Here is a 288,358-nt window from a genome sequence, read left to right as displayed (position 1 = left end):
TAGGCTGCCTTTGAGTAAAATCCTACTTGGTATCCATCAGGATCATATCATTTAAAGGCTCCCTATTTTAAGAATTGGTCCAAGATGAAAACTGTATGATAAAAAGCTACTGAATTGTAATCAAGTTCCAGTGTAGCAAGTTAATCTTTGCGCAAAAGCTGGAAAGTATTTCATCAACCAGAAACCAAGGAGGAAGCTTTATTACAACCTAGTGGTGAGCTGACCCTTTTATACTCCAGGGACCCGGAAAAGTAATCAATCCATGGGTGTTTACTTCCAGAAAAACTGAGGCTTACAGGGGAGAAGCTTAGCCCCAGGGAGCCAATCCTGCAAGTCTGTCAACTTCCTGCTAGACCTCCTTCTAGCAATGGAGGCTACATTTGACTTCTAAAAACAAAACAACACAAAAAACTTCCTTAAACCAGCCTTTTGTTATTAAGACATGAAAATTCATGCACTTAGAAGCATTTTTTTCTTAGGTGCTCTGCTTTGAAATGATAGTGCATTTTGTGTTTCTCTTGTTCTCTTCTCCCTGTCTGCTCTGCCCACAGTTTCTGGTAATCATTGAGAACCTTGGACATTATCATTCCACAGACTCTCTCTCCATTTTTTGCCAATTCCAATTTGTTCTGAGTCCTGCAATAAATGAAATAAATAATAAATGAAAAGGCCAGAGGCAACGGCACCATCACCCTGCTCACCCAGGGGAGAACCCAGAGGTTGTAGGGAGCTCTCTGCAGAGAAGATGGAAAACAATGTCTCAGGGGCCCAATTATTTACTGTAGCTGCTGAAATGAGATGATTTATGTCAGTGACAAGGCTGTCCTGGAAATAGTAACCAACTGGTATAAATTTAGATCTATTATGAAAAAAAATGATCCTTGGACCAAAAAAAAAGCCCAACTTAAAAAGAAATTAAATGCCTATGGAATGTACCCACACATGCTGCTCTTTATGGAAAGAGGCAGGTATTTGTTATATATTTAACTGGTGGACGTTCAAGAAGCTAAAAATATAAACTGTATGTATCTCAAATTTGTAAAGTTACACAAAATAACTTGAGTTAAGTCATAGGTGGAAGAGGATGGACTTTTAATTAAGGACCAGCTTTAATTTTCTGGCACATTATGTGACTACCAAAGTATTTAATTGGCCATGACATTGGCAGAGAAACAAGCAAGGGTTAAACTCACTAGATTAAGATCAGGATTTGGTTACTTCAAAACAACACCCTACAAGGTCACATACTGAAATGAAAAATTCAAAATGTCAAATAGCAATGCTCGTTCCATTGGACGAGCATCAAAAGGAAATTCATTAAAGCCCTGGGAGAGTCCAAAATACAAAATTCCCAGGCCTTAGAGAGTCATCGGGAAAGAAGAGCCAGTGGTTGGTTCTAACTTATAGGACCAGGTTGTTGCATGGTCAAGATAGCTGATAGTGAAGTTTCTTTAAAGGGATACAAGATCAGGGAAAGAAAAGGGACTACATGCATCATGTGAACATATGTATTTTAATTTATGAATATATATGTTCCACTATGCATCATATACATTATAAAACCCATGCCAAAGTAAAAACTTATAAAGCAACAATAAATAAATACAATCGTATGTTCTTTTTTATTCTTCCGATATGTCAGCACTGGTTACAGCAATGTCGCCAAGCTTGAGAGATGAAGATGAAGTTCTGGAAATAGGACAAGATGTGGGTGGGGGCCACAAAGTAGGACAACACATCAAGGACTGCAAACCCTTCAGCTTTGCCTGCCCAGGGCCTAATGCTCAAGGAAATCATGAGTGGACATTGAGGATTGTCTGTGTAATCCCCACCCCACCCCCCAAATAATACTTTATTTCTTTCCTTGTGATTGTCAAGGACAGTCCCCTTTGTCAACGAGGTATGGCCTTGATTTGCCCTCACTCCCCCACTCCTTGGACTCCACTCTCCTGCGAGGCCAAACACTAATGTGAACAAAGAAATGAAAGCCAATTAACCCTTCCTTTTTGGCCGTAATGGGACTAACACCAGGATCCTCTCACAGACTATCTCCTATCTGTGGAGGGTGACTCTCAGACTTAAGTCACCTACACAGAATAATTATTTAAACTGTGGCTGTCTGAGATCACCCTGTAAATTCTGCTTTGGTTGGTCTGTTGTGGGCCAGGATTCTGCATTTTTCAGTTTCCAGATGATGCCGAGGCAGGTGATGGATGGCAGCCATGAGGAAGAGGCTAGACTTCCAAATTCTTCAGTCCTTGGGCATCACTGGCTCAACCTCTATCCCCCCAAACCCATTCTTTGGAAGACAGCAGACCAGAAGATGTTGACCTTAAGGAACAGGCAGAGACCCTCCAGGGAAAGGCCAGATGGGGTGGAATTGAGGAGATCTCCCCTGTCCGTCGTTGCATGAAGATCCACAGATGCCCTCTGGTAGCACAGGAGTGGTCTCCACTGGGACCAATCCATGGCCACCCTACTCCACCTACAGTGCTTGAAAACAGGCATTTCTGCAGGAAATTGGCGCCCAGGAAGCATATTGGGTGAGGAGGCCAGAGACAGATTTGGGATACCATAACGAAGTAGGAATAAGGATTAATGGGTATGTGGAACTGAAAGAACATTCAGGACTTTGCACCTGCAGTGAGAGATGACAAGGGTGTTAAGGAGATTCACAGTTTATATGGGGCAGACAAAGGAGGGCATGAAATGCTACTGTGGAATTGGATATAATTCAATAAGCAATGGGAACCCCGAGGGTATTTTCAATAGGTAAATAGGTACAATGAGATGAGCTTGGGGAAATGAATCTCAGAGACTGGCATCCCTCAATGCAAGGGATGTATTGGAGGCATGGGAATTTGAATGCAAGAAAACCAGACATACTTGCAGGTTCATTGGTTCACTATTTTTGACATCGTATTAAGGAATTGAGGAATTAATTAGGCCTTTGCCACTGAGCAACCTAGTGATAGGGATAAAAAAGAACATTCTTATATATCTGTGGTTCCTACATAGAGCTGTATGGATGGCTACCTATTCACAGATAAATGCACATACATGGTTCATCAGGAGCTTAAAACCAATCAGCATGTTTGATACAAAAATACCCCTCCACTAACTCCCAACTCTCTACCCAAACCACACCCATGATGTCCAAGGAGAAAAAACAAATTTAGAGACCTTAATAAATGAATTAAATTTTGCACATTCAGTTCTTTTTGGTGTTGCTTTGGCTTTAAAAAACAGAAGTATAAACATATCTTTTTGTCCAGAAAGAAGAGAAAATGTGGGAAATAAAGGCAACATACTGTGTCTTGCCTCCACGAAAACACTCATCGCACTATTTTAAATGTTTCCCCTTCCTAGATTATATGATTCTTGAAGGCAGGGGCCAGTCTGTTCACTGCGTTCATCCCAATGACTAGAGCAATGCCTAGTTGAAATGCAGGATATGCTTATGAAATATTCTCGATTGAATAAATTGTTCATTCAGGTACATTAGAATGTCACAGAAATAATTTCAGAATTCACACATGGAAACAGCTAGTTAAAAACCTTACTGTTTTGCCAAACGAATCTAAGCCTCTGAGGACTAAAAAGTGACCTGACTCATTCTTTACAGTCTGGGTGGCCCTCTTCCAAGTATGTTCACAGCCATGACAGCAGAACATGCTGCCCTTACACTCCGTGTGTGCCCTGGGCCTGGCACAGGGGCCAGACTTCGAGGTGTCCCATACGTGTGCTACATGAATCACAGCCAATGTAACGTAGCTCCTCTGAGAAGTAAGATCTGCTTATTTTCATGACCTATTTTATACATACTTGATAGTTTGGCATTACTGTACCAATCTTATTCAATGCCTGAAAACCTTAATTCATAGATTCTGTAAACATGTGTTGAATGAACCACAGTGTTTTATGTGATTCTGAGGATGGATGGAGGGAAACAAAAGAAGGTAACTGTAAAGGAAAAGTGCTGACATCATCTCGTGGAGTGTGTGGGAGGACAGAATAACCACTATGTAACAAACAATCGCAAATCTCAGCAGTCTTGCACAATGTACGATACTACTACTTTGCTCAGGCAAAATCCAGTACGGACGTTCCTGGTTCCCTTTCTGAGTGAGCCCTCCTCTAAGCGTGCCCCAGGGACCTGAGCTCCTTCCAGTTCCTGACGCCATTGTTTTTCACATGCGGTCTCCATGGAAGGGAAAGTGAGAGAGAGAGTCAAAGATCAAGCGTGGAAGATTTTTTTAGGCCAGTTCTGAAGTGACAGAGATCAGCGAAGGTGATGAGAAAACAGAGTTTCATAGTGGACCCAGGAAGAAAACGAAGTGGATTTGGAAGACACATAGCATTATATCTGTCATAAGGGTTGGCAACGTTTCTGTTTATCTCCTTAGTGAGTGGTTTTTCCCTGTAATTGTGCCTAAATCAGTCAAATACAAACTAAAAGGCAATGTGGTAGAGTAGGAAGATAAAATTATTTTGATATCACATTCTTTATATTTAATTATATACAATTATTTATTAGCACTATTTTTTATCAAATCCCTGTCTCAGTTTCAAGAATCTTCTTTCTTCTATGTTTTAGCATTAATTTATTCTGATAGCCATCCAGAATCAGGCCGGCACTTTTTAAATGGTTATTTTACAAGAGTGATCCACTTTTCCCATTCTAGTAGAGATGACCTTTATAAATTCTAAGACCTAATCATTTTAGTTAATTCAAAACAGGTGGAAAATACCTTATAGGAAGTCATTTGTTATGCACAAGATCAAGCTGAAATGTCATCACCTCTCCGTAGCTCTCTCTCCTTGAGACTTCCTTTCCCAGATATAATTAATTGCCCCTCCTCTGTGTTTTCACAGCCTTTTATATATACTCAGTTTTGGAATGAATCGTGTTATAGTATAGTTATTTGCCTACATATTTGTCTTCCCCATGCCCATTGACTTGAACTCCTTGGGGCTCAGGGAGTTTTTATCTTTGGGGCCTAAAAGAATTGTTGGCACACAACAGGCACAGAATAATTGCTCCTGGGCAAATGGGGGGTTCCTCCTTCACTGTGAACAACCACGGTTGCAGCACGCGTTCCCCCACCACCATCTTCAGAGCACTTAGAAAACCACACTGCTGTTAGTTTCACATGTTTCTATGACTCTCTGAGCACTAAGTTGTGTAAATTAGGGCAGAAATAATATCTTATGTGCCAATTGCCTACTATATATTTGCCTATACATTAAAATCCCAACTTGTTTCCAAAATGATTGTATATGCTTTGTACCATATGTACTAGAAGAGGATTAAAAATACCTCACTGAGGAAATACAGGCAAATGATAAATAAGTGTAAGAAAAATGATGTGAAGAGTCCAAGAGGGAGAGACAAGTACATAAAATGTCTGGCCAGACATCCACACTATATTGGTGGGATGTGACCCATAAACTTGGCTCTGCACTTTCTAGCATCCAAATGAAAAGGGCCACCATTTCACTTACATAATGTAGTGTCTAAAATGTGTAAGCCAACTGCTTTCTTGAGACAATGGTGGTTTCCTCTGCTGTGTTGTCTTAATTTTTTATTTCTGTCTTTCAGCTTTCAGTGTTTTGTGTTTCAGGGGTTTGTTTTTGGGGGGTTTTGTTCTGTTTTGTTGTTTTTGTCAAATCAGGTTTTATAACTGTGAGCTGCGTATTTGCTGGAGGTTTTCCACATACACCCAGGACACCCAGGAACTATTGTCAAAGGGTGAAATGTGAAACCTTCTTCTAAGCTCTAGGAGGAAGTTCCAAGGGATTCACAGAGAACAAAGGCCATCCACTCAAATTATAGAGCCCTTCAATGAGCCTCTTTCTTCCTTGTCCTCTGATGTCACCGGTCCAGAAGTGAGAGCACAGGGACCCTAGGATTCCCTCAAGGTAAACCAAATGAAGGTTGAAATTAATCTCTTCTACCTGGTCTAGAATGTCTGCCTACTAATGGCATTTAGCTATCAACCACCCACTAAACCATCAGCCAATGCTTCTCACATGCTGGGATCCGGCTAGCTGCATACAAATTACTGGTGGGAACTTTTTTGTTAAATAGAAATTCCAGGAAATTCTAATTCACTAGGTCTTAATTGGAGCTCAGAAATCTATATTATTAGAAATCTCCCATGTGATGCTGATCAAGTCTAAGTTTGTAAAAACCACCAAATTTTTCCTCAATTTAAGAATCAGAGTGAAATTCCCACCAGATTCATTTTTTAGGTTTCCATTTCCCTAGTCATGGTATTGGTAGTTTAGTACATTTTTTCCCAGAGGTACAGATACAGGATGTATCTTTCCTAAACCTCACTCAGGGACGTAGGGCCCATCCATCCCATAGCTGCACCCTTGCATTTATGACGTTAACAATAATTAACTCGGGGGCTCTAGTTTATCCAAATGAGCATCATGTATCATATTAGGGGAAACGTAGAATTTCAGGCAGAGAATATCCAATGTGCTAGCGAATCAATCCAGGAATCAAACAAATGGCTTCCATGATACAACACCAGCAATAACAACTGACATCTAACAAGTACTTACTGGGGTCAGTATGGTTCAGCTGCTCTACCATGTGCTTACAGGACCTCCCACTTAATACCCAGGACAGCCCTATGACGTAGATATCATCATTCTCACTTTACAGATAATAAGATGGAGGTGTAAAGGAGTTAGGTAACTTGCCTGAAGTTATACAGGTAGAAAAACGCCAAGCCAGACTTTGGATCCAGGCAGTCTGACTTCAGAGCCCGTGCTCTCAACCTCCTCACTATCTTGCCAGACCCTGGAAAAGACAGTTTGAAGTCAACCGCTACTAGAACAGAAACCCCAAACCTACTTTGGCTGAGCGGATGTTACCTTTTACAGACTAGGAGAAAAATCTTTGAAATCTTTAATAGAAGCGAATGAATCTACTAGAATTTAATAAACATGTGATTTTGAAAGACTACACAGAAAACCGCTACACATCAGGATATCTACTTCATTTATCCCCACAGGTCATGTTCCAGGAGAGGAATTTAAGTCCTGATAGTGCTGTGAACATTACAGGCTTCTAATTCACTCTTAGTAATAGATGAAGGCATGAAAGAATGAATGAATAATCAGTGTTGATTAGTTTGTTTAGAATGACTAGTCAAGGGACGCCTGGGTGGCTCAGTCGTTAGGCGTCTGCCTACAGCTCAGGTCATGATCCCAGGGTCCTGGGATCAAGCCCCGAATTGGGCTCCCTGCTCTGCGGGAAGCCTGCTTCTACCCTCCTCCTCCCCCTGCTTGTGTTCCCTTTCTCACTGTCTCTCTCTCTCTGTCAAATAAAGAAATAAAATCTTAAAAAAAAAAAAAAGATGAAGAACTAGTCAAATTGATGAGGAAGAAACCAAAGAGAAGAAGGCTAGAGGAAGAGATGTATATTGTATTATGACTAAATTGCATTACATTTTCAAACTAATAATCCAAAAATAAGGATATCTATTTCACCACTCCAGACTTTCTCTCTGAAGGGATTGAGTTCACATGATTACTGTGTTTTCTGGTAGGTCTTTTAAGATCAGTTTCATGTCCACTCAAATCTTGTGTCAAAGCAATTTCCAAGGAAGTCTGTAATTTTTCTCCCTATTTTACATCCATCATCAAGACAATTTGAAAGGCCAGTTGCAAAATTATAGACCCTTAAAACAACTTGAGGGGGGTTCCTATGCACGCATGTTGTCCAAGAATTGCTTTCATATAGTATCAGAGAATTGAAGTTGCAAGACAAATAATGATACCTCAAAGGGAATCACATTAGTGGGTTTATTTATTCTGGGATCTCTGGGTTTCAAACACAAAAAGGACCCAACCTGCTTCCCACAAAGCACTACCTGAGGTGCATGAAGTTTATGCAGCTGATGCATTTATCTCTCAGGAACTGTCACCTGGACATCTTTGAAGTTCTATATGCTGGTAGCTATAGCATGAGGGATTATGACTAAGATCCCAGAGATATTCCATGGGACTCCAAGGGGATGCATGTGAATGAAAGAACATAAAGGAGACTGCACCTGGAGAAAGTGTCAGGGGAGTTTGCATCCCCATTTCTTTCTCTAGACAGAGTCATACCCACTCACACACTCACAAGTACACACACATACGCAACTGGCATGAGTTTGGGTAAGTCCCCATTGTCAGATGAAGACCCAGGGCCGTGTGAAGAATTTGGGCCTGGCGGAAGCATGGGAGCCTGGGATACCCCTATCCTAGAATCCAGATAGCATGTTTGTCTCCTGTAGTAAGCATTCTCAGAAGTGGGTCTGGCTTATTCATTTGTATCCCCATCTTGCATAGGCCCGGGCACATGGTCCATTTCAATACCAGTTCATTGAAAGAGCAAATAAACCAAGGTATAAATGAACTCTAAATTCGAATGGTCCACTGTGGATTAGAGACCCTGCAGAATCACCATCCCAGTGTCCTGATGGCTCCTGCTGCCTGAACAGGAGCCAGATAAAAATATGACTTTCCATTATGAGGGTGCTTTAAAAGTTACTAAGGAAGTTCATGACTGTTAAATTCATTTTATCCTCACAATGACTTCTTGTTATGGGGACGGTGGACATCTTGACCCTAACTTTACATGTTAGGAATCATGGCATAGAGGTAATGTAACTTGTCTCCATCTACACATCAGTAGAGTCTATCGATAGAAACAGAACTGAATCCAAGGTCTAGTTGTTATTCCCCATCCACTCTTCCATGGACAGATATTTGTGCACACATACACACACACGCACAATATACATATTAACAGTTGATGCTCATCATTTGTGGTAGTTACATTTTACAAAGTCTCTGCAAACACTGAATTAGTGAATATGGAACAATTGCTCTAGGAGGTGTATCTGTGCATATACATCTATATCACATAGATCATAATCTTAAATCCTAAAAATGGCTGTAATCAGTGGATTCTATTTTCTTTATTTTACAAAAGAAAAAATGAAGCTCAGATGTGTTGCATGATTTCCCTACAAGCACTCCACTAACAGATGCCGGATTTGGGATTCCAGTCCAAGGCCCCCAGAGCTGGAGCTTCTCATACTGCACTGCACTGCCCCCTCCTGCCACCATTCTCTGCTCCATTCTCTGTGTGAGAGAAAGACAGGCACAGAAGGATGCCTTGTTGGACCTCAGTGGGGAATTTGTGCTTGGAGGGGACTCAAACCTTTCTCAGTCTGCTTATGTCTGTGAATGATGGGGAAGGCATGAGAATATTGATTTGGAATTACAAATAAATGTTAGTAAGTAGGCAAATTCACAAATATGGAATCTGTGAACAATGAGGATCACCTGATCATATCATAGCATGTTGTAGGAATGATCTTTCTTTTAGGTCTGATCTCTTGACAAGAGAAAAAAGACCAGCTTGGTGAGAAAAGGCTGATCCACTGGTAGATAAGAGACACCTCCACGAATCTCTACTTCCGCATTCAGTCTCCAGTCTGTCAATAGAAACTGTCAGGCAGACATAGTTAAATTCTGGTCTCCATGTTTCATTACCCAAATAATACTTATGGGCACGGAACCAATGTAAAAAGAGAGACAAGGATGTATTTTACACAAGGACTTCATTCCCTCTCAGATTACCATGTCCTTCAGCATAGGGAAAGGGAGGTTATGGCCCACACACGCACAGGGGAAACACAGTGAGGAAGTCAAAGCAAGGCAAAGAAAGCAGAAGTGGCGAACTCTGACTAGGATCTCCCGAGAAGACAGCTCTACTGTGTGGCCATCAATAGGGACACGGTGGACTCTGAATAGGCTTTAGGCCTGCCTGACACCTAAAGGGCACAACTTCAACATGGCTGGGCTAGAAAATAAGTCAATGGCGGCAAGTCAGGAAGCAAATGGTGGCCAAGTGGAGGAAAGCTGCCCACCTCCACATCCATCTCTGTACTGTCAGCTGAGGGGAGTCATGAGGGCAGCATCTCTGAGCCATTTGCTACAATTTCCAAAAGGTCTTATATTCAACAATTTGCATGTACACTTAATTCTCACAAGAGCACAACCGGGAATCCTACTGTGCTCTTTCCACAAGGGAGGAAAGGTAAGTCTTAAAGAAGTGAAGTGATTTGCTCAGGGCCACTCAACCAATCAGCGGCAAGGCAAGATTCAAACCCAGTGCCATCTGAAGTCAATGGCCATGTTTCTCCCACTTTGTAGATACTCCGCTGCCTTCCGTGGGTACCAGAGGAAAACATAAATATGAATCTAAAAATAACTGGCAGGGGTTTGCTGGCACTAGTATTCTCTCCCCTATTCAATAATGGATTCATATTAAAAAGCCTACTCTGAGAGAAAGGAAAATGCAATTCCTCAAATTAATGGCTTGTGTTCTTACATTAAGAAATTGACCTTCTGAACCGAGGGTGTCCACCTGTGGGTGATAATATTTATATTCTGATATTTATATATCTGCCATTCTTGTTATCACAAAATAAGTAATCTGTTATAAGAGACACAGTTCCAAAGTTATCCAGCTACCCATATTGTAAAAAATGTAAAAATCTTTGGAAACATGTAAATTCCATCCTGTCACATATATGAATCAATTTAAAAATTAAATATGAAGTAGTGTTCAGCTAATGAGTTTGGCATTTTGCTGAATGCAAGACATCTGGAAAAAAGCAATAGCTTGATAGGTTCCATGATTCCAAAACATGTCTGAATTCACTCATCCTTACCCAGGTCCATTTGGAACCCAGCCATGAACACATAAGGAAACATGCATTTACCCTGTGCTTCCAGGGAACAAAAAGCATTACTTCAACAGTCTCCCACCCTTCCACCTCCTCAGTCTCTGCAGTCTCTGAAACAGGAAAGTAGATACCATTCCTCCAGCTCCCGAGTTTTATGTATTGTTTTCTTTTAATGATGTACAATTGATTCAGTGCCTTTGAACTTCCTCTAAACATCTAAAGCACTTAGGATCATTAAGATGCTTTCAGAATGCAGAGAATGTATCCCTCAAGTACTCTTTGCCACTTGTAGATTGAACATTGCCTCTGTCTCACCCAGCCTAGGTGTCAGCTCATGGCTCATTACTGTAAATTACTCACATTAGAAATGGTGAATCACAAAGATGAATTGTGGAAAACTTACACAAGAGGACTTACCAGGTCCCATGTTTGTGAGATGTGCTAATGCTAGGTGTTAATGCAAGGAAAGTAAGATACAAGGGTTCTAAAAGATCTCCTCCATCTTCTGAATCAAGAAGCCTACTGCTATGCAGGAAGGTAGGATGGACTTTTTAAAAGCGGGGACCTCCCCCTGGTATCCTTAATTGAAACTTCTCACTCCTAAGATGTGCTTCAGTTTTGATGATACATAGAGCACAGTGGGAAGGACAGCAGAGGGCCCAGGCTAGCTGGTTAAATGTAGAAACAACACTTGACTGTGTTGTACTGAGTCTGTAACTTTGGCTCCGCATTTGAGGGGTCCCCGATCTGCTGTAGTAAATGGCACAGGGACTTAAGGCGGTAGAAGAAGACAGGCGACCTAATGGAGGTAGAGCAAGTGAAGTTAAAAATAATGAGTACGGCTCCCATAAGTCACACAAGGAAATCAAGCATAATATGTTTATCTATCACATGTTTGACTCTTCTGTGGTAGGACTTTCTTCACTTAATTCTACGGTAGGACTATTCTAACTTCTATTCACAAATTTTGTATTTGTCAAAACTTTCAAAGTTGCCTTCCTTAAGGTTCATCTTAACCTGATTTTCTTTTGTAAGAAAGAATATTAAAGAGGAATAGGTAGTCTCAGAACTAGTCTATAAGGAAGCCATTGGCTATCAGACTTTTTGGGTCCTGATTTGTAATAAGAAATATGTTTTATGTTGTGATATAGTACAAACATATAAATATATATACAAAAGTATACATATTACATATACTCAGTGCAATAATACTGTAGTAAGTGATGACTGTAGAAATGAAGAAAGTGTGCAACCAAAAAAATAATGTATTATGCAGTCGATAATTACACTTACCTAAAATATTTAATACCATGTTACAATGCTAACAACAAAACAATAAAATGAAAAATTGAAAATGTAGGAAAACAATTGTGTATGTATAGTATGACCCCAATTTTTAATTCAATGCTATCTTGATAAATTCAAACCACTGATGCATTTTTTCTTTAGAATTTAGAAGAAAAGAAGACCTTCTTAATGCAAACAGGTCCAAATCTTATTTACTCTACAGAAAACCAACAGAAGGGTGGCTTACCAAGAAAAAAGATGAGAAACTATATAAAATTATTAAAAAGGAAGCCACACTTCCCTGATAAATTCAGACTGTGTATGTAATCAATTCATATTATTCAAAATATGCTTCTTAATTAATTAGAATTAACAGCAGTAACAATTACTAAATACATGCACGTGGGAATATTCTTATTGCCAACCAAAAAGAAAAATAAAGCTAGAGTGATTTATAATTTATGTGATGCAACTAATGAGAAATATTGAGTTATTTTATTACCCACTCATTCATTCATTCATTTATCTGCATGTAATACTTTTGAACTACTACGATGATATTGGCTCTTTAATAAGGCATGGAAATCCAAAAGCTAAATAAGTTGGAGATCCTGTCCACAAGCAGCTCAAAACCTAGTGGATGATCCAGGCAAGTAGGTACTCAGATGAAACGTCATGAGCACGACACCAGACTAGAACATAAAGTGCTACGGGGACAGTAACCCTGTGGGTCCTGGGCAAATAGGAGAATGTTCAGAGAATGGCTGATTTTGCACTGACTCCTAAAAAGTGTGAGGACTTTGCCAAATATGGAAAGGAGGGGAAGGCACTCCCAAAAGAGAGACTAACAGGTTCTAAAGACCAGAGATGGAAACCCACCTATTCTGCCTGGAAACCCATCTATTTCAATAGGACTAAAGTGGGAAGATAAGAAGTAAGGTGGAGAAAAACAGTGTTTTTAATCATGCAATTCTGAAGAGTTGGGGTTTCTTCTGAAGACCTCGGAGAGCCCATGAAATGTTCAGGGCCAAGAAACAACAGATCCCATTTGTATTTCAGGAAGATTATTCTGGAATGGGTTTGGAGGCATGCATGGTTAGCGACAAGGAGATTTATTAAGGAGTTGGACTTCGACCTGCAGATACTGTCCCTGTTTCACTGGCTCTGCCAAGGGAATCCACAAACACAGACCCTGCCCTCAGTGAATCTGATGTCCAGCCAATGGAGAAATCCATCCATTGCAGCTGATGGAGAAATGCTCTTTCTTGAGATAAATATGCTTTGTTTGCCAGCACTTTGACACAAAGAGAAGTGCTGGCTTCATAGAAATAATTAATCCTTTTTTTCTGCCACTGGGATAAACAAAGAAGGAAAAAGAAATAGACGTTATATAAAAAAAAAATCCAAGGCAGATCAAAGGGGATGTGGTAGAGGATTCAACAACCACTACCCTTAAGCAAAGAACAGTAATGAAGAAATGAGTTCTGGCAGCCCAGCCAATGGGATATTAAAGAAATTAATCCAGAAGGGATGTAATGACCTGAAAAAAATGATGAACAAAGACCAGAAGCATCAGGAGAGAGAAAGGGGAGCAGACAGGTAAGGGCCATTTGCCTCTCTGTCCTGCCTGTTTGAAGGGTATCAGATTTAAGGCTCAATAAAGGAAGAAGATATGAAAAGCAAGCCCAAGAATTGATTCGGCAAAGTCATTTAAATTTCTTATTCTTCTTATTCATTTTTTTTTTGTTGTTAAAGCGAAGAATGGTATTTTAATTTACTGTCAGAACAGAGGAACTGGCCATTGATAACAGCAGACATGTTCCAGAGCGATGGAGTTTCAGTAGACTCAGGATGCATTTTCAAATACTTTGTTTTCTCAGCCAAAGATTAGAGTTCCTTTTGAGACTCAGACCTTTAATATAATGTACGTTGATGGTTTTTATTTTTTCTTTCCAGAATGGACTTCAGTGCAACAGGGAATTAAACTGAAATCATTAAATTCTTTCTACTTAGCACTTTAGAGAACATTTATATCCATCCTGCCTAAGGTTAGTGAATACTATAATAATAAATTGTTAATACTGAAGTCTTTGGTATTTATCTGATTTTTAAATTATTTTTCCACCTCATTAGGTAGGGCCTTACTTTCTTTTCGTTCTGTGAATTTGAAACATAGAGGATAATTTTGATTATCTGAAAATGTTTTCCTTACCAAAGGCTCTCAGATAAACTTGGAAATGGCTCGGATGTTCACAAGGACATGTCCAAATTTTTGAGTTCTGAGTAATAGCTTCAGAGGTTAAAGAACTCCAGACTTCTCATTGATTAACTGGTCTGTACTTTTGACACACAATTTGGTATCTGTTTCTTGGACTTAAAGAGATGATGCTCACTGTGGGAAAGGTAAACTAGCTATTCAGTCTCAAATTTTTCAAAAACCATCAGGAATCAGGAAAATGCATTATCAAAAGTTCTGGTTCTTGAAGAAGCTGCAGAATAAAAATCAAAATAAGAAACCCTCAGATCATTTGACTTCATAGTTGCACTGTGCTCCAGAATATGAGCAAAGGTATATAACACTGTGGCCATTTACCTTTCTTTTTAGTTAAAATATCTTTTCAGTTCTGATAGCCCCAATGTTGGTTAAGTCTGTCATCCGATTTCTAGAATGTTAACCTCTATCATCCCTACTCAAGCCTCTCCACTCTGTTACTGTCCACACTGAAGAAAGAAAGAATTTCTATCCACTCCCTGAAAATCAAGGTAGGGGATATTTGCCAAGAAACCTGCCCTTTACCAGAAGTGGGCCAAGAGGCAACAGCGGCAGACATCCCCAGGGGCCTTGTCTTGTGGTCTGGCTGTGGTAAGAATTTTCTCGGCTTCCTAGGGGAAAGGGGCACTGACCCAGCTTTCAGCCTGAGCCTGCTGCTGGAGAACTAATTACTAGTGTGAAAAAAAAGACTTGATTCAGGTCAGTGTTTCCTCAAACATTGTTTACATTTGATTTTAAATCCATACAATGGCAGAATTGACATTTGCAGCTTGCTCCCACATTCATTTGAGAGGTTTTATGTTATTTTATTTTCAGGTTAGAAATGTTTGAGGAGGCATTTATCATTAAAGCCATGGCCTTTGCTCCTAAAGCTTTGCTTTCCAAGTACAATAACAAAAACTGCTAATTAAAAGAGGGAAAACAACCAGGAGTCGATCACAAAGGGACATCCCTTCCTCAACAGCATAGAACAATACAACAGCTCCTTCCAGTGCCCCACACAAGACTTAGTACTGGGAACCAGCTCTACCCACCAGGGTATCCACTTAATTCTGCTGTCTAAGAGCATGAAGGGAGAAAAAGTCATTCTTCTCTTATAGAATCATAATCCAGGAGAGGCTAGATTATGTGCAATAACAAACAACCCCCAAATGTCTATGATTGAATCCAGTTGAAGTTCATTGCTCACCATCAAAAAATCTATTGTGGGTCCAGGCAACACTCCGGAGCAACTTGCCCCCATATAGTGACTCAGTAATCCAGGCTAAGAGAGGAGTCGTCATCTTGTTGATGTACCATCTGGAATATTGTCCTTGTTCTATCCAGCATGGGAAGAAAGTGTTAGTTTCCCACCAGTAGTTCAGTGCTTCAACCAGGAAGTAATGAATGGTCCAGCTTATTGGTCAAACTAGTTGCAAGATCTTATCTAACTGTAAAATGGCAAGAAGTTATCATTCTCCCAAAAATTAAATGAAGACACTCAGATAAGGGTGAGCACTAAGTCTAAACATAACAGTTTATGTATACGTGGTCCTTCTCAGTTTATATAACACTCACATACAGGGTGGAATAATTGGGGGTTTTTTTGTTTGTTGTTTTGTTTTGTTTTGTTTTAAAGACAGAGCCTTTCTTTCTTCCAATAAATTTTAAAATTCCTCAAAAAGACCCCCCCTTTTTTTTCTCACTTCTTTGTCTTTTGCATTGACAGGTGAACTTTTGTTCCTACCAAATGTCAAATAAGTCAGTTGAGATAAGAAAGTTGATTTATTCAAGTGAGAATATTTTAATATGTTTAACACTGCTCTCAAAAATACATTTTGGTACAGCTTACTGCCATAAACTATCACCCAAAAGACAATCTCATTAGCTCTATGTTAGGGACAAATAAAATATTTCCAAAGTTCTCTGAATTAGGAAAAGTTTGAATCAGGACCTTCCATTTTGCATATGGGGAAACTTAACCATAAAGAGGTTAAGTAATTTGCCCAAGGTCACACAGATAATCAGTGACAAGGCCAGGATTCAATCTAGGTATCATGGATATCCATCCCACCTATTATCATGATGTTACATAACCTTATTTAAAAAAATCCAACATTGCTTTCTATTAGAGAGAAAGTTAAAGAACATGAATTTGGACAGGCAGAGAGAGAACATATTTTGGAGGGTCTTTTGTGCTATGCTAAGAAGGTTGGGTTAATCCTCTTGGCCAGGGGCCAGCAAATTTTTTCTGTAAATGTTCAGACAGGAAATATCCTAGGTTTTGCAGACCCTATACTCTCTTTCACAGATATTCAAGTCTTCTTCATTGTTTATGGCTACTTTCATGCAATGGAAGAGTTGAGTCTGTACACAAGTTTTGTTAGTGCAGAAACAGAAAATAAGCCAGATTTGGCCCATGGGCCATAGTTTTCCCTGTTCTAACCCAAGAAGGACCTTGAAGAATTCTGAGCATTGACATGTTCAGATTTGAGGAGAATGGAGGGTGTTTGTGGTAGAGGGGTGGTGAAAAGCAAGATCAGAAATCAGAAGCAGCATGAAGAGTTCATATAAGAACTAATGGGTGTCTGGATCCAGCAGAGACTCTAGGAAGTAGAAGAGAGCATGGACCCATGGGCTGGTACAACTGATAAGACTTATTATTCAGTTAGCTGTGTGGGGTGAAGACAGGGAATAAATCCAGGAGTCCCATGTATGTGTAGTGGTACCGGACACCTTTAGAAAAATACAGGAGAAAGAGTGAGGTGAAGGGAATTGAAGGAAGACTTTGGGATGGAGCAAATGTGAGGTGTCTGGATTGGCTTGGTGTACATGCCCATCACACATCAGAACATACGTGTCTAGGGCATAGGAGAGAGGTCTGAGTGGGAGATGTGGGCTCACAGTCAACAGAAGAAAGATGGGTTTTAAGCTCTGGGAGTAAATGAGAGAGCCCAGGAAGGACTAAAGAAGAGAAATGGGTTAGTGAGAAATTTATGATACCAATACTTAAATAAATATCAATATTTAAGAGATGTTATGAAAGAAGAGACACCTGAAAAGAAGACCAAGGAGGAGCACAAGGAGTTCAATGAAGAAATCAAATGAAGAAAGAAAATTTAAGAAGGATGGCATCATCAGCTGTGGTAAACATTGCAGCGAAATCAGATATGAGGCTTGGGAATTATCCATGACATTGGCCATAAGATGATGACCAGTGATGTTAGAAAGAAGAGTTATATCAGCCTAGAGAAGAAGAACACCAGCTTATCATGAGTTGAAGATAGAGAGAAAGCCAGGTTCTTGGGTAAGAAGGATTTGTTCATCGTGTGATGCCAAGGACTCCCATGGACAGAGAAAGGGGCACTTTGAAGTTACAGGCAAGGGAGAGAGAGAACTCTGGAAAACAAGGGGCACAAGGTGGAATCCAGAACACAGGGAAATGGGCTCACTTTGGATAAAGGAGTCAGAGGCACAGGACAAATGCTCAGATGGACATAGAGACTGATGTTCTGAAGTAGAGAAGCAGAACAGGGAGGAAGGTCATAGCTTAAAAGCCTCTATTTTGTCTGTAACTGAGAAGCAGTATCTTAGATGCCTGTGTATATGGAGACCCAAGAAAAGTGGGGGACAGGATTCATTCATGGAGGCCACCAATAATCAGTACCTAGAAGTTAGAAAACCCAAACATTTTTTACCGGTATTTGTGGGTGCAGAAAAGGCAGTTCCCACCACCTTCGGGAAATGTGGGTTAAGGCTCCTCGTGGACGAGTCCCAGGCACTCTCAGTCAGCTGTGTGGCCAGCAGCTCCTTCATGACCATGATTCAACTTAGGCCCATTATAGTGCCTGTGATTCCACCATTAGAACGTGTCTCTAGAGAAGGCAACATTTTCAGTTGAGAATTCACAATTTAAAAGGATTTGTTGGCATGGGCAAGAGGGCCATGTCTGAGCACAGGAAGAGGGTGGGGGTGGCTAGGAAGCCACAGGAGGGTGAACTGCATTGAAGTTCAAATTCACAGACTTCACAGGGAAATGAGTGCTGGCTTTGAGAATGGGGCTGTGGTCTCCTGGCTATTTGCAACAAACTCCATGAAGCATTCATCCTTTGCTGCACTATAATACCCAGGAGAGTCAAGCTTGTGAGAGGGAGAAATAAATACTAATATTTAGCTATGGAAAAGATATTTTTAACAATGTCCTGCAAAATAAGACAAATGTGGGAGGAAAGATTCATCTCTATGGAAATAGCAGTTTTGAGAGAAACAGTACTATTATTTTGGGAGATTCGGAAGACAAGGCAATCTTGGGAGGAGAGCAATCTCTATGGGAACTCGCCGCAGTCCTGGGGTATCTGCGAGGTAGCATGCTGGAGGGCAGAGTCCTGTGCTCCCTCCTCCTAGGCAGTGCAGGTGGGAAGCAAAGATGGGATAGTTTTAGGAAATGAAGAAGTCTGGGGCCTTTCACACTTGAGCCCTACAGAGTAGACACGATAGACAAACATTAGTCACAACAGCCAGGGGAAGGTCTCAGTGCAGAAGTGGCTCAAAGAAACTTTCCTTCCTGCCTGCCTTCTCTCTTTCCTCTCTTCTTCTTTCTTTCCGTTCCTCCTTCTTTCCCTTCTTTACTCCTTCCTTCTCTCCCTCCTCCTTTCCCTCCCTTTTCCTTCCTTCCCTCAATGCCTCCTTCTTTCTCTCCCTTCTTTTCTCAGTCCTTCCTTCCTTCCTCCCTTCAGGCACCCTGTGTGAGGTTCTGCTGACCCCCAACCCTGTTCCAGCATCAGCTCCTTGCAAGGCTTCCTCAATCCTCCTCCCAACTCAACAAAATGCATTGAGCCCACCTCTGTGTTTCTGTTAGATGACAACAGCTCCAACTTAGCAACTCATGTTGAATCATCCTCCTTCCTCACTGGACTCTGGACATTCAAAGGCTAGCCTGTGCCCTCCTCCTTCAGCCTTTCTCCCTGGTTCCCCATCAAAGTGCTGCACACCTAGAAGGAACACACTAAATGTTTGTTGAATTGAAATACATATGGGAATTTGGCAAATCAAGAATGTTTTTGAAACTTCAATTTCTTGGCTAATTAGACATAAAATTAGGAAAGTGGCTGAATGACAAATATTAAATTCTGAATCCTCTTCAAAGTGTATAATAATGTGTGGAGCAGCAGGAATCTTTATTCTCTCCCTCTGAAAATATAATTATAGAGCTAGAAATGACTAGAAGAATCATTCGCTCCATTCTCCTCTGCCTCCAGGTAGGTTATATTAAATTATCTCAGACAGATGAAAATCTATCCTTTTTTCATTTCAAAAAATGAGATTTTAATTCCACTATTCTGGTATAAAAAAAGGCCTCAGCTAAGCATCTTATCCTGATTTCTTCTCTAAAGCCCACATGGCACATTTTAAGTTGTATAAAGCCAGCTGGATAAGATTCCTTTTGTTATAATTTTACAATTGCATACATAGATTTATATTTATGTAGAATCTATATTTATATATAGATTTGTAATTTTACAAATTATATACCTAGATATTATACAGATACAAACTGTGTGTGTGTGTGTGTGTGTGTGTGTGCGCGCGCGCGCGTGTGGAGAGAAAGAGAGAGGAACAGAGGGAGAAAGAGAGAAGCAGATAATTGGCTCCATTTAACTCCAAATTTCTGAAATGATGAAATGGGGAATTTTTTTTTACCTGAAGCCGCAAACTCCAGGAAGTTTTGGTCTTGACCAAACCAGGTTTTCGATGTGAAACATGATCGTAAAAGGACACATGAAGACGGGTCTTTCCATCATTACACATATAGTGGTCCCTTCCCCATCTCTCTCCCCTGTGCCTGAAAGTCTAAGAGGTAGGGCTACATCTGTTTAGTCTCTTTCTGTTGCCATGAGGATTTTAGCTCTGAATTTGTGGACATCAATAGTCATTTCTACTAAGAACTATGAAAAGAGGCACCGGGCCCTCGAAGGGGTAGAGGATGGTGGAGGAGGGACTGAGATTGTAAGGGTGAAGCCTCTACAGACTCAAGGCACTGAGGAGAAGCCCAGGGAGACAGCCCTGCGTCAGGGGATGAATGAGGGGGCCGGGGCTCAAGCTGAGGAGTGAGGAGGGGCTCTCTAAGGACCGCCCACCGAGCCTCTCCAGTGAGGGTCAGTACAGGCTCCCTCTCACTTCCATGGCTTTATTTCTGGGACTACAGTCAGATTTCAGGAATGGATTTCCACACCTAGCAGGGAAAACAAAAATCAGAGAGGCATTGGATATCTGGAATGAGAACCAAAAAAGGAAAATAAGCTATTTATTAGGTTAAAATGCAACATGATAGAGTTAGAAGAGCTTCAGGGAACCTGGGTGGCTTAGTAACCCACGGAGTGAGACTCTTGGTTTGGGCTCAGGTCATGATCTCAGGGTCAAGACCTCAAGCCCTGCGTCAGGCTGCATGTGGAGCCTGCTTCAGATTTTCTCTCTCTCTCTTTTCCTCTGCCCCTCCTACCCACTCCCCCAAAATGTAGAGCTTCCAGGGTCAACTGGGTTCACAGCCCAGTTCTGACATTTATATGTGAATTGGACAGTAATTTTATTTTCTCTTTAAAGCTTGTTTTCCTGGGAAGCCTGGCAAAGTTGGTTAAGCATCTGACTCTTCATTTCGATCAGGTCGTGATCTCAAGGTCATGAGATCAAGCCCTGCATGGGGCTCCAAGCTCAGCATGGAGTCTGCTTGAGTTTCTCTTAACCTCTCCCTCTGCCCATACCCTGTCCCCGCTCTCTCTCTTAAATACATAAATAAATCTTTGAAAAAAAAAGCTTTCCTTCTCTGGAAAACAGTATAGAGTTTCCTCAAAACATTGAAAATAGAGCTACCCTATGACTCAGCAATTGCACTACTGCGTATTTACCCCTAAGATACAAACGTAGTGATCTGAAGGGGCACTTGCCCCCCAATGTTTATAGCAGCAGTGTCTACAATACCCAAATTATGGAAAGAGCCCAGATGTCCATCGACAGATGAATGGATAAAGAAGATGTGGTGTGTGTGTGTGTGTGTGTGTGTGTGTGTATACACACACACAAACAATGGAATACTACTCAGCCATCAAAAAAATGAAATCTTGCTAATTGCAACAATGTGGTTGGAACCAGAGGGTATTATGCTAAGCAAAACAGGTCAATCACAGAAAGACAATTATCATATGATCTCACTGGTATGTGGAATTTAAAAAATAAGGCACAGAATCATAGGAGAAGAGAGGAAAAAATGAAATCAGACTAAACCAGAGAGAGAGAGACAAACCATAAGAGACTCTTAATCATAGGAAACAAACTGAGGGTTGCTGGAGTGGTGGTGGTGGGGGCAGTGGAGGGTTGGGGTAACTGGGCAATGGACATTGGGGAGGGTATGTGCTGTTTTGAGCACTGGGAATTATATAAGACTGATGAATGATAGACGTATACCCCTGAAACAAATACTATATGTTAATTAATTGAATTTAAATTTTAAAAAAAAGCTTGCCTTCCTCATTCATAGTGGTAATGATGGTATCTTTCTTATGGGATCTTATGAAGATTGAATAAAGTAGTAAGTATCTGCAATATAGTATGTGCTCAGTTAATGGCAATTATTAATATGTTACATGTAACAGAAAAAAACACATTTGTAAATATCTTATTAATTATTTTAATTATATTATCTATTATATAAGTTATATGATACATAAATATTATATATTACATATTATATATTATATAAAATTATATGTATAATATTATGTGACATAACATATTACTTAATATATAATTATAATATATAAATATATATTATATAAAATTAATATATTACATAAGTAATTATATAATATATATTATAATTAATTAATGGGGAAAGGAAAGAGATAATAATTACAGAGCATTATTACTGATTTAAGCTATGTAAACTAGCATTGATAATATGTGTTTTGTTGTTATATTTCAGTGAATGTAAAAAATAGATGTGAGATTCCTCCTAACCTTACTTGCAGTCTTTATTCCTCTATAAGGTCTTCTTTTCCTCAGATGGGATTTCTACCATGAAGGTGTAGTGAGCACAGGGGCCCTCACCCAGATCCAACTTGCAAAGACCCAACACTCATTCCGCAGCTGCTAGGCTTGCTCATAGTCAAAGGATCCTGGCTGAGTCCCTCCCCATGTGACAGCTGTCCTTAGTCACAGGGAGCTTCCTTACCCAAGACCATGTCTCTCCCCCCCACCCAGGGCCAGCCTTTGAAGCTCTGTAAACCTTTGAGGAAGGTTTACAGAGACCCGGCTGTTCCAGGTGAGGGCTTCACACAGGGTCTGTGGACACCTTTGCTATGGCTGCACCATCCTTAACTTCTCCCTTGGCCTCATCCCTCTTCTTTGACTCCCCCACAGGACCTGGCCCAGGGAGCACAACACCCCAGGCTCTACCGCTGAGTTTGTTTCCCAGGACCCAACCTGAGACAGAGGGTTCAGAAAAATACATTTTGCCACTAGAGACAGACCATGAGGACTCCAGAAAAGAAAGAGAGAAGAATGTGGGGAGCAGTAGGTGCCCCGCAGGCTGCACGGTCACTGACTGTAACTGACACCTGAAGGAATTGAGGGGGGCCAAGGGGAGCACGGCGGAGGCGCGGGGCACAGAGGATGGAATGTGGGGTGGTGTGGCCTGAGTGTGGGAGGTCCCAACATCAGGAGAGGCCCCCAGACATTTACAAGTCTACAAGGGAAATACATACCTCAAGAGAAAGGCTGCAGATCACCACCTGGCATACTGGGGTGGCGACAGGCCAACCCCAAGAGGGTTACCGCTACTCCAACACCTTGTTCAACGAAAGTGTTCTTCTTTGTGAGTCTGTCCTCAGCACGACAGTAGAATCCAAGAGAAGATGGAGTTTATCTGATTCAAGTCCTCTTTACAGGCTTTTTCCCCTGGGCCCAAGCAATCCCATAAAGACACTTAGTCTCCCTTCTGCTTTCTCTTCTTCAGACAAGAAATAGAAGCTGTTTGTTTCGACCTCTACAGCTTGTCAAACCACTCTTTTTATTCCCAACTTTTACATTATGGAGAAGGGTTATAAGGAGTTTATAAACTCTGCCAACTCTGGCTTACAGCTAAAAGGGCATAAATGGGCTGTGCCACCAATTCTGTGCGATTTAAAAGGGCATATTTTATACATTACTGTAAAAATACTCGCCAGGTGTGCTGTAAACATGAGTGTTTAAAAGTTTCCTGGCTGGGCCTTCATCATTTGGGGTTTATTGAGCATTTTATTATTTCTAGCTAATAGGAGAGTTGTGTTTCTGGTTGCACTTAGAGGGAGTAGCGAGTGTGAGAAAACCAGGTGACTCTCCCCAGAAGCTGGGGATCGGGACTGGCCTGGCAGTTCCAAGGGTTCTCCTGTAGAGGATTTGAATGAAGGCTTTTGTTCTGCCTTCATAGGGGGTGGGACATGTTTTCCTCCTTCTCCTCACCCCAGCATAAGGGCTTTTAAGTTATTAAGAAATCATCACTGTGTGCATTATTCAAGAGCCATGACAGATCATTCTCCCACCGGGGATAGGAAAGAGAGAAAAGGAGTCTGCTTGGAACCACATGGTGTGCATCGAAGAGGTGGGAGATCAGAGCCACCACACAGGCCACCAGCACACCCTCCCACCATTGTCAGTGGCAGGGCAGCGGGGGCTCAGTCCTGAAGGCTGAAGATGGGTTCTACGGGCTGGTACCAGCATCCTGGGCGCTTCAGGCCCGGCCCTGTCTCTCCCTGCTCCTTGCGCCTGCCACAGTCAGGAAAAAGAGCAGACCTCGCAGGTCACTCAGGAGCAAGTCCCCACCGGCTCAAATGTGGAGAAATGTGTATGGCTACGGTTGCTCTAACAAAATACCGCAAACTGGGTGCTTTAGAACAACAACAGAAATGTATTGTCTCATTGCTCTGGAGGCCAGAAGTCTGGAATGTAGCAGTTTGCCGGGACATGCTCTCACCAGAGGCTCTAGGGAAGGCTCTGTTCCAGGCCTCTCTCCCTGTAGACTGCTTGTAGCTTTGGCTTACGGACGGCTGTCTTCTTCCTGCTCCTCTTCACATTGCCTTGCCTCTGTCTGTGTCCAAATTCTCCCTTTCAGTAAGAGCACCCAGCCGTATCAGAAGAGAACCCACACTAACAACCTCACTTTAACTTGATTCTCTCTTAAAAAGACCCTATTTCCAAATAAGGCCACATGTTGAGCTACTGGGATTTAGGACTTCAACAGATCCTTTGGGGGTGGGGCACAATGCAACCCCTAAGAGCATGCAGATGTTCTGGTCCTGGTAAGTGGATGGCTGGCTTTCAGTAGAGAAAATCCTATCAATATTGAGGTAAGTCCACAAGAGTCCAGGCAACGTGGCCCAGCAGAGTGAAGAGCCCAGGGGTGCAGTCCTTAGAACCAAACAAAACTGCCCGGAAATCACAACTTTACCAGTTCTGGATGAAGCCACCTCTCTCAATCTCTGCTTTCTCACCTACAAACGAGGGTAAATTATGTTTGACACTCTCAGAGGATTTCTGTGAAGGTGAAGTGGGAAAATATTAGGAAAGCATTGAGTTCAAGGTCTGGGCCCATGCTCAAACTTCGGTAAGCATACTAGCTATTTTCAGCCGTTGTGGTTTCTTCCTCCTAGTGGAAAGATGGTCTAGGAGCACAGCCTGTGGAAACTCCTTAAAGCACTGTCTAAAATACAAAAAAGTTATCAAGGCATCCCTCCCAGCTCCCTACAGAGGCACCACAAACAATGGCAAGCAAATTGGGTAGATTTGGATCTTACCTTTCAGACAATCTAGAAATCTATTGTTTCCAAGTTCTTCAAAGTTTGTATTTTTCCAAAGAGAGAGGATTTTTTCTCTTCCTTTAAAAAAAAAAAAAAAAAAAGTCATTGTCTGAGTCAATAGATTCCGTGGGTCATGGAAGCAAATTACAAAGCTAATACAATGGATCTGAGAAATTGTTAATGTAATCAGATTTTGAACAAGCTTTGGAAATGGTCCCTATTTCGCCACACCAAGGGTATTTTTCTAAACCATTCATTGCTTTCAACAGCCCCATTATAAAACCAACTAAAAGTGAGAAAAGCAAATTCAGCAGCAACCTATCTTGTCAGGACAAAGAAACCTTCCTCACCGGAAAGCTGTTTTCAGAAAAATATTCAACACTGAGTAATCCTATTTGAATTTTGCCACTCAAAGAAGTCTCAGAAAGAGGGACTTGTGGAAGAAATTTGGGAGCAGGTGGGAGAGTTGGAGATGGAAAGAGGTTGAGAGTGAGGGTGGGGGAGGGGTGTCCCTCAGAAAGCCTTCACTGTTTTCTACCTAGAGAAAGAGAAAAGATTTCTACACCTTTCATTGTAGGAAATAAAAATGACGTGATCCCACACCTCTGACTTTTAATATAATATTTAAACCTCATAATAAAATGTCTCTGAAGACTTTACCTGCTCAACCAATAAAAGAGACACTCAAGTCTAGAAGTCCCTGAGGGCTTGCCTAGCACATAGTAAATACTGAATGCATGTAAATTTTTTATCATTTCACAGGTGAGGTGATCCCCATGTCCTAGTTGCCCTGGAAAGTCCCAGTTTATACTTGTGGCCTCAACGGAAATATTTATAATGTTTTCTTTCACTCAAAAGTGACCCAGTTTGGACAAAAAATTATATGGTCCACCCTACTGATAAGCAACCTTGGGAAAGTCTGCAAATATCCTACCACATAGGTTTCTTTTTGTTTTGGGAAAGAACATCTGAAATTGCATTTAGGATTTTATTGGAGGAAGAACTTATTTCTTTTGATATTAGACATAAGCATTTTCCCTCATGTAATGTTAAACACATGGGTTTAGGGTTTTGTGGGTTTTTCTTTTTAATACATAAACTTTTTCTGAGCCTTCTATCAATCTACAAATAGTTACTGAATGTCTACTAGGTACAAAACAGCTTTATATTCAGTACTAGCCAATATTTAGAAACATATTTGAAAGCTCTCACTCAGCTAAAAAAATATTCTTCCTAGGTTAACTAAATTACTTTTATAAGTCTTTTTAATTTGGAAATATATAAAGACTTTAAATTGGTATGAAAATGAGGCAGTAATTCAGGTTGGGGGAAAAAAAAAGCACCAGGCGGGTCATGTGGTGACTCCGGTTCTCTGCCCAGCTGCCAATTAACCGTGGAATGCGAGAAAGCGGTCTTCCCCTTACTGAGTCCCAGTTTCCTCATCCATAAAATGAGAGAGTCAGATGAGATAATCTCTGAGGCTCCTTTCAGCTCTAAAATTCTATGATCTGATGAACCATCTCTTTTCAATTGATTAAAATGAGTGTTAAGAGATTTCCTAAAGTAAACAAGCCAGGCATGATTCCAATTCGTTTTGTTTTCCCATTTTTCTTTTTATTCAGTTTTCCATCTCAGCATTTGGGGAGATACAAAGTAAGTTTTCCTGAATTGTCATTTAGAGATGACACCTGAAAGCGTCCCCATTTAAAATGCCTGACACGTTGCCATTTTTAACGTGCTATCGAGGCATTTAGACAGAAAATTCGAAAGGAAATAGTCTGTACAAAGTTGACTTAGTTTTAACCATGTGGAGATTCAACCACCTTTTAGTCTATTTTACAGCTTGTAACTTGGGAGGACAAAAAGCAAAAGGGGAATGATTACAAAGAAAGAAAGAAAGAAAGAAAGAAAGAAAGAAATCAATCAATCAATCAATCCTGGTATTCCTACCACCAACTAAGGGATAGGTCAGCCCACACCAGCTTCATGTTACCAGTGAGCTAACCCCTCTGTGGACATTCACAGTCTCTCAGCATCAAATGACCTCATTTGTTGGCTCAGTGGTTTAAAAGAAGCATTCTATTTCCCATGGTTGTACTTCAATATGCTCTAATCCATAGGGATTACTGTGGTAGAATGTTTCAACCCAGTGTAGCTTTTGGGCACAAGTAATTCTCATCAGAGCAAAACTCATAGTCAGTTTATGGTCAACAAAGATATTAAAATCTTAAAGTTATATGGTAGATGCCAAAACTCAAACTATCTTAGTGACTTGGTAAAAAAAAAAAAAAAAAAAAAATTACATTTTCTGACATTTTTAACACTGAAAAAAACCCAAAAAACAAAAAACCCTGTAACTCAAACCTTGGTGGAATCAAAAAGGAATTTGCATTTTTTATTTTCTGTACAGCTGGTGACCAATGTGTTTATCTTGGTAGGGAGAGGGGGCAGGTGGGGGATAAAAATAGTAGTTAAGATAAAAGAATGATCTCAGTATGGATTTTTTAACTAAATGAGAAAAGTGGATGGCAGAATTGAAAAATCTATATACTCTTCAGGAAGCAGGTATGAGAATAGAAGGAGCGACAGCATGCCTTCAGTGGAAGGGCAAAGTGAAGGGATCATCAAAGCCCAACGCTCATTGGAATTGGCCCCTCAGCTTTCCTTATAATCTCAGGTTAAGAATTTAGGGTTCTTTTGAGAGTACTGTTATGTGCCTATTGTATGTCAGGCAGAACTAGCTACACAATTTCAGGGACCCAGAGCAAAATGAAAATGTGAGGCCTCTGGTTCACTAATTATGGAGAATTTAAAAATGGTGACAACAGGGCATTAAGTCAAAGATAAGACCCTGTGCAACTGCATGGGTCACATGTTCATAAAGCCAGCCCCGGTGCCAAATTATCCAACCCCACATTAGCTCCCATCCTCTCACTGAATTGCATAAACAACACTGGAGGTGTGTGCCTTTATCCAGGCTTTACAGGTGAGCCCACTGAAAGTGAGAGAGGTGTTTTACTCAATCAGCTTGTCAGAGCTCAGATCCCCTTCCAGGATACCTAGTGCTTTCCACCATCCCAGCCACACTTAGTGCTCCATAATATGCAAAGGTCAATAAAACACTCAATATGATTCCTGAACTTCTAGTCCTCTAAAGATCTGGACATCAATCAGGCAAGTCTCCTTGGCATGACATACCTGTTTTATTTGTGCTTTGTTCACAGAGTTTGCCAGATAAGTATCAGATGAATGAGTGAGTAGATAAACATGGCATTCATTACAATAATAATATACTTTGGTAGATCATTTTACATTTTTAAAATCATTGTCACATACTCAATTTTTTCCCAAAATGTTTTATTGCTAGGTATTTTAAGTGATTCTTATAACTTAAAAATTGCTGACAATCTGAGCCTGATAATAGGACAAGAGAAATACCTACACATACTCATTCAAAACTCTTTGCTAAGCACTGAGCTAACCACTAAAAATAAATATACATTTACGTACACATAAATGCAGTTCTTCCCCTTCAAGTCTACCTTACTGTCTAGTAAGATCTCCAGGATACTTTTTGAAGGTGATTAAAAGATATTGGGATGCAAAACTGTGGTACAAAACCTCAGAAGTAGGAACAACATTTGCAAAGGTCCATGATTATTAAATGGCAAGAATGGCAAGGCACAGAGAAAGAATGCCCCTGTAGAAAGTGGAAGGAGAGGAGAAAGAAGAAGATGGGGACAGACCATTACAGGATCTGGAGTACTAAGCCCAGGATGCTGGTTTCTCCTAAAAGCTCTGAGGAATCATTCTAGGAGCTAAAGGGCATTCCCATGACAAAAGATAATGCTCTCAGTCGGGAAACATTGAGAAATGCAAATCTTAGGCTTAACTGAAAACTAGTCCAGTCCTAATCTTCCCAGCCCCAGTCATCCTCAGTTCTCCATCACAGTTATCCCACAATGTCTAAAGGTTCCTGAGAATGAGAAGGACCAGACTTCATAGAATTCTTATGACAATCGATTTCATACCTGAATGCCCACCCATAACCCTCGGTAGTTTCCATGGCCATTCTGAAGAATTGATGAACCTCTGAGTCGCCTTCTATGAACTTAGTCCAACTCCTTCCAATTTAATCTATAAGCTATTTCTCAATTCTAACCCCTCACCATCTTGCTATCACCACCCTAATTCAGGACTTTTTTCCAGACCACTGTACCAGCTTTAGTTTTGCTATGCTCAAATTCATCCTGTGCCTAGCTGCCTAAATGACATACAAAAGGCACAAATCTGACCAGTTTCACTTTCTGCTTAAGAGCCTCTCCATCCTCTACTTGAAGTTGAAGCCCACTGCCATTGCGTGGAGGACCACTCATACCTACTTCCTGGCCTGATCAACTACCCCCAAACGCCCCGACTTCATTCCAGCGTGACATGGAACTGATTCCAACTCATCCTTAAAGAGCTGATTCCATTGCCCTCTCTTCCAGAAAACCACCCTTTACTCCTTCAGCCTCAATGAGAGGTGTCCTTCATCTCTGCTCCCATAAACACTCTTCACTCTCTGTGTATCTTTTAAAATTATATCACTATCATTTATGCACCTATCTCCCCCTTGGGCTGTGAATTCTTTGAGGACTCCAGCATATCTTATTTATCCCAAGAGTTAACAGAGCACTTACACCCACTGGTGTATATATGTACATATATCATGACTTTCCAAGTTGGGGGTCCCAAGGAGGAAAGGAAGAACCTAGGTAGGATAGGTAGAAATAAATGTTATATGGCCATAAGAGGCCATAGGAAAAATAACTTTCTTCCCCCTACCTCCCCACCCCCTGTGTGAAGATCTAGGACACTTCTTAATTAATAAATGTATCCCAATGACATTCATGGGAAAGGAAAAGGAGGTGATCCTTATATTGGATCCCCACAGAACAGAGCTTAAAAATAATCATCACCCCCTCATGAATATCTAAGAACATTAGGAGCTCTTCAGTCCCCCTAGACAAGATAAGCCACGTGAGGCAACTCTATTAAGACAAAATTGACAAGGTATCGGCAGCCCTAATGCTCTTTCCTTTTTGTCCCTAACTAAGTTGTTAAAAGGCAACCATCCATTCTGAGATGCTAAAGCAGTCTCACTTGAGATGGCAAGACAGCCAGCAAGGTAAACCTTCTTCTTCTTTTTTTTTTAATCTTTTTCCAGTACAGCTCAGGACTAATTTGAGGACGAGAAACGATTCCAGTGCCTTGTAAATTGCGATCCACATTGCAACTCCTAGCAGCCACAGTTCAGCACAGTTAGAAGTCAATTAAGGGAGGCCCAGGATTAAGACATCATGGAGACTGAATTATCTCACGCCAGCAGGAAAGAGTCATTTCTTCAGTTCAGGTTCATGGTCTTTGGAGCAGAAGTGGTTTTGAAGAGGAAAGAAAACACAGGCAACTGTGGTCTGTTACTTTCTGCAAGACAAGGAAACAGAGAAGATTTCAACCTAAATATATAGCTAGCTTTTCAATATTCTTTAACTAATGAATTATTTTCTTTAAACACTTCGAGTATGAATTTCAAGCCTTTAGTTTCAGTGGGAACAGTTAAAAATACCAAAACATGGGATAAACCACAACATCCCGCAGTTCCCTCCATATGTTTTATTTTCTTTCCCTGTTTATGGGATAAAATAGGTGAAATAAAAGTAAAAGTTTAATTACAAGGAATAATGTGTCAGCAGTGAAGTTCACAGCCAATTTCTGTACTTGAAGTCATGTAGCATGTTTCCATATGATTGTAGGTTTTTGATTGTGCAATAAAATAATTCCAACAATAAAAACCATTAGTATGCAGGTGTTCTACAATTTTCTTAGGGAGTTTTGCAGGAGCTGGCATGCATTTGATAAATGCACTCCCAAACCCCAAACTCCTATGCAGAGACATGTGGCTTCACACGGAAAAGACTTTTGCACACCTGCAGTAATCAAGCAAAAACATAATGGGAGGCCAGGGGATTGGGGGACACATACCCTTCTGTCTTCAGATGAATACTGAAGTATTAATGAGGCCTCATACATAGAGAAAGGCAGTGCTGTCACTTGCTGACTTTGCCCACCCACATTTCTGGTAACTATCACGTTAGAGATTCATGGGTGATCTTTAAATAAGCATAAAGGGAACAAATCCTATTGTTGCAAAATTAAAAGTCACAACAAAGGGGTGCCTGGGTGGCTCAGTGGGTTAGGCCTCTGCCTTCGGCTCAGGTCATGATCTCAGGGTCCTGGGAGTGAGCCCCACGTTGGGCTCTCTGCTCAGCAGGGAGCCTATTTCTCCCTCTCTCTCTGCCTGCGTCTCTGCCTACTTATGATCTCTCTGTCAAATAAATAAAAATCTTTTTTAAAATAAATAAATAAAATAAAAGTCACAACGTGGTTTTTAAAGTAACTCTGCTGTTCTTAGGGTGAAGAGATATTCAGTTAGTTGGCCAACAGACATTTACTGAGCAAGTTTCTCATGAGGAGCTCTCACACGAGTCTTATTAAGAAATGAAGATGGTATGAACTCACATTCAAGCCTTACAGTGGATTCTCCAAGCCAGCGGAATCCTTTTACAGGCTCCTTCTATGCATCGCCCACATTGAAAGCAGAATGAAGCAGAGCTGTCTGGTGGGCACAGGGCAGGAGACCTGGGCAGAGCTCTCCAGACACCTGCCGTTTTCTAAGGTGAGCACAGCCTGGGAACCCCTCTCTAAACTCCAGCAAGAGAGGGACACCTGGGTGCCTCAGTCGGTTAAGCAGCTGCCTTGGGCTCAGGTCATGATCTCAAGGTCCTGGGATCTGGTCCCACCTAGGGCTCCTTGCTTAGCGGGAAGCCTGCTTCTCCCTCTGCCTGCCACTCTGCCTGCTGTGCTCACTATCGTGCTCTCTCTCTCTCTAACAAATAAATAAAAGATCTTAAAAAAACAAACAAACAAACACAAAAAACCTCCAGCAAGAGAAAATGCATTGTGTATGTTACATGATAATTCCATTGAGGACATTTTTTCATCTCTAGTTTTTTAATGGTACCAGAAAATCTTACTTCTTTCTCTTTCTGCCATTAGCCAACTACCTCCAAGACCGGACAGCAGCTGACATGAAGTCAGTGTCTGTGAGGTCCTCCTCCACCTCTCGGTTCATTCCTGCAGCATCTCTGGATCTCTGATCCAGTCTCTGATCCATGAGGAGCTGAAATTAGGTCATAGCAGCTTATCTACGGCAACTCTAAGTGGAAAGATCCAAAGGTGAACCTAGGCCATCACGCATACTAATTGCTAACAGCCCAAGCCAGGAATACTTAATAGCAATGCCAGTTCAAAGGGAAGAGTGAGTAGGTGGTAAATGGGAAAGCAAGCCGGAGGTCAGGATCCAGGGGGAAACAGGAGCAGAGCAGAATCAGATCAGGAAGGAAGCAAGATGATTCCAGGCAATTGTTCTGACTCTCACTGGCCTGCTTTCAACTCATCTGCTTTGGTTATTGGGCCTGGTAATGTCCATGGACATTAGCTCAAAGATTCAGTTTGGGGCCAACACTCCCCACTTCCAAAAAATTTAGTTGTTTTCTTTATCTATTTATATCGTCACCTCTTTAAGCAGTGGACACTTCTATACTACCCATTGAGAGTCTAACAAAAATAGATGAAAAAATCTGGTTCCCCCTGATCCTGAAGACCAGTGGTTAAAGACCAAACCCCTTATCCTTGTCAGGGGAAAAAAGGAGGCAGAGGGGAGCAGTGAACTCTATGACATGCATAAGCTAATCTAAACTTTTTCTTCTGATATTCTTTTACTTTTAAATTCTGTCTTTCCAAACAGAGCAATAATAGCTTCAAGCACATAAAAAGCATTCACATAGTATCAGTCTGTACCCAGCCCTGTGCTAAAGGTTTTAGACATCAAAAAAATCATGAAATGCAGTTACTGCCCTCAAGGTTTCTACAGTCTCAGCAGAAAGACAGAAAACTTCTATAGGAAGCCACAAAACTGGATTTTGCCCGGTAATGGACCACCTCAAAACCCTATGGCTCGAAATAATCATTTATTTTCTCTCAGTTCTGTGGGTTGAAGATTTGGGCTGGGCTCAGCTGAGACACTGCATCTTTGCCCTAAGTAGGGTCTGATGAGCCCACTCCTCTGTCTGGGGCCTCAGCTGGGACACCTGGCAAGTTTGGGGTGGCCAGGCCTCCCTCTCCAAAGGAAAGAGAGGTCAGGCTTTTTCAGAATAGACTTACTCCAAGAAAGCAAGTATGGCAGCAGCAAGGTCTCTGAAGGCTTAGATTCAGGTGTTTTGGCTGAATGAAGTCATGAGCCAGCCGCAGTTCAAGACATAGAGAAACCCTCTCCATCTCTTTATGGAACAAGCAGCAAAGAATTTGTGGTCATATTTCATCTACCACAATCACCCACTAGCTATAATTACTTGTACGTCTCCTATATGTCAAATGAATTCACTCACTTTCAAGACTGCTGACAAATATCATGTAATTTTATCACAAACTCAGAATCCAACATCTTAAGAACTGTATCCATATGTGGATGGTCTTGATGTGGATGAGGTCTCTTAGGTACAGCTTCATGCATATGGCTCCTCTTAATCCAGAAATCTGTGAACTACACAGACATACGTATTTGCTCCCTCTCCCCATACACCCAACATACAACATTGAGACAGCAGTCACATAATCATGATAAATATTTCCACTTGAAAACAGGAGAAATGCGAAGTCAACAGGAATCATTGGTCCGTAGCAATTCAGGAATCCCGTCATGTACCTATTACCATAAGGAATAGCCATTATTTACAGATAAATAGCTTTTCTCATACTGCTTTCTGCTCAAAGACATACTTTTAAAGATTTTATTTACTTATTTGAGAAACAGAGAGCATGAGTGGGTGGGGAGGGGCAGAGGGAGAGGGAAAACCAAACTTCCCGCTGAGCAGGGAGCCCGATGTGGGGCTTGATCCCAGAACCCTGAGATCATGACCTGAGCCGAAGGCAGACGCTTTACGCACTGAGCCATCCAGGGGCCCTGAGAAACTATTTATTTTTGGATTTAGAAAGTCGAGAGACCCTCTATATATCCTCTACTTTCTGCTTGCAAACTGCAGGGTTTTCTTTACTTCATTCCTTTCTTCTCATATATATTCAACACCGCCTGAAATTTTTCTTAATCAGATCCACAAGCTTATTAGTTACATTTCCTAACTTCTGAGTTACCACACACAGCAGTTTTGCCAATGATTTTGAAACAAAACCAGTGCTGTGTGTTTAAGTTTTTGGGAATGGTGGCACCACACTTCTCGGTACCAATTTCTGTTTAAGTTCAGCCTTTGCTGTACAACAAACTACCTTAAAAAGTAGTGACAGAACACACTTATGGGCTCATAGACCTGTAGGCCAACAATTCGTATTGGACCTGATGGCATGATGATCTGGATATGTAACCCGTCAACACGGCGATCAACACGGAGCACCAGATACTGCACCGTTTCCTGGCACAACCACCAGCCACCTCACAGCAGGCTGATAGATGACACTGGCCCACTTCCATATGCTCTTCCATGCCTTTCCTTTAGGGGCAGCGCTTTGTTCTCATGGAGTTGACACTCTGAATTTGGATTGGCCTTCATTTCCCATAATATAAATGACAAAACTACCATCCATGAACTTGCAGAATGCCTTATTTGCTATCATACTACTCTACCCAATATCACCCTTGACAAGAGAATTAATTTTTCAGCAAATGAAGTGGGTCATGGGCTTATGCTCATGGACTTCATTGGATTTATCATGGTCCTCATCTCTCTGAGGCTTGACAGAATGGTAGAAAGGCCTTTGAAGACACAGGGTTTCAATGGAGTAGCCCCCTCCCTTTTGTGGCCCCCTCCAGGATGCTGTACAAGGACTACCAAGAGTCCCTTCATTAGAACAAATGACAGGTTAGTGACTCCTGTATCATACTGTTTCTTCCACAGACAGTATTCAGGAGCCCAAGAATCAAAGGATGGAAATAAAAGTGACTCCTCTCATATTACTGCTATCCTCTCCTAATAAAATTTTTACTTCCCATCCTCACAATTTTGGGCTCTGCTGGGTTAGAATTCTTTGTTGTTAAGGAGGAATGCACACACACACACACACACACACACACACACAGACATTTCATTAAACTGGAAGCTGAGATGACCACCTGGCCACTTGGGCTCTTCACATCAGGAAACCAATCATCAAAGAAGGAGGTTCCTTTATTGGTTGGGGTGACTGAGTCTATCAAAAGGAAATTGGTTTGCTACTTGAAAGTTTTCCTTCCTCCCACCAACCAATTCTGACACCATTGGGTGTCCTACAATCCAACTCAATTACTACACTACCTATCTGAGTTAGTGTCAGACTTCACATGTTTAAGGACTCGTCCCATAAAACTGCTCCCATTTTAGATGCCAATTGCAAGTATTGGGTCCTTAGGTTACCCATGATTCTGTCCAACTCAATCACAAAATTGGGGGTTCCTTCCCATAAGCACCCTCCTCACTTTCAATAATTTACCAGGATGACTAATAGAACTCAGGAAAATTCGATACTTACTATTACAGTTTGTTATAATAGATATGAATAAACAGCTAGATGAAAAGGCACATAAGGCAGTGGTCAGAGGGATCCTGAATGCAGGAGCCTCTGTCCCTACGGAGCTGGGACGTGCTACCCTACCTGTGCGTGTACATGTAGAAACTCAGAAACTCCCCAAATCCCAGCATTGAAGGATTTTTACCAGAGGCGTCATTACATATGCATAACTGACTAAATTGTTGGCCATTGGTGATTATTAACTCAATCTCCATCCCCTTCACCCCTCTCTAGTCATATGACTATTTCCTCTGATGACCAGCCCCTATCCTGAAGCTATCTAGGGTCATTTGTCATTAGACCAAATGTCTAATGTCATTTGTCATTAGACCAAATGACAGACTATCTAACCCTTATCCAATCCCAAGAGTTTTAGGAGCTCTCTGCCAAGAACCAGAGACAAAGACCAAGTGTTTTTCTTATTCTACTACTCTACTACACAATGGGATCAGAGGCCTCTTAATACTCCCAAGGTTCTGTGACAAAGGAAACAGAAAACTGCAATGGTAGTTTATAGGTGAGACAGCTAATAGCACAGACCCCTGAGGAGTGACAGGCTAGATCCCCCAGCCACCATCAGACAAGAACCATGATGAGTTTAAGGACTTGCCTGGGGCAAAGGGAATATGGCACAGTCACAGAAAGGAAGAAGTTTTATGTGCAGCAATGATGTGTGGCCAGTTGCAGAAAAAAGGACTGTAGTGCTTACTAATATTTCTTCCTTAATTTTGTATGAATATATATAGGGGTGTGTGTGTGTGTGTGTGTGTGTGTGTGTATTTTTTCTTTTTCTTCTCTTTGATCTTCCTACTATCTGAGATATGTTCATAATAGTTTATATTACATGTATTACATATAATGTACATAATCATATATTACATATAATGCTGAGTTACCAAGGTATTGTCTGTGCTCGATTGTTCTATCATTAGCTTGTTTAAGCTGAGAATGACTTTTCCTGGAATCCCTCCCCCTCTCTGATTCCAGGCTAGAGCTGGACAAACAGGAACTGGAAGAGAGGCAACTTGGGATAAGGATGTCGTTCTACACAGCTCTGTCCCTTCCTCCTTCTCTTGGGAGTGAAGCATCCCACCCAGAGCACACATTCTGCCTCTCCCACAGGGTGCATCTCTGCACCTCGGCCTGTGGTGGGGTGGGTATGTCCTTCCAATTCTCGATTATGAGATCCACTGGCCACATTCTCCAGCCTTCTCAGAGTAAAGATGGCATCTGGGTTCTCTGTCCTGTTTCTGTCTACCTCTCAACTGGTTCAGAACTCAGGTGGGGAAGAGACTTGTTTCATTAGCAGGCTCCCCTGAGCCCCAGAATTCCTCAAGGAGACCTAAGAAAGCTTCCCACCAGATCTGGAAGGATGTCATGGGACTAGAATAAAAGAGAATCAACAAAGCAGGCGCAGGAAATCGTAGGAGCAGAGAAAGAATGTAGTGGGCAGGAAAAGGAAGATTTGTGTGAGGAATAAAACTAGATTTTCTAAGCAAATGAAAAATAACAAGGGATGTAGTCTGACAAGACACAGGACAGTGGGGCAGCTGATGAAGGCCTTGAAGACTAAATTTAAGTTTTTCATAACAGTTACTTTAATTCTGTGCCAATTATTCTGCATCTCCTAATATTAAATTTTCTGATCAGTTTCACTTCCAGTTGAATGAAATATGCAACTGGCTCTTTTATACATCTCTTCTACAGCTAATACAGGCTTCTTAATATACAAATTGGGGAAATGACTTGCCAATAGTTAACAGTGTCCCAAGCTCTCCAATTGCCCATCTTTCTCAGCACTCTTACTGCATCTGATCTGATTTGGAAATATACTTTGCAGCCTGGCAACATTACTAATCCTTATAGGAGTCGAGCCCCTTTTCTATGCAGTAGATATTATTTCAGGGTCCTTTACTAGAAAGACAAGGAGAAAGAGGGTGGGATGATAGAAACATTTTACCCCGGTTCATCTATCTGTCAGGAATTTAACCGAAGAATTGTTTCTCACTATCTGAGCTCATCCGTGTGTTATGAATCACACTGTTGGAAAATGTACACATATTTCCCTTCGGTCCTTTTCTCTCCTCCCCCACTCCCTCCCTACATTTCAAATTCATTTTTGTTTCTGTTCCAGGACTAATGAGACTGTGATCAATGCATCTCTAGCTGACCTTGCCTTCAAGTCTTCAATCATAGCTTCTCTGTCTAATCCACTACCCTCTCCTCTTTGTCAACTGATGGATTTATGTAGTTAAGAAAACAAAAAATACAATCATGCCTCAACTCCACAAACAGGCCTCTGGTTTGATTTTCTTCATTTTAAGAAATCCAACCACCTGCAGACGCTAAAACTACGTCTTTACAGTGTCTGTCTCTGGGCTGATAACATGTTCTGCTTTTGTGAGGATGTCTTAAGGTACGCTTCTTTCTCCTCGAGTCAATTCACGAATGGTGTGCTCTGCAGGGGCACCTTCCTGAGCTAAGGTTCTGAGATTCTATCCAGAAAGTTCTATATCCCTAAGCAGTTTTTTGCATGAGCTCGGTGCTCACAGTCCTCCCCTTAATAAACGGAGCTCCGAGTGAGGTCAGCACCTACCAAGGGGTGCTGGGAAGAGCCTGGCAGCACAGATACAGATGAGCCTGATGACCCAGGACAGGGCAGGGGTGCCATGTCTGCAAACTTCAGAAGATGCCTGCAGGCTGCCCCCACAACGCCCCGCTTCTGGAGCTGTGCCCGTGTTACCTTCAACCCCAACACGCCTTTGTGTTTGCATAGTATTTGATAATTTGGACAAAATGCGTTTCATATCTACCACCTTACTTGTTTCTTCCAGCATTCCTAAAGGTAACCCGGTAACCCTTTCCCTTGACTCTTTTTGGAGTCACCTTAATTAGCATGATGACTCAGTGATGCTCATTTCAGGCCCCCTCAGGCTCCCTCCTGTGCCAAGTCTCTCAACCTCCTCACTTCTGCTCTAACCTCTGCCTCTCTCACAGCACACATCTCCTCTCGGAGCCCTCAAAATGCCACCTCTGCACATACGGCCTTCATCTCTGGCCACGTCTGCCACTGTGAGCCACCCCATCCAGGTCGTGCAGCTTTCTATTACGTGATAGCATACTCCGGGCCATGGGCCATGGAAGCATCACAGGTTCTGAATACCTGGTAGGTAAACACGGGGATTCCAAACCCTTCCGAGACCTGCCATGGAAATCAGCCCCATGCCTTAGATTGATCCCTCCACTTGGACAAACTGGAAAATGGAGGCTCGTGGCATATGAAAAGGAAGGAGGGAGAAATGGTATGGAATTGCCTCTCCTCCCACCCCACCTCATCTTCAGCTGCTTTTAAAAACAAAACCACGGTGGGTTTGGTTTTGTTTTTGTCTTTTCTCCCCTTCTAGGATAGAGAGACTCATTTTAACCCCACTTTACCTAATTAAGGGGACACCTTGTCATTTCTCCCACCCTTTACGTCCCTGCCTAAGGCCTTTCTTCTTTACAGTAACTGACACCTAGGGACCTACTGTAGCCATCACCAAGATGATCCCAGATCCTTTGGGCTGTCAGTCTTCCAAGTGACCTTGCTTCAGGTCTCCTTCCCAAGGCTGGCTCTGCAACTCACAGAGAGAAAATGGAAGCTCCATCTTACTAATCCAACTTAAATGAAATATTCTCCAAAGCAACAGATCTCAATGAAATCGATTGTCTTTCTTTTGTCATCTGTATGCTCACTGCTTTGATAAACAATAATTTGCATCTGGAAAGGGGAAATTCAAGGAAAGCATAACTGAAGTCTGATGCCACTCGGGAAATATGGTCATAAATGTGAGAATGTTAAGATGGTTCAGGGGACCCTAAGAAAATCATTTGTGCGGCTAGCACACTGTATATTTTATCTGCAGACTCCCAGACAAGCTTCATGAGAGAAAACACACTGGGATCACAAGTCATGGATATTTTCTGAAAGAATGAAATGCATCTTCCATCTGAGGGTACTGTTTAGGAACAAAGCATTTGGAGAAATAGCTGTCTTGTAGCTGCTTAAATACTCAACGAGGAAGAGAGTTGAAATTTAATGACAAAATGCTGCATAAAGAACAATGGGGAGAATGAGGTTCTGTACTCTTCAAATAATCCGTCTTGCATTGTTTTAATGCAACTATAATTAGCCAGAGAAGAAAGTTTGGGACTAAGTCGTCCCATTTTCAAAAATCACCAATAGCACATATTACATGCAAATAATGCTTGGTATCATTCTAACTACTTTCGAGTATCCTTTAGTTTTCCTCCCCTTGAGGTGATGGGAAAGGGTGTTATTTTTGCAAGTGAGGAAGCTGGGAGCGGGAAATCTCCTGCCAGGGTTCATACAGCCGCTAGTGACAGCATTCAATGGGAACCCACGTTTGCTGAACACCCATCTGGAACACCCAAGGTCACATCAGTCCCATTATGTTAGTTCCATACTAGTCACAAGCTTCCAGGCATTCCTGGAATCCATGAAAATCGTATTTTCGATTGAGAGCATGCCGATCAATTGTGCTCCTCTTTAGAGCCAGAGAATGCCATATTTAATTTTCAAAGATGGAGGTCTCCATGTAAATGCAGACAACGCCTTGCATAAAAGCCTCCTGCCTTGGATTTCTTGTAACACCTCTCTTTCAAAGACCTAAGGAAACTTTGCAGCCGCTTGCTAGTCCTCCCAACAGGCCTATGAAAGGTCCAGTGGGCAGTTTTGATTATGCCTGGTTTACAAATAGGAAAACTGAGACGCAGATGGTGAGAAACGAAGCTGAGTAAGGGGTTTTCCCAGAACCACCCGGCCTGCCGGGCCCGGACCAGCACCTTCTCCACTCAACCACAGTTTCTGAGTAAGACGCTTCAAGGGGCCGGTGATGGCTGAAGGCTCTGGTGTGTCTGAGCTGTAAAACCCATATACTTGGATACATTGTAAATAAAGGGGTCAGCACATGGGGTCGTTGTGAGGCGTAAAGGACGCATAGGGAAAGTGTTTGGCATCCAGTAGCTGGCAGGTTTGGGTCTGGGTGCAAGAAATGGTAACGGGGAAATTGGTCTCTGCCCGAAAAGAAATGGGGCTGCTAATGTAGATGCTCAATAAATATTTATGAAAGAAAGGAAGGCAAATAGAAAGAAGCGAGAGGGGGAGAAAACTTTGTAAATGGGAAATCAGGCTTCCTACTCTTTTCCTAGGATTTGTTAGAGCTGGTAAAATGGTTCTATCTTCAGCAACATGAGGGTTTGGTAGTCGAAGGATCATTTGAACGTGTATTTTGGCCGTGGCATTCCTTAACTCTGTCCTTAGTATAAGTCAAGGTCCGCCTCACTGTGCAGGCTTCTTTGGCTGAATTACCCATAGCTACTTCAACCTGACCAATGAACTATCTGTAATGGTTTGTTTCAACTTTAGTATAGATGATCAAGCCCTTTGAAAAGTAACTAAGTAGGTTTGACTCTTTGGCAATAGTTCCTGACTTGCCTATCATAAAAACAATCCTTTTCTACTTTTTACTTCTTTTCTTGATTATCTCCCTAGACTAAACCCCTTTCTCTCCAACATAGCAACTGCAGCCACACACACACAGTGATGCAGGTAGGGCTGACGATTAAGATTCTCAAAACTTCGCTTAGCAAATGGAAAGAACGATATTTAAAAATTCATGGAATTCACTGGCTATTTGGCTTTCTTTATGACAAAATTCCATCTTCCACCCCTCAATTCTAACACAGAGCCCCTGACCACTGAGGAAGCCTCGAAATGGTTGTCTGTCTTCACTCAGTTCAACTGGATACTATTAACAATGTCGACATTAAAAAGCAATGAGCAAACGTGCTTTATTGCTTAAAAGAAGGGATTGCTAAATATGGAAAAATTGAACTGCTTTTAACCTTGCCTAGGTAAGTGTATGCAACTATTCTTTCAATGTTTAATCCCATTATTTAATGTATGAAAATAAATAAATAAGAATGGGCTGACAGACGTGGTAATATAATATCCTTTAATCTGCAGTTCACAGTGCATTTAAAAATAATAATTTTGAAAGGAGCATTTGAAAACATTTGATCTTAAAAAACGCGTATTTTGCTTATTCTAGTGTTTGTTGATTTGAAGGCTTTGAGGTCAGCCCAGTAAATATTCAGTTTGCTTGGCACAAACTGTGCAGGAATCTAATAGAAAGCAATATTGTTGAAAATGGATATCAATTGAAAACAGAGAGCAGTGTCAACTATTCCCCACTGGGAACAGACAACAATAAAACCAGTCAAGCATTACACAGCCAAGCCTGCCAAATGTCATTAGAGTGGAGAAAAAAGGGAAGGAACATGGTAGGGAAAGAAGCACTTTGCTTTATTTTTTTTTTCCCTCCAATTTAAAAAGACGAAAAAAAAAATCTGGGGAGGGGTAGAGGGAGAATACTGGAAGAATAAGGACAATAAAATTGTCTTAAAATTGTTCAAGGCAGTGTCAGCATTACCTTAGGCCTGACATCCCTTCCCCTCACCCCCAAATGATTACATTATAAAGATTTTCAAACATTTTCTCTGTCTCTTCAGCTGATCATTTTCTCCCAATGACTGTCTAATCAGGTGCCTTTGCAATCAAGTTTCCAATTGGTAAGCCAGCATTTCTCACGTCATTCACAAAAATCATGTTTCTATCATCATTGAATGAATTGATCTGAGTTCATATTGAAAAGAAAAGGTTTTGTAAGCGTAAATGTTTTCACTGTGACCACCCAGCTTCAGTGGAGAGCCTTTCAGAAGGGATGGGCTGCAAAGAATATCTCTGGGTGAAAAGAAATGTTTACGGTAGCTCTAAAATCTGTTACATGCTGGAAATGGAGAAAAATAATCACCGGGCAACGGGCAAGGGGGACAGATACATCACCACCACCAGCCCCACCTTAAGGCAGAACTGGGAGCCAGTGACTTAGCTCCAGAGCTTTTGCTCTCTCTATGGCATTTTCATTGATGATTTGTAAATTTTCAAACAAAGAAAAATTGTCTCCTACAGACAATGGTCAAGCCTCTGAACAGCCGGCCAAGAGCTCCCCCTAGTGAGGTTGCACACGTATCAGAATGAGCTTCCACTTGTGTGCGTACACACACACACACACTTACAAACACACGCACGTGCACACAGACTTAGACCTGACTCTTTAGTACAAAATGCTGTCCAGCTCCACATTCTTTTAAAGCAACATGAAAAAATATCCCCTAAACTCTCCTGGATTGTTCCTTCTATTCATTGTTAAGCCCCACACTCGGCAGGAGAAGAGCCTAGTGAGGACTCCCTTAAGAAGGCGAAACTGTCATTCTGATCATATCATTTTGAAATAGTAATAATCACATATTGGCTCCAAATCTGCATCCTCAAGTAGACGCTACCCAATGTAGAAAGTCCTTGGGGGCAGCATATTACCATGTAATTAGCATAATAACTTTGTTGTGTAAACAAAATAAAAGACAGGCTTGAACGTAAGAAACAGATCTTACACTGTACTGGTATGCCCAGCTTCTAGAGAAAAATCTATGGTCCTTGCTCGTCTTCTATTTTGTGTCCGTGTTACCGGGATAAACACCAACTGACAAGTGCAACCAGCTTCCTGTGTTAAGTGTACTGCCTTCGCACACATGCGTACACATGCCCAGATATTTTATTGCAGAACAATATACAGAAAACTCATCCTACTCATATTTAACAGAACTAATTTGCTATAACACCAGCATTGCATCTCCCAGGCCAACACTAATTCCTTCAAGTACATTTTGGCTTCCTCCAAAAAGATATTTTATTGGTTTTACAAGCCTTGATAGGGCTCTGAAGGGAGAGTAGGTAGGCATTCTTTGGGGGGAAAGAAGGTAGCAAATGTAGAAATCAGACATGGAGATGAAAGGGGGTTAATGTCTTCCTAAAAATTCTTTGAGAGCCATCTCAACGTTTTTAGTAAAATACAAATGACTGTCAGTTTATAATTAACAGCTGCTTGTGTTAAAGTACCCAGGGCTCCCTAGCTCCTGCTACTATTCTCTTCTTCTTAAACGATAGACTCCCAGGACAAGTGATCAGAGATCTACGATGCTAAAGGTGACTCTACTTCCCTGGGAGGCTAGCTCTGGAATGCAATTTGTGGGATGTTATGTATTGTTGCTCAAGCCCTGAAATGTTCAGCCATCAAAACAACACAGAATACAGTATTTTTGGGGGGAGGTGCTACTTTCATCATCTAGCTTCTTGGCATAAAAATATATACACATGTAAAACTAAATTTAAATAAACCCCTGGCTTACAGATACTACTACTTACTTCCCTGGAGGATGGTGACAATGCCAAAGAGCTTGCCAAGCTTTGGTGGAACACTCTACCATAGAAACGAAAACAGTAGAATTTTTGTTTTTGTTACAATATTTTCTAGGGACTATTTTAACAAGCTTACTTTGTATACTCAGATCTTTGTTCTTTCCACAACTCTTATACCACCTCCAAACAAAAAGAGACGAGGTAACAGATTGGGGTGGGGTGATGGGGAATATCGCATAACTAAGTCACTCAATGGGACAAGTGTGTCTGTCACTGATTTCACCACCGCTCGCTCAAATGATTAGGGCTAAAACTTCACTCCTGTAAAACCCAAATCAGTGACGAACAGTTCACTGTTGGACTGTGGGTATAGAACTCAGCCTGCAAAACTGATTTTCTTCCCTTATAAAAGGGAGAATTATAATGTTCAACACCTCCCTGAATCAAAAGGAAACCACTATACAGAGAACTGAAATTAGACCTATTGCATTAATTAAAATTCTGCCGGCATCTCTGAAAGTGTAATTTGGCCCAATGTGTTTTAAAAAAAAACAAAACATCATGAAAATTAGCTAATGAATATTGTGCAGTCACTTCCCTAACATAAAATAACTCAACCATTTAAATTGCACAAATTCCAAAATGGTCTAATTTACAATACGTCGTTGTTTGCTTGTTTGTTTTAGAAGTGCTTAACCTAATAACATGGTGAGATTGTATTTTTTTTTAATTCCAATCTTTTATGAAATAACAAGAGACTCGTGGTTGAATTTTCCTATGAGTTTAGTTCCTACAACCCTAAATATTTAACTCTGACCATATTTACTCCTGCTTAAATTTATTATTCAGAATTTGGTCCTTTTGGTTTTCACTAGGTTTAAAGTCAGGAGTCTCAGGCTTTTGAGCCAATGCTGACAAGTACCCATCATTTGACCTTGACCAAGCCACTGTGACCTTGGACTCCTGGCTTCTTCAGCTGTAAATTATGGGTAACAATACCTACCCCGCTGGCCTCGTGGGGTCGTTGTGAGAATTAAACAAGATGACACAGGTGGTAAGTGTTTCAAACATAAGAAAGTGCTAGACAAATCTATGCACTGTTACTTTGACAAGTAATATCTTAATCAGTCAATGAATATGTAATCATCTTTTAAAACTTTTCCAATTGATTTCTCTAAATGGTTCTTTTCTTTTCTTTCTTTTTTTTTTTTAAGGAAACCATATATGTTGAGTTATTTATCTACAGAGATTTATTTTTAAAAAACCCTCCCTGGTACCACTGGAAACTTAGTTTAGTGTGGACCTTTGTTCCAGTTAGTCTTTCCTCCTCAGAATCGCCCCCCAAATTGTATGAAGCACAGACCACATATAAAACCATTGTGTTCCTTTGGTTTGGGTTCTTCTAGGCTAAAAAGTGTTGTCCAAGGGTTTTTCACAGAGGAATTTGTAGAGAGGGTTCTATTGTCACCTGATAAAACTTCTGTCTCCCCTTGACTCCATCAAAAACCAAATGGAAGAATTAGCTCCCAGACGCATCCCTGTGTTAAAAGTGCTACCAGGAGGAATACTATTCAGCATTAAACAGAAATGAATTACCGACACACACGACTACATGAATGAATCTCAAATACTAAATAAAAAAGCTAGACTCAAAATGCTATATGTTGTATGATTCCATTTACAAGACATTCCAGAAAAGGCCAAACTTTGGAACAGGAGACAGATGATTGGTTGCCAGGGGCTGAGGGCAGGAGGGAGGGGACCAACTACAATAGGACAGGAGGAAATTTCCGCAAGTGAAGGAACTGTGCTGTGTTTTGGTTATGACCGTGGTTACATGATTGCATGTCTATCAAAGCTCATACTCAAAAGGGGGAATTTTCCTATATGCAAATTATAGTTCAATGAATCTGGCATTAAAAAAAATCATAGAAAAGTCGACATGAGTTTGTTACTCTGCTTGGATTGTGATTCTTCCTGTAAAAGCAAATTGTATTTCCATGGCAATTCAAAGTGTTTTCTCATAAGATGAAGTCATATTAAGCTAATCAAGGCACTTATCTGAATATGGTTAAACTTTGAAATAAAATTTTCCCTACATATCTATCACAACAGTGCTTAATTACCAGAGTCTAAATGGTGTGTTTGTCTTGCAGGGATCACCATTTTATTTGTATTGTTTTCCAGTTGGGAGGAAAAGATTGCAAGTCTGAAGCTAGTTACAAAGATTTTATCTCTCCTCCATCCTCATCTAACCCTTAGAGAACTGTTTATAACCATTTATAGGTGTTACTCATAGGAATGGGAGTATGTCCCCTCAAAAAATTTAGCTGGTTACAAGAGGACCTCACTTAAATTGAATTCTGAGCAAAATAAGGACCAGGATATAGCAGATGAAACCTGTAAAAGATTTTAAAGTGGAACAGGCAAACCTAGCTAAGAGAGTCTCTTTTTAAAAAAGGTCGGGAGGCCATTCAGGAGAAGGAATTTATGCATGTCCTCATCAGAGAGAGCGTGTGAACTTTTTAAAGACCTTTCAGCCAGCTTCAAGCCCTTAGCCTGGACGTACTGCTCACCACGACACCTGACTCCCTGGTACTCGGCACTTAAAAAGGAGCCAATTCCACCTAACAAATTTAAATCCTTCATTTACCCATTAACTCAACCAATCCCAGTGAATCTAGTTTCCATCCCTGTATTGCGTAGAGGACCTGAATGAGAACTACCGTCAAAGTCATTGCCTGTACCCCTCCGCCCCCTCTCCGTCTTCCTCTGAACACAATTGATGTTTCTACCTGAATCTGTGGCTCCTGATTTGCAATTCTAATTGCCCAAATAAATGTCTCTTCACTTAAAATTTTCCGTGAATTCTCTTGGTTGACAGGCCCCCCAAAGAGAGAATAAAGCGAATGCCTCAAAAAACAGCCCCTAGAATTCGGTGAAGAAATGCTACCCATGTACTATACAGATGTGCTGTCAAGTATTAGTACTGGAAATCTTTCTTTTTAAAGATCAGGGTGCAGCTTCCAGCTGCAATGATTTTATTTTCTTATCAATCAAATTAGAGGATGTATAAAACAGGCAGAGGGGTCAGTAGGCAGCTCCTTTCTGGGACATGGTCGCTGCAGGGCGCTGGGGGTGGGGGTGGGGTAGGGGGCATCTCTGGAGCAGGGAGGAGTTGTGAGAAAGAATCCCACCTCTCCGGATCCTCATTCCATTCCTTCTGTTGTAAAACGCCATATAAACAATGCCCGAACAATCTATGGATAGAAACACAATTATTTGCAGGTGTCTCAAAGCCATTTCGGCTCATTCACTCTTCCTTTCTCCTCACTGACATTAGTTTAATCTGTGAAGATCAGATCACAATTATGCCAGACTTTTTACCTCATTAGTTTTCTATTGTCTGTTCTGAGGCATCACATACATTTCTACCTCCAGGCGAGATTGGTTCTTGTCTCAACACCCTTCTATCCCTGCCCTCCTCTTCATTCTTAGGAGTAAGAAACACTTTTAATCCAGTAATTTAACTACTTCTGGAGCTAATCTGGAAAGATTTCACCTGCATTTATTTTTAACTGGCAACTTTGGGATATAAACATGTTTCTGGGTTGTTTTCCCAATCATGCATGAGCTACATGCAGGAAACAGCCACACCCCCAGGATTTGCTCTCTAGACAAAAAGCAATTCTCTGTAGATAGCAAATTATATTAAATACACATAATTCCATTTCTCCATTGTGTGAAATCACAGCAACGTTGTTTTTTTGGTAAATCTGTGTCTCCTGTGTGTCTTTAACTATGATTGGAAAAGCATTACCTAGACTTATTTTATCTATATTTAGATTGGGGTTAAGGAACCCACTTTGTACAGCCAGATCCAGGGAATCAAAACCCAGGGGTACATCAGTTTTCTGCAAACCCTTAAATTCAAGCATTTAAGATCACAGCAATTTTTACTTCTCAGGAGCTATTCTATACACATAAGTAGGTAAGATGTCGAAATTTCTTGTCAACTAATTATACAAGAAGACAGTGATCCTCTTTCATATTTTGGCTACCACTCTGTTTACAAATGATTTTGATACATATATGAGGCTCTCAAGTCTAATTTTTGGGTTTGGGGTTGGGGGACATGGGGTAGAGCCCTCAAAAATTGGGGTCGATAAAGGAAATTGCTAAGAGTTATTTGAGCATCTCCATAGTTCAGCGTTAGCCATGCTATTAACTTTTCAAGAAATCTAAGTTACATTTACAGAATGTCATGAACTATTACATTCATTGTTTGTTTCCTTATTGAATATCAGCAGAAATCATCTGCCATACCCAGAAGCGTCAGGTCTCCTGACTAAACAACTTCTCTTCCTTTGAGGAAAAAATATTAATAATAACCTTTGATTGTATAAGGACATCAAAATCCACATTGTCATGCCTGATTCAGCCCATGCCAAGAATACAAGACGATTTACATATGTTCCAATCAAATATGTGTGGGCTGGGGAATCTCACTATGTATCTCTAGATCAAGATTATGTGACATGCGTTGGATTGGAGCCAGGTTTGAGGCTCTTCATTTTTAAAACAATAACCACCTGCTAAAAGAAGAAAGAAAGCCATTTCCTTCTTGACATTCGTTAGCTCATGATCAGCAAAATCTTCCCGCTGCTCGGATTGAAATGTAATAGCTGCAAGGTTGAAAACTGAAATCTTGTACTAAGCACTTCGTTGCTGCTGGCTTGTAATTTTTTTCTCTTCAAAAATTACATACACAAAGCAGTTTTAGACTCTGTAATCAGATATTTTGCCTCGTACTACTGTGTGATTTGGGATGTTTTCTTTTCTCTCTCCCTCTCTCTCTCTCCTTTTTTTTTTTTTAGAGAGAAAGAACGAGATCTGCACAATCCATGCTTTCAGGGACTAGGCATATACTACTATACAGGACACTGGCCTCTGATTGCTGCTGTGTGACATTTGAGGATTGTGACCAACTAAATGAGGAAGATGAACTCGGACTAGTTAACTTCCATGGGGCCTTGAACCTGCCACTCGTGTTGGCTCAACTCATTTTCACTTGCTTGTGGTCCAGCTCTGCAGCGGTCAGTAGGTTCATGTATCTCGGGGCAGGGTGGGGTCTGTGCAGGGGGAGGCAAGGAGCACAGAGAGGCCAAAGGGAAAAAGGACTTGATCTTAGCCTCCAAGGACTGCCGTGTAGTGGGTCCAGACTCTGCGGGGGCAGGAAATGCATCTGGCTCCGCCAAGATGTAGTGATTCCCCCAAGTGCCCGCTGGTTTTTCTCCATGCTGAGCTGACAACGACATTATCATTTATACTCTCACTAGTCCAAGTACCTACCGTGAGGAAGCACTTGAAAAATACCAGATTTGTAAAATTCATGAACAAGCAACAAAAGAACCTTGCAAGAAAAGTGGCATGTTCTATTTGCAAAATGTACAGTTAAAATGGCATGGTATTTGCATTGTTTATGCACCATCGCTTTGGAACTGACATCTTCCCTCCGAATGGGTTATCGTTTATAAATGCACACATGGTTAATATCTGTATTTTTTTAATTTAATTTTATTTTTTCAGTGTTCCAAAATGCATTGTTTACGCACCACACCCAGTGCTCCATGCAATATCGGTATTTTTAAAAAGCATAATAGAGTACATTGCTCTAGCGTAATGTGGCATAAACTTTCACTTATCGAAAAACGAATTTATAAATCCATTTTTTTTTCAATATCTTCAAAATGGAACAAGGGCTTCTTGAAGCATCTGTCTCTGTGTGTCCTATCATGTGGGCGTATATGCATGAGCATGTGCGTGCGTGTGTGTGGCGGGGGGGGGATTTGTTTCTTTCTTAGAGGTCTTCGGACCTCAGACTTGTCCAAAAAATATCATCCACTCCTTACTTCTCAACTTTCCACATCATATCTCATCCACTCACCCAGGATGAAAACTTTGAAATCATCTTGAAATCTTTGTCTTCTTCCATCTATTTACATAATATCAGAGAATAAAGGACGTAAGCAAGCAAGTTAGATCAGGAGATACTTAAGCTTTAACTACTTATCTCACAATGTTTAGAAAGCAACTATATAGTAAAGCAAAGTTAAGCTAATATATGACTCTTAAGTCCATATTTTAATAACCTTCTTGAAAATTCGAAAAACTTTTCAGCAGTCTTTTTGGCATATCTGATTAGAATGTCCCAGATTTCCCACCTTTACCTGGAGATAGAGATGAAGAAGTACTTACACGAGGGGCCAGCCAAATATCTGCCATTCTGCGTCCCTTGTCCGGGGGCGCTTACGTTACCAGTATTCACCTTAACCCACACATTCTCTGTGAAGGTCATCTGAAACCATTTGTTCACCATACCAAGAAGGGTTTAGCTAAAATTACGTAATATTCTCCATAACTACATTTAACTTCAAATGTCTGTAGAGGTCATCGAAAAGCAGCTGAATACATTAAAAGCCAAAGGATGTGGGAAGGCACCACCAGCAAGCCCTTTGCTTCGTCATAGTCCCTTCCTGCCCATGAGCCTTCAGGCCTTGTGTGAAAAATGTGACCATCTGATACACAGATCCGGGCAAGGTGCTGGTGCCAATCTGCATATTAAATATTAGTGTGAGCCTGGGTGGCTCAGTCAGTAAAGCGTCTGCCTTTGGCTTAAGTTATGAGCCCAGGGGGCTGGGATCAAGCCCCATGCTGGGCTCCATGCTCAGCAAGGTATCTGCTTCTCCCTCTCCCTCCGCCCCTCCCCCTGCAGAGGGAGTTGTCCTCTCTCCCCCTCTCTATCAAATGAATAAATAAATACTTTTTAATTAAAAAAATAAACATTATTGAAGTAGAACTTTTTTCTCTTTAGGTTAAAAAAATAAACTCTACAGATAGAAGTTCCAATTTCCTGTAGCATCCCACACGGATCATCTTGAACCTCTCCTGGTATAGCAAACCTCCCGTTTTATATACGCCATCTGAGGAATCACTACCGTATCAGTCAGGATTCTCCACAGAAACAGAACCAATAGGATCTTTCTTTCAATTCCTATCCCCTCTCTCCAGAAATATAATCTAGAATATTAGACCTTCTATCTCTCCAAAGAGAGAGAGAGAGAAAGGCGCAAAGATTGATTTTAAGGAATTGGCTTATTGATTGTTGTGGCTGGCAAGGACAAAATCTGTAGGGCAAGTCAGCTGCCCGGTGATTCAGGTAAGAGCTGCTATTGCAGTCTCGAGCTGAAAGCTAGAAAGTCAGGCAGAACGTCTATGTTTCAAGTTGGAGGTATAATTTCTTCCTTGGAAACCTCAGTCTTTTCTCTTAAGGCCTTCAACTGATTGGATGAGGCCCATCCACATCATGGAGAACAATCTGTTTTACCTAAAGTCAACAAATTGTAAACGTTAATCACATCTTAAAGATTCCCTTACAGCAACAACTGGACTGGTGTTTAATCAAACAACTGGTCACCACAGTCCAGCCAACGTACACATAAAATTAAACATCACAATCTATTACCACCCACTGTGCTCTGGCGATGACCAGATATGGAAGCGGAAACTCACCACAGATAGACAAAACGACAGACTGATTTCCTCTTCTTCCATCATCTCCCAGGCCCAAAGGCCTCAGTGCAGAGAAGAAGGAAAGAAGAACAAAGAGAAAACAACCCTCTGCTCTGTTCTAGGTTCACACTGGGAATTCTTCCCTGTCCTGAGAGAAGAGAGCTTTGAATCAAATCAGAATAAAACTGAGAAATCAGCATGACTGAATCTTAATTACTAAACTGAAACCGTTCATCACCAAAGGGGTCTAGAAACTTGTGGAATCGGATCAAGATGTCATTGAGACAAGTGTGAAGCAGGGAAAGTAAGTCCCACCCAGCACAATGGTAACCACATTAAAAATACAAAACCAGGGGCACCTAGGTGGCTCAGTCGGTTAACCCTCTGCCTTCGGCTCAGGTCATAATCCCAGGGTCCTGGGATCGAGCCCCACATCGGGCTCTCTGCTCAGCGGGGAGCCTGCTTCTCCCTCTCTCTCTGCCTGCCTCTCTGTGCCTACTTGTGATCTCTGTCCGTCAAATAAATAAATAAAATCTTTAAAAAAAAAAAAAAGAAAAAGAAAAAGAAACATAAAACCGTAGGGAAATGTTATGTGGAGACTTCACAGACTTCCAGCTCTGTACACACACAAGGAGCAGAATGTGGAGACACCAGGAAGAAAACTGGATTGGGATGACAGATAACAGGGGCAGGGACGTGGTGTCACTGAGGGTATAACACAGACCCTCCAGGTGGATCAAGTGGACGTGCTTGCCAAGAGCAGACCTGACGTAGACAAGTGGTGCATCAATGATCAGAAGACAGACCTCAAAGTCAGGCACGTATCGGCTTAGAACTGGCCTCTGCCACTGTGAGCATATTGTTTCCTCTCTTTAGGCCTCAGTTTCTCCCCTCATAAAATGGGAGTGAGAGCAGTGCTTGCGTTACAGGGCTGCTATGAGGGGTAAATAATTGTGCAGAGTGAATGTTCCAATAAGTGGTAGCTCAGTCATCATCGCCATCATCCTCTTCATCAGCAGATGCTAGAAGTTTCTCAGGCTGCCTAAAAGCAAAGCATCTGATAAACTCCTGATTTACTCTGCTCAAAGTTTTATGTCCTGAAAGAAGATATTGGCTGCCACTCACAGAACCTCTGTCTTGTAACAGGTACTCGGCTAAAAGCTTTCTCATACAATTACCACAGTAACCTCACAAGGTAGGTGCTGTCTGCATTTTACAGATCAGAAACATTACTGAGGCTCAGAGAGGTTAACTGGCTTGCCCAAGGTCACATGGCTCATTAGAAGCAGAGACCTGCTGTTCCTACCCGACCACACTGTGTCCCACTAAGTATGGACCTTGTTCTGGAGAACTTGCCAGTAGTGGAAGTGTTGAACACTAAAAGTAATCAGCTGGGCTGACCGTAAGTTTCAATTCTAATAAAAAGAACGAAAGGCATACTCACAATTTAACATTGATTTTAGGTGAGCAGACTTCAACATATCTTTGATTTTAAGTGAGCAGATTTCAAAACGTCCGGGGGTTAGAGGATGAATGATGGATATGTTGCTATGAACATTACACTCTACAGACGGGAGTCTATAATGAAGCAAATTTCTGACAGCCAAGTGAAACGTGGTCAACAGGGAAAACAGGAGAGGAGGGCAATCCAAAGAATCAGGTGTGGCTACAAAGGGATTTCTGAAGGATCTTGGTCCAAATGTGTAAGTCGTCGAACCTTGAAGGAGCAACACAAACCAGGATTAGTGTTCACTTGGCCAAGTGCAGAAAAGCAAGGACGACAGAAATGTTAAACTTTTGTGGAGCAAGAAATACAAAAGAAGGGATTGACCCATTGCTTGGAGGAAATGGCAGAGAAAAGGCAGAATTACTCATCTCCATTTTGTTCATTTTGTTCATTTTTTTCCCTCCCATCTTCCAACCCCAAGTGTCAAAGTGCTTACAGCAAATGAAGATAATCCACACCTGCCCTCGCCTGAAGTCTCCAATCCCAGTTATACTTCCTCCCCAATAACCTGTCGATTGAACTGCAGAATCACTGTTAATGAACCAAGAGAAATCAAAATTAGAAAGAAAAAAAAAGAACCCGTCAAATACTTGTCTTCCCAAAATTCCAAATAAGTGTGTCAAGGAATGTCTGGGTTTGCCAGAAGGATTAAATGCTGCAGCTTGAGCCACGATAAGGAAGAAGGGCAGGGACAACAGAAACCATTGAGGAAAAAAAAGCTAAGTTAATACAACAATATTTATCCTTTTAAGGAAAAATAGAATAGGTTGTTTTGGGAGCCTTAGCATCAAGAATGAGTAGATCTTGGCATCTATCCCCAGCAAGATTACATGCACCCTGTTTTCAGCTTCTTAGAAATGGATCATTAATGCTGAACCAAAGCCGGCATCCCTATAATGCTCTCTCTCCCTTCTGCACCTGTGTCTGCCCTTTAGAACAGAGTGCCGACTGCGTGTCCATGCACTGAATTCAGCCTGCAGGCCTGTTCTGCTATATCTGGGGTCATTTGTTTGTTTGTTTGATTGTTTTTAATGCTCTTAAATGGGTCGTATACTCCTTATAATCTACTGTCTTCCACCCATCATCCAGTCATGAACACTACCTGCCCACGACTGTGGGCATTGCTTAAAATTGCAACCTTTCTCTGGACAGCCATTACCTGAAACATTTTGGCAGAGAGAGAAGAGCACTATGGAGAGCCCTGCCCCAACAGCTCAAAGCTTGGTCCTGAAAGACACACATCACCTCTGCTCACAACTCATTGGCCACCGCTGGTCACAGAGACCTCCCAACCACAGGAAGCCAAGAAATACTGTTCTATCGCATGCCAGGAAGCAGAGATCTGGACACAGTTAGTAAAGAGAATTCATTTTCACATCACTAAGAAGACCCTTTTAGGGTCCTTTGCAGGACACTTTTAAGCAGACAACTAAGTTGGAATTTTAATCTGTCTGCCACTGGATTTGTGTACTGTGCCATTCTTTGGTAGCCATCATGGATGATGATGGCTTTTGTCACCATTTTCCTTTTGGGAAGGATCAGAGAGCTAACAATTATGGAGGGCTCGAAATATGCCAGTCACTGCACCAAGCCTTTCATAATCACGAACTCAGTTTATCCCCACAACAACCTGAAGTTGCAGTTCGCCTCATTATTGCTATTTACAATGATTTCCACCACAACTAGACTATAAGACCTTAATATTGAGAGTTGAAAGGCTGGGGTTTTGGGATAGAAGCCCGATTGCAAGGAGATGGGGCTTGTAGACACCGTGAGAAAATAGGCAATGCAGTTGGGCTTCCAAGAAAGAGAAGCCAAGAGAAAGAATAACATTCAGGAGAGAAGAGAAATCTGCTGATTTGGGGATGATAAAGACTTGAGGAGAGGGAGCCACTGGAGTGGGAGAGGTTGAAAATGCAGAGATGACAGAGATGACAGGGGATGCCAAAGAGGCAGAGGGCATATCAGCTTTGGTCATCTCATGTATGTGTGGGCCAAATGGTAAGAAATTCTTAACAGGTAAGAAATGCTTGCTCATGCTTTTACCCACTTTTTTTTTTTTTTAATTGATTGTAGCCACATTACCTCAAAAGGCCCAAGGTACGTTTTCCTTGAAAAGAAAAGATGGGAAAAGAAATGGAAAAACCCAGGAGCAAAACAGCAGGAATCAGAGGAAATTCTGTTCTGTATTTTAATGAACATAAGGACAAGGAGTGAGGGAATAGGTAGCTTCATGAAAAGAATTAAATTTTTGAACTGCTCTTAAGGGATGGAAACTTCAAGCCAGTCAGAGATGAGTGAAAAATTTGCTGGGCATCAAGTCCCAGGTTGGACAACTACTGGAAAAATTGTGTCATTGTCTCCATGAACCTCAATGCAGTCAAGAAGAGAGGCGACCAGTTCCAGGCACACAGTAGGTGTTCAATAAGTGCATATCACATGAACTAATGAATGAATGATTCTTAAGACTCAAGACCTGAATACCTGCTCTGTTACTCCATGGATTTTGTCTTCAGACCAACTGATTGTCTTCAGCAGCTCTTCAGTGAAGTCTGCCAACTCCTTACCCTCTCTCCACATTACTACAGCTCCAAAATATGGATTCAGCCAGTCCTTTTATTTTATTTTATTATTTTATTATTATTATTCATTTTATTTTTATTTTATATTTATTATTATTATTATTATTATTTTATTTTTTTATTATTTTATTTCTTCAGGTGGTACTAGCTTAGGACCAAGAGGAGGCAAGAACAATGAACCAACTTAACTGAAGACTTGATTGAGGGTGACACACAGGAGCTGCAATTGGGAAAAGAGAGTTAAACCGACTATTGGATTATCACTGGTGTGGCTTCAGCGTGCAAATTTTCCCCACCTTGAAGGCATTCCCTTTCATCCACACATATGATTCTCAAACTTAGTTTAGAAATTTTCCCAGGAGCTTGGTAAGAATACAGTTTCCTAGGGCCCACCCTGCAGACTCTCACTCAGTAAGGGGTGGTGGGAGAGTTTTGGGAATCAGCATCTTAAACAAGCATCCCTGGGGAGTGGCGTTCATGCAACTGACAGTTTAAGGCAAATGGGTCCCCACTACTTAGATCCTACCCTCTCACCTCTGTTGTTCCCTATCCAGCCTTTCCCCACAATTCCAGTCTACACAGACCTCACCCTGAGCTAGCTTTCCCTGGCGCTCACCATTTTTTTATGAGAATTTCTTAAACTTTAACGCATGCAGATCACATTTCTAGCAATCTTCCAGGTAAGGCCGATGCCGCTGGTCCCTGTTTCACGTGGACAGAACTAGGGTCACTATATCCTATGCATTGACACCACATTACAAGGATGAGCTCTTGGTTGCTTCACAGGAGTGAGTCTTGCCTCCCAACTTTACTGGAATTCCCCAACACAGACCAAGTTCTGAATGCCTTGGGGGATCCTCACATCACTGAGGACTGAATGTACAGCTGGTGCTTTATAAACATGAGCTCAATTGAATAATTCAAAGTAAAACAGCGATAAACTCCCAGATTCCAGGTTGGGAATAAAGAATAAATGGAGAACCCTAGCCTCGATTTTCTTTATTATTGCTCCTGACCAGTACTTTCACACGACCACACAGAACAGCTGGAAAAAAAGGCATGCTCAATGGAACATTCAAGACCAAGAATCTTAAATACCTACATGAGAAAGACCATAGGAAGGAGGTACAGTTTTAATCGCTTAGGAAAAAAGATGTGTTTTTTCTGAAAGTTTCCGGAGCATTTTCTCAAAGGATTTATTAGCTGTATTAATTACAGTCTCCAAGTCATGGACCCACTACACTGTAGACAGATTGCTGCATTTGGTGACATGTGAATCAGCTGTCAGTCTGAGAATTAGCTGGATTTTTTTTTTTTTTTTTTTTGCTTTTGGAATCTGGGAATTAGGGTGCCTGGGTGACTCAGTGGGTTAAAGCCTCTGCCTTTGGCTCAGGTCATGATCCCGGGGTCCTGGGATGGAGCCCCGCATCAGGCTCTCTTCTCAGCAGGGAGCCTGCTTCCCTTCCTCTCTCTCTGCCTGCCTCCCTGCTACTTGTGATCTCTCTCTGTCAAATAAATGAATAAAATCTTTAAAAAAAAAAAAAAAAAGAATCAGGGAATTATATAGGCGTAAATGGGAATCCCCAATTTTCATGTGTGGCTGTGTACTGATTAAATGATACACTTGGCCTGAATCTGCTTTATGCTCCTGAGTTTTAAATATTTTTGTTCAGACATAAGTATAGAATTGGATAGTACTGTTAATGCTAGGTCAATTGGGTAGGGCCTGCTAAAACCAAAGCAACGAAGACCCACAAGCACTTTATAAACAAGAAAGAATGGGAGACAGCTTCTTGACCAGAGAGAAAATGTTTTCAGAAGAGGAGACACATTTTCACTACCCAGGAGTATTCTGGCATCCAATCAAAACACCAGAAGATGATTTATTATTCCAAGTTACATCTCATACTCAGAGCATCAGCCAAGGCCATACTTCACACCAAACTATTTCCTTCCTTGGGTCTCCTTCTAATAAGATATTAGAAATCAGAGGAGAAAACTGGAATATAATAACATGCTCCACCCTTTGAAGACCATTTATGTCAAAATTCTAAGTATAGGAAGAAAAGCTGCCAAAGGAAAAAAAAAAATCATTGCTACCTTCTGTATGAAATAAAATAGTTCAAATCTCTAGGAAACTATATTAGGCATTACATGCTCTAATATAACAAAATATACTGAGGCAAGATATTTTAAATCATTGTCACTAGTGAATGGATGGTTTAATTTTAGCAACTGTTTATGGGGCATTGTGAGGAAATTAATCCATTATTTTGTCATAAAACACTTTGTTTCATAATATCAATTTTGCTATTAGGATTTAAAGCAAGAGTTTTCCTAAGGATATACATTTTTACATGACATTAAGGTCATTTGTATATATTATAATATAACCATAACTGTGATAATTATTCTTTTGTGCAAAAATTTCAACTAATCCTTCCAGCAGAACATTAAAAGATTATAATGTATGTGTGTGATTATGTGCGTGCACGAGTGAGAGAAACTAATTCACTAATGATGCTAAGCCCATTAGATTAGCTTGAGAATCTTGGGGGTTAGCGATTTGTTATGAAAGGGCCATGTCTAGCACGGTGAGTGGGGGGTGCGGTACTATGGGACAAAGCAGAATTCGAGTGAGTTAGAATCCTTCTCCTGCTTTTTATGTTAGAACTCTGAATGGATGACACCAAGATCAATATGCATGTATTACTCCCAGAAAACGACTTAGTTTGGAAGACCCAGTTATGAGTATGCCATTGGTAGTTTCCAGTTCTCTGGCTGCATTTCCACCAGTGTTGTATGCAGAAAGACAGCATGAGAGGGGAATGGCCAAATGGTCAACACCCAAGTCTCCTGCAACAAACCCATGCTCACGCCCTGCCAATCAAACAGGAAGCTGACGGTCATGTCTCCTCACCAATATTGTTAGCAAATTCTAAGGCAATCATAGCAGCAAGGTGCATGGTCTGCATGGGCCAAGTCACAATCTAAAGTTAATGTTGTTTTCCATTTAATCCAGAAAGCCTGATATTTTAATGTAACCAACATATATTTTAATGGATAAATGGCAGCTATAGGGAGACATCTGAGATGGAGCATGGTTAGAAAAAAAGGACTTTCTTGGAAGATCTATTTATATGCCTCTGATCAGTTGAATAAATTTAGTCACAAACATTGCAAAACAGAAGCCAATCTTGTGTACGGCACATTGGATGAGTATGGTTTGCCCTGAACTGAATGTTTTTAGGGCATTAGAAGGCTCCCATCCATCCTAATCAACTTTGTGTAGACATGATTCAACATCCAATGTTGGTTCCGATCAGCACAAGTGTCAGTCACAGAGCAGACTGTGGCCCACAGCCTCTGTCCTCATTTCCTCAGGGCCGAATGTACGTGGTTCTCACAGGACAGTTCCCTCTCGCCTGCACCACAAGCACGCCTGCTTCTGACAGACTTGCTTGGCTGTGGCACTGACCATATGGTGGGGCTCAACTTCACCTCTCTCTTAACAATGCCATCTCCCTGCCACTCCAGCTCATACTGTCTTCATAGAGGGCATGTATTTCTAGACTCTCTCTCAAACTACCCATTCTTACAAATGTACCCCTGATTCCTGTCACAGAAGATGTTCCTTTGTATTCACACACTCCCTGGTATGTATTACTGATCATGGCTAATGTAGTTTATTTCTGAAGGGGATTAATTCCAAACTCATATCAATATTGTTGTCTTTGATGTCCCAGATTAAATTCTATTCTATTAATTCCTTATATCATAATATGTATTTGCTTTGCACTACTAACTATATAAAGCTATGGATCTTCATTCTGGCAAATGTTAGAATAAATTGTGTCTTTTCTCAATATCTTATTTTAAAGGAATTTTAAATATCATTTTTAAACTTTTCCCTTTGTTTGATATATACCCCAATAAAAATATAAACATTCATTACAATATTTGAAGAAATACAAGATGATGAAAGGTTCCAGAAGTCCTGAAATAATTTTTAACACTGTTTACCACCAACCCCACCACAAGATCTCCCAAATGTATTTTCCTCAGTAGACCTTTTTTTTAATCTAATGCCTATTTTCTTGGACCATTCAGGTTGCTACAAAAAAATACCACAGAGTGGGTAACTTACAAATACCAGAAATTAAATTCTCACAGTCTGGATGCTGAGGAGCCCAAGATCAAGATGCCAGTGCGGTCGTGTTCTAGTGAGGGCCCTCTTCCTGGTTCGTAGCTGGCACCTTCTCTATATGTCCTCATATGGTGGAAGGGGCCAGCAAGCTCTCTAGGGCCTCAGTTCTAAGGGCACTAATCCCATTGATGAGGGCTCCACCCTCAATATCCAAACACCTCCCAAAGGCCCCACCTCCTAATACAATCACATCGGGCATTAAGACTTCATATATGAACATAGGGGGACATAAACATTCAGACCATAGCACCTATTAAGAAATGCACAGTTTTAGGAGAACTGAGCCATCAATGAAAAGCTAAAAAAAACTATTTTCAAATACCCAGCAAGTGGGGAAGAAACTTTCATACTCTGCTGGGTTCAACTCACTATTTCCAGGATAATCTGATCCAAGAGCCATAGCCAATAACTCTGTGCATAACTGGGAGGAAATAAGTACCAGCAGGAGAAACCCAGCCCAGTGCCCCGATCTCTGGAGGGGCAAAGTCTACTTAAACAGTAGCACAGACAGCACATGTAAGGTGTGTTAATGTGCAGCACCATGAGAATAGAAAGATGGCAAACTCCCCCATCGTGTTCCTTGCATACCCCATCTCCTGCATGTTCCTGGAAATACAAATATTTAGTCATATTACAATTATTCTTTTGGATTCCCTCCAACATATTACCGAAATAATAAGCATATCAGTTGTTTGAGAACAGACTGTCCCTTGGGTTTCTGTGCTCCTTCCCAATGTCCTTTTTTTCAGGTCTAAAGCATGCCCCACCCACCTCAGAGGTTTCACATATGCTGTTCTTTCAGCTTAAAATAATCTCCTCTTGTATTTACAGTATTGTGCCCAAAGGAGGCAGTTGAACAAATCAATGAAAAGTCTGACTCTTTAGGAAGAGTGGGAATGCCATTTTCTCACACTTGCTGTGACCTCTCAAAGCCTCGAAGAAATCATCAGTCCATCAGAGGAGCCCATTTTCGGCCCATCCCAGTTATACCCTCCCAGAGACATTCTCTACACTACCTCTGAGCTAGAAGCAGCCAGCTTAATCACGTTTGTGTTCGTTACAGAGTAGGTGCTGCTAAGTACACAGGCTGAGAATTCTCAGTGGTCTAAATGTTTTAAAATCCAGAAACGGGGGCACCTGGGTGGCTCAGCAGATTAAGCCTCTGCCTTTGGCTCAGGTCATGATCTCAGGGTCCTGGGATCGAGCCCCGAGACAGGCTCTCTGCTCAGCGGGGAACCTGCCTTCCTCCTCTCACTGCCTGCCTCTCTGCCTACTTGTGATCTCTGTCAAATAAATAAATAAAATATTTTAAAATAAATAAATAAATAAAATCCAGAAACATTCCATAACATCCCCTGCCATTTCCTTCAGGTAAGAGTCCTGTAGCTCTGACTCATACAGCTCACAGTCTTTGTGGGAAAGCAAGAAGCAGCAGACAAGATTATAAGCGGCTCCTTTTCTGGGTAAGGAATTCGTCCAATGACTTGTTGATGTTTTCTCATGTGATTCTCACAACAACACTACGAAATGGGAAGTGTCCCATTTTATGTATAGGATAAGTGAGGCTCATCTAGAGAAAAAACCCACAAACAGGAGGAGCTTGTGTGCTTTCTGCTAGCACACGGCAAAGACTATCCGAGAGAAACAACGAGGACAAAATCTTCACTTAGGCTCAGTTCCTTTGGCTATTATTCTGGTAGAATAATAAAGCAAAGTCCTTTTGATCAGGTACATTTCAGACTTGATAAATCCCACTTACATGATTCTGAAAGAGAATTTTTCATAGTTTTGCACCTGAAATCAAGATGTGCTTTGTAACTTGTTCAGTGTGTTAGTGTTTCTTCTTTCTCTCCAAAAGTTATGAATTTAATGATGTTACAATCCAGGGAGACTTGAATCAAAGAATCGTGGTTTAACAGCTTCTGGGATAGAGGCAGGTAAAGGAGATGCACAAACTTTTCCCATCAGCTCTTAATCTTTAAAATAAAATTATTACCAATAGAGAACAGGCAGCCCCTGACTTACAGTGATTTGACTTAGGAGTTTTTTAACTTCACAATGGTGTGAAAGAAATATGCATTCAGTAGAAACCATATTTCCAGTTTTGAAAATTGACCTTTCCTGAGCTAGTGCTATGAGTGGGAAGGTTTTGTCTCAGGATGCTGGGTGGTGGCAGCCATGGCTCCCAGTCAGCCACATGGCCAGGAGGGCAAACAACCGACACACAATCCTTCTGTACCAATACAACATTCTGTTTTTCACTTTCAGTGCAGTATTCAATAAATTACAATAGCTAGTCCATGCTTTAGTATACAATAGGCTGTGTGAGATGACTTTGCCCGGTCTAAGGCTAATCTAAGTCTTCAAGCACATTTAAGGTAGCCTGGGCTAGGCTATGATATTTGGTAGGTTGGGTGTATTAAATGCATTTCACTTAACGGTATTTTCAACTTAACAATGGGTGTATCAGGATATTACCCCATCGTAAGTTGAGGAAGATCTTGTATGGTATAATTTTTTTTAATATTTTATTTATTTAAAAAAAGATTTTATTTATTTATTTGACAGCGAGAGACACTGCGAGAGAGGAAACACAATCAGGGGAGTGGGAGAGGGAGAAGCAGGCTCCCCACTGAGCAAGAAGCCCGATACAGGGTTCAATCCCAGGACCCTGGGATCACGACCTGAGCCGAAGGCAGACGCTTAATGACTGAGCTACCCAGGTGCCCCAGTAGGGTGTGATTTTTAAAAAATCATCTAATTTAATCATCATAAGGATGATATTATTGAGTGGTTAATTACAGTAGTCCTTATTTTATAAACGGTACAATTCACACTCAGAAAGTTTCATTAAGAAGCCCAAATTCGCATAGCTATTAAATGTCAAAACTGAGTTTTAGTACGGGTCTACTCTATTTCTGAGACCCATGTTCTTAATCACCATGATAACATTGGCTCCTGGTCTAGCAGCACAGTGTTGAAGGCCTTCCATCTTCACAGCAGGACGCAGGGCAATGATGGTCAAGTTTCTGTCTAACATGGTATCCACTGGCAGGACGGGCCCTGTGGCTGTAAGCGGAAGATCACGGAGAGACAGCACACCCTGCACAGCAGCCCAACAGCTCTCTAAGCAGCCATGTCCACGCTGCTGCCAGCACCAGCATTACCAGCAAACTTCACGGCGGGCGGGTCAGACTGTCACCCAGCGAACACCAACAGTCACCAGCTAATACAGTAATAGAGTCCCAAGAGGATCCAGACACCCACTGCTTCCAGCTTCCCCAGTAGATGCTCATGCAGAAAGCAGCTGGACCATCGCTGCAGGAGCCCACAGGGCTCAAGCCTGATCTAACTGACCAGGGAGGCATAGGGACTGATAGTTTTTGCCTTTAACATACAGTCCTCCGATAGGTATTATATTTGTACCTAGTTTACTCTTCACCAATTCCCCGCATGAGGAGATTGCCTGAAGTGCCTTAGAGATACTGCTGATTTCTCCATCTGGGGAGACAGGAGGGCAGGGAAGTGGTGAGTGAGAAAGTGGGTTCTCTGGGGCGCCCCGGTGGCTCAGCCGGTTAAGCATCTGCCTTCCACTCAGGCCATGATCACCTGGCCTGGGATCAAGCCCCACGTCAATCCCTGCTCAGCAGGGTGTCTGCTTCTCCCTTTCCCTCTGCTTCTATTGCTATCTCAAATAAATAAATAAAATCTAGAAAAGAAAGGGGAAGGGAAGGGATGGGAAGAGAAGAGAAGGAAAGAGGGCTCTGAGTCCAACAGCTGGTCTGGAATCTCCCAGCTCTGGGACTGGTCCACAGAGCCATGTGGGCAACCACTGATGTTATCAGTCCCTCAGTCTCATCTGTGAAAAGTTGGCTAATACTGAGTTCTACCCAATACTAATATTACCAGTTATCACAGTATTATGAGGAATTGATGAGATAATAGATGTGTTTAGTACAAGGCATAGGGCAATGGTAGGTATTACAGATAAATATTCAAATGGTACATTCAGTGTATCATGTTTAATATTCTCCACCCACATATATACTTGTTCTTATAAATTCCTAAATTAAAAGAACGCTTTCTTTTTTTTAAGTTTTTTTTTTTTTTTAAGATTTTATTTACTTATTTGACAGAGAGAACAAGCAGGGGAAGCTGCAGAGGCAGAGGGAGAAGCAGGCACCCCGCTGAGCAAAGAGCCAGATGTGGGGCTCTCAGAACTCTGGGATCATGACCTGAGCCAAAGACTGAAGCTTAACAGACTGAGCCACCCAGGCGCCCCTTAAAGAACCCTTTCAATTGTTCAGGAGAGATACCTGATTGGATAGATACAAATGGCCTTCACAGTCATTTTTCTGGAACCCACATTGGGTAGAACAAGTAAGTAACCCTGCTCATAGATCAGATCTTCTTCTAAGCTGCATATGCAGACTCTAAACTTCCCAATGATATGTGTTTGGTATTTCTCTAGCACAGAGGTCACAAATTAAGCGTTCAGCAATGCAAGTAAGTCAAGTACCAGAAAAATAATACATGTAAGAAAAAACAAAATAGCATAAGGAAAACAATAAAGTTATTGCCAAGATCAGTAGCAAATGCACTAATCCTGAGAAGTGGGAGACAGTAGGACAGGATGGAACTGGGAGCCCACCTCTGTCTCAGAGGTAGCCATTACTCCATCCAACTAATTATTGTCCATGGAAAGAAATACTGGTCCACCCACACCAGAACCTCCTATTTTCAACTGGAAGCAGATATCTATTTTCATATAACTGTCCTGATTTATAAATATCAGGAATGAAATTCAAATTACTGGGCACCTGAGTGGCTCAGTCAGTTGAGCACCTGACTTCGGCCCAGGTCCCAATCCCAGGGTCCTGGATCAAGTCCTACATCAGGCTCCTTGCTCAGTGGTGACTGCCCCTCCCTTCTGCTTGTCCTCTCTCTCTGTCAAATAAATAAGTAAAATTAAATTAAAAAAAAGAAATTCAAATTATTTTTAAAGGTCTGAGAGAGAGCGTGCACGTGCATACACACGAAATTATAGGAAGGGGCAGAGGGGAGGATCTTCAAGCAGATTCCCTGCTGAGCAGGGAGCACAACAGGGGGCTTGATCTCAAGACCCTGAGATTATGACCTAAGCTGAAACCAAAAGTCAGATGCCTAACCAAGTAAGCCACCCAGGAACCCCTCAAATCACTTTTAAAACTATCTTCTGGCCAAACAAATAAGACCAAGTAATCTCTATATTATACCTCTGGTTTGCCTGTCTCACATGTGATCTAAGCAACGTCTGATCCGGCAGCAATTTCTCATTAACTGGCAATGTTGACCTATTGGTTCAAAAAGACAATGCACAATTTACTTCTCTTAGTCCTTCACTTTCTATTAGTTTGCACATTCCTTCTATAGCTCAGAACAATCTAGAAAGGAAAGAGATTTCAAAATCGGGAGTTCCTCATGCTTCTTTTTTTTTTTTAATTTTATATTTTATAAACATATATTTTTTTCCCCAGGGGTACAGGTCTGTGAATCGCCAGGTTTACACACTTCACAGCACTCACCATAGCACATACTCTCCCCAATGTCCATAACCCCACCCCCCCTCTTCCAACCCCCCTCCCCCCTGCAACCCTCAGTTTGTTTTGTGAGAATAAGAGTCACTTATGGTTTATCTCCCTCCCAATCCCATCTTGCTTCATTTACTCTTCTCCTACCCCCTTAACCCCCCATGTTGCATCTCCTCTCCCTCATATCAGGGAGATCATATGATAGTTGTCTTTCTCTGATTGACTTATTTCGCTAAGCATGATACCCTCTAGTTCCATCCACGTTGTCGCAAATGGCAAGATTTCATTTCTTTTGATGGCTGCATAGTATTCCATTGTGTATATATACCACATCTTCTTTATCCATTCGTCTGTTGATGGACATCTAGGTTCTTTCCATAGTTTGGCTATTGTAGACATTGCTGCTATAAACATTCGGGTGCACGTGCCCCTTTGGATCACTACATTTGTATCTTTAGGGTAAATACCCAGCAGTGCAATTGCTGGGTCATAGGGTAGTTCTATTTTCAACATTTTGAGGAACCTCCATGCTGTTTTCCAGAGTGGTTGCACCAGCTTGCATTCCCACCAACAGTGTAGGAGGGTTCCCCTTTCTCCGCATCCTCGCCAGCATCTGTCGTTTCCGGACTTGTTAATTTTAGCCATTCTGACTGGTGTGAGGTGGTATCTCATTGTGGTTTTGATTTGTATTTCCCTGATGCCGAGTGATGTGGAGCACTTTTTCATGTGTCTGTTGGCCATCTGGATGTCTTCTTTAAAGAAATGTCTGTTCATGTCTTCTGCCCATTTCTTGATTGGATTATTTGTTCTTTGGGTGTTGAGTTTGCTAAGTTCTTTATAGATTCTGGACACTAGCCCTTTATCTGTTATGTCATTTGCAAATATCTTCTCCCATTCTGTCAGTTGTCTTTTGGTTTTGTTAACTCTTTCCTTTGCTGTGCAAAAGCTTTTGATCTTGATAAAATCCCAATAGTTCATTTTTGCCCTTGCTTCCCTTGCCTTTGGCGATGTTCCTAGGAAGATGTTGCTGTGGCTGAGGTCAAAGAGGTTGCTGCCTGTGTTCTCCTCAAGGATTTTGATGGATTCCTTTCTCACATTGAGGTCCTTCATCCATTTTGAGTCTATTTTCGTGTGTGGTGTGAGGAAATGATCCAATTTCATTTTTCTGCATGTGGCTATCCAATTTTCCCAACACCATTTATTGAAGAGGCTGTCTTTTTTCCATTGGACATTCTTTCCTGCTTTGTCGAAGATTAGTTGACCATAGAGTTGAGGGTCTATTTCTGGGCTCTCTATTCTGTTCCATTGATCTATGGGTCTGTTTCTGTGCCAGTACCATGCTGTCTTGATGATGAGAGCTTTGTAATAGAGCTTGAAGTCCGGAACTGTGATGTCACCAACTTTGGCTTTCTTTTTCAATATTCCTTTGGCTATTCGCGGTCTTTTCTGGTTCCATATAAATTTTAGGATTATTTGTTCCATTTCTTTGAAAAAAAAATGGATGGTACTTTGATAGGAATTGCATTAAATGTGTAGATTGCTTTAGGTAGCATAGACATTTTCACAATATTTTTCTTCCAATCCAGGAGCATGGAACATTTTTCCATTTCTTTGTGTCTTCCTCAATTTCTTTCATGAGTACTTTATAGTTTTCTGTGTATAGATTCTTAGTCTCTTTGGTTAGGTTTATTCCTAGGTATCTTATAGTTTTGGGTGCAATTGTAAATGGGATGGACTCCTTAATTTCTCTTTCTTCTGTCTTGTTGTTGGTGTAGAGAAATGCGACTGATTTCTGTGCATTGATTTTATAACCTGACACTTTACTGAATTCCTGTACCAGTTCTAGCAGTTTTGGAGTGGAGTCTTTTGGGTTTTCCACATATAGCATCATATCATCTGCGAAGAGTGATAGTTTGACTTCTTCTTTGCCGATTTGGATGCCTTTAATTTCTTTTTGTTGTCTGATTGCTGAGGCTAGGACTTCTAGTACTATGTTGAATAGCAGTGGTGATAACGGACATCCCTGCCGTGTTCCTGACCTTAGCAGAAAAGCTTTCAGTTTTTCTCCATTGAGAATGATATTTGCAATGGGTTTTTCATAGATGGCTTTGATAATATTGAGGTATGTGCCCTCTATCCCTACACTTTGAAGAGTTTTGATCAGGAAGGGGTGCTGTACTTTGTCAAATGCTTTTTCAGCATCTATTGAGAGTATCATATGGTTCCTGTTCTTTCTTTTATTAATGTGTTGTATCACATTGATTGATTTGCGGATGTTGAACCAACCTTGCGCCCTGGAATAAATCCCACTTGGTTGTGGTGAATAATCCTTTTAATGTACTGTTGAATCCTATTGGCTAGTATTTTGGTGAGAATTTTTGCATCTGTGTTCATCAAGGATATTGGTCTGTAGTTCTCTTTTTTGATGGGATCCTTGTCTGGTTTGGGGATCAAGGTGATGCTGGCCTCATAAAATGAGTTTGGAAGTTTTCCTTCCATTTCTATTTTTTGGAACAGTCTCAGGAGAATAGGAATTAGTTATTCTTTAAATGTTTGGTAGAATTCCCCCGGGAAGCCATCTGGCCCTGGGCTTTTGTTTGTTTGGAGATTTTTGATGACTGTTTCAATCTCCTTACTGGTTATGGGTCTGTTCAGGCTTTCTATTTCTTCCTGGTTCAGTTGTGGTAGTTTATATGTCTCTAGGAATGCATCCATTTCTTCCAGATTATCAAATTTGTTGGCATAGAGTTGCTCATAATATGTTCTTATGATTGTCTGTATTTCTTTGATGTTAGTTGTGATCTCTCCTCTTTCATTCATGATTTTATTTATTTGGGTCCTTTCTCTTTTCTTTTTGATAAGTCTGGCCAGGGGTTTATCAATCTTATTAATTCTTTCAAAGAACCAGCTCCTAGTTTCGTTGATTTGTTCTATTGTTTTTTTGGTTTCTATTTCATTGATTTCTGCTCTGATCTTTATGATTTCTCTTCTCCTGCTGGGTTTTGGGTTTCTTTCTTGTTCTTTCTCCAGCTCCTTTAGGTGTAGGGTTAGGTTGTGTACTTGAGACCTTTCTTGTTTCTTGAGAAAGGCTTGTACCACTATATATTTTCCTCTCAGGACTGACTTTGTTGTGTCCCACAGATTTTGAACCGTTGTATTTTCATTATCATTTGTTTCCATGAATTTTTTCAATTCTTCTTTAATTTCCTGGTTGACCCATTCATTCTTTAGAAGGATGCTGTTTAGTCTCCATGTATTTGGGTTCTTTCCAAATTTCCTCTTGTGATTGAGTTCTAGCTTCAGAGCATTGTGGTCTGAAAATATGCAGGGAATGATCCCAATCTTCTGATACTGGTTGAGACCTGATTTAGGACCGAGGATGTGATCTATTCTGGAGAATGTTCCATGTGCAGTAGAGAAGAATGTGTATTCTGTTGCTTTGGGATGAAATGTTCTGAATATATCTGTGATATCCATCTGGTCCAGTGTGTCATTTAAGGCCTTTATTTCCTTGTGGATCTTTTGCTTGGATGATCTGTCCATTTCAGTGAGGGGAGTGTTAAAGTCCCCTACTATTATTGTATTATTGTCGATGTGTTTCTTTGATTTTGTTATTAATTGGTTTATATAGTTGGCTGCTCTCAGGTTAGGGGCATAGATATTTACAATTGTTAGATCTTCTTGTTGGACAGATCCTTTGAGTATGATATAGTGTCCTTCCTCATCTCTTATTATAGTCTTTGGCCTAAAATCTAATTGATCTGATAAAAGGATGGCCACTCCTGCTTTCTTCTGATGTCCATTAGCATGGTAAATTCTTTTCCACCCCCTCACTTTAAATCTGAAGGTGTCTTCAGGTTTCAAATGAGTTTCTTGTAGGCAACATATAGATGGGTTTTGTTTTTTTATCCATTCTGATACCCTGTGTCTTTTGATTGGGGCATTTAGCCCATTAACATTCAGGGTAACTATTGAGAGATATGAATTTAGTGCCATTGTATTGCCTGTAAGGTGACTGTTATTATATATTGTTTCTGTTCCTTTCTGATCTACTACTTTTAGGCTCTCTCTTTGCTTAGAGGACCCCTTTCAATATTTCCTATACAGCTGGTTTGGTGTTTGCAAATTCTTTCAGTTTTTGTTTGTCCTGGAAGCTTTTAATCTCTCCTTCTATTTTCAATGATAGCCTAGCTGGATATAGTATTCTTGGCTGCATGTTTTTCTCGTTTAGTACTCTGAATATATCATGCCAGCTCTTTCTGGCCTGCCAGGTCTCTGTGGATAAGTCTGCTGCCAATCGAATATTTTTACCATTGTATGTTACAGACTTCTTCTCCCGGGCTGCTTTCAGGATTTTCTCTTTGTCACTAAGACTTGTAAATTTGACTATTAGGTGACGGGGTGTGGACCTATTCTTATTGATTTTGAGGGGGGGTTCTCTGAACCTCCTGGATTTTGATGCTTGTTCCCTTTGCCATATTGGGGAAATTCTCTCCAATAATTCTCTCCAATATACCTTCTGCTCCCCTCTCTCTTTCATCTTCTTCTGGAATCCCAATTATTCTAATGTTGTTTCATCTTATGGTGTCACTTATCTCTCAAATTCTCCCCTCATGGTCCAGTAGCTGTTTGTCCCTCTTTTGCTCAGCTTCTTTATTCTCTGTCATTTGGTCTTCTATATCGTTAATTCTCTCTTCTGCCTTATTTATCCTAGCAGTGAGAGCCTCCATTTTTGATTGCACCTCATTAATAGCTTTTTTTATTTCAACTTGATTAGATTTTAGTTCTTTTATTTCTCCAGAAAGGGCTTTTATATCTCCCGAGAGGGTTTCTCTAATATCTTCCATGCCTTTTTCAAGCCCAGCTAGAACCTTGAGAATCGTCATTCTGAACTCTAGATCTGACATATTACCAATGTCTGTATTGATTAGGTCCCTAGCCTTCGGTACTGCCTATTGTTCTTTTTTTTGTGGTGAATTTTTCCGCCTTGTCATTTTGTCCAGATAAGAGTATATGAAGGAACAAGTAAAATACAAAAAGGGTGGCAACAACCCCAGGAAAATATGCTTTAGCAAATCAGAAGAGATCCCAAATTGTGAGGGGGGGGGAAGGGGATAAAAAGAGGTTCAGAAAGAAAAGAAAAAAGAAACAAATAAAAAAAGAAAACCAATAATGAAAAAATATGAAAAGGAAAAAAATATATATATATTAGATAAACTAGTTAAAAAACGTTAAAAAAGAAAAGGGTAAAAGTTAAAAAAATTTAGCAGAAGAAGAGAAAAAAAAATTGAAAAAGAAAAAAAAATTAACTGCAAGGCTAAGAATCATGGGGAGAAAGCCATGAGTTCGTGCTTTGCTTTCTCCTCCTCTGGAATTCCGCTGCTCTCCTTGGTATTGAAACTGCATTCCTTGGTAGGTGAACTTGGTCCCGGCTGGGTTTCTTGTTGATCTTCTGGGGGAGGGGCCTGTTGTAGTGATTCTCAAGTGTCTTTGCCCCAGGCGGAGTTGTACTGCCCTTACCAGGGGCCGGGCTGAGTAATCCGCTGGGGTTTGCTTTCGGGAGCTTTTGTTCCCTGAGCGCTTTCCGTAGAGTTCCGGAGGACGGGAATGAAGATGGCGGCCTCCCAGTCTCCGGCCCAGAGGAGCAGATAGCTCGGGGCCCCACTCCTCAGTGCGCCCTCAGAGAACAGCACCCAATTACTCCCGTCACCCTGTCCTCCGGCCGCGCTCCGAGCTGACCGAGCCTGCGACCGATTCAAGGTAACCCCGAGCTGAGAGTCACTCCTCGGCTCTGTCTCTGTAGCCGGCTTCCCCGTTCTAATACTTGCAAGTTCTGCGACACTCAGACACCCCTGATCCTTCTGTGACCCTGCGGGACCTGAGGCCACGCTGACCCCGCGTGGGCTTCACCCCGGTTTAGCCTCTGGAGCGATGTCCCTCAGCGGAACAGACTTTTAAAAGTCCTGATTTTGTGCTCCGTTGCTCCACCGCTTGCCGGGAGCCGACCCCTCCCCCCGCGGTCTATCTTCCCGTCGCTTTGGATTCACTTCTCCACCAGTCCTACCTTTCAGAAAGTGGTTGATTTTCTGTTTCTAGAATTGCTGTTCTTCTTCTCTTCGATCTCCCGTTGGATTTGTAGGTGTTTGCAATCTTTAGATAAGCTATCTAGCTGATCTCCCGCTACCTGAAGTAGTCTCAGCTGCTACTTCTCCGCCATCTTGACTCCTCCCCCCTCATGCTTTTTAGGATAAAACTGAGCTCAGGGACAACTTGCCCCAAGGAGCCTCCTGATGCCGGATGTCCACCCCACTGCACTGCATGGGAGGACAAGTCAGGGATGTCATCATACCCCTCAAGCAATCACTTTGGCTGTGTTCTAAGAAAAAATGTGCTGAGTTTTCTTTCTTTACCTCAAATTATCGAGAAATTACGTGGAAGACTTAGTGGGCGCCCCCTTAAGGGGAAAGTGTAGCATCGCCTCAGGCATGAGGGTAGGAAGGAGGATTCAGAGGGGTGGGGATAGGTTTTTCTAATAGATGCGATCTTCACGGCATGGTTGCTCCAACTGGTTGAAGCATTAAACATTTCCACTCGAACCAGTACGGGTATCAAATAGATTCTAAATCTAAACCGAAATTACTATTTATTCATGTGTCGAATTAATTACACTATTACTCCCTTCCTTGAACAGTGATTTGTGATCTTCCAAGGCCTGGCTTGCTTTCAAGTTTACTGCCAGCATCTACTCTATTCCAGAGCCTATTTTGTTGACATCTGGGACAGTCACTACCAACAGCAGATTATCTGTCTAATTACACCTGTGTTGACTTCTCAGCTCTCTCTGTTTATCCCTTTGCTTGGGTAAATCATTTGAAGTATAAATACTTCATCAGCTCTTGGTCAAAAGCAAGAGCAAGAAAAAGCAAATCATTTACCATTTTAGGAGAACCTGGAGGCAGGTTCTGGATTCAGACCTATAGTTCAATCTCTCTCAACAGATGTCCCAGCTTGGGCAATTTACTTAACCCCTCCTGTGCAAGGAAGATAATAATGGTACTTACCTAGTAACCAGGTACTAACCTAGTTAAGAAGATAAAATAATCTAATATTAGAAGGAACACCAGTGGTAACAGAGTAGTATTAAATCATGGATGTCCATGTCGATTACTAAGGGCTTCCTAGGTGGCCAGTCAGCATGTGAAACATTTTATATATATTATACCATTTAATCCTCACAACAGCCCTGTGAGTTAGGGACTACTGATTCCCATCTCAAGGGAAAAAGTTGTGACTTGGAGAAATTTCCATTTTAACCACGGGAAGCTGAGACTTAGGAGATTTGCCTGAGGAACGTTGGTGTTTGGACCCAAGCAGCCAGCCTCCAGAGCCCATGTATCCCCGTTATGACAGGTGCATTCCCTGAAGGACGTGATAGACAGAAATATGTCACCTCAGTTGGGAGGGGGTGCAGAGGGAGTGGTTTAAAATACCAAACCGTGCAGTGTGCTGGAAATGAAGAGACCCAGTGCCCAGACAGAGGGTAGACAGTGAGAGATCAGAGCATGACAGCGCTGACACACAGGGGCGCGGCCAGTGTTAAACAAGTGTGATCCAAGGGAGGGATCAGGCCACAGACTTGGAGCTGGAGGAACCCAGGACGGCTTGTCAAAGCAGGGGAATTCTGGAGCTGAGGTTGGCAAGCTGGAGGACAGTGAGCAGTCAGATGGGATGGGAGTGACAGGACACTAGCTAAGGCTGATTATAAGAATGGAAAGTTCTACCATAGCTGCTCCCTTGGCTGCCCCTTTGCTCTCTGTTCCTGGATATCAGGGAGCCAAAGGTTTGGATATCCCTGGGAATGGGCATTTTGGAAGGTGTCCCAGGAAGATGCTGCATTTATCTTGCTCCCGGGACACATGTGTCCTGTGTCCCCTCTCCCCCTCCGTCAGAGCATGGGCTCTGCACTCTTTCTTCCACACGCAAACTGAAAACTGATCCCTGCCATGGGGGAAGTGAAATCCCTCAAATACTTGTGAACACTTTAAATATTGGCACACATCTTACGTGAAGGGAGATTTCCTAGCTAAAGGATAAATAAAGGATAATTGTTAACAATTATTTTTTTAAAGTCTCCCCTTTCACAGGAAGGAAAATGTGCCAGATCCTGCTAACATAGGAAGTGGTCCCAGATCCTGTTCTTCTTTAAAAAAAAAAAAGAAAGAAAAGAAAAAGAAAACTAAGTATAAAATGGTGCTTCAAAACCCCTGATTTACCTCTTTTAACTTAACATGTGAGTTAAGCAGGAGGCTGCAGGAGACCATGTTATTACTAAATTATGCTTTTATTTTCCTTTGATGTGCCTGATGCGCCTTGCTTGCACATATTGGGGTATTTAGTAAATGAACCCTGGGCCCTAGTTATTTATTTATTTACCAATTTCCCTGGCATTATCAAAAGCAAGAAGCAGCTGTGACTTCCCCAGTTCAAGCATGCAGCTGAATGTTTAAAAGGCTTGCCTTTGCCCAAGCTCCTGCGTACGGCGGAATTATATTCACTAACGCACCGCAACTGGAGAAAGGATGTCAGAGCAAAAGCTGGGCTTCCAGCTGTGGGAGGTATGCTCTCGAAAGCCTGTGGACTTGTTGTAGACTGCTTACTGATAAGCAAATGGAAAAAGCTGTGGATTGTGGCCATTAGGAGCCTTCGACCCATAGCTGTCTCTTGAATAAGTCAGAGGAGAAAACAAAAAAGGTTGGCCCCTGGGGCACCTGGGTGGCTCAGTGGGTTAAGCCTCTGCCTTTGGCTCAGGTCATGATCTCAGGGTCCTGGGATCGAGTCACGCATTTGGGCTCTCTGCTCGGCAGGGAGCCTGCTTCCTCCTCTCTCTGCCTGCTGCTCTGCCTACTTGTAATCTCTCTCTGTTAAATAAATAAATTAAATCTTAAAAAAAAAAAAATGGTTGGCCCCTCCCTACTCCTGCCCAGAGTCCGCGCCTTCAGAGTCCAGTGAGACCGCCCCCCAGATAAGCTCCTCTGAACCGGCCAAGGGCTGTTATCCAGGAGGGAGGCACCAAAGGGGGCATGCTGACAGAATACAAACATACTCTTTCCTGTTGATCGTTAACCTCTTTCCTGAGCATCACAGGCACTGCATGCTGGCCCACCGCTTCTCCCCACACTGCCTAGAGCCCTTCACAACTAACAGGCACCTGGCCCTGGCACCACAACACACCTCTCAGACTGGCATCGGGGCCATCCGGATTTGTTGAACATTTTTATCATTAACTTCCTTGTTGCTCTCAGTTAGGGCTTCTTACAGGGATTGTAAGACAAATGTATCATTTCCCAAACTCCTTTCTATAGCAGGCAGAATTAAGGAAAGGTTCCCGTGTGTTTAAGTTTTCCACATCGTTATTAGTTGTCTATGGCTCTGTCATAAAACACTCCAAGATCTAACGGCTGAAGACAACAACACACATTATGTTGTAGTTTCTGTGAGTCGGGGCTCTGGGGATGGGCTGGCTAGATGCCCCGGCTCCGTCTTCCACAGTGCCACACTCACTCATGGCATCAGCTGGGGTTGTGTCATCTCAAAGCTCCTCTGGAGAAGAACTGCTCTCAAGTTCACGTTGTTGGTGGGATTCTGTTGCTCACGGGCTTTTGGTCAAGGGCCTCAGCTCCTTCCTGGCTGTTGGCCAGAGGCCACCCTCCATTCCTTGCCACATGGGCCCCTTTATAGGGAGCTCACAACACAGCAGCTGGCTTCATCAGAGGTGGGGGTGGGGATCATTTAGCCCACCCCTCCCCACTCCAGCAGGAGACACACCATTTATTGTCTATAACAGGGACACCAAATAGTCTCCTACAAATTACACCTAACTTGCCAATGACTCAGGTCCCAGATTCAATAGCAAAAATGCTTTTTAATTCCATCAATCTGTCCAGAAAATTGTCACTTTCTCACACCGGGCCAGGGACATGAGACTATTGGGGCTTTTTAACTTAAAACAGACAAAGGCTGCCATCGGATCTGGCAAATGGGAAAACAACGGAGCCACTCTTAGGAACACACTTTTTTCTGCTAAAAAGAGTGTATCAGGGAAGTTACTCCTCCCTATTTATTCCACCCCCACCCCTTCTTTCCCCCTCACTAGCAGAACACAAGCACACATTATCCACTTCATGCACTGCCCCATGCCTTCCCAGGGAGCGAGAAATTGGAAATGAAACACACTACATGCAGATTGGTTTTAATCACCTGGAACAGATGGCGCAAAAAGTGGCAGGTAAGTGCAATTTCGAATTTCCTTTGGATGTTTCTTAAAATGCAGAAACAACAAAGAAATTAAAGGGACTGTCAAATGTCAGTGTTTGAACAGCCAGGCCTCGCAGCGTCTACACATAACCCTAATACTATCTAAATCTATTTTTCCACTTCTCTGTTAATTAACTAACAGTTGATGGGCTAAATGCAAGAAGATATACATAGAAACAAAGCAAACACATTTTACTCCTTGGCTGTGGGAGAATGGAAGAGAGCCCAGTAAATGCATGTGAGCCCAGCTCACCTGAGCTCTGCACTATAACAGGTAATTGCAATAAATCATCCTTTGCCCCGTGATCCCAGCCTAGTGAAGATTAATGGCAGTAGACACTAAAGCTGCCAACTTGGAAGATTTCCGTGGTGGTGGAGAGGAGGCTATGCGTAAGGAATGTGTGATAAAATGCTACGCTGGGACCATAATAAACGGGCTGGAAGGGAGCCGAGGTCCTCCTCTGTAATGCAGAGACATTAAGACCTGTCTGATTGCAGTGACAGACAGGTATTTGACTGAGCACACTGGCAGCTATAAAAAAAATAGCTAAAAGCTAATGTCAAGACGTGATGTAGGCCTGCCACCTGCCATCAGGAGTAATTACGGCTCTGACCACTCGATCGTAGGGAGGGCAGAGGAAGCAATATTGTATCTGACTGCAACGCATCGGCTATGTTTGATTTGTGGCCCCGATGGCATGACTGGCCCCACTATCACCCTCCTTGACGAAGCATAGAGCCAGACACTGGCAACTGTCCTCACGGATGGGGACTTGCTTTCATTCACTCCAGTTAGGAGGAAGCCAGCGAAGAGAGGGAAAGATGGTCTGAAGAGAATGACAGGATACTATCTCCTCAAAGAAAAGACCAAGCTGGACAGATAACTAGAGACATGGACATCAGTCCGGGAGCCCTTTCAGAAATGAGGCTTTCAAGAAACCTGCAAGGCACAGGCCAAACGCGTTTCAGAAAGCTCCCTGGTGTGGACACGGAAACAAACCCTGCCACGTGGATGTCAGCGTGGGCAGCTGCAGGCATGACGTCTGTAAGTATCAGGATGCGTGCAAGGCCGGGCATGAGAGGACACAAACCACTAGCAGAGCTCCAGGGAAAGCAGGCCACAGAAAGAGGGGCCACCGACTGAGAAGACAGACTCCAGGGTCCCAGATAGCGTCAGTGGATAACGTGGAGCTAGGCTCTGAAGTAAAACAGAAAGATACACAGATCTTTTTTGATGATGATGAGAGCATGGTAATGCCTTTTGGTCTGGCCTGGCTCAGATCTTCTGCAGTCAACTTCTTTTTTTTTTTTTTTTTTAGAATTTTTTTTTTTTAAGATTTTATTCATTTATTTGACAGAGATCACAAGAAGGCCCAGAGGCAAGCAGAGAGAGAGGCGGAAGCAGGCTCCCCGCGGAGCAAAGAGCCCGGTGTGGGGCTCGATCCCAGGACACTGAGATCACGACCTGAGCCAAAGGCAGAGGCTTTAACCCACTGAGCCACCCAGGCACCTCTGCAGTCAACTTCTTAAAGGATAGGGTTGGGCATACAGACCCCGACCCTGCATGGGGCACCACATCCTTAACTACCCAGGGTCTATAGGGTTAGCGTGTCTAGGGGATTTTACTACGAGGATCTGATCCTCCATGAACTGAGTAGGAAGTTCCTTCAAAATCCTCACTATTCACTTCATGGAGGTATATGCTCTCCGGACCCTTGAGTAGAAGGCGTTAAGACTGATATGTGGATTCTTAACCAGATTTTGACAACACCATTGTGAATAGGGGTGATATCACCAAAGAAACATCTGACACTCTGACTCTAGAGATAATATAGATAAGTTACAAGAGACTGGGTGGGGAGAAGAGGGGAACAGAGAGACCAACTTTCCAATGAAAGGAAAGACAATACAATGACCTCATAGGGTCTGTCTCCTCCCATCCCTAATAACTAAATTTGAATAAGATATTAGATTTTCACTTACTTTATCTGAAACATTGTATTGATAACTCACTAGAAAAAAGGATATATACATACAGATATCTCACCTTCAAGCTATGACTTCTCAACAGTTTCCAGGTAAGGAAAATATGTCAAAGCAATTGCTTCCAGAAAAATAAATAGTCCAGTTTTCATTAACTTGTGACTTTTTAAAATATCCTCTAGGACTTAAAAGTTTTAATATTGTCTCTTCCCAAAGGTGTTTTTGGGGTTTGAAGATGACATCTGAGCCTAAATTATTTCAGCTGTTAAATATTAAAGAGAAATATACAATTTCTGCTTTTGATATAAAACATTCTTTTCAATAGTTCAAGTAACTAACATGTCTAAATTTGAAACCTGGAAGCCTGCTTGTTTATGGCACTCCATGGAAAAGAAATTCTACTCAATTTGGAATGTATCAGAGTGGACATTTTTATGACTGCAAATACTATAAGGGGAACGACGGAGCATGTGTCAAGCATTTCTCTAAATTTCATATATTTCTACTCACAGATAGATTCAGGGTATGCATGTGGCCTGCAACCAACCTCTTATTTCTTTAAACAGGAAATTAAAAAAAAAAAAAAACTCTTGATATAAGTCTCCCAAATAAATTCTCAGCTATGTTTTAATTCAACTACTGTTACTTTTAAATTTTTTAAAAAAATTTAAAAATTTTTTTTCATTTTTAATTTTTATATAACTTTTCATTTAAATTCAATTAATTAACATATAATGCATTGCTTTAGGGGTACAGGTCTGTGATTCATCCATCTTATATAATACTCAGTGCCCATTACAACACAAACCCTCACCAATGTCCATCACCCCATTATCCCTCCCTCTACCTCCCTCCTTTCCAGCAACCCTCAATTTGTTTCCTATGATTAAGAGTTTATTACGGTTTGTCTCCCTTTCTGGTTTCGTCTTGTTTCAATTTTTCCTCCCTTCCTCTATGAGCCTCTGCCTTGTTTTTTAAGTTCCACATATCAAGAAATTATATGATAATTGTCTTTCTCTGATTGACTTATATCACTTGGTGTAATACACTCTAGTGCCATCCACGTCACTGCAAATGGCAAGGTTTCATTTTTGATGGCTACATAATATTCCTGTGTGTGTGTGTGTGTGTGTGTGTGTGTGTGTGTGTGTGTGTGTGAACCTCACATCTTCTGTATCCATTCATCTGTCGATGGACATCTGGGCTCTTTCCATAGTCTGGATATTTTGGATAGTGCAACTATAAACATTGGAGTGCAGGTGCCCCTTTGGATCACTACCTCTGTATTTTGGGGGTAAATACCTAGTAATGCAATTGTTGGATCATAGGGTAGCTCTATTTTCAACTTTTTGAGGAACTTCCATGCTGTTTTCCGGAGTGGCTGCCCCAACTTGCATTCCCACCAACAGTGTAGGAGGGTTCCCCCTTCTCTGCATTCTGGCCAATATCTGTCATTTCCTGACTTGTTAATTTTAGCCATTCTGACTGGCGTGAGGTGGTATCTCATTGTGATTTTGATTTGTATTTCCCTGATGCCGAGTGATATGGAGCACTTTCTCATGTGTCTGTTGGCCATTTGTATGTCTTCTTTGTAGAAATGTCTGCTCATGTCTTCTGCCCATTTCTTGATGGGATTATTTGTTCTTCAGGTGTACTGCTACTAACTTTTAATGGTTATTTATTAAGCCCCTTCCATGAACTTAATAAGCTTAGAAAGCATATTGATAAGCTTATTACATAACATCATTTCAAGTTTTCTTTACAATCACCCTATAAGATAGATGATATTTCCCAATTTAAAGATATGAGTGAGGCTCAGAGAAGTTATATAGCCTGAGGAGGGCCTCACAGGGAAGCCACCTGTGCAGTCACAAAGGGCCCAGCACTGAAAAGGACCCCATGCTTGGTTTAATGTTCTGATGCCATTATATTAACATTTTACCAAGTTTTGAAAAACCACTCATTTTGCCCTAGGCCCCATAAATGATATACCTGTACTTGACCAATGTCCCACAGGTCTGAGGAGAGTGAAATCAGGATTCAAAATCAAGTCAGCAGGATGCCAGAACACTCCACCATTCTGTTTTTATCTTGCTGGATTATATCTTCTTATCATCATCCTTTTTGAAAGAAGGTCTTAACAGGGATAGTGTGATTTTTTAGAAACAAAAACTTCATTCATACACATAAAACAACTTCAGTATTGAATTAAAAGTGTTATGACAAATTTTGTTTTCCACAGATGCCCATAACAGTATCTCCTACTCCACATGTTCTTCTGCAGCGTGAACTTGCTAATTCCCCATCATGAAGTGGAATCTATCCCCCTTAAACTTAGGTTGTCCTTTCTGACTTGCCTTGGACCAATATAATGCAGCAAAGGTGACATCCTGGGCGTTAATAGGCAAGATCAGAAAGAGACGTGCAGCTACTCTCTCTTGGAAAGCTAGCTCTTACAATGATTCTTTTGGGAGCTGAACTCCCATGACTGTGAAATGCTCAAGCCACATGTAGGTACTCCAGAGGACAATCCCAGCTAAACTCCCAACCAATGGCCAACATCAACTACCATGTGAGTGAGTCAAGCTGGTCAAGCCTTTAGATGGGAGAAACTCAAGAGCAAACTATCCAGTCGATACTGTGTAGGATGGGGGTCCTCTGTTAGTCACAGCTGACCCACCGAACTATGGCAAAAAATACTAAGTTCTCCCAAGCCACTACATTCAGGAATTGTCAGTACACATGTTAGATAGCCAGAACAAGTATTAAGACACTCAAACGATTTGATTCCTGGTTTCCTGTTTTTAAATTTACTGGACTCTTATCCTGGCTCAGGAGTAATCAGTCTGTGTACAACAGGTCAGGTGATTCAACAACAAAAGTGATGTTAACTCCTTCAAGACAGTAAAGTTCCATTTAGACGTTACTAACCTAATACAACCTAAATGTGTTCATGGCCAGCCTGTTATCTGAAGGAGCAAACGTACTTCTAAAGGTTCCTAACATAGTGTTCATACAACACAAGCTGGGAAGAAATGTTCTACCAGTAAAACGAGTTAAGTTCTAGCTCTCCAAAATTAACTTACCAACGTCATCCATCTAAGAGCTGACCCTCACAATTTCATTTCTCTAGACTCATATTAAGAATTAAGACATCTCTTCAAACTCTACTTAGTCCTCAAAGAAGCAACAATGTACTTGTCTGCACAACTATATCCATGCATCTGCCCACCTAAAGAGTTGTTTCCACAGAGAAGCTAATAGCAGAAAACTGACCAATGATAAGACACACAATCAATTAGGTATTAATATTATTTTTCCTCTGCTGTTCTAGAATTGTCACTTAGCAAACAAGTAGCAAATCCGCAAAAGATATTAAAATAGCCACTTCCCATCTTTCCTAACTCCACACATTACCCTTTGCAAAACACACACACACACAAACACACATACACACACACATGTTTATACACAAGAGAGTACCGTGTGCATGGCATCTGAGATAGGGCCAGCCTCTATGAAATATGTAGCGAAAAGTGAAAAACACAAAAATCATTAGTGCTTCAAAATGGGGGGGAACCTTAGAAAATAATCTGATCATTTATCAAAAGGTTCCTCTGATGTTCTAGAACACAAAACAAATGAAACAAAATCTGTAAAGTCTACTAAATTTTATCACCTCTCCTATGTCTTATGTCTGCCCACCCTGTTTCTCTCAGTTATCAGAAGTTACACACTGGCCTTCTGGTAGAGCATGCTAAGTTTTGGTTATGTCTTGTGAGGTTATATTACGTTCTGTGTTGAAAAATCATTAGCGCTCATCATTCTAGTCCATATCTTCCTTATGTCGCCTCCTTTATAAATTATTCCACTTAGAAGGTCTCTAGCCTCTACCAGCCTAAGTTATTTTCATATTTCACACACTCTCATTCCCCCTCTCTCTCCCACCTTCCCTCCTTTTCTCTCTCACACACAAACACAGACACACGCATGCACACACACTTCACAAATAAGCTTTCAATGCATTTTCTGTACATTTCTAGTCTCTTAACTGTCAATGGGAATTTGTGTCTGGAATTAGGACCATTCACCATGAATTCACAAACAGCTTACACGTTCTCTAAGTCAGCAACTATCAGATCTGTTGCAGAAATCCTACCAGACATGATTTCTGGAGGACAGCCAAGAGGGCTGAGAATCTGTTTCCAGTTAGCCAGACTGTTTCCATTGAGCACATCTGACTCTGCTAACATTTAAGATCATGTATCTCCCTAACCCAGAGCCTGCGACTTGCCAGCAGGAATTAATAGTACAGCACAGGCCCTGAGCCTGGGCTCGAGGGTTATGGTTTCTGAATAGAATCAAATCATGGACTTGGACTTTCCTTCCTCCTAAGGGATAAAGATGATTCAGGCTGAAGCAGCTGAGAAATATGGAAGTCATTAGCAGGCAAAACTGTACACAACAACCAAAGCATTAAGAACTCTCAGTAAACAAAATGACCCGCATTTCTGATCCCCCACCAAGCTCCCCAAACTCAGTAACATGGCTAAGAAGACTCTTAGCCACCCCCTGAGCCACTTCTCTTATTCTGTAGGTCAGAAGGTGAGTACTCAAGATTATACAGCGACTTGCAACCCAGCAAAAACCAGATCTAGACCCTTCTATCTCTTCTCTAGTGATTTTTCTACCACTAAATGCTGGTTCCCCCTCTTCTTGCTGCTTCCCAAAGCACCACTTCCTGGCTTTGTTTCCCTGACATCTTGGATTCCACCCACAACCTAATTCTGGGGAAGAGAATGACCCTGTAGTCTGGGTCTTCCGTAAATTCTCTGTGTTAAAATCAGGGCAGAGAGGGCTATATTCTGTTTTTCCCTCTGTCTTTTGTTCTTCCCTGACCATTTTGCTCATGATGCTGTTTTAACATTAGCAGAGGCTGCTATATTCCTATCAGCCTTCCAATTAATTGATTAGTACAGAAAGGAAGATTTATCAGCCTACTGACCCCTAGGGACCCCCTACTCTTCTTCATGGAGTAGGGATGACCCCTCCCCAAAAAGTGACCCTCAAACACTCCTAGGGACATTTCACTGGTTGCCACCGACTGGAGTACACGACAGCATTCCGTGGGTGGAACCAGGGAAGCTAGGCTCCCGGCAATGCCCAAGAGGGTTCCCTACAGCAAATCATCCCACCCAAACTATCAACAGCACTCCCCTAAGGAAACAGAGATTGGTAAGGCCAGCTAGCTAAGGAAAAATCCCTTCCTCCCCTGTGCTGAATTCCTGGGTCCCACTGGGGAGGCAGGAGAGAGTGGGGAAAGCATCCGAGTCTATGTAAAGAGCAAAGGTTCCCAACATTGCTGCCCCAATGATAACCTGGACAAATCACGTTTCTGAGTCTATGTTTTCATCATAAAATAAGAACAAAACATCTACTTCGTAGACTGATCGCAAGGATTAAATGACAATGTACATAAAATTGTTAAACATCTATGAGTGCAGAAATGGAGAGGACTTTATTCACCAGATTTCCAAAGACAGAAAAAGAGTGAAGGAGCACGTGTGCTGCTTTATTGGGAAGCTGCAACAAGACTATCCCAGTGGGAGCTCAGATTTGGACTTTCAGAAGATCCAGGGAGCGTGTGCGTAGGATTTGGGTGTCCGGGGCTAGGTAGCAGTGGAAGGGGAAAGTGAGTTTCAGGGCCAACCACCAGCAGAATATTAGCAAAATACTGTTAACTGTGCAGTGTAACTCAAAAACCTTCGGGAAAAGTACAAGAGAAATATGGCATTGTGAGGATAGATGTTTTGTGGAAACACCAAGGGGGTAGATTTTGCATCAAAACAGCTCAGAAACAGAACTGGTGTGAAATGTGGAGAAGAAGGGTTGAGGTCAGGAAAGATATTAAACATAATGTAGAGCTGATGACCCCAACCCAGTTTATCAGAATTTCAAAGGTATAGAGAAATGGCAGGTCACAGTGGGATCAAGCAGGTACTGAAAACAATTTTTTAAATTTCAATTAAAGCTCAGCGCTCCCATCCCCCACCCCACTCTGCCACAGAGTCTCTAACTTACAACTGACGAGTATTTATTGAGAACTTGACTATGGACAAAACCCATTAGGGACTAGAAAGAAGTTGGCAATGCATTCATATCCTCAGGTATTGTGGGTTTAAAGCAAAGGCTCTGGGGTCAAATATAGGACACCTGCACGCAATCCAGATCTCTCATTGTCTTGCAGCCACATCTTGGGCCTGCCATTTTCGTTCTAGATTCCTGACATGCTCATCTGCAAAATGTCAGCAAACCGTAGTGCCTATCTCAGAGGAACGTGTTGAAAAGGACCTAAGACAATTCCCGTAACTGTGCGCTATTGTTAATGGTCATTCATGGGGCATGTGACTCAATTAATGTCCACTAAAGTGGAACTCGAGTTCCATTGAAACTTCTGTGTGTTCGTCCCTTTCCAGTGACTGCAGCTGCACACTGCAGTCCCCTCGGATGGAATTAAGTCAGAATAGATCATGAGACACAGAAGCCTCCTTTCGTAAGCCCACTGATTCCTCCAATTTTTACTACAATCCCAACAGAATTTGGGGAGGATGACAGAGAGGATCCCATTAATTTTTTGCAATCGTGTAAATTTACAGAACCATACTCTTCTCAAGCTACTAAAAACAGCCTCTTCCCTGGGAATGGAGACTCACTGCTTCCAAAATCCTGCCAGTGTCTGCCACAACACAAGTTCTGCATTAATGCATGTAAAAAGAACACTGTAAATGGAGACTCTGGCTATTAAGATATTGACCCTGATGAACCTGCTTCCCAAAGTTTATATGCTGAAATACTTCCATCCTATTTTGAAGCAAGTATGACAGACAAGTCTGGATAACATAAGCCAACAGTTTATGGGACTCAGTGTGTGACGATATGACTTACAAGCCTCCTCCTTCCTCTAACGCATAGACTTGTGCCATTGTGCATGAATCCAGCCATTCGATTATTTGATATGAACACAGACATGTTCTCGATGCATGATGAGAATAAAACACTGAAGAAGAGCCTCAGCTCTAATCAGATAATGTTCTCTCAACCCATTTATACTTACTGGGAGGCTCCATCAATGCTGTTGTCCTAATGAGAAAATAATCTGGGGGAGGTGACTAGTAGCCGGTAAATAGGGCACTGAAACATCCCCCATGCTTAGCCACAGGGCCACATCTTTAGACGACGTGCTCCATGAAGGCAGCTGTAGACAGTCTGTGTTATTCATTCCTGTATGCTCAGTAGTCTGCACAGTGTCTGGAAAGTAGGAGGTACGCAATACATGTTTTTTAAATAGATGCTTCCTGAACTCCAGTCTAATTATTGTGAACCACCCCCAGACAGGCAGCTTAGGCAGGAACATGGCCTCCCTGCCGGGGTTTTAGGGAAGCTGCTGTCTAATGTCTCTGTTAAGCAGTTTAGTGTTTCAGCCTCTGGGAAAAGAAGAGCATGGTCTATTTTTAAATCCCACTGGCAAGAACCCTTGACATCTTTGAAGATGAAAACAAAGACGCCAAGCAGTGAAAAGCAGTCATTATGCCAGGCAGACACTCATTTTTCTGACCAGGGATCTTCATTTAATTTACGTCAGTGAAGACTGAGGAATTTGTGGAAAGGAAATTCACTCAGATGGAGAGGATGCCTACTGAGGAGCCCGGATGTGGAAAGTTGTAAAGAATCTTCAGCATGGTCTGTGCCTTTCGTAACTGAGAATGTTACCCCATAGATGTCAGTAATAATAGGACACGGTAACGACAGGGGCCATTTATATCTTTCACGTGTACTGTCTCGCTAAATACTCACTAAGTCACCATGAGCTAGATGCGATTGCCCTACTTGTTTGCAGTAGCAAAAACTCATCATTCAAAGAACATAAATGACTCCATGGAGGTTTCACATGTATTCAATGGTAGAGTCAGAATTCAAATCCAGTCTGCCCAATTCCAAAAACTCTTGACAACTAGATGAATTTTGAGTTGAGTAAAAGCTTAAGATTTGTCTCAACCTTCTTTCTGCAAATTTAGATAAAGACTTAGAAGACAAATAAGAGGAAACTGAATATTGCTGTGTCTATCTTTCTTTATTCATTTCTACCAGGGTTAGGCCATAAGGAGCTGCAATGACAATGACCTCCCAGGGCCGGGCTCACAGTGGGTGTCAGGGTAGATGGACCAGAGTGGGGTAGCCATGATCAAAAAGCAGATTTTCTTTCCTCCACCATGGCACTAACAGAGCTGTTAAGGCATTTGCCATTGGAAGACAGTCAAGTCGCCCCCCTCTCAGAGGCTCTTCCAGGAGAACAAGCATGAGCTTTGGATTCACACAGATGGAAGGACTCCTAGGAACCCACCCAAAACAGAGAAAATAAGCTATAATCCTTTGACCATTCCACCAACTACAGTGGAATCATCCAGTGTTTCTATATTCACTCATGTAGTCCAGAGGTGGTCTAGAACCTTCCTGCCCAATACAATAGCCACTAGCCACATGTGCTTATTTAAGTTTAAAACAAGTAAAATTAAAATTTCAGTTCCTTAATGACACCAGCCACTTTTTTAAATGCTCAGTCGTGCACGTGGCTAATGGCTACTGTATTGGACAACGCAGATCGTGACCATTTCTGAACTATTCCAATCATCACAGAAAATACTACTGGACAGTACTAGTCTAGATAAAAAGGAGAGCAAATGCTTGCTGGTCAAATGACGGTTATTTAAAGAAAAGGGGCCACATGCTCTAATTTTAGTGTTAGTTTTAATGGGAGGTTTTTCCTAATGGTTAGTCCAGGCTCATTCAATTATAAGAGGAAAAATCCAATTCAAAAATAGCTTAAACAAAAATAGAGAATTTATTTGTTCTTATGTCTGAAAAATCTAGGAACAAAGCCCAGCTGGATCCAGGGGATCAAATCTCTCATTTTAAAACTATGTCTCTCATCTCAAAGCTTTACCCTCTTCCGTGGTGGCTTTCTTTGTGTGCTGGCTTTACTATAGAGGGGAAAAGGTGACCCCCAGCAGACTCAGGCTCATGTCATTCTTAGTACCCACCATCGCAAATTTATCATTCACTATCAGTCTCTCATTGCTGGACTCAGATCCATCCCCACGTTCAGTAGTATGGAATATGCCATGGGTAAGGAATGGGTGCCCGGTTCAGAGGAAGGAGGTAAAGGAGAAGGTCACAACCCAACCACACAAACTAAGAATAGAAACTAGGTGGTTCCTCCAAAGATGTCTGAAATAAGCAAGCACACACACACACACACACACACACACACACACACAGCATAGCTACTATAGTTACCTACTCGTATGGAGTCACAGATAATAGTAGTGCTAGTCCTGCAGTAGTAATAATGGGTAGCAATATGAAGGTGGAAATTCCTCCAGAGGACTTTTTGCTGAAATATGGGGATATTTATTAAAGTACTGCGATTCCTCACAGTTTATTGACTCCTGTCTCAGCATCACAGGAGAAGAGGGGTTACCTTTATATATTTAAAAGATAACAAGGGTCCAAACACACCTGGTACTAGTCCAGATTCTCTGATTTATGAGCTGTACGACCTTGGGCAATCTCTCACTTCTCAGCACCTTAATTTTCTTATCTTAAAATGGGGATAATAATGCCGATTTGATGAGGTGCTCTTTGAGGAGAAATGGCATCATCCATAAGCAGTGCTTAGCACAGTGTGGGATGAACAGTAACCCCGCTGCACCCGCGAGCCCTTGCTGGCATCATGAGTGGTACGACCCTCCAAGACAGCACAGGGTAAGGCTCACGAACAGAGAAAACACGGTGTGTTCTAGGAATTCTGCAAGCGAGCAGTCCCTGTAAACTGGTGGGTCCCAGGAGGACTTGACAGAACGCGCAGGACAGAAGCAGAGTGTCCAAGTTGGTGGGGGAGGATGCAGGCGGAGGGAAGAGGGTGCAGCGTTGCTCCCAGCCCCCCAAGAAACTCACTGTCTGTGTCTCTGAAGCCCTGCCTCCCACTAGGGAGCAGGAAGCAGTAGAGGGAGGAGTTGAGAGTTTCTCTTTAACTGTCTGCAGAAAAAGTCGAGAGGAAGCATGACTTTTTTTTTTTTTAAACATTAATAAAAAGAGCACCAGAAAATGGGATGGGAGCAGCCAGGCAGGCGTGACCGCAGTGCCACCACTTCTCAGATCTCTCGGAGGGGCAGGGGGGCTGATGGCGGTGAGTGCTTCCCAGGAGGGGGAGAGCCTGAGCAGACTGTCTGGCGGGGCTTGGTGCCTCTTCCCAATGCCTGTCTGTCCAGGGGAGTGGAGGCCTCTGAGCAGCTGCTGCGATGCTTTGTAAACAAGTGGGGGACACACTTCTTTAACCTGGAATCCTGCAGCTGAAAAATATGTTTACCTCTCCGAGGATTTGGTTGGAAATGCTTCAAAGATTTCTGCTTGTCCCAGAAAGCTGGAGCTCAATATGAAGTGATGGGCTTCATTTCTGAGAACAGGGCTGTCCTTGGGTGAGAAGAATCAGTATTTTCCAGGTTGGTAGTAAATAACTTTCTGACTCGGGCGAGAAGAGCACAGGACCAGATTGTCTCAGGGGCGGATGAAACGCAGTTAAGCTCGTGTGCAAAGTGGATGTAAAGAACATGTTCCCATCCGAGGGGGTGGGGGGCAGCAGCCCGCAGGAGGAAGGCACACGGAGGACATTTCCAGGGCATGTTGTGATGACTGGACTGTTTCCAAAGACCACTGCCAAGGCGGGCCTCTGGGCAGCTGCAGCTTTAGAGAAGCTTTATCATTCCCCCTCCCCCCCGCAACTGTGTGTGTGTATGTACATGTGCATGTGTGAGTGTGTGTGTGTGAGTGTGTGTGTGTGCACGTGCGCCCATACACACACCAGCCAAAAGCATTAATTAGCATGCTTTTATGTATTTGATCTTAAAAGGCATCAGGGTAGCTGCTGTCTAGAAGCCAGGGAACTAAATTCAAGTCACAACTCTGTCGTTTGGCCATCCAGCCTCTGCCAGGTCATCTCGACCCTCTGAACTCTGATTTCTTCATTTGTGAATGAAGGCGATTCTATCTGAACCAATTAACTCAGGGCTTGGACGAAGAGCCAAATTAAAATGAGATGATGTGTAGGAAAGTCTTCTGAAAACTCGAAAGCCCTGTTTTTCAAGGTTTGGGCCGCAGAAAGGCAGCGCTGACTTCACTGGAGAGCTTGTTAGAAATGGGCTCAGACTCACTGAATCAGAACCCGCATTTTAACATGAGCCCCCAGGTGATTAATATGCACATTCAGGTTTGAAAAACACTAAAGCACTATGAAAATGGATGCACACGCCAGTTGCAAAGTTGAATAAAACCTATCCCACTCTTGGCTACCAAAAATCCAGCCACACAACTGATTTCCTGAGTCAGTCCTCTGTCCTCACTGCCTCAGACATCCCCAGAGAGCAGCAACCACTGTCATTTACCAGTTCCTGGAGACATCAAACACAGCGTGATTAAAGTTGTAACACGGTGCAAACAGTATGCTTACACAAGATAAATTATTTTTTTTAAGTACCTTGGCTTGAAAAACCCTACAGGACAATCTGGCCTTGCATCACTGACTGCATTTACTACCACCCCCAACCCCATTTTGACCCCTCCCACTTACTCCAGTGCGGCCACAATGGCCTCCCTGCCAGTCCTCGAACATGCCAGGCCCCTCCTAAAGGAGAGCCTTTGCATTGCCATTCCATCTGCTTAGAATGCTGTTCCCTTCAATAACCACAAGAACTCAGTCCTTGCTCAAATATTAACTTCCTGATGGTGCCCTCTCCAACCCTTCTATTTGAAAGTACAACACCTCCTTTTACCCACATACACTTTTCTCCATGCCAGTTATCACTTTCTAGCACACTATATACTTTATTATTTGTTGTGCTTTATTTTTATCTCTTCCCACCCCAAAATAAAATAAAAGCTCATGAAAGTAGAGATTTTTGTCTGTTTTAGTCACTGTTATATCCCAGCTTCTAGAACAGTCCTGGCACACAACTGCTGGCCATTTATTGAATGGATGAATGAATGTACAGAAGAATGACTTTGAACATGGGCTCTGTAATCAGACAGACCTGTGCTTGAACTTCAGCTCTGCCACCATGAGCTGTCTGACTCAAGGCAAATAGTGCATGTTACCAGTACTGTGCCTGGCATACAGGGACTGGCTCTGTATATAGGGATTCGCTCTGTATATACTATCATTATTAAAACATAATTATTATTATCATAAATGTAAACCTCATATGCATCACTTATTTTAACAATCAAACTTACAAAGAATATGCCACATCACCCAAATAGGGCTAAGGACTGGGATTCATTACTCAGCAGTCAATTCTTCCTGCATCAGTGAAAAGAGACAAAAAAAATAAAAATTTGCATGCATAAATATACTTCACCTAAAGAATAAAACTCCCTGTCTTCTTTTTAGGGGAAGATCAGGAAATATTGGTTGCTTTTATACTTCCAACTAAAATATAACATCTGTCATTGGACAAGAGAAAACTTGGACTGAATATCAAAGAATGACTTTACAGTGTTATTAGCTTGTGAAACTAACCAGATGAGGAGGTGGCTCTCCCAACTGATGCATCACTTAAACACACAGGAAAAGGAACTAGAAAATTTTTCCTATATGCTTTGACCCTTTGCAAATATTCATAAAGTAAATGGAGAATTTCTCCTAATAGTTACTCCAGGTATTTTTCTTAGAGGTAAGAATTAAATATGCACAGACTATTTTAATTCCGTTGGCTCATTCTTTTGACCTTGAAGAACATTCATTTCTTTACCTGCAGTAAAATAACTATTTGTTCCACCTCTTGGAACCTCAATTCTGTTTGCTCTCAAATGGGGAATGAATTCAGTAGCACCTGAGCTTCCTTCTGGCTCTAGCAGCCAGGGACTCAGAGACTTAGATCATCTCAATCTCCTTCATCCCCCACCCGGGCTCCATCCACGCCATCATGAAGTCCTGCTGGTCCAACTCGAAGAATTTTAAATCTGCCCAGCATTACAGTGAGCACCCTGATACTTACTGAGAGCTTCCTAGTTGGTCCTCCTCTCTTGTACCTTTCCCAACCTATGCTCCCATAAAGTAGCCAGCATGGTCCTTTCGAAATAAAAATGTGATTTTGCTTAAAGCCTTCAATAGTTTCCCTAACATCTCAAATCCCAAGCATGGACAACAAGACAATGCACCATCTGGCAACTCATCCACCCATGCCCCCTTCCCCTGCCTCTCTTTGTAACCGCCTCCCCTCTTGCCACCATCAGCACCACACACACGGTCTGCTCAGGTTCTCAGCTACACGCCGGGAGGTCACAGGAGCTCCTCATCTGCGTGCCACTCAGCCAAACTCTGAGCCTTCAATCCACACAAATGTCTCTTCCTCAAAGAGGCCTTCTCGGATTTTCATTGGACTTTGTTTCCCTCTCGATTCTTTTACTTCCTAACAGTCATTGTACTCTGCAGGTACGTATCCCTTTACATGTCTCTTTGCTTCATGTCTGTATCTCATTTTAAGCTCTAAGCTCCTCAAGGAGGACGGTTTGATTTGTTCATATATTCAGCACCCAGGAGAGTTCTTGGCATACAGTTGGCAATAAATAAATACTTGTGGAATAAATGAATGGAAGGATGAAGAGTATTATCAACTCCACCTATGAAGGGAGAGACAAGAATAGGCCTGCTCTTTTCACTACCGTCTTACAAAGTCATTTAAAATCATACACACAAAGTAATTGGAATTCATAAAGAAATAATTTTTAAAATCAAGGCATTATTCCTAAAGTAATGGTTCATAGATTAACTCATCAGTAAGGTTTTACTAGGGAAAATATTGTAAAGTTCTCCTTAAATTTTTATAGAATAATACATTTGTGGATCACATAATAAACTGAGTAGCAAAACATATGGATTCATATTTTAAAGACTCAAACACTATGATCATGGCATTACTGAATCTGTGATTTTAACCAAGTCACCTAGTAAAAAACTATGTACTTTATTATCCATCTTGTATAATTTGGTAAACAGTAATTGGGGATATATTAAAAACATGCATATTTCCCATTTCATTGGCATTAACAGTGCTATCCAAAATGAGTATACCAGAAAGGGAACATGCAATTGCAGTAACTTTAAATATATATTATGAGAAAGGGGTTAACTAGTATTATAATTATTATCAGAAAACTGACCTAAAATTCATAGTTTCTTTGGTTTTTTGTTTGTTTTGTTTTGTTTTTACCTTTTTTTATTCCCTTATGGCTAGGTTCTCCAAATTTCTGGGGCAGTGAGTTAAATAATGAGTAAGCTACAACATTTTATTACAGAAGTTTGGGAACGTGATATGACCAGTAGAAGGAAAGAAAACTAAGCCAAGTCTTGGAGACTGACAACGGTGAGGAGGGAGTTGCAATCCACTTGCAGTAAGCTTGGCTAGACAAGAAGATGCAGCCACCGGAAGTGGCATGCCATCAGGATGAACGGGTGGGCCCTTCTCCATGCCCAGGCCACCGAAAAATAGAGATGATGATCCCTGGTCCTCACAACCAATAAAGAATATTGTGAGAATAAATTAGATACAGTTTTCCTTTGGAGGAAAAGCACTATATAATTTATGATATTGTTATTATAATCATTAGTCATCTTTGTCTAGATTTATGGAGTGACTCATCCTAAATTAAGCCTTTGGAACAATGAGAAGAGGGAAATTTATGAGACCTACAATGATTTTCTAGTCTCATAAAAGATTGTAGTACTTGATTCTTGAGATGTTGAAATATCTCTGCCTCTTAACAAGAGGCTACAGGGACCATCCTTTGATTCATTATCTGATAAGTCTTTCAGGTCTCCCTCCTTTTGCTCCTCTGGGACTAATAACTCAGCAAGCATTTTAACAGTCACCTTGGCTGTCAATAAATTATTTTAACTTACCTTTACAGTGCCTGCTATTTCTCTCCTTTTCCTATGAGAATAAAAAAAAAAACTGCTACTTTTTTATTCCCTGTAATTCCTCTACATATTTAACATTCTTGGAGCACCTATAATATTGAAGCAATAAGCTAGGTGTAGACACAGAAGGAAATAAGATTCTGTCCATCCCTCAAAGAGCTTGTAATCTAGTTGGGGAATATAATTAAGAGGACCAGATCTGGTGGATATTTTAAAGAAGGGTTATCAGGTCACAGGGACTGAATGGATAGAGAATGTGAAAGAGGGGAGAGTACAGGTTTTCTCCCTGGCAGAAAGGATGGAGAACTGGGCAGATTTGAGGAGGAACCCATCAGACCCATTTTAGGCACACTGAGCTGAGGTTGATAAGATGTCCAGCAAGAAGCTTGACCCATGGGTCTGGAGCTTAAGAAAGAGGTCAGACTGGAGACTCAGATTTGGATTTCATCCAAAGAAAAATCCTGGGACTGGATGATATTCTCAGTGAGAGAATATGAAATTAGAAGGGAAGACGAGGGAGTCTGATGGTTAAAGAGAAAAGAGACAAGAGACAAGTAATTTTTGGAAGAGATACAAGGGATCAGAAGGTCGAATAAAGAGAAAATAAAGGACAGGAAAAGACAGAAAATGGCAGACAGAGGAGGGAGGAAGAGGAATCTCGATGAGGAGAAGAGTGGAAGAGTCACCCTTGGAAACAAACCCCCTTCTCTCTCTCCAGGCGGCACAATGAGGTGCAGACACGTGCAGATGTACTCTGAGATGGGACATAGAATACTTAAAAGAGGAAGAACGGTTGGCTGAACAATAGAAAGTTCAACTACAAAAGATTGTGGTAGGGTTCCTGGGTGGCTCATCTGGTAGAGCGTCCAAATGTTGATTTCAGCTCAGGTCACGATCTTGGAGTCGTGAGATAGAACACTGTGTCAGGCTCCATGCAGAGTCTGCTTGAGTTTCTCTCTCTCTCTCCCTCTCCCCCTCTGCCCCTCCCCCCCCCAAATAAATAAACAAATAAAATCTTTTTTAAAAGAAAGAAAAGAAAAGGTTGTGGTGCTCAGAGAAAACGACAAGGTATAGAGAAAGGAGCACAGATTGTGGCATTGGCCAGCCCTGGATCCACACCCCAGCTCTTACACCGAAGCTCACTGAGATGTTGGACAGGTACCTTTCGCAAATAGAGCCTCTGTTCTGCCTCCTGTAGAACTAGCAAGTAACAAAGAAACATTCCATGAGGTTGTTTCAAGCATTAAGAAAGAGCACATGTGAGGAGCGCCCAGCTCAGATCCAGGCTTTGGCGGAGAAGAACAGTCAGCACAAACCAGGTGGAGAAACAGAACCAGGGTTCTCACATTGATATGTGCAACTGAATCAGAAATTTCAGATGTTTGGCCTCGTCTGAAATCAGCAGGTCTGGGACAGGACTTTCAAAATCTGCATTTTCTAAGGAGTCCCCACATAATGCTGAGTGCCATTGGGCCAGGACCACTGAGTTAGAGAAATCCTCTGTGAGAAAAGATCAAAGGGGTAAGAGACTTTGTTGGCCCTGGAACACAGGTTCCAGAAGAACATCACATCTCTCGTTAGAATTATATTTCCATGAATACACTTCATCATTTTGTGTCCAGAACCTCGGCCACCCTGTTTTCAGAGCAAGCCCTCCCTTGCAACTCTTCCAACTGTGCGGCCAGATCAGTGGGTGCCGGGGTGGGTGGGGGGAAGGGTAACTCTGAGTTGCCTGAAGAAGGAGATAAAGGAGTCATCCCCCAACCCCGTTTTCAGTGTTTCCCCCAAGGGCTTTGAGCAAGGGCCCCCAGGAAGGTGTCAGTAGCTGGGGGCCACGCTGAGGCAACATGGCTTTTAAAAAAAAGTAGAAACTGTCAAAATTTATATATTATTTTAATTTTGTTCTGTCTTTTCAATATTGCATGGCCCAAGTGTTTAATATTTCACGTTTCTCCCTGTCTCTTTTTTTTTTTATCTTAAATTACTTTTTATTTTTCTTATTCTTTTCCCTGGCCCAAAAGTACCTTTATTGCTAAAAATGGTAGTTTATAACCCTTTGCCATGGATCAGATTATCTCTGAGCAATTTCTTTTCCCTTTTTTGTTCCTAATTCCTTCCCATTGTATTATTCAGTTATTTCATTCTATTGCATCCATTATTCACTACTTTTTTTTTCAAAAATTGATTCTGCAGAAATCGAACACCCTCATTTTTCATTTCTTGGTTGGAGTTACTTTAGAAACTCAACTAGATTATGGCTTCCTAATGCACTAATGCTCTGCTGAGTGCACGTCGTCCGGCATTTTTATAAGTTCTGAATATAAAGTCAAGTCAAACCCTATTCCTTTTCAAGATTTTCCTTTCATATATCGTTTAAGGAAACTGCTCAACCATCTAGCTTGCTTCTACTTAGTCCCTGACTCATTTCCTCACTGCTGAATGCCCCATCATCCTTCCTACATTTATATTTTCAGTCCAGGAAAGGAAAGCTAACCTGACATTTAGTTGCAGGCTGTCACCAAGGCTGTGTTCTGCAGCTGGGGCCCCGAGGACGGCCGGGGCATGAGGATGACACAGGTCCGTACGTTAGTTGGGCATCAACCCCTTTCTCTTCTCTGCACCCAGAGCCAACTACACCTCACCCGTGATCTTTTTCATCAACAAATTCTTATAATTATTCTCAGCTTCCTTTGACATATGGTGCTTAGTCTCTTGCTTTGTGCATAGTAAATACTCAGAACCGTGAATGGAGGAATAACTGAATGACAAATGAACGGAGCACAGACCCAACACAGCCCGGGCCAATCTACTTGTCTAGAGACTGTCTTACCACGATGCCTCTTTCCCAGGGGGTTTGGTATTCAGAACTCCTCCAGTTCCCTAAACGTGCCATGCTCACTCATGCCTCTGAGCTGCTGCATGGGTTGCTCCCTTCCCACCTGCTTGTAGCTGCTGCACAGGTCGCTCCCTTCCCACCTGCTTTTTCTGACTAGCACGGCATTCCTTCTTTCTCCAGAAAATCACTCCTGAGCCACTGCCTGGATTGGGGGGGACACTCATATGTGTGCTGAAAACATGGCTCAGCTTCTTTGGTCTAAAATAGTATGTACATTGTCTGCTTGTTTGTCCCACTCCTTTACTAGACTAAGGGCAATTTAAAAGCAGTGGCTTTGGGGCACCTGGGTGGCACAGTTGGTTAAGTGTCTGACTCTTGGTTTTGGCTCAGGGTCATAAGATCGAGCCCCACATTGAGTTCCACACTCAGCTTGGAGTCTGCTTGAGAATCTCTCTCCCTCTGCCCCTCAGCTCCCCATACTCTCTCTCTCTCTCTCTCAAATAAACATGTAAATCTTTTTTTTTTACTTTCTTGGTTTTTTGTTTGTTTGTTTTGTTTTTTTAATTTTTTATAAACGTATAATATATTTTTATCCCCAGGGGTACAGGTCTGTGAATTGCCAGGTTTACACATTTCACAGCACTCACCATAACACATACCCTCCCCAATGTCCATAACACCACCCCCCTTCTCCCAACCCCCCTCCCCCCAGCAACCCTCAGTTTGTTTTGTGAGATTAAGAGTCACTTATGGTTTGTCTCCCTCCCAATCCCATCTCGTTTCATTTATTCTTCTCCTACCCCCTTAACCCCCCATGTTGCATCTCCACTTCCTCATATCAGGGAGATCATATGATAGTTGTCTTTCTCTGATTGACTTATTTCGCTAAGCATGATATCCTCTAGTTCCATCCAAGTCGTTGCAAATGACAAGATTTCATTTCTTTTGATGGCTGCATAGTATTCCATTGTGTACATATACTACATCTCCTTTATCCATTCATCTGTTGATGGACAACTAGGTTCTTTCCATAGTTTGGCTATTGTAGACATTGCTGCTATAAACATTCAGGTGCACGTGCCCCTTCAGATCATTACGTTTGTATCTTTAGGGTAAATACCCAGCAGTGCAATTGCTGGGTCATAGGGTAGTTCTATTTTCAACATTTTGAGGAACCTCCATGCTGTTTTCCAGAGTGGCTGCACCAGCTTGCATTCCCACCAACAGTGTAGGGGGGTTCCCCTTTCTCCACATCCTCACCAGCATCTGTCATTTCCTTACTTCTTAATTTTAGCCATTCTGACTGGTGTGAGGTGGTAACTCATTGTGGTTTTGATTTGTATTTCCCTGATGCCGAGTGATGTGGAGCACTTTTTCATGTATCTGTTGGCCATCTGGATGTCTTCTTTGCAGAAATGTCTGTTCATGTCTTCTGCCCATTTCTTGATTGGATTCTTTGTTCTTTGGGTGTTGAGTTTGCTAAGTTCTTTCTAGATTTTGGACACTAGCCCTTTATCTGATATGTCGTTTGCAAATATCTTCTCCCATTCTGTCAGTTGTCTTTTAGTTTTGTTAACTGTTTCCTTTGCTGTGCAAAAGCTTTTGATCTTGATGAAGTCCTAATAGTTCATTTTTGCCCTTGCTTCCCTTGCCTTTGGCGATGTTCCTAGGAAGAAGGTGCTGCGGCTGAGGTTGAAGAGGTTGCTGCCTGTGTTCTCCTCAAGGATTTTGATGGATTCCTTTCTCACATTGAGGTCCTTCATCCATTTTGAGTCTATTTTCGTGTGTGGTGTAAGGAAATGGTCCAATTTCATTTTTCTGCATGTGGCTGTCCAATTTTCCCAACACCTTTTATTGAAGAGGCTGTCTTTTTTCCATTGGACATTCTTTCCTGCTTTGTCGAAGATTAGTTGACCATAGAGTTGAGGGTCTATTTCTGGGCTCTCTATTCTGTTCCATTGATCTATGTGTCTGTAAATCTTTTTTAAAAATAAGTAAACAAAAGCAGGGTCTGTGTCCCATGCATAGTTACAATCCCAGCTCCCACCTTACATTAACAGAAGCCTAGGAATTTAATTTCCCACACAGAACACCAAGAGCTCTCTATCACATAGCCTGTTCATTTGAGTTTTTAATAGAGAAAAGTATTCTTCACTGGAATAAGACAATAAAGTAGCTAAATTAACTTTGAGCAATTCCAAGTAATACCAAGTAATACCAAGTAATATATGGGTAGTTTAAAAATAAAGTCATAAAACCCAAAAGGGCAGACACAAGGTGCCATTCACAATAGAACTTGTTGTCTCATTTCTTTACCCTCTTTCCTTCCAGCTGCAGTCCAGTCCAGGGACTCCTTTTTTAAACTTCTTTCCAGCTGTTAAGCAGGTGAACTTACACCTGTCATCACTGCAGTCACGTTTTAAGCATTCTGAAAAACAACATCTCAACTCTTACAATGTCAGGACTTAATTTCTCCTTTTTGGTGTGATTTGGCCCTGCCCCCTGCCCCCATCTCTCCCTCTCTCTCCCATTTCAGCTTTGTTCCCCCCATCTGAGTTGTCTTTGGATGAACATACTCTATAAAGAAACCTACGCAGACCTTGGTCCCTTCCCATTCTATTGGGCAGACCTCTGTGACTCAACACTGGTTCTTAACTGCAGCCACATCTGATATTAGCTGGGAGAACTTAAAATCTATGGCTGTCCCAGGATCCTTCTTTCTCCATCCCTGTGCAAATCCTACCTTTCCTTCCAGATCTGGCATCCAGTCTGTGTCACTCAGCTAACAAATGTCCTCTTAATTCTTCGAGCATGTATTTTCTGTGTCAATAGAAAAGGAGTCCTTGCGTCATACACTTCCTGTGGATAGTTCCTCGGAGGACACTAGTCTTTCTCCTAGCAGGAACTGGGGAAAGGTACCGCAGGGATTCAGGAACTACTGGTTACATTTAATGCACTGTCTCTGGGTTTCCAGCAATATCCTCACTCTCTCCTTGGGATAAATGTTTGGTGAGGTTTGAGAACATTCCACAAGACACAGAAGTTAGTCCTGCACATGACAGTCGCTTCCTCCCACGTAGCTTGGACTGTGACTCTGGTCTGACCTAGCTGGAGAGGGAAGTGGCCAGTGTTTTCTCCTTGTGCCCTGGGAGATGGCCTCATTACTCTTCACAGAGGAAGCCTTCACTCACTCCCTGGAGCCCAGTCTATTAGCACAGGCAGCGGCAGTAGGGCTGAGAAACGCCTCAGAGTCGCCCGTTCTCCCCATCCCTCCCCGCCCACCCCACAGCGGGAAGGAAGCAATCCAGCCAGCTACTGAGCTGCTGGGCCCGCTGGAGCCCGCGAGAGGGAAGGAGGCCCAGCGAAGGGCGAGGACCCGCCGCCGCTGCCCGGGCGCGCTGCAGCGCCCGCGCCCAGTGCAGGTGCTTGAGGGGGGGGCGTCTGCGAGGATGATTACCCTCATCATGGAAGCTGCCAGACAACTTCAGCATATTCTGTGGCATGTAAACTGCCGAGAAAGAACGCTGTCAGCAGTGTCATTTCTAACGAGGGAGAAACAATATAGGAAAAAGGGGTGGGGGGGATAAAACCCCACCCACCAGGGCCATACCCTAAATACCCTGCCAGGAGTTGGCACCTTTTCTCCGCCCCCCTCCCCCCTCCCTATGGCAGGAAGGGGTCCCCAGAGGGGTCCTGCTGTAATCACTGACATTGGAAGCTAAGGGTTCTTAACAGTGGAAACCGTGAAATTGTCAAGCCCTGGAAATCCACATAGAGGTCCCACAAGCCCAGCTATTTCCTGACCGCCTTCTTTCCTTTTGTTCACAATTCTCACATACATATTTATCTGGAGAGTGTCTGGTACCATATGCAGTAACTGTTTTTCTTTTTCAGTTTGTTAGTTTTAATTCAGCTATTTTATGGTAAAAAAAAAAAAAAAGTTATCTTGGTTCAAGAGAATTTCTAGCCTTAGCAAATGTTTTGAGGTCGCAGAAACTTTGTTTCCTTGAATAAAATTGGTAAATTGGTAGGGATATATTATACACACACACACACACACACTCACATTGGGGACACACATATATTGCCACACATATTGGCATGTGGCAAATTGACAACAGCACAATGCATTCCGTGGTGCAGTTACTCCTTCTGGAAGCCCATCCATCCTAAAACCCTCACCCAACACCCCTCTCCCTCCCTGCCTGTCTTCATTGAAATCTGGCTTTTCTGTGAGGCTACCACATCCCCGGCTGCCTTTTTAAATGAGTGTGTTCATTCTCCTAAATCCCACGTGCCTTGGCGTTTGTCAGGATGTGGGCTTCATATCCTCCTTGTTCCCCAACTGTCTTTCACTCTGTGTCAGCACAAGCGTCCCATGTTAATAGCACTTCTGGAACAAGACACGTTTTCTGCTTATGGTCCTGCTTACACTGGGGCAGAATGGGAAACCTCCTTCCCTCCATAATTCTCATTCTTTGACGACTCTCAGTTATTCCAGTTCTTGGATTTATGAACTTTGTTTCTCTTCCCTAATCTATTATTTTGTTCCTGATTCTATCATACCATTATGTTTATTCTGGTAACCAAACCACGCCCCCCTTTAAAGAAATGCCGCATTAATTGTCTATGCAAAGGCAGTCGTTGGTTTCTTGTATGCAGCTTTCTGATTACTATTTGAACACAGTCAAAAAAGCAATTGGATTTTTGTGCATGCCTGATTCCCTTGCACGCATGCTTTTGTCAAAATTTTGACGCAGTGAATACAAGCCTCCTCCACGTGGACCCCAATTGATTAATTAAAGGAGAAATTCATTGCAAAATTGCCAGCAGCTGTTGGCTAGAACAGAGGCTGGGGAGGCATACACCAAAAAGGCTACCAGTGGAACAGGACCATTGCTAGAGGATGTATCTGAATTTTGTGGCAAGTGAGTTCTACTTCTCAATCTGAGCCTTTGTTCACTCCATGGACTATTTAGAATATTTTATTTATTTTCAATTTAAAAACAACTCACGCTAAACATTTTTTCTTTCTTTCCTTCTTCCTTCCCTCCCTTTGTTCCTTCTTTCCTTCCTCTCTTTCTCCCTTTCTTTCTCTACTTCTCTCCTTCTCTCTCTCTCTCTCTTTTTTTTTTCCTGGACCACAGGTAAAGAAATGCATAGCAAGACATATGGTTCACTACCAGAGCACTCTTGTTAGCATGGAAAAGCACACCCAGGAAGGGTAATTCACTTGGTACAAGACCGTGGTCAAGACCTCTGAGGGAGAGAAGGCTAAAACAGCTTCCCCTTGCATGCTCTCTGAGTCATACAATCCCATATTCTGAATTCTGCCAGCAGGGATGGGTGGCTATGTGGAATTTCAGATCCATCCCAAAGGGTAGATAAAAGAAGTTTCCAACAAATATCAAGAGCAAATGATGTCAAAAGTATGGGTCTGGGCCACAGGTGTAAGCAGAGATCGTGGGGAGGCAGAAGGGGACGAAGTCAGCAAAGGAGGGGAGCTACACAGGAGAAAGGGGTCAGAGTAAAACTCTCTAATAAGTCACGGCAATGACAATTCCTAAAGGTACTTCCTGATTCCCTCACAAAAGCTTAAGTAGAAAGTTTCTCCATCTGCACTGTACCTTGCCAGGAGCTCATAAATCTGGGCTCTGACCTCACCATGATGGAGAACTCAGCGGGGAGAACAGGTTGTCCCCTGAGCCGCTGCACACAGCACTGGGGGCCACCTATGAGTCACAGCTTGTGGGAGGTTGGGGAACATCTGGCCAAGCTCACCTCCCGCCACCACCAACTGGTCTGACTCTATGTTACTTGCGTCTGTTTTAAATGTGCCTGTCTCTCCAACACAGCATCTTTGGAACATCAGGATGTTGCATAATGCCTGAGTGGAATCCAAGAACCAAGCCACACATGTAGAACTATGAGAAACCACATGTGGGAGAGAAAAATAACCTCAGCTTGAACATTATTTTTCTCCTCAAAGCAGTAAATGTGTTGGAGGCCACGTTGAATGTTTGATACAGACTCAGAAAGGGTGTGGATGTCCGTGCTTATAAACATGTGCACTAAAAAGGGACTTGAAGTATGTTTTCAAAGTAATCTCAATAGTCACCATTCATTGAGTGCCTACTAAATATAAGACACCTATAAACACTATCTCTGATTATCCAATATGGCCATGAGAGGTTATTATTATGCTCATTTTTCTAATTTGAAAGCTAACTGCTGAAATAAAATGTGACTCGTGAAGGTTCCACGCTGGTAAAGGGAAAAGATAGGTTTGGACATAGTTTCTTTTGCCAAAGCCTACAGTCCTCCTCATTAAGCTTTTTTCCCTATCCATCTAGAAATGCTTAAAGTGACTAGTAATGATTCCCTACAACTCCATTAAGTAGGCGGTGTCCTTTTCCTCACGGATCTCATTGATCCTCAACCACAGTGGGTAGGAATTCACCAAACCTGCCCCAAATTTTCCTCAGTTTGCTTGTACAGAGTCCACTAAATATTGTAAATAGAGAAGCCAGCTCACAACCGCACCTTCCAATGGGATCTTTCCTGCCTCCCTTCCTCTTCTTCTTTTTCACTTTGTTCCAACCACAAGGGCTCAGGAATCACAGATGCCAAGATGAGGGAGAAAAGGCTAGAATGCAGAGGGGAAAAAAAGAAGCCAGTCAAAACCCTTGCCTGGTGATAAACTCTGGGCCTCTAGTCTCTCAAAGAGACCCAGTCTCCAGCTCCACATTTTGAGTGGAAAGAGGTAAAATCAAGGTCAGAGGTGGGTTTCATTTGATTGTTATAATATCAGAGTTGATATATTATGAAATTATTTGATATTGTGTTTGAGACTGAATGGGACTACAGGAACTTTTATTACCTACTTAAAAGTGACTAGAAATTACAAATACCAAAGGGAGTAGAATGGAACATGAACTCTCCACAAAATATCTTGAGACCGTTTGGTTAATACCAAAGAAGAGTCAATGTGAAAATATTCCAGTCTAAATAAGAGTGTGTGGGATCTATTTTATCTCTTGGCCAAAGGTTCCTAAAAAGACCAAGCAACATTTTATATATATAACAACATTATATATATATATATATATATATATATATATATATATATATATATACATATATACATATATATATGTATATAACTTTCTCATAGTTCTACATATTTATATATATATAAAACCTCCACTTACCCAGATCACAGAAAAGGCATATATATATATGAAAATAATATATAAAATATATATATATATATTCTTTCACATATATATGAAAGAATCCACAGCTTTTATCAGAGTCACAAAAAGATTAAAATTATTCCCAAAACAAGAACTTCTGGAAGCCTGTGACAATCTTAGACTTCAGCTTTAGATCCGGTTTACATCTTCAGATGCAGTGTTGCTCAGTACCCAGCCAGTGCTATCTCAGAGTGGACCCAAGAGCTGGGATACAGACTGAACCATGCTCCAGAAAGTCCTTTCGATGTGATTCCAGAAACATCTACGGCTTGGCTAGGGAGAAGATAAACATTAGCTTTGAAATTTAGGATATAGTTTTCCAGGTTATAGAAACACCTTCTAAGAACTTGGTGGCTCACTGAAGTCACCCTTATTCTGACTATATTTTGACTCTTTTCAGTGAATTTTGGTATGCATGTCTTCTGAGCCTTTGTGCATATTTTGGCACAAAATGCAAATAACTCAACTCATTTAATGTCCTGATGCTCAATTCCTGGCTACTAACCTTCCAAGGCCTTAGCCCCTCTGGAGTGTCCACAGCTGGATTAGGTGATGCCTGTTCTGCCTGTTTTAGCTGCTTCTTGGAGTGCCAGGTTTTAACTGAGCTCTACCAACGCCATCACCCAAATCATGGGTACCTTCCCCCCCCCCGACAACCTATCCCAATTGTGTCCCCAGCCATTACAGCATCCTCCAGTTGACAGTCACAGAAAGTGAGCCATTAGCATCTCAAGCTAGAATTTAAGAAATGCTTTCACAGAACTGCAGAGGGTATCGTTAATTTGATACACAGCAACGTAATTGGGAAAACATTAACTCTCTTTTAAGAATCAAGCACAAATAATAAAACTGATCTATGGAAGAGATCAATTAATTGCTAGAAATAGTATCTTACAGTCAGTCAGTTCTCAACTATCCATATTCATAAAAAAAAAGTGGCAGAGATAATCGAACACGGCAGGTAATTTTTCAATAATTAGTATTTGGCTTTAGAACTCTTTATTTATTTATTTGCATCCAAGTTACCTTGCTAATAATGTTTTGCTTATATTAACATTTAAATGAGGACGCAGCTCCCTAGCGAGCAGCAACTGATTGCACAGGAAGACTACACGTATCTCTACACAGTGAGAGTAGGGAGGTCAGATAGGAGATCGAAATTTTATTCTGCGTTAAAATTTCCAAACTCAAATAACTGAGAATGAGTTCTGATCCCCTTAAACATGACCCTTTCTGAAAGTGCTCCCTGACCTTCCAGTTAAAGAAGTTAAAGAAGACCTTCTTCTTCCTGACTTTTGAACAGCACCCTTCTCCACACATATACAGCCAAGAAAAGTAAGTCAGAGCCTGGTGCCCTAGTGCTGAGCTGACCTATGGATCCTGGATTCATCCCCCAAGTAAGCAATTTCTTTACTCAAGTCAATTTTCTGACTTTTGTGGAAGAGGCAGGATTATCAGTCAAAATGAATCCTGGCCAATTATTCATGCTGCACAAATCACGTGACGACCTGGCTCTAAAAACTGCCATGGAGTTAGGATGGAGGCGACAGGTCAGCTACTGACTAGAAAAGTCTAGGCTTTGCTGCTGGTACTGTCACAATCCCCAGCATCCAAGGTGGGCATGGGAGACACAGAAATGTCTCAGCCTGGGCTCCACTGAAAACAGAGCATGGACAGGGGTGCCTAATTTGAAAGGTGGAGTCGTGAGGCAGGGAGAGTTAATGAAAGGAGGAGTGTGACAAGGAAGGTTACAGAGCCACAGCATGTCGCTGCACTGGCCGCTGCTGTACTGCGAGCCTCAAAGACACACAGCTGGTCTCTCAGCAGGTGCAGCTTACTCAGACACCTGGGATGCCTCCAGGCAGGCTGTGCATCTAAGCTGCTCCAAGCAGTCACTTCAAGGAGGAAGGAGAGGAATGTCTCTGCACGGCAACATCCCCTCTCTCGTCTCCCAGATCCAACACGCAGGGGCTTCTTCCCCTTAGATTCCAAGTCATGTCACCCAGCTTCCTCAGGAGCTGCCGAAGCAGCCCAGCCCACCCAGGCTCGCAGCATCCTGCTGCATCCAAACCCGGAGTGGAGAGAGGAGCCAGAGACCCCCCAGAGCTCAGCTGACCAGCCTCAGGCAGCAAAAACTGCACAGACCCTTGAAGGACCAACCGATCTGTCTTGGGGGCAGCTGAGGGCCTGGCGAGCAGATGAGGTTTGAGAATCTGACGAGGTGTTTAAGATCGTAGCCTATTGGGGCACCTGGGTGGCTCAGTGGGTTAAAGCCTCTGCCTTCAGCTCAGGTCATGATCCCAGGGTCCTGGGACTGAGCCCCGCATCAGGCTCTCTACTTGGCGGGGAGTCTGCTCCTCCCCACTCTGCCTACTTGTGATCTCTCTCTCTCTGTCAAATAAATAAATAAATTCTTTAAAAAAAAGAAAGAAAGAAAGAAAGAAAGAAAGAAAGAAAGAAAGAAAGAAAGAAAGAAAGAAAAGATTGTAGCCTACCACAGGAGCTAGGATTATAACCATATCCAAAACACAGAAGTAGGTCCTCCTTCGTCAGCTTTTGCCAAGTGTGTCTTTGTACTGAGAGCTTGGACTAGGTCCCTAATGGCTAAAGTATAGTAGATATACCAACCTTGGCGTTCCAAAATCTTAAGTCAAATGATACGTTCCGCTAGACATAATAGTGGTTCTGTGCATGTTAAACCCTAGAAACAGACCCTGTGATGGACGACAAAGGCCACCAATGAATTCCAAAGCACCTAAAGCCAGTGGGTACCCTTTAATGTTTACTTAACTTGCCCTCTTTACAATATTTCACACAGCTAAAGTTTGGTTCAATATGAAACATTTTCCTTCCTTCAGTGCCAAATGCAGATTTCTTCCGATTCTTCTCTTCCTTTTTAGTCTCCTTTGGTGGGTGCTTTTCCTCTGCTAAAACTGGTCTTTCTTGGGTGTCCTTTCTCAGCCTGATGCTCTTTTTCATCTACATGTTCTTTCTGCGGAACGTCACCTAAAACTGCTCCTCTGAGCTAAGAATTCCCACAGCTCCAGACTTCTGAGTAAGACACAATCCCGACCATCAATGGGGAAGAAGACAAAAGGTATCAATGATGATGACAGTGTGTAGGAAATACTCTACAGAAATGTGTTTTGAGAGCAGTGCACGTGGAAAACACTGAGCCCAAAGAATTTGCTTAAAATGATTCTGAAAGGATAAGAAAGGAGTTATTCTGAAAGATGAAAGGAGGGAGAAAATTCCACGAAAAAAAAGTCTTACAGAACACAGGCCTAAGACAGCATGGAATCGGGAGAATAAACAATGAATCTGAAAGGTGAGCCAAAAAAATCTATAGAGCCACAACTAGAAAGGGAAGCAGGGGAAGGTCCTCAAAGGCCTTACATGACAGGCCACAGTGTCTGGACGTCGTCCTGACAGCAGCAGCAAGGCAGGGTCAGCTTTCTGGTTTATAAATATTCCTTTGTGAAGACTGTGGTTTGGAGGCGATGCCAGGGGAGGATGGAGACCAAGTAGGAGGCTGTTGCCACACCCAAGCAAGGCACATGAAACCATCAAGAGTTTGGCAGTAATGATCTTTGTTTTTCCCAACCAAAGGCACTTGCATGAGGTAAATCCTGAACTAGTTCCAATATTTTTGTCTATAAACTTATGGAATAATGAATTGCTTTTTTGATTCTCCATTGTTGACTTGATTTCTGGATATGCAGGCAAATGTTCATTCAGGGTTCTCCAGCAACTCTGGGAAATGAAAACTATTTTGCCACTGCCCAAATCATCTATTTCTCTAGCATTTTTTTTTTGTTCATTTAAAAAAATAAGCGTTTATCGACCATATACATGAGAAAAGTTCCTCTATCAGTTACTGTGAGTCCTAAAGAGAGGACACAATTCCCCGGGAAGTGATATGCCAGTGGGGCACAGTCAGAAAAAGGATCAGCTGTGAAGTGGGTCAAATGGAAGAGGGACCAAGAGAGGAGCTGTGGCAGCGTGACAGTGTGACCTGCATGACTGCAGAAGAAGGAGTAAGTAACTGTGTTTGCGAGGTTCAAGTCAGGCTTGAAATGACTAGGATTTCAGGCACAGATGAGGGGACAGGTATCCCTGACAAAATTCCAAGGGCCTGACATCACTGTGGAATGGCTAAGTTTGGTCAAAGAGGCAGGTGTATAGAGGAACACAGAAGAAAAAGAAAAATGGTGGACAGTTCAGGAAGACCAGGCTGAGGCAACAGCAAAGTTGAGCTATTGGAGCAGACATCTTCTGGGGCATCTGTGTGTCTCCAGGAGGGCATCCCACAAAGCCATTAGCAGTGTACTGACTCAGCAAATTATCCCCACAACTGTTTGAACTGAAACAAATTGAATCCATTTTCACATTGACAGCACTGCCTTATTATTAATCCAAAGAAGACAAGAGCTTCCTCACATGTAGCCACCTTCAGAGCGATTACCTTGGTGTGGCCTCATACTTTCCCAGTTCCCCCATGGCCCCTCAGGGAAACAAGGCAGCTCAAAAGAGCCCGCAATATCATCTACATGCAGAATTCTTTTCACTTAGAGGAACTGCCATTACTTTAGACTTTAGAGGCCAGAGCTGCTATTTTATGAAGCCCGTGTGAAGTCAAATTCCCTAATAACACATCAAGATGTAATCTACTTAAATCCATGGGACTGAAAGCTAAAATGTGCTAGTTAAGAGACAAGTTAAGAGGTTAAACTAACATCCTAAATTAAATTCACTGAGAAGACCTAGAAATAACTTCAAGAGGCTCATTCCCTTTAAGGGAACCCTGAGGAACCCTGCCTGAAAGGTATGGCTACAGAGAAAAAAAAGAGAGAGAGAAAGATAACAGAGAACTAGGTACCAAGAACAAAGTCTCTGACTTCAATAAGGGTCAAAACAATATATTCCAAACTGTTTCAGATAGAAAAGGTAATGTCCAAAATTAAATAATATCATGTATATTCATAGTTGTGAATCTTTTTTTTTAAAGATTTTATTTATTTATTTGACAGATAGAGATCACAAGTAAGGAGAGAGGTAGGCAGAGAGAGAGAGAGGAGGAAGTAGGGTCCCTGCTGAGCAGATAGCCCAATGTGGGGCTCGATCCCAGGACTCTGGGATCATGACCTGAGCCAAAGCCTTAACCCACTGAGCTATCCAGGTGCCCCAGTTGTGAATCTTTATACAGAAACTTGGCAAGACAGAATCTTTATACAGAAACTTAATTTGGTGGTATAATCTATCTACTTCATCAAATGTTAAGGTGCAAGTCACATTAATTCTTCCATTGTTAATTAATATCTAACCTGGGTTTGTGTCTGCTTTTTTGTTTGTTTGTTTTTGTTTTCAAGATTTCTTCATTTGTATACCATATTATGTTCTTATCAGAGAAGAATCCTTACTAAGTTCAGTTTACTCCTTACTTCCTTCTAATTCTTTCCTCTTCCTGTTTCTCATGTGGCCTCTTATTTCCAAGGCCAAAATTGTGGACAGGAGTCAAATACAAAGGAAGCAGAAAGATACTGTGGTAAGCGTGCTGATAGAAACAGTTCTTATCCTTCCTCACCTCAAAACTAAAGATACCCTGGGGTGCCAGGGTGGCTCAGTCAGTTAAGCATCTTGACCTCAGCTCTGGTCTGGATCTCGGGGTTGTGACCTTAAGCCCTGCGTTGACCTTAACCCCTGCTCCACACCTTGTGTGGAGCCTACTAAAACAAAACAAAACAAAATGAAAAAAATAGCACTACCTTTACCGTCTGAGATTTGGAATTTAGAGCTACTTTCCCCACCTTTGTTGTCTCCTCCCAGTAGGTTAGTATCATCTCATGTGAGTGCAGAAGGACAGAGGATGAGTAAGGTAGACCACGTCCCACATAGCACCCTATTTTTATTTTGGTGTGTAGGAACCACAGAAGTTCAAGGTTGCTATGTAAGTTTCCCATCACTGCTGTAACAAATGGCCACAAACTGGGCAGCTTAAAAGATAAAAATCATTTTCTCACAGTTCTGCCAGCCAAAAGTTCAAAATCAAAGCCTCCCTCCCTCGGAAGGCTTTAAGGAAGGCTCTGGCTTCTGATGGCTGCTTGTATTTCTAGACTTCCTGGGCTCGTGGCTGCATTGTTCCAATCTCGTCTATGTCTAATCACTGTCCCAGTCTCTGTGTCTTTTCTTCTATTGTCTCAAGTCTCTCTCTTTCTCTCATAAGGATATTTGTCATTGGACTTAGGTCCTACCCCCATAATCTGAGATGATCTATTCATCTCAAGATCCATAACTTACCTACACCTGCAATGACCCTTTTTCCAAATAAGGTAATATCCACACATCTCACAAATTAGGATATCCACATATCTTTTCGGAAGCCACTACTCAAAACATTATAATGTCCACATATAGAGGGGTAACTTTCTTGCTGGCTACCAGTGGCTTGCCTCAGAGAGTCAAACACTCTCCCAAGCCAACCAGTGCCACAAATATTACCCAGAGACTGAGTGAGAACACTAGACTGGTTAAATGTGCAACCAAGAAAAGCAAATGGCAGCCTGGTCCTATTTGGGAATTTAAACAGAGGCTGAGAATCACCCAAGGATCCACTCTTTGAGCAGGAGATAGGGAAACAGCTGGAACACTAGGGTTTAGGTACTTTGTTTACATGGCACTTGTCAACTATAACAATATATACAGCCTATTGTTAGTGTGAAGTCTTTTGGAAAGAAATATGCTCAAAATGGTAACATTTTACCTCAAAAAATGATATGGAACCCTTTGCTTTCATGTACATTGCATTTCAAAAGAAGGTAGATATTTGCTGTCTTGTACCAAATGCCCTCAAGATTTTTTTTTTTTTTCTGAAACTATAATATAAAACATCTTTTTTTCTGGCTCTAATCCAATTTCTCTGAGTGATGTGTAAACCTTACAATTGTTTGTAGCTCTGTGTCAGTATCCATTACTTTTGAAATGACCCCTACATTTCACATTCTATGTAACATTTTCCTGTTTTTTCTGGGAATTGCAGAAGAGCCTTCACAGACACACTAATTGCTTGGGACACCCACAGTCCTTTTGAACACTGACGTTTTCTTGGTGAACCAGTAAATACTCTGTTATTTGGAGAGGACATTGTTGCAAAACACTTTCCCTGTATCTTGCTTTCTACTTAAACATCATAATCACACCAGGCTGAGTTACAGCTTCACTCTTGCCCATGCATATTTTACTCTTAGCGTTTCAGGACCTTCAGAAACAACTCTGTCCATCAAAGTACCAGTAGTGATTTCTTTTGTGGGTACATTCATCTTACAGAAAGTAAGCATTATGTTTTAGACAAAAAAGGTTACAAAAGACCTGTCAAATCTATATTTTTTAAATGCTTTATATTACGTTCTTCCAAAACACACCCCACTGCATTGACCTTTAAGCACATTAACCTCTGCAGGGAAATTCCTTAAATCCGTATTATATGCATAAAACCTCTAATTCAGCATTTAGTGAGGAAAATAGATGTAGTTGGTGCTAAAATGTCAGCAAGTCATCCACATCTGACAGTAGGTTTGCTGAATGACAAACAACAGCATTAAACTTGTCTTAAAACATTGCACAGCTAAAAACACTGGTAGGTCCAAGGCAAATGTTCAAAAAATAGGCACACCCTAGCACACCAATATCTGATTTAGAAAGATTCCTACATATGAATTGTAGGTTGTAATCTGTCACCAGCACCAAGCACCATTCCCTACTCACATCATTTCCCCCAGGCAAGTTGCAGTTTTCTGGTTCTTCCTCATTCCTGGCCAGGAGATCAATACCCTAATTTGCCCAGCCCCCTCTCCTCACTCTCCCATGTCTTGTCTGTCACTCCTCACAACTTGGTGGATTTTATACAGGTCTTCTTTCTTTTTTTTTTTTAACTGAAAAATATTTGACATGTAACATTGTGCAAGTTTAAGGTATTCAACATGTTGCTTTGATACATTTTGATACTGTAACACCACTGTCTTTGGAGCATTGACTAACACCCCTATCATCACATAATTATCATTTCTTTTTTGTGGTGGGAATAATTAGCATCTTGTCTTCTAGCAAGTTTGATGTTTAGGATACAATATTATTGTCTATAATCACTGTGTTTGCACATTAGATCTCTAGAACTTCTTTATCTACTAGTTCTTTTCTCTGAAGCATGCACATAGCCTTACCACCCTCAATTCTCTCCTTCTTCTCAGCTCTCCTTCAACTGCTCCACTGTGACTTCAGAAAATTTCCATGCCCTTTTTCCTTTTCCCTTACTTTGTTCCATTTATGAGTCAAATAAAATCACTACAGTCATGACTGAGAAGCATTAAGTGTACGGTTCACAACATCATAAAATCAAGAGAAAGGAAATCCACATGTTTAGAAGTGAACTATGGCATAATAAGGGATCAGCATCTTGACCACTGAGCCCTTCAAAACACCCACAAAGGCTTCTTTCTCTAATTTAGCATTATATGTCCCTCTGGTTTGACTGATCAGCTTTAAGGGAAGACATTCAAAGTAAATTCAAAACAGTTTCTTACCTATTTTTAACTTTTCTGTTTTATTTACTAGCATTGTACATATTGTTTTCTACTTTTCAAATGTTAAATACATAGTCATTTGTTTCACTGTGCTAATAAGACTTGCTAATAAGACTCCGTAAGCTTTCAAATTAGTTCTATCATATTTGGGATCTTTATCCTAGCAATATACTGAGTCAAGATGCAAATGGATGCCCAAAGAGTACTAATCAGTGTTTTCCCCGTAGACAAACCTCATCTATTCAGTGCTGCATCTAAGACTAAGAGTTGCTCATTTTTGTGTACAGATTTTTTTTTGCCACTCAAAACTGAAAGAGTCAATGATTTCAAAGATCCAGAATTCTCTAAGCCCCTTTCAATGTATTTCTTCCTTTCTATGTTTCCACAAGGCAAACCAAATGCTCTGAATCTGCTTAAAAGGGTGATCCCTAGTCAGAAATCTAGGGATTTGGGAGAGGGCAATGTTTGGTTCATCTGGTGACTCTAACATTTCCCATTTTACAGCACATGGGTATATTCAACATGTTTTCATTCACTTAATTTGCTTCTTTGTTGTCTTTCCTACTAAGGAGTAAGCTCTGTAAGAACAGGGACCTTGTCTATCTCTTCTTCCCAAGTGTCCCCAGTACCTGGACTGGCATAAAGTTGATAGTTAAGAAATGACTGTTGGGTAAGTAAAACATTTAATTAATCAGTTAATTATTTTGATTATTTAGGTTCTGGTTGGCTTTGCCTTTACTTATTACATCATTTTAGAAAAGAAAAAGAAGACCTGAGCATGTGTGTATGCTAGATTTAGAATCCTAGAAACTAGAGCTGGAAGAGATCCTAGAAATTGTGTCATTTAAAATATTGATTTTATAGCTAAGGGAATAGGGTAATAGGGAAACAGATTAAGTCATATGATGCCCAAGGCTCATCACAGCTGGGTAATGGCCAAGTTGCTATTCCAGCCATTAAACCTCTGGGCTTCTTTGGAGGACACAGAGCTTATCCTCCCCATAGTAGGATCTGGTGGGATCTTGTTGGCTCACCAGAATAGATGTAGATCTCTATTTGCAAAATAAAACAAAAAATGAGATCAAGAATTGTGTGACAGAAGCACAATATTTTCCTGCATTATTTTCATTTAGTCAATAAACTTTGCACCAGGGACAGGGAAGGGCTCATGGGGAAACCAGAACTAAGAGCACAAGCACCACCACACAGACCAGCCTTGACCAGGTCCAGATCTTAGACATGGCTGAGCATGGGAGGGAACGTGGGGCAGATTCCAGTGGATAAAGTGTTTTCAGAGTCACTGTTTCACTTCATCATCACAACCACCCTGTAATGCAGCAGGACAGACGTTGTGACAGTTGTACGAACGAGGAACTGGAAGGTGAAAGTAGCTGGCAAACTGCTCAAGGTCACATAGGTAGTTGGTGACAAGAGACAGAATGAGGTCCTCTTATCCCATGGCAGTTCAATGTATAGTTTTCACTATTCAATTGTGTGTACTTTCTTGGTGTCAAATTGTCTTCTTTTTTTTTTTTTTTTTTTTCCTGAATTAGTTGGATTTAAAGCTACCTCCTACCAGCCTATCCCTCCTGTCCCCAGATCAGGAGCTGAGCTCTTGGCTAAGATGTTTACAACGTTCTTTACTTTTGTCTGAAAAAATAATAGTAATTATTTGCTCTCCTTAATGTTCTATGCATTTCTCTTCTTGTGGGTCTTCAAATGGTTAATTGACAAATATTGTAAACCCTAGGAGAATATGCAGCCTTAAGATTCTGTAGTTTCAAGGTATCCACTGGAGAATATATACTGAACTTTCCCTGCTTCTCTCCTCTCTGCTACCCATAATGATTATACGACACCCCCCTTCTACCTGAAACTGTTATCATCACAAGCACTTGTGGATTAGACTACAGCAAATACAAAAGAGGCCATTGGTGGGGCTGAAGTGGAAGATCATTGGGGGTACATCACAAGAAAAAACCTGAATAAGTGTTGTGGTAGGAATAGAGGTAATGTACGATGGCTGGATCACAGAAGGGAGTCCTTAGCAGAGAAGGAATATCCAAATAGAAACCTTAGGAGATGCTAAAATGGGAGACAAGTTGCTGAGAGTAGAACAAAGGTAAAATAAATAGTGCAATTATCCCCTTTCCTCTGACAATCTCTGCAGCAAAATGCCAACTGGGCACTTCAGCTTTTGAAGAAACCAACAGCAGAATATTGGTGAAAAGATTAATTGTGTCTTCAGTGTGTTTTTTAATGGACCCAAGGCGCAGACAGCTCTTCTCATGTGGCCATGACCATGGCTGGCTGCAGCAGCTTGGCAGACACAGTACTAAAGGAGGGTCCCTGTGTGGCAAGGCTCAGTTGTCCCTCCTCCCTTTCCCCCATCATTTGGCCCCCCTAGAGGCCTGGGTGCACCCTGCATGCCTAAGCTCCATTCACTCTTTCTCTTGTGCTCACTTGCCCCCCACTGTCTACCCCTTTGATCTATCCATACACACAACAACTGCACCACAGTCCACTCTTATAAGGACAAACTGTTTCCTTGAAAGCCAGCTCACAGGTTTAAGCAGGACGTTTCCCACAGCATGGTCTAGAAGAGGAGCTAGGCACTGAGTGGGGACATCCCCTTGGCCATCTCCCCACTGTCTCCTGTCCCCAGTAAGAGAAACCAGAAGATGTCCATGAGTACCAGGGACCAAGGCAGGACCCTGACTACTTGGGTCTAGGAGTGACATTGAAACTTGGAGCCATTTGGGCAAAAGAAGCCAGTAAATTTTCAGGTTCAGAAATCCAGAAGTCATCTTCACAAAACCAGTCATTGTGGTTTGCAGGATTTCTGACACTGCCCAGCTTCCTACTGATGGGTGAGAGGGGGTTAGAATCACAGAAATTATGTAGGATACAGTTAACCTGTGAATAAGTACACATCTTTTAGACTTAGACATGAAATAGGGCATGAAAGTATCCCCCAAATTAAAATGGATGTCTTAGACAATCATAGCCCAAACTAAATAATCCCCCCCAGCTTTATTGCCTTTTACATTAATTTGAAGAGAAACTTTCAACTTTGGATTGTAGAACAATTATAAGGACAATGGATGGTTCCCTTGGCTCTTCCCTGGAGGTAAAAGCATAAAAGCATAGCTTTAAAGAGCCTATCCAGCTTGTTTGTAAGTGTGGGGAAATGGAGGTTAATTAATCTAGTTTGGGGAATGTTAGATAATATCTGTGTTCAGTTGCTTATACATTATGCTGTCCAATTAATTCTTCCCAAGGACTTTTATACAAGATTATTCAGCTCAAAACTTCTGGCTTGAAACTTTTCAAGGTCCTTAGGGTGACCATGAGAAAGAACACATTTAAGAAACTATCACCTTCTTTTTAGTCTTTCATCCTGGTTGGAAGCTGTGTTCTTCTCAAAGGTTAACGAGGTTGCAGGACCTTCAGGGAGTGTAGCCAAGACACCCATTTCAATTGCTCTCACGTGCTTCTCTTGCTTAATTCTCAAAAGCCAAGTCTGGAGCCTGTGTTCCAAGATGCCTGCCGTTCAGCCCACCAGGGCTTCCTTCAGAAGCTGGCTGGGCCCAGAAACAGTCAGACGCCCTTGGAATCTTTAAACATTTTTCTGACAGAAGCTTTGGCCATTTCTTCTCCCGGTGCTCATTTTAAAGTTAAACACACAAACACACATTTTTTGAATCCCAGAGAAGACTTTTAATTGATTCCCTGAATATTTTAAGGTCTACTAATTCTGTTGATGTTGCAAACACTGCAATTCATTCCAGCGGCTGTCCAAATCACATTCATTCACAGGCTTATTTTTCCCTGCCAGCTAATATTTTACCTTACATGAATAAATCTTCAGCTTTCTAGCAAAATTGTGTACAAAATTTTAAAAAAAGATTGCCCAACCTCCCAATTGTTCCACAGGGGTTGGGTTATCCAACACCCTCCCTCGGAGAGGATAAACTAAAGAATGTGTACAGTCCTCATTTGTGACATATAATATTGGATTATTTCAAGCACAAGTTTTCTTGCATAGTCTTTTTTTTTTTATATTACATGAAGTGAAAAAGGAAGGTAACTCTCACTCAGATGTAGACAGAAGACCTTACAGTAGGTTAAAATAACTCCTATAGCAATGTCCTCTATAGGACATGGTCTCTTTTCAGTAATGATGTTTAATTAGGATTTATCCACTCATGATGTCTTTGTCCATTCTTGTCTACTGGCAATAGCTTATGAAAGACAAAAAAAAAAAAAAAAGCCCATAATCAAATATATAGCATGTTAAAACAGAAAACAGGTAAATGACCCACACAGCAAACTAATGGAGTCTCTTGGGGTCATTTGCTACTGCTGTGAGTACTGGAAGGAGAGGAAGTGGCTACGCCTGTCCTCAGAGTTCAGAGCTAGATCTCTCCAGAGCAGCTGGTAAATTTTCTGTCATTAAACAATAAGAGTCAAAGAGATTGAGGATTATGGTTGAGAAACCACCTGGCCTTGACTTCTAGCATTGCTGCATATAAGCTGTGAGCTTGGGTAAGATAACGTGTGTGAAATCTACATTCTTCTTATATTGAAAATAAAATAAAATTTTGCAGGCAAGGTGCTTAATACAGTGCCTGGCATATAATTAGCCCTTTAGAAATGCAAGCTAAAAAAAAAAATAGTTGTGTTTTGCATTCAACTACCATCACTTCTATTAAACTGGGCTTTATGTGATAATCATAGGTCAAATATTTTTCTACAAGGCCCTAGAGACATTACTTGACTCCCATCTCACTACCTCATTATAAAAACATCACTACCCCTCTCTACATCCCTTCCACCCTCCCACACTCATTTAATTCCAGCCACACCAGCCTCCTGGTTGACCTTAGAACATGGCAGGTACAATCCTGCCTGAGAGCCTTTCCATATACAATTTCCCATGCCTGGAAATACTCTACTACCAGATTTCTTCACGGCTTATCCTCACAATTCCTATAGGTCTTTGCTCAAACGTCAGTGGTTTAAGGAGTTCTTCCCTAATTATCCTGATTTAAAATTCCACCCCTACTTCCCAACATTCCATATCCTCCTCCCCTTTTTCTCTGAAATTTTTATCACCACCTGACATACTACACGTGTTAGTTATTTATGTGTATATTGACTGTCTCCTCAAGTGGAATATAGGTTTTGTAAAGAGAGGGTCTATTTTTCTGTTTTTGAAAGTAAGAAAAGAAGAAAATAATTAACATGGAACACAGAAAGGCAAAATAGTGCACAGAATTGAGATATAAGACAAAAAAAAATAGCATAAAACTTGAGAGAGGAGTAAATGGGGTTAAAGGATTTTAAGACTGTTCTGACATCAAGAAAATGGATAGAAGGAATCAAACAATATTAGTCTCTGATAATTTAAAGATACATATTGCATACATCAGGACAGGCACCGAAAGAGTAGTAATTGTACAGCTACTAAACTGATGCAATGGGGAAAGGGGGATAAGAATATATTATTAAGAGATAATCTATCAAAACACAAGACAAGAAAATAGGAGCATAAAGAAGTTTAGGTAAATTGAAAACAGATATAAAATGGGAGGTTTAAACACAAATGTGTCAGTGATTATATTATATGCTCCTATTAAAAGATAAAAATGGTCATACTGAACTTTCAAAATTTACTATATGATGATTATAAATAATGCACCTCAAAATAAGAAATAAAAAATTGAAAATAAAAAGATAGGCTATCAAGCCATGAAGAAAACCTTAAATGCATATTACTAAGTGAAAGAGGCCAATTTGAAAAGGTTACATGTTGCATGACTCCAACTATATGACATTCCAATAAAGGCACACCTATGGGTATAATAAAAAAGTCAGTGGTTGGGGTGCCTGGGTGGCTCAGTGGGTTAAGCCTATGCCTTCAGCTCAGGTCATGATCTCAGGGTCCTGGGATCGAGCCCTACATCAGGCTCTGAGCTTGGCGGGTGCTTGTTTCCCCTCTCTCTCTGCCTGCCTCTCTGCCTACTTGTGATCTCTCTCTCTCTCTCTCTGTCAAATAAATAAATAAAGTCTTTTAAAAAAATCTAAGATTGTTAGGATGAGGGGTGGGGAAGGGATAGAGCAGAGAGGATCTCTAGGGCAGTGAAAATACTCTCTAGGATATTTTAATGATGGATATATGTCATTACATGTTTATCCAATCCCACAGAGAGTATACCAAGAGTGAATCCTAAGGTAAACTGTAGATTTGGGTGACAATGATGTGTCAATGTAGGTTCATACTTGGTAATAAATGTACCATTCTGTGAATGATATTGGTGATGGGGAGGCTGTGCATGTGTGGAGACAGGGGGTACATGGGAAATCTCTGACCATCCATTCAATTTTGTTAAAACTGCTGCTCTAGAAATAAATTCTTTAAAAATATAATCAATGAAACGTACAAATCTAAAAAAATAAATGTAAGAATTTTAAAAATCAGAATTAATTCTTAAATTTATCAAATCAGTGAGTAAAAAGAACTCCAGATCCAGGTTGGTTTTTTTTTTTAAGATTTTATTTATTTATTTGACAGACAGAGATCACAAGTAGGCAGAGAGGCAGGCAGAGGCAGAGGGAGAAGCAGGCTCCCTGCCAAGCAAGGAGCCCGATACGGGACTCAATCCCAGGTCCCTGGGATCATGACCTGAGCCGAAGGCAGCTACTTAACCAACCGAGCCACCCAGGCATCCCACAGATCCAGGTTTTATTGGTGAAGAAATAAATACAATTCTACACAAACTTTTCAGGGAAAATAAAAATAGTACATTTTTATGAGAATAGCATATGACTAGCATTTTTATAAGACTTGATATCAAAACGTGACCCAAAAAACCACTAAAAGAAAGGAATTGTGGACCAATCTTATTTATTAACATATGATTCCAGTGGTATACACAGATAGCAAGACTCGGTATTACAAAAATATTGGTTCTCCCTCAAATTTTTTATGTATTCAAAGAAGTCACGTTTAAAATCTCAACATTTATTTCTAAGGAAACTGAAAAGCATTTCCTCAAATCAGAAAAAAAATGCAAGTGGCTGGGTGTCTGGGTGGCTCAATTAGTTAAGTGTCTACCTTTGGTTCAGGTCATGATCCCAGGGACCTGGAATCAAGTCCTACATCAGGCTCCCTGCTCTGTTGGGGGAAAAAAAAAAAGCAAGTGTTTAAGGATATTCAAGCTCTCTTGAAGAAGAAGATGAGAGAATTTGTTCCACTAGTTAGCAAGACTTATTATAAAGCTATTATAATTTAGAAATGTGATGTTGGTAAAAGTCTAACAAATAGACCAATGGAATAAAATAGAAAGTCTAGAAATAAATCTACAAGTACATGGACACTTACTTTATGACAACACAACAATGTGATTTAGAGGTAAAAGGATAGTCTTTTCAATAAATAAATCAGTTGGGTATTCTTATGGGAAAAAAGAACTTCACTCCTACCTCCTGCCATGCACAAAATCAATTTCCAATAAATAAAAACAAACAATGACGTTTTAGTATATGATATAGGAGAATACCTTCATTAAATTGAAATAAGGAAATATTTTTTAAGCAACACATATAAAGGAAAGACAAATCACCAGCAAGGGAAAATCCTTAAATTGGATTACATTAAAACTAGTTATTTTTTTTCATCAAAAGATAACATTAAGAAGGTGAAAAGGCAAACTATAGATTGGGATAAAATGTTTGCTAAAATATATATAGCAAAAGGCTTGTGTCAAGAATATACAAAATGCTCTAGGAGCTCTTTACAGCCTGAAAGAAAAATGGGCAAAAGCATTTGACTGACACTTCACAAAGAGAATATCTAAATAAAGAAACATACTTAAGATTCCTTTAGTAATCGGGAAAATTGAAATTAAAATCCCAATGATATATTACTATATAATTGTTAGAATGCCTTTAAAAAAGCACCATTACCAATATTTGCAAGATTTGGAGCAATGAGAATTCTTATACATGCTGATATGAGCATGATTTGGGGAAGTATGCTGGCATTACATACTAGCGTTAAGCATACATCAAACCCATGATATCACAATCTCACTCCTAGGGTATGTACCCAATAGTAATGTATGCATAGCCACATTATTCAAAACAGCCAAAGACCCAAATGTCCACCAACAGAAGAATGGATAAAAGAACTGTGGTGTACTCATTCAATGAAATAATATATAGCAATAAAAATGACCACTCTATAGTTACAAAGAAACGCTATAGACAGCCTTCACAAACACAATGAGTAAACAAGCCAGACACAGAAATTGCATACTGTGTGTCTTAATCCATTCAGGATGCTATAAGAGACTATCATAGACTGGACAGCTTGTACAACAAACATTTATTTCTCACAGTTCTGGAGTCTGGGAAGGTGCTAGAACATTCAGTGCCTGGGAAGAGCCCTCTTCCTGGTTCACACAAGTCAACCTTCTTGTTGTATTCACAATGGGGGATGAGGTGAAGGAACCCCCCATCAAAGTCTCTTTTATAAAGGCACTAATCCCATCATGAGGACCCCTCATGACCTCATAATCTCCCATAGGCCCCACCATCTAACACCATCACATTGGAGGTTAGGTGTCAACATATGAATTTGGGGGGAACACAAACATTCAGTCTATAGCACTGTGTGACTCAATTATACAAAGCTCAAAAGGAAGAAAAACTAGTATGAGAAGAAGGTGGCAGAAGGAAACAGATAGGAAATGGAAGTGTCCAGGAAGACGCTTTCTCGGGTGTTGGCAACAGTCTCTCTCTTGACCCAAACAGTGATTTACCCAGGTGTTCCACTGGTGATGACTCCCTGAGCTGCACATATATGTTTGTACCACTTTCTTAAGTGTGTTTACTTCACATAAAAAGAAATGGGAATTTTGTGATAATAGCCATAAAATTTCATTTCTAGGAATTTTATTTTCTAGCTATAATGTATCAGCATATTAAAAATTAGGTCCAAGCACTATTTATGAAAGCAAGACTGAAAAACAGCTTACATGCTCATCAGTAGTTGACTGGCTCCATAAATTATAACACTTCCAGGAACACTACGGAAACTTTAAAAAGAATATGTGTACTAATATGGGACAATCTCCAACATATATTTAAGCAAATCGTAAACAGGAAATACAGAACAGGGCAGAGATGGTATCATCCCATTGTGTGTAAAAATAAGGTAGAGTATACATATATATGTGCTTATATATGCATATAATATTTCTAGAAGAATGGGTAAAATATAAAACCCAGTAACACTGGTTGTCTCTGAAATGGGGAATGGTATACCAGCCTGGTCATGGATGGGAAAGAAACTTTCTTTTCAGTGTAACTATTGGCATCATCTGACCTTAATCAGGTAACATATATGTTACCTTTTCAAAAGAATAAATTAAAAGGTCATGCATACTTCCATATATATATACACATATATATACATATGTGTGTATATGTACACACACACACACATATATGTAAATATATACTTTATATATATATAAAGTAAAAATAATTGAATGAGCCCAATTCCCATTGCATTTGGACGATTGTTTATATCATAATGCCCTGTCTTTTGGGAACTGACATGGCCTGGAATAGAGGCAGGGAAACAAGTGTCCATGTGGCCAAAAGCCAAAGGGCAAAGCAGAGACTGGTTTAGGAAACCAAGGCAAGTGCAGAAGGTAGCAGTCTGAACAGGGCCAGAAGCAAAGGAGATAAAGCCACAGAAGAAGCCAAGATGCCCAGGCCACAGTCACTAGATAGAAGCAAAGGCACAAGATGCAACAGAGCTGCAGAAGGAAGACAGCCCAGGAGGGGAAAATCCTTGGCTTGCTTGCAATCCATGGCTTGCTCTCATGGGCCTGGTATTGCTGGCAAGGTTTAATGGGTGATGGTTGAGAAGACACCATGCTCTTTACTTATTTACCCATTTATTTGTATCGATCCAAAATATGATCGGCCCCAGAATGACATCTTTCCTCCACAATACCTGTTTATAGGGTTGTACACACAGTGGTCTTAAAAAGGAGCTGTTGATTCACCCCATTTCCTAAAAGATAAAAATGTAACACTTTCTTCCAAGTGGCTTAGCAAGTTTTCACACTCTCAGGCTGGCAATGACGCTAGGCCACTGGCTAATGGGCAAATGAGGACATAAAGAGATACTAGCCTTTGATCACCTTTGCTTTGTGTCCCTCATCTGATCGTTCCATATTTCAATTCCATATTTCACACTATTTCTGTTAAAAAGATTCATCCTGTTAACAGGCATCATGTCAACATTTTACCTTTAAAATCTGCTGGAGTCTGTGGCTTTTGAAGAATATATTTCGGGGTACCAGCTGTCCCACTAAGTGCCCAGTTACATCCATCTCCAGGACACTGGGGATTCCCATGAGGGCAGGAAAGCATGTAAGGGAAGCAAACTGAACAGAAGGATGGTGCCAAGGCCATGCTACAAAGGAGATCCACTTTCCAGGTCATCTTCTAGCCAACAGGGTCCTTTTGCCATTTAACACATCTATAGATTCTGTATTGTGATGCCAAGGGTTGTCTCGGTGCAGTTTTCGTAAATCACATCCAAAATATGATTTGGAAAAAAAAAAATGCACCTTCTTATGAGCCCACTGTGTACTTGAAAGACCCAGTGCACAAATCATTTGCACCTGTACCATTTCCATCCAGTTCTAAGCTAATTTTAAAAAGGGTCTGAAAGCCTGCCAACAGCACATGTGCACAGAAGATAAAATGTAATAGCAATTAATCCAATCATCTCTGATTTAACGTTAATTTAACCCAGTGGATTATGCCTTGTTTTGTGTGCAACTGTGTTGATCCTGCTACATTTCAGAGAGCCCCCAAATCAATCAAGTCACAATCCCTAATTGCAGTCAAAATGGGGAATTCCACTCAGCAGGGCCCTTCTCTGGAGTATCTATTCCTCCCAAGGAAGAAAGGGAAGTCAAAGAAAGAGGCGTCTCTAATAGCAGGCTGCTAACATCACAGCTGATGGTGTCAGGACTAGCTCTGAAGAGTGGCCTCGTGTTTGCTGGCACATTCAATTGCACTGGGGCTTCTTGCCAGAATGAACAGGAAAGGGCCGTCAGAGAAAAGCCAATAGCAACGTATAGTTGCTGTTTAAGCTAGAAACAAACAACAACATAAAAAATTCTGGGGGTACAATGCCTTCCCTTCTCTTCATTTGCAGTTATTGATTGAATTACTGTAGCAGTTAAAGACCTTTATGAGGACAGCTGCAATGGAAAACTAATACCATGCTACCCGCCTGAGTCTGACTTCACTGGGTTACAGTGTAGACAGATCTACATCCTTGGAACCAAGGCTGATGGGGGGAACATTTGTACGATCATGTACAAGGAACGGAGAAATTTTCAGGTTGCTAATTCCTTCTGTTTGGGTTTTATTGAGAATTGAAATAATGAAACGTGTTGCCTGGGCGCAGGGGCGGCCCCAGAAGTTCAATTGTAGTTCAGCTTTAGTTAAGGATTAGTTAATAGATACTTCACATAAAGTGCTACCATGTTCTTTTTCATAATTTTTCTCTCCCCTCCTCCCTTCCTTTGCAGCTGAGAATAATTAACTGTTCTTTTGTGAGTGTCATTTGTTCTCAAGGAATTAAATGCCACCTTATTTCCCAGAACAAGAATTCAACTGTCATAATTATAGCTTCATTTCAGAAGCAAAAAAAAAAAAAAAAAAAAAATCATAATTTATTACAGATTGTTCAGCATGTGAGATAGGTTTAAATGTCATTGGAAGTAAATTGTGGCATGTCATGAAGGGGTTTTAGCCACCACTGTAATTGATTTATAATTTCACATTTAAAATGAACAACATTCACCCATTGTTCTTGTATTATATAACTCTGACAGCAATCCCTTGAGAATGAAGCATTCAACTTGGTCAATACACAATAATAATAATAACAATAACAATGATATGCCAATTTTAAAGATAAGTAGTGAAATTAGCATAAGCACTAAGAACATATGTGTTAAAAATGGAAGCTCAATCTCTATAACACAAGGTAAAAAATCTATTCTAGAAGGAATGCATTTTGATGTTAGCCTTGAACTCCATAAAATTAAATGACTCTCAGGGGTTTTAATGAAACTCATAAAATTAAGGACCATCAGAATTAAGGTTTAAACTGTTCTCTACCCAGAGTTATAAAGAAAGATACGATAATTGGAGAAGGTGGAGATGAATTTTTTCATTTCTAATTTCAAGCAGATTTAGAATCAATTCCACTTTTTGAATGGTAATTTATTAGGTTTGCAGTGTGACCCTAAACTCCCAGGATTACATAGTGACCATAGGCTACTGGTATGGTGGAAGGATTATATAAGTATTCGACAGACCTCTAAGTGCCTACACATCTATTTTGTGCAAGATGAAGTGAGTCCTATGATGGTTCTCATTCTTCAAAATTACATCCATTGGTTTTCCTCACTTGGATTTGGGTAGAGTAAGAAACACAAACTCACACAATGACAGGGACAAACTTACTGTTGGGAACCACACTGCATGGGCCACGCTTTAGGCAAAATCAGAATCTTCCCAACCTAACCTCCATTCTGCAACTTACAGCATTTTGGAATGCCTTACTTTTCCCTTCTGGGAAAGCTAGGACTTTATTGTCTGTTTTTTTAAAAAGTCAATATGATGGTCTAGACAAAGAAAAGCTTTTGAATGGCGAGACATGGTAGGCTGAATAATGGCGCCCCAAGATGCCTGCATCCTAATCCCCAGAACCTGTGAATGTTGCATTATATAGCAAAGGGACTTCACAGGTGGGGCTAATTTAAGAATTTTTGAAACAGGAAGATGATCCTGGATTATCTGGGCAGCCCTAAAGGTAAACACAAATGTCTTTATAATAGGCAGATAGAGGAAATCTTGACTACAGTAGAGGAGAAGACAATGTGACCTCAGAAACAGTCAGGAGCCAAGAAATGTCAGCTGCCTCCAGAATTGGAGGAAGCAAGACATTGAGTCTTCCATGGAGCCTCCAGAAAGGACCACGCCCAGCTGACACCTTGATGTTAGTCCCATATGATTCATTTTTGGAAGGCTAAGAGAATATATTTGTGCTGTATTAAGCCACTAAATTTGTGATAATCTGTTACAGAGGCAACAGGAAACAAGTTTCACTCACTATGAAGTCTGTCCCAAGATTAAGTTATCTCTGTACTGAGGACAAATGAAGGGTCTGACTTCCACTCTGGCTTGGCATTGAGGCTGCCAGCTTCCTCAGGACCTGGCCTCCTCTTTTGCTGGCTCTTAGGTAGTCTTTACAACTGTCCTCGTTAGGGGACAGTAATCCAAAAATTCGACGTTACCAATTTTTTTTAATGTCGAGCTTGACTTAAAAGTCTTCTTTTGAGGAGTTAAATAAATGTGGTACTTTAAAATGAACTGTGATATTATTTATGGCTTATAGAAGAGAGATTGCATTTATTTGAAGACCTTAATTTATTAACAGGTTTCTGAAATATATAGCTTGTGACTTTTCCAAACAGCATTCTCTTAATCAGGTAAAATGATTGCTTTATAGTTGCCACTTACCATTCAATAAACATTTGCAGGATGTCAAGGATTTACAGTGTAAATTTTAGACCCAGTTTTTGAAATGGTTATTTATTCATTCTTCCATAATGAGAAGAGAGAAGAGATAAGATACTTCCAATAAACTATTGGAATGATACATAAAACAGTTTTATCTGGGGTCTCTGGACAGTAATTTTTTATCACAGATATGTTAGGAGAAATTTTTTGTCCCTCTCTCTTTGATCCTCCACCAGGGCACACCATCCAAATTTTTCTGTAACAGTTCCCATCTTTCCCTGCCCTATCACTGGATTTGGGACAGTCACACTGGACCTAAGTCCTTAAAAAATCTGGAAAACTCAGTATTGGGGAAAAAAAGCAAGACTCAGTCTAGCTTCAGTAATTTCACTGAAAGGTGAGCCTCATGGTCATCTTTCTAACATCAGTCTATTATTCATTAATTCATTCAACAAACATCTTCATTTTATGCTGTGCAATGTCACTGATACAGACAGAAGGGCGAAGCAAAGAAATCTTACCAAGCACTACATAACTATATCAGGTAATGACTTTCCTTTACTGTGTGCTTTCTATGTGCCAGGGATGCTGATAAATCACATTACATAACTTATCAAATATGTCCTGCGAGACCGTTGTTATTACTGCCTACTTACAGATGAGCTAGTTCAGACTCAGAGGATAAGAAATTCACCCAAATTTTGAGAAGTAGTTCAGTGGCAGAACTTTAGTTCAAATTCTAACTATACAAAAGCCATTGTCCTAACCTCCTTGATAGAATAAAACAAATTAACTGCCAGAGGAAGACTATAAAGGGCGTAGCTTGAGAGTGTGGATGACATCCCCTCTATGATCGGGAAGACTGTGTGAGAGCCGTTGGACTTCACCTAGACTGTGAGGACTGAGAAAGAACTGAATTTATGCAGATAGGCCAGTGGGTCATCCCAGGCAGGGGAACAACTACAGCAAAGACGCTAAAGTGGGAATGTACAGAACACATGGTGGGAAAGGCTCAGCATGGCCAGATGTATGGGTCAGCCCAAGTAGCATCACTTGGTGCCAGAGCACAGTGGGCCTCAGTACAAACTATGGGATTTGCTACGGCAGAGTAAGTGGAGAGCTTGCATCAAGCAACTGGTCAAGATGAGCCAGGGAAACGGGACATACTTCTGTTGACTAGAGTTTGTCTGTAAGCAACCAATTAACATATTCAAACTAATACCAGACATTAAATATTGAATTGGAAAAACCATAAGCGTTTTTAAATAATTAGTATCACATAAGCTGAACCATAATTGATGTCAAAAAAGAGTGATATTCCAAATAAGTCTTCGGTTATTTCTGAAGGATATCACCTCTGCTCTTTATTTCAAAGGAAACAAGCGACGTGCTTTGGCCAGGTGCCAACGTTGTGCATCAGAGAACACCAACATCCCTGCCCTCCAGGAGCTTATAGGACCATGGGAGAATTGACAGGCTACGTTATTGTTCATGGGATTTACTGCCCCTCCCTCCTGTGGGAATATAATATGTCTCCACTTAGGACTGCTTTGGCTAAGGGAATACAGGTAGAAGCAATGTTTCTAGGCAGAAGCATTAAAGCCAAATGTGATCATATTTACACATGGAATCTTAAAAAACAAACAAGCAAAATGAACTGACAGCGATCAACAGATGAATGGATAAAGAAGATGTGGTATATATACACAATGGAATACCATACAGCCACCAAAAGAAATGAAATCTTGCCATTTGCAACAATGTGAATGGAACTAGAGGGTATTATGCTGAACACAATAAGTCAATCAGAGAAAGACAATTATCATACGATCTCCCTGATATGTGGAACTTGAGAGGCAGGGTAGGGGATTGTGGGAGATAGAGAAGGAAAAAATGAAACAAGGCGGAATCGAGAGGGAGACAAACCATAAGAGACTCTTAATCTCACAAAACAAACTGAGGGTTGCTGAGGAGAGGGTGGTTGGGTTATGGACATTGGGGAGGGTATGTCCTATAGTGAGTGCTATGAAATGTGTAAACCTGACGATTCACAGACCTGTACCCCTGAGGCAAATAATACATTATATGTTAATAAAAATAATTAATTTTAAAAAATGAATTGACAGACACAGGAAACAGAATACTGGTGGTTTTGCCAGGGGTAAGTGTTGGGGAGGGGGGAGGTGACCCAAAGACACAGACTTCCTAGTTACAAAATAAATAAGTCCTGGAGATGTAATGCGCAGCAGGATGACTAAAGATGATAATTCTGTATTGTATAAAGTTCTCACCACAAGAAAAAACGTTTAACTGTGTGTGCTGAGAGATGCTAATTAGACTTGTTATAGTGATTTCACAATATATACATATTTCAAATCATTACATTCTACACTTGAAACTAACATGCTATAGGTCAGTAATATCTCGACTTTTTTTTAATTTAAAATTTTTATTTAAATTCAATGTAGTTAACATATAGTCTATTTTTAGTTTCAGGGGTAGAATTTAGTGATTCATCAGTTGCATATAATACCCAGTGCTCATTACATGAAGCGCCCTCCTTAATGCCCATCACCCAGTTACCCAATCCTCCCCTTAACATCTTTTCTTAAGAGGGCATTTGGTTCTCTATCTCATGTGTGCTTTCTAGTGCAGTTTTGTAATAGTGTAGTAAATAACTGTCCTCGTAGATTCTTTTTTTTTAATTCTTTTTTTAATTTATTTATTTTTATTTTTTATAAACATATAATGTATTTTTAGCCCCAGGGGTACAGGTCTGTGAATCGCCAGGTTTACACACTTCAGAGCACTCACCACAACACACACACACCCCACTGTCCATAACCCAACCACCCTCTCCCGACCCCCTTACCCCCATCTTGACTTTTTTTAAAAGGCCAGATGTGTACTTTGCTGTGATTTCTCTTTTTCCTTTGCTGTGAGCCCAGCAATATCCCAGAAAGAAATGGGGGTTGCTCTCTATGCGCCTGGACCCTGCTAAGGAACGGAGCCATAGCCAACTCGTGATGGAAAGGCAACATGAGCAGGGAGACAACCTTTGCTCCTGCAAGCCAGGAGGATACCGAGGTCATTTGTTACCATGGCGTAACTTAGATAAGCCGACTGATACAGCAAACTAAGATGAGAGCATACATAATCACAATATTAGGTCAGGCCCATAGGAGAAATATGGGATTGCAAAGGAGGAAAACATCATTTATGCCTAGATCACATCAGCAGCAGCCCAGCCAAAACATTCTCTTTTTTTCCAAGTGGCTTTTTGTTTTGTCTCGCTTGACTTTGCTTTACGTTTAGCGCTGAATGAAACAGAGCTCTGACAACTGATGACTCAGCTGGCCTGAGCACACCAAGGATCCTTCCCTCGTTCTCTCCTTTGCACCTGACCCTCGGTCCCCAAGCACTTTAAAGGTCTGTTGTCAAGGACCAGCGGAAGTGCTGTGAGGCAGTGAGTAAGCCGCTCATTCCCTACGTACACCTTCCTTGAGCATCTGCCCCGTGCAGGCTACATGAGCCCCAGAGACTCAGAGATGGAAGAAGACTCCCCGTCTAGTCCCCAAATAGTCCCCATCTGAAGCTTCTCCACATGTAGTAAAAGCTCAGCCCAGAGCCGCTCAATCCCAGTGGATTTACCTGCATACTCTGGGCTACCAAAGGGCATGTGGCACATGAGAGAGAGAGAGAGAGCTAAGGGACCCGGGCATGGCAGAATGGAGGAGTGGTACCAGGAGACACTTCCTGGATGAAGTGAAACCTGAACTCGCTGTCGAAGAAAGAAAAGGGGTGATTCAGACAAAGGGAAGTGGGAACCACCACTCTCAAAAGTGCAGAGCGCCGAGGCTCTGGAGAGCTGCCTTGTCTGGACAGAGAGTGAGACAGGAAGGTGGGGCAGCAGACACGGGAAGGCCCTAGAAGCCACACGAAGAAGTCTGGATTTTATCCCACAGCCAGTTAGAACGCTGGGGTGCAGTATGGTCAGATTTGCATTTTGGAAAGATTTCCCTGGCGGCTCCAAGAAGGAAGGAAGTGAGAGGGGCTGGCGGCTCTTGGATCGGGGAAGTTGTTAGGAAGCCCTTTCTATAACCCAGGTGAGAAACTGGGAGGGTCTGAACTGAGACAGGACGTGTTTTCTGCTCTGAAATATGAAGGAAACAGAGATGCTCAAAGACATGTAAGGAGGGAATGAGCTCACAGCTGGTCAAGTGCAAGACCAGCAAGGAAGCACCCAGGCTTTTCTGTCCCACTCGGCCTCCGTGAAGACCTCTGACCTTTTTACATTCATATTCTAGCTTTTGCTATTAAGTTCCAAACTCAGAACTTGATTAGTTATAAAAGTATTCTCCTACTCTTTTCCTCTTTTGAGGTCCCTTTGTCCATTCATACTTGTAAATCCGTTCCTGACAAATGTGTCCCTTCACTCATTCACACCACAAATGTTTACTGACGACCCCCATTAGGTAGAAGGCACTGTTCTAGGGGCGGGTAGATGAGAAAAACAAAACAAAGTCCTTGCCTCATGGTACTGGCAGCCTACATGATAAATACATAAACACATACATGATTACAAAATGCAGATCTCTCTGAATGAACAGGAGCAGAATGCCAAATCAAGAATAGCAGCTGTACATGGAAATCACAGAAATGTCCCGGAAGCCTCACCCAAAGAAGTCAATCAGTTGAGATGTAGACATTAGTATATTTACATTTAATTTATATCAGTATCATTCTAAAAAAAAAAAAAAAAAAAGGTGTTGGTACATCTAGGCTGGTGCCATTGCCTCAAACCACTAGCATTTAAAATACAAGGTCACCTTCTCCAAACAGCAAGCAAGGCCTCTAGTTGAAGGGGAAGAGTGGGAGGTTGGCAAGAGGGAACTCTAGCCCTTTCTGTCTCTGGGCTCACTGAGGCCATAAAGCCCCAGGAGATCTCTGCGAAGGGCTCACTGGAGCACTTACTTCAATATATTTTTTTAAGATTCGATTTATTTATTTGTTAGAAAGAGAGAGCACAAGCAAGGGGAGCAACAGGCAGAGGGAGAGGGAGAAGCAGGCTCCCTACTGAGCAGGGAGCCCAATGTGGGACTCGATCCCAGGACCCTGAGATCATGATGTGAGCTGAAGGCAGTTGCTTAACAGACTGAGCCCCCCAGGTGTCCCACTTACTCTGGTATTGATTGAGCCTCTCAAGCAGGTCTCGCAAGAGGCTGTGGTGAGGCTGGGTAAGGGTGATACACTAGGGGCTGAGTTCTGAAGTTAGACTGACTTGCACAATTGTGACTCCTTTTCATGAAACAGAACCAAAATCCTTATTAATGCTTTGTTTTTAAAATATCACCAGTTAAAGAGACACTCAGTGAGTTCTGCCTTAGTCCAAAGTTCTCTTTGTTTATAGTTTGAAGATGGAAATTCCAGGTCACTCACCCAACAGCCTTAGGGCCGGGCCTCTCTGCAGCAGCCTTTTCAGAGGAGCTCCTGTCACCTAAAGATAAAGAGTGTCTGCTACAGAGCTGAGCCCAGGTCCCCAGGGGTCCCACTGGACTCATGGCTTCTCTGCAGATTGTGGAGTCTGCTGACAACAGGGCTTTGGCCATCAGCCCACAACCAGCAGGCCAGGGACCACCCTGAGCCATCAGCCAACAAGGGTGGCTTTAAACCACCGACCAATAGGTAGAAGGCCCTGTACTTGATCTTGGCTCCTCCACACCACCCCTTCATCTGTCACCATTTCCCTAGGCCCAATAATTTGATAAAAAAGGATTTGATTAAGTGCAAGATTGATGAGGTTCCACACTGAGACAAATGGTAATTCAATAGAAGCCCATTCTAGAAAAAGGGCTAGAATATGAACCAAATTCTCTATTCCTTTATCTACATCTCTACATTCACACACACACACACACACACACACACACACACACACGTTTGGCAACTTGTCACTCAGAAAAACTAATGATAATTATTAACTTTGCACATTTGGCAGATATAATGGGACACTACTTTGGCAGTGATCAAAAATCATCTTCCTTTATAGTTCTTAATCAAAAATTTATTTCCCACTGACTAACCCCAGGAAAAGGTTATCATCTACTTCAGTCTGTACTTATTTCACTACTAACAAGAGATCCTTTTCTCTCCCATCCTCAGCAATACAGAATTACCATCATTCCCAAGACCTCTTTGGATTCCTTGACCAGAAGAGGCATTTAGCTGTGTCATCCATGATGTATTGCACATTTAATTGCACTATGCAGCTATTCAAAAAGCATTCAGAAGTAATCATTTAGCATTAATATCCCAGGGCAATCCAAGGTCACAGTACATTAAAAACTAATTCACAGTGGTTCAAGAATGCATTTTTCATATGTGGAGTAACATAATTCTTTTATGATAAAAATGATAGTGGTGTAACAGAATGATGAGATACAAGATATTCTGAATATCCATCATTGGACCTACTGTACAAATGGCAAAGTCAGACCATTGTTCTTCTCATAACTCAACATACCACTAACCTGCATTAAACACTATTGACCATGTTAACCTTTTATAAAACCAACCATGTTTTAAGGAGCAACAGCTCCTTATTTATTATCATAGACAATACAAGCATTTAATACTCATTGTGATAATTTCACTCGGAAACTCTATTACCTTTTCTTCTCTGTAGTCATTCTATATAAAATTATAATAACCCCATGGGTAGCTAAAAGCTTTTTAAAATTACACACACACATTTCTCTGTGTGTGTGTGTGTGTATCCTATCAGCTGTCTTCCAGGAATGCTGTGCGAGATGAAATCATTATAACTTGCATCACACATCTATCATGCTAAAATAATAGTCCCAAGGCAACAGGCCCTCCACACAACATAGAATAGGCAGGCTCCACCCTCCAGAACCTACCATCTCTCACACCTCATACCATTAGCAACGCTGTCCCACACTTCGCCGCCACTCGGCAGGCCACACATCAGGAATTATTTCGGCACTTCACAGGCAATAGTGTCATTTGTTAATATGCTAATCTCTGCATCCAAAGATACCAGATTACATTACCAGCCCAATATGTTTTTTTCCCCTATTTCTTTATATTTCACTTTCCCAAATCCATCTTTCCAATCATTCCATCTAGACTGGACAGAAGTCCTAAGTTTTGTCCTCTTCAGACGGTCATTCAAAATGACCAACAAGTATCATCCCAACCTTGCATTTAGGACACTGTTCTAGATCCCAAGTGTGAGCTGAGATTGGGCATACACCTATAATGGAGATAAGATATCAAATCACAAAGCGCAAATAAAAGTGTAAGTTTGGCCAGCGATAACAGAAAACTGGAACAGGTACCACATGACTTTGGTCAATGAACGGTGCAGATGTTCAAGTGCTGAGTTCAGAAGCAAGAACACGACTGGCCTCCACCTGTCCTTTCTGTCAGCCTCTAGGATGGCCGTGTTACAGCACCTGGAACATGTGTTCATGGCTCACCCCCTCAGCTGCCTTTCTCCAGACTCCTGAGAAGTTCTTTTTCTGGAACAGCAAGGGAAAGGAAGAGCCCTAAGAATCTGATGACATAAGAGACATGAATGGGATCTGGGAAACTATCCCACAGGTGAGCAACAGGAGAGATCATTTAAACTTTTAGAAACCTCTATTTCCAAACAATTTTTAACACAAAAAGCCAGATTTGGGTAAATTAGGGAAACCAGTAGTTCTGACTGCATGTACTTTAAATAGGAAGGCCCCTACATCTGTGTAACTGACTATCAGTTTTCCTAGCTGCAGTCCTTAAATCCACAGGCCAATGAAACCTAGGGGATTCCTCAAAACACATGAACAAGGTGCTTGGGCCTCCTCCCCTCTTGGTGATGAGAGCTGAAACATTTCTCCCTCCCATTCTTCCTTTTTTTTGCTTCCTCCCTTTTCTCTTCCTCTTACCTGATTCCTTATGAATGTGCTTTGAGGACTAGAAGGATCATACCAAACTTAGAAAGGGAGACATTAGAAGAAATGGAATAAAATACAGTTGGTGAGCCAAAAATTTCACAAAGGAAGCATGGCTACGTTAGTTCAATCTCCACTGTTTCCAAGTAGCCCGGCTTCTCCATCACAGATCCTTGGGAAAACCAGTAAGATTGACTAAAACAAATAAACTGAACATTAGCACTGATTGCAGTCTGCGTTTTAACATTTCTCACTTGAAGACCATCTTAAATGTGCACATCCTGGCCCCTCCCACTCTCTGATACCACCCTCCTATCAACCAGCAGTCTCAGACAAACCTTATACAGAGTCTTAGCCGTATACTGGCCTCCCTCAAGAACAGAGCAAGGGAAGCAGGGCTTCCCAATAAAATAAGTTCTTTATAAAATGAAGTAACTTCAATAATTTCTTCAGGCACATTTATTGTTATCCTCACTCCCCCTCCCAATAGCATTAATATCATCAAAATCTCCATGTGTCTGTATCCCTAGCAAATGATACAGAGAGAAGAGAGAAGAGAGAAGGAAGCTGGACAAAGTTGCCAATCCTGAGTTCTACTGTCTGTCACTATCAAGCCTCCTGATAGTATACACATCACTGAAACACTCTGGGCCCTCTTTTCATCATTTCTGAGATGAAAGTGTTGGGATAAGCTCTCTAGTCTCCCTTCTAGATTTAATTTTCTGTAATTTTTTATTCTAATTTAAAACATTATCACTGGACAAAACCTACCCACTTGGACAGAACTGATCGTGGAAAAGTTGATTCAGACATTAGCACTTAAAAGCTAAGAGGATAGTCTCAGCTTAAATATGAGGGTACCTCAAATATGAAGAAACTGGAGTTCTAAACAGTTTAATTACTTGCCTGACCAAGGTCAGTAAGTTTATGAGCAGTGGAGTCAGTAATCAAATTCTGATAGGCTTGAACAGAGACTATGGGGTCAGATTTGGATTTTAACTTTGGTTGAACTAATTGCTATGTTACCTCAGGCAAGTTGCTTAAGCTCTCTGAGCACTCATTATTACAGGTGGTAATAATATGTTGCCTACATCTCAAGATTGTTATGACTTAACACAGGTGAACAATACCTAATTAGTTCTCGACACATAGTAGGGGTGCAGAAGAGTTAGCTTCTTTTCTTAGCTCCTTCATGCTCTCATGGTGTGCCAAAGGGAAGTATTAGATGTAATGCTGAGTACTTGTTAGCAGCCATCGTTGTAGCGTCTGGTGGACTGGAATTTAATCTCTGTGTCCTACTGCCCTCTTCTGGATCTTGAACATCAGATCGGCTTGTGAATTCAGTTTATTGGTTCCTAATTGAGCAAACCCTGAACGTGACTCTCTAATGCCTACTCCAGAGATGCAATGGAAGCAATTACTGGATGCAACAGGTGTACATTTCCAGCAGAAAAGATAACGTGATGACTCACCACCATAGCTGGTCTGTTGCAGATCTGATGAAGTGGCTTAAAGCACACTTTCTCTCATGTGAGTGCCAGGTACTCTAACTTTTGACAGTTCCAAGTTACTCACAAACACTGACCAAATCTGTGGCGAAACAGATGTAGTAAGTAAGCCACACATCACTTGGAGACTGGGTTGGAAGGGAATCCTAACCTAATTAAGGTTTGTCGTAGCTCCTAGACTAGGAGCCATTTGGCTTTAGTGCATATTTCTGCAAGCTTTTAAACCTTTAATTATATTTATTCACACAAATATAATCCATCTGTTTCTAATTCACTTACATCTTTTGTAACAAACTTTTTTTATACCAAGTTCATGTCCAAAAAGCCAAAGACATACTTGAAAGTGGTTCAAATGTTTAGAAGCTTTTCTTAGGTAAACATGGTGAAATGTATCAAATGCATTATAAAATATTTGATGTTCAAGTAGTAGGCATATCAAAGAACAATTTACAGAGATTTGAAATATTGGAGAGTAATACTCATATCAGGCCAACACAAAGATTCAAATTTCTATCTAAAATGAACCAAAAAGAAATAATCTATTGTGCTACCTAATGGTCTACCACAGGTATAAGCATATGGGTAACCCAAATTTTATTTTTGAGAAAAGCACAGAAACAACTAGGCAGTATCTTAGACTTTTCACACTCAAGATTAATTTTTAAGTTGGCTGTATGCGATATCATTACAACTTCAGAAAAAAATAATAACTCTTGACTTGGAATAGTAGATGGGTTAATGGGTTTGATGGACGGATGAATGGTTCAACAGAAGGGATACCCTTAGAATTTTTAAAATTCAGTATATTTTTTCCAATTGTTTCCATGATCCACACATTCCAAACACAAATTATTTTTCTCTATTATTTCAAATATTTATTTCATAATCAACCACCTAAATGGAGATATACATTGCTCTAAAAAGTAAGACAGTGCAAAATATTAAGTCAAATTACATTTGAAATATGCTAAAGAGAAATTATAAACATTCTGAAAATAATTTCTCCTACAAAATGAAAAATGGTTTTATGTGCCTAATTACCACCTTATTTATGTTTTATAAATCTCTATTATCACACATTATATGTGTTTAAAGACTTTGAATTCTGATGCCTCCAACTTTGCTTTTCTTTTTCAAAACTGCTTTGGCTATTCTGGGGCCTTCTGTGGTCCCCTATAATTTTGGAATTATTTGTTCTAGCTCTGTGAAAAATGCTACTGGTATTTTGACAGGGAAAGCAAAGCTGGAGGCATCACAATTCTGGACTTCAAGCTGTATTTCAAAGTTGTAAGCATCAAGACAGTATGGTACGGACACAAAAACAGACATACAGGTAAATGGAACAGAATAGAAAACCCAGAAATGGACCCACAACTCCATAGTGAACTAATCTTCAACAAAGCAAGAAAGATTATCCAATGGGGGAAAAAAACAACAACAGTCTCTTCAACAAATGGTATTGGGGAAACTGAGCAGCAACAAGCAGAAGAATGAAGCTGGACCACTTTCAGGGCACCTGGGTGGCTCAGTAGGCTAACCGTCTGCCTTCAGTTCGTGTCAGGCTCAAGTCATGATCAGTGTGTCTCCTTGCTCAGTGGAGAGTCTGCTTCTCCTTCTCCCTCTCCCCCGCCCCCTCCTTATGTTTTTTCTCTCTCTCTCTCTCAAATAAACAAAATCTCTAAAGGAAAAAAGAAAAGAAAAGAAACGGGACCACTTTCTTACACCATACACAAAAATAAATTCAAAACGGATGAAAGACCTGAATGTGAGACAAGAAACCATCAAAATTCTGGGGGAGAACACAGACAGCAACCTCTTTGACCTCAGTCATAAAAACTTCTTCCTACACATGTCACTAGAGGTAAAGGAAACAAAAGCGAAGATAAACTACTGGGACTTCATCAAGGTAACCTTCTGCACAGTGAAGGAGACAGCCAACAAAACTAAAAGGCAATGTACAGAATGGAAGAAGATATTTACAAATGACATATCTGATAAAGGGTTAGTATCCTAAATGTATAAAAAACTCAACACCCAAAAAGCAAATAATCCAGTTAAGAAATGGGCAGAAGACATGAACAAACATTCTTCCAAAGAAGACATACAAATGGCTAATAGACACTTGAAAAGATGCTCAACATCACACATCATCAGGGAAATACAAATCAGAACTACAATGAGATACCACCGCACACCTGTCAGAATAGCTAAAATTAAGAACACAGGAAACAACAGATATTGGCGAGGATGCAGAGAAAGGGGAACCCTTTTACACTGTTGGTGGGAATGCAAACTGGTTCAGCCAGTCTGGAAAACAGTATGGAGGTTCCTCAAAAATTTAAAAATAGGGGCACCTGAGTGGTACAGTTGGTTGAGTGGCCATCTCTTGGTTTTGGCTCAGGTGATCATCTCAGGGTTGCAAGATCCAAGTTCTGTGTCAGGCTCCACGCTCAGCGGGGACTCTGCTTAAGGCTTTCTCTCCCTCTCCCTGTGCTTCTCCCCCTCCCTGCTGATTTCTCTCTCTCTCTCTCTCTCTCTCTCTCAAATACATAAATCTTTTTTAAAAGTTAAAAACAGAACTACCCTACAACCCAGCAATTGTGCTACTAGGTATTTATCCAAAGGATATAAAAATACTGATTTGAAGGGACACATATATCACAATGTTTACAGCAGCATCATCAACAATAGCCAAATTATAGAAAGACCCCAAATGCCCATCAGCTGATGAATGATAAAGAAGATGTGGTATGTATATGCAATGGGGTATTATTCAGACATCAAAAAAAAAAATTTAAATCTTGCCATTTGCAATGAAGTGAATGGAGCTAGAGTACTACGCTAAGCAAAGTAAGTCAATCAGAGAAAGACAAATATCATATGATTTCACTTCATTGCAGAATTTAAGAAATAAAACAGATGAACATAGGGAAAGGAAGAAAAAAAAGAGAGGGAGGCAAACCACAAGAGGCTAGTAACTATAGAGAACAAACTGAGGGTTGCTGGAGGGGAGATGGGTGGGGGATGGGCTAAATGAATGAGGAGGATGAAGGAGGCCCTTGTTGTGATGAGCACTAGGTGTTGTAAATAAGTGATGAATCACTAAATTCCACTCCTGAAACCAATATTACACTATATATTAACTAACTATAATTTAAATAAAAGCTTGAAATATAAATAAATATATAAATAAGTAAATAAGAGGACTTTGCAGATTAGTATTATTAGAAAACACTAAGACATGTCCTTGTTTAGACCTGACATTCATAGATGAGAAATAGTATTTCCAACACCACCTAGCAAAGAAGGCATGGAGTAGGAGCCAATCTCAGGATGGCAGGACACTACACCTCCACTATGTACCCTTCTGAAGTACGCACACATGCGTGCACACACACACACACACACACACACATACAATTCATATAACCATATACCCATCCAGCAAACACAAATGGTCTATAATCAAGACCCGTATCAAAAATCATCTTCTTAACAAATCCCTCACATGCTCCAACAGAATGAATGGTCCTTTTCTCTGGTACCCAACCTACTTGTTCATTCTTCTCTCATTGCCTTTATTGCATTATAATTATTGTTTATATGGCTGTCACTTATCCAGACTATGAACTCAGCAAAAGTATAGGCTCTATGTCTTATTCAGATTTTTATCCCAAACACCTAGCCTGATGACTAGAACACATCACAGTAGATGCTTCAGGAAGCATGGATGCAAACAGGATAACTTGTTTGAAATTCTCTGGTTCTATTGTCTGTGTGTAAGACGCTAAACATCGGGGTCAGCTGACTTCTAAAACACTTCTCCACACTCAGACAACAGCCATCTCACAGTTAAGTCAGTAGAAGTGGTGAGCTTTCAGTCACAGAGGGCATTCAGCCATAGACTGGGTGACAACTTGGTGGGACCTGAACCATGAAACAGATAATCGGGCTTGATAACCTTTCAGGTTCCTTTCAGACATGACCTCCTGTGATTCAATACAGGATGCTTCCTTTCTCATCTGCTCATTTACCTTCTGACTACTTTGTGAGAACTGCCAAGGCAATGACATGGAATTCTTGAATTCCTGAGATGTTCTGAAATAACTAGGGAAGCTAAAATGTGCTTGTGAGGTAGATCCTGCCTATAACTCACCCAGGAAACTGGGTTAGACTGTGTCCTCTCTCCCTTGACAGCTCCTAAATTCTAAAGTTACTCATCATTTTTCACTGATTTTGACTTAGACTCTCTTTCATCTTTCCCAGCCAGGGCTCCTTCTCTCAGTTCTGTTGGCTTTCTTCCACCACACAGACTCTCCGACAAGCTCCAATCACAGCCGACACAAGCAATACTGTATTGGAGGCACTGTGCTGGGCACTTCCTTTCTGTTATGTCATTCTGCTTCTACCAAGTGAATACACTGCGATTCCCGCATTAAAGGATCAAGGAACTAAAATGAAGAAACACGGCCCATGACTACCACTAAAAAGTGGCGGAGCTGCAATCCAAGCCCGTGGCTTTCCTACTCCAGAGTGCATGTCCTTAACCTCTAAGCCAGTGTTTCTCCAACTCTGTTGTGCACACAGGTCATCTGTGCACCATGATTAGAAACAGATCCTGTTTCAGTTGATCTGAACTGGGACCTAAAGTTACACATTTCTAGCAAGTTCCCGGTTGGATCTGCTGGCCCTCTGATGACTCTTTGAACAGCAAGGGATGATGTCTTTGTCCTTCCCTTGCCTTCAGGCTTTGAACAACTAGCTCTCTTCGGTTCCCCCGCCTCCAGATTTGGCAGACACCAAGAAGCTAACTTGAGGACGCAGTGGGTGGGTTCACCATTTCGGGAACACACACTCCAGCCCATGCAATAGTTAGCGACCAACGGGGATGACAGGCACCAGGACACACCGCACAGAGGTCCGCGGCAAGCAGCTTCAGCCCGCTAAAGAATGGAGAGAAAGTGTCAGGACTCTTTCTTCTCTGACCTGGACCCACCAGAATTTAACTTTAACATATCAAAAGCAAATAAATAAAGGAGGCATGGTCTATTTTACAATACAGTATCCATAAAGAGCTACTTTTTAATGCAGTTGATGTTAAAATGTAAATTTTTTTAAGCTAAACAAGAATACCAACACCAAAGGAAGATCAGGACAAGTAAATTTAATGACTTAATGTTGCACGATATAAAATCATTCCGCTTGAATAACTTTTAATTAATTATAGTGCATATATGCCAATTATGCCTGATTTATTAAAAGAAGTTCAGCAGCACTGGCTCCTGATATATAACACTGGTTGCCATGGTATCCAAGCTTTACAAGGACATCTTAAGGATCATGATGCCAGTGTCAGGTGGTAAGTTTGACCTTCTGGGGGTTTAATGATAGATGACTGTCCTGTTGAAAATAACTCAGGCACAAGGTAGAAGCATAAAGGTTGTACAGATATTCAGCTTCTTATTTTATTGTAGTTTGTGCATCAGCAGCCATAAATATAGGATTGTGCACATACGTGAGGGCATACACACACGCATACGGCCTCACGCATGAGCCCTGTGCTTGATCAGCACCTTCTGTCATCCTCACCAGGTCCTGACAGGAGTCCATCCATACGCCAGACCTCAGCTTACCCATCAAAACCTACCCAGCCTGTGCCCCACTTCCCCCAGGACTGCTCTTCTCACAGGGATGACTGAACAGCAAGAAGTCTTCGGACAGCATTGTAGCAAACACATGCATTCACCCCCACCAGAAAACGCCGTGGCTCCGTGGCATGGCTTCGTCAAAGATTCATGCCTTCAGCAGGCTCCCAAGATTTCTTGGGAAATTTTAATGGCATGAAAAGTGTCCTTCAAATTCCAAGAACAAACCTAGAGACGAGCTATATTGAGGCATGTGAGCCATTTGAAGATTTCAAACCCACCATAACTACCTGAGGAGCTGTTCTCTCTGCCTTTCTGTTAAAAAAAAAAAAAAGAGGAAACATCTGCTTTCTGTGCCAAGTGTCAAACACGTCAATGAAGATTGTCACGTGAAGAGAAGACAGCCACCGTACCTATGTGTTCTTTCATTATGGCTGTCCTGCCTTCATCATTGTCATTCCCCTGCTCACTTTCCAAAACTATCAGTGCTCGTAGAAGCAGTTCTGGTTTTAGTCTCTGCCAGGGATGGCTACTGGGGTTACTGGGGCTGGGGAGATGGATGCAAGAGAAGGTGTATAGCTGAAGGAGAGAAAGAAGAAAAAGTAAAGAAGTAAGTTGTAGCTCTTCATGAGTTAATGAATAGCTCAACATACTTCCCGTAAGGTCATCCTATCCTTTAAAAAAATCGTTCTCTCGGATATTTTCTTTCTGTTCACATTCCCTTTCCCCATGAGTCCCAGATGGCTGCCTCTGAGCTTTATAGGAAGCCTCAGCCCCAGGGTTGCAGAGGACGGCTCTAGTCCACTTCAGCAAGGAGGCCTGGGAACTGCGAACCCTGGAAGAATGATCCTCTGTCTGCAATTATTGTTATAAATGTTCCTCCAGAACTCACTAGTGGCCGTATGGTCTTTAGTTTTTATTTGAGAACATTCTTGGCTTGTTTTCTATTAAAGGCAAGGCAGGCAGAGAGCATAGTAAATGAAAAGATATTTCCAGCCGGGTTCTCAGTGAGATTTACTTTTCAGTAAATAAAATACCCCTGGGAATAAACTGCTCATCCTTTGAGATGTATTACTATAGTTCCTATCATATCTGTCAGTTCAGGAAAAGAGACAATTTGCTAAGTATCCTGTTTCCCTGGAAATTAATTCTTACGTGAACTGCTTCAACCACTTTGTCCTTTTACCTCCCAGATCAAATATAGATTCTTGGCCTCCTCTTCAGGGCTCCCTGCCGCAGCAGCTACTCATCCTGAGACTCTCTCGCCCTCTCGACAGGCTGAGCTGTGGCCGGCCATTCAGCCGTTCGCTGGCTCTCCTGCCTGGGTGTATGACAGCCTCTGACTCAACTGCCTCACCATTAACTCATTCCTTCCTGAAGATGACCCGGACTGATTAAACTAAAATGTCGATTCTTTCCTGGAACACCTCACCAGCTCCTTCCCGTCTGCCTTAAGAGCAGGTAGACTGTTGTTGTCCATTTTCTGTCCTTGGAATAGTCTTTGGTATTAAAAATGAAGTACCACTGAGATCTACTTGAACTATCAATTCCTACCTGCTCCAGCCCTGCCCCCCAACACCCCGCCAGCAAGTACCGAAGTCAGCAGATTCAGCCTTTGCTGGTACCCAAGTGATGGGGTTGTCTGAGCAACCATTTTTCCCTTTCTGGGTTCTTGACCCTTTGAGAGCAGACAATGGTGGCCAGAAGAGAATCAAAACCCCTGATCGGATTTATTGTTTCAAGAGCTGGACTGGAGAATATTGCAAGGCTTCTCTCCTCCCTCCCTGAGAAGTGGGTCCTACCCCCCCAAGCAGCCTGTAGCTAACTGGCGAAGCTGGATCAAAGTGAGAAAAAATACAGTTCGGCCTAATAGAAATCTGTGTGTCTTGGTCTGTTTACCCTTGGAGACGGGGAGCACGGGTTTCCATGACGCCTGGACTCAGGCAGGTCCAGCAGATCAAAGGGCAAAGAAAAAAAAAAAAAAAAAGCAGGGGGCAGGTGCCATCTGTTACATCCATAAGATGATTCCACCCTAGAAGTAACGAACAATTGCCAAGTCTTGGGTGCTTAGGAACCCCGAGATTGATAGCTTGCTTGTGTTCCAAGACCATGTTGGGTCAGCTGCAACTCAGCTCCCCACCATCTCCACTCCAGACTTATTTATCTGGGACACTGTTAGTCGGAGGGCAGAGGGAAAGAAGCATAGCAAATCCTACCCTGGTGTTTAAAGCTGCTTTTCAGCAGTGATCCAATTCACCTCTGTGGAGTCAAGAATTTGGTTTTGCCCAAAGATACAGGTATTTGGGGGCAACGACATGGGCAATCAATTAAACATGCTTATATAATGGAGCCCCAGTAAAAACTCTGAACTCAAAGCTCAGGTGAACTCCCCTGGTTGTCAATGCTGCATGCATATTGTCTCACATTAATGCTGGGAGGATGAAATGTCCTGCGTATAAGGGACACTTTGCTTTTGGAAGCCTCTCAGACCTTGCTCTAGCATATCTTTCTTTGGCTAATTTTTCATCTGTATGTTTTTCCTAAAATAAACTGTAACCATGAGTACAGTAGCTTTCAGTGAGTTCTATGAGTCTTTCTAGCAAATATCAAACCCAAGAGTGGTTTAGGGAACCCCTAAACTTGCATTTGGTGTCAGAAGCGAAGGTGGTCTTATATGGACTTTTCCCTCAACTGTAGTTGGGCCCTACCTCCTTGTAGTTGGTGACAGAAAGCTTGGGCAAAATTGGCAGTCTGGAGGACTGTGCCCTCAAACTTTGCAGCTTGGCTAACTTTGAATAACTTCCATTCACATTTCCTCAGCCAAAGCAAACCCGAGGCCACACTGTCTGAATTCATTGGGGGAGGAATATATAACTCTCCCATAAGAAGGGTCATCACAGGAAAGGCAGCCGTAGAAAAGAGCGGTAAATGCTTTGAACAATAAGATCTACCACAACAGGATAGGTAAAGAAATACAAAGACATGAACTAAAATGACAGTGGAGTGATGACAGAAAGACCAGATATGATAGAACAAAATCAAGGAGATGAGATGTTTGATTCAATATGAGAGTAATGCAATTGAAGTAAGAATCACTTACATTTGTAGGTAATTGCCGATACCCTTCACTGAGTGGAAGAGCATTGGGAATAATAAGTTTAATACTGAATATGTTAATTTGAGGATCATCCAAGAAGGGGTGCTTGGTTCAATTATATGTCTAGAACTCAACAGAGAAATGACAGCTAGAGATAGGTTTAGAATTCATCCCCCCATAGGGCATAGTTGAGTGCACGAGATCACTATGAGTATCTAGAATATTAAATGGGGAGGGCTAAGGGGGGGACTCCCAGGACAATAATTTCCTTGCACTTTTTCACGTCAGTACACATAGATATTTGTGCAGCCCACTGGGGTAAACAAACAAGACAGCTCAAGTCTGGAGGCAACTAGCCTGGGGGCTCCAGCCACAGCAAGGACTAAGGGGATCACTGTTTCATGCTGGTTGGGAAGCTTAGTCCTATGGAATAAATGCATTTAGGCAGCTGGAAAAGAATAAAGAAAACCAGGAAGTAGCCACAGAAGAGGAAAGAACTGTTAGAAGGAACTTGAGAGAGTTTGCATAGAATGAAAACTGAAAAGGTATAAGCCAGTTTGGGCGAAGAGTAAGTCACTGATGAACTACAAGAAAAGGGTTTTGTGGAGAGGTGATAAGGAGTCATGACTTCGCGGGGTGAGGAATGAAAGCGACGGGAAAAGGACAGAGCATGAGTAGAGACATGAGGGAGATCTGGTCTATGGAGGAGAAGAAAGACACTGGCAAGAATTAGAGTTTGTCATCAGGTTTATGGGAAGTTGTTTTGAGATGGGCAAGACTGGAGCCTTTCTCAAAGCTGAAGACAAAGAACCAAGGGAAGAGGGGAAGTTGACAAGAAAGAGAAGAAGTGGGTGATCTAGAAATAAGAACAGTCGGAGGATGGCACCCAGAGGCCAGACAGGCAGGAGGAAGGAAGGACAAATGTTGCCTTGAGGAATAAAAAAAGGAGGATTCATTAGAGCAGAAACAGTGGAATCCTGGGCAGTGGGTGACAGTACTGTGAGACTCTTTTCTCTCTGCAGGAAAAGTTTCTGTCCCTTGTAGAGCATGACAGGTGTGAGGCAGGCAAGCCAAGCTGCACACGGCGCTTCACGTGATGTTCCATTAAACTGGGCATAGACAAAATCTTGAATAATAGACTATTTGCTCAATGTGTCCTTTTTCACTCCATCCAAGGCCATTCTATGATTCACCTCCTCCATTTCTTCCAGCCTCACTCTGTTCCAAACACATCGGCCTTCTTGTTAGTCCCTGAATATGATAAGCATCCTCCTGACTCGGGGCCTTTGCACAAGCTATTGTCTCCATACAGAGCTTCTGTGTCCAGCCACTGGCATGGCATCCCCCTTCAACTGCTTGATACCTTGATTAAATCTCACTTATATGTTGGCTAATTAAATTTAAATTTAAAAAGAAACACCTCACCATATTTTAAAAGATTCCCTATTCAATTATTTTATAATAACACCCTTCCAGGATTCTCCTTATTCCTATACTCCTTTCTATTTCTTTGCAGGACTTGTCCTCACTGACATATTTTTCATTTGATTGCTTGCTTAATGTGTGTTCCTTCCTCTAACCCTGGCCCTAGAGCACAGAGATTTAGTCTGTTTTGTGACCTATTCCACGACCAGTACCAAGGAGAGTGCCTATAGCAAATACAGAATGGTCAATATTTGCTGATGGAATTCCAGCTCTCTCTTCTACTCTGTGTCTTCTTTAGAAAATGTCCCCTTTTCCCTCCTTTCCAATGTCTCCCTTTCCAATGTCTCTGCCTCTTAACTTCCCTTTCTTTCCAGCAGATCAGGAAGGGATCTACCACCAGATAATTGTACAATCATTGCTTGATTACTCTTCAGTGTGATGAATTTGCATCATTGGACCTTGACATATACATTTATAATTCCACTTTTATTTATAAGTGTGTAAAAAATTTTATTCCAAATTAAAATAAATTCCAGCATTGAGGCGCCTGGGTGGCTCAGTGGGTTAAGCCTCTGCCTTCCACTCAGGTCATGATCTCAGGGTTCTGGGATCGAGTCCCGCATGTGGCTCTCTGCTCAGAAGGGAGCCTGCTTCCTCCTCTCTCTCTCTCTCTCTCTGCTTGCCTCTCTGCCTACTTGTGATCTCTGTCAAGTAAATAAAATCTTTTAAAAAAATTAATAAATAAATAAATAAATTCCAGCATCGTAAACAAATTTTTAGAACTTTTCTCAAACAAAGCCATTTTATGTTAGCTATGGGATAAGAAAGTCAATGGAGAGGATGCCTGAGTGGCTCAGTAATTAAGCAGCTGCCTTCGGCTCAGGTCATGATCCCAGTATCCTGGGATTGAGTCCTGCATCAGGCTCCCTGCTCAGTGGGCAGCCTGCTTCTCTGTCTCCCACTCCCACTGCTTGTGTTCCCTCTTTCAACTTGTGTCTCTCTCAGTCAAATAAATAAATAAAATCTTAAAAAAAAAAAAAAGAAAGAAAGAAAGAAAAGAAAAAGTAAGTCAATGAAGAGAGTCTCTCCCCTAAATAATCCTGACCTGTTAGGCACCATTTCAGAACCCTTTCTCTTACAGTCCCCATTCCACCCACCGCTGCAGCAAACAGCTCTACAAGGGCTCCCAACAACCCCACATAGGGAACAACCCAGTAGAGCCTCGCCTCAGGCCACACTGTGAGCCTCCCACCTTATAGCCATGTCTTCTCTCCAGATGGTGGCAGGCCCTACAGGGCATCCAAAAGTGTACAGTCCAGAAATTCAGAAGAGTTTATAGCCTCAGGGTAAAATTTTGGAGCCTGTGGATACATCCTTCCCCCATTCTGCCTCTGTTATGGAATTTTATGTCAGGATGAATCATAACCTACGTCTCACCCACATCTGATTTATGACAGTTAGGGGAGACTTTTGACTTTAGAGCTGATGCTAGGATGAATTAAGACTTTGGGGCTGCTGGCATGGAGTACATGTATTTTGCACGAGAAAAGGACATGAATTTTGGAGGGCCAGGACAGAATGCTATGGACCAAGTTGTGTGATTAAGTAGTAATTTTCTACTCTGTTTGCTTGTCTTGAGAATGGAAACCATCTGCAACACCGTCTATATTAACGTGACTTTACTATCCACCTGTCAGCATTCATTTGACTTTAATACTCCATGAAAATTTTTCCAGGAACTTTTCCAAGAAAATAAAGTTGCATTGTTTTTGTTTCAGGAACATTCTGAAAATCCATTTCTCCATATAATGAGAAACTCTATGACCCCCGTCAGAGTTAAAAGCCCATCCCCCAGACAATAGGCCTCCCAACCTGACTCACTGCACGATGCTTCATCCTTTAAAATCCACTTGCTAATCTTAAACAGTCACATCATGAACTTCGCTCAATCCCAGTCAGGTCCATATACTGAAATACCTTAAACCAGCCCCTAAAGACCTCAAAGTATCCCACTTGTGCCCTCTTTCTTCTAAAATGCTTGTCTCCCTTACTGCTTTCTTTTTTTAAGATTTTATTTATTTATTTGAGAGAGAATGAGAGAGCACAAGTGGGAGGAGAGGGAGAAGAAGGGCCCCTGCTCAGTCAGGAGCCCCATGTGGGGCTCAGTCCCAGGACCCTGAAATCATGACCTGAGCCGAAGGCAGAGGCTTACCTGACTGAGCCACACAGGTGCCCCTCCCTTACTGTTTTTTCATCAGTGGTGTCTTTTGGTGTCTTTTCAGGGAATTTGACAGTCAATGGATTTTTATTTTTGCTGGAGAATACAGAAGCCAAAGAGGACCATAATAATCTCTGTTTTCTATCATTTTCACATTAAACGCTCGAGCAACGGGCCCATTTGTTCTCCTGCTTATTCCAAACACAGAAGAGAATCTCTTTTTTGTTTGTTTTCTTTACAAGGCGCCTGGGCGGCCCAGTTTGTTTCCTTTAGCACTTTCTTCCCCCAACCTTACTGCATTTCGAGCTTTTTAATCTTTCACACATTGTTTCTTCTTTCCCTCCAAGCTCCCATGGCCTTACTTTGTAGTGAGGAAACCGCCTCACTAGTGAGAGAACGTTTGTGACTACATTGTGCTGTGTGTATTTCCGGGACAGAGTCCTCCTTCATTTTCCCATAGCTTTTTGCATTTATCTCTATTTGGGTACCTACATCTGGCTCTCTCTTTCACTACAAACCTCAAAAAAGTAAGAGCTGCAATCTTTTTATCTACTTCAATATTCTGCACAGCGTGGCCTCCAGAAGTTGGTTGTCTGCCCCACACTGCAGAGAGGAAAGAGACCAGGCAGCATCGGCGTGGCAGGCAGAGGAAAGAACAGGCAGCCGGAAGTTCCACAAGCCCTGACTGAGGCTGGAGACCTGAAGGCAAGTGAGCAGGTGCCCAGCGAAGGTCAGGAGCAAAAGTTCAAGCCTGCCCACAGACACAAGTGGCACCAGTTGACTTCCGATCTGAACGTCCTTGTCTTAATAAAGGGGTCATCTCCCCACAAACAGCAGATGTGTTCCTGGACTGCCCTACCATGGTCATGCTCCATAGTTCATTTTTACAGCTTCCTTCCCCTCTTGAGTACTATTTCTTTCTATGGTTCCTGGCAACAGAAACCATTATGTAAACTCTTAAGAATTCTCTCCCCAACCTTAGTACCACGTCCGGCTCTATCTAATATGTTTTTCCTTTACCATTAGGAACTCCAAGATAACCAAGTTGTTTTCTCAGAATTTCCCCTAATATGTGATTGGAAAAGAAATCAGACTTACCCAGGGCCACTGGAGAGCAAAAGGACTGTGTCTAACAAGTATTTAATGCACAGGTGTCTACATAGTAAGTCTGAGTCTCATCATTCAGCCAGAGGACATTCATTTACTCTGGCTAGTGTTCAAAATTCTCTGGACAGGAAAGCATTCTGCTCTCTCCCTAAGGGTTTTATAGTACCCTCAGATCAGAAGAGCTAATTCGTGTAACCCGAGGATGCGTACATTTTCAGAGAGGGCCAGCTTTCTGTGTGAGCAGATGCCCTTCGACTTGTATTGTTGAGCAGCATAAATAGTAAGAAGACTACATAATAATTAAGGACAGGAGAATTTTTTTTCACTACCAGACACAGAAAAAATGTACTACAGAATTTGCCTTAAGTTTTTTTAGTCAGGAGGCTTTATTTAACTCTATGATTTTGAAATCTGGACCCTAGTAACAACATGAAAACTAATTATTTACCTATATACACATACGTGCATGCACACATGTGTGCATATCCAAGTCCCTTAAAACACCCCTCTAATGGATTCCGCAACAGTGTCTCTAATCGAGAGTTACAAATTCAAACGCCTCTAGGGATGAGACAGGTACACTGTTAAGCAATATGCAGTAGTAAAGATGACAGCAAAGCAGAGAGTGCGTGTTCTGCCTAAGAATATCCAGATTTATTTCTTACCAATACTTATTTTACTAATTAAAGCTCCTGCTAGCCACATCTAACTATGAGGCCCCAGTCTGTGACCTCCACAACCAGCTTCTGCCACGACGCCATACAGAAGTACATTATATTCCTCTGCTATCTCGGTTGCTCTCAGTGAGCCTTGAAACACGTTACTTTGGGTCTTACATACAGCAAAACTCACAGTCTGAGTTTTAATCTTGAATACATTCTCCAGTTGTACCACTAAGAGCCACCAACAGCATCTGATTAGCTGGCCCCCAAAACACTTTCTGGAGACAGACTCAAGTTAATCAAGCTTCTACTACTAATAATATCAATAGCTAACTTTTATTAAGTGTTTATTATGTGCTAAACATAAAATCGTTGCTCTCCCCACATTTCATGAACAATGACCGGTCAGTAAAGGTTAGAGCTGTGGCATAACTCACAATTCAACTGACTCACGAAAATCCATACGGTATTGTGCAGGCACCATCGCTGCTGTCCACAGAGCTGCCTGTTTGGACTTCAGTCATTAAGTGTGTGTGTGTGTGTGTGTGTGTGTGTGTGTGTGTGTTTGTGTGTGTGAAAGAGAGAGAGGGAATGATACAGTCTCCAGGTAAATGCGTGTTTCAACAAACAGCTGACAGGCATGTCATTTTACCCAGTACACATTCAGTTCTCATTATCATCCAAGATCTCTCAAGGTGCTTTGCAAAGTCATTAATGTCCTATCACTTTTATGTTAACATAACATTTAAAATTTCTTTCTCAGCTTAATGAAAAAATGAATAAAAGTCATTTTTTTCTTAGTGAATGATTCTGTGTGATAATATGTAGTCTGGGCGAGTTCAAAGTGAGGCAGAAGAGTCTAAGTGCAAAAACAATGCCGTGCAAAGTTAGTCCAGGGTCTAATGTTCTTATCAGTGCAGATTAATTATTTGAAAAAAATATGCTCCGTGACAAGTGGATATGAGGTTGTGACATCAGGAAGTTAGAATCAAAGGCTTAGAATTCCTTTTAAAATTCTAGGAAGACATGTTGATAGGAGCATAAAAATTCATCTCCTAGAGCAAGGGTGGACAAAGTTTGGCTCTCAAGGCCAGACAATCAATATTGAGGGCTTTGCAGTCCAGTCTCCATTGCAAATACTCAGCCCTGCCCCTGCGCTAGGAAAGCAGTCACAGACACCAGCCGGAAACCACATGCAAATGAAGGGGCATGGCTGGGTTCCAATAAAACTTTAAGGACACTGAAATTTGAATTTCATAAAACTTTAATGTGTCACAACATATTATTTTTCTTTTGATAATTTACAATCATTTAAAAATATAAAAACAGGGGCACCTGGGGGGCTCAGTCAGTTAAGTGTCCGCCTTCGGTTCAGGTCATGATCCCAGGGTCCTCAGATAGAGGCCTGGGTTGGGCTCCCTGCTAGGCGGGGATCCTGCTTCTCCCTCTCCTCCCTATTTGTGCTCTCTTGCTATCTCCTTCTCTTGCTCTTTCAAATAAATCAATAATATCTCATAGGTATATATATATACATATATACATACATACGTGTGTGTGTGTGTATATATGTATCTTTGCTCGTGGGCTGTCCAAAAACATGCAAGGAGACAAAGTTGACTTATAGGCCATATTTTCCCATTTTAACAATCCTGAAACCTAAACTTAGAAAGGGTGATTGAATGAGTTTTTCTGTGGAGTAAGAAATGTAGACAAATCAATTAGGTTAGTCTGGGCTTCACACCCTCCCAGCATCATCTTACTTTAACTTCCCCAGATGAATGAAAGAGGGGGGCCACCTCCCTCCTCTCTACATGAGACACTTCCCCTTAATCTTTTAGAATCTACAAATAACCCTCTCCACCCTGAGTTTATTCCCTACCTCACTCCTCATATAAGAAGGTTAAAATGTGACCTATGATTTATCCAGTTTTTTTTTTTAAAGGAGAGGGAAGTAAACCATTAAGGGATTTTTTTTTTAAGATTTTATTTATTTACTTGACAGACAGAGAGAGATCACAAGTGGCAGAGAGCTAGGCAGAGAAAGAGAGGGGAAGCAGGCTCCCCGCTGAGCAGAGAGCCCGATGTGGGGCTCGATCCCAGGACCCCAAGATCATGACCTGAGCTGAAGGCAGAGGCTTAACCCACTGAGGCACCCAGATGCCTCTGATTTATCCAGTTTAATTGTGATGTTAGACGAGTGTTTTTGAGAAATAATACTATGGGAACAAGTGCCTCAGATGGTTAAGTAAAAAAATCAGCAAACCCCACCATACACACAATATGATCCCAATCCTGGGAGGGGAGTTACTTTTTTTGAAGGTGGTTTGGATTTTATCTAGATTGTTCTCAGTCGCTTCAGAAGTTTAATAACTATTTAACAATAAAACACGTTATGTTCTTCATTTTCTTTCTAAATATTCCAACCCTTGAAGCTGATTTCCATCCCTTATGTGGCTTCCACGAACTCTGATTTGTATCTCCTGGCCTTAAATCCCAAACCTTAATACTCAGCTTCCATCTAAAAATAGAATCTCCAACAAGAGCCATTATAAGTAACACCTTGTGGCTCTAAAAGCTCTAGAAAGCTGCTAGACTTTTCTAGGGAAGTGAGCCCTTGTTAAAGAGAGACTTTTAAAATCACTCTGTCCTTGTCTGTGAATGGCTTTATTATTTAGCCAAGTTACCTGATAATTAACACAGATCGACCAGTTAGGCTTAACATTAGTGTCACCTGATGCTTGCTCTGAATCCTGGCTTTCCTGTTTAGTGCAAATTAAAGCCTACTAATTAAATAAATTTGAATGCCAATAGATGACGCATGGCAAGAACTGATTCAGAAAATACTATAGTCAGTGGATTTGTTAATGCTTCCTTCCTAAATTGATATGAACTCAAAAGGAAGGGAAGGGCATCAAACTTAGCATCCTATATGATAAAAAGTTAGAGTAGGTTAGAATTTGCAGAACTCAGGTAAAACTAAGCAACACACTCTACTATTCAAAGGGCTCTAATCCCACGGTAAATTCTTAGGTAATATATATATATACATATATATATATACATGTATATATACATGTATATATATATATATGTATATACATGTATATATTAAGATTTTATTTCTTTATTTGACAGAGAGATCACAAGTAGGCAGAGAGGCAGTCAGAGAGAGGGGGAAGCAGGATCCCTGCTGAGCAGAGAGCCCAATGTGGGGCTCGATCCCAGGACCCTGAGATCATGACCTGAGCTGAAGGCAGAAGCTTTAACCCACTGAGCCACCCAGGCGGCCCACATATATATATTTTAAACTGGATGGAGTTCAGATGCAGTAGTTCACTGCTTTCCCTATGCATTCATTCCACATGCCCAGGGTTCTTGGGCTCAGGTGTCAGATAGCAGGAGGCTCAGAACATAAACTATGACACTAGCATTATGAGCTAGTTTGAAACTTGTGGCTAAAATTCATTTGATGTCTTATTTATGGGGTGCCTGGATGGCTCCATTGTTAAGCATCTGCCTTCAGCTCAGGTCATGATCCCAGGGTCCTGGGATCGAGCCCCGCATCAGTCTCCCTGCTCTGTGGGAAGCCTGCTTCTCCCTCTCCCATTCACCCTGCTTGTGTTCCCATCTCTCACTGTGTCTCTCTCTGTCAAATAAATAAATAAAATCTTTAAAAAAAATAAATAAATAAAATTCATTTTATGTGTTTCAGATTAAAAGCTTAGAACTCTATACAGATTTGTTTAACCTAAATTAAATGGACAAAAGGATACTTTAACCCCCAAACCCTTCCAAAACTCTCCCTTGCAGTTTTTTCTTCTGGTGTTAGAAACGCCATACTCCTGACTTTACTACAGCTTCCTAGCTCACTGGTCTCTCCTTCTATCCAACCTATGTATTATCAGCACAGCTGGTAATCATGTCACTTTCCTGCATAAAAACCCATTACGGTCCTCCCTCTACCTACTCAACAAATTTTTTAAAGATAAACTCAAGATTTTTTACAATTGGCCCTAACTCTTCCAAATTGCTTTCTACCATTTTTGCGTGCATGGTTTAAGCTTCAGTCTCTCCCAAAGTAAGCCCTGAGCTTTCTTTCCATTCACTTTTCTGTTGTGTTAGCCTATACTAATAAAAACGAATGGTCATAACGGCCATCATCTACTGAGCCTTTACTATAACCACATAATTTTCTAAGTACTTTACATACATCGTCTCATTTTGTCCTCATAATAAGCCTCATATGGTAGGTAGCATAGTCCCATTTTATAAATAAGATTTAGAGAAGTTAAGCAACTTGCCCATGATCATCCACTCAATTCTAAGCCGTGGAATTAGACTTCAAATGCAGACCTCGGAATCATATGCCCATTCTCTTAACCGTTTCATTTTACCACCTCCTTCATCTTGCTCTATTCCAAATGTCCTCACGACCCACCTCCAGGTAAACATGCACACACACACACGCATGCACGCATGTGCACAGAAATTCTACCCATTGTTCAAGAACCACCTCAAATGCAAGCTACCTCCTGCACAAAGTCCTCCCTAGACACTCCCATCTCCCACGGCTCCAGAATATGTCCTTTCTGCCTAGGGATCCAATATGCCCCCAAGTTTCAATAGCTGGTGATCTCAAGTAAGACCATTTATTCATTTTTTTAAAGTAAGCTCTAAGACCAACATGGGCTTAAACTCAAGACCCTAAGATCAAGAGTTACATACTCTACCAACTAAGCCAGCCATGCACCCCACCCTTTATTCTTTAATATTAAATGTACAATGACTGAATTTTGTCCCGTGAATCACAGGATGTTTATTTTTCCACCAGTTTCTCTCCATATATAATTTCTGAGAACCCCCGTAGACATGCTCCAAATCTATCTTGTGACCTGTCCCATCGCCCATGTTCTGAATTACTGCTGCATCAGAACTCCGCTGCAGATCTCTTCAGGTGTTCTCTCTTTCTGTAGTGATTTGGTCCAAGACTGGACACCAGTCCACTTTGTTGACTATTAACTTCCCCGGAATGACCACCAGAAAAACTGCTGATTGAGCAAAAACTAAGTTTATCAGACTTACTGCAGTAATGGACAACAACACCATGACAGCATCTTAATAGTATCTCACAAGAGAGAGACCAGAAGAGGACATTTCTACAATTCTGGGTTCTGGATTAAGGGAGAGTCTTTCAGGGCAAGAAATTAATGGAGATTAGACAAAGTTTATGACACAGTAATTCAGAATTGATGATATAGAAACACTCATATCTTGAAGCAAGTGGTGATAAATATCATCTGATAAGGGAAATTTTGCCTCAACAAACCACCTCTCACTCTGATAGAACTGTTTACCCAAGCGACCAAACTCTTTGTCCAGATAAACTATTTTGCAAGAATTTCTTGAAGCAAACAGCAAAGTTATTTACTAGTTTATAGTTTTATCTTACTGCAGAAGAATTACCTAGAATAAGTTGATTGGTTGCCACAGTCTCATTTCCAAACTCTTCACCATTTCCTGATTCACCACTCATCTCAGGCTACGGTATATAACAGAACGTTTTTGAATTCTTATGGGATAATGGAGGTACAATGCAGAGTCCCCCTTTTGCTTCTAATAGCAATTACTCTTCGTGCTCACAGACCCTAAAGCCAATAGTGAAGTTACTGTTTAGCCCCCAGAATAAAAGATGGAAAACAGCACAAAAGTGGAAAGGGAAGACTGACGGGCAAGGAAGTAAGTAAATCAAAGGAAAACATCAATGCTCATGGCATCAACCATGAGTTGTCATGATACTGGGTTGTCAAATGCTTTGTTATTGTTCTTCCATTTGAAGTTCTTATATAGCATTTCCCAAGCGAAATAAGTCTCAAGGTTCACTCCATTTATGTGTGAAACCCCACCAGGCTGAAAAGGGATATTGAGGTTATGCGATCTACTCAATATGGGATGACTTCAGAATTCTAAATGTAATTACAAGCCAACTCCCACCTCCTTCCCACTCTCAGCCTCGTGCATGTACCTCAATGTGGTGCTATCTGAACTCACCCACTGAAGTGTCCTCAATGACAGAGAGCAAACTCTAACTGTACTCTTGGTCATGTTACTATTCAGGGAAAATAACCACGTTTAAACAGGGGTTTCTAAAAACCAACCAGTGGCCCCTAGGTTTGAAACACACTGCCTTACACTTATCAAATTTATTTGTTATTACTCTGAAAGGTTAAGATGCTGTTATTATAGCTGCTGACATATTAACTGTCCCCCAAAGCAGAATTTATGAGAATCTGCTTTACGGAAGGTTCTTCCTGTACATACCTGAGGTTCAGTATCAGCTTGTTTTTATCTTTAATTTTCATTTCACACGATCTCTCGCTGCCACAAACACAGGCACTCATGTGCACACACACCTTGCAGTCTCCGCGGCCTCAGGAGAATCCGGCTGACTGAAAAGTCGTCTACATGAAACCTCCCCATGGAGCTGCACAGACAGGCATCACCTTTTGCCCTGCTCCTCCCGACACGACCCAAGCTCTCTGAGGCACACAGAGGTGAACCAGCTGAGGATGAGGAAGGATTAGATGGAGGGGAAAGGGAATGCCAGACCTATTCTCTAGAGGACTTCTACGCAGAACCTCAAAACCTCTAAAGTGTTAAATCAGACCAAACCTCATGTTTCTAGGTGTACTGAAGGCCGCAGAAGCAAAACAAACATACTTACCACTGTCAAAACTAATCTGTTAATAGGGAAGTTTGTGGCACTCGTTGGGTAGCTCATATCTGTGAGGAAACTGGTTTCCTATTTAGAGAAAATGGAGCTGTTATTCTTAAGCAGAGAGATGCCTATTGTGTGGGTAATTACAAGGAGGCCCGGCTGACCTGGCAATGAGGTAGTGTAGCTAAATACCTGAAGGCACGGGGAGCGCCGAAATGAAAGCAGAGGCCCCATCTGCCAGGCTGTAATGATTGTGCTATTTGGAGGCAGAAAGGTTTGTCTGGAGCAGCTGGTTTCTCTCCAAGTGACCTTTTAGCATTTCTGCTTTTGCCGTCTGACAGATGTGTCAACTCAATAATTTCAAAAGCCCCTGAGTAAATAACCAATTGTGAGCAAGGATGACCCAAAGCGATGACAAAATGGCTGCACGCGGCACATTATGGAGCATAATGCCGAGTGACGGAACCAGGAACATTATCAGAAGGAAAAAACATTTTGGTCTTTCTTTTTGACTAAATGGCTCTCTTACCTACACTGGAGTTGGTTTTGAGGGGGGGGGGAGAAAAGGGAAATGTGGATTGAGAGGAGGGCTTTGTGGCAGCTTCGCCCATGGAAGGCTCGCCTGGGCCAGGCGCAGGACCCAGCTGGGGAGCGAACGCTCAGAGTGGACCCCTGCACTCTACCCCCACGCGGCCCTGCCGGGGCACTCAAGGGCAGAGTTAATAGGCGCTGGGAGTCCCAGGATGCTAGGGAGAGGCAACAGCGATCAGACCAGATCTGGTGGCTTCAAGACTTCCAAACAGTCTTCACAGGCCATGCTGGTGCTGTTGGGCCAATATTATCTGGGAACTATAAGGGGGCAAAGGTTCAGAAGCCGAAGTTGAGAGGGCTCTGTGCAGCAGGAGTTGAGCTTCAGGAAACATGCAAATGCAACGGATTCCTATGATTCCTCGAGGGGTACACAGAGCACCCTTACATGGAAATGGGATTTATTCAACATATTCTTATTTTTTCCCAACCTTTCTAACCCTTTAGCTACTCTGCTGGAAACTCCATAAATTAAGGTGAAAACCTCCACCTAGCCACCTAGCACTGAGGGGAGGGGGGATCCTGTCAGCCCAAGAAACTTCTGTAATCACATTTCCTAAGACATGGATGTTCACATGCTCATTCAGTTTTGCTTTCCTGAAAGGGTCAGGGATTTTCTCCTCCTCCACCACCACCATCCCCATTTCTTAATGAGTTACAGAATCTTAGACTAAACTGAATATTACACTTCAAAGGCACATCTTCCTGGAAACAAACCGTCATCACAAGAGAACTGATGTAGTAAACACGAGCAGTGGCGTGTTGAAGCCAGCACATACCAGCTTGTGAGAGTCAGTGTCAAGTTTCCAGGAGTTTTGCAAAGTGATTTTTAAACCAACGGTACCCTGATATTGGTCACAGTAGTAGTATTTACACCATGGAAATTGGCAAACACGATAGATCAGGGCTTTTTCCCCCTAGACAGTGGATAATTACACACTTACCAGAATGCCACTGACACAAGTGAATGTGAGTATTAAAGAAAATAGTTCCATTTGGCCATGAGATCTAGCTTCCTCCTCTCTCCTTTCCCAAGACTGAATCACAGATTCTAAACTCAGCAGCAAAGTTGAGGTTGATCAATGCCATAATATACTTTCTCGTTTGAAAGAGGTTGGAGAAATGTTGAAAAACTGTGTTATGTTCTTTAAAAAAAAGCATTGCCTATACTGTGAAGAAAAATGCCTCAAAATAGCACACAAACTTTCCATATTTGGGTCATACTTCCATAACCCTAGTCCGATTACTAGTCTGCTCCATTTTGACTGATCTGGTCCACAGAATGCCCAGAATACTCCATGTTCATTCCTACCACCAAACCTGTGTTCTTAACATAGTCCCGATCAGAATTCATGTCTCTCTCCTATCCCCTGTCCCATCCCAGGTATCCTTCAAAGTTCACTTGGCCCACCTACCCCAACTCTTCTCTCACAGCTCTGGTGCATGATTTGTCTCCTTTCACCTATAACTTCCATGGGTTTTTTTGGTTTTTTGTTTGTTCGTTTGTTTGTTTTACTTCTACTTCTCACTTTGGCTCTTAATCATACAATATACTACCTTGCATTTTTACTTTGCTCTTTTCCATGATAAGGCCTTGTCTACTCAAAGGGTTACCGCTGGCAAGGACTTTGTATTACATAACTGTGTATCTCTTCTTCAGCCTCTGTCCCAGCACTACCAAAATATATGACTCTCCATTTTCTGAATATGGACTCCCTGAGGGAGCTTTCCACACATACTGCTCCTGGACTTCATTCCTCAGAGATCCTGCCTGAGTTGCTCTGTTGCATTATAAAAGTTTCCAAATGGTTACAAATCCACCTACTTTATTGCTATCCAGTCCAGAATTCCTGGCTGATTCTAACATATAACTATGGTTGAGAACCCTGACTTAAAAGATACATGGATGGATGGATATAAAACTCAATCACGCAAAATAATTATCGGCACCTCTTTTCTTTTTTAAGATTTTATTTACTTATTTGACAGAGAGAGTTCACAAGCAGGCAGAGAGGGAATCGCGGGGCCGAGGGATGGGGGGAGCAGGCTCCCTGCTGAGCAGAAAGCCCGATGCGGGGCTCAATCCCAGGACCCTGGGATCCTGACCTGAGCCAAAAGCAGAGGTTTAACCCACTGAGCCACCCAGGCACCCCAGCACCTCTTTTTGTCAATGTTGATGCACAGCTAACTGAGATATAACACTATGGTCTTTAATACTCTCTACTTGACCAAGAACTTCCTAAGAACAGAGAATAAATCATATTTGTGGCAAGATCTCAGTCTACCACAATGTCTGCTCCCAGGCAGATCTCGGAGAGAGAGAGAATGAATATACCATTGCTATCTCATGTTTATCCACTTGTCTTCCTCCTGCCCCCAACCACGCGGCTGGTAAAACCTTCCAGATTATAACTGAGATGAGACCAGAATATGAATGTTGTTGTTGTTTTAAAGTTATGATTTTAACAATAATAAGACAAAGGATTGATAAGTCAACAACCTGATGAAGATGATGAAAGAAAAAAAAAAGCAGAAAATTTCTCTCTTTGGTCTGCTTCCACTTTTCCTCCTCGAAGAAGAATAATATTTAGGTTGCAATGGATGGAACACAAATCTTAGTAGAGGAGATAGTAAGAGAGTGTCTAGCAGCTTTAAAATGTGTTTGAGTCCAGATGCATTACATCTAAGACAATTAAAACAATTTGCAGCTGTTATCGCAGCTGCTAGTGTCCTGGGAAAAAAAAATCCGAGAGAATGGGAAAATTGCCAGAAGATCAGAGCTAAGCAAATGCCTCAGATTTCAAAAAGGGGGATTTCATATTCTAAAGCCAGAAGAGTTTAACTTTCATAGCCAGCAACATTCTAAAGTGTACTCTTCACTGGATAATTTATATGTACTTAGGAGGGAAAGAGGTGATCACTGGAGGTCAGCAGGAGATTGCCAAAAGTAATTTAGTGCAAACTATTTTTATAGTTACTGTATTACAACGACAGTAGATGGAAAGAATATCACAGATAAAATTTATTCAAATGCTTTTCAGAATTGAGTATCCAAAAAAAAAAACAAAAACAAAAGTGTACTGAGTCCCTACCATGTGCTGGGTACCACACAGGCCCTGGAGATAAAGTGCCCAGTTTTTGCCTTCAAGAGGATTTCAGTCTAGAGGAAGAGATGGAAAAGAAAACAAGGCCAGTCTTTATGGGGTAAAATGTGGGTGTAATGAAGGGGCACTTCAGTGTCTCAGGCGTTAAGCATCTGCCTTCAGCTCGGGTCATGATCCCAGGGTCCTGGGATCAAGCCTCAAATCTGACTCCCTGCTCAGTGGGGAGCCTGCTTCTCTCTCTCTCTCCCACTCCCCCAGCTTGTGGACCCTCTCTCGCTGTGTCTATCTCTGTCAAATAAATAAATAAAAATCTTTTAAAAAAGAAAAGTGGGTGTAATGAAGAAAGATGAAGGGAAGCTCTTAGATGGGGGAAATAGGCTAAGAGATTGGCCTCTCATTGTAGATGGGAAGGACAAAGAGATATAAGCCAGGCTGAAAGAGCTGGGGACTAGGGACCACGAACATGCCAATGGAAGAGAAAAAAAGGTGAAAGGCTTTGAGTTGACGACAGGGGACACAATGGCTTATGGAGCTGCAAGGAGTTCAGAAACACTGGAACATAGAACTCAGAATGGACAGTGAGGAATGAAAAGAGAAAGAGAAATGAAATCAGAAATGAAAAGAGAAATGAAATCAGAACTGGAGCCATGTTGAGGAGGACAGACTTTATTGAGAGGAACGGCGTGTCTGTGAAAGATCTTTAAGCCAGAAAAGGCATACTGATTTCACCAAGAAATTGGCAGTGTTGCATAAAACTCCTGCAGATACAGTGGAGCCCTCTGGATGGGGTAGTGATGACACAGGTGGATTTCCAACTAGTTAGAAAATTGTCCTGTGGCATGTCAGTGCATAAAATTATTAGCAAGTAGGGGCGCCTGGGTGGCTCAGTGGGTTAAAGCCTCTGCATTCAGCTCAGGTCATGATCCCAGGGTCCTGGGATCGAGCCCCACATCGGGCTCTCTGCTCAGCAGGGAGCCTGCTTCCACCTCTCTCTCTATTTGCCTGCCTCTCTGCCTACTTGTGATCTCTACCTGTCAAATAAATAAAATCTTAAAAAAAATTATTAGCAAGTAGAAAGAATTTTGTTGACATGTTTCTATACCCCATTCTTGATTCTCTTTTTATTCAATGAATGTATCAAGAATTGGGGCAAAACCTTTTTACAGATGACACAAATCTGGAAAGAAGGCTAATGGATTGTTTAGCATTATCAAGATCCAAGAAGCTCTCAAAGGTAGGATGAAGGCAGCAAGATAAAATTTTAAACTGCATTTATGTTTAAAATATAATCTACTGTATGGGTTGCCTGGTGGCTCAGTCATTTAAACAGTTCAGCATCTGCCTTTGGCTCAGGTCATGATCCCAGGGTCCTGGGATCCAGCCGCACATCAGGCTCCTTGCTCAACGGAGCCTGCTTCTCCCTCTGCCTGCCTCCTGCTTTCCCTGCTTGTGCTTGCTTTCTCTCTCTCTCTCTCTCTCTCTCTAACAATTAATTAATTAATTTAAATAAAATATAATCTACTGTAGAAGGATAAAACGGGTAATCCCCACTTTATAACTCTTTGTGTGAAAATATAAACTCTAAGGTCAAAAACCTGCTATATTAGAACATTTTTTCATGTGTCTGATAGCCATTTGAATGTCTTCATTGGAGAAGTGTCTATTCATATCTTCTGCCCATTTTTTGATATGATTCTCTGTTTTGTGTGTGTTGAGTTTGAGGAGTTCTTTATCACTAGCCCATCAGGAAGATTCAAATTAAAACCACATTGAGATACCACCTTACACCACTTAGAATGGCCAAAATTAGCAAGACAGGAAACAACATGTGTTGAAGAGGATGTGGAGAAAGGGAAACCCTCTTACACTGTTGGTGGGAATGCAAGTTGGTGCAGCCTCTTTGGAGAACAGTGTGGAGATTCCTCAAGAAATTAAAAATAGAGCTTCCCTATGACCCTGCAATTGCACTACTGGGTATTTACCCCAAAGATACAGATGTAGTGAAAAGAAGGGCCATCTGTACCCCAATGTTTATAGCAGCAATGGCCATGGTCGCCAAACTGTGGAAAGAACCAAGATGCCCTTCAACCGACGAATGGATAAGGAAGATGTGATCCATATACACTATGGAGTATTATGCCTCCATCAGAAAGGATGAATACCCAACTTTTGTAACAACACGGACGGGACTGGAAGAGATTATGCTGAGTGAAATAAGTCAAGCAGAGAAAGTCAATTATCATATGGTTTCACTTATTTGTGGAGCATAACAAATAGCATGGAGGACAAGGGGAGATGGAGAGTAGAAGGGAGTTGAGGGAAATTGGAAGGGGAGGTGAACCATGAGAGACTATGGACTCTGAAAAACAATCTGAGGGTTTTGAAGGGGCGGGGGGTGAGAGGTTGGGGGATCCAGGTGGTGGGTATTGGAGAGGGCAGGGATTGCATGGAGCACTGGGTGTGGTGCAAAAATAATGAATACTGTTATGCTGAAAAATAAAAAAATTTAAAAAAAAACCTGCTATATTAGAGAGCCTTACAACCCCCTTGCTAAGATTTGAAAAAAATGAAAACAGAAAAGAAAAAACGAGACTCTGTTGGTAACACTGTATTTGAATCAAGATGGGCAATGGCTCTACTCACACAACCAGCTCACATCTGGAGAACTTTGTCTAGCTCTAGATCCTCACACCCAGTGACAATGTATCTGAAGACCTGGAAGCTATATGATATAAAAAATGGTAGAAAGATATATGTGAAAAAAAGAGGTACCTAAACTTCTAAAAGAGTAATTCCAGAGCACTTAAAATGAGATCACTGAGTGAAATCTCTACGTAAGGAAGACATTGAAAAAAAAAAGAATGGGGGGGGTGTGCGTGGAAGGATTACAGAGCACTGGCTGACAAAGAATTTAGAATTTGTAAATGAAATTGGGCAGCCTTACAGCCTGTTATCTTCCTACTACTAGAGACAAATGCACTAGAGAGATGGACACTGAAGATGATCATGGCTGAGATACTGGAGATACTGGAGATTTCTTAGGGACACTTGATACCAATTTGTTAGGGATACTTGAAAGGGAATTTTTTTAATTGGAGGAAAGGCTGGACTCTTCCTACTTTGAGATTCTATTAAACAGTTCATGATAACCACACAGATTTCTGTGTCACCAAAGGACTGAAAGGGAATAACTTCACCCCATACCAATTTTGCCACTTCGGATTCATCCTCATCTTTAATTCAGTAGTTATCCCACAGTTTGGGGAATTGATTCCTCTTTCTTTTTTTTTTTTTAAGATTTTATTTATTTATTTGACAGAGAGACATCAAGAGAGGGAATGCAAGCAGGGGGAGTGGGAGAGGGAGAAGCAGGCTTCCCACTGAGCAGGGAGCCAGATACGGGGCTCGATCCCAGGACCCCAGGATCATGACCTGAGCCAAAGGCAGATGCTTAATGACTGAGCCTCCCAAGAGCCCCTGGTTCCTCTTTCTTTTTTTTTTTCTTTTTAGATTTTATTTATTTATTTGACAGACAGAGATCACAAGTAGGCAGAGAGAGAGAAGGAAGCAGGCTCCCTGCCGAGCAGAGAGCCCGATGCGGGGGGCTCAATCCCAGGACCCTGGGATCATGACCTGAGCGGAAGGCAGAGGCTTTAACCCACTGAGCCACCCAGGGGCCCCTCGTTCCTCTTTCTATTGGATATTCTTTTAAAGGGTCCCAAAACCTCTTCATCACTTCTTACATTTTCTTAAAATATCAGATACTTCCATTGTTACAGATGTAGTGAGATAAATAAACAAGGGTATCAAAGCTTTTTGGATGAGCTCCTTCTAAGGAATTCTAAGGTAAGACCTAGTCATTCCTTTTTGTCCGTCTTAGTCATAAGCCAGGGGTAGCCTTCACTAAACAAGACCCATGCTCCTTACCCATACTTCTTCAAAGTTTTATATACTTTTTTTTTAAGATTTTATTTATTTGAGAGGGACAGACAGCACTCAAGTGGGGGTGGGTGGCTAGAGGAGCAGAGGGAGAGGGACAAGCAAATCTGCACTGAGTGTGTGGAGTCCAGTGTGGACCCAGTCCTGCAGGGTCATAACCCTGAGATCAAGACCTGAGCCGAAATCAAGAGTTGGATGCTTAATGGGCTAAGCCACCCAGGCACCCCAGAGTGTTACACGCTTTTTGCAAAACAAGTCTAAAAGTGGTTCTCCAGTCACTTCGGACCTCTCACGGGTACAGCAACTTCTTTTTTTTTTTTTTTAAAGATTTTATTTATTATTTAACAGAGAGACAGAGAGCAAGCACAGTAGGCAGAGCGGCAGGCAAAGGGAAAGGGAGAAGCAGGCTCTCCACCGAGCAGGGAGCCCAATGCAGGGCTCGATCCCGGGACCCAGGGATCACAACCTGAGCCTATTATATCCAGAGAAGCAAGCTTTACAGATGGAAGCCACAGTGAGAAGTACAGACTTTATTCAAAAGCTGGCGGCTGCAAGGGGGCTAGCGCTCTCCTAACTCACAGCCCTGAAAGAGCTCAGGGGTAGGCTTATAAAGGCATAAACCACATTCTGTTGATAGTTTCTAAGAGTTGCCAAGCTCAGTACAGATGCCAAAAAGGCTGGGTTAAGCAGATATCTAAGGTAGGGTACTTTTCCTGAAATGGTTTCAGGTGGAGTATTTTGCAGTTTTTCTGTTTAGGTTATAATAACATGGCTGTGTTATAAAATGGCCGCTTTTTACAAAATGGCGTGGCTTGGCTCACTTCAGCAGCACATATACAAAATGGCGTGGCTTATGCCAAGTCCATCTCCTAGGTGTCTCAAGCCAAAGGTAGCCGCTTCACCCACTGAGCCACCCAGGCACCCCGAGGAACAGCAATTTCAAGTGCCGCCACAGGTATCCTCCATACATTCATCACAGCCACCTATTTCCTACAAACTCACCCCCACTATTTTAAGCTCTACCTGGGCCGCCTCTATAGCTCATTGCCTCCAGAGTCTCCTTGCTTTGCAAATGTTTCAGTACTCAAGGCTACTGACAGTATTTACTTTGGGCTCTGAGAATGAGCTTCCCATACCTATGACCTTGGAATTCCTCTGTGATACAGACTACAGTCTTCAACACTTTTTAAAGAGCTTCACTCCATAACCTCAGCCCAGCCGCTAGCCCCTCCCCTTTCTCCTTTTGTTTCCTTCCTTGCATTCCATGTTCTTCAAAGAAAGTTTATTCAATAATCCTGTCAAATTATATTGTCTTGATAAAAATCCCCAAACTGTCCCCAACAGAATTTCTTCCATCATTACAACATTCTTAAACCCTTCTTTCTCCTTGAAATCTTAATTTACAACGACTCCCCCTCCCCTCAACACACACACACCATACTGCAACTTCATTGAAGAAAAACTACTTTCTTTAAAAGGAAAACCGTGTTTGTTCTATTTATTCTTTTCCTATTTACTCCTTAATCTGTTGCAATCTGGGTTTCTGCCACAACTATTCCACCTAACTGGTTCTCACAACGGTCAGTTTCATCCCACTGGTTGACAAATACAATGGACACGTTCCAGCTCAATTATTACTTTATCTTCCTGCAGTGTTTGCCGTTCCTGACCCATTCCCTTCTTTTTAAAATTCTCTTCTGCCTTAACCTTCAAGATTTTCCTCATGACTCTTCTTTTTGAGTTTCCTTGTCTCTCTCCAACAGCCACTTAAAAATTGATCTTTACCAAGATTTTGCTCTCAGCACTTTACTTATCTCATTCGTCATACTCTCCCTTGGGTAATCTCTTCCATGCACAAACTTCAACTAATGCTACAGATGATGACATCTGACCCTGAGGCTCACATCTCTACTTACATATGCCAGAAGCTTATGACTTCAAACTGACCAAAGCTGACCTCATCATTTTCCTTGTCCCAGCCCATCAGAAAAATTGAGGGGAAAAGTCCTTTTGTAAACCTAAGCTGTCTAGTCTTCTTATTCGGCTTCACCTTTCTACCACCATTTTAATTCCAGCAATGAATTACTAAGTTGCAAAATAATAGCCTATCAAGAACACTCGGCAAATAGAGAGTAGACACCCTGTTCTCATAAAGTGTTCTCAAAAAACCTAGTGTTTTTTTTCGATTCGGATCATTACAAAAGAAATGAATCAGAAGGGTAACTATAATCATGCAGTTGCCAGTCCATGATCGCAATTTTTCAATAAGCAAAAAACTCAAACTCCAAACTGAAACACACACGCAAAACTCTGAGAATTCAAATGTTTCATTTGGGGGAAAAAGAAAAGGATTTTGTGGACAAGTCTAGTATACTCAAGCTCACTCAATTCCTCCTTCCCCCCTGGCGGTTTACATGACAAAACCATCTAAGCTGCTGTGTTTCAAGAAAAGAAATCTTTAAAACGCTCCTAATGCTTTTTCTGTAAACACAAGCGAATTTGTTGTCGGAAGTACTCTTTCTCCTTCCGTGAGCAAGGCTAAAATATTCACTGATAAGGTCAGTGTCTTTTTTTCTGCCGCAAAGGAATCCTCAGATGGAGGCTGCCACCACAAAAATGAAGTCGTAAGAAGGAAATCCCAGACCAAGACTATAGATGCCGAAGTGGCGTGCACGCCGACATATGTACAGACTGCAAGCCTGTTACTCCACACCTGGTGCCACGCTGGGGCAGATTCCAGAAGGACAGAAATAAACACTTATTTTGACAAAGCAGTATTATTGGCTGGCATGTGCTGAATTTGCTTGAAATTCTAACAACTTCCCTGTAAAGAATATCCACCCACCTAACATTCTTTCTTTAGACACAATCTTACAATAGCAAATCTGTAATTACATTTCCTATTTTCATTTTTTTCCCAAGGACGCTGTTGGCCTCTACTGTATAAGAACTATAGTGCATCTATCTCCATTAGCGTTGTCACACGGGTTTTAGAAAATCATATTACAAAATGTGGGTCAGTGATCACTGAGTCATGTAATTTATCAAGACAATACCCAGATGCACTGTTTGACATTCGTTTTGCAGGGACGCAGTCTACTGGTATAAACAACTTTGCAATGCCTACCATTCTTCAGAGGCAAAGGCCATTTATGACTGGGGGGAAAATCAATATCCAGAGTTCCACTATCAAATACTTAATGTCCCCATGTTTTATAAGATAATACATCAGTGAAAGCTGACAGGATACCTCCAGTTGATGATAGATCACCTCTTCAGTTTGTCCTGCTAATTATGTTTCCAAAATCAGAATTTTAGAACCAAACAGGACTTTGCTCTTATCCCAATCCCCTGATTTACTAAGGAGGACACTAAAGTACATGCAATATTGAAGGACAAGACACTTGCCCCGCAGTTGGTGATGAGGTCAGTTGTAAACTGAAGTTGCCTGGATCACAAATTCAGTAAATATCAAATTCAATTCTTTTCAAATTTTGTGTGTTACATTATTTCTCCATTCCCTTCATCATATTATTAGGATAGAATTAATTTCCTAACCTGTGTTACATTTAAATGAATCAACATGTTTTAGTGACTACTCTATACTAGGCACCAAAATAGATACTGGAGATAATAAGGGTACATTTCTCCTATGTTACCACTAAAGCAGGACGTTCAAGAGTGATGGGCCATAAGACTGCAATGTCTCCCTCTTGCCTAGCAGTTCCTTCTCCGTCTTATTTGCTGGCAACTCTTCCTCTGTTACTCCTTTAAAATTTGCTTCTCTCCTTGACCATTTTCTCTTATGACACCCTCATTCTCCCTCATGATATCATCATTCACAAGACCTTGATGTGACTTCAACTCTGATTACTCCTATGTATGTGCCCTCTGAGTCCTGGTCCCATATAACCAGGTGTCTACTACATCTCCACTGGATGTCTTGCAAGTTCTGTAAGCTCAGGACTCTGAAGGTAACAGTCACAATTTCATTATGCAAGGGCCATATTTTACTTGTCAGGTGTGATGTCTCTCTCTCCTACTAAAGTTGAAACTCCCTGAAAGCAGACCTTATGTCTTCTCACTTAAATATCCCCAGCACTCACCATTTTTCTTGGGACCCCCAAATATACAATAAATATTTTTGAATGAATAAAACTATGATCTATGTATCACTCAAACTAAAGCCCTGGGTCTTCCTGGAAGACACATTCTGTTTCCAGAGATTTAATAAGTCCTATACATTTTATTCTCATAAATCTTTCCCAAAACCATAGCTTCCTCTTTATCAAAATACTGCCTTCATTTAAGTTCAATTATTTCTTGCTGGGGCCATTTTCACATCCCCTAAATGTTTCTCTTGCTTCCAGAATAACCCTTTCCCACCCAGTCTTACACATGGAATGTTCTAAAATTCAACTCAGATACTATTTATTCTTTGTTTAGAACCCTTCTGTGGCTTCCTGCTACCCAAGAGAAGAACGAGGATGTACAACATCTACTGTGATCTTGCTCCTACCTACTTACTCAGCTCTTGCCTTTTTCCAGTCTCACAACTCACCCACTCTATCCACACTAAACTTCTGGTATTTCCCTTTTATACCCGAATCCCCTTCTGCATTGAATGCCCTTGGCCCATCTCCAGTTGACAAATTTTTAATGCAATTTTCAACAAAAAGCTTATCTCTTGGTTTTCCCTGAAGCAAACTTTAAAGCTCCTTCTTGACATTCCCAATTGTGCCTGATACACAATTATATTACCATTATAGTCACTATGACATTGAAATCTCTGTATATGAATCTCCCCCCCCATCAAATAGTGAGTTATTTCAGGGCAGAGACTGAGTCTTTTTTACTATGTAGTCTCAGTGTTTAATAAAGTTCTTGACATTTAGATGACATTTAGTAAATAATATGATTATTGTGTAGCCTATACACAGCCCTAAAGCCTTTAAATTTTTTCACATGCATTTTTTAAGTTTTTACTTAAAATTCAGTTAGTGTGTAATATTAGTTTCAGGTGTACCATACAGTGACCCACTATTTACAAACCACACCCTGTGATCATCACAAGAGCCCTCCTTAATTCCCATCACCTATAAATCAAGACCCCACCTCATATTGTCTTGTTCACTTTAGTATTACTAGAGGCAAAATATGCCTCCCAGATATATAGGAGACTGAACAAATAGTGGGCAGGAAAAATGGTTAAAAGACAAGGCCACAGTACACTTTCAGATCTAGCTTCCCATTTGGAGAAGAGTGAGAAATGGAGAGAAATAAAACAGTGGCAGTTTCTCAAAAAATTAAAAATGTAATTACCCTATAACCCGGAATTCCACTTCTGGGTACATACCAAAAGAATTGAAAGCAGGGTCTCAAAGAGAGATTTGTGCACCCATTATCATAGTAGTATTATTCATAAAAGCTAAAACATGAAAGCAACTTGAGTGTTCATCAATGGATGAATGAATAAGCAAAATATGGTATAGTCACACAATGGAACATTACTCAGCCTTAAAAAGAAAGGAAATTTGATAATGTTACAACACAGATGAACCTAGAGGACATGACAAATGACAAATATTGTATGATTCCACTTACATGACTTGGTAGAGTAGTCAGAATCATAGAGACAGAAAGTAGACAAGCAACCTCCTAGTTGCCAAGGACTGGGGGCCAAGCACAGTTTATAGGGTTTTGGTTTTACAAGATGAAGAGTTATGGAGATGGATGGTGGTGATGGTTTGTACATTATGAATGTATTTAATACCACTGAACTGTACACTTAAAAATGGCTAAGATAGTAAATTTTGTGTTATAGGTATCTTACCACAGTAAAAAAATAATTAAGAATTAAAGAGGAAAAACAACTATGTTAAATTAGATTATAATCTGATTTCAAGCTGAAGAACATAAATCACTTTCCAAGATACTTTTCATGTCCTCCATGGGGACTTTGAGTTTCGATGATTTGTGCAAACAAACTGGAGGCTTGGAGCTGTGGTCTGAGTAGTGTGTGTGTTCTGCATCCATCATGTGGTGAAATGAGTTTCCCAGGCTGACCTCCTTGCTCTGATTCTCTTAAAATATTGGCATGTAAACAGTCTAAGCTAGACTTCCAACTGACGCTGCAGTCAACCACAACAGAGAATATTTAAGCAAGGTCTAAAGAAGATAATTCATTGCCTATCTCCTATGGGGACTTGAAACAAAAGATGTTTTCTCTGTGAGTTTCAAATTGTGCCACTTTCAGAGCCCGGTAAACTCTAGCTCTAATCTCCCAACACCATCAACTGTGACCCCTGCTGCTAAACGAGTGAGTGGTTTCATGAACGCATTGTTGGTGCAGACCAAATGGGAAAGGGTAGTTCCGTTTCCTGTGGCCTTCTCTGCTTCAGATGGGATAAAAGGGAAAGGATTAACATGGAGGGAAGATGAAGAAAACAGGAAGCAATGACCTCTAACATGTGCATGTGTAGCCAAATGTGTATCCTTGAGAAATTCACTCACTGGTTCTCAGATCAGGTCAGACAACAGGCTCCACACCAGGAAAGAGGCAGCAAATGCTCAAATGCGATGGAATGTTCAGGAAGATTATTCACTGGGGTCTACCCTGTCCATCCCCACTGACACAGGCAGGCATGGCTCTCAACCCTCAACCCGTTCTTTGGCTCTTACTAAGATCTGGATTTCTCAAGAGAGAAGCCACTAGGCATGTGTGAAGTCTGTTTTCCTTCACAGAAGTGTCACGGCTCCTCTCCAGAGACTGAATTACTTCTGCTGCATCTGCCTTCGAGCTCTGCTCTGCTTCGCCTGCTGCTGAGGCGTCAGTCTGGAGGCTCACTCTGACACAGAAACTCCCCTGCACCAAACACGCCCTTGGTGGATGTGAGTGCTTCTTGGAAAAAGCTTGTCCACCTGGCAGGCGGAGACTCATGTCCTGAGATGAATGAGCTATGTAGGCCAGAGCTGTCGTTAAGACTCCCAGAACTATAATGACAGCACCTGCCTCAGTTGTTAATGTCTGAAACCATGTGAGAATGCATGTGGCTGAGACCCAGAAGAAATAAAAATCAATATACCTCCCTGTTACGTTTCTTGGGATGGCAGTCAGGGACATGAAGAATGTGCAGAAGGGATCTAGGTCTATGTCCGCACATTCTTAAAGAGGCAAGATGTTCAGGACAATGTCATTAAATAAAAGAAATATGTATGAGGGCAAGTTTTGAGGAATAAGGCTAGAGAACTTCCTCAGCATTCGACAAGCAAATGAAAGACTGTTTATAAACAGCCGAACTGCAGCGTCCAGCCTGACTGACCAGTGCGGTGCCAGCCCCATCAGCGTCCAAGTGAACGAGTAACTTACAGGCTGGCATCTAAGGAAACATGTAGATAAAGAGTAAAAAAGAGTATTGTGGCATCAGGGAAGCTACACTGCCTCTAAGAGATCTTTCTGAAAAAGTGATGCAATCTAAATAATTTAAGTTGGTACAGATGGATGAAGGGGTGGAGGCCAGAAGGATAGAAAGATGGATGGATGGATGGATGGATGGATGGATGGATGGGTGGATGGGTGGATGGATGGATTATGTCTTCGAGAGAAGAAAATTTTAACAGTTTTCTGATACAAAAAAAAAAAAAAAATCCAACCAGAGTTCATACAATTCCTAAGTGGAAGGATCTCAGTCTCCACCTAGTCAAAGCCAAAAATGTACAGCAACCCTTCTGCCCATATCCACTCAGCAGCGCCCCCCAATACCATCTCCACTGCTGGTAGGCAGCAGCCTCTCCCAACCTTCTAAGATCTCTCTCTCTCCCCCCCCCCAACATCCTCTCTCCCTGCCTCCCTTTTTGAGTCTCCTTCCTTCACCCCTCTTTCTCTTTCTCTCTCTCTCCACCCCCTCTTGCTCACACACATACACATGATTACAATCAGTGATGGCCATAAAATAACTGGAGACACTGATCATAACCATGTTGCCAGAAAACCTACCCTTCCCAGTGCTCCCCAGATGCTGGGCAATTCCAAATACCAACTCTCCATCTTCCTGTCTCAGATACAGGTCACAGCCCAATGGGGACACCCAGACACAAAGGTGGGAGTGTGGCCACTGCCTGCAGGCAGCTAACAATTAGGAAATGAGAAAATATTAGCGCTTCTTTAGAAAACATAAGAACATCTTTTTCTATTCATTTCCAATGAAAAGATATAAGAAATTGTTAGGCCAATATTTAGTGTACAGGTAGAGCCTGGTTCATCCATGAGTCTGTTTGCCAGCTCTCACATAAGTCATGTGGGGCATGTGAGATCCTGGCGGGATGAAAAGGTTCACCCACTTCAGCAGTTCACAGGGGGGCCTTCCCTTGTTCTTTTACTTCAATATACAGCAGGAGGTTGCAGTTTACCTGGTAGGCAGTTTACCTAGGTAGATACGGGTGATGTCTTAACAATGAATAAAAAGTGAGTGCTTGAATTAAAAAAAGGTATTTAGGGGAGGATTGTGAAACTGGTTATTTGAAAATGTTTGCATAGTTAGATGGTTTTGATTGCCAAAGACATAATTTAGATGTCTTTTCCAGGTGTCCCTTCACCTCTCTCTGCCTGGCCTCTCTCCTGTCCAGCCCTTCCACCATGCATGGGTTCTGATCTCCATCGAGGAAACACAAGCTGACAGCACCAAGCCTCCTACCTGCTTGGGATGCTGCTTTCTTGCTTCCCACTGTGGGTTTTTCCTGTTGACATGGAGGAGGAAGAGGACCCCGCTGAGTACCCCACCCAAGAGCAATCCAAAAGTGAACTTTTGAACTACACAGCGTGAGAGCTTTCCCCTTCTTTTCCCCAGAGGGACTGTCCTGTGAAGCAGTCATTTACACAGCCTTTAGGAAGACCATCTCTCAATATTGAGCAATCAGTCATGTTGCATACAAGACAGTGGCCAACTCAGTAATAATTCCTTGACAGGCTTTTTCTCCCTTCATCCCACCTTCTTGCTCCCTGGGATTGTATGCTTCTAAATAAACCAGGTCCTGCTTTCTAGGAAAACCAGACTATGGCAGGACGGCCCCTGTATAGTCCTCCCTTATCTATATACAAATAAAGCTGTAAAACTATATTAGAACCAGTTTCAATAGCCTCAAAATAATATATTAATTGGTCTTAATCTCATTTGTTAAAATGTGAAAAGGCACCACTTCCAAGGGATTTGCAAGACCAACTGATCAAATCAGAAATGACAGGAATTTCTCTGCACAATCTAAACAATCACAATTTTAAAAGCCTTGGTATAAAAGGTAGATGATTGACAAACACATATCATAAGCAAGGGCGGCCAATGATGTACGTCTTCCGTAAGGACCCAAGAATTATTTGTGAGGTATCTTTTTCAGCTAAGAATTTAGAAACAAATCTTTGAATAGTTGAATCACAAAGCATAAAAAATAATGAAGCATATTCAACCCCATTTACGAAACCAAAAAAATTTTGAGCTGTTAATAAACTTTAAAATAAACTTTTAAATACTTCTTTAGCTTTTCACTTGTACTTTCTTTTTTATGGATGTTTTATAATTCACACCCTATTATATTTATTTATACACACAACCTTAAATCAATCCATATCTTGGGATTACTGCTCCAAATTATTTTATTAATGGGATAAGTGTTCAAAGAATGTATGGAGACCATGCCAGAGTCTGCCTTGACTTGATTCTCAATTCTGCCTTGCTCTACATGTGTGACCTTGGGCAATTTGGTCTTTCTGAATTTACCACTTGGAAATGATGATAATATTCACCTTGTAAAACTGCCATTAGGACAATAGTAAAAGGCTGAGAAATGCACCCAGCACCTAGCTAGTAACACACAAATGTTTGTTGTTATTATCAAAATGATACTGACGCAAGTGCAGTATGTTCTTTATCTACCGACAGAAGGATCACTCACCAACACAGGCAAATACTGTATACCAAGTGCTTTCAAAGGCTCAGGTAGACGTCCCAGAAAATAAAGATCCCCCTAGGAAAAGTAAAGAGCCTTGTAGAGAAGAAAGTCTTCAAGCTTAAAAGAGTCTGAGGGATCTGCTCTATGCCATATGTTTTACAAATAAGAAAAGTGAAGATCAAGGAGTGGGTTCATTTCTCAGGATCACATGGTGTCTGGATGACAGAGCCGTGTCCACTTTGATTCTGCAGACATACAAAGCCCTCAGCCAACAGAGGAGGCTCTCGCTTTCCTGCAGTCAACTTTTCTCCACCAGCATCTTTCCCTCTGAAGTGGGCCAAATGCAAGTCATGAGAAAAAATGGCAGTAGGGTCCCCTCACAACAGTTCAGGACTGACAGCTCTAAAGAATCCCAGTGAATGTTCAAATATGGTACCAGCTCCAGCCAACTACAACCCCAGCAGGCCATCTGTGAGTAGAATCAGAGTATATTTTCTTCCAAAAGCATTATGTACTAGTAGGCCATGGTAAATTTGCAAACCCAACACTGCCTAGCCCCTTTTCTGCCTTTTTTCCTCTTCCAAAGCAGTTATCATTAACTAGCATGTGCTACAAATTACTCATTTATCTTGTGTACTGTCTGTTCTACTACCGCGAAAGCTCTAGGGGGGCAGGGGTTCTGTTTTGTCCCTGCTACGTCCCCAGCACAAATACTTGTTGAGTGAATCAACAGAATCTTTTGAGTCATTCCTGCCACTTTGTTAACCTTCGGCTTCTACAAATATATAGTTACAGATTTCCTAAATTAAATTTTATGGGATCCCACTAGATGCCTGATCATACACATAGAATCAGTTCTTCTACAAATAAATATCTGATTTTAATGATTCGATTAAAATGTATTTCAGACCAACATGTGAGCAAACACCTACTAATCTTACCAATGCCAGCTAAAATATCATTTCCTGAAGAAAACTATCTCTAGGAGCGCCTGAGTGGCTCAGTGGGTTACGTGTCTGACTCTTGATTTCAGCTCAGGTCATGATCTCAAGATTGTGAGATCAAGCCCCGTACCAGGCTCCATGCTGGGCATGAAAACTGCTTAAGATTCTCTCTCTCCCTCTGCCCCTCCCTGCTCACACTCTCTCAAAAAAAAAAAAAAAAAAGGAAAAAAGAAAAACAACTCTAACCCCCAAGATGAGGCATTTCCCATCCTAATGACTTCCATTGCACACTGTAATTTTCTTCTTGTTCCACTTACCACAACTGTAATTAAATCACTATACATGTCATCTATTTGTTCAATTAGTATCCTCCTTACTAAACTCTAAGTTCCAGGAGGATAGAGACCATCTTCTTCTGCCTGTATTTCCAGGACCTAGCAGAACCTGACATATAGTGGCTGCTCAAGAAGCATATGCCAATGAATAAATAAGCAGACACCTAATAAGTATTCCAGCTAGAAAGGTTCTGCAAAAAAGGATTTAACAGTATGTGATATAAGCTGTAAATATGGTCCTTGAAGTCATTTAAGCCAACTCTAGAGAGCTGAGCAATTATTTCTTCAAATGAAGCTGGTTCCCAGCTTTTTCATCTAAAGCTGATGATATACAGTTACTTCTAGGAAGATATTTTAAGTTATTTCTTTTATATTCCTCAAATCTTAATATTGCAGGCTTAATAAAAATTTTTTTAAAAATTAAAAAAAAAATAAAACTTCGATCTCTCAGCAATTGTGCCTTTGACCCTAAGTGAATTGTACTGTCCAGGCTCCTGGTTTCCTTCCAAAATATGTATCTGGTTTTAAGATAAATTTTCCCAAATAAGCTATAAACATGATTTTGATGGTTGAAGAATATTTTCATTTTAGATGAATAAACCAGAGGTAATACAGACATTTAAAATTCATGACCTACGTACCTATGCATACCTTTCATTTCCAAGTTTCCATCACTGTTAGCTCTTAGAGTGAAAGTAATATCCTTTCTCCTCTTGAGTATTTTTCCTGGATCCTAGGAGAATAAAATAGGAGCAAACTAAACCAAGATTCTTTTATGTTAAAGAGATATATAGGAGTAACTATCACCCTCTCCCCACATACACACACACAATTCTCTGCCAAGATTATATTGTGTTCATCTTGCAAATATTCTTCGAGTTTAAGAATTCACAGAAGATTTAACATCATGGCAGTGAGTACTTGGAGCCAGACAGTCTGGAAAGAAGGAATGAACTGTTTAGCCCCAGCAATTCACAAACTTACCTGAGAGTATCAGACATACAGAGACATCGTAGAATGATGTACTTGCTATGAGTGAATAAAAAAAATTCATGTTTCAATTTCATTTAACAACTACGTGTTTGCCTCATACCATATGCTAGGTTTGAAAGACATAAGAATTTCATGCCAGGACAGAGGACTTTCCTCTGGGGTAACAGTGGTTTGAAATATGAACCACATACTTTATATTTTAAGCAGAACTACTTTATGTTTTGACTGGCATCCATGTCGGGGGAGAAATGAGTTTTCTCACTAGCAGGAAAAGTAGAAAAGAAAAAGAGGATCTGGAGAGGACAGTTTTCTCATTGGCACTGTGTGGATAACCTAGTCCATTCAACCCCCAAATCGGAGAGGCATGAAAGCTCAGCACATCCCAACTAATTGAGAGTGGGGTTGGAAATGTTGATATAAGAAATGGACTAGAGCAATGGCTTTCCACTTTGCTACACAAAGAAACTACTCTGAGAGCTTTTTTCCTTTCTTTTTCAAATTTTTATTGAAATTCTAATTAGTGAACATACAGTGCAATATTGGTTTCTGCAGTAGAGTTCAGTGGTTTTTCAGTAAATGTTCATCATTTACATACAACACCCTGTGCTCATCACAAGTGCCCTCCTTCATACCCATCCCCCACCCACCTCCCTCCATCACCCCTCAGTTTGTTCTCTATCATTAAGAGGCTCTTATGGTTTGTTTTGCTCTTTTCCCCCCTCCCAAATGTTCATCTGGTTTATTTCTTACATTCCACATATGAGTGAAATCCTATGGTATTTGTCTTTCCCTGACTGACTTTGCTTGGCATAACACACTCTAGCTCCACCCATGCCATTGAAAACAGCAAGATTTCATTCTTTTTGATGGCTGAGTAATATCGCATTGTACAAATATATCACTCCTCATTTATCCATTCACCAGTTGACGGACATTTGGGCTCATTCCATAGTTTGTCCATCGTTGATAATGATGCTATAAACATCGGAGGGCATGCCCCCGTTTGAATCTGTATTTTTGTATCCTTTGCGTAAACACCTACTAGTGCAATTGCTGGGTCATAGGGTGGTTCTATTGTTAACTTTCTGAGGAAACTCCATGCTGTTTTCCAGAGTGGCTGCACCAGCATACACTCCTACCAACAGTGTTAGAGGGTACCCTGCTTTCGCCCCATCCTTGCCAGCATCTGTTGTTTCCTGGGTTGTTAATTTTAGACATATTAACAAGTGCCAGGTGGCATTTCATTGTAGTTTTGATTTCTATTTCTCTGATAATGACTGATGCTGAGAATCTTTTTTTTTTATTTTTTAAAGATTTTATTTATTTATTTGACAGAGAGAGACACAGCGAGAAAGGGAACACAAGCAGGGGCAGTGAGAGAGGGAGAAGCAGGCTTCCCACCGAGCAGGGAGCCTGATGCGGGGCTCAATCCCAGGACTCTGGGATCATGCCCTTAGTCGAAGGCAGATGCTTAACGACTGAGCCACCCAGGCACCCTATGTAGAGCATCTTTTGATGTGTCTGTTGGATACTTGTGTGTCTTCTTTGGAAGAATGTCTATTCATGTCTTCTGCCCATTTCTTAACTGGGTTATTTGGTTTCTGGGTGTTGAGTTTGATCAATTCTTTAGGGATTTTGGAAACTAACCCTTTGTCAGGTGTCATTTATAGAGGTATGATGTTAGAATGAAGAACACTATCTAGGTGCACAGAAATACTTTGGCATGCCAGTGTTAGGAATTTGACAGTTGTTTTAATGCATAATAGTATGACACTCTACCCTTTCTAATTGTTCTTTCTAGTTCTCCAGCTTTTTGTTTTAGGATTTCTCTGATACTTACCCTTATTTCCTTTAGCATTTTATTACTCCCCAAGTAGGTACTTATATTCCTTGTTCCTTCTGTGTAAGACTTAGACAACTTGGGACCACAATACCAATGGCCCTACATCCAGAAGCCCAAATGAGATCTCTGAGAGGTTGTGAACAACCTCCTGAGGAGATCAGACATGCTAAGGACCATCCTTATGGTTAGATGACCAAAGAGAAAGTAGTAGATTTTCAAGGTGCCCCCAAATTTGTCCAACACCAAGAAACCAAGTCCAGCACAGGTCAATGAAGTTTGACAGTGGGGAAATACAAGGAAAAGAGAAAATGAAAAACATAAAAAAACAATAGAATGGTAAAATGTGTTACACATTAGAAACTGAATTTTGTTAAAAGAGAAAGGAGCCTTAGGTAACTTGGTATCCAACAGGGTTCTAAGGACTTAACAACCATTCAGTAATGTTCTGGCAGCCAGAATACGCAAAACCTTTGGAGAGATTAAAAAAAAAAATCAGAACCAGAACTGAAATTTCACTTTCAATTCCCTAATGTGCAAAGACTAAACAGTCAAGAAAGGAAGATATGGGTTATATATGTTGTTATTAGTTGTATATAAGACCTATATAACAAATAAATTGCATTAAGCAAACCATTTGGATTTTGCCCATTAGTCTTTACCAATTATTCCCTTTGCTTTCAAGTCCAAAAAATAATAATAATAAACTCACCAAGTCAGCAGTTCTCAAACTTTACACTAGGTTCTAATTCAGATAGGTCAGATGATCTGATGGACACTAACATTTGAGAACAGCTGTTTTTTTCTTCAAGTGGAAATACCTTTAACTAGCTGACCCAATTCAACAAGCTGGAAAATTTTGACTCATAAGCATTAGTGAGGCAGAAGGGTGATGTTTTGGGTTCTGCTGGGCTTCAAGTTCAAATAGATAGGCTTTGTGTACTCAAACATGTACAGAACAGGATTGGGCCGGTGCAGACAGGTGCATGTTATCTACTGCCACAGTAATAATGTGTCACAAACCAAAATCCTCAGTGGCATTTAACGATAAGTGTTTATTGCTCACATGTCTGGAGTAGTTGCTAGATGGCTAGATGCCTCTGCTTATCTTGGCAGGGCTCTCTCATGTGTCTGAGTGCTGGCTGGCTATGAGCTGATCTAGGATAGCTTCAGCTGGTATACCCGGAATGAGTCAGCTGTGATCACATCTGTGACCCTATCTGTGTCTCTAGTAGCTGGTCAGGCATGTTCTTACAACCCAGACACAGGGGCAAGAGCAAACAAGCCCGAACAAGCACCAGTGCACTTCCCAAGCTTTTGATGGCTTCCTTTTACTAACTTCCCACTGGCCAAAAAAAGTTACATGGCCCAGGCCAACATCAAAGTAGGTATACATTACAAAGTTACATACATACATAGAAAAAAAGGCAGACGTGGGGAGGGAGATAAAGAATTGGAGCACACTGATAATCTAACACATCAGATTACCCATTTTATTTTAGCATGGTGCTAGTCACTGCAGGAGGTTCAAAATTCATATAGTGTCCTGCACTGTAAATGTCTTAAATCTTTTTTCAAAATGCAGACCATGACTCATTAGGGGCTACTCAATCAGTTTAGTGGATTGTGATCACTATTTTTTAATGGGATGGGGTGGAACGGAATGGCAGAAAAGAATAACACAGAACAGAATAGAAAGGAATCGAATTGAATCGAATCGAATCGAATAAAAAGTATCAGAGTCTATCATCCACAATGTAAGTATTGCTTTCAGAAAAGCTTTGACTGGAGTGTGTGTATGTATACACAGTGAAAAATATATTTCTTGCTGTAGATTTCAGACAAAAATTTGAGGCCACTGTTTTAAAACATAGTGATATAAAGTAAGATTCTGATTTTGCATGTCCTTCATCCTTCATCCTTACTGCCATCAGTAGGAACCAATGAATGATGAGCAAAAGAGTGAAACCTAGGTCTTCACTAAGCAGCGTCCAGTGAGCAAGGGGGTGACTTGTGGAGCGGTGGGAGTTTGATTAGATCACAGTCTCAGAAGCATACAAATTGCCATAATAGTGTAAACTTATACATAAGAAAAAATTCTAGAACAGAACTTAAGGTGAACATGTTATAATTAGGTGATAATTGAACGACAGAGTTTGAAAACAACATTAAGATAAAATAACTCCCAAATACATACTTATAATCTACCCAAAAGCTAATTCTTTTTTGAGCTTGTACTTTGCAAAGGACTTAACCACAACTCCACAAAGTGGATATTATGGTTATCATTTACTAGCTTTGTAATTGGTAGCATATTATTTAATTTCCAATTCTTCACTTCCCTATGTGTAAAAACAGTAACCATAACACCCATTTCACAGAATTCCTGTCAAGTGCTTGGTACAAAGTAGGAGCTCAAAGAAAAAGTTAGTTTTCCCGTTATTTATCTTTAACCTCCACAACACTGAGAAGGGTACCTAGCACATAGTAGGTATTCAACTACTCAGCTTAAAGGAAATCGATTGTACTCTCTAGATTACTAAGTATATTTCCTTTGGTCTACCTGACCCTCTCCATCAAGAAAGTATCCTGTAAAGGCAGCAATTATCAACAGAGAATTTATCTCCCCATCCTAAGTTTATTCAGTGACCTTGCAAAAGTTCTTATCTCCTTTACCACCAATATTACCTGAGATAATCTCCTTCCTTCTTGCCTCCTCAGAAAATGAGGCTTCACAACTTTTCTCAAGCTAGCACTCTGCAGTTCTTTGCTGACATCTGACATTAAACCTCAAGTAGATCATTTTCTATATTCCACAAGTGGTTCTGAAGCAGTTCTGAATGAACAGAAGTCTCATTCCATGAACCTAACACTGTGCTCCCCAAGACAAATTCTGACTCTTCTTGTGCACGTTTTCTATCTTTGTGTGGAAATATATTGATGGAATTATTTGGTTCACTGACTTCTCTTGCAGAATGACAGCATAATTTGGAAATAGTAAGTTTCTTTACAAACTCAAATGAAAATATTTAGCATTAAAAAATAAAATATGGGGCACCTGGGTGGCTCAGTGTTTTAAGCCTCTGCCTTAGGCTCAAGTCATGAGCTCAGGGTCCTGGGATGGAGCCCCACATCGGGCTCTCTGCTCAGCAGGAAGCCTGCTTCCCCCCCACCACCCCCTGCCTGCCTCTCTGCCTACTCGTGATCTCTCTCTCTCTCTGTCAAATAAATAAATAAAATTTTAATAAATAAATAAATATAAATAAAATATACCATGGATGCTCAATAGAATCTATAGAGGAAAAAAAACATATTTTTTAAAAGGTAAGAGGTCAAGTAAGCCTCTTTACTTTCTTTAAGTATGAATTTAACTAGTTAATACATCATTTTCCTTCTATAGTTTTTACATATCTTTGCAGTATCACAGTCTTCCAGCTTCCATTAAGAATATAACCATTCTCTTTAAAAAACCATCTGATACTGATTCTACTTCGATTAAATAACCACATGTGTAAAGAGAAGAGTTTCCTTTGGATTTGCGATTAATAATAACTCACATGCAGCTGGGTTCAAAATAAGGCAATCATTTTGTAAGACAGAATGTATTTCTAAGATTTTTAGAACTAAATGAATACTGGAGATGGGACCTTTTCACACACAATAAATGGTTCCATTCCCTAATGAGACAGACCAAGCATGTCTGAGATACATACAGTATATCAAATTATGTTTCTATGTATGAAATACCTTCTCCCACTCCCTATTATTTGCATTGCACATATTTGTTTTACCCTTTTAAGGAAAATAATATTCCAAAAGACCTGAATACAAGGATCAAAATGATTCTTTCAAGTAAAATTCATGGAAGACCTGAGCTGGAAGATTGCTTTAACTCTAGGAAAAGCTATGTACTTGAAAAGGCCCTCATTTAATCAACTTAATTTGCAATCACAATAATTTCAGGTGAACCTTAACTCTGGCAAATAGAACATGTTTTGGTTTTGAGCCCCTTCCAAGTGACCCTAAAATTGCAAAACATGTCATCATCTGTAACCTTGCGGACAGTTAATTTGAACTGCATGTACTGTAACATGGTCTTACCCAGAACAGTAACAGGAGAGAAGAGTGACCAATCAGGTAGAAGGGACAAGAGCTCTGATGGGGCATGAGGGCACTGAACTTGGCTTTGTTGTTCTCTTATCGTTGAAGGTGAACAGATCATTTAATGTGCAGTTACACTGTAATACATTTTAGAAGAGAAATCATATTCCAGAGGAGTAGTAATGAGGTTAGATCCTTTGAGAATATCAACAATCTAGTCTCCTGTTAAAAGGCAACCTGAGAATCTCCCCCTTATATTTCTCATCAAGAGGCCCTGTATTTGCAGAGCATTGTCCCCAACATGGCACTTTAGCTGTACCTTCAACGGGCCAATCCAACAATACTCTATTAGACTGACAGATTGCAGACGGTACCACACGTGATCTTGCCAGTGAATTTCATGATAATGGGCCCCCTCCTCCATTTCCTTCATCGTATGAATGCTAGGGATCAGGTAAGGCTCCAGATAGCAGTGCTGGCTGAACTTCTGGGTGCAAACTCATTTGGAACAGGTATTGATTCCTCTTAGTGCAAATCACTGGCACTTCGAGGACAAAAAGGCCCAGTGTAGTCAACCTGTCACCAGTTAGCTAGTGGGTCTCAGCTGCTTGTGAGGAACAGCTCCATGGTAGCTGCTCAGCCTTGAGATTTGCCGCTGGCAGGCTGGACACTCAGAGCTGGCGTAGCAATAGCTGCCTTCATGAGTGGGAACCCATGTTGTTAGGCCCATGTGTAGCTTTCACCTCTGCCTCTGTGGCCTCTTCATTCACGTGCCCAGTATGCAGTCCTGAAGGAACTAATGACAAAGCCTGGCTCGTGTCAACTGAGTTGTATCATCTACTTGATTGTTTTAGTGCTACTTCAACAGTATATGCTTTCTGGGAAGCAGTAATTAATACAAGATACAAAATTCTCCCTTCGTGCCAACCTCCATATGTCCATTCACATTACCTCTACCCCTGACTTTATCTCTGATCTTCTAGCCTTTTTCCTATGAGGCCACTAACCCAACTGGTCAGGCCACTCAGCACTGCCCAGGTGAAGGGACCATTTCTTCATGCTTATAAAGTGGATGACGAGGGAGACTGCTCAAAGCTCTACTATGGAAAGGTTTCTCTCAACATTATCTTTCAAAGCTTCCCCTGTCTGTGGCTGTAGTGCTTCTGCCATCCATTTTTGGCCTGGAAGCACCTACCAAGCCAACCCATCCATAAACCAAGCTTGGGTTATCCTCCTCCAGCTGGTTCTACACATGCTCTCCCGACATCTGACACTTCAACCTCATGCCAGCTTTGAGCTGAAAAACAGGTGCTGCTGCAGCCACTGTGGGTGATATGGGGGTCAGGTCTATTCATGCCCTCTGGTCCTGAAACATACCATATCCCTCTTACCATCAGCTGCTGCTGGGTCCACTCAACTTCATGATGTAACGTGTCCAACAGAACCCAGAACCCAACTCACGAGTTCTTGATGCACAATCACTTAGGTTTTCTGATTTACAGCCCAGAAGACAGAACTTCTTCTATCACAACCTGAATCTTTTACAGAGCCCTTTCCTGTTCCAGGCCCTTCTCAAAACTGACAGCCTTTGCTTCACATGATATATGGGCTGGAGCAATATTCCTAGATGTAAAATGTGTTCCTTCAGTACCTGAACAGGTCTTGTGCTGCCTTCTTTGTGATGGTGAGTGAAGGCTGAAGCAAGTTCTCTTGTATTTCGGAGATGTCCCAGCATGCCTCTCAAAACACTGGACCCCTGAAAACTTTACCAAAGTGACGGGTCCTAAAGCCTTTGTAGAATTTATCTACCATGCTCTGGACTGAGCACCACTGCCTCCAGCATGCTACCCTCTCTTGCACATCCTGCCTGATCAGCATGAGGCTGACAATATAATCAATCGACATTCTGCAGAATAGTCCAACAGTCTAGATATGTTCAGACTATATCCTGGCAGGGGGCAGGAGACTTAACATCATCCTGCATATGGTTATACTATAAATGTATACGGTTTTCCCTCCTTGTGAAGGCAAACTCTTTCCAACCTCTTATCTAAAGAAAAAGAAAAGAGCTCCATTATCAAAATAATGGCTGCATATTGTATAAGAAAGACATATTAACCTGTTTTAGCATACTAGATCCACTCTGCCACAGTCTCTGAGATCAAGACTACTGTTAAATTGAGCTTCTGGAGCCTATAGTCATTCTCCAGGATCCATCCAGTTTTTGCAGGGGCCAGATTGGTAAATTGAAAGGAGATATGACAGGGACCACCACCCTACATCTGTGAGATCCTTAAAAGTGGCTCTAATCTTCACCATCTCTCCCATAATGTTACATTGCTTTTTGTTTACTATCCGGCTAAGGATGTGGGTAGGCAATTTGAAGACTTATTTTTTAGAATTCTTACATTCACCTCATAGTTTAAGAACCCTAGAAGTTTCTCTGGCTCAAATCCAGTTCCCCTACTCATTAAACTTCACTTAAAAATTGTCACCAGCTATCAAATTGAGGGTTGCTGGAGGGGAAGGGGTGAAGGGATGGGGGTAAGTGGGCGATGGACATTAAGGAGGGCATGTGATATAATGAGCACTGAGTATTATATAAGACTGATGAATCACACTCCTGTACCTCTGAAATCAATAATACATCACATGTTAATTAACTGAATTAAAATAAAATAGAGATAGACAGACAGATAGATAGTTTTGTTGGGTCCATGGTCAAAGGAGCGAGAATGATACAAAGTGAAGGTTAAGCAAAGCTTTATTTCACGCCAAGCATCGAGAATCAAACTGACCGGCCAGGGCCGTCTCTTGCAAAGAGGCAACCCCTCTCTTCTTTACAGACTAGCTTTTAAGAGCAAGGCCATGTGGTTGGGCCTGGCCACGCACAGGTGACCAATGAGATTGTAACACAGAGAAAGCTGCACAGTCCTGCTAGGTCACACATAAGTGACCAATTGAATTACAATTTATCCTACAATAGGTATTTGAACCAGCCTATCACCTTGGTCAAAATTGGCTCCCAAAGGCCACCCAAAGGGCAGGGCCCATACTCCTTGGTAACTAGGAGACAGTATGCGCCTCCACTGATTGGATACCTCCACCTGGACTGACCCACCCTTGTATTTGGGATTTGTTTTTAAGTAAGTTCCCTGAAGGGGGGTTGGGGGGTGGGCAGGGTCAGGATGGAGCTGCTCTGGCTAAATAGGCCCTTAAAGTTTAAAAAAAAATTGACACCAGCTAGACCCCAAGACCTGATCTTTACTGTCCATCTGCTTATGCTCTCCAACCTTCGTCCTGAATTTTCCTGTAAACTCTTCTTTCCAGATTATCTCTTAACTCAAGTAAAGAGAGAAGCTGAAGAACTATTAAAAGGGGTAGTGACTACCTTGACAAGACCTCCCGCCAGCCCACTTTGAGTGTAACCCCCCACGTGCGCCTGTGCAGATGGATCAGGGAATGACCTCTAGAATGACGGAAAACTACCTTTACCTCATTCTACTACTAAAATCTCCACCCAAGGAGAAGCACAAGCTTCATTTAAATCACATACAATGTATTTACAGGCATGTTCCCTAAGGCACATGAGCAGCCTTATGCCTGCCTCTACATACAATGACAAGGCTTCCCTATCTAAATATTCATTCTAACCCTAAATAAAAGGAACCCATTCAGCCTTGCTCAGGGAGTCACAGCTTTGGAAGATATTTCCTGGGATCTCCTTATTTGCTGCAAATAAACTTGACTTTGTGCAACACTTCCACCTGAATAAACTTGACTTTGTGCAATACCTCCACCCGGTGTATCTGTGACTCACCAAGGAGCACACTCGTGTTGGCTTGGCTACAAAAATAACTATTTTGAACTGCACAGTAGGGAGAGTTTTCCCACCACAAATCCTATTCTACATTGCAGGTGTTAATCCATGCAAAACTACTGACATAATCACCAACAGTATAATCTCTATAAAATAGATCAAGAGAATAGTCTGCTGTTAGTATTAAAAAACAGGGGTGGAGGGAGCAGCCTTCTTCTCACTTTGTTTACCACCCAGCAATCTTCAGAATATCCTTAAAAAAAAAAAAAGTCTTTACTCTTCCACACTGCTTCTCTGGGTGTCCCAATATAATATCCTACAGGAAGAATACAAATGCTTGAGAGATAGCTTTGCTATCTTGGACTATTACTATACTCTATTTCCTCTATTAGGGAAAATGGTTAGAAATAATTGGAGACTTATGGCATTTATTACTCTATTGTCAGCCTTTGATTTTATAGACAGAAACCATTTATGGGCCGAGTTGCATAATCTCGATATTGATCCCCGGCTTTTAATAGTCCTTCAGAGCCTTTACTGTAACATCAAAAAGGGATCAAAACAGATGAGAAATGGGCTCTTGACAGAGCAGCTTACAGCCCCAAATAGTACAAATGTCCTAGTCCACCTCTTTAATTTTCCCCCAAACCATCTAATACATCTTTTGATAACCTGGATGCATGACCTTCTGTCCTAGTACCCTCCTTTATGCTGATGACACAGTCCTCATCATTCTCAGAGTGGCCTCAAGGAGCCACTAAGCTTAGTGGGCAATTACAAGTATGAGGAACAGTTCAATATCAATTAGACCAATACTAGGATTGCTGATTTTGGCAGACACTTTTTGCATTTTGTTAGCAAATACAGAGCAATTCCATAAAAAGATTAACTCATTTCATTATTTAATGGAGCATTTTGCAACTAACTCACTCAAGCAGGCTCACTGGAATGCAGTCCAACACAAAATTAAATATTCCATAAGTATTACTAGCCTAGGGACAGACTACTTATGAGGTCAGTTTTCAAAAGTCTCCTGTCCTGACCCACTATCAAAATTGGAGCCTGGCACTGAAGTTAATCTGATAAGGATGCTGGTAATTGAACCATGCACCAGATGGTATCACTGGTCCGCCAAGATACCCTCAGACCCTTCTGGATGCCCCTTCCTTAGTTACTGTGTGCTTTCGCTCCCACTATCCAGCCCTCGTCTGTGTTCTTGAAGGACAACCTCATGGTACTGGAGTGGCTTTCCTCTGCATGGACAGACAGCCAGAAGTGCCTGGGAGTTTTCTTCCCAGCTCCTGGCCCCACCACAAGGAGTCACTGCCATTCAATCTGAATATTGGGTGTAAGAGTACAAAGTCTCTTCTGCCTCAGGAAGAAAAATTTCTGAGGCATAAATTACAACACAGAATTCTTCTGAGGACCAAACAGCACTATCTATATTAGTCAGGATTCTCTAAAGAAGCAGAACCAAGAGGATGGATGGATGGATGGATGGATAGACAAAGATTTATTATGAGGGATTGGGTCACACAATTACTGAAGCTGAGAAGTCCCACAGTCTGCTATCTGCAAGCTGGTGACCAAGAAACAGTGGTATACTTCAGTCCAAGTCTGAAGGCCAGAGAAATGGAGGAGCTAGTGGTATAAATCCCAGTTTCAGGACAGAGAGAATGAGATGTGTCTATGCTCAGCCAGGGAGGCAGAAAAAAAAAAAAAAAAGAAAAGAAAAGAAAAAAAAAGAAAAAAAAAATTCCTCTCCTTCTGCCTTTTGTTCCTTCCAGACCCCTAGGTGATTGGGTGATGCCCCAGTTACACAGTCTTGGGAGAACAACCTACTTTACCAAGGTCACTGATCCAGCTGCTAATCTCATCTGGAAACATCTTCACAGACACATCCAGGAATAACGTTTACTCTAGGCCTCCTGTGGCCAGTCATGTTGCCACATAAAATTAACCATTACATTACCTGCAAAGAACTCTCCACGAGACCTCAGTCTCGGTTGTCTTCCTCCCTTTCCCTGCCCTACTTTTCCTCTTTCTTCCAGGGACACTACCTTAATAAAGCACTTACACACCAACCCTACTCTTTGGATCTGCTTGAGGAAAGCCTGACTTTCCTCAAATGCTAACATTTTTCCATTTAGAGTTAGGTTAGCCCAGAGAAGAGGGAAGCTAAGCTCACAAGTCAAGGTCACGTGGTACCAGCGGTGGGAAGAAGGAGGAAGAGAGGAAGTTGGGGACCCTGCTGAGCCTGATGTTTCTATCAAAAGTCAAAAGAAGTGAGTTGGCATTAGAGAGAAAAATTAGCCTCACCTTCTGGATAGAAAGAATTTGTGCATTTCAATATCTTATTTGAAAAGGCTCCTGATCTCAAAATAATCCTTGTAAAAAAGCATTCCCGATGGCTGAATGGACAGATATATTCACATCTCTTCTGCCACAGGTTGGGCTCTCCAGGCAACAGACTCTAAGATGGAGATTAGCATAAAGAAGGCTGATCAGGGGGTACCTCTGGGGTCAACTCCTATGGAAAAAAAAGGAAAAAAAAAAAAACAAAAAAATAGGGAGAAGCTAGGCCAGGCAAATTCTCATTGAAAGTTGCTGCCAGCTCCAGGAAGCTCTGAACCTGGGTGGTCCTTCAGAATCGTAGCAAATTGGGTTAGAAGGTAGAGCCTTGAGTAGATGAGTCATTGGATGAAGGCTCTCCCTGTGAAGAAGCCAACAGTGGGCAGCTGGATGAACAAGCCCTTCAGTCCTGAATGTAACCTCAGTAGCACACCCAGCATATCCTTTCTGTCCGCCCCCCACCTCACAAAACCTTACTGACACAACAAGCAAAATATAAAAACAAAAGTGAATCTGTAATGAATTCAGAATATCAGAAGCGATGTCTCTAGCAAAACTGAACATGGAAGACTTTCTAGAAATTGATGGGAAATGATTGATAAAAATCCCCCACAGAGCTAAGGAACCTGAAGTGATATTCAGGTGTCAGGAAAAAAAAATCTCTCAGACAAATCCCAAAATATCCCAGGCAGAACCCAGAACAATCCCAACATCAGAAGTAGCAGAAGCTGGCTAAATGAGGATGCATACCCCAGGCATTGAGTTGGATAATTAATTGCAGAGTGAAGCAATTAAAACAGTCCCCACACTCTCCGACAACCCAATTCCAGGCTTTGGTGTGAAAAAATCAAAAAGGTTCAGTGTCAGAGAAATCAAGTCAGGAAAGCATCCAGCAAATGAATGGGGGCCAGCAGTAGGGGGAGCAGGAAATGATAACCTGAGCCAAATGCTACCAGAGATTAAATAAGGACTAAAAATTCATCACCCCGTTGTATAGATTAGGACAGTGAAACACAAAGTAATTGAAGAACTTGGCCAAGGTCACATAGCTTCTTTTTCTTTTTTTAACAACTTCATTGAAGTATATTTTACATATCATAAAATTCACCCATTTCACAGGTGCAATTAAATGATTTTTAGTAACTTTACCAAATGGCTGCAACCATTACCATAATTGGTTTAAGAACATTTTTATACCAATAAAATTCCTCATACATACATTAAATCCATCTCACCCCCCAGACTCGGGCAACCACTAATCTACTTTCTTTCTCTAGAAAATGACCTTTTCTGGAAAGTTGATGGAATCATACAACACATGGTCTCTTGTGCTTGACTTCTTTCCCATAGTGTAACGTTTCTGAGGTGCGTCCATAATAAGCATGCATGTGTCAGTAGTTTCTTTTTATTGCTGAGTCATATTCAGTGGATTTTCCATCAATTTTGTCTGTCCATCCACCAGTAGGTGGACATGTAAGGTGTTTCCAGTGTCAGCTGTTATGAATAATGGTTCTATGAACATCCGCAAGTCAGACCACTTCTAACTGGGATTACTAGAATACAAACTTAGTCTGAAGCAAGGACACATTCCATCCTAATGCAGCTTGTGGCGAAACAGGTTTCTCTGATTTCTTTCCACAAAACTGTCTTCCTGGGTCTTAGTCACCAGGCAATGGAGATGAGGCCATGCTCAAATTCACCGCTGCCAGAGCCACGCCACTAGGCCTCCATACTCCACAGTGGTACAACTTAGGTTTTCAGACTAAAACCACTGAAGGCAAGATGAATGGAACTGATGGAGGTAAGGGCCATAGAACAAGACCTGAACCATGTGCCATGCTCAGTAGGTGGTTGTTATCATAAATACCCATAAAATCATAGCTGACCTAATTCTGTTTTATTTTTTGAGATTAAAACAAATGTATTTAATGTCCCCCAACCAAGAAAAATTGTTCTTATTTATGAAATTATAAAACATAATTAGCTATAAATTATAGTAAGTTTGAAATCTATGCATTACCAATTTAACCTACTAGAGAAAAACTTAATAATAATATGGGGTTATAACTATTGACTGGTGAAAAATAAAACCTCTCAACACCCTTCTGAACCTTGTTTTCCTCCTAGATCTTCTGTGTCTACATTGCTGGCATTTCCACCCATCCCACCACTAAGCTAGACGTCTGGGAGGCTTCCTACACCTTCTTCACCTCTCTCATTCCCTCTGTCCACCCAGCTGGCCATCAAGTCTTCCCTCTGTTGCCTTGTTCCACCCTTCCATGGCACCTGCCATAGCCAGCCCCCATTACATTTCCCCCAGCCCACTGCACAGGCTCCAAGCTTATTTGGTATCGGCTACATTGTAGATTCTGAAAGATCCACCAGGAGCTGGCCCCACCCACCTGTCCCACAACTCTTTGCTTGACACATGATCCTTCAGAAACACCAAAGCCTTTGTAATTCCCCACACATTCCTTTTCACAAGTTATCCCCTCTGTTTCAAATCACCAATATATTTCAATCTGCTTTCAGGCCCATAGTTTAAGGTTACACTCAAAAAACACTATCTCCAAATGCCTTGACTGAATTCTCAATGGTGGGGTCGATCCCTCTGCTCTGTTTCCTCAGTCCCCAGGCACGCCTCCATCATTGCATTTATCACCTTCTAGTGTGATGACCTCTTTGTGGGACATTCCCAAGTAAAACAATCTTGAGTTCAAATCTGACTCTGTCACTTACTAGCTATGTGGCCTTGGGGAAGTCCTTGAGAGGATCAGAGTCTCAGTTTCCTCACCTGAAAAATGGGGTCATCAGAAGATTAAATGAAATGACACATATAAAGTACTTAACACAAAGACTGGCAAACTGTAAACTCAAAATCAAAGTTCTCGTTACTTTCAGCGTCTTCCCTCGGTAGACTTATTCCAGCTTATATACAGGGCCTCTGTACCCAACACAGAGAAGGAGCTCATACTGAGTCAGTGGGTCCGTGACCACGGACAAGGTGATGGAGAAACAACAGAACAAGCCACCCTTTCACAGATTACAGTGGAGATCCCGTGTGGTGCCCACAGAGCTTAAGGGTTATTTACTTGGTTCTCAGGCACATCATACCCATCTTTCTTTACCTACCTGAGCCATCCTCGTCCCTCCCCGGTGCCCAGGCTGCATGGGCAGCCTCTCTAGACGCTGGGCAGGAGACAGGCTGACCACCCCACTTCACCCAGCTCTCAGCTATGTTTGTGTAGTTTCATGGAAGTAGGACACTTCTCGAGGAAATCAACCTAGCGCTTTTTCTTTTCTTTCTGCAACAAAGAATAAGATACGGAGATGACAGAGTTAGGGAGGGAGAAACCATCTCTATTCTCAGAGCTGGAAGGGACAAGTGCCTGTTAATGAGAACATCCAGCCCCCAACTGAGAAATAAAATGAGAGAGGGCCTTAGACCTACAGTTGTCACCTGTGTCCCTCTTCTTTCTGCTTCTGCAGGGAAGGGAGCTCCGGGAGCCTGAAGGCTCTCCTGGCTGCAGGAAGGGCCCTTCCTCAGCCAGCCTGGCCAGGTTTTCCTTAGTCGCCATCCTCTTCTCCTGACAGAGGCTAGGCAGTGGGAGGGAAGGGTACCCAAGCTCCATTCACATCACACTTATTCATTCACTCCAAATGTAAAACAAAGTACACATTCCCAAGATTTTTCCTTCCAATCCACATTCTTTTTTTTTAATTAACATATAATGTATTATTAGCCCCAGGGGTACAGGTCTGTGAATCACCAGGTTTACACACTTTACAGCACTCACCATAGCACATACCCTCCCCAATGTCCATAACCCAACTACCTTCTCCCCTCCTGACCTCCCTCCCCCAGGCAACCTTCAGTTTGTTTTGTGAGATTAAGAGTCTCTTATGGTTTGTGTCCCTCCCGATCCCATCTTGTTTCATTTTCCAATTCACATTCTTAGCAAACATGTTTTTAATAAGATCAAGTAAGTGCCGCTAGGTAACGAACTTCCATCTTCCTTTACCAGTGGGCCATGTGGCCCACTTCATGCAAGGCACCAGCCTCCCTCTCCTTGCGTGCTAGCTTCAGTTTTCTGGGTGAAGTCAGAGTGTATGCAAAATATTGTCACTAAAAAACATATATATTGTAATATAAAAATGGACGGATGTTTCTTAAGTGAGTAAATAAGTATCACTTTTCTCCAGTTCTCCTAACAGGCTGATTAAAACCAAACATATGTCTGCACATACACTAGACCCATTTCAATAGAAGAATGTAACAGTCAAAAAATTTTAGAAGTCAAAAAACAGACTTTTTCCCTCTTTTTATTGACTCTTTATTTAGGCAACATCTAAATTTTGCCTCCAAGTCACTTACTACCATAATAAGATTTCAAACTACTATAGAATACATATCTATATATATATCTATATATGATGAACATATACATGTTATATACATACCTATATGTTCATATATGTGTGTGTATATGAATATACACATGTATTATATATGCATATATGTATGCAAGCATATACACACACACACTTAACAGTCCAGCAAAAAATCAGTTCATATCACTTCATCTTTGCATAAGATTGGTAAACTATAGGAAAAGGGGAAAGACAAGGCATTTTGGTCCTGCTTTGCAATCATACCCCACGCTTGAAATGGGGCTTCAGAGAATATAGGAGCCAGAAGTTCCTTCGGAATCAAAGGGCAAACTCTTTTCACCACTGAGGAAACCAGGGCCTGGAAAAGTATAGTGCCTTCCCAAAACCACACAGCCAGATGGCAGAAGAGCTGTGAAATGCACTCAGATTCTGATAAGACAACTTATGGGAGACATGAGCTTATGAAATACCAGTTTATGATTGGAAGAGACACCAGTTAGACTCTCACCTGGAAGAAAGTTCCTTAAAACCATAAAGACAGAAGATTCCAAACTCAATCATCTTTGGACCTGACCATGACATTGTAAGTAATACCAGCAGTAATGTTGGCAGGGGTCAGTAAGCAGGGTGTATTGGGGCGGGGGACGGGACACAGCTGTGCAGAAACAGGAATGGGAATCCTGCCTCGTGGACATGGTCAGGAAGGGCATGCCTTGCCACAGCTTTCTTCTGTTCTCTCCTTACACCCTTCCTCTTGTTGCCATCTTTCTTCTTTCTTTTCCTGTTATCCTCCTATGTACCTACATTGCTCCTCTATGCACCCTGCCTACACATGGTCAGCCTCAGTCTAGTGACTTCCATGACTCCAACAGCTAAATCATATCAACAGTTCCGTGATACAATTCATGACACAGTGCCCCAGTGGTTAAAGGCAGCCCCTGCAGTCTCAAAACAAGGTGGGGGGAGGGCAGGGTCATTACATCATAGGATATGATACCGTTCAGTTAATCAGCAATAATTTTTGAGAATCCACTGTAATAGGGCATCCTCATCAATTGTAGCAAACAGCAAGTGGCAAGAGGCCACAGCAGGCACTTGGCTCATACTTGCTCCGAGGGCTGCACTCTGGTGCTCACTGAGAGCTCTGGGGGGTAGAGAGGAAGAGGCGAGGGAGAGCAGAGGAGAAGACAGCTTGCACACGGGACAGAATGGGTGCTCTACAGGTGCAACCCCAATGTCAATCTGAAGAAAGACCAGGAGTAAAACAGCAAAGAAATCCCTCCATCTCATAAAAGCACTGCTTATTATACACATGCAATTAATAAAATCATTTAAATGTATTTAATGCTTAAAGAATTTCAGGGGCAAAATTTCCATTTTTTTCTCTTTTATTAGAAGAACTCTAAGAGTCGACTGAGCAGGTTCCAATTAAAAGAAAGGTTGGCTTCTGTTGCTAGCCTACAAATTTTCAGAGAAAAAAAACAGATGCCTCTCAAAACCAGTCACATCGATGGGTGTATATGTATTTGTCAAATCTGTATATTGTGAACATATAACCCTACATCAACATTATGCATGCAATGTGTTCACTTTAAGTCCAGAAATTGTCATGAGATCATTAAATCCTACTTAAAGTCTCTAGAAATGATAGCTAGATGATAAATAGATAGATGGACAGAGAGATAGACAGAAATCAACTGATCTTTGGTGTGAAGGGGAGGTAACAGGGCAGATTTTTATTAAATGAAAGGTGAACTATATGTTTTTATTAAAAAATATATATATATGTTAGCCATAAACTGAAACTCTTATACTCCTAACCTAAATTACACTTATGGGCACCAGGGTGGCTCAGTCAGTTAAGCAATGGACTCTTGATTTTGGCTCAGGTCATGATCTCAGGATTGTTGAGATTGAAATGGGGTTCCTGTGCCCACTGGGGAGTCTGCTTGAGATTCTCTCTTTCCCTCTCCCTCTGCTCCACCTACCTTGGGCACAAACACAACACTCGCACTCACTCTCTCTCTCTCTCAAATAAATTAATAAATCTTAAAAAACATTACACTTAAATTCAGTATCTTTGATGTAAGAATTTGATAAGCAAAGGTATGGAAGTCATTGTTGTCTTAAATGTCTACAATCCTAAGAAATAATTCCAAACAACTAAAGTTTAAATAATGAATATTTCATATGTCCACTTTATGCTGAAGAGGTGGAACGGAAAGAAGGCTAACGTTCATGGAAAGCTACCCGGCACCAGCTGCTCAATACTTTACAACCAATATTTATTTTATTTTAAAGATGCTCCTACTGGAATCAAAGGTATGATCATTTTGCAATATCTACACATTACTCTTTCAATTCTGACAAACACTGGGGTTAAAAACCAATTTTAGTGACTATAAAGATTTTGAAAATTAAAAATATCTTTTCTTGGGACGCCTCGGTGGCTCAGTTGGTTAAGCAGCTGCCTTCGGCTCAGGTCACGATCCCAGCGTTCTGGGATCGAGTCCCACATCGGGCTCCTTGCTCAGCAGGGAGCCTCCTTCTCCCTCTGCCTCTGCCTGCCACTCGGTCTGCCTGTGCTCACTCTCTCTGACAAATAAATAAATAAAATCTTAAATATATATATATATCTTTTCTTCACAAATCTAGTGCCCTTGATGTTGTTTTTAATCTCACAAACACCAGAATGTTTGAAGCTTTTTGATCCACATTGTATCAAATTATAGGCAATACACTGCAAATTAATTAACTACACCAAAAACAAGGACTGAATTCTGTTGCTCGTGAGAAGGAAGAAACGGACTCCTTTTTCCCCCCTTTTTATTAAATAAAAAACCGTAATAAAAGCCTATTAATATAAAGTGACACATTTCAATGTGAAAAATGCAGGCTGTGAAAAGCTTGAGGTTCTCACTGTACTAACAACAGACCCACATTACACAGATGGAGTTCCTTTTCTTATTTGCCTCATAAATGTTAAGAGTAGCACACACAGCTTTTTCACTGTAGAGGAACACTTGGTAAACACTATAATTGAGACCTTTAACTTGTATGTTTCCCTAGGCTTGGTGTGACTGTTTGTAGCCTCAATGTGACAAGAGTAAAGCTTTTTCATTGAATACATATATCCCCATAATTGTGGCACATTCCCAGTGGTTGTTCTCAGCACATGGTTAGTTGTTAGTTTTGTTTCTTCTTTTTTTTTCTTTTTTGTTTTAATTTCAAGAAAAACTAATGAGTTTCCAGAAGCAGTGTGAGTGCTTTGGGGCTGAATGTGATTTAAAACCAGCAGTAAAAGAAAAAGAAGACAGGGAAGGTAGCTGGTTAATTGACCTTTATTGTGCCTTCTGGTTCATTTAGAAATGGAAATTAAATTAACATGATAATTCAGTCCTACTGTGTTAAGGCTGCTATAAACCCATTAAATTTTATGGCCATTGATTTAGCATTTTTTTCTATTAACTGGGTTTAATTTTCAAAATTGTCATGCAGGTTCGGAAAAGTGGTTCATCCACTCTGATTCTTCCAAGTTACTAATGTGTAGCCTTTTCGTTAATGGTACTCACTTAATTATTCAAGCGCGGAGGGCCCAACTGCCCTCAAATGCCTCGATTAATTTTGAAACTTACCCCACCGAAAGTCTTTATAAGAAGCAAGGAGAGTTCGGGGATGGGAAAAGTCAGTGAAATTCCCTAGTGCATATACCAAATTTCTTAAAGATTGCACCCCAAAACTAAACCTGACAAAAGGAAATATTTTTTATTTCTTTTTTGTGAGATCAAGATTTTGTGTAGTTATTCCTCTTTTTACAGCTTCTCCATAATATGAAATCTTTCAAAATGGAACCACTGCTCACCTGTCAGATTCCCAAACGTCTTTTCAGCTACTAATTTGGAATCGTGACCAGTCAAAATTTCTATTTTTGAACTTTTAAAAATGATCCATTTTTATTTGAAGCTAAAACTATTTTCTTGATTCTGGCTTTACCTGATGTACATCTAAAAGTAAAGTTTTCAGTATATTCTGAGCGCAGTTTTCGTTACTATATGAAAGTTTTATTTTGAAACTTACTCACACCTGAGGTCTCCAAGTTTCAAAAAGATTCTCTAATTTCCCTAACCTCATAGTATTCCTAAACAGTAGAAACATGATGATTTTGCCTTTTTGATTCTTTTTTTTTTTACTACTAAAGAAAAAGAAGGTAATTGATGGGCCCATAGACCCACACCTAGAACATCTTGGCTGGTCAACAGTCCTGGACTTGCAACCCCAGTTCATAAATTCCAAGAAGTGATGCGTAACTAAATTATTTGACTAAATTGTCAACATTTTCTCATTATTCCTTAACAGTATGTTCAATTAAAGTAGCTGCACTTTTTAATGCTACGTCATGGCTGGTCTGTTCATTTTAGAGTCTAAATGGCTGTTTTTAGGTAGGCAGCATGCTTTCGAGTTTTAGCAGTTGGCAATCATAATTAAAGACCCTCAGAGCATCTGAAGATATTGCTATTAGAAAATTGCATACAAATACTTCACTCCCTTCTCAGCAAGGTAAATCAGGTTCTTCATTATCCAGACACTGTTGCCTTAGAAGATGTTTCCACTCCAAGCCGAAGTTTTCATACAGTTACAAATACTTCCTTGTTCAATAAACAGCCTGATACAGAACCTAATAGAAAATGCTGACCTATAAGAAGAGGTATATGGAGAAAGGATGGATTGATTATTTCCATAAAGAGGTAACACAAATGAGTTATAAAAATTGTTCAGGTGAAGAGGAGTTAGAAGTACTTGCTGATGAATACTGTGGCAAGAACTCTACCCGGAAGATCTCTTATTGTTCCTAGTATTTAGTACAGTTATCTTGCACCTACGAGATGTTCAATATATAAATCTAACAATTGCCAACACTTAATTGTACAGCACTGACGATGTGCCCTGCACTGTTCTAAGGCTTTCATACATATGAAATCATACAACCTTCACATAATATGGATACAACAATTACCTTCCCCACTTCCAGGTAAGGAAACAGAAGTACAGAGGGGTTAAATAAGTCATACAGGATTTGAACCTACACCATCTGGCTACTGACATCTGTGTTGAATGACTACTATACTCTGTCTGTCAATTTCCATCATTCCCCATTCACCAAGCCTGGAAATACAGACCATTGTGGACTTACCCCTTGTCCCTGCTGTCTTTCCTGCACACCTTCTCCCCATTCCATCCCTCAACACCCAGCCCATTTTAAATCCAAAAATCCTGATTACTTTTCATTCTCTGATCATGGAATTTAAAGACACTTCCTTGAGAAAGATTTCTAAATGGCTTGATGGTGTTAATACTTTGAAAGATGAATCCCCTGACCTCTGCTATGAAGGTAAGAGGCAGAATGAGAGGAGAGGAGGGAGAAGGAGAGACCATAAAGGGGAGGGAGCACTTCAGCATGGCTTCCTTCTGTCTGCACGCGTTTGGGTTTAGAGGATTTGCCATAATAGCATTTGGTTTCCTTCTCAAGCACTGTCCTGGCAACAGGCCCTGGGGTAGGGGAAGCTGCCCAGATAGAATAGATTCACCTTTCCCTTTTTCTTCTACTGTACCCCACACTCACCTCCTGCATAGTACCTAAGCACTGGGTTCCTCACAGTGGTCCCCTTTATATTCCCCAACTCTGGAGTCGAAGGTGGTGATAAAGACTGTAACTGACTGTAACTGACTCAAATCTCTATCCTGAAGGCCTTGAATAATGTCTGGCTCATTAGTGCTCAATAAATGATTGATGACTGAGTGAGTTAACGAATGCCTGAAATAAACCAGCCTTCCCCAAGAAGCCTAAATGAGAGTCAAGATTATGTACTAGCTGTGTTTTTTCTAGGAAAAAATGTTTGAGGAAAATGTAATATCAATTTTAAAAATACTGTTTATTCATTTTATACTTATTCTAAGAAATCAAGCAAGTAAATATGTGATCAAATTTAAGAGAGTAATTTGCTTGCTAAAATTCTTATTATTTAAAATTCTTATTATTCATTATTATTCTTATTATTCAGAAATGACTAGATGATCTAATTCTGGTTTTATCTTCCAGATCTATGCAGCAAATATAACCTGAAGCCAGAGCCCTTTTGTGACATGTGCTCTTCTGATGTCTTATCTGCCCTCCCCCACCCAGGGGACCTTAGGCTGCATCCGGTCTTAAAATATCTGCTTGCATCCTATAAGAGTGTGGGCATTCATTTCCCTCCTTCATTCTATCGGGGCTTACCTTCTACATAGTTTCTCTGGGAACAAATCTCACTTTCTTCCTTACACATTGTTTGCCATGGTTTGGTGTTTTAAATTCCCCTGAAGATTTTCATAAATCCTTTTCCTTACTCATAGCTAAAGGTGGGGGAGGGGAGGAAAAGGAGAAGGAAGGAAGGAAGGAATGAAGGAAGGAAGGAGGGAGAAAAATGAAAGAAAAAGATACACCTTAAATTTACACTAAGTTTTATGTCAAATATATTCAATTTTTAAAAGGAAATAAAAAGAGCTATCCGAAAATTTCTTGTATCTACTTCTAACTCTGAGGTGGTCTTTCTATGTCCCTTCAAATAGCTCATCCTCTTTCCCAATAATGCCATAATTTCCAAAGAATCTTCTATCTTTGCAGAAGCAAAATTCTAGAATTTTTTTCAACCTGATCCAGCTTTCTGGCACAAAATATTTACTTTACCACTTGCTGCATATTTAAAATGGATATTCAGACAGAATGCATATTTTTTTCAAACAGAGTTATATAATTCTATACGAGTTTCTCCAAACAGAGGCCAGAAAGAAAACCTTGTTTAAATGTCCTCTAGCATCTGGGTGTCACCAATAAGTCTTGGACAGAACACGTAGTCCGCAAGGACACAGCAGAGGAGTAGCTATTTGAAGAGCTGGAGCAAGCTGAACATATTACTTCTTACATCATAATCACTGAATCAAGGAGAAAATGCAATAAAAGCATAACCAAGAAATAGGGCCAAATTTGGAAGCCCGGAGAAAACAAATTATGCATCAAACTAAAGGACAAGGGGAAAGCACGCATAGATGAGAGAGGGAAAGGTCAGCAACGAAGGAAACTAAAAGCAAGAACTGAAATGAGTTAGGTTTAGAGGATTTGCATATTAGAGTATTTGCAAATACAAACATGTATTTTTTCAGCCCATCGAATCAGAGGACTGAGGAATAATGATGCCCCAGCATCCACCAGCACCAGCTCCCAGAGCTCGGCTTCTAATACCACTCTCCAACAAGGGGAACCAGGGCTCCTTGGAGAAATGGCCGATTCTAGGAACTGGGACGGAATATACAGAATGAGAATGGGGTATCTTGTAAAGCCGGAAGGTAAAGAAGTGCTCAAAAAACAAAAGGATGGGAGCATGGCAAAGGGACAGAGGAGCCAACTCAAAGAGCTCTCAATTACTAAAGCTGGAACAGTTTACAGAACAAAATAAATAATGCGGCATTCACTTGTAACCCGAAGCAAAAATAAATATCCACGGGTCCACACTGACATTTAAAAAAATAGTTGAGTAAATAAATAGAGGAGAGAGCAATCTCCCATACAGGAGAATTCCAAATAACTTCTGTAAGTGCTCCTCCCCTGGAGGAGGTGAAGCTTCACTCCCCACTTCTTGTGTAAGTGGTGCTTAGTGGTCCTGCTTCAAAAGAGTAGAGTGTGAGAAGAGGGAGGAAAAAATGACGTTACCCTGGAGACACCCAGCAGACATGACCTCCAGCCGGTGATCAAAGTTAGTGTCAACAGTGTAAGTCATGCAGATAGGACGCACTTGATAGTATGTGGTGAGAATGACACTCCACCTCAGAGGTCTTCCTCCCCCATATCCCATCACTCCAGTCTAACCATGAGAAAAACACCAGACAAACCCAAATTGAGGGACAGTGTACAAAATACCCTACCAGCATGCCTCAAAACTGTCAAGGTCATTGGAAACAAGGAAAAGCCCGAGAAACTATCAAACAGCAGGAGGCCAAGAAGATCATGACTAAATATCCTGTGGATCCTTGAATGGGATTCTAGAAGAAAAAAGTAAAAAGTTGTTAGGAAAAAACTAGTGAAATCCAAATAAACTGTAACGATCAGTAAACAGTAATGCACAGATGTTGTTTCTTAATTGTGACAAATCTACCCTAGTAACGTATGATGCTAACAACAGGGAAAACTGGGGGGTGGGGTAGATGACAACTCTCTGTGCTATCTGTGTGCCTTGGCTATAAATAAAAAAAAATTCTGAAATTTAAACAAAGCTTTTTAAAGCCATAACTAAAAGGCTCCTCAATGAAAGGAGCAAGACTGACGCATAGAATTACAAACCTAAGTTCAATAACTAAGCACCTGAAAATTGAGTGTCCTCCAGAGATTTCTTTTACATTAGTCTCAATGCATCTCAGTGGGCCCAGAAAAGATGTATGGAGTTACATTGGCCTGGACATGTGGTAGACTTTTTAAAATGCACATATTTTTTGTTGTTTTTTGGTTTTTTTTTAATTTAAATTCAATTTAGTTAACATAGAGTAAGTATATTATTAGTTTCAGGGTAGAGTTCAGTAATTCATCAATTGACCCTAACACCCAGTGTTCCTTATATCATGTGACCTCTTTACTGTCCATCACCCAGTTACCCCATCCTCATACCCACCATCCCCTCCAGCAGCCCTAGGTTTGTGTCCTATAGTTAAGTCTCTTATGGTTTGTCTCCCTCTCTGTTTTTCTCTTATTTTTCCTTCCCTTCCCCTATGTTCATCTGTTTTATTTCTTAAATTCCACATATGAGGGAAATCACATGGTATTTGTCTTTCTCTGACTTATATCACTTAGCATAATACCCTCAAGTTCCTATCCACCTCTTTGCAGATGACAAGATTTCATTCTTTTGATGGCTGAGTAATATTCCAATGTATATATATACCACTCCTTCTTCATCCATTCACCTGCCAATGGATATCTGGGCTCTTTCCATAGTTTGGCTATTATGAACATTGCTGCTATGACATCAGGGTGAATGTGCCCTTTTGAATCACCATTTGTATCCTTTAGAGAAATACCTAGCAATGCAACTGCTGGGCCATAGGGTAGCTCTATTTTTAACTTTTTGAGGAAACTCCATACTGTTTTCCAGAGTGGCTACACTGGTTAACATGAGTATTTGTTGATCATATTGCAAAATCAACCTATTATGTTTTTGACTTCAGTATCACTTCCTGTTGTAAACTACCCCCAGGAACCACCTCCCAAGAAGCATTCAACTAAGGAACCCTACCATCTACACGTGCTTACATGTGATCTAAGCTGAACAATCAGAATGCCTAACTGCCCTAAGCACAGTGATTGGTCCAACAGCAAACATGGAACCCAAGCAGAGCCAAGCACAGACATTTTGGGTGTATTGGAGTAGACATTCAGCATCCTTCTGAAATTATGATCTATATTGGACTAGGTAAGCCTAGAGCTAAAAGGACCATCTTTTCCAATCACATGGAGAGAACTTGTTGGATGAAGCACCTCTGAGGAGAAAAGACATGTGGAGAGAAAAGAGATTTCTAAGGGCATCATCTGAGACCTGGATCCAATATGCCCGTAGGTAGCACCACTCCTTAGACACACAATTATTTGAACTAATAAATTCCTGTTTTTCCTTAAGTGATTTTGAGTTGTGTTACTGCTACAACAGAAAATCCTGATGAGTAAAGACAACTCAAGACTGAATAGATGAATACTCAACTGGTAAGTTATATATTTATTCATTTTAATTATTTATATATTGAGAAACTCAACATTTATGGAGTACCGACTATTTGCCAAGTGCTGTGCAAGGTCCTGGAAATATAACGAAATAATAATCAATCTCTTCCTCAAGAACATACAGTCTGCAGGGAAAACAGACAGGCAGACAAACAACTACAGTACAACGTAAGAGACACCGATAGGTGTGTTACTATATGCAACGGACCTCACAAGATAGGTACTCAGCGCAGACAAGGGTGACATTCTAAGAGACATCCGAACTGGGTTTGGCAGAATGGTCTAGAGGAGTAAACCAAGCTGAGTCAGGGGTGGAAGAAGTGTGTCGGATGGAAGAAGCAGATATCAAGCAGTAAGAGCAGTCCTGTGGCCCAGAGGTGTCAGGAAGCCTGACCGCTTTGAGGAAATGCTAACAGCTCAACATGACTGATCTGTGGGGACAAGGAAGGCAGTGGCAGGATACGAGGCCAGAGAGATACACAGGGGCAGCTCATGACTTTGAACTGTAACCCAAAGACAGTCGAGGGCTATAGATGATGGTTATGTTCTGACAATTACCTCCATCTGTGTGGATAAACTACACTTTGTAATATTCACACACACATACACACACACACAATGTAGCTGCAACTCACTCAGCCACATACTCTTTCAAGCCCTGTCCCACCTGGTTCTCAGCTCAAAATTCAAGCTGATTGCCCAGGACACAGCAAAGGACCAAGGCAAACTTGGTTCCAATTATAGCAGATAAACGGTCAGTGGTTAACTCAGAGCTCAGGTGGTAGCTGAAATGGATACCTTAGAGCTGATATTCCTTCTTGCACATGTGATCAGCACAGGTCAGCTCTTGCATGAGCACACACTTCATCTCCCAATGACTATTTTTGTAAAAGTTTTCTTTGGATCGAGTGAGATAGGTATTCACCACTGTCTTCTCTCCTTTAGAAAATGTTCACAAGCCTGGCAAAGCCTCCCTTCCTACTTGAGGGTGCAGAGAACATGTTACCATTGGTTCATGAAATTCAATGAGAATTTACTAACAAGAATTGTGTGGTGTCTGAGGACCAATTTTTTTAAATGTTGATCTGGTTCAATCCAACAAATACCCATTAAGTTCCTATCTTGTGAAAGTCACTATTCTGGTGGCTCTGGGGTGCAAGCTGAATTCCCCATACAAAAACAAATTTTCTCCATCATGCAATGAAGGGTTCTTTATATATCAAAGTTGGCAGGAGATAGAGGACTAAAATTGTTTCAAACTGTTGTTGGCAGTAAGCTTCTATGTTAATTACACTCTCTGTTTGATGCTCATCATTCAGTCAACAGTTAACGCATTGTAGCCTTTCTGTGATTGACTAAATACAAAATTACTACGTGCAGCTTTTTAGATTCCTGAGTATATCAAATTTATATCATTCTCAGACTTGATGCTAATAGTTTGGGGATTCTTCCAGCCCTAACTCTCTTGATAAACAACTAATCAATGAAAATCTTGGGAACAAATACAGACACATTCACGAGGAAAAGCTTACAGGTTTAAAAACCTTTAGAAATACAGATTTTAAAGGAAGCTCTCTTTAAATTTGGAAGGATAGATGACCTGTGAAAAAGAAAATCTGCACCATATTTTAGTATTATTTACTCATACATAATTACATAATGCACAGACATCATCAAAAAAAATCAACAGAATTTAGATATGTGCATATATGTGCTCGTGTATGCACACATTTGGTACGACAGTGAGAGAGAGCTATTAAAAATAATTCAAAGTAAAGATCCTAATGAACTGAAACCAGATAGAAAGCACAGGCTTTGTAGTACTTACTTTTAGGTTCAGTATTCAGTTCTCAAAATATATGTTAAAATAGGTATTTTAGTACTAAAGACAGCAGTCTGCACCTCCCCAAGCTGCTTACACTCAGAGGTATGCTGGAGCCAGATCCTATCACTTGCAAGAACCAATTTTGTGCATTTTTTTTTTTCAGCTCTACGTTCAGCAACTTACCCTGGTTAATTTGATATTACCATGGTGGGAGCAGTTACACCACAGAAATTGGCAGATGCTCTAAATCGAAGTGTTTTTCTTTTTTCCAAGAGTGTTGATTAGTAAACCATTACTGAAAGACAACTGTGTACACAGATAGGTTAGCATGCATATGTGTATATAAATATATTGTATGTTTATACCTATAAGTATATATGTGTACATGTACGTGCACACTCACACACACATATACAAAACATGTGTTAGGGGATAGATGGTGAGACAGAAATATGATGTTTTATTTTTGTACCTTCATATTGGACACACTGGGCAGCTTATCTCCTTAGTAGTTATAGGATATAGGTAGACAGTAAACAAATGACAGAGAGATAATGAATGAGAGGGAGAGGGATGGAGGATGACTAACTGAATAATAAAATTATTGCTATAAAAGAAAACAAGAATAAAATTGTAATTAAAAGACATAGTGGCTAACACATGTAGAAAAATTATAATAGCCTTACTAAAAGGAAAGCAAAATTCTTAAGCATTTCATAAGCTTGTTAGAGCTAGGAAGACAGTCTAAGATTAGTCCACATCTAATCTAACTACCCATGGCACCTATGGGCAGACTGAGGCACACATACTTAAGTGGCTCAGCTGTAATAACAAAACCAGGCAATAGGGCACCTGGGTGGCTCAGTCAGATAAGTGTCTGCCTTCTACTCAGGTCATGATATGAGGGTCCTGGAATGGAGCCCTGTATTCTGCTCCCTGCTCAGTGGTCTGCTTCTCCTTCTCCCTCTGCCCCTCTCCCGACTCTTGCAAGCACACACACTCTCTCTCTCTCCCAAATAAATAAAATCTTTAAAAAACAAACAAACAAACAAAAACCTAGGCAAGTAACAAAGCCAGAACGAGACTCAAGTTTTCTCACTCAGACTTTTAAGGGGACCAACTAGACGTATTACGTTCCCTTTCATGGCATTTTAACAGAATGAAATTGCCAAAACAAGATCGACTTTTCCAGAGAATGCTTTTCATTATTAAAACAAAATACTAGTTGCTTTATCAAAACTTTTCAAGAAAGCAGAAATATATGAAAGTTGTTTCTTTAAAGCAGATTTCCCATAGATCCAAGTCTTGACTAGGGTCACCAGTATCTTCTAGAGGAAAAGACTGGAGCACAAAATTTGAGATGTTAGGATGATCTAAGTATTTTCTTTTACAAAACTTCTCTTGAGTTGATCAGCTGAATTCTTGCAATTTCCTCCATCATTTAATGCAGCTGTACAAACATGGTTCTCCTCATCTCCAAGTACTGAGCTAATGTTAAGACCTAGGGAGATAAGAAGTTGCCCGGTACTGCTATAAGATATGAATTTGTTAAGCTACTAACAAAAATATCTGCCAGATTTATGGCTAAACTATGATAGCCCTGATGTTACCTAAAATATCCTGTTTAATGTAAATACTTTATACATGAACAGTTTACATTTCATAAGGTGCTAGATTGCTAGAAACTTTACTCCAAGGAACAGAAGGAAGCCAATTGCCATCTTCCTCCCACTTGAAGATCCCTCTCAGCAGGGATCTCTCTCTGACGCCCTCACTGTGTCTTCTCTGTTGACTAAAACATCCATCCATTTACTAAAAACAAATTGAGGCAACAGAGCAAAGAGGATAGATTTTAGAGCCAGATACTCACGTTGAAATCCTAATTCAGCTACTTCTGAACTGTGGAACCTTGGAAAAGTTATTGAACCACTCTGAGCCTTAGTTTCCTTATCTGTAAATGCCTATAATGATAGTACTAGAATTAATTTGACTTGTTAAGATTAAATAGAAAACATTTCTAGAGCCTCTGACACAATATCAGGTGCATAATAGGTATTTGATTGAAAATTAGTTCTTCTTCCCCTTCTCACCCCTCCACTAAGTAGGTGTTGGAGATACAAAAATCAATAAATCATAATCCCTGTGCTCTAAGTATTTGCAATACAGTGGGAGAAAGATTTCTAAATGACTAATTTCCACACACTACTACTTGGTGAATCAATTAAGATCTCATCAGGAAACAGATGGTACCTCAAATTGGATAATCTGAGAAGAGTCTAATAAAAGGACTATTTTCAAAGGTATGGGTATTGTGAAGAAAGCCAGAGAAGATAGCACAGTGTCCCAAGGCTAAAAACTGTGGCACAGCCCTCCTCACAGGCCTGAAGGGCTAGGGGAACAACAGATACAATTATCTACAAGGAAAGACTGGAACCCGGTGGGCCAGGGGGGGCGGGGGGTGCTGGAGCCGACTTGTGCTGCTTTGAGAGAACAGACAGTGTGCATCACTTCCCAACTCCACATTTAGTGACATCACATTGGTTTCTTGAAATTGGTCATGGTAGGAGTATTTACACCACAGAAATGGGCAAACAGTGCAAGTCAGGGATTTCCCATCCCTCAGGTTGGTTGTTAACCATTTACCAGTGCATCGCTAGGTATAATCTGTGATGTGGGAGGCAAACAGTCCAGAGTAACCTCACAGAAAGGGAACTATGGGAATAAATAGCCCAAACTTATTCTCTTTCTCCTTTCTCTTCTCCTGAAAATGTCCAACCCAATGAGAAGCCAGAGAAGAGAGAGAAGTCCATTGATATCCATTCATTCTCAGAGAAGAGAGTCCATTGGAATCCATTCAGACTGACTTTCCAGGCAACCAGCAGGGTGGACAGGATGAGAGAGTAAATATGAAGGGGGGAAACAGGAGCATACAACACATGTAACAGAAGAGTGAAAGAAAATCTATTGAAGTATCAAGGAGAAAATGATATTTCCTGAGGAAGTCAGGGAAAATAGAGAGGAGATGGGTCTTAAAGGATGAAGAGGAGTTTACCAAATGTGGAAGACAAGGAACACTACAGACAGGAAAAAGTGTGGAGGGGGGAAAGGGATGTGCTATCTGACACTGCTGAAGAGCTGATGCGTTTAAAGACTAGCAAGATGGAACAACGTGTGTGTGGGACTGGGAAACTGGGAATTAAGGAGGATGAGGGTAACAAAAATACTCTTGAGGTCACACTGAAAAGCATCTTAAAACGTGTCCACTTTTTTCCATTTCGAGAACACCAGCATCTCTCACTTGCATGACCAGCATAGCCCTTTCCAATGCTCTACACTACAGACAAAGCCATACTCTTAAAGACAAATTTTACCTTGTACCTCTTCAGACTAAGAATGACACGCAGCTCTTACTGCCCTCAAAATAAGAGTCCAGCTCCCCTGCCTGGTTTGCTTGTATTCTGCACCTTCTCTTGCCCCATCCCGCTGCTCTCCTCCTTCCCCACCCACCCCGCCCCTCCCATCTCCACAAGCAGAGTGGTCTTTCAATCCCTGAAATGAGGAAGGCTTTCTCTTCCCTTATCTTCCCTTCACCTGGCCAATGCCATCTCAGGCTTCAGGTCTCAACACTGACATTATGGCTTCCTCAGATGTCCCTGACTTCCCCTTCACCACTCTCCCCGCCAAGATCTACTGGCTTCCCCACATTCCCTGTGCATTGTCCTGGCATGGCAGTGCTCATACTGAGTAGTAGTTGCCAGCTCCTTCATCTGTCTCCCCCTCTACACTCTAGGGTCCTTGATTACATAAATCCCTAATGGTATACCAGGCACAAAAACAGGAATCCTGATATCTGAGGAGATATTTTTGATGAAGTATTCTTACCACTAACTAGGAAAGGGATCCCCACCCCACCCCCATTCTGTCACTATTTATCCAGCTTGGACTGACTAACTCCATAGAATGTGTTGGCCATTAACCCTACTTCTTGTTGTAAGGAGACAGACAAACAGTGTAAGACACCACTAGTGACGAAAGGTGTAAGATTAAAGTGAGACTTACTGAGAAAAACCCAAGCAGATCAGCAAAGGAGTGCCTTTAATTCCTCAAGCTCACTCAGGGAATGTGGCCTGTCAGCCCAGTGAACAGACCATGGAAAGTGTTCCAGAAAAGAGATCAGCACGCTAGTGCTGCTGGAAATTTTTGTCAAGAAGCTGGGAAGGGAGAAGAGAACACCTGTGAACTACCCGACAGGGAGCTTGTAGGAGGAAGATCAGGGTGAGTACATCTAGTGACTCTGTCTCCCTGCCAAGATACTACAGGAGGCAGCAGACAGCTGGCAGAGTCATCAACTGAAAAAAAATGTGTGTTTCATCACCTGTGACACACCAAGATGCTGAAAGTTCAGTAAGAAACATAGTTCAAGTGCACACAGTTGTCTTAGCCACTCACCTTCTGGAATCACCAAGTCAAGGCTATAGCTCAGCACCAGGCAACACAAGCCCAAATACAGTAGTGTGGGAAGACAGAAGACGCCATTCCCAGTACAACCTGGGGATCAAAACACTGAGTGTGTCCTCCTCAAGCATACAGCTACTCTCAAGGGGTATAAATTATAAGACACAGTACCCGTTATATATTGCTGTGTAACAAATCATCCCAAACTTTAATGGCTTAGAAGAGCAGCAATCATTTGATTTTCTCTGGGTCATTATTTGGGAAGGTCATCCCTGGCTGCTTCTGGCTCAAGGTCTCTCATGCAGTTACAGTCAATGACTGGTGCTGGAGCAGCTGGTGGCTGGCTGGCCATCTCTGCCTAGCAGTCTTAGGGCTTCTCCAGGGGGTCTCTCCCCAGGGACAGACCGGGCTTCCTCATAACACAGTGGCGTTGGGGCATTCTGACTGCTTACACAGAGATCCAGAGCAATTCCAATGATCCATGCAGAAGTCACATCCCCTTTTGTGATCTAGACTTGGAAGTCTCATGATTTCAGAGCAACCATAGTTATAAGCCCATCCAGATTCAAGAGAAAGAACCACCTCTCATTGTCACTTTATAAGACCATGTGGGAAGGGAGACATTGTGGCAGTCATCTTTAGAACAGAGTCTGTCAAAGGCACCAAGAAGGTGTTGGTCCAGACTGCTCTCCACTTCCACCGATACTCATGTGATACCCAACTCCCACCAGTAATTTTCCACCAGTTACTATTCTTACATGAGTAAGGTCCCATGGAAAAGGGGTACAAAATATGGAACCCAAATGGCAACGTATGCCAAAAATTTTTTAAAAAAGATTTCAACACCTTGAGCAATATAGGAAGATTATTATTTTATAACTATCACTCTAGCTGTGCTGTGGAAAGGGAACTACAGCAAACAAAACTAAGATAGGAAAATCAGGGAAGATACTGTTTGTTATCTTTGCCTCTAATCCAAGAGTGCCTTAGTTTTCCTGTTGTTTTTTGTTTTGTTTTGTTTTTTTAATGAGAAAAACAATAGCACTTACCTCAAGGAGTAATTGTGAGAATTAAATATAGGTAAGTATAAGTCAGGTGCTTGGTATAATGCTTAGTAAATGGTTCATACACACGTTTGCTATTAACATATTCTTAATATCCAGGTGAGAGATGATGATGGCCTAAACTGTGGAAATGGATAGATCTTAAATATTTATTGTGTGGAAGGTGAGAAAGAGGGGGGAATCGAGAATGACTACTGTGTTTTGACTTCAAGCAAATAGCTAGGTGAAAACGGATAAGGAACACAGAGGGAGACAGCTCTCCTAGCCTCAGATGCAAGCCTAAACATTCCCCAGGGCTTGCTTTCAAAATGTTCTCCTTGGTTGTTAAAGCTCTGAGAAGCTGACAAGTTTCTCAACTGCTCTAAGCTCTATTTCTTCATCTGTGAGGAGAAGATAACAATAAAATGTAAATGTGCACTTAATTAATGTGAATTTAACTCTATGATCTCTGCAAAAGAAAGAGAATAAGTATAAGCATAAGAAAAAATAATTTACATTTGCAACCATAATTTATTAAACAATTCTACTCGAGTATGACTCTAAAGTGAATTTGATAAAGAAGAGCGGAGTCTGCTGCTGCTTCAGCCAACTACATTCCCACACTTCACTTACATTAAGTTTGCTTTGAAAGGTAAACAACCTGAGGGTCTTGAAGGGGCCAGGGGTGGGAGGTTGGGGGTACCAAGATGGTGGGTATTAGGGAGGGCACATATTGCATGGAGCACTGGGTGTGGTGCAAAAACAATGAATACTGTTAAGTGTAAAAGAAATAATAAATAAATAAATAAATAAATAAATAAATAAATAAATGTTAATGCAATTTGTTCCATATGATATAGCCCTAAATGAAATCCAGTACAACTTGGTGAGTTGATCAAAACATCATTAAAGCAAGTAATCACAAAAAATAAAACATATTATATATATATATATATACTTTAATCATTTGTTTTAATTTAAAGCACACAATCACAAATTTAATATTGTATATTTTGCTATAGAGCCAAGACTCTAAACAATTTCTTTAATTCTTTATTTTTTTAATATAGGTCTACTGACTGGAGTTCCACATCATATTCCTAGAGTAAAATTTAATACTTTCTAGTTTATAGTAACAATACAACTTTGAGACTCAACAAGATCAAGGTTGTGACCAAAGAAGTGTACAAGGTGGTGTCATGGCTCAGATGTATGTGACCGTAAAAGACATTGTTCCTATTCAGTTGCATCTATGATCCATGTCTCTGGGATGATGGCACACATTTCTTGGAGCATGTTTGGTGCCCATACACTCTTCATGCTAGTTCTGGTCCTGGCTGCCAGGACCACTCCCTCAGTTCAAACACTAGATTCTAGTAACAGCTGGATTGATATCATGTTACCTTTTATTTCTCCTACTAGTTTATCCTCTCTGGATTTCCATAACTTGAGCAACTAAACCTCCTCAAGTGCCTCCCAAAGAAAACACAAGGTTAATATGACTTCATTTCAAATAATCAAACAAAACAAAGGCTACGTGGTGAAACCCTACACAGTAAGAATAAAAACCTCTCTGCTCAGCAATGGGTCCTTCCCACCAGACCTCCAGCCCAGCATCCCCACACATGCCCATCCCAGCTCCAGCACCACTCAGCCCAGTATTACAGGAAGATTGCTGTCTTGCTTCCAGATTCTCTAAAACAACAAAATATAATCAAATACTCATGTACAACTAATCAGGATGGTTCTGCTTTGATATAGTCATGTGTATTTTCTTCTAGGAACAAAAATGTGATGCTGACCCTTTCTTATGTATGGCTCTTGAGGTGACATCAGAGTTGACATTCCTAAGTAGTTGTATGTTTGGCACCATTAATAATACAATTTTTTTTTTTTTACTTAAGAAATTTGTTCTTCGTGTGAATACCAACTTCGATTATGTTAGTTGCCAAAATGCACACACAAATGTACACACATATTTACACACATATAAAGCAGGAAGAAATATAAAATATTCATGGCAGCATCTGCACCCAGACCTAGATACACTGAGTTACCATTTGCCATGGGGAAGTAGTTGTTCCCATTATCAATGCAACATCAACCCAAGGGAGGAAATGAAAAGTTGATTTTTTTAATTCTAAATCTGAAAATAAACATAGTTGACATATTACATGTAGGAAGCAGTAAAAAGATATGCCCAAGTCTTGACTTTGAGATAAATGACTTCAGGAGAAAGAAAGAAGATACCAGGACATATAGCCAAAGCAGGGGAGGTGGTCCCCAACCTCTCTCTCCAGGCCCAACACCATTGCCTACTGCCATGCGGTAAGCAGTTGAGCATATGAAAAGAGGGCAGATGAAGGAATCCAACTAAGATGAAAAGATGGAAAAAATGAGCAGTGGGAAATTTTTTACTCTTTTTCAGCTCTGGCCAAACTTGGAGCTGGAAGGTTACCAGGACATTGTCCTATAACATTTAGGATATCTTGGGGGGGGGCCGCTAATACTTTTCCTAGGTACAGTTGGAGAGTGGCAGTCTTTGCAAACCTATCCAGCCCCAGTGAAATTTGAAGGAAATAAGAGTGTGGAGGCCCACCACCACCATCAGCCACAAACCAAGCATGGAGAATGACAGGTATCTCATGGGCCCAAAGTGAAGACAAGCCAATGTGTGTTAAGAGCCTATCTGAGAAGGGACCCCTGATGGGAGAAGGAAGAGGAGGAGAATGCAGCCACCAGAAGGGTGAGAGAGGGACAGTTGCTTCTCTGTGTGATTCCTTCAGATGTTAGACATAGCAGGAGAAGGGAGGACAGGCACATCAGCAGAGCAGAAAATGCATATGGCTCCTCTCTGCTTTCAACGTCATGAGACTAACTCCCCATCACCTCGGGGTAACTTAGAAGTTAGATCAGAAGAAAAAAAAGAGGGAGAAACTTTGCATGGGAAAAACGGGCTTGATACAGTTCAACGCTGAACTAGACTATGTCCATTTTAGAGATCTTGACCAAGAACCTAGTGCACCAGATACCTTTAATTTGAAGGGGGAAAAAAAAAACAACTGAAGACTCAGAGGCAGAAATTAAAGTCAGTCAAGAAGAAGCTCATGGGCAAAGATGTTAACTTTGAGTTTCCAGAGCTTCCATTGCAAATAAAAATGATTAAATAAAACATTCGCAGTCAAAACAAATAAGTAGATGAATAAAGGCAAGAAATAAAGCTACCATTTGGAACAGCAATGTATGACCATACACTTAATATCAGCTACATGAATCACACACTACAGGATAATAGTAGTTTCCTAGACAGACAAGTTTTGACCTCCACTTTGGAGGTGAGGGAAGGAGATGTAAGCATGATGTTCAAAAGGACCATGTGATAGAGAATCTAGGAACTATCTAATGATGGAGTCTGGTTTGCCAAGAAGAGCCCGAAGGCATGAGACGGAGCCAGGTAACTCAAGAGTTGAGGTGTCGCTCTGTTAAATAGCAAGCCCTCCTTAGGCGATGGCAACTTAAAAGTGGGGGGGGGATTAGAAGCTGATTTTTTTTTATTCTAAATCTGAGATCAAGTGGTTGATTCAGGGCTGTAAGACATCTTCCTCTCAGCTGAATCCTGGTCCCTCCAAAAGACCCACTTTAATTGTTAGCAAAAGTGCCACTTGAAAGAATTACAGTAATCAAATCTGGCTGCAGCCAGAGCAGGCAACTTTGCTTCCAAACCCACTGGAACCATCCAGGATTTCTCTCGTTCTAGATTTTGAAAATGATAGCATGTGCATTAACCATATTTAAACTATTCTTTTCAAAGCTAACAAAATAAATAAATTTACAAAAAATAAAAAAGCTATAATCCTCTCCCTAAACCGCCCCCCCCATTCCAGCTTCTCATGAGAAAGAGAGAGGGGAAAAACAAAAACAAAAACAAGGACTATTTTGCTAAAATCTATGAAACTCCGGCTTGAGCTAGTTGTTTTTACTGCCAAAAAACAAATAACTGTCCCCTCCCACCTCTTTACCTCCTCCTGCTCTGGCTTCTGTCCACTGGAAAGCATCCGGGATTGACACTTCAGCACTAACAGGGTGGGGAGCGAAAGGGGGGAGAAGGCTGCCTGGCGGGAGTCAGAACCAAAACATTCATAAACGCGTGCATGATCTGCGAGCCAAAGTGCTACTTCTCAGGAATGGCTCCTAAGGGCAGTGCAGAAACAGCAAACAATAAAGCAGCAGACACCAGCCAGGCAGCAGGTGGAACAGGTGTGGAGAGATGGGCACCCAATGTCAAGGTAAAATCGGTCACTCGGATATTCTTTAAAGAAAGCTAACACGCAGCCTGGGAAGACCTGTGCAGCTCTCCAAAGTGAGAAATACTCCTGGATTGTTATTATTTATCTGGAGCCCCAGGTGCACACTGAGCTCTATAATAGGTAGCACGTGCCAAAACAAAGAGCAGAGCCCTTGCCCTGAAGAGTCTGCCGTCTAAAGGCACATTTGGGTACAGTTAGCCTCCACGAATCGGCAAAGCAGAAAATAAACAGAGCACAGACAGACACCAAGGAATAGATCTTTGCTGAATGTGTCAAAGCTTTCGGAAACAGGAGGGCTTTTAAGAGAGTTGTGGTTTTCATTTCATGTTGTATTGGATTTTAAAAAGGAAAAAAAGAAGAAGAAGAAGAATCTGCTGTTAGTAAGGATTTAAAAAGATCTTGACAGGCCAGAGCAAGAGGCTAAATATGGAAAGATGACTTTAAGCAAGATCTACAATGTAACGATCTACATCCCAGTACAAAATAAAAGGACCCTTCAGGAGCGGATTGCAAGTTAGTGCCGCCAACACTGGCTTGTGGCTGAACTCCCCAAACAATGAGCCAATCTCAGGGTGAATCCATAAAAGGACTGTCTCTAGCTCTCGAATGAGAAAGGGGATGGTTTGGCTCAGGGCAGCCTCTGAGCAGGGCTGACTCAGACTTTACATCCCAGGGCAGGTGACTGAGATGCTGTGCGACATGGGGCTTAGACCAGACTCTGAACTCACACAACACATGAGAGATCCGCTCTCCACCTGACACTAATTTGGGCGAGTTCATTTGCTTCTCCTTAATGGGCTTCCTCCATCTGTTAAAAAAAGAAAAGGGAATGGGGGTCCTGGGTGGCTCAGTTGGTCAAGCGGCTGCCTTCGGCTCAGATCATGATCCTAGGGTCCTGGGATGGAGTCCCGCATCAGGCTCCCTGCTCCGTGGAGAGCCTGCTTCTACTTCTCCCGCTGCCTGCCGCTCTGCCTACTTGTGCTCTCTATCTCTCTATCAAATAAATAAGTAAAATCTTTTAAAATTAAAAAAGGGGGGGAAGGGAGGGCCGGAGGGAGGGATGAAAGAAACAATAGAAAAGAAAAAATTCTAAGAACACCTCATTTAATGGGAAAATCTTTATAGTCCTAGCACCGTCTGGCACAGAGTGACCTATTACTTCAGTGGCACCTCCGACGCTCTCCCTGACTCTCCTCCCCCTCCACTGAAGGCTCGCTTGTTTAACGGGGTCTCCCAGCTCTGTTCCTGAGCTGAGGTTCCAATAAGCCATGTCCCTCGCCTCAGAGTGGGCAGCAAGCCCGATGTGGTAGAGGCAGGACACTCTACGCAATACCACTCCCCAAGCTTCTTCGTTCTTAAATTTTAGTTGGGCAAAAATTCCCCCATATTTCCATTTCTGCAGGAATAAAAAACAGAAGCAGGACTTATGTTTCACAATATACATCACTGATTCCCTGTGCTATCGTGGCTCATGATTAATTAGCTTCCAACACTTTGAAACCCATTTCTTTCTCTGTGACTTTGAGACAGTGGAAGTGGGTACACGACAGTGTAAGCGGGAAATTTCTGATGTGGGAAGCCCTGTGTCCCACCACTCTGGCCTTTGCCTAGGATGTGTGTCTTGTCTTGTTCTCACCAGAGCCTCTTCTCTTCCTTCTGGGGCCAACCCATTTATTGGCAGGATCTCCTGGAAGTTGCCCTATCCCTCTGCTCCCTCCACCTAGGAACACATTTTCCTCCTCTGTTGGGATCTCTCTGCCAGGCCAGGGCCCTGGGATGTCTGCTCTCCCACAGGCATGGTACTTCCCTGCAAACGGCCTCCAATGGGGCCATTCCTGCCAGGACTCCAGGCCAGCCCTGATCCGCCATCCATAATCTGTTCCACCAAATACCAAATGTCCCAAAGCCCCGCCTCCCTCAGTGGACACTTGTCCAACTGAAGGAGGGAACATGCCCGGCAGGACGTCCTACTCTCTTCTTGAACCTTCAATCACACCATTACCTCCGACACCTGCCGATTTACTGCGCGTTGGCCAGCACGATGAGGGGAATACCATCTCAATAGAAGTTTCCACTCCGGTTGCTCATGGGTGCCACGTGTTGACTCCAATGTCATTGAGAGTCATTCGTGTTGGCGGGAGTGCCTGTAATAACATCCTCTGATTGGGATTTGTTACTTTTCCTGGTGACTGTGCCATTCCAGCCTGCTCAGCGCCCTAGCATCACTACGGAGTCATGCATTTCACGTGCCATCTTTCTCCTTTCTCATTATTGGGTGACTTTTCATTTGGCCTTTTCTGCAGATCAGCCCCTCCGAATACGCCATCTGGAAAAATGAAGAGTGAAAACACTGCCTTAAATTAAAGAGAGAGAAAAGTAAAGGGAGAGAAAGAGACTCTTCATCACCCTGAATTAGACCCGATTTTCCCACTCTGTCACCACCCTCATAGGAGCTGGCACGGTCTTCAGAAGCTGTCCCCATTTCTTCTAACTATGGCAGAGAGGGGGGCAGAGGGGAGGGGGAGAAAGAGAGAGAGTCATCCAGTACATTAGATAGATTTGGCTAGATTGATGTCATTGCTCATTAAGAAAACAGGCAATCTGCTTCTCGTTCTCATTGGAGAAAATAAATCTGCACAGAGCCCAGCCAAATAATGTGTAGCAAATGATCAATGTTATCTGAGGGAGAAGATGATTGATCCTTTATTTCTTACACCCTCTCATGCATAATGCATAAAATTCAGGATGTCCTCAGCTTGCCTCAGGACCTAGCAGTGATGTACCACATTACCATGCAGAACACTCGTTCTGAATTTCTAGTGACAGTCTCCATATCCCTGAGCAAGTGGGAGCCAGGAATGCTTCAGGATTCGAGACTCCGTGATAGTGGCATGATGGATTTTTGAATCCCTTCCAGGCCTCTTTACAAATACATGCATGACTCAGGGAAAGTCTCAAAAGAATCTCGGGTCTCAATATCCCCTAATACAAAGCAGAATTGGTAAGACTGGCTTCTTTCAGCATATCAGATCAAAGATTAGAAAAACGGAAATTTTTGGAAGAACCAAAAATGAGATAGATGGCTAACAAGGGAAACGGTGTTTCTTTTTCATTGGAATGGTCAGGTTTTAGAGATAAAGGTAATCAGTGGTGATTTTGGAGCGGGCTGGCTTCTCCGATGTTTTATCTTAAGCGGAAGCTATTTGGTTCCTCCTTCTACATACACGTTAAATATGACAGCGATGATGAGGATGACAATAATGGCAGCTAACATGTTTAAATATTTATTTGCCAGGCTTTGAATTAAGCATTGTTCATGTTTATCTCATGTAATGCAAATTTTCGGCCAGGATAACTTAATTAACTTGCCCAGAGGCCACAGCTAATAACCAAGGAATTCCACAGCCAATGCCACGGATCCACACATAAAATACTACTATGGTGGGATTGGGGTCAAAACAAACGAATCAGTATCAAAGTGTAACTGACAATCTTTAAGAACTAGGCTGGCGCAAGACTTTGTAAAGTAGTAAGAATTGAAAAGAACTGAGGGGGGACACCTGGGTGGCTCAGCTGGTTAAGCCACTGCCTTCGGCCCAGGTCATGATCCCAGGGTCTTGGGATCAAGTCCCGCATCGGGCTCCTTGCTCAGCAGGGAGCCTGCTTCTCTCTGTCTCTGCCTGCTGTTCTGCTTGCTTGTGTTCTCCCTCTCTATCTCTCTGACAAATAAATAAAATCTTTTTTTAAGAACAGAACTGAGGAGTTTTAGCCCTTCCTATGAACTCTCATCAGACTTGATTAAATTTACATAAATTTCAATGACAGCCCATTGGGGTAGGCAACATCATGCCTGTGCTGGTTATGAAACTATGGTTTCTCCGTCTCACACCAGCCATCTCTGCTCTGCTCTATGCTGGGTGGGCCTGGAACTCTGCGGACTGCAGAGCCCGCTGCTCCCTATTAAACTCTGTCACTAGGGGGCGTTAGAGAGACCTCAAGACTGAGGGAGGAAGAATGATTCCTGCCTTCCTGGTTTATTCCCTGTTCCTGTCTGCTACATGCCAGCAACAACACTTCCTAGCTCTGGCAGCAGAAGCTCATTTCTGCTCACGGTGGCAGTTTTCAGTCCAGTAGCAACAGTGAGGAAAAGCGTACAGGTTTTCTAACGCTCCTCGAAGCAGCCCTTCGGTGACACGAGCCCAGCCAGCAGACCCTCCTCAGAGATGTGCATCTCAGCCCTACCAGGCCCAGTCTTCTAAGGTTTTGTTTTGTGTGTGTGTGTGTGTGTGTGTGTGTGTGTTACCTCTACTTTTGTTTGTTTATTTGTTTGTTTGGGGGGGTGGTACCTCTAGTTTTGTTTTTTTGTTTTTTTTATTTTTTTATTAACATATAATGTATTATTTGTTTCAGGGGTACAGGTGTGGGAATCATCAGGCTTACACAATCACAGCACTCACCATAGCACATACCCTCTCCAATGTCCATCACCCAGCCACCCCATCCTTCCCACCCTTCTTCCCTTCAGTAACCCGCAGTTTGTTTCGTGAGATTAAGAGTCTCATGGTTTGTCTCCCTACCCGGTCCCATCTTGTTTCATTTTTTTCCCTCCCTACCCCCAACAACCCCCTGCCCTGCCTCTCAAGTTCCTCATATCAGAGAGATCATATGATAATTGTCTTTCTCTGATTGACTTATTTTGCTCAGCATAGTAGCCTCTAGTTCCATCCATGTCGCTGCAAATGGCAATATTTCATTTCTTTTGATGGCTGCATTGTATTCCATTGTATATATATATACCTCATCTTCTTTATCCATTCATCTGTTGGTGGACATCTAGATTCTTTCCATAGTTTGGCTATTGTAGACATTGCTGCTATAAAGACTTGGGTGCATGTGCCCCTTCGGATCACTACATTTGTATCTTTAGGATAAAGATCCAGTAGTGTGATTGCTGGGTTGTAGGGTAGCTCTATTTCCAACCTTTTGATGAACCTCCATACTGTTTTCCAGAGTGGCTGCACCAGCTTGCATTCCCACCAACAGTGTAGGAGGGTTCCCTTTTCTCCACATCCTCACCAACATCTGTCGTTTCCTGACTTTAATTTTAACCATTCTGACTGGTGTGAGTTGGTATCTATCTCACTGTGGTTTTGATCTGTATTTCCCTGATGTCGAGTGATGTTGAGCACATGTCCTGTGTCTGTTGGCCATTTGGATGTCTTCTTTGCAGAAATGTCTGCTCATGTCTTCTGCCCATTTCTTGATTGGATTATTTGTTTTGGGGAGGTTGAGTTTGATAATTTCTTTATAGATTTTGGATACTAGCCCTTTATTCAATATGTCATTTGCAGTCAATGGCCATACCACCTTAAACATTCCTGAACTGGTCTGATATGTCATTTGCAAATATCTGCTCCCATTCTGTTGGTCGTCTTTTGGTTTTGTTGACAGTTTCCTTTGCTGTGCAAAAGCTTTTTATCTTGATGAAGTCCCAATAGTTCATTTTTTCCCTTGCCCCCCAGCTATCTAAGTTTTAATAATTCCATCTTCTTCCTTTTGCTTCCCCAACTGAGGGGTTGGGGAGTTCCACCATGATACCTACGTGTTTGTTTTTAAACTTTTCATTTCTCTAACACTAAGTAAATAATTCTTAGTATTAAATTCTCTTTTAACATAACTCATATGGTTGCAGCTTCCTGATTGGAACCCAAATGATACAACCCTCAAGTTGTTCACCTGCATGTAAATTCCTTGCATTTATTACTAAGTAATTAGAATAGCTAGGGTGGAATCCAACCCCAGGTTTGTCTGGTTCTCCAGTATCCCATGATGACTCCCCACAAGGCAATGCTATCTACTTTGCCTACGTCCAATAAAAGGACACATATGAAAAACATACAACATCATGCAAATTAAAGCTTAATAAATATCTGGCTATTATGTAAAATGACGAGACTACATACATTAAAATTCCTTATCAATACTTTTATTAATAATAATGGCTATCATGTATACAAAGTGAGATCCACTGCACTGAAATGTTTTGTTTAATGAGTTAGCTTGCTTCTGTGTTTGATAAAATAAGTCCCTCTTGGTGTCCAAAAAAGTATCATGCAACTCTCTACCTGGTATGACCAGTGATCACAACAGTAGTGATTCTAGCTCTGCCAAGACACTTTGGGTAGAGAACAAGACACGAGTTATAACTCAAACCATCATCATTCTCATAATAAAAGAAGCATCTGAAACTTCAAAAAGATCATGGTGGATTTGCCACTTGTCAGTATCTGGCAGGACTCTCTCATATAATGGCAGACATCCCAGAGTCCAAGAGACAGCAGGATCAAAGGGCATACTGTGTATGCCAAAATGGACAGATACCTCAGACGCACTATCCCAAACAGGGTGATTACTGCAGCTACACATACACTGTGAGACTCAAGATGGTTGATGAATCCAAAGACTAAGAAAACTGGGAGCTCAGACTCTCTACTGGTCAGATGCCAAGAAGTCAGAAACTACTCACAGAAAGGAACATTAAGTCCTCACCAGAAATTCCAGGATATGATGTGAAATAAGGTCAGCTAAGTTTATTTGGGTAAATGGGTCTAGAAATATTTGTTAAGTCTTCTATTAAATTAACCCAGCTCCACAGCATACATACTGAAATGAAAGCAGAAGTTCTTATGCTACTTCATACATAAATACACACACACACATTTTATATATCATGGAAGGGATTATGTTTTCTTATTGTATTCACACAAAGGCCATATTGCAGTGAGCCCACCTGAAAGACATGACAAACATACTCACATTTCTAGGAAATCCTAACAGGGACCAAAAGACAAAATGAATAATTTGACCAACCTGGTGGCCAAAACTACAGCGAAAGGTAGAATGGTGCACTTGCTCAAAGAAAAATTGTCACCCTCCTCCCACTTAATGCTTCATTCTAAACAAGTGCCCTTGGCAGCACCTCCCACAATGTCACACATCCAGTGGATACCTAATAAATACTGGTTGCCTCTGATAACGCTGACAGAACACAAAAGCATTATAATGAATAGTGGGTGATAAAAATATATATAGGTAATGGCTCAGGAGTGGTTGTGTCTTTCAACAGCAGTTTGGAAGAATAAAACCCGCTATTATATTATAGATAGATAACATTAGATGTGAAAACTGTAACTCCCTTATCTGGTGTCACCCAAGGAAAATGGAACTAGGATGAAAGCACAAGCTTCCTTTTAGTAGCATTAATGAAGTCACCACTCACTTGGGGGCCATAATCAAGAATCTACACCCTCTGAATTCGGAGGCAAGGTCAGGAAACAACCAACCATTGAAAGAGAAACTGCATACAAGGGATTAGCAATTCAGCGGTCCTCAGAGTTGGTGTGTAAATGTGTTGTTGCATGGACTTAGGAATCCACCAAGCCCAACATTCCAAAGGCTAGAATGTAGGGAACGAAGGTTATAACTTCATCAGCTGTATTTGATAACAAGAATAAAGAAGAGCTGTAGCAACAGAAGAGAGGTGTGTGTGTAATCAAGGAAAAGTGGGTAAAGAATGTGACTTTGTCTTTATTTATCCAATAGTGAACAGGAGACAGACATTGCACTAGAAGTAACTATTCCTGTTCTAGAAGAGTTATTCTATTTGGGGATGCAGAAATAATGTACCCAGCTTTGAGAGGCTGGCATAAGGAAGAGCTGCCAGGTAAAGGAATAGAAAAGGAGTATAACAAGTTAATATAAGTCACATTAAGTCGTTTTAGTGTCATACACGGTATCAAAGGCAAGTCTTCCAAACTGGAAATCCACATTCATGAACAATTTAAGGGACTCAGACTCCATGAGCAAGAAGGCACCAGATAAGCTGCAACTGCATCTGGGCTCCTGCAGGAGGCACCACCCCTCTGATCTGGGAAACTTGAACTTAATAATGATTGGTAGACCAAAAAATGAGGAGAGGGATTGTACCATGTTTATAAAAACAGCCAGCAGAATGCAGATCTCCATGCCTTCTGGACAGGGCACATGATCTGAAAGTGAGCTCTGTTTCATTAGACATGGGCATCTTCTCCGATCAGATCATCTGAAACCATATATTTGCAGGGTGTGACTCCAGATCTGAGCTGACTCCAGATCAACTGGACCACAAAGCTGAGAACCAATTCCTGGACAACGATGACCAAGTCGAGTCACCGCCACCCTGATATATGTCTTGAGCAGCCAGCTGCCCTACCCACATCCCCATTCCTGCCACAGCAGCCCCGAGTCTGCCACCTAACAGGGCTGGAAACGTGCATGTTCACCTTATGTGTGTCATCAAATTATCTCCCTTTTCGTGTTTGTCCTTAATCTCTCCAAACAAGTCATGAGCAAAACCATGAGAAGGACCATGTCCTAAATGTCTATTGTGAACTAAGTTATTAGTGAACATACTCTATTCCAAGTTCTGCACAGAGAGCTTTACACAGACTACTTCACTTGTCACAACAACTCTATGAGGTATGTTTTCTCCATTTTATACAAGAAGAGATCAACGCATGAAAGAGGTGGGTAATTTGCTTGCGATTACACATGTAATAAGTAACAGGGTTGGACTCAAGTCCAGGCATATATTCATAACCACGATGGAGAGATGGTGGTGTGCAGTGGCTAAGTAGACAAAAGGACATGCCCTCCAGTTGCTCACTACATTATGTTAGTGATGCTGGCATAAGAGTAGGCAGATTAATAGAAGAGTAAATTCAGAAACAGACCCATATGCATCAGAATTTATAATCTGATAAAGAAAGTGTTTCAAAACAATAATGAAAAGATGGAAAATTCAATATGTGATGATAAAGAATACAGTTAACCATTTAAGGAGAAAGGGTTAAGTTCCCAACCAGTGCTATATACGGAAAGTAAGAAACATTCCATATAAACTAAAGATTCATAAAAGAACAAATAAATCATAAAAGTACTAGAAGAAAATATCAGTGAAATTAATACAGTCTTGGTCTGGGAATTACAGCAAAGATAGAAATCATAAAGAGAAGAGATGAATAGATTTTGTTACATACCATTATTCAAGTTTCTCTTTGACCCAAAAAACCATTAACAAGTGTTTGAAAAAGTTGACAAATTGGGGACTTATGTGGAAGAATTCATGACAAAATAATTAATATGCTTAATACATAGTGAATTTATAAATCAATAAGGAAAATATAAACATCCCAATAGAATAAAAAATGAACAAAAGTTATAAAAAGGCAGACAGTAAAAGAATACAAATGGTTACACACATATAAAAAATGCTCTATCCTATTAGTTAGAAAATAAATGCAAATCAGGACAACAATCTGATAATATTTTTAATTTAATAGATTAATACAGATTTTTTTAAACACAAAACCTAGAGGCGCCTGGGTGGCTGAGTGGGTTAAAGCCTCTGCCTTCGGCTCAGGTCATGATGCCAGGGTCCTGGGATCAAGCCCCATGTCAGGTTCTCTACTCAGCAGAGAGCCTGCTTCCCTTCCTCTCTCTCTGCCTGCTTGTGATCTCTGTCTGTCAAATAGATAAATAAGATCTTAAAAAAAAAAAAAAACACAAAACCTAATGTTGGCAAGTATTTGAGAAAACACAGGAATTCTCATACACTACTGGCAACAATATAAACTGGCTTAACATTAGTCTCTAGGTGACGGTTTGGTTGTAGCTATCAATTTTTTTTTCCAGAAATTCTATTTTCTAACATAATTTGTTAAATGTGTAAAAAAAAAAAAAAGATTGCAAAAGTATTTATCATAGAGTTTGTTATAATCAGAGAATGGTGGAAACGTACTAAATGTCCATCTTAAAGAATCAGCTTAATAACTACTGATAAAGCCATACAACTGGGGGGACAAGATGGCGGGGAAGTAGGAGGAGGCGACTTTTCAACCTATACCCTAAAGTGAGCTGATTACCTACCAAAGAACTCCGATCACCCATGAAATCAGCCTGAGATCAGAATTATACACATCTGGATCTCTACAGGGGCAGAAGACACCAGTGGGCAGGTAAAGCGGAGTGGGAAAGGCGGACTGATATCGGAAGATAAACAAAAGGGGGAGGGAGCCACCAGAGGTGACCGGTTGGAAAGCCATATAACTGATTACAATGTGGCTATTAAAAATTATAACCTAGGCTTAATGTACTGGCACAAAACGATTACCATATTATCAAGTGAAAGTAGATTATTAAACAATATGAATGTGATGATTCATGGATTATTATTTTAAAAAATCAAAATGTATGTGGAGGGGTGGTTTACGCATGTGTAAGAAACAGTACAGAAAAGCATACACCAACATTTTAACAATAATTATCATTGGATAATGGGGTTATGTGTCAAAGAAATTTTATTTCTTTTTTATTTTTTCAATTTTTTTCTCTTTTTTGGTGGAAAGATTTTTATATTGTATTTAAAAGATAGATTAAAAGTGACATTGCATTAAAAATATGAAACTTATCTTCTACAGTTCTTTCTGTTAGAGCTCTTATCACAGTCATACGTGATTTGTGTGCCCACCAAAGTGGGAGAAGTGTTTAATCACTGGAAAGGTTCAAGCCCTGCACTTGGACGGCTGGGGAGCCTGTGTCACCTGACCAAAAGTAGAATCAGGCCTCTATGGGTCAGTTTACTGTCAGCAGAAGTTTCGGGATGCTGTCCTGAGAAATCACTTGAGTGAACTCCCTCTTGTTCTCTGCTCATGAAACCTCTACAATGAGGAAAGCATTGGACTCATGCTCTCCTACTTTTCCATTTGTTTCCAAGTTGTTGACTGGAAGGTGGATTGAGAATTGAATTGATCAAAAATGTCAAATACTGAATTCTTAGGACAATTCTTACGCCACAAGTGTCTTAAATTTGGAAGACAAAGGGAAAGTTAAACCGCTTCTCGACCCTCATATCTGCCACCTGCCACCCTCCCTGTTTCCCCTTATACACATCAATATACATGCACAGACATCATTCTTCTCACCTCTCAGAGGACTCGGCCAGAAAAGCTGGAGCTGTCAAAGAGAATCCTCTTTGGGGTGTAACATGTGTCCCCACTTGAGCAATTACAGCCTTGTGTTCATCCAAGCTGGACAGGCTGACCCGTCTCTTAAGTTCTTCATTAAACAACATCTGTATCTCACCCCCCTATCATGGTAAGAGAGAGATTCCCACGCAGCCTGATAACAGCTGTTTTATCAGTCCTACAATCTATGAGAACACCAAGGAAAAACTCCCAACTGTGAAGCAAGGATGATTGGAAACACACCGAACACCAGATTAAAAGCAGGAAAATTGCACCAAACCTCAGAGAGACCTTTTTTTTTTCTATGCTTCACACGGAGGCCCCGTACTATCACTGACTTCTGGATTAAACTGTTAAAGTTTAATGAATTATTACCATGTTTTCTGTGGAAAACTATAACCTAGGACTTTGTTTTTAACTAAAAGCTCCATGTGCCAGCTGGCAATTTTCTACCAATGCTGATTTTTAAAAAAGAGTATGTTTCTCACATAGAAATGCCTCCCCACCCAAATCATTGCATTCCTCAGGCATATTTCACTCAGATTCCAGACAAGTAACATTACAATTCATCCTCATCTCGGCAATTGTTACATCAAAAAGAAAAGACAGAGATATAGCTAAATGAATTGCATGGAGAAAGCCAGGAGGATAATAAGAGACAGCTTTCATTTGAACATTTATATAGCTCAGGAATCTACTACAGGGGTGTTAGAAACAAAATCTGAAAAATTATTTACCTATATCTTTTCATTTGTTAGAAAACTTCCATTAAAAACATGTAAGGCATAGATAGGGTGACTGGAGAAGACTAGATGGTGAATTATTCATTCTAGCAGGGCCATTCCAGGTCACAAAACAGGAGACTTCTTATAATCTAAGACATAATAGAGATCGAGGATGACAGAGCTCTGTTAAATCAACTCATACTGCATTCAATTCTTCAGAACGCAGTACTGATAAGACATTGGTAGACCCAGGAGAGAAACATCTGAGACGAATTGTCAGGTATCAGAAAAGCAGGTCAGAATGCAAGCCCGTTTTTTAAAGTGATTTGTCCAGAAGACCAGACAAAGGGAAAATATTGTAGAAGATTCCTTCACTGCCCCTGATTCCATGCCACCATTATTAAAATGACTGTAATAATAAAGACCAATCAGCACATTTTTTAAAGTGAAGCAGAATTTTAAAAATCATGCCATGACTGGTTTTTTAGAACATTTTCAATGATCATAAAAATATTATGTATGCCTAGAGGCAACCTTTTTAAAATACAGAAAAGCAAAATAAAGAAAGGATCTCTCCTCTTACCACTCAGAAATAAAAACAATCACTAAGACTTGGTAAAAATGTCGGTATATTTTATGTGGAGATACGTGTATTTGATAGTAATAATAATCTAGAGCATATATATTTTCCCCAATTGGGTATATATATTTCTTCTCAAAACTCCCTTATAAATAGGGTTTAGAACCTGCTTTTTATCATTCAACATTCTTAAGTATTTTAATTACAATGTCACAGTGTTTTAAATTTATCATCACTATCAAAAATGGTTTTAGGCACCAATATGCATTTTACATAAAAGTTTAAAAAAAATCTTGATATTAGATCAAGCAATTTCCCAACATATGAAACATGCATACCCAATCTGGGTTTTACAATATCCACTGGGGGATCATTAATCCTCTGGAAAAAGAAGACAAGTTACATAATCTCTGTAAACTTCAGTTTCCTTACCTGCAAAATGTCATCACATTGTTGCAGGCTGTGTATCCCACATAACTCAGTCCAGGAATTAGTTATATAAGCAAAAATATCCATTAAAAGGGGAGTCCTAAAGTGATACAAACATACCTTAAATATTTTACAGTAACTTAAAATATACAAATGAACATTCATTAAGCTTATGAAATAGTGTGAAAGCCTTTTTCTTCCTTGCATAAAGCACAGCCATAATGTATCTATATCTTCCAGTTTTACTTTCTTTAACAAGAAACAGAACATGCAGACACTTGTAAAACAGTCTAAGTGCAAAATCTTTCGAGATTTTCCGCCACACTAAATTGAACAGCAACTTGTTTAGTGAATTCCTTAAGAATTTCTAAACATCCAACTTAAGTTTTCATACAAACAATATCTTTCTTTCCCACCTATATATTACCACTTTACATAATATTTAACCAATGTACATAATTTCATCAACAAATGCATCTGGAAAACAGGCTTGAGAACAAGCTCCATTGATCCGTCACACATCCCTCCACTGAAAGCCATTGAAGGATTCAGTGCATGAAAAGAATCCACTGGCCTTGAGCAACCAGTGGGTTGTGAAGACCAGTGGACATGTGGTAGAGGGAGGGAAAGCCTCAGATAAGACAGACACAGAGTAAGTGTGTAAGGTTGCTGTAAGTATCAAAAGAGGTAATGCACAAGAAATAGCACCGTGTGTGGCACTTAATTAGCTCATGCTAAACATTAGCTTAGAAAGAGAGAGAGAGAATAAGAAAATAACAATTCCTTCTGCCCTTTGCTCATCATCACTGCAATCTAGTCCAGGTACAACCAAGACCAAGCAAAGAGAGCCTAGACGTTGAGGATTTGTCAGGCTCGTCCTAACAGGACTTAAGATGAGGGTCTGGCATAAATCAGATGCAGCAAAATGAAAGTACTTTCCAGAACACAAGTTTTCTGGCTCTGATGATAAGTTATCATTGGATAAATTGGATCCTGGAGTCAGATGAAACCATATGAACTCACAAGCCAGGAAAATGCTGGATCAAACACGCTGATTACCAGGAAAATAAGACACTGACTGGGAGCATTCAGTATCAGGCTACCCTTTCAAGCCCAAACTATCTGCTTCATTATCTCTGGGATGTTTATATGTTTACATTTGTAAATGGCTGTTTTCTGTCTTTACTTCTCCTGTCAGCCAGGTACCAGGAAAGGAAGCCCCAGTGAAAATTTAACTTAAAAGAAATTATAAACCTGCATCTTCCTGGCTTTACTCAATCTTTATCATCATCCTTCTCCACCTTGGGAAATTCCTTTCTTGCCAACAGCCCAGGCAGAGCTGTTTCCTATTCAATTTTCCCTGCAGCAAAGAAGACAACAGATAACATAGGGTTGCAATGAGCTGCATTTTGAGAACATAGAAAAACACAGTACAAGAGTAAGCAGAAAGGACTTAATTGTCTATAAGCACAGGATTGACAGAGCAGACACAGACAATCGGTGGATGACGTGTCAACAATGTAAATAAATAAGAACAGTATGATAAATGCAGTCAAAATCCCTGAGAGCAAGAGTTGTTGCTGACTCCTCCTAGAGATACTGGGCACTGAAAAGACTATAGAGGGAAAGAAGTTAGAGAAGTCCTAGAACCAGGGACATTAAGGAATGTCCTCAAAGAAACACTGCTGAAGTTTTTGTGTGAAATGCCTATGAGGTAACAATGAAAGAATGAGGGACACCTGAGTGGCTCAGTGGGTTAAGGCCTCTGCCTTCAGCTCGGGTCATGATCCCAGGGTCCTGGGATCGAGCCCCACATAGGGCTCTCTGCTCAGCAGGGAGACTGCTTCCATCTCCCTCTCTCTGCCTGCCTCTCTGCCTACTTGTGATCTCTCTCTCTGTCAAATAAATAATAAAATCTTTTTAAAAAACAAACAAACAAACAAACAATGAAAGAATGAGAAAAGAAAAGCTTCCTTACATGACAATTTGGAGCAAATAAGTGGGTCTCAAGCCATATTTGGGTTATGTCAAGTTCAGTCTTCTTAGGATCACAGTTCCCTTTGATAACTTGTGATAAAGGTACAGACCTCAAAATAGTACAAACAGTTACAATGTGACCCAGAAATTGCACTGCTAGGGAATTATCCCAAAAAAATAAAGATGGGGGGTGGTTGCTGGGTGGCTCAGTCGGTTGGGCATCTGCCTTCGGCTCAGATCATGATCCCCGGGTCCTGGAATCAAGTCCCTCATCAGGCTCCCTGCTCAGCAGAAGGGTCTGCTGCTCCCTCTCCAGCTCCCCCTGCTTGTGCTTTCTCTGTCTCTCCATGTCTGTCTCTCTCTCTCTGTCAAATAAATGAACAAAATCTTTAAAAACATTTTTTAAAAATTTTTTAAAAAAGAAAGAAAGATGTGGAGGCACCTGGGTGGCTCTGTCAGTTAAATGTCTGCCTTCAGATCAGGTCATGATCCCAGGGTCCTGGGATCGAGCCCCACATCAGGCTTTCTGCTCAGCGGGAATCTGCTTCTCCCTCTGTCCCCACTGCTCTCTCTCTCTCTCACTCACTCTCTCTTTCAAATAAATAAATAAAATCTTTTTTTAAAAAAATGACTATTCCACACAAAAACCTGTACACTAGTGTCCATAGCAGTTCACAATAGCCTAAAACCATGAACAACTTAAATGGTTTTCAGTGGGCACACGGAAAAACCAGCTGTGACACCACCTTCCCATACCACATATTGCTTAGCAATACATGGAAGTGAACCACGGATACACTCAACAACCTGAATAAATCTCCAGGGACTTATGCTGGGGAGGGAGAGCAAATTTCGAAAGAATACAAATTGTATGACTCCCTTTATATAACATTCCTGAAATAACAAAGTGACAGAGCTAAAGAACAGATAAGTACTTGCCAGGGATTAGGACTAGCAGAGAGAGAGGTGGATGCAGCTATCCGAGGAGTAGCAGGAGGGTTCCTGATGACTGTAGACAGTTCCGTACCTTAAATGTGGTCATGGTTACATGCATAGTACATAACACAAACACACAGAATTACACACTCAGGGATAGGTGGACCTAGAGAAATGTTAATAAACTCTGTAGACTCAATGTCAGTTTCCTGGTTTTGATACAGTGCTATAGTTATGCAATACATTACCACTGGTCCTGAAACACCAGACCTCTCTATACATGTTCTGCAACCTCCTGTGAATTTATAATTATATCAAAATAAAGGTTTTCAGAAAGGCTGGTCTATATGTACTGATATGGAAATATAATTTTGTATTATTCAAGTCAGTCATCGAATAGAATCATGGTGTGATCCTCTTATGAAATTAAGAGATTGAAGACAGAAAGAGAGAAAAGCAAAGCAAAAACAAATTCTAGCCTTTTATTTGATACATTTCTGTGCTGATTGAATTTTTTTACTTGATATTCTGTACAGTTTGAATTATTTTCACAGTATGAACATATTACTTTTATTATTCAAAAGGCAAAGAAGAATAATATAAATTATTCTTTTAAATCTATGGACCTCCTCCCCCCAGAAATTCATATGCAATTATGTACACACTTTTAGCAATCTCATAGACCCTGAAGCCCATCCACGGATCTCCTAAAGAGTATCTGTGCCCCTGACTAAGCACCCCTGCTTTAAAAAATTGACGCCTGTAGACGTGGAGAGAAGTAGGATCAAGGGACCTATTAAATATATTCTGTAATCACCCTGGGCCCCATTAGCTAGGACGCCCAGCCACACTCAAGTGGGAAATAAAGATTCATTTCTTTGTTTCTTTGGAAGTGACTACATGTGGAACTCTGAATAGCAACTTTAGGAACCACACCAAGGGTGATCATAACAAACATGAAGGAATAAATTAACATATAAATAACTTATTACTAAGAGTACTTAGAACAACATGAGGAAATAGAATGGTTCTTTGAGCATTTGTTTACTAGCCATATTCCAGACAATATGCTAGGCACTGGAAATAAGGCAGTGAGAAAAAAAGGCTTGTTTTCCACCTAGAAACTACTGGGTGCCTGGAGGCATGGCAATGTTCTTGGCCTGCTTAATGCAAGACATCCCATCTTGTTGAAAATCTTCAATATATAAACAACATGTATAATTGATAGTAAAGATTATAGAACCAGAGTGGAAATGTTCTATATCAGTCCCTAAAAGAAATATAATACATGAATAGATAAAGAAAGATCAGATGGATAGATAGACAGAAGTCCACTATCAAATAGCTATGCTCATCCAGAACCCTTTCAGACAACCACTGGTTTAATATTTGACTCAAACATAGCTAAATGATCCAATAGCCAATAATCTGGACAAATAATCTCTTGTTCAAAAAAAAAAAAAAAAAAAGGAAAGCTTGATACAGAACCACAATAGTACATTAACAGAAAAAGGACCAGTAGGAACGCAGATGAAATGTTAAAAATGTTGAAGCTGAGAAGCAGCATGGTATAGAATCCATGTGGCTAATAACACAGCCTGCAGCCAGACCACCTAGGTTGGAGTATCAAATGTGTCACTTACCAGCTCTATGACCAAGAGTTACTCACTCTCTGTGCCTCTTCATCTATAAAATGGACATGTGAAAGAGTTGAAGGCCGAATGAATTCAAGTTCTAAAAATGTATTTGCCAAATAAACTTTATAACAAATGTTTATTGGACGGAAACCAAATGTTAAGGTATTCAGAGGAAAATATTACTGGGAAAGAAGCACCAGGCAGTGCTATGGAGAGACACTCTTCCAGACAGAATCCAAGCAAGGCCAAGGCAAGAAAGTGAGAACAAGTTTGGAAAAAGCAGTCCAGGAGAAGTATGACAAGAAGACAGAAAATGAGGGCCCTAGGCTGGCTCCGTCAGTGGAGGATGCGATTCTTGATCTCAGGGTCATGAGTTCGAGTCCCACTTTGGGTATAGAGATTACTTAAAAATAAAATCTTCTTTAAAAAGAAGAAGACAGATTGGCCTAGGGAGAGATTAGAAGCTCAGCAAAAAGAGATCATGCCTGCCAACAAAGGATTTGGGTTTTACTTGATAAGTAATGCTAAACCCCGGAAAGACTTTAAACAAAGAAGACACCTGATTAGTACTATGCTTTAGGAAAATCACCTTGTCCCACAGCTGATGAGTAGATGGGAAAACCAGTTACAAAATCATTGTATTACAAATGCTTGTACAGCAGGAGACGGGTAAGCGAGGCCAAAGCAGAATGATGACAGTGAAGATGAGTAAGAAACAGAACGGATGATCACTGAGGAAAGAGAGAGATCCGAAAAATGGCTGGGCCAGCAAAAGAAATAGAAAACTATGAAAATAGAACTGAGAAATTACTATGTGCCAGACATACTAGCAATTTCCCTTAAGTTTTCACAAGCAACATGCCAAACAATCAAATCAAAGTAGCCCTTTGTTTACCTGTAAGAAACCTAAGCTCAGGAAAGTTATTTGCCTAGAATCATGCGGCCAGCGACAAGCAGAATCAAGATTTGAACCCAAAGCTTCCTGATCCCAGACCAGATTCCAAGCTCTCTCCAGGAATTCATGCTAGTGCTGGGGTGGGGGGTGGGGGGCAGATTCCAACTCTGTGTCTGGACACACTGCTGGACCTCTAGATGAATTTTTTCAGTGGGCAGCTAGAAAGGCATGAGGAAGTCCGGGGGGGCAGGAGAGGGGGGAAACATGAAGGTTGAAGAATGGAATTCAGAAGCTTCACAGAGGTTTTGTAAGGATTAGTGAAGTCGCTGAAGTGAATAATCAATAACAATCAATTGAATAATCAATAACAGATCATTTATAATTATTCACTTACATGTTCGTGTGCTGGGATATAATCGTGTTTGTCTGAAGAGCCAACACAGCAGTTTTAAAGGGATTCGCCAACAGAAGAAAGCTGCTGTTCTCTCCAGTAAGCAATATTTTAGTGGCAAAACACCCTGTGAATGGTTTGTGAGTACAAAGCAGCAAGCACGTGAATAGCTTTTTACAATGTCACGTTCTCTCCTGCCACTTGGGAAGGAAGCACAATGCTACCATAAGCAGATACTAACAGCACAGATGCTGGCGCTGATGTGAGCATAAACGCTGTCCCGCACCCAAAAAAAAAAACCAAAAAAAAACAAAAATGCCAAAGTCCCATGCCTGCATAAATCTCATATTTTTATGAATCACTGCCATTATGGCAACCGCACACTGAAAATTTGTGTCTCAGGAAGTGAATGGATCTTTCTTGATAGTTTAGCTTATCTCAGACTCCTCCTAATTCACACTTGTCCCGGGATCATCTCCAAACAGGGCTTTGCTTCCTAGGTTGCTGGAGAGGTGGCCTAGCCCCGCGCGGCCGAAGGTGTAGGAATAGAGTGTAATTGTAATCCAGAGGAGCAAAATCTCTCCGATGCCTCTGTTGCCACATTGTAAACATCCGACCACAGATTCAACATGAATTTTTCCATTTCTTATCAACAGTAGTTTTCCAGAGCCAACAAATATATTCTACCATACAATTTTATGCTTTGTAAAAGGTGACCTATACTTTCTTTTCAAATGCAGTTTCTTTAATGAAAATATTGTAATGTCAGTCCATGCAAAGCAAATGCATATTAATATGCGTTTACATCTGTCTCATATTAATATTCATGCCTGAATCCACATCCCTACACAAAGCCAATTTTCTGACCATCTGTGTGATGGCTGGTGGATGCAATGAATAAATTTTATTTGTGAGGGGAGTGATAAATCATGTATCTTCAGTTTTTCACCCACAGTCTTTCCTCTTAGGTGCAAAAATGTTTTCATCGTGGTTTGGAATATTTAAGTAAACGAAACGGATTAACCCCTTAATGTTCCTACAGTTAGTGACAATTTTATAAAGGCCACGAAAATGCAATCTCAAGCCTTCTAACCAAAAATAAGAAGGGGACTATGGATTTACTTGGTTGGATTTGACATCTCTGGTTCCTATGTGAGTTCGTCTGTGTTGTTTAAAATGCACTGCAGCTGTTTTTTGAAAAGTGTCACAGACGAAAAGAAGGCCTTTGCAAAAAAGATTGTATTCCTGAAGAGAGTCCTTACAACCATCAAGTATCTTACAAGTCATAAGAAGTGTAACCATACACAATGGGAAGATTTCAAACGGGGAAAGTTTATCAGTATTTAGATAATGATCTTGGTACTTTCAATTGTCCCCAAGTGAAATATCAAGATTTCAGCAGTACCAACTTGTTTATAAATTCGGTGATCTTTTGGGGAATATTGCATCCAAATCATAGAAACAATTACCTTTCAGGAACTGAGACAAATGTAGTTAATTAACCTGGCAAACAGAGCCCAAAGGGAAGGAGTCAATTGAGAAACAATCATATCATGATAGAGAAAGCCTGAAAAATATTGCACACTGAAGAAAGAAGTTTGATCTGGTGGCCTGGGTAATGAAAACTGTGTCGGGTTGCCTAAGATGGTTTTCTTGCCTCTTCCTGGAATGCTTTCTATGAATTCTAGATGATTGGGCTCCTAGATTGAATCCAAACCCCAAGTTTCCATTCAATTTAGTTTACCTTCTCTGAGTTAGACAGGCTTTCCTAAGGTCCCTAAGAATGTCACAAATAGCACAAACCATAACTTCCAGGTCAAAGCAGAAATAAATTGGAACTTAGTGTTCTCACTTACAGGCTGCCAAAAGTTTCTACGTCAGCTGTAGCAACACTGAACAGAGTGACAAGGTGAAACAGGAACCCGCAAAGCTATCAATCTACTGTACATACAGCCCCAGTTAGCACATGGGTATTCAAACCACAAATGGAGCCAGTTCAGGGAAATTTTGTCCCAAATAAGCAACAGTTACTATCGGAGCACTTGCTCCTTGCAAGGCATCATGCTAAGAATGAGCCTAGGAGGCCATGCTGCCCACAGGAAACTTACAAGCCAGCTGGTAATGGAGACAGTTCTCCCAGAAGATTCTCAGCCACTGAGTTGGTGTGTGATGAATATGAACTGAGTACAGGATGCCTGTGTGGCTCAGTCGGTTGAGCGTCAGCCTTCAGCTCAGGTCATGATCCCAGGATCCTGCGATGAAGTCCTGAGTTGGGCTCCCTGCTCAGCAGGGAGTCTGCTTCTCCCTCTCCCTCTCCCTCACCCTGCTCATGCTCTCTCTCTCACTCATTCTCTCTCGCAAATGAACAAAATCTTAATCCATCTCAAAGGCTGAAAAGATTCAGATGGTCAGAGAAAAGGAGAAGTCATAGCAGACAGTGGAGGTTTCACAAAGGCCCACATGGGCAGGAAGTATTTCATTGCAAGGAAGCAGGAGTCATGGGTGAAACTGTGAGTAGCCTGCACTGGTTACAGCTTGAGAATTAATGTTCAAAACTATGGGAGTGAAGGGAAATGGTTTTGAGTAGTACACATGCAGGCATTAAAGAACATTGAATTATAAAGGCAGAAAAATAATCTCCTACTAACTCGGTTAATTCTCCCACTTACCTCAAGAAGACAGCCCCGGTTTGGTGCCAATATATCCTTCACACCACTTCAGGACTTGCTAAATCTCTCATTTCACAAAGAGAGCCAGCCTCAGGCCCGAAGTCTACTGGAATTGAACAGCATTGTTTGCTCTCATGATGTTGGTTTTCAGTGTTACTGTATTTGATATCGAGTAACATTTTACTGGTCTTTCATTTGCAGTGATAATATAACATTTCCTTTTAGGGAAAACTTATTTAAGATTTTTTAAATTAGTTGCTTTTTAAAGATAAAAAGCAGAATTAGTGAATGTGACGAACAAATGATGGAAGTTTGAAGATGACTAATATGGCATAATAAGTAGCAAGATGGAAAGATGGCCTGGACTCAGGCCAGAAAAGCCTCAATATAGAAACTCCCTGGATTCAGTTCCAGCCTTTGATTTCAGTTCCACTGGGAAATTCTCAGTATCTCCGCTTCCCTTATATACAGGTGTTGCTGAGGTCATGTGTGTAAAATCTCTTCCAGGCCTAGAATTTTTCAAATACATATCTAAATGTTTTCATATAAATGTGAAAGGAACATTATCTAAATGAGAGTTGGAGAAAAACATAATAGGTCACCAAGCCCTACCCCTCACTGATTTAACATAGGAGATAAAAACATAAAATACTTCACCAGCAGCAAAAGGATATTGCTTTCATTAGATTGCTCAGGATTTCACACCATATACTTAAGTATGATTTAGCATAATATTGATACTTGTTTATATTTGCCACCTACCTATTTCCCAGTGATGTTATAAGGATTAGTGATATAATATTTCTTAAGGCTTTTCAGCTCTTAAAGGAAAATATGCACTATAAAATCAAGGTAATAGTAATAATAGTCATCATCATAATAGCAATAACTGCTCATGCATTTTCAAACGTGGGCTCTGTGTTGATGGAAAGGGAAATTAGGCTGTGTGGGCTAAAAATGCATGCCTATCAGCTGGTTGGAACACAAAAACTTAGGATGGGATAACAGTGATGCTATCTACAATTTATCGAGGTCTGGAGTGGGGTGTGAGATTCTGCATTTTAGCCACTCCTGCATTGCTGGTGCTGCTGGTCTGAGGCCACACTGTGAGTAGTAAGGCCTTAAACCACACCGCTCTTTCAGGGTCAGATCTGAAATCTATGCCCTTGACTGTCAGCAGATTTAAGGAAGCATGTCTAAACACATCTGGGCAAATCTGTCACCAATGCTGAGGTCACCCCCCATGTTTGCCCCATTTTGTGCCTGACAGTCTATCTCCATTGTCCAGTTCACCAACTACATGAAAACTCTTTCTCTCATTTTTTTCCTCTTATTCCCAAGCCAGGCGTGAACTCTTTAAGAACAGAAACCCATCATTTATTCTAAAACTGATCATAAGGTTTAAATAAAGATTTATGTTCAAAAATGTTGATTTCAGAACTCTTTAGAATGTCAAAATGTAGGAAAATATGGTTTCATATAAAATATTTGATAATGTGGGAGATGTTCATATTAGGGCATCAAGTTTAAAAGCAGAACATAAAACTACATACAGTATCATTTAAATTTAAATATAGGTTGAGAGAAATACAGAAAGTGGTATGTATAATTAACAAATTATCATCTTGTCTTTTTTTTCCTGCTGAGTAATCATTAGCAAGAGGACCCTCCCCTTTCACTGAAGAATAGCAAGGCTTTTGAGGTTGGACACTCTTGTTCCAAAAAGGAGTTAACGTCCTTGGTATTTCAGTCACACAGCAAAAGTGAGCCAGGTGGACCTCTGTGGAAGGAGATGACTAAAGGGTGTTAGAGACCCAGGGGAGAGTTAGATTTTTTAAGACAGGAACGGGAGGAGTCAAGCCCTGGGTTTCTGCTCCCTGGCTCTCTTCAATATGCCCAATAGGACAGCATGGGTCCTGGAGATATGGGATCTCAACAGTCCCTTGTGAGCCCTGACACTGGGAAGCCTCCACCACTGAATGGTCTATGAGGGCTGGGACCCCAATGGACTGAATTTTCTCCTAATTTTCCCAGACTGTGCACGCTTCCCAGACCAGGTAAATTAGGGACTAAGTCTTTTTTAATGGGATTAAAAAAAAATCTAATGTAATTTTTTTCTTGCATTAAAATATTATAGGAAAGTACATATTGACATATACACGTACATGTACTTATGCATATAACTGAAACATTGGAAGAAAAGACTACAAAATGTTAATGGTAAGTTGGTTTACAGGCGATTTGCTTTTCTTCCTTACACATTTCCATATTTCTCAAAAATTCTGAAAAACACCTAAGTTGCTTTTAGAATTAGGAAAAGAAAACACACACACACACACACACAAGGTCATTCTTTAAAATCAAGGCACATATTTTATTCACCTTTTTTGTATGCAGCACTAACACCGTTCTGGTATACAGAGCAGGCACTCAAATAAATGATAACTAAATTAAATAAAATAAACACTTCAAAGCCCATGCCATAATGGTAAGTTAATGCAATCACCCTGGTATACAAGAAACAGTCCACACACATAGGAAAGAAAGTAAGTTATTCTGAGATAGCTATTCTGAGAATATCATTTTATATAAGACTATCAAAAATTATCATAAGGGAAGTATCATGCAAGCATTAAACCCAGGCAATCTGGGCTCAGGGGCAGTGTCCTTGATTTGGAGGCCGAGGCTTTGTTTAAGTCCCCATGTTACCCAGTAAGTATATCCCTTTAGTAAATCTCTGACCTTTCCAAAACTCCAATATCTCTTCTGTAAATATAAGCTCTACCAACATTTAAACACAGCATTAAGATCAAATGGAAGGTAGAATGTGAAAGCAATTTTGAAACTATGATGTACTACACCAGACTATTTTTATTACTAGCACATGTATCTGACAGAATGAAAAAGAAAGACTAAGAATACAGCCAATTCTTTAAAATCACTTATCAAGTTAAAAAAAAAAGAAAAAAAAAACCCGAACTAGACATCTGTATCAAGCTCCTGCCTCTGTCCAGTCAGTGACCTAAGTCATTCTTAACAGGATCACAAACTAATGTGACAAAAACAAATTTAAAAAGACAGAGGAATGATGGTTGGTTAGTGACTTCCTAGACTTTACCATGTGGTTGACTCACATATTCATTCTTTCGACAATATTTATTGTGCCAGACACTCTTCTAGAGGCTAGACATTCAAAAGCAAGCCAGGTAAGTGTCTCTAACTTAGTACAACTTTCTGCTAGCCGGCAAGAGATCACCAATCAACAAGTAAACAGATAAGAGAATCCAAGATTAGGATAAGTGCTGTGAAGTAAATAAGCAGGATTGTGGTCACCAGCTTCCAAGATGGCCCCCACTGGTTCCCTCCTCTTGATATTTAAACCCCGTGCAGTCCCCTCTCACATTTGACAGTTGGTCTAACCAATGGAATACAAAAGAAGTAATGACATGTCACTTTCAAGGTCGGGTATAATAGACAGTGTGGCTTCTATTTGGTCACCTTCTCATGCTCTCACAGGGGGAAAGCCAACTGCCATATACTGAGGACATTCAGAAAGCCTACGGCAAGTAGGCTTGTCCATGACAAACAGCCAGCGAAGAACCCAGGCCTGCCAACAGCAGCGTGAAGAGTCTTAGAAGTGGCTCTTTCAGCCCTTCAGATGACTCAGCCCAGTCAACAAGCTGACTGCAACTTCAGGAAAGATCCTGAGCCTGACCACCAACTCCCAGATTCTTGACACACGAAAAATCTAAGACCGCCAATAAGTCTAACTGTTTTAAGCTGTTGAATGCGGGGGAAATTCGTTACACAGCAATAGGTGACAATACAAGGATGCTGAAATAAACTGAGCCCCGGGTTGCAAAGACCAACTTGAGAAGATTATATTTGCTCTGAGACCTAAAGAATAAGAATGAGCTCTTCAAAAACAAACAAGCAAAACCCAGCTAAGTCAAAGGACCAACCAGCAGAAACGGGAAAGGGCTGGAAACATTTCAGAAGCAAACCCTTCTCCCCAGTCTGAGTCGGCACTGATTAGACAAGTCTCCACTCAGCCCCTCTATGTCCCCTATTGCGGGCAATTTCCATTCCCCATGGCCTTACCTACCGCACTTAATGCTTTCTAGTGCTTCTTAGTAGAACTACCCACACTGGGGGCAATTCTCCACAGTGGAGAATTTGCAACGCAGGCCCTCCCACTAAATTCTCAGAGAATCTCCACTGGCAATCTCATGTGACAACCCTAAATTACCCCCCTTCCTCACTTTCCAAAATAGCCCCCTAAGGACAGTATTGTCTCCAGTTTAGAACTATGCAGTCTAACCTAAGGAAACCCAGAGCATAGAGACTAAGAACATTTTTGGGCCCTAAAGTTTCTTAGATATGAAACTTAGCTCCATCACTTACCAGAAAACATCTCTCTACACCTCATTTGTTCATGTGGTAAATAAACTGTCCAACGGTCACGGCGGCAGGGGATTGTGCAAACGTGGCCACCACTAAGGCCAAGATTAAGGCTCAAGACCTTCCCGGTAAGTAGGAGGAGCTGCTTAATCAGCGGGAGGACCTGAAGGTGGAGCTGGCCCAGCCCCATGGCTTCCAAGCTCTGAGACATCCCACAGCCCATGTCCTTACTGGCATCGACCAGACGCAGAAGGAGAACCTCCCGAACTTCCACAAGGGTCAGAAGTACAGCCCCTGGACCCGCGGCCCAAGAAGCCCCGTGCCTGGGACCCCCGGCTGAACAAGCCCACGGAGAACCCGCAGAGCAAGCAGCGGCAGCTGAAGCAGCGGCGGTGCGCGGTCAGAGCCCAAGCACTGGCGTCAGTGAGACACAAACAAACTGGCAAAAAAGAACAAATGAAAAGAAAGGAAAGGGAAAGGAGAAAAGAGAAGGGGGGGAGGGGAGGGGAGGGAAGGAGAGAAGAGCGAAGAGAGAAAAGAGGGAGGGAGGGAAGGAAGGAAGGAAGGAAGGAAGAAATAAAAGAGACGAAACTGTCCAAAGATTAAAAGGAAGTAACATGTAAAATAGCAAGGGCCTGGCACACAGGGGCTAGTATTAAATTATTTCTCCTCTTTGTCCAGCCAAAGCCCTCTCACTCTTTCCTAGCAAAGTGAAGCCAGGTCTCTTCCAAGAAGCCCCGGTGGCCCCACTCCCCACCTTCTCTGAATCTATAATGGATGTGTTAAGGGGGCAGACAGCACAGGAGGGCAACTGCTCCCTGTGGAAACTGCACAGGTATTCAGGACAAATTTTTTTTATTAAGATTTTAATTGTTGGGGCACCTGGGTGGGTCAGTGGGTTAAAGTCTCTGCCTTCAGCCCAGGTCATGATCCCAGGGTCCTGGGATTGAGCCCCAAGTTGGGCTCTCTGCTCCGTAGGGAGCCTGCTTCCCTTCCTCTCTCTCTGCCTGCCTCTCTGCCTACTTGTGATCTTTGTCTGTCAAATAAATAAATTAAATCTTTAAAAAAAAAAGATTTTAATTGTTTACTTGAGAGAGAGATCAAGAGAAAGCACAAGTGGGGTAAAGGGCAGAGGGAGAAGCAGACTCCCTGCTGAGTGGGGAGCCCGACGTGGGACTCTGTCCCAGGAGTCCAGGATCATGACCCCAGTGGCAGGCAGATGCCCAACCGACTGAGCCACTGAGGCGCCCTCCAGGACAATTTCTTAAGCTGTATGGTAGTCTTCCTTTTCTTCTCCACCACAGACTACAGTGATGGGAAGGTCTGCTTACCTTTCTGCCCTTCTATACCACCCTTTTGAGGTTTTTTTTCCCCCCATCAATGTTGGCTGTGGAGTTGGACTGTCTCTGCAGTGCCCACCCCTTTCTTTTTGGCCCAAAATAAAACACAGGGGCCTTTACAAGTCAAATGTCAGCTACCTAGGTGTCCCCATAAAACCTCTGGCACCGAGGAGGCAAAGATGGTGGCACAGGCTTAGCATCAATTTAAAAAATTCTCCAGCATGATTTAACATCACCACAGGATCTCAGGACTCTCAAAAGAACTCTATTTTCCAAGTCTCCCTTTGCTTAGATTGCCTGCTTTCAGGGACATCTCTTGACCTCTGTTGTCTTGCCTCTTTTGGTCACTCTCCTCTCTCCACGCCATATCCACACCAAAGTGAGATGCGCCCCCCCCTTCCTCCTCCCTCTCCCATAAATCGGGTGTAAGGCAGGGTTCTGGGAGTGACAGGGGAATTCTGGTACAACCAGCACAGCAAACAGCTGAACACTTACTCTTAAAATTCCCATTACCAACAGTCCGCCAGCTCCAATCTCCTGAAATCTGTTTTCCTCAGCCAAGCATACACATAATCACCATGGGGGAGGTGGGGCGGGGAAAGCTTTAAAAAAACCCAGAAAGTTTATAGGGTAAGAAATTGTTCTAAATTTCTTAGCACAGATCTTAGACCTTTCATTCAGACTCTCAAAGAGCATCAAAGCTGTGAGTCCAAGATTTACTTTCTTTTCATTGCTGCTGCTGTCGTTTCTCTAAAGGATTGCCTCTTTTCACAACTACCTTCCTTACACTGGATTGAACCCTTAATTTTCTAAAGAGCCATCCCCACATTAAAGAGAAGATAAAAATCAGAGATGTGAGCTGCTGTCTTTGTAACTGCCTATCTTCCTCCAGCGGGTGGTTGACATTTCCAAGCATCTCCAAGGGTTCCCAAATTCTCACCCACCCTAAGTGACTCCTATGGCATAGCTTTCCTTTCCCTACTAGATTAGAAATCCTTTGGGGCACATACTCAGGGATTCCTCTGTGTATTTTTGTCTCTGTGCCCCCAATACCTGGTTCCTGTCATACCAGAAGGCCTTAATGTCTTTACTGATGATTGATTCTTGAAACCACACCCACTGATCAATCAGTTTTTGCTTTCTTCGTAATTGACCTCACCCACATGCACTCATGGCAAAGGCACCATATGTTAGTTCTTATGTTGGACTAAATAAAGAAAAGAAATTTGGAAAGAACTTCACACATCATCTGGGTAATTATCCTGTATTTATAATAGAGCAGCTTAATGTCCCTGCATTAATAAATGACTCAAATGCTGTTACAAGGGCTGAGCGTGATTATCTGAGCTTATTACTTAACCCACTCAATTAAAAAAAAAAAAAATCTTGTGATCTGATGTGGCAGAATAGAACCTAAATGTTCTTCAGCTCCAGCAATGAACAAAGCTATTTACTGATACGGGGGTGGGACAGGATCAGCTGGTGGATTCTAGACTACACAGCCACAAGAGCCCTACAGAAAGGGGGGTTTTGTGGTCTGCCTGGCCCCCTGCCTGGCTTCCTTGCTAACATTCAAACCTAAGCCCACTTAAGCCTTTACTTTAAAATCTGGCCCTACTCCAGCCTTGGGCACCAAACTTGTCCACTTGCCCTACATTGAGAATGACAAGGAGCCTTAAGCTACTAGCCTGGGCAGTTGATAGGACTTTATACTGGTTTCCAGGTTCACTCTGGCATTGGCACCCTAGTTCCCAGATAAAGAGATTTCTGCTTTGTAAATGGCAGTATCGCCCTACAAATAAGTCCCAGGCCCCCAAGCCCACTGGCAGAAGTAGAACTTCTACCTCTAAACGCCAGGGTTATTGTGGCCTGACAGCTGGATCCTCCTATGGGATCCACTGCATTACACAACTGTGCATGGGCAACCCCACGTGAGCAACTCCATGGCAAATAATTTGCCTTCCTGGAATCCTAGAATTCACTTCCCCGTCCCTGCTTGGGTTTGATAAATCTGAAATTCCGTCTGAGCTTTTTAGGGATACTTTGCACATCACCTCCTACCTCTACAGTCTTCCCCAATGTGGACCCCAAGTTCTCAATCCTTACATCAGTGCTTCCCAACCATTTACACATCGTGGCACACATAAAACATAAGATTTGCTCCTTTTTTTGAAATACAATTGATAGAAAACATTAAATTAGTTTCAGGTGTACAACATAATGATTCAATATTTATATATATTGTGAAATGATCACCACAATGAGTCTAATTACAATCCGTCACTCTGTAGAGTTATAATTTTTTTCTTGTGATGAGAAATTTTAAGATCTACTCCCTTAGCAACATTCAAATATACGATACAGTATTATTAACTATAGTCACGATGCTGTACATACAAAATTTGTTCTTATATTGTACATATGTTCCCAGTCAAAGGTGACTGGGACCTTCTTGAGCTACATTCCAGCTGAGGACTCCACTGTTTGGTCACACTGGTGGTAAGCAATTCATGGCCTGCTTGCATGGTCTCTAGCCTGTATCCACTATTGTGAAGGTTTATTCTGGGGTCAGCCTGGATTTTTCAGGTCTTCCTGTTGTTATCCCTGATTTTCTGGGCAAAGCAATAATGTTTCCATTTTTTACACCAACTCAAAGATGTGAGGGACACAAGTACAGAAAACTTGAATCTTCTTCAAAGCTAAGATGCCCAGTCAAAAAGCCTTCCGATTCAAAAGAATGAGAACCTCAGAACAAAGACAAAAAACTTGAAAAAGAGGCCTTCTCTCTTTTCCTACCTTTGATTACCCCATTTGCCACACATATTTAGTGCTATGCATTATCTGCCTTAAATCATAGCTCCCAAACATTTGGATTATATATGATTATTATATATGACTATTATTTGGATTATATAATATATATAATAATCCAAACATTACTTCATGCCAGGCAATGTGATAAGCTCTTTCCAGGTAACATCGCATTTATTTCTCACACCATCTTCAAGGCAGAAATTGTTATTCCTGGTGCAAAGGTGAGCAGCTTGAGGCTGAGGGTTAAGTGACCACCTCAGGAAGGGATGACCAGAGTTTGAACTCAGATCTGTCTGACTCCAAAAGTCACATAATACATGGGCACCGTGCTTGGCCGGTAATAGTACCATAGGTACAAAAGGTATTCCACAGACTTTTTAAGAAATGTCATATTCTTTATTTTCTTTTAGCCAAATTAAATCTGGCTTCAAGTCCCTATTACAAAGTAGAGATTTAGTCTCAGTCATTATGGAATGTCCTCTCTGTTGGGACACAATTCTCCATGGGTCTTTAATGTTTCTGCACATCTAATGAGCAGTGGACTGACTGCCCTTTGTTCCAGATCATCTTTTCAAAGATGTTTTCTATAGCAAACAATATTGGAAGACAGACGTGGTATCTCCAGAGCAAAGGGCACATACCTTCCTGCCCATGACACAGGACTGGTATTCTCCAAGCTCAAGGTTCCTCTTCCCATAACACAAGCAACCGCATGGGCAGGTATCACCCAGCTTCCGTCCCAGCACCCTGTGGGCACTGCAGCTCCAAGAGGCGACACAAAAACACTGGTGCTCCGGCTGCTAGGACTGCTGTGAGGACTGCTGCTTCATGTGAGACCTCTAAGTCTATGTTCTGCCAGCATCCATGAAACAGTAGTATGTCAGCACCTTGCAAGTGTGTCACGCTCTCTGACCTTTCCCCATTCTTGACATCTTCCCCACTCCAAAATCTCACAGAAACCTGAGAGGCACCTATGTGCCCAGAAAACAGTCAGACCTCCAGTCTCCCATCCCTAAGGGTACAGCTGCTGCTTTAGGGCCCAGGCTCACTTTGTCCCAATAGGGACAATGACTCCAAGGGTCCTAGGTAGAAACAGACATGGAATCCTTGGCTTGACTAGCAAACCCTGCGCCGAGGGTCCAGTCTTCCATACTGCCATTCCCTCCAAGGCCCGCCGCGAGAGAACAGAGTCCAAGAATCCGCTACGTCAAGATCCTGCCAGGTCTAGAAGATCCCTTCTCTCTCCTGCTCTTTCTTCTCTTACCTCTCTACTCTCTCTCTCTCTCTCTTCTTTCTCTCTCTCTCTCTCTCTGTCCTGATCTCCAGGACGCTTGAGTATAATCAGCTTAGGTTTTAGGTTTTCACCAAAGACAAGAAGTGAAGTTAACCTCCCAGCTCAAACGTCCCCTGGGATAAGTGACCCAAGGAATGACCACCTCCTGGTCAGGCACAGGAGAGGTAAAACACAGGCTGTATCTCAAGAAACAATCCTGCCACAACAGCAACCCCTCAGTATGGTACAATTTGGTTCTGTTATCTTTTTCTAGCAGTAGCATCTCTTTACCCCATTTTTGTATCTTTGGCTTTAGGCATAGGTAGGAAATATCTCTCTTGGTCTCCCTCTCTCAATTACATTAAACTAGTGAAAAGCAAACTATCTTAGCTTGCTTTCTTCTGGTCCATCAAATTAAGAAAGACATTATCTGACGTATCACCACACACACACATACACACACACACACACACACACACACACAAAACACAAAGTAATCGTGGTGACAACAATGATGGCAACAAAAGCACCCTCTTCTACCTATATTCTTCCTGCGTGGCTGACCCCAACAAAGAGGTTTGGGGAAAATGAGCTGAACAAAGTACAACAAATTCAGCTTTAAAAGGATTCTTGGCAGTCTCGGTTTTGCCTTATTTGCAACCAATTAGGTCAACGTTGATATCCTTTTAACCACTGATTTTACTGAAATATTTATGACATTAACATAACTGTACTGGCAAGATTTCCTACAGGTGCCAACTCTTCTGTTCTCTGAGTTCTAAATAAATCCTCAATTCTCTTAGTCCCCAAACAGCCCTGGGTATGTGGGAGCAATCGGCTTTAATGACACAGTCTACATCTACCTCTCTTGCAAGGCATGGACAGTGCGTACACCCTTGGGGTTATAAGCTTGTCTAGTTATGAAGAAATGTGGCCCTAGTTATATTTTCAGGAATCCCACATAAATAATTCTTGCTGCAAAAGAAGCAATTGAATCCTCCCTCTCATGTTTTCTCCCCCCTTGCAATTTTAAGGTTGTAAACTCCCTCTTGCATGAGGACGGGGTCTTTGCCTGTCTTGTTCCTGCTCTAGCTCCTAAGCCTAGAAGAGTGCTTTGCCTGGAAAAATGTTTAATAAATATTTGTTGACTAAATGAGGGATCACATGGACAGATGAACAGACTTTATTAAGAACTAGAAGATTGGGCGCCTGGGTGGCTCAGTGGGTTAAAGCCTCTGCCTTCAGCTCAGGTCATGATCCCAAGATCCTGGGATCGAGCCCCACGTCGGGCTCTCTGCTCGGCAGGGAGCCTGCTTCCTCCTCTCTCTGCCTGCCTCTCTGCCTACTTGTCACCTCTGTCTGTCAAATAAATAAATAAAATCTTTAAAAACAAACAAACAAAAAAAAAGAACTAGAAGGTTAAAATATCTTTAAATTCGTACCCAAAAGTTAAAATGCTACTGTTTTTAGGCATCTGTGGAATCAGTTCTTAAATAAAACTGTTCCCTGTAAGTTTGGCACTTGAAGAGGGTCAGGAGAAAATATTTCCTCTGCTTACTAATAAAAGAAAATTAACCACCACCTGACCCCTGTAAATACTGGAGGCAGGGGCTTCCTTTCGAGTTTTTAGTTAGTGCTATTATGCAGTGTTTCTTAGCTGGCATGCTATTGGCATTTTTTATGGGATTGTCCAACATAGTGCAGGAAACGTCCATCATTTCTGTCTGGCAGTAAGCGTCAGAGGAAAGGACAGTGCGGGATGGTAGGTACTCACTGGGCCAAGAAAGATGAGAAGAGTGTCCCACGTAGAGGCAGTATGCAGAGGGGTCAAGAGGGACAGACTCTATTCCTTCTCTTTTACAGCTTTGTTAAAGTCAAGTTTCAGATTTAGAGTCAAGTTCAAAGTCCAACTGCATAGGTCAGAACGCAGGGCACACCATTTCCAATCTGCATGACTTTGGGCAAGTCACAAATCTGCCTCAGATCTCATTTCTACAAAATGGCAATAAGGATCTTACTCCATGATAGATTTACTATTAGGATGCTCTAGGATAATCTACTTAAAGTGCCTAGCACAAAGTCAGGCCCATAGGAAGTGCCCCGTAAATATTACTTCTTATCAGTTATTATCATCATCATCATTATTATTCAACAAACATTTGTGGGCCTGGCCACCATGTGCAGGATACAAACAGGAGCAATGCAGTGTTGGCACTAGGAAGGCAGGAGACAGACGAGAGCAAATGAGGGCAATGCACACAAAGGAAACACTCAATAAATAAAAGATGGTCTGGGCTGCCGTTGTTGTTATTAGAAGTAATAGTAGTAATACACAAGCACAATCCCGTATCTCTGGTGCTATGATGCAATCATTCACTGTCTGCCTTCCCTCTCGCTTCCATCCTCCACCCACGTGAGACCTTCCTTCTCCTCTAAGCCACACCCAGTGCTGCCAGCATCGAAGGCCTAACTGCAGCCCCACATCCTCCATAAAACTCCCTTCTATGCCAAACCTCCTTTTCCTCCCTCTTGCCGCTCTGATTTAGTACTTAATGAGAGTGTCTTGTCTTGTTCACTGCTTTTTCACAACTGGGACTAGAAAAATAGATAGGCATTTAAGTGGTGTGCTCTACAGTCTTAAAATAAGGAAAATAACGGCCCCGTGAGCCCATTCCAAGTAATCAAAGAAATAGGTTTGTCATGAAAAATTCATATGTCAAAATTGACCAATAAATCATGTGGCATCTTGGAGTCATTTTATCATAGTTAACTTTCCGTGTTACTTGTTAAAAAGAGATTTCTCCACCCCTACTCCCAGCCAGACCTAGTGAGTCAGAATGCCCACGAGTGAAACAGGGGAATTTGTTTTTAACTTGCTCCCCAAGTGGCCATTGTTAAAGGTCAGTTTGGGAACTCCTGGCTTGCTCCAGTGACTGCTGTCCTGAGCCCAACATCCCCAAAACGAAGTCATGTGCAGTAACTTTACCATTCCCATGGCTTCCCTGGACGAGAGACTGAGTGAAGGAAAAGGAAGGATGACTTGTCTCTGCTCCTCTGTGCTTGGGAAGACCTCAAGGTGCAGCCACAGGCAGCCTCAACTGCCCGTGCATTCCAAAGGGGACCAGGTGGACGCTGCGTGGCCTTTCCTGACCAAGCTTCAGAATCACACCGCATTCCTTCTGCTGCATTCCATGGGTCCAAGCAGTCAAAGACCCACCCAAACGCAGATGGGACAGGCATGACCCTGCCTCTCAGTGAGAGGACTATCAAAGAATCTTAAACTGCCCCAGGTCTTGTGTCAGTCTTCAATGGGCACCCACAAACTTTCCTTTTCTCTAGACATTGTTCACATCGGCAAGGTTTTGACCGATACCAGAGCAAGGCGATGGGGTACTGGTTTCTTGGAACTCATCAATAGTCCCAGATGATGTTCAAATCTGCTTATGAGAATATTCTGCTTTGTAAAGTTGGTTCTTAATACCTTCAATTCCGAAGCAACCCTTGTTAATCCTGTCTTTAAATTCATTGCCACTAATCCATACTCTCTTTGGACCTCTTCAGAGAGGTTTAGAAACATTAACAATGTTTTAACTCATCTTTTTGGTTCATATAAGACTGAGGATTAAAATCCTTGTATTACACAGGTTATAAATTATGCCCCCCACCCTCCCAATATTTCCTATATTCAGTCTTATACAAAATATTGTGATCCAAAGTCTGGAAGAGATTAAAGGATGAATTTTCATCCTAATTCATCTTGCACACAAGATGGTGTCTGTGTTGTTTATACATTTGACCATGTTTTATTCATGTTTTATTCAGTATATAACTGTCCATGCTTATGTCACGCAGTCTATTCAAAAGACTGAACATTACAAATACACATATAATTTTTTACTCCTTGGGATTACATAGAAATTAGATGTGTCAGGTTTTTGTGTATTTTAATATGACACTAAAACAGTTGAGTCCATAAGTTCAAAATTTAAACCACATTAATCACTTTGTTACAGTAAAATGCACAGATGCAGAATAATAGCAGCCTGTATACTGCTCTAGCAAGTTCTGTTACAAATGTGTGTCTTTTTCCCCCAAAGCCATCTTCAATTTCTTCCTTCCATGTAAAATTGGTTTTGAGGAAGAAAAAAAAAAAAGGACTCCAATCCACATGGGCATTTTTAAGGAATCACACTATCTAATGTAAGATATTTTTTCGCAGAAGTAATTATATTCAGAGACAAAGATTTTCTGGACATGTGAAATTTTCAATTCATCTCAGTGGCTGTAGAACTAACCAGTGCAGTGTCACTAATCTAACTGCACAGGCCCAATCACACAGTAATACGCCTTCCATACAACTCCTATAATTTGATATTGCTGCCTGTTCTAAATTACCATAGAGTTTTAAAGAATACTGTCTATTTGTTTTTGAATACGCAGTGTATTTTCTTCTAATTACATTCTGATCACATTTCACAGAGAAAAATACATCTGGCCTATCAATGGCATAAAATGGGTCTTTCCTCAGGGGTGTGTGAAGTGTATATAAATCTCAGCTCCTGCTTGAGATTTGCAGAGATGCTAATACACAGGTCACTTGTGCACTGATTTTTCTTTGTGATTGGGGAGCAATGCTTGCAAGCTCTCTGCGGTGTAATGAGATCATGGGCAGTTTGGCTTACAAGCATAAAGATTTAACTCTTTTGCAAGTAGTCCCTCTGCCCCAGTACATTAGGTTCCTGCATTGCTTTAATGTACCAGCCTCCCATCTACATTTGTTTGGGAAAAAAAATAAGTGCAGTATCTCCTTTAGTCTACACAGCCTAAGAAAAAATTCATATATAGGCATACAGTTTGTGCTACATAGATAATATTAAATAAATACATTATGGTGGCTTTCATTTTTAATGGCTCAATATTTTTCCTTTGATTTCCTTCACCAATAAAAGTGTAGTCTGTAGAAAAGCACCCTTCTGGATAATCCATTGTCTCATTTTAACTCATTTTTATCAAGGAATTCCCCCTGCAGCAATCTCCACTGCCAGCCATTAGCTGTGCACATCTGCCCACAGTAATGACCGCTCCTGTGTACATACATACCTGACTGCCATCTAATTTAGACCTCACCCCCAGGACACTAATGTAATGTCTCCAGGGCCAGCTAAATTCTAGACTATTGATGCGTTACAGTTATCACTTCATTTGGTCTTTGATAGTGAGTTAAGAAAGCCTAAAGTTGAAAAGAGGTCAAATGCTTATGCTAGGGGCCCTCATCTTACCTGTGTTGTCTCTCGTGTATGCTTCAACAAAATGTGTGTCACATCACAACCCTCAGAACTTTATAGGAGTTGTGGCCAAAATAAAAGATGTTCCAATCCAGTCCCTTCCTCTGTACAAGTAAAAATTTGGGGTATGTTAGTGTGATCAGGAAGAAACAGGTATGTTCTATCAATAAATAGATCATATATTAAAATCTGTTCTAACTGAATTTTATTTCTATTTGATCTGGTTTCCTCTGTGAACATGTCTCACTTTAAAGGGATCATTTAATCAAAGCAAGAGAAATTAAAGAAATAATCTTAAGGCTCTTATAAAATGCATCCACATTCTTTTTTTTTTTTTTTTAAAGATTTTACTTATTTATTTGACAGACAGAGATCACAAGCAGGCAGAGAGGCAGGCAGAGAGAGAGGTGGAAGCAGGCTCTCTGATGAGCAGAGAGCCCGATGCGGGGCTCGATCCCAGGACCCCGGGATCATGACCTGAGCCGAAGGCAGAGGCTTTAACCCACTGAGCCACCCAGGCGCCCCATGCATCCACATTCTTGTCTCCAAACACTGAACACATGGTCTTTTCTACTTTAAGGGACAACACTGTAAGGCAGCGGCTGTAGTAGAATGCTGTATCCTGTACTAAGGTGGATAGGCCATTAGAAGACATTAATAAGGACTGTCTAAGATGAGACTTAAAGGATCTATGACATGAATGCATTACTGGTGGTACAGAGAATGGTCAGGAGACTACTGAAATGATCCAGACAAAAAATCATGATGTCTTGACAAAAGCTGAGGATATTTCAAAATATATTTTGGAACTAGAAGTAACAGGACTAGGATGTAAACCATGAGACTTGGAGTGAGGCACTTTAATCTCAACTCTGACTCTGTAAACTCTGTAAAGATCATCATTGAGATTCTTATAAGGAGAAAAAAAATGACAAACTGAAAATCAATTAATTTGCATGGATCTATCATAAAATTGAGGTAGTGGGGCAAATTGCATCCCTGAAATCTGGAGAGATAGGTACATCCCCAAAAATAGAACAACCAAGATCTGTTTATCTAGAACAGAAGTTGCAGGAGTCATAAATTGGTAGGAACTGGTAATTTTGACAAATTGCTGGAGACTCAGTATAGACTAGGCTAAGAGTGAGGAATTCCTGGGGTCCACAGTCTTGAGACAAGGGGACTTTCCTGAGCTTTCCCTCCAGGAACACCACCAGGTTGACAATAAGGATCTGAAAAAGATGCCCTCCTAGCCAAGATCATTGGGAAACCCATCCACAGCCATCACCATAACAAAGGCCTATTCTCTAGGGAAAATGACTTCACCTACACACAATTTTGAAACCTTATCTTACCTGGAGGAAAGGAATTCCACCCCACTCCATCACTTTATAGCCTTCCTGTAAGGAAGGGGGCGGGAGGGAAGGATGAGTAGGAATCCCACAGTCATCAAGGAGCTGGATAAGTTGGGAAAACTGTAGCTCCACTATGAAGTGCAAGGCAAGGGAGAAAGAGCTATCCCACTGGAAGGGGGACAAAATAAAAAAATCCCTTGTGAAGGCTATCATCAACACACAGGTTCTCTATGAGCTTAGGACTGAGACTTAATCAGAAGATCATAGAACATTTACACACACACACACACACACACACATACCCTCTATCACCCCACCAACAGACTCCATTGTAATAACAGTGAATTACAACTAAAGAAAGTCTAAAATGCAGAATCTCTTCAAGAAGTAGTACATAGGGAAGCCTCAAAGCCAAGAGAGAGAACCAAAAACAAACAAAAAGCTAAAGCCTCTGGCACCTACAGCTAAAATAAACATTAAACACAGACCAACTCCTAACCAGATTAGCATAAACCCTCACACTAAAGACCTATTTCCTTTAGTTCTTATTATGCAATACAAATATGCCCAGCTTTCAACAAAAAACTACAAGATCTGACAAAAGGCAAGAAAAAACTTGGTACAAAGAGAAAAAACCATCATCAGAACCAGACTCAGATATGACACAGAAGTTGGAATTATCATACAGGGAGTAGAAAATACTGATGATTAATCTATAAAGGACTCTAATGGGAAAAGCAAGTAGATAGGCAAAGTCAATTCAAGGCCAGAACACATGGGTAACGTAAGAAGAGACAGAAACTCTAAGAAAGAGTTGAAAGGAAGTGCTACAAATCACAAATGCAGTAACACAAAGGAAGAGTGCCTCCCTCCAATGTCTTCTTCCTGGCTGTCATGCTGAAGGCAAACCCCATTGCATCCATCTTGAACTTGCAGACAAAACCCAACAATTCCAAGCTAGTTCACAGCAGTCCTGCATTGCTAGTTAAGTTTTGCTGTCACCTGCCTTCCTGTCAGTTGTCATTTCTCTCTTCCATTAGCATGACTTTGACTTGAAACCTCTTCTGCCCTCGTCTAATTTGTTGCTTCTCAACTGGACTAGGGAGAAAGATAACTGAAAATACTGAGACTAGAATACTAAATGGAAATCAAGAATAGAAAGTGCGCAGGGGTGCTTGCTTCAGCAGCACACGTACTACAAAGTGCTCTGGGGCCTGGCTTTCATGCAGGGATTGAGTCTTCTGTTTCACATCTTCACAGTCCTTTTCCCCTTACTTTTTCAGATCAAAGTTGTATTCCAGACTGACCTCTACATACATGTAACATGCCACCATATATATCTTTAGTTTTCTTTTTTTTAAAGATTTTATTTATTTATTTGAGAGAGAGAGAGCATGCACGCACATGAACAGGGGATGGCCAGAAGAAGAGGGAGAAGCAAACTCCCTGATAAACAGGGAGCCTGACTCCAGGACCCGGGGATCACGACTGAGTCAAAGGCAGATGCCTGAGCCACCCAGGCACCCCCATCTTTAGTTTTCTTAAAGCAAAGTAAGTATCAGCCTTCCTTAAGGCCCTAGCATCATAATCAATCTACAGATCTACAGATCCCATTGTCCCCCAAGAATAGCATAGAGGGAAACTGACCAAATGTAATGTATTTTCCATCCTGTTTAAAGCGAGGTGTATTCCTAAAATTAGTATAAATTGTCACAACTTATATACTTATATTTTCCTTTAAGCTTTTACCTTGGGGGCTGATCCTAATTCTTTCATCTGTTCTCACACTGTGCAATATGAACCATCTACAGAATTGGTGACCACCTTCCAGGCAACCGTGTCTTGGTGAAACCCACAGAGGGGTGAAGGAAGCAAATGCCCATTCACCTGATTCCCCAGGAGGGCCCTAGCCACAAGACAGAGAGAAGCGTCTGGTAACTGCTCCATCGTACCAGCTATCCTCATTTCCATTATAAGCTGCAAATGACAAAATCAATGGGTAGAGATGAAACCAGAATATAAAGAGGCCTAATACTGCTACAAATTGTGGCTCTATCTGGGAGGTCTGCGCAGAAACTCCTTGGAGAGGTTCCCTGAGAACGGCTCTGCTGTTCAGCCAAAGTAGTGAGCTTCTCCTTAAGGACCCTTACTCCCAAGCGGATGAAGAGGTTCTTGGTACCTCCCATACCAACCAGGGAGGGAATAACAGGCCCACAAGCTTCTGTAGGCCCCCTCCCAGAGAGACCCCAAACACAGAAGAAGAGAGGAAAGCACAGCTGCTCTGCTTGGTAATGGCCAATCAGGTGCTCTTCCCTAAGCCTCCAACCAGAAGGATGGGGGGCCCACAGGCAGGTAACAGGTGTATAAAACAGAGTGCTGGTGAGGACTGCTTCAACTCAGACTCACTCTATTCCCAGAATAGTTAAATTCCCTTTTGCTGTCCAGGGGAGGGAATCACCCCTAGACAGATTGCCTTCTACCTCCCTTGCTGCTCTCAGAAGAAATCTTTTTGAAATATCCAATTCCTTCTTCTACTATATTCATTTTTAATTCTTCAATAATGCACTCATCCATTTATTCCAAATATTTAATAAACTCATGATATGCGCCAATTATTATTCCAGGTGTTGAATCCCTGTACATCCTAGACATAGAACAGAAAAGCAAATAAATAGGCAGGTTTTTGTTTTGTTTTTTTTTTTTAAAGTCTGTGAAGGGAAATAAACAGGGTTGGGGAGAGAGAGCAATAAACACTGAAAAGGCCTCTCTGAGGAGACAAAGTTTGATCAGAGACATGAAGAATAAGGAGCAGCAGCCAAGGGCAATTCTGGGGAGTCTTCCAGAAGGGAACAGCAAGTGAACACGGAGTGCCCAAGGTGGGAGGCCCCTTGGAGTGCTCTGAGAGCAGAAGGAAGGAGGCCAGTGGACCGAGAGCAGAAGGCAGGAGGAAGGACGATGGAAATGAAGACAAAGCAATAGTTAGGGGCAGGATCATGAGGGACCTCATGGGCCATGGTTAGACACTGGGTTGTGCTCTGAACGTGACAGAAGGTCACTGAAGGTGAGCACAGAATGACGTGATCACTCTGGCTGCTTGTGGAGAGTACACCGGAAGAGGCTCGAGAGGAAGCAAGACTGAAAGAGATTCTCACAGTGACTCAGGCAAGAGGGGACAGAGGCCAGGATTAATCTGTCGGAGAAGAGAAGTGGTTAGATTCAGGACAGGTTGTGAAGGCAGCGCTAACGGGATCCACCGAAGGATGGGAGTAAGAGAGGAGTCAAGGAATTCCCAGGGTGGTACGCCTGGATACACGGAGGTTCTCCCCGCAGAAACAGGGAGACAGAACGCATAGATGAACCGTGATCCTCCCAAACCCAGTGAGAGATAGAGAATGCAAGGGTGAACAGTGGTCCTCCCGTCGGAGGTGGGGAAGACGCAGGGAAGCACAGATGGGACGGAAGTGAATAAAAATCACGCAGACCTTTTGTCTAAGCTTCATCAATCCCCAAGGGAATCGTGGCTATTAGAAATCTGAAGGAACGCTTCCAAGTACATTCATAATATAATACATTCATAATATGCTATTACTACCACTGGGAACCAACAACTGAGCGAAGGACAGAGAAGCATGTATTCCAGCCTCGGTTGGCTTGTACAAAGACGCAAAGATGCCGTGTAGGCAGACCTATTCTGCATAGCCTCTCTCCCCTGTTTTAGCATCTACTGGGCTCCAGAGCCGCTCAGAACGGGGATGCAGTGCAGTTCAACCAAGATGTATTAAGCGCCTGTTACATTCTGTGCCTGAAACGTTATGCTTTCTCCCCATTATTTCACATAATCCTCATAATAGTCTTATCCAGGAGGTACTCTCCGTTCCATGTTGATAACATGAGAAAACTATGATTCAGAAAGTTCAATTTTCCCCAGGCCAGAATGCTCCCGGTGCCAAGAAGCCCCCTCTCTCCTCTCTGTGGCAACACTGAACACCCCACTATTGGCTTTCCTATTCTGGTCCCATAGTCAGAGTCCTTGAGGAAGGAAAGTGGTCCTGATTATTCCTGGTGAGTTGGTGATTTAAGACATATTTATGCATGAAGGAATCAGAAGAGACCTCCCACACCTGCTCCCCCACCTCTCATCATGGAGAAGCAACAGAGCAGAGTGCTGAGGGGCAAAGACCCCAAAGCCAGCCTGCTGGGTTTCGACCCCTGCCCAGATAATTATTAGCTGTGCCACCTGGGGCAGGTTATGTAACCTCTCTGTGCTTTGCTTTACCTACTTGTAAAAAGGGAGTAATATTAGTACCAAACCAATATTGTTACTGTGAGCATTAAATGAGTTAATATGCAGAAAGTGCTTAAAACAACATTGGAGCATAACAAGTACTATGTACATGTATCTAGATTAATCTGATAGTTTCGTTGATCACCCCTAGAAACAATCAATTGTACTGCCAGTCCTCTTGAGGTCTTGTGGTCTACTGGAAGTAGTCACTTATCCAGAAGAGTTAGTTACCTCTTAAATAAGAGGTATCTCTGAATTTATGTTGTTAATGCTTTTTTTTTTTAACCTTAACACTTCTTTTGAACCTTAATGCTTTCATTTTACCATTTTAAGTCTACCCATTTATTCTACAAGATCTTATTATTAATCTGGCACAAAGTGGGGCGCCCGGGTGGCTCAGTGGGTTAAAGCATCTGCCTTCGGCTCGGGTCATGATCTCGGGGTCCTGGGATCGAGCCCCGCATCTGGCTCTCTGCTCGGCGGGAGCCTGCTTCCTCCTCTCTCTCTATCTGCCTACTTGTGATCTCTGTCTGTCAAATAAATAAATAAAATCTTTTTTAAAAAACTCTGGCACAAAGTACCAGATTAGACATTAGGAAGACTTTAAAAAATGAATCAGAAAAATACCTGCTCAGAAGTCACTCACTATATTAAATCAACTCAGTCAAATATCACGATCAATTAGTCCAAACAACCAGCTATCTCTGCAATACCTGTTTTTGTTTGTTTGGGTTTTTTTTGGAGGTTTGGGGGATTTGGGGTTTGTGGGTTTGGGTTTTGTTTTGGTTTTTTTTGGTTTTGGTTTTTTTCTTTGGTCTAAGTTTCTCTTTTCTTCTCTCAATCAGAACAAAGACATGGTTCAGAGATGGTAGTTCTGAGATGATATGCGTGTCAGAGAAATATCTCCATATTCTCAAGGAAAGCTCAAGTAGCATCTGGGATGCCTAACTCGGGTTTCATGAGGAAATGTAAGCCAGAGGCTAAGTAGTTTAGCCAAAGTCACCGGGCTAATTACCTTCATAGGTGAAAATAACATTGATGGCTCCTACTCCAAATATGGTCAGCTTTCCACTAGAACAGGTGGACTCTTCCTTCTCCTGCCCACTAGGTCACTGTTCAACAAGACGGGCAACCTATCAAGGTCTTTTTGGTCATGCAACCCTGACAGTACAACTGAGCAGGCAATACACCATATGCGAACTATAAATATTGTGCCATACTAATACACTAATTCTAGTACAAAACCTTTGCAAAACTCTAAGATTAAAAGCTGAGTTTTCTTTCTTTACTGAAAGAAAACATGTGCACAACTAGTGCTGATGGACCTTCCACCCTTAGAGACCACAGCACCAAGTGCCGTCTTGTGCAACCAGTGGAAACAGTATGCAACGGGGTATCACCCGAGTCACAAATGAACAACTCTGTGACTGTATTTGTATTCTAATGCCACTGCCACAGATTACCCCAAATTCAGCAGCTGGAAATAACAAATGTTTTACGTCATGAGTTCTACGAGTCAAGAGTCCAGGTGTAGCGTGGCTCAGTGGGCTCTTTGCTAAGTGTGGCACATGACAGGATGAAGGTGTTGGCAGAGCTGCTTCCTTTCTGGAGGCACAAGGGGAGAACACATTTCCAGGCTCATTTGGGTTGTTGGCAGAATTCAGGTCTTTGGGGTTATAAGACTAAGGTCTCTGTTTCCTTGCCAGCTGTTTGCCAGAGTTGTTCTCAGCGTCTCAAGGCTGCCCATATTCCCTGGCTGTGATGTCCCTCATCGCCAAAGCCAGCGATGGTGGGTCGAGTCTTGGCCACACTTCCAACCTCTCCAACTTCCCTTCTCCTCATCTTCAGTCAAATCACTTCTCTTGTGTCCAGCTTCTTCAACAGCAAAATGGGAAGAATAACATCTATCTCAGATGACTGGTTTGAATATCAAATGAATAATAGATACAAAATTGCTTTGAATACTGTAAAACAATAGATGTGGGGAGAGGTGAGAGATGGGGAAGTTAAAAGGGAACAGGAAGTACACGGAAGATTTTCTTCACATTTAAAATCATCCATGTGTCTTTGATACTAGGAAAACAGGGTGAGTGTCCACAGAACACTAAAATGAAGGGAGAAATTATTTGTAAAAGCATTTTGTAAATGCTACAGTAGTATGTAGATGTTGGGAATTTTCATAAAATATCATATACCAAGTGAAAGGCATATTAACCTTGAAGCTTACTGAGATATACTCTATATTCTCCCAATGATCATAATTTAAAAGATTTATAAGGAAAAAAACTGAACATAAGCCAGCACAATATCACAGAGACTGTAGATACACAAATACCGTCTGTGATAACAAGTATGTTCCAGGCTCTACAGATACTGTCATGGGGCCTGTTACTTAACTTCATTCCTCATATGTAAAATGGGAAGAAGAATAGCATCTACCTCAGATGTGTGGCACTGGGTTGCTATAGGAATTAAAGAATGCATGCAGAGTACTAGGCTATAACTTTTAGCTACCATTTTATCACTGAAGTCAAAAGAATAAGACAATCAACAATGGGTTACAAAACCAAAAATATGGAACCAATCATCTACTGCTTATTCACAGCCCTTATTGAGACAACAAAAAGACTCACATATCCCTCAAAAACTATCTGCAAAAGAATAAATCTATCTTTCAGTTTCTAGTATTCAATAGATATTATATTATATCTTACATTGTATATAAATATAAATATAAATAATATACACTGACCTGATTTTTTTTCTTTTTTTCTTGTTTGTATCTTGCAGGACTTGGAGCAATAATTTGGTTAAAAGCAAAGGGTTATGTGAACTTGCAAATTCAGCAACTAACAGTTCTGAAGAAGCTTCCAGCAGAGGCACCTCCATCCTGAGAAGACTTTGTCAGGGCATGATTGCGATCATGGTTGACACCTGGTGGTTTTTACAGCACGTGCTCGACGAAGAGGAACAGCAGGGGAGCGGAGCGAGTTGCGGCTGATGCGTCACACTCGGGGCGTGGGTAATCCGAGCGTCAGCCAGCTGCGCCTCACACATTCCAGTACTACGCACACCGCTACCGCTGTGCCACATTCCTGGCAGAGTTTCAAGACACTCTGAACTCGTATGCCCCCCGAGAGACCTGTTGAGGAACCAAAGAAACTGAAAAGAGAGATTTAAAATATCAAATGCCTTACTGCCTGATGGGTTACTGTTTAATGGATGTAATTTTAAAATGAAAATCAAAGGACTTTTCCCTTCAAAGTGGCAGGCTCTAGGGAAACTCTTAAGATGGAAAACATAAAGCAAATCCAAATAGAGGTGCCATAAGGAAAAAAATAAAGGAAACATATAAGGGAAAGTCAATGTAAGAAAAAAAACTATAAAAGAACAAGATTTTAGAATGGCTGTAAATTAGGAGAAGACCATTTAAAAAGCGTTTTGTCATCATAGAGCATTAATAAAGTACCTCCTATGTGGGAAACACTAGGCTAGGAGCCCTTAAAGAGCCAAGTAGAGACAGAGACAGTAAGCAGGCAGTTAGAAAAGGAAAATCTCATGGCAGGATAGGTAAAAAGAGGATACATCAGAAAGAGTAGAGGGACACCTAGCTCTGTGTCCAGAGAAGCAGGAAGAAGATTAACCCAAGAAGATAAATGATGGAGAAAAGAGGGACAGAGTTGCACCCCCCCAGATGGAGGGCCACCACTTGCTTGCTGCTGGGACCTGGACGCGTCCCTCCTCTTTGTACCTCAGTTCTCTCATCTACAGAAGAAAGTTCTTGTGCTGTGTGATCGGCCCAGGAATCCTATAAATACTAAAAGGGAGTCGTCCTTAACTCCCCTCATTCTTCACAGGCCACCTTCAATCTATCGCAAATGTCTACTGATGATACCTTCAAAATATGTATTCAGGATCTGACTTCATCTCATTTCCTCCATCCATCACTGTTACTGTGGCCTGAGTCAACATCAGCTCTTGTCTGGATCAATGCAATGGACTTTGCTTCTATCTCTTCCCAAAGGCAGATGGGAGGGAGCCTGTTCTTTCTGAGCAATGCATGTCTCTGTTCAGAAGGCTACAATGGCTCCCCATTACACACAAGCACTCCCCACCCATCCCTACCTTGTCTTCTGTTACATGGCCCCCCACACACTCCTCTCCAGCCACAGTGGCCGACTTGCCATCCCTTCCACACTCTTGACATGGCCCACAGTCTCTGTTCCCGCAGTTCCCTCTGCCCGAGAGGCTTTTGCCCTGGTTTCGCTCTGCCAATCTTCTCATCCCCTTCAAGGCTTTGCTCAAATTTCCCCTTCCTGGTAAGGCCTGCTCTGGCCACCCTACAGAACCCCTACAACCTGCTTCTATTAGACCTTTCGATCCTCCTGATCATCTGAAAATTTCTTTATTGTGTGTACCGTTTGTTATCTCTCTCCTCCCCTCTAGAATGTAAGCTCCAAGACAGCAGGGATCTTTGTCTGATTTGCTAACCAGCAGCCACAGTGTCTTTGAACAGCACCTAGTACATAGTAGGCTCCTGATAAATATTTGTAGAATGAGAAAATATATCATTCTAAAGACAGATACAAAAGCAAACAAATCATGGGATCTACTGGTGAGAGTCTGGGTCACCCCACTTTTACCCAACTCACTGTGCAGTTTGATAAAAGACAGGAAAGGAAAAGAATGGGTCCTCACAAAGCAAGTACACCAGACAGCACAGTAAAAAGGAAAAAGTATTGCACAGCATGGTTAAAACAATGTTCTGGTTTTGATTTTGCCACTATTACGTGACCTAGGCCTCAATGGTCTAGTTTATAAAAGGAGAAGTTAAGGGGCGCCTGGGTGGCTCAGTGGGTTGGGCCTCTACTTTCAGCTGGGGTCTTGGTCTCAGGATCAAGCCCTGTTCCCAGGCTCTCTGCTCACCGGGGAGCCTGCTTCCCCCTCTCTCTCTGCCTGCCTCTCTACCTACTTGTGATCTCTGTCTGTCAAATAAATAAATAAAATCTTTAAAAAAGAGAGAGAGAGAGATATCTATGGATTTTTTTTAAAGTTTGAAGACCACTGATGATCTTAATCTAATGAAGTCACTTTAACTCTCTAAAATCTAGTTTTAGCAAGCGCTACTTTAAAGAAAAAAGCTTAAAATAAAATCGCAACCTGCATTCCTGATTTTCCTTCTGCTCTTCCTTCTGTGGAACCCCAAAAGACATGCCTGCAGGGGTGCACTGCAGGACCCCCTCCCAACTCCAGCAAATGGAGAAGACTCACTGCCTCTCAAGGAAAGAATAACCCCCCAAAAAATCAATTGTAACTTTGATGTCCATCGCACTCTCCAAAACATATAGGAAAGAAATTGATTCAGAGGGACTCAGTAGCTAATTTAACTTTTAATTGCTTCACTTATTGCGAAAGCTTAAGAGAATGAGCTGGAAAGGTGCACGGTACATGCAGAATTCCAAAGACTGCATCTGCAAGTGGTACGAAATTTCACTCCAAACTCCAAGGCTACTGCTCTTGGCCCTGAACTGCTCTTATTTTTCAGCACAGAAGCACATGTTTTCCAACACACAGACATCAATAAGTCAGGCCAAGGATAATCTCTAGGTCATTAATTAAACCCCGTGTACAGGCATGCACACGATATCATCATACATAGCATACGGAGCCATAAACACTACGTGGAACCAGCAACTATAAATTACGAGCATATAATTCCCTTGAGCTTCATAAACCATAAAAATGAAGCTCAAGTGGTTTGTGTAGTCATTTGAATCCCAGAAGGAAATACAGCGTCGCGATTCAAAAGTTGCTTATTGTTTATTTTTATATAATGGATGGATCCTACTTCTCAATTCACACGTGCCCTCCTCCCACTGGGGCCATCCATCCTCACACTGACTCTCCCTGTCAGCCATCCCCTCCGAGTCTGGCTCCCCCCATGCTCTCCCCTCTTCACAGAAAGGGCCCCTCCATGGCAGGAGGAGAGCAGCCTGATGGGAGTTTGGGGCTGCTTCTCATCTCATTAGCAAATTTTAATAATTCACGAGAGTAGTGTAACTCTTGTGAATAATCAATGGGTTTCCCCCCCATGGGATGCAGCATATGTAATGCTGCATTCCACGTATTATGACATACTTATAGATTACAGAAATACAAAGGGAAAACAATGGTTATTGAGCACTCATTTCTTTGTGAAGTATTGCTTTAAATGATTCCTTCCTATTCCCTTGTCCTCAAATTCCTCATGTCTCTACTCAAAACTATTATGTCCTTGCCTTGAATCCTATACATTTATCTGCTTATTAACCTAACAATGAGAAATCAACTATGTAGTGATCACTATGTACTTGGAAAAGAATCAGAAGGATGTTTTTGTCTCTCAAGAATGTACAATCTAATTACAAATGATAGGATTGGATAGGATAGGATAGGATAGGATAGGATAATAAAATATACTGCAGTGGAAAGAACATGGGAATTGGGAGTCAAGTAAACGAGGTATCTGAACTCTGTTGCTTCATAACTCTATGCCATTAGGAATGCCAATTAATTGCTCCGAACAATCATTTTCTGATGGGAATAAATGAAGAGGATAGATTCTGCTGGTCTGAGTTGCTACGAGAGTTAATAACACACACCTCTTCTCTGCTGTCTGCCCTTATAAACACATAGCAGCTCAGTGCCTCCATTTCCTCATCTGCAAAACTGGGATAGTATGTGTTCTTCTCATGAGGTTATTCTGAGGACAGAATGCGTTACTGCATGCACAGCAGGCGGGACACTGCTCAGTTCCAAGTCAGCACTCAGTAGATGTTAGTGGCCCTGGATGCTGCTGTACATGAAGCCCTATTCCATACCAGTTAGGAGGGGTCCCAAAGCATGATAAAATAATATCACCAATAAAGGAGACACTAAGTGATTTCATACCAAATTGTGTAGCACAAGCTAAAATCACCTTTTAAAAATAGAGGAACACCGGGGTGCCTGGGTGGCTCAGTCGGTTAAGCGTCCGACTTTTGATTTCAGCTCAGGTCATGGTCTCTGGGCTGGGAGATTGAGCCTCATGTCGGTCTCTGCACTGGGCATGGAGCCTGTCTGAGACTTCCTCTCTCCCTTTCCCTCTGCTCCTCCTGCCTCACTCTTGAAAGAAAGAAATAAAGAAAAGGAACACCCCCAAAGAAGTGAACTCAGGGACTCAAACCGATACTGGTACACCCATGTTCACAGCAGTCTTATTCACAACAGCCAAAAGGTGGAAACAGCCCAAGTGTCCATCTATATGAATGACTGGATTAAGTGAAAAGTGGTTTATACATACGATGTGATATTACTTAGCCTTAGAAAGGAAGGAAATTCTGATACATGTTACATCATGAATGAAACCTGAAGGTATTATGCTAAGTGAAGGATAAACAGATTATGCTAAGTGAAAGGTTCCAGTTCCTAAAGCAATCAAAGTCACAGACAGAAGATGCCATGGTGGTTGTCAGGGCTGGAGGGAATGGGAGAGAGGGGGCTGGTATTTAAGGTCACAGAGTTTCAGTTTGAGAAGATGAAGAAGTTCTGGAGACAGATGGTGGCAATGGCTCACAGTAATGTGAAGGTACTGAATGCCACAGAGCTGAACACTTGGAAGTGGTTAAAATGGTCAAGTTTATATTATGTAAATTCTACCACAAAAAAAAAGATGTTTAGAAAAACAGAAGGCATTGCACAGGAGGCCCAAAAAGTCTACGAAGACTCTAGAGAAAGTGGCATGAGAACTGTGCCTTAAAGGATGGAAAGATCTGGGGAAATGGCACACTCCGAGTGAGGGGGAAATGTGAGTGAGGGTCCAGCTGGGAAAAGGACCAGGATGGCACAAGGTAGGTGCAGTCAGTGCCGAAGCTCTCTGCTGGGGAGGCTGGGAACCACAGGGAGGGGGCCTGGCTCAGCCACTGCCTCCTCCCTACCTGCCAAGCCCTCCCTGCAGCCACTCTTACCAACACCCACCCCAAGTCACTTCTGAATTGATGCCAACTCTCAAGTCATTGCCGTTTCATCCCTCTTCACAAGCAACGTCCTTCTCCTTGGAAATCCCTTTTTTCTAATGAAATCCATTCCCTCAAGATGGGCTTCACCCTCTTTGCAAAGCCTTCCTGGACTCCAGAACTCTCCTACACTACCTAGCTCTCTCCAGCACAAGAATCCACGCTCATCAAAGATGGGCCTTAGAGCTTCATCTTATAGCCAGGCCCTATCACCATGCTTGATGTGTTGTTGGTGCTCAGGAAACACCTGTGGAGCAGAGGAATCATGCAGAAGCTCAAATAGCAGAAATGAGACTTGCACCAATACTGGTGAAGACTGGGAAGATGGCAATATGAATGCGGTTGAGGAAAGATAAGTCCACAGAAGAGGGTGACGGGCTAAGAGACTGAGTTCAGGAAGCAAGCTGAAGAAATTCACTCACACAACATTTTCGAGGTTGCTACCTTTTCTTTTTTTTTTTTTTTAAAGATTTTATTTATTCATTTGACAGACAGAGATCACAAGTAGGCAGAGAGGCAGGCAGAGAGTGAGAGGGGAAAGCAGGCTCCCCGCTGAGCAGAGAGCCCGATGTGGGACTCGATCCCAGGACCCTGGGATCATGACCTGAGCCAAAGGCAGAGGCTCCAACCCACTGAGCCACCCAGGCGCCCCCAGGCTGCTACCTTTTCAATGTATACGGGTCCCTTTGTTTCCTTCTTTAAAGAGCCCTCTCTTCACCAAAAGAGAAGAAAATAGATGGTAAATTCAATTACATACAACATTCCGTTGGAGTTGAGTACAACAAAATTTCCACTTAATGAACTTAACATCCCTCATTGAGGGAAAGAGTAACCTGGAATAGACATCAGAGGGATGTCTCTTAAAGTCCTCGCGTGACTTTAAACAAGGGAGACACGTCCCTCCCTCACCCTCCTTCCACCGTGGTGTGCCTTTGGGCTAACACTAACTCGGGCCTCTTGCCTGCAAAATGGGCTGAGCGGAAAAAGCCCAAAACTTAGAAGGCACGCATGTGCTAAGAGAAATAATCCAAGGTGCTTTCTCATTTCTTCTTAAGGGATCCTGATTATTATGCCACTATACATACTACAATGTTACAACAAGAAATCATGGCTTCCGGTAGTAGGAGACTCATATTCTAGATAGAACTGGTCGTGTACGATTAGAGACTCATGATTGGGCACACAGACACACTTATCCCTGCCTCCAGGAGATGACTGTCTGGTTGTCAGTCCCCCCAAACACAAAGGGAAGCCTGAGTCTCCTGAAAGCAGGCTTTCCCACTCAAGTGCGGACTGACTCACACAGACAATACCACTGCAATGCGAGGGGTTGCCCCCAGCACCCAGGAAGGCTAACTGCGGCCACAAGCCCTGGAAAAATCAGCAGAATTGTTTAACAATCAAATCAGTGCTACGTCAATGCTGGACTTCCTCGGGGAAAAATTACCTCTCAGACACTCAACAAATAATTTTAGATGGGTGGGCTACCCGCCGACTGATAACGGAAATTTTCACAAAACTCAAGTCATAAAACTCCAGGAAATGAAATTAAAAAAGCAAGGTAAATCACCATCCATTTATTTATGTTATTCGTACCCTTCTAATTGTAAACTGGATCTAAAGATGATAATCCCAGCAGGGTTGCAGAGGCTCTGTCTCAGCGCTCCCCACTGTTGGCAAAGGCAAGGCGCTCATGCACATATTCCCCCCCCACACACAGAGCAGCTCCGCTGGTGTCCCAGGAAGGCGACAAGCAAGGAACTGCTCCTCCCCTCCCCTCCAGTCCCTGGTGTCCCAGGAAGGTGACAAGCAAGGAGCTGTTCCTCCCCTCCAGCCCTACTGCATTACTAGCACCACTAAACATTAGACTCTCGGGATTTTAAATGAGCCTAGGAGAGCACTCACATTACTATCTCTCAGAAACTTCACTCACTGGTTTCTAAACACCAGCCGCAGGGACTGGGACCATGCAAGATACCTTTTTTTACCGAGCCAAGAAAAAAAAAAATCAGAAAAATAAGGACAATGGGATGAGTCTCCCTAAAGATACATTTGTTGAATTTAAAGAAGTGTCTCCTTTTTGGGTAATATATGCTCCCTGTATTTTATATATCTGAATGCCATTTTGTTTATAAAAAAGAAGGTAATACATCAGACTAAATTTTTAATATCCTTACTAAATATGATTTATCAATTCCCAAACATTGTTTTTCCAATATTGCTAGCTGACATGAGTACACAGATTGGAAACTGCTCACTTGGTCCAACTCTCTCTCTTTTTTGCTTTAATTTTTTGGACCCTGGGTGCAGAGAGTTGTGCTAATAACCCTCCTCGGTTCCTGGTACACCACTGTCTGCACCCACTCAGCGCTCCCTCTCCTATATTATCTGTCCCCTCACCCCCACTCCACATTCCTATTCCACTCCTCCCTGTAAGTATCCCCTTCATAATGGTGGATGAAAAAGATAAACAATGGTCTAGACGCATTAAAAGCATATTTACACACAAGCAGCATCACTTATTTTATAAATCCAAGGACTTGCATCAGTTCTCTCGTTTTATGATTGAAGTAACTGAGGACAAGAGAAGTGAAGTGACTTTCACACGGTCACAAGATCTGAGCCAGAGCTGAGCTAAAACCCAAGCCATTTTGTACTCTGTTTTTCAGTAAGTTCTTTGGCCATTTCCACAAATGAAAACACACACATACACACAGTTTAAAAAAAAAAAAAAAAAGGGAAGAAGAAAAAGAAAGAAAGAAAGAAAGAAAGAAAGAAAGAAGAAAGAAAGAAAGAAAGAAAGAAAGAAAGAAAGAAAGAAAGAAAGAAAGAAAGAAAGAAAGAAAGAAGGAAGGAAAGGACGAAAAAATGTGAAAGGAGTGGCTAGGTGGCTCAGTCTGTTAAGCGTCTGACTCTTGATCTCAGCTGGGGTCTTGATCTTGGGGTCATGAGTTCAAGCCCTGTATTGGGCTTGGAGCTGGGCATGGAGCCTACTTTAAAAAAAACAACTGTGAAAGAAATGAAATTAATCACACACATTATAAGAAATTAATTAAATATCAAAACAAAAATTCTCTATGAATTCAGTTATTTCCATAAGACTATACTGATCACATAAAGGGTGTTGTGGACTTGATCCATCTATGATATTACAAGTTGGAAGATAATTTGTGAGGTACACTTTTTTAGATATAATTGAAATTACAACTGCCTTAATTTTAGGTGTACAACATTATGGTTTCGTATATGCATACATAGCACAAAATCATTACCACAATAAACTTAATTATCCATCACTACACAGAGTTACATGTTTTTTCTTATGATGAGGAACTTTCAAGATCTACCCTTTAGCAATTTTCAAATATTCAATAGAGTATTACTAACTATAGTCACCATGCTGTATGTTAGGCGTATTTTTAAAAACCCCATGTGATCTACGTAAATTCCCTTAGGGATCTTCAGAGTGTTTTTGTAAGAGAGTGGGGAAGCATATTAATCACACCAATCTAGACACTTGTCTAGGATGCCTCCGAGCTCACCCCATCCCTTCCAAGCTTCAGGTCCTATCCTTCCCAGCATCTCCTTTCCAGATCCCCAAGAGAAAGCGATTTCCCCCCAGTCCTGCCATCACCTGTAGCCTACTGTCGCCTTCAAGGGTGGCATCAGAAAATGTCTCCTTCGGATAGAGCAATGTCTGTCAGACTGCTCCCATGGACATGTCCTGGGGAAGCCACAGTCTGGGGCATGCCATAAATCTTTTTTTTTTTCACACTCGCATTAAAATTCATGAAGTGACTGATTCTAGTATATGCCCCCAAAATATTTAATGTGTTACTTCTGAGTATAAACCATAGGGTAACCTCTATTTAGAAAAACACTGTTATGTAGCATCATATGATCCCATATCTTCCATCCACAAGAAACGATGCCTTTGACGATGGGCTCCCTGACCCATAGGTTCTGACTAGAAGACAGCTTCACTAAAGACCTGTTTATTTATAATGAACAGCCAAATAAAGTTCCCACTCCTGGCTTGAGAGTCCAGATTTAAACTCAAATCCCTCCAAAAGCCAATTAAATCTCTTCCCTGACAGAGCCCAGCAATATATCACTGTAAGTCTATAAAGCCAAGGGTAACCTTGATGTTCACACTCTCTCAAGAGCTTTAGTACTCCTTGGTTGAGAAGTGTCCCAAGAATAAGGTTCTTTGATCACCAACCTGAGACTGACACTGTACAGTTTATTCCAGCACAAGAGATGATATTTACACAGCAAAGATGGCTTTCACTGCTCCATGAAATAAGACCTCCTTGCTTTAAGCATCCAATGCTACTTACAGCCATCCTACTTCTCTCTACGAACCACTCTCTGATCTCAGTGGAACAGTCTGTCTATTAAAATGCTTACTCATTAGGATTCCTTCTTCCTGGCTTTTCTTAGACCTCACTCTAACAGAGTATGTGTTACTCTCTTACATAATGCTTCCACAATATTTGTGTAAGATAAATCTTCAGGTATACTACTCTGTTTTAAAAGACAAAACAGCGCTAAAGTGAACATTTTTCACAAATTTATCATAGAATTTGATTCATTTAATGAATCAAATAATCACTAATCTGGTCTTTAGACTAATGAGAAAAGACTGTCTTTGGGTCTGCCTACTTTGAGTAATTCATTGGAAGGAAAGATGGAAAGAAGGAAAGAAGGAAAGAAGGAGAACACCTGGGTGGCTCAGTGACTTAAGCGTCTGCCTTCCGCTCAGGTTATGATCCTGGAGTACAGGTCATATCAGGGCTCCCTGTTCAACAGGGAGGCTGCCTCTCCCTCTGTCCCTCACCCTGTTCACGCTCTTTCTCTCTCAGTCTCTCTGTCCCTCTCTCAAATAAGTAAATAAAATCCTTTTTTTTAAGATTTTATTTATTTATTTGACAGAGAAAACGAGAGAGCACAAGCAGGCAGAGCAGCAGAGGGAGAGGGAGAAGCAGGCTCCCCGCTGAGCAGGGAGCCCGATGCGGGGCTAGATCCCAGGACTGGGATCATGACCCCAGCCGAAGGCAGTTGCTTAACCAAATGAGCCACCCAGGCACCCTAAATAAATAAAATCTTTTAAAAAAAAAATTTAAAAAGGAAGGAAGGAGGGAAAGTAGGAAGGAAGGAGGGAGGGAGAAACTTGCTTGAATAAAGCCATTTTTCAAGACAAAAATGCATCACAAAAGAGAAAACATATACTTAAATAGCAGAAAAAATAATTAACTCTGTTCCTTGATAGAACCAAGATTAACTCTGAAGGAGGCAGGGGAAGGTGCTCGCAAGAGCTTCATAATTATTATCTCATTTAATCCTCACAGCAACAGAGAGGATGATATGATTACCCACATTTTACACACGAAGACACCAAGAGCAATGATGCAAAGCAACCTGCCTCCTGAGACACTGAAGTTGTAATTCGGGGATAGGATTCCCAATCCAGCCCATACCCAGGTAGTCAATGCCTCGAGTAAATTACACCAGTGCTTAATTTGGAAAATTACAGTTTCCACAAGAGCTGGATTTCCTTCTTAAAGTTTATTCTTGTCTTTTGAAAAATTAAATGAGCACTGACCGTAGTGATTAAAAGTTTCCAAAGAATAAACAGACTAAATGTTATAAAAGACCATAGAGAAAGATTGATTTCTTTATCCAGAAGAGCCTAGGCAATTAGGAAATGGAGAGTTATGACTGATGCACCTTGAGATACTCTCCCTAGAGTCAGCCTGCCTCTATCCATGGGGCCACCTGAGGTGAGTGTAATACTACCATTTGAGCAGCCTGCCACCCTTTCCAATCTCTCTGTCCTCCCCCGCCACACACTCAATTTAACATCAGTAAACTTGCCAGTGAAGGAAACCAGAGGTCCAAAGACCATCTGACATTGAAGGCAGGATGTGCACCCCGAACGTGGGTGGGTGCCTTGTCTTACATTTCCCCTCTGGGGAGGAGCCTAGTGTCGTGCACACAAATTGCTGATCTTTCTTCCAATCCGATTTCCCGCCATTACAAACAACCTTAAACTCGGATGCTCAGGGAACAACAAACAGGAACCTGGCAGTCCAGAGAAGTCCACCGTGTCATGACTCCTGACTTGACCTCTCCATCCACAGCTTTTCCAACATTCACTATGCGGGTCAAAAGCTACCTTACTAACCACTGGCAAAGCTGCAATACTATGGCAGCTGTCTCCCTCTTTCAGGCTGTTGGCAAGCTTAAGAATCCATGAATGAATGGAAGAAATGGAACAAAATGGAATGGAATGGAATGGAATGGAATGGAATGGAATGGAATGGAATGGAAACGAAACGAAACTCTTCATCCTTCCATGGGATATAAGCTTCTTTTGCTAAGTAGGAATAAAATCTATTAAAACAGTGCCTCATAATCTTACCACATAGTCTCATTTTTTTTCCTGTCATCACATGACAAACAGCATATGGATCCACCTTTAGCCTAAAATGACAGGTGACTTGAGAGGAGGTAAACTGACTCACAATTCTAAGAAAAGATAAATGATTGTGAAAGTAGATAGGCTTGGATATGGAGGAAATGTAATTTTCATCCTTTTTAAAAAGAAAGAGAAAGAGAGACAGAGAGAAACAAAGAAACATTGCCAGAGTCCTCAGTGACCCGCACATATCAAATTATACAGGATGGGGTAATCTGATTGCCCATTCTCAGATCAGCCAGCAGATGTGCTGCTGCATTCTGCGTGAGCAGCAAGTGACAGAAAAGCCCTGCTGGAAGTCCTACTAAAAGAGAATTACAATAATCAAGCCTGTGCTCCATCAGGACATGTGTGACTGCAGCAAAATTAAATACAGAAGCAAAACCTGCCTAAAGCCTGAGAAGCAAAACAGCATTGTCTTCCTCTCCCAAACGCCGCTGGTTCAAAGAGGGGTCGAATGTTTTTCAAAACTGAGATCAAGCCCGGCATTGTAACTTAGTTTGAGTGAGTGTGTGTGTGTGTGTGTGTGTGTGAGAGAGAGAGAGAGAGAGAGAGAGAGATTCAATCACTGATTCAATTTCTCTTTGCTCTTTCTTTGTCCGGATGAACTTTTCCCTTGCTCAGGTTGTCCTCTTGATTTTGACTTCCACTCACGAGATTTCAATCAAGAGACTGAAAGTCAAGGATTTGGAAAAAATTTCCTCCAAAGAATACTTTAACTAAAACAGCTATGGCCAACAGTTTTTGTATACCTCAACAAATACACTCCCATCAACAAAGAGTGTCTTGTCCTCTTTAAATACGACAAACTAGGATCTTGGCTTCAGAAGACCCTAGACCCCACCACTAGGTCATTGGGTCAGTCGTGTCTGAAAACATCAGTCTCTTGTTACTACACTTAGGATATATGGATTCGTGATTTTCAAACTGTGTTCCCTGAGCCACAGGGCTCCACAGAGCTGGGCATCAGGAGCAACAGAAAACAGCTCCCACAGTGGGGCCTGCAGGCGCTCCCTGTGGTCGGCTCCAGCCTACATGTCCACAGTCACTCCCACGGCCACCGCCACCGCCAGCGGACACCAGGCACAGCCCTTTCACCCAGACTGGTTCAGAAGCCTCTCGATGGCTCTCCTCCTTCCTCTTCTGCCCACCCCCAGCTGTCCTCCATACAGCAGGCCCAACATTCTTTTTAAAACCTAAACTAGTTCAAATTTCACCCCTGATTAAACCCTTTTAAATGACTTCACATTTCATCTCAAAGAAAATCCAAGCTCCTTGCCTGGCCTTAAAAGACCCTGAATAAGCTGGTGTGCACCACCACCTTCATCCTCCTGGTTCTTGCCACTCTCTCCCTTACTCACAGCTCCAGCTGTGGAAGAAAACAGCCATTTCTCTGTCCCTTGAAAATACCACACTCCTTCACACCTCAAGGAGGGCAAACGTCCAGGCCTTTGCACATGCTATTCCCTCTCCTTGGAATGTTCTCTCCCCTTCTTTGCAGAGTTGGCTCCTCCTCACTCCCAGTGTGAGCCTCTTCAAAAAGGGCTGTCATGCATTGTTTTCTATCATTATATCCTGCTCGCTTCTTTCACAGCAGCCATCACAATGTACGACAATCAATTTATCTGTCCAGTTTATAACTTTACTGAGCATATCCCCAACTAGACCAAATGCCAAGAGCCGTGGCTGATAACACCCATGCAGAGGTTCCTTGCAGGCTAGGCCCCTGCCTTGCCTCACGATCAGCTTCTAGCAAAATGATAATGCAATTGACGTTTAACACCTAAATGAAGGAAGGAAGAAATGAAGAAATAACTGAAAAAAATTGGCCCATATGTAATAGGAGAATATATATAACTGGCAGGCCTAACCACTGTAGGTATATCGTTATGGCCTGAAATTTAAAGTGAAGTGAACTCTGCATTATCTGAACTGCTTACATGCCCTTTCGTCCCACATCTTAGAGGAAGAGCAGAAGGAACGAGATTAGGAGTATGTTTGGGATCTGGTTCTCCCCAGTCCACCTGGCCTTGTCTCCTGTTGGTGGGGGTGAACTAAGGCAAACACTGGACACTCCTGAGCCTGCTCTTACAGCATCTTCCTTTATGCACCTTGATTTATGCAGATTCTTAACTGGTCCGCAGTCCTCCTCGTGTGTGGCTCAGGCAACATTTTCCACACTTTCTACTCAATTCTGTGAGGTCTCCTGGACCACATGTAACATCTGGCAGCATCCTGAGATCACACGTCTGGATGCTGCAAAGGTATCTCCATATATTACCTTCCTGCTCTATAGGGAGAAACGTTATTTTTGGTTGAAATCACTTTTTCATTTGTCCCAGGTCAAAGGAAGTTCATTCTCCCCATTGTTCAATTTTGTTCTCCATCAAATCTTTAAATTTTGTCTCATTTTAAAATAAACTACTTTCAAATGTACTATTTTACATAGATATGTAGCTAAAAGCCAAGGCATGTGATTGAGTCTAATTTACAAGAATGAATATATATATATGAAAATTAAGCCTTATTTTAAATTGTAATTCACCATGCAATGTCTGTCAATGGTTTCTACACAACCATTTATCACAGAATTTATCAATACACTTACCCTTTTTTTAATGTCAAAAAGACTGTGAATTCAAATCTGCCTTTATACTGGGAAGCAGCTCACCTACAACAAAGTTTTAACTCGGTACCAAAAAGATAGAAAAATTGATTATAAAAATTCTAGAAACAAGTGATATAACAACTTTCACAAATGATGTTCATTTTAAAACTGAACATCACACCTAGAGTTTACAAATAAAATGAAATACTATTCTATCACCTCTCCATGCTAACCAAACTATAAAGCAATGCTCACACCATCTGGGAGAAATCCATGTTTTTTCCATTTGTTTTAATAATTTGGTCAAATCTTGAGAAAATAAAACCTCAAAAAGTCATAAAGTGTAAAAAAGAAGTGATGACTGCAGGTCTTTAAATATTAAGGTTAAATCCAGCCAAATGGATTTTCTTGAAAAATAATTTGTGGCATACGTAATTTTGGCTTCCAAAATATTTTGGAAAGGAATAATTTCTCCAAAGATCTGATGTTTGCATATAAAACTGCCTGGTGACCCATCCAGCTCTGTTATAATTATTTCCCAACCTTTTCTCTTTATTTCTTTACCAATCTATACAGACATTTTTTTTTTCCTTTTACTTTCTTTGTTGTCTTTCTCATTACTTTCTAAGGAAAAAAAAGGAAAGAAAGAAACTTAGGGGCAGAGGAAGGATTCTTCCATTCATGGTTTTTCCTTGTTCATGTGATGAGCAACAAGCACCAAAATATTTCCCATCACAGCCAGTCACTTGCAGAATTGGGGTTTGGATACACTGTGTCTCTGGCAGGCCCTCACCCCCTTCCCAGTGTCTTTTTTTACACAAGTAAGAGGCCTGCCTTTCTCCCACCAGGGACACCGACTCTGCCACCCTAATTTTGACCTATTACTTCCATGCTTACCCCTCCAAGTAGTCTGAGTGTTGCCTGCTCTCTACCTCATTATCACAGTTTACCTACTTTATTGCCCATTTTTTTAAATTCTTTTTTTATCTTATTTTATTTATTTGACAGAGAGAGAGACAGCGAGAGAGGGAACACAAGCAGGAGGAGTGGGAGAGGGACAAGCAGGCTTCTTGCCCAGCAGGGAGTCTGATGTGGGGCTTGATCCCAGGACTCTGGGATCATGACCTGAGCTGAAGGCAGAGGCTTAACGACTGAGCCACCCACGCGCTCCTTTGTGGCTCATTCTTACAGAAAGTTCCTTTCATGGAGGCACTAAGACTAAGTGGAAAGAACATGGGCTTTGGAGCTCAACACCTCAGAGCTGAAATCCTGGCTATGCAATCCATAGCTGTGTGACTTTTGGCAAGTTACTTAACCTCTCTGAGATGCAGTCTCCCTGGGTTAAATGGGAATAATAATTTCTTCTGCCTTTATCAATAGGAGGTTTAAATATAGTAAATGCGAAGGGGCTTTTACAGAGGCTGGTATATAGCAAGTACTCAATAAATGAAGAAATAGTAGCTATAATAATATGTTAATCTAACTTTCAGTCTGGAAAATGTCTGATCAACAAATAAATATAAACATATAAAGAGTTAATATCAGCTTGACACTAAAATTATTGAAGAGCCCTTTTGTCCTAGGGTTAGTATAGTTTCAGAAATACCACACAGAACTTTACTTCTCATTTTCCATCCTAAGATCAGGCTTGATCCACTCCCCTAGATCTGATGAAAAAGTGTCTTTGGACCTACCAGGTCCTAAAAAACACTGGTTGTAAATTAGAATGAGATGAACATGCATTCAGAAAGAAAGCACAAAAAAAGGCAAAGGCAATCCATGAGTCAGGAAATGTAGTTACTTTTTCAACAAAATTGCCTTCAGGTCGGCAAACGTTTATAAGGTACCTCCTGCCAGACACTGGGAACACGGAGACAACTAAACCACGCTCCCTGATAGCGAGGAGGTGGCACACCAGAGAAGGACCCTTTGCCTAAGCTGCAGTCAAGGAAAGGTTTTCCAATAGAGAGGACACCCGAAGTGCCTTTAAAAATGAATCCGAATTATCTCTGTGAAGAAAGATGAAAGGGCAACCAGTGTAGGCAGAATGAACTACTTGAGGAGAAGCATGAAGAAGCAGCATACAGAGAAGCATCCTAGCAATAAAGTGTGAGTAGAACATCAAATGTGCAGGGTAATGGCAGCAAAGGAGGAGGGCACAAGACATGGAGGGTCCTTATCAACTGTGCTAGGAAGCCTGTCCTTCGTTTTTCTGTGGTAGAAGTATACGGAAGGGAGCTGCCCTGAATGGATTTGGTCTGAAGGGTCAGGATCACTCTGGCTGCCATGTAGACGTCAGCTTGGGACAAGGTTAGAGGCAAGGGGCGTGAGAGCAGAAGCAGGAACACGAGTTAGGGCTGAGCTACAGAAACCCAAGAGTTAGCACAAGAGCTTGTGCTGGGAGATGCTAGAAGATGACAGATCCAAGAAATGTTTAGAAGGTAAAATCAACAGGTTCCATGTAAAACCATGAGGAAGTAAAGAGATATCAAATTGTCAATCAAATATCAAAATGTCAGCCTCCAACTGATGGTTTCCAAATACTGGCAGTAGTCACAAGTGCATAAGGTCCCTCCATCAACTATAGCTGATTTGCCTTCTATAAAGCCATGGCTTTACTCACTAAGCCAGGCCCATTTGCTTAATGAGATGTTTTAAATTACTATTGTCAATTTTCAAGAAGTACATGGAACTTTGGAACTAAACACATAGCTAAATCCCAAAGAGATGTTTCCTTGAATTTTTTTTTTTTTTTTTTTTTGGTATTAGGTCCCATTTCTTTACTCCAAGTTTTAAATTAATTAATGCAGATATAAGGCTATGTCCACACACTCAAATTATTTGACAACCTTGAATAAAATGGCAAATGTTCTTGATCAAATAATCATTTTTCACAGTGTTGTAAACACTAAACTGACTCATCAGTTCAATCAAGATGGCTGAATTAGCTGTCCTGTTGACACAGTTTCTTGTTAAAAAACAAAAATGGTCTGCCGTTGCACAACAGCCAAATGTTCTTATGCACTGGGGTGTGATGCATCAAGGAACAAACAGAATTTTACAACTGGAGTGCCTAACCAAGTAGCTTTAAGCATTGGTGAGTGATGGGAAAGCTTATAATAGATTTAAAAATCCATTAAAAATTGGTTAATAGCTTTCCCTCAACAATAGGCCACACTATTGAATGGAGATGTTCTGAGGCATTCTTTTTTTTTTCCTTTCAGTATTTAAAAATAGTGGTGTGTTAAATCCCAACCAATAGAGGAATGACTGAAATGGGTACGAGGTTTCTTCTGGAGGTGATGAAAATATTCTAAAATTAGATTGTAGTAGATGTTACACAACTCTGTAGATAAACTAAAATTCATTGATCTGTACACTTAAAATGGGTGCTTTTAGAGTATGTAAATGATATCTCAATAAGGCTGTTTTTAAAAGCCAAAAGAAGCAGCATTTGCGATCACACACCAATCCTCTCTCTCTGAAGAAGAGAGGGATTTCCAAATGAACAACAACCATGGTCTCCTATGTAAAGATTTCTTGGAGGAGACATCAAGATCCTGAAGGAGACAATAAACGTCATCACTACCACCACCAACAAAACATTGTGGGTGATTTGAAACAGATCATCCATATTCTCAGTCCCAAAAGTCTGAAATATTCTTGGGAGACACAACCATGATCAAATGAAGCCACAGAAAGAAGACAAAAAAGTCACAGAATGTACATTAGAGATGCCAGCAAAGACTTCCAGCGGTGTAAGGCCACGTGGGTGCTCTTTGGGGGAAACAATGCTGCATCTGGGACTTGCTCTGTGACTTCAACGAAGAATATGATCCATTTGAGTAGGCAAAACGAAGCTGGGGCCGAGGTGGCATGGAACAACGGCCAAGAAGTGGAACGATCATGAAAAGGGGTGGAGAGGCAGCGAAGAGGCATCTGAGAAAAGGGGCTATCGACTTGGGGAGGGTAGTAAGGATTACACCCAGTAGGTCAGGTTTTTGAAAAATCTACCAGCAAAGCCTCTATTTCCTCTTACCAGCAATGGAGTCTCTACTCTAAATTCTGGGGAAGATGAGGGAAAAAACATAGAAAACATGGTTTTACTTAAAACTAATTTGAATTTTGGGGCGCCTACGTGACTCAGTCAGTTGGGTGTCTGCCTTCGGCTCGGGTCATGATCCCAGGGTCCTGGGACTGAGCCTCACATCAGGCTCCCTGCTCGGCGGGGAGTCTGCTTCTCCTTCTCTGCCCTTCCCTCTGCTTGTGTGCTCTCTCTCTCTCCCTCTCTCCCTGTCAAATAAATAAATAAAATCTTTAAAAAAAAAAAACTAATTTGAATTTTGACCTGTCAAACCAGGAAGAGTAAAAGGAAGAGAGTAAAAACACTTATTTCAATGCTCAAAAAGAGGAGGCATTTCAGAAGAGGAACTTCATGAGCACAGAGGTTTGGTGGAGGAACGAAAGAGAAGATTCCAAATGGCCATGGGTTTTTAAACGGGAAGGAAGAGCTAAAAGGATTAAAAAATACTATAGTTTGGAAGAGAGAAACATTTGCTTATGTCTGAGATACTGAACTTGAAGACAGATCACCTAAGTGAAATTGTTTTATCAAATCATGACTGGTTAGAAGAAATATGAAAGAGAGAAAGAGCAAACAGTCCCTTCATCCTTTCCTTTCCTTGTCTAATTCTCAGGTAGAAAGCACTGGGCTATGTTCCAGAAAATATTCTGAGTCCTCAGAACTTCAGCTTTTAAAGACATTTAATTGGTTTCCTCAAGTACATTTAGTTATGAAACAAAGCATGGATTAACAAGAATTCCAATGTCTTGAGCATATAATTCAACAATCATACAGTATTGCTAGTTAAGGCCATTTTCAAGGCATATAGGTATTAGTCCTTCAAGAACATTTGCTTTATGTGTTTTTCTTCTAGAAAATTAATAATTTTGGCAACGTGTTTGTGATGTTCTTTCTAACACGTGCTGTAGAAGGATATTGTCGCAACTGCTGCTTTGCGTATTCTGGCTCTCAAAGATGATTTCTCACTTTACTAAGCTTGAAATTTAAATCACAGGTTTGGCTATAGCTATTGCCAGACAGCAATACCACAGAGTTAGGGTGAAGTTAAGAAATTTTGGTTGTTGGGGCGCCTGGGTGGCTCAGTCATTAAGCGTCTCTGCCTCTGGCTCATGTCATGATCCTAGGGCTCTGTGCTCCACGGGAAGGCTGCTTCTTCTTCTCCCACTTCCCTTGCTTGTGTTCCACCCCCCCTACCAAATAAGTATGTAAATCTTAAGAAAAAGAAGCTTTTGTTGTCATTCTGAATTTCTAACTTTATTCAGGAAAAAAAGCTACATCACCTCAGAATTACAAGCATATGAAGTATAGACTAATATTTTGCTTCCCATGAAGGGTTTTTGTTAGTTCTGAGAGATCTGCAGTACATGTACTATTGAAAGAGCTCATTCCCAAACTAAGCAATAAATCTAGAATTGACAGCTACACAAATCCATCGTCAAGTCAGGGAGGCACCATGTTCAGCGTGTAGGCATTTGGGTAATTGGAGAACAGGAGGGCAACAGTGAAATGTCAGGACCTCACTGTTGAGGGAGACTTTAGAAATCATTTTTACATTATAATCTGTTCAAAATCACCAGATTTGAGAGTATATGGGAGATCTTTAAGTGTTTTAAATTCTAATCACAGAGCTCATCAAAAGTGTAACTTATCTCCTAAAGTATATTTAGATTACTGGCTTAAACTGGAGCACCAAGAATTGATTAATTTCCTAAAATCAAATAGACATTTTTCAAAAATGCCAATGGGATTCAGAGTTTTGTGAAAAACCATAAGTTTTAAAGACCTTTTTAAGGAAAGTTAAAACCTTTCCTTAAGGAAAGTTAAAATCCTTAATTTACACATTCAAGTTTTTTATTTTAAGTAGCATTTTGTTACATGGCAAGCAGGGAAAAGGGGGGAAAGAATTTCTATTTTAAAAAGTACATTCCGTGAAATAAAATTGTATACTGGGAAAATCTGTCACGAGAGTTACAAAAATTATAAACTTATTAATGATGATACATTTTCTTCAGAATCTCCATATTTTTATTTTCCTCGAGAATTCTTCAGACACCTCCCACGAAGGCAACTTTGAGATGTTTACAAAAGTAGGCAGACCCTGCTGGTGGCAGTATATTTTGTTTTCCTGTCATGGAGATGTGTATGTCTGCTCTGTAATGTTCCCTTTGGCTTATTGGCACAGCATTAGGGAGTAAATGGCAAACTGTTTCCAGAAAACGGATTCTCATTGCATCCTTTAAGACTGAAGAATGTCTTCCGGCTTAAAGAGAAAGGGAAATACACAAACGAATAAAAATCAAATGGGTTATACAATTTGAAAAGTTTCTTTAAAATATTAGAACTAGAACTTCAAAGGTTTCGCTGGAAGATATTGTCAATTATACAAGCTTTTTTTTTTTACTCCCTTTTCCAAAAGCAGCATCTCAATACTTCATGGAAGATGGCATGATTTAGTGAAAATCTGTAAGGTAGGAAGCCAGTTTTCCCCACATGCTAGCTTCACAATCAGAAAATAACTCTTCTACAGAGATTTCTAAAACGGGGAAGCACTGTTTCAGTAGTCTACATAAATTTGTGAAACTACTGCCTAGAAGATATGATTATAAACAAGTAAAAATCAAACATTTCTACCTCTAAGGTGGTTCAACACAGAAATTGAGTTAGGGGACCAGGGAACAGGGATGACAACCGGGAAGAGACCTTTTTAACAGTGAGCCAGCGACATCTACTGTCTGAAAATGGAAATAGTCGTGGAAACCTTGTCCCTCCCCGCCTGGGGAGAGCGCTAGGGTAAAGTAGGGAGGCTGTCACAGGTATAGGTAACTGGGGAAACCAGGAGCAGCCTTGACTGGGGAGAGGTATTGAGTCTGGAGTATTCTACGGAAACCGAGGAGGAGGAAGAACAGAAAAACAGGAAGAAGGGAGTTACTCTGGCATAAATGGTGACCATGTAAGGATACCGGGCCAGGATGAGCCTCCGTAAGAGGTAAGGAAGAACGCAGGATCCTGAGCAAAGTGTCGCCAGCAGGAATTATATTTTCCCTGAGCACTTAGTTCTCTTCAGAGCAAAACTCTCTCCTGTGTTGTTTACTGTATATGTACTTCTCTTTTCTTTTTTCCTGCCCCTCACCCTAGCAGCACCTTCTACAAATCTCCTAGAGCTGGAAATCTGTTAATGATCCAAGGTTTTAAAAATCGCTTCCTAAATTAAGGAATCTCTGGCTTTAAGACAATCCACAAACTTCTACACCTACACTGATCTTTATAGACCATCTTAGTCTGCATGTAACAGTCAAGGAAACTGAAACTAGGACAACGTAGATGACCTTGGGGTCACCCAGCTGGTGAGTGACAAAACACAAACTGGATAGGAGCTTTCCTCCTGGATTGGGTCCTGTCAGAATCGATTTTCTGGCAAGGAGGCCACACCTAGAAAATGTTCCTCAAAAGTTTTCCCACCTCCAGCCTGTTTTTATTTGTTTTGCATATGTTTGGAGTTTCAGAGGCTTAATAAAATTATATACTTGCCTCATACATATTTTCCTCACTTTCTCTGAGCTATTTTGAGGAAAATCAGAATTTAATAGAAATACATAGCTACAAGAGAAAATAAAATGGTCACTTACCTCTAAGTTGATGTATCCAATACAATGTTTCCGAAAAGAATAAACTTACTAAAATCTAAATTTTGAGATTTTTATGGTCCATTTTGACACAATTCAACAAAATAAAACACTTAAGCTTTTTATCTTTAATTCCCTCTATCTTTATGCAACTTTCTACCATAACAGAGTCATTCACTACAGAATGAAACTTCCTAAGGGGTCAGGAAATAGTCTAATTTTTTTCACAAAGCAAGTACTTTAGCATGACCTGGGTGTTTGCCTTTCTGGTAAAGTTCTAAATATTGATTTTGATTAATCCATGTTTTATAGAAGATTTATTTCCCCTACTATTCTCTTTTGTAACGATTAAATATGCAATGCCTCTGCCAGTCAGCTACTATTATAGAAGCCAGAAAATCATATCCTTTCATATGTACTTTATCTGCAAGAATAAAGCTCCAAATACACCTTTTTCTTTTAATGAGATATTTTATATATTCACCTCTTCTTTTTCTACTAGGAGAAAAAATTTTCAAATTTCAAAAATTAGCAACCACCAGATTGTTTTTGCCGTAATCCTTTTATAAAGCAGACAGAACAAGGCCAGAGTATTTTTCCAAATTCATTCAAGGTAGAACAGGTGACAAAGGTGAATTTTACCTGAGCCCTGTGCTCCTGGCAAACAGTACAGGTTAAAGGAATTCTCCCCATGCTTTTGTGTTCTGGAAAATGGCTTCCTGCAAAGGAAGCCACAGGACTCAGATAAAATTCACAGGTCCCCCACTTGCTCACCCTCTGACAAGGCCAGCCTTTGCCTCATAAATGATTAGCTGAGACCCTTGTCCCTGTTGATTAACTGAAATAAAATATTTGTTAACCAAACTTTGGTTAAGCTTCTCTCCTTGCTCTGGGGCCCTGGATTTGAGCCCTCGCTCAGCCTAAGACAACGTACAACACCTCTTTGTGGGCCCCTCTTGGAAAACAAGTTGGTGTCAGGGTAAAGCATTCTCTAACCTACTACTGTCCAATACACCGTGCTTGCACCCCATTTCTCCATACCCAGGTCTTGCTAGTCCTGTTCACTCCTCTTACAAAAGAAGCCCTTTTTGCCCAATTCTTGAGACACCAGTAGATCACATGGTCACAGCGATCGCCCTATTGAAAGAGCCCCCTCCCAACATTGCAACAGCCCCTGAGCCTCTTGGCAATCATCCTTTCAAACAACGTCTCTCCTTACTAAGTCCAGATCTGCTTTTTATTTGACAAAACCAAGAACTCTAAAGCTGAGGTAAGTTGACTAAATAAAACAGATTGGGAATTATAAGATAAAGTCTCCTTGCTCTAGAAGTAAAATCATATAATGTACATAAGCATTTTTTCTTTACCACAAGATAAAGTTTCAAAACTTTACAAGGGCAGTGCTTTCAGGGAAAGATACTGGCATTCAAATGAGTAGAGAAGTTAGGTTTGTTTTTGTTTTGTTTTTTATGAATGCTACTAAAAGTCCCAGGATTTTTCCAAGTTTCATCCTGACATATCAAGTTCCCGAAATGTGTCCAGCTCCAAGCTTACCTTTCAATGAGTGAAAGAACTACTTATTTAGTATTAGTTCATGAAATCTTGCAACTCACAATTTTGCAGTAAGGTGAGAAATATAAATACCTTTATTCAAAATTCCTGTTCATATACTCAATACTCAATTGTTTACTGTAATAGAAATCTAATTTTTCCATGACAAAACCACACATTGTAAGACCCAGTGCTACCACAAATCTTCAGGACATTTCTATGGTCAGAACTGACCGATACCATATGCCATATTATATAAACAAATATGTACCAATGGGCTCAACTGTATAAACCACAGGAGGAAATGAAAATGATGAGCTGAGCAGATGTCTTAGAAGCATAATCATTTCTCTGACAATCCAGGAAACAAAGACCTATGTATCCCTTTGGTCTATGAAAATAGGTTGGAAATATTCATATGCCTCCTCCTTCTTTTTAAAATATGTATTTTGAAACATTAATGAAACAATTAGTTGGCTTCTCATAAACTTAACAGACCCAGGTAAATGTGAATTAATTTAGCTAGTGCCCTTCTACACATGTTGGAAAGAATCATTCATTTCCCTTGACATCAGTTCTAGGCTCAGATCCAATGCCCATATACTCCGATTCATTTCTACAGTATTTATTTAATGCTTCTATTTATTTATTCCTTTATTTGTTAAATATTTATTGGACACCTACTGTGTGGTAAGCATGAGGGATACAGTTCTGAATAAAATACGTTAAGATCTCTGTCCTCATGGAATTGTAATTTAGACAGAAAATGAATCAGATAAATGAGGAAAATACATAAAATGCTAGATATTAAATGTACTAAGGAGGAAAAAAAAAAAAAGCAAGAAAGGGAGCTACAGAATGCTGAGGGTCAGGAGGAGTTCAGACAATGACAAAGTTAATTCTGGAGTCAAGACCTCAAGGAAGTGAAGGACCTAGCCGTGCAGGTATGTGGAGGAAGAACCCTTCTGACAAAGGGACTAGCAGGTGCAAAGGCCTGGAGGTAGGAACACAGTTACAGGCAGTGCTGAGCATTGCAGAGGATATAAAGATGAAGAGGATTTAACAATGAATAAGCACAAAGAGTTTAAAATCTAGTAAGGAAGCTTAGAATACAAATTATAACTAATGTCGAGTAGACTGTTTTAAGAGCTGGAAGAGAGATACAAACACCATTCCAAAGCAGGTCAGATTCCGTGGTGAACATACAGTTGGGAAAGTTCGGCGGGCAGGGTGAGGTGGGGTTACGGTGGAGGCCACGGAGTTCAAAATTGAGAGGAGTTTGCGCAAAGCAGGTGGGCCAGTAACGCAGCACGCTTGGGACCAATCAGACTTAGGACCAAAACAGGGGGAAAAGAGAAATATTAAATACCGTGGAGACACATAAATGTTAAGTATATATGTTACATAAGTCTATAAATAGAGGTATTATTCAGTCATATATGTGTGTGTGTGTGTGTGTGTGTGTGTGTGTGTGTGTGTGTGTGTGTATAAAAATATGTTTGGCCACAGACTAAATAGATCGGATGTCCCTATGCATGGAACTTGCCTTGGTCTCTCAAATGTATATACGAAATGGGCGTCCTCTTACACTTGAGAAAAAGAAGTGAAAATATTCTTTGTCCAGTATAAAGCCTTATAAATAGAGGCGGCGGGAGTAGGAAATGCCATCCGGCTGTTGACTTAGAGCCCAGAAAAGTCCAGGTAATTATCTTCTCACGCCTTGGCAGGAGACACCCAGATAGCAATATCCCGAAGCCTGCTTTCCTTCCCGGCTCCCGTCCTCCCACCCTACGCCACGAACCCGACCCAGGTCGCCCTGCCCACGTGCCGAGCCCCGACCCCGGGGGGCCCCGGCGCCAGCGGGTCCTCCTCCGGGGTCGCGCCGGCGCCCGCTGCTTCCGCGGCTCAGGCCGGGCCGTGTGCCCCCACTGCCGCCCCACCCCCGGGGCTGAAACCCGCTCACCCCGCAGCGGGGAGACAAGTCAACCGAGGTTAGGAAACCGGGGGCCCCGAGCCAGAGGGGCGGCCCCCGGAGGCGGCGGGGACCCGCAGGACCCGCGGCGTGAGCGCCTACAGCGGGCTCAAGCCCCGCCCCACTCTGCCTCAAGCCGGCCGGGCAGTCGTCCGTTACCCCGAAGTGTTCCTACGGCCTGGCGGTTACACACGCGGTCCTTGGAGCGCACGGGCCGCTTTTAAAGAAGCCGACCTTGGCTGGTGGCCCGAGAGGAGGCGCCTCGGATCTCGGTCCTCAGAGCCCGGCGGCGGCCGGAGACCCACAGCGAGAGGAGGAGCCCCCCGCCCCTAGGGCGGCGGCGCGGTCCCCCTCCTCCCCCCGCCTGCTCTCCGCCCCCGCCTCCCCGCCTGGGGGTGTCAGAGTTCACCCGACCTCAGCGTTGCGAGCCCCTGAATACCCCAGCCCTGGGCAGCCGCGCGGTTCTCCCGGGGCAGTGCCTGTAGCCCTCACTCTGGAGTGCTGTCCCTGCCTGCTGCTGAATGAAGAATCACGAATTCCCTCTGCTTCAAAACTCATGGACATCAGAATGTTAGGGGTCCTGTGTCCCCACGCGGATGGTTTCCATCTGATTTGGGGGAATAAGCTCTAAGTCTCAGTTTTGCCATTAGATCATCTAAAAATTATTGAGTTGCTCTTGATTAACAAACATTCCCTAAGTACCAAATGCCCCATTCTGCTGTTTTATGTGTAATCCCTTTAAAAAGCTCTAAAAGTATCCCCAAATCTGCACCTACAGTTCTAGCAGATTACAGATGACCCTTGAACAAGGTGGGTTTGAACTGTGCTGGTCCACTTATACCTAGATTTCTTTTTTTTTTTTTTAATAAATACAGTACAGTACTATAAATTTACTTTCTCTTCCTTGTGATTTTCTTAATAACGTTTTCTCTAGGCTACTTTATTATAAAAATACAGTATATGTAATACATATACAATATATAGTACATATACAAAATATATGTTAATTGACTATGTTACTGATCAACAGTAGGCTATTAGTGGTTAAGTCTGGGGAATTTTTTTTAAAAGATTTTATCTCAGAGAGTGAGACAGAGACTGCACATGAGCAGAGGGTAGGGGCAGCGGGAGAGGAACAAACTTCCTGCTAAGGAGGGAGTCCAACCTACTAGGGGCAGGATTCCAGGACTCTGGGATGGTGACCTGAGCTGAAGGCAGATGCTTAACCCACCTAGCCACCCAGGCGCCCCAAGTTTTGGGAGATTCAAAAGCAGTATCTGTGGATTTTGACTGCACAGCATCGGTGCTTAAGCCCTGTGCTGTTCAAGGGTCAACACTATACCTCTTACAACTCAGGAAACCGAAATTATTATTTAAGTTAGTCTTTCGACACCACTATCTTCCTTTTTGAATCTTTTAAAAATATTTTATATATATGAATTTTAAATCCCATTTCTAATGAAGAACAAAAAAAATTCTATTTCTAATGAAGACTAAATGACCATAAATACCCATTTTATTCCAGGCTTTAGCTGTGAAAACAGCAATTCAGTTTATCTGTAAAGAATATACATAACCTGAGGCACTTGGGTGGCTCAGTGGGCTAAGCCTCTGCCTTTGGCTGGGGTCCTGGTCTCCGGGTGGTGGGATCAAGCCCACATCGGGCTCTCTGCTCAGCGCCTACTTCCCATCCCCCCTCTCTGCCTGCCTCTCTGCCTACTTGTGATCTCCCTCTCTCTGTCAAATAAATAAAATCTTAAAAAAAAAAAAAGAATATACATATCCTGACAACTTAAATTATAAAGCCAAAGTGGAAATATATTAGGGATACTGATACTTAGATCAAGATTCAGATCAAGATATTCTTCCTATAAATTTATCATTTTTAAGCAATATTTTTATTAAATGTTACTTTTAACATGAAAATAATTTTATTCTAAAAGATTAAAGTGCAAGGAAGACTTCCATTTACTTATATTGAGTCTAATTAACTACAATTAAACAGTTCAAAAAGATCTCTAGGTTTTTTCATCTGCTTTATACATAGTTCAAAAGCAATCATTTGCTGCCCCCTGGCTGTTAAGAAATTCCTTATCTTTCCATAAAACTACTGTCATTAAAAGAAAAAATTACTGTAAATTGAAAAAATGTAGTGGAGAATTTCACTTCCCATAGATATGAGGGTATTAATTAATACTGATTAATAATCTGAACTTTTAGATCAGACCAACTGGATTCAAATCCCATTCTGTCACGTACGAGCTGTGTGACCTTAGTCTGTATTTGAACTTCTCTCTTCATTTCCTAATCAGTATTGAAGCAGGAGAGTGAGGTTCTTGTCTCAGGGAGTCAAAGAATGAATCCCTCAAACACCCGAGAGTGACTAAAGCGATAGAATTTTATGAAGCAAGGATGCAAAAAAAGCTTTCGGGGTGAGAGGGGGGTTTGGCCAAGGTGGCCACGGAGGGCTTTTAGGGTTGGTCTTTTATTAAAGGCTAACCGGGGAACTTAAATCCTTTTAACATCTCTACTGGTAGCACCATTGAGTAAGGACTAGTGATAACACCCTTAATGGCTTACTTCCTTTTTAGGCTCTAGTAATTCTTTGTTGGTCCCAAGTGACCATTTTTTTTTTTTTTTTTAACAGGACCTCACCTCTGACACCCAGGGCAGGGCTGTCTGGCTCTGTTCTCTTATCTCTGGTTTCCTTACACCTCTGCATTTTTGGGATTTCTGTGAGCCTGATCCCATAACCCCCAACCTATCTCTCCCTACCTAGCCCTGCCCGTCCCTTGCTCAGTATTAATGAAGATAATAAGAAAAATAATATGTGCCTCGTATAGCTAGTGTGGGAATTCAATGAGCTCATATAAGCGCTCTGTCTAGCTCTAGACTAGATGCCAGGCCTAAAAGCAGCAATGAGGAAGTGGAAAACTTTCCACTGTGACATCAACACTGCTTATCTCTGACCCTGCTGTTTTTTCCCTTTTGTTAGAGCACTTATCACCTTCTAACATACTATAGAATTGGATAACTTACCACCTGCCTGCACCTCATCACCACGTAAACTTCAAGGGAATCTCTGCCGCCTGCCTAGCTCCATGTCAGAGTCCCGCACATACTGGGTATTTCATGCATATTTGCTATTGAATAAATTTGCCAATGTCATTTTGTCAATAGTCATAGAACCCAAGGCTCTTCAGGTTGCAACTTTTCGAGAACAGCATCTTCATGCATCAGCCTTTTGTGACAGTCTCACTCTGTGACAGATTGTTAAAGAGGCAGGTGTACAAAATGTCCACTGCATAATTTGCCATCCAGGAGCAAACAAGCACAAAAACTAATCATTTGGGGGGCACCTGGGTGGCTCGGTGGGTTAAGCCTCTGACTTCAGCTCAGGTCATGATCTCAGGGTCCTGGAATCGAGACCCGCATCGGGCTCTCTGCTCAGCGGGGAGCCTGCTTCTCCCTCTCTATCTCTGCCTGCCTCTCTGCCTACTTGTGATCTCTGTCAAATAAATAAATAAAAACTTGAAAAAAAATCATTTTGATACAATCTCAACACCATAAAGAAGAATAAAATGTTGAGGATTGAAACCAAGAGAGTGTAAATCTCTCCAGGGGAATCAGAAACAATTGAGTGAGGATGAGAGATGCTCTCTGGGCAGAGAGCACACGGCATGTTCCAGCACAGAAGTGGCTCAAAACAGAACCCTGGCAGAGCACTGTGTATCTGGGGGACACAGAGTTAGAGGAAAACAGGTAGCTTGGGACGGGGTAAGGTGACTCAGTACTGTAACCATTGGCCAACATGCCACCCTCGGGTGCACAAGGACCATGTTGTGATTATGGGTGTTGACAGAGTTTTAGGTTTGGTTTGGCCTTGTTTGAACCAGGCAAAGCCACAAACTGAGAGGGAGGGTACCAGTGAGGGTGGAGACCAGGCTTGAAGAGGCCACGTTGCTGCGGCCAGATAATCCAGGTTATTGTAAGTAGATAATCCAAGATCAGAGGGAGCAAGGAACTAGGAACTACAAAGAAATGAGAGGCAGAGGGAGTCACAGAGCGATGTCAAGGAGGCAACCATGACTATATTCTGTGTGTCCATCAGTGTGTCAGAGCAACCAGCACAGCGATGGAGGGGAGCTGGCCAGAACTGGGAGGGCAAAAGAAAAGTACTTATCCTTGAGCCATAGAACCTTTGATGTCAGTTACCCAGCTGGCTAGTAACTCACAGGGGCTCTGCTAACTTGCCTCCAGAGGAGGGAAGTTGTTACAGTGAGTTCAGTAAAGAAAGAAAAAGCCTTCAAAGCAGATACTCTGTACACAAAGATGAAGTGATGGTCCAAGTTTTCCACCTTTTAATTGCTCTTCTTGGCACAGTATAGATCCCATCATAAAGAAATGGAATTTCTTTCTATGGATTGATCATATTAAAAATCATTTTAAAATGTATCCTCGGTGATTTTTATTGCAACCTCCTTAAAAGCAGGGAATTTCAGCAAACATAACATCGAGAATATTTTCAGGTTTATAGCTGTAAACTGGTGGAGGTGGGAATATTACCCATTATTTCATACAATAGAATCCCCTTTTTTGCAGGGGATATGTTCCAAGACCCCCAGTGGAAGCCTGAAACCAAACTTAGAACCAAAACCTATG

Source organism: Lontra canadensis, unplaced genomic scaffold (assembly GCF_010015895.1).
Source record: "Lontra canadensis isolate GAN:19392208 unplaced genomic scaffold, GSC_riverotter_1.0 scaffold15, whole genome shotgun sequence".
Lineage (NCBI taxonomy): Eukaryota > Metazoa > Chordata > Mammalia > Carnivora > Mustelidae > Lontra > Lontra canadensis.
This window is presented reverse-complemented; position numbering follows the sequence as displayed.